We start from the raw sequence: 288358 nt of genomic DNA on the forward strand, positions 1-288358 counted from the left end.
GCAGAATAACTTGCCCTGCTCTCTCTTTTCACTGCATATACTGATAGTAGAATAACTTGCCCTGCTCTCTCTTTTCACTGCATATACTGATAGTAGAATAACTTGCCCTGCTCTCTCTTTTCACTGCATATACTGATAGCAGAATAACTTGCCCTGCTCTCTCTTTTCACTGCATAGACTGATAGTAGAATAACTTGCCCTGCTCTCTCTTTTCACTGCATATACTGATAGCAGAATAACTTGCCCTGCTCTCTCTTCACTGCATAGACTGATAGTAGAATAACTTGCCCTGCTCTCTCTTTTGTCTGCATATACTGATAGTAGAATAACTTGCCCTGCTCTCTCTTTTCACTGCATAGACTGATAGTAGAATAACTTGCCCTGCTCTCTCTTTTCACTGCATATACTGATAGCAGAATAACTTGCCCTGCTCTCTCTTTTCACTGCATAGACTGATAGTAGAATAACTTGCCCTGCTCTCTCTTTTCACTGCATATACTGATAGCAGAATAACTTGCCCTGCTCTCTCTTTTCACTGCATAGACTGATAGTAGAATAACTTGCCCTGCTCACTCTTTTCACTGCATATACTGATAGCAGAATAACTTGCCCTGCTCTCTCTTTTCACTGCATAGACTGATAGTAGAATAACTTGCCCTGCTCTCTCTTTTCACTGCATAGACTGATAGCAGAATAACTTGCCCTACTCTCTCTTTTCACTGCATAGACTGATAGTAGAATAACTTGCCCTTCTCTCTCTTTTCTCTGCATATACTGATAGCAGAATAACTTGCCCTGCTCTCTCTTTTCACTGCATATACTGATAGCAGAATAACTTGCCCTGCTCACTCTTTTCACTGCATATACTGATAGTAGAATAACTTGCCCTGCTCTCTCTTTTCTCTGCATATACTGATAGCAGAATAACTTGCCCTGCTCTCTCTTTTCACTGCATAGACTGATAGTAGAATAACTTGCCCTGCTCTCTCTTTTCACTGCATATACTGATAGTAGAATAACTTGCCCTGCTCTCTCTTTTCTCTGCATATACTGATAGCAGAATAACTTGCCCTGCTCTCTCTTTTCACTGCATATACTGATAGTAGAATAACTTGCCCTGCTCTCTCTTTTCACTGCATATACTGATAGTAGAATAACTTGCCCTGCTCTCTCTTTTCACTGCATATACTGATAGTAGAATAACTTGCCCTGCTCTCTCTTTTCACTGCATATACTGATAGCAGAATAACTGGCCCTGCTCTTTCTTTTCTATGCATATACTGATGGCAGAATAACTTGCCCTGCTTTCTCTTTTCACTGCATATACTGATAGCAGAATAACTTGCCCTGCTCTCTCTTTTCACTGCATATACTGATAGCAGAATAACTTGCCCTGCTCTCTCTTTTCACTGCATATACTGATAGCAGAATAACTTGCCCTGCTCTCTCTTTTCACTGCATATACTGATAGCAGAATAACTTGCCCTGCTCTCTCTTTTCACTGCATATACTGATAGTAGAATAACTTGCCCTGCTCTCTCTTTTCACTGCATATACTGATAGTAGAATAACTTGCCCTGCTCTCTCTTTTCACTGCATATACTGATAGCAGAATAACTTGCCCTGCTCTCTCTTTTCACTGCATAGACTGATAGTAGAATAACTTGCCCTGCTCTCTCTTTTCACTGCATATACTGATAGCAGAATAACTTGCCCTGCTCTCTCTTTTCACTGCATAGACTGATAGTAGAATAACTTGCCCTGCTCACTCTTTTCACTGCATATACTGATAGCAGAATATCTTGCCCTGCTCTCTCTTTTCACTGCATAGACTGATAGTAGAATAACTTGCCCTGCTCTCTCTTTTCACTGCATATACTGATAGCAGAATAACTTGCCCTACTCTCTCTTTTCACTGCATAGACTGATAGTAGAATAACTTGCCCTTCTCTCTCTTTTCTCTGCATATACTGATAGCAGAATAACTTGCCCTGCTCTCTCTTTTCACTGCATATACTGATAGCAGAATAACTTGCCCTGCTCACTCTTTTCACTGCATATACTGATAGTAGAATAACTTGCCCTGCTCTCTCTTTTCTCTGCATATACTGATAGCAGAATAACTTGCCCTGCTCTCTCTTTTCACTGCATAGACTGATAGTAGAATAACTTGCCCTGCTCTCTCTTTTCAATGCATATACTGATAGTAGAATAACTTGCCCTGCTCTCTCATTTCTCTGCATATACTGATAGCAGAATAACTTGCCCTGCTCTCTCTTTTCACTGCATATACTGATAGCAGAATAACTTGCCCTGCTCTCTCTTTTCACTGCATAGACTGATAGTAGAATAACTTGCCCTGCTCTCTCTTTTCACTGCATATACTGATAGCAGAATAACTTGCCCTGCTCTCTCTTTTCACTGCATAGACTGATAGTAGAATAACTTGCCCTGCTCTCTCTTTTCACTGCATAGACTGATAGCAGAATAACTTGCCCTGCTCTCTCTTTTCACTGCATATACTGATAGCAGAATAACTTGCCCTGCTCTCTCTTTTCACTGCATATACTGATAGCAGAATAACTTGCCCTGCTCTCTCTTTTCAATGCATATACTGATAGTAGAATAACTTGCCCTGCTCTCTCTTTTCACTGCATATACTGATAGTAGAATAACTTGCCCTGCTCTCTCTTTTCACTGCATATACTGATAGTAGAATAACTTGCCCTGCTCTCTCTTTTCACTGCATATACTGATAGCAGAATAACTGGCCCTGCTCTTTCTTTTCTATGCATATACTGATGGCAGAATAACTTGCCCTGCTTTCTCTTTTCACTGCATATACTGATAGCAGAATAACTTGCCCTGCTCTCTCTTTTCACTGCATATACTGATAGCAGAATAACTTGCCCTGCTCTCTCTTTTCACTGCATATACTGATAGCAGAATAACTTGCCCTGCTCTCTCTTTTCACTGCATATACTGATAGAATAACTTGCCCTGCTCTCTCTTTTCACTGCATATACTGATAGTAGAATAACTTGCCCTGCTCTCTCTTTTCACTGCATATACTGACAGTAGAATAACTTGCCCTGCTCTCTCTTTTCACTGCATATACTGATAGCAGAATAACTTGCCCTGCTCTCTCTCTTTTCACTGCATAGACTGATAGTAGAATAACTTGCCCTGCTCTCTCTTTTCACTGCATATACTGATAGCAGAATAACTTGCCCTGCTCTCTCTTTTTACTGCATAGACTGATAGTAGAATAACTTGCCCTGCTCTCTCTTTTGTCTGCATATACTGATAGCAGAATAACTTGCCCTGCTCTCTCTTTTCACTGCATAGACTGATAGTAGAATAACTTGCCCTGCTCTCTCTTTTCACTGCATATACTGATAGCAGAATAACTTGCCCTGCTCTCTCTTTTCACTGCATAGACTGATAGTAGAATAACTTGCCCTGCTCTCTCTTTTCACTGCATATACTGATAGCAGAATAACTTGCCCTGCTCTCTCTTTTCACTGCATAGACTGATAGTAGAATAACTTGCCCTGCTCACTCTTTTCACTGCATATACTGATAGCAGAATAACTTGCCCTGCTCTCTCTTTTCACTGCATAGACTGATAGTAGAATAACTTGCCCTGCTCTCTCTTTTCACAGCATATACTGATAGCAGAATAACTTGCCCTACTCTCTCTTTTCACTGCATAGACTGATAGTAGAATAACTTGCCCTTCTCTCTCTTTTCTCTGCATATACTGATAGCAGAATAACTTGCCCTGCTCTCTCTTTTCACTGCATATACTGATAGCAGAATAACTTGCCCTGCTCACTCTTTTCACTGCATATACTGATAGTAGAATAACTTGCCCTGCTCTCTCTTTTCTCTGCATATACTGATAGCAGAATAACTTGCCCTGCACTCTCTTTTCACTGCATAGACTGATAGTAGAATAACTTGCCCTGCTCTCTCTTTTCACTGCATATACTGATAGTAGAATAACTTGCCCTGCTCTCTCTTTTCTCTGCATATACTGATAGCAGAATAACTTGCCCTGCTCTCTCTTTTCACTGCATATACTGATAGCAGAATAACTTGCCCTGCTCTCTCTTTTCACTGCATAGACTGATAGTAGAATAACTTGCCCTGCTCTCTCTTTTCACTGCATATACTGATAGCAGAATAACTTGCCCTGCTCTCTCTTTTCACTGCATAGACTGATAGTAGAATAACTTGCCCTGCTCTCTCTTTTCACTGCATAGACTAATAGCAGAATAACTTGCCCTGCTCTCTCTTTTCACTGCATATACTGATAGCAGAATAACTTGCCCTGCTCTCTCTTTTCACTGCATATACTGATAGCAGAATAACTTGCCCTGCTCTCTCTTTTCAATGCATATACTGATAGTAGAATAACTTGCCCTGCTCTCTCTTTTCACTGCATATACTGATAGTAGAATAACTTGCCCTGCTCTCTCTTTTCACTGCATATACTGATAGTAGAATAACTTGCCCTGCTCTCTCTTTTCACTGCATATACTGATAGCAGAATAACTTGCCCTGCTCTCTCTTTTCACTGCATAGACTGATAGCAGAATAACTTGCCCTGCTCTCTCTTTTCACTGCATATACTGATAGTAGAATAACTTGCCCTGCTCTCTCTTTTCTATGCATATACTGATAGCAGAATAACTTGCCCTGCTCTCTCTTTTCACTGCATATACTGATAGTAGTATAACTTGCCCTGCTCTCTCTTTTCACTGCATATACTGATAGTAGAATAACTTGCCCTGCTCTCTCTTTTCACTGCATATACTGATAGCAGAATAACTTGCCCTGCTCTCTCTTTTCACTGCATATACTGATAGTAGAATAACTTGCCCTGCTCTCTCTTTTCACTGCATATACTGATAGCAGAATAACTTGCCCTGCTCTCTCTTTTCACTGCATATACTGATAGTAGAATAACTTGCCCTGCTCTGTCTTTTCACTGCATATACTGATGGCAGAATAACTTGCCCTGCTCTCTCTTTTCACTGCATATACTGATAGCAGAATAACTTGCCCTGCTCTCTCTTTTCACTGCATATACTGATAGTAGAATAACTTGCCCAGCTCTCTCTTTTCACTGCATATACTGATAGCAGAATAACTTGCCCTGCTCTCTCTTTTCACTGCATATACTGATAGTAGAATAACTTGCCCTGCTCTCTCTTTTCACAGCATAGACTGATAGCAGAATAACTTGCCCTGCTCTCTCTTTTCACTGCATATACTGATAGCAGAATAACTTGCCCTGCTCTCTCTTTTCACTGCATATACTGATAGTAGAATAACTTGCCCTGCTCTCTCTTTTCACTGCATAGACTGATAGCAAAATAACTTGCCCTGCTCTCTCTTTTCACTGCATATACTGATAGTAGAATAACTTGCCCTGCTCTCTCTTTTCACTGCATATACTGATAGTAGAATAACTTGCCCTGCTCTCTCTTTTCACTGCATATACTGATAGCAGAATAACTTGCCCTGCTCTCTCTTTTCACTGCATATACTGATAGCAGAATAACTTGCCCTGCTCTCTCTTTTCACTGCATATACTGATAGTAGAATAACTTGCCCTGCTCTCTCTTTTCACTGCATATACTGATAGTAGAATAACTTGCCCTGCTCTCTCTTTTCACTGCATATACTGATAGTAGAATAACTTGCCCTGCTCTCTCTTTTCTATGCATAGACTGATGGCAGAATAAGTTGCCCTGCTCTCTCTTTTCACTGCATATACTGATAGCAGAATAAATTGCCCTGCTCTCTCTTTTCACTGCATAGACTGATAGCAGAATAACTTGCCCTGCTCTCTCTTTTCACTGCATATACTGATAGTAGAATAACTTGCCCTGCTCTCTCTTTTCACTGCATAGACTGATAGCAGAATAACTTGCCCTGCTCTCTCTTTTCATTGCATATACTGATAGCAGAATAACTTGCCCTGCTCTCTCTTTTCACTGCATATACTGATAGTAGAATAACTTGCCCTGCTCTCTTTTCTATGCATAAACTGATAGCAGAATAACTTGCCCTGCTCTCTCGTTACACTGCATATACTGATAGCAGAATAACTTGCCCTGCTCTGTCTTTTCTCTGCATATACTGATAGCAGAATAACTTGCCCTGCTCTCTCTTTTCACTGCATATACTGATAGCAGAATAACTTGCCCTGCTCTGTCTTTTCTCTGCATATACTGATAGCAGAATAACTTGCCCTGCTCTGTCTTTTCACTGCATATACTGATAGCAGAATAACTTGCCCTGCTCTCTCTTTTCACTGCATATACTGATAGTAGAATAACTTGCTCTGCTCTCTCTTTTCACTGCATATACTGATAGTAGAATAACTTGCCCTGCTCTCTCTTTTCACTGCATATACTGATAGTAGAATAACTTGCCCTGCTCTCTCTTTTCTATGCATATACTGATAGCAGAATAACTTGCCCTGCTCTCTCTTTTCACTGCATATACTGATAGTAGTATAACTTGCCCTGCTCTCTCTTTTCACTGCATATACTGATAGTAGAATAACTTGCCCTGCTCTCTCTTTTCACTGCATATACTGATAGCAGAATAACTTGCCCTGCTCTCTCTTTTCACTGCATATACTGATAGTAGAATAACTTGCCCTGCTCTCTCTTTTCACTGCATATACTGATAGCAGAATAACTTGCCCTGCTCTCTCTTTTCACTGCATATACTGATAGTAGAATAACTTGCCCTGCTCTGTCTTTTCACTGCATATACTGATGGCAGAATAACTTGCCCTGCTCTCTCTTTTCACTGCATATACTGATAGCAGAATAACTTGCCCTGCTCTCTCTTTTCACTGCATATACTGATAGTAGAATAACTTGCCCAGCTCTCTCTTTTCACTGCATATACTGATAGCAGAATAACTTGCCCTGCTCTCTCTTTTCACTGCATATACTGATAGTAGAATAACTTGCCCTGCTCTCTCTTTTCACTGCATAGACTGATAGCAGAATAACTTGCCCTGCTCTCTCTTTTCACTGCATATACTGATAGCAGAATAACTTGCCCTGCTCTCTCTTTTCACTTCATATACTGATAGTAGAATAACTTGCCCTGCTCTCTCTTTTCACTGCATAGACTGATAGCAAAATAACTTGCCCTGCTCTCTCTTTTCACTGCATATACTGATAGTAGAATAACTTGCCCTGCTCTCTCTTTTCACTGCATATACTGATAGTAGAATAACTTGCCCTGCTCTCTCTTTTCACTGCATATACTGATAGCAGAATAACTTGCCCTGCTCTCTCTTTTCACTGCATATACTGATAGCAGAATAACTTGCCCTGCTCTCTCTTTTCACTGCATATACTGATAGTAGAATAACTTGCCCTGCTCTCTCTTTTCACTGCATATACTGATAGTAGAATAACTTGCCCTGCTCTCTCTTTTCACTGCATATACTGATAGTAGAATAACTTGCCCTGCTCTCTCTTTTCTATGCATAGACTGATGGCAGAATAAGTTGCCCTGCTCTCTCTTTTCACTGCATATACTGATAGCAGAATAAATTGCCCTGCTCTCTCTTTTCACTGCATAGACTGATAGCAGAATAACTTGCCCTGCTCTCTCTTTTCACTGCATATACTGATAGTAGAATAACTTGCCCTGCTCTCTCTTTTCACTGCATAGACTGATAGCAGAATAACTTGCCCTGCTCTCTCTTTTCATTGCATATACTGATAGCAGAATAACTTGCCCTGCTCTCTCTTTTCACTGCATATACTGATAGTAGAATAACTTGCCCTGCTCTCTTTTCTATGCATAAACTGATAGCAGAATAACTTGCCCTGCTCTCTCGTTACACTGCATATACTGATAGCAGAATAACTTGCCCTGCTCTGTCTTTTCTCTGCATATACTGATAGCAGAATAACTTGCCCTGCTCTCTCTTTTCACTGCATATACTGATAGCAGAATAACTTGCCCTGCTCTGTCTTTTCTCTGCATATACTGATAGCAGAATAACTTGCCCTGCTCTGTCTTTTCACTGCATATACTGATAGCAGAATAACTTGCCCTGCTCTCTCTTTTCACTGCATATACTGATAGTAGAATAACTTGCTCTGCTCTCTCTTTTCACTGCATATACTGATAGTAGAATAACTTGCCCTGCTCTCTCTTTTCACTGCATATACTGATAGCAGAATAACTTGCCCTGCTCTCTCTTTTCACTGCATAGACTGATAGTAGAATAACTTGCCCTGCTCTCTCTTTTGTCTGCATATACTGATAGCAGAATAACTTGCCCTGCTCTCTCTTTTCACTGCATAGACTGATAGTTGAATAACTTGCCCTGCTCTCTCTTTTCACTGCATATACTGATAGCAGAATAACTTGCCCTGCTCTCTCTTTTCACTGCATACACTGATAGTAGAATAACTTGCCCTGCTCTCTCTTTTCACTGCATATACTGATAGCAGAATAACTTGCCCTGCTCTCTCTTTTCACTGCATAGACTGATAGTAGAATAACAAGCCCTGCTCACTCTTTTCACTGCATATACTGATAGCAGAATAACTTGCCCTGCTCTCTCTTTTCACTGCATAGACTGATAGTAGAATAACTTGCCCTGCTCTCTCTTTTCACTGCATATACTGATAGCAGAATAACTTGCCCTGCTCTCTCTTTTCACTGCATATACTGATAGCAGAATAACTTGCCCTGCTCACTCTTTTCACTGCATATACTGATAGTAGAATAACTTGCCCTGCTCTCTCTTTTCTCTGCATATACTGATAGCAGAATAACTTGCCCTGCACTCTCTTTTCACTGCATAGACTGATAGTAGAATAACTTGCCCTGCTCTCTCTTTTCACTGCATATACTGATAGTAGAATAACTTGCCCTGCTCTCTCTTTTCTCTGCATATACTGATAGCAGAATAACTTGCCCTGCTCTCTCTTTTCACTGCATATACTGATAGCAGAATAACTTGCCCTGCTCTCTCTTTTCACTGCATAGACTGATAGTAGAATAACTTGCCCTGCTCTCTCTTTTCACTGCATATACTGATAGCAGAATAACTTGCCCTGCTCTCTCTTTTCACTGCATAGACTGATAGTAGAATAACTTGCCCTGCTCTCTCTTTTCACTGCATAGACTAATAGCAGAATAACTTGCCCTGCTCTCTCTTTTCACTGCATATACTGATAGCAGAATAACTTGCCCTGCTCTCTCTTTTCACTGCATATACTGATAGCAGAATAACTTGCCCTGCTCTCTCTTTTCAATGCATATACTGATAGTAGAATAACTTGCCCTGCTCTCTCTTTTCACTGCATATACTGATAGTAGAATAACTTGCCCTGCTCTCTCTTTTCACTGCATATACTGATAGTAGAATAACTTGCCCTGCTCTCTCTTTTCACTGCATATACTGATAGCAGAATAACTTGCCCTGCTCTCTCTTTTCACTGCATAGACTGATAGCAGAATAACTTGCCCTGCTCTCTCTTTTCACTGCATAGACTGATAGCAGAATAACTTGCCCTGCTCTCTCTTTTCATTGCATATACTGATAGCAGAATAACTTGCCCTGCTCTCTCTTTTCACTGCATATACTGATAGTAGAATAACTTGCCCTGCTCTCTTTTCTATGCATAAACTGATAGCAGAATAACTTGCCCTGCTCTCTCGTTACACTGCATATACTGATAGCAGAATAACTTGCCCTGCTCTGTCTTTTCTCTGCATATACTGATAGCAGAATAACTTGCCCTGCTCTCTCTTTTCACTGCATATACTGATAGCAGAATAACTTGCCCTGCTCTGTCTTTTCTCTGCATATACTGATAGCAGAATAACTTGCCCTGCTCTGTCTTTTCACTGCATATACTGATAGCAGAATAACTTGCCCTGCTCTCTCTTTTCACTGCATATACTGATAGTAGAATAACTTGCTCTGCTCTCTCTTTTCACTGCATATACTGATAGTAGAATAACTTGCCCTGCTCTCTCTTTTCACTGCATATACTGATAGCAGAATAACTTGCCCTGCTCTCTCTTTTCACTGCATAGACTGATAGTAGAATAACTTGCCCTGCTCTCTCTTTTGTCTGCATATACTGATAGCAGAATAACTTGCCCTGCTCTCTCTTTTCACTGCATAGACTGATAGTTGAATAACTTGCCCTGCTCTCTCTTTTCACTGCATATACTGATAGCAGAATAACTTGCCCTGCTCTCTCTTTTCACTGCATACACTGATAGTAGAATAACTTGCCCTGCTCTCTCTTTTCACTGCATATACTGATAGCAGAATAACTTGCCCTGCTCTCTCTTTTCACTGCATAGACTGATAGTAGAATAACAAGCCCTGCTCACTCTTTTCACTGCATATACTGATAGCAGAATAACTTGCCCTGCTCTCTCTTTTCACTGCATAGACTGATAGTAGAATAACTTGCCCTGCTCTCTCTTTTCACTGCATATACTGATAGCAGAATAACTTGCCCTGCTCTCTCTTTTCACTGCATATACTGATAGCAGAATAACTTGCCCTGCTCACTCTTTTCACTGCATATACTGATAGTAGAATAACTTGCCCTGCTCTCTCTTTTCTCTGCATATACTGATAGCAGAATAACTTGCCCTGCACTCTCTTTTCACTGCATAGACTGATAGTAGAATAACTTGCCCTGCTCTCTCTTTTCACTGCATATACTGATAGTAGAATAACTTGCCCTGCTCTCTCTTTTCTCTGCATATACTGATAGCAGAATAACTTGCCCTGCTCTCTCTTTTCACTGCATATACTGATAGCAGAATAACTTGCCCTGCTCTCTCTTTTCACTGCATAGACTGATAGTAGAATAACTTGCCCTGCTCTCTCTTTTCACTGCATATACTGATAGCAGAATAACTTGCCCTGCTCTCTCTTTTCACTGCATAGACTGATAGTAGAATAACTTGCCCTGCTCTCTCTTTTCACTGCATAGACTAATAGCAGAATAACTTGCCCTGCTCTCTCTTTTCACTGCATATACTGATAGCAGAATAACTTGCCCTGCTCTCTCTTTTCACTGCATATACTGATAGCAGAATAACTTGCCCTGCTCTCTCTTTTCAATGCATATACTGATAGTAGAATAACTTGCCCTGCTCTCTCTTTTCACTGCATATACTGATAGTAGAATAACTTGCCCTGCTCTCTCTTTTCACTGCATATACTGATAGTAGAATAACTTGCCCTGCTCTCTCTTTTCACTGCATATACTGATAGCAGAATAACTTGCCCTGCTCTCTCTTTTCACTGCATAGACTGATAGCAGAATAACTTGCCCTGCTCTCTCTTTTCACTGCATATACTGATAGTAGAATAACTTGCCCTGCTCTCTCTTTTCTATGCATATACTGATAGCAGAATAACTTGCCCTGCTCTCTCTTTTCACTGCATATACTGATAGTAGTATAACTTGCCCTGCTCTCTCTTTTCACTGCATATACTGATAGTAGAATAACTTGCCCTGCTCTCTCTTTTCACTGCATATACTGATAGCAGAATAACTTGCCCTGCTCTCTCTTTTCACTGCATATACTGATAGTAGAATAACTTGCCCTGATCTCTCTTTTCACTGCATATACTGATAGCAGAATAACTTGCCCTGCTCTCTCTTTTCACTGCATATACTGATAGTAGAATAACTTGCCCTGCTCTCTCTTTTCACTGCATAGACTGATAGCAGAATAACTTGCCCTGCTCTCTCTTTTCACTGCATATACTGATAGCAGAATAACTTGCCCTGCTCTCTCTTTTCACTGCATATACTGATAGTAGAATAACTTGCCCTGCTCTCTCTTTTCACTGCATAGACTGATAGCAAAATAACTTGCCCTGCTCTCTCTTTTCACTGCATATACTGATAGTAGAATAACTTGCCCTGCTCTCTCTTTTCACTGCATATACTGATAGTAGAATAACTTGCCCTGCTCTCTCTTTTCACTGCATATACTGATAGCAGAATAACTTGCCCTGCTCTCTCTTTTCACTGCATATACTGATAGCAGAATAACTTGCCCTGCTCTCTCTTTTCACTGCATATACTGATAGTAGAATAACTTGCCCTGCTCTCTCTTTTCACTGCATATACTGATAGCAGAATAACTTGCCCTGCTCTCTCTTTTCACTGCATATACTGATAGTAGAATAACTTGCCCTGCTCTCTCTTTTCTATGCATAGACTGACGGCAGAATAAGTTGCCCTGCTCTCTCTTTTCACTGCATATACTGATAGCAGAATAAATTGCCCTGCTCTCTCTTTTCACTGCATAGACTGATAGCAGAATAACTTGCCCTGCTCTCTCTTTTCACTGCATATACTGATAGTAGAATAACTTGCCCTGCTCTCTCTTTTCACTGCATAGACTGATAGCAGAATAACTTGCCCTGCTCTCTCTTTTCATTGCATATACTGATAGCAGAATAACTTGCCCTGCTCTCTCTTTTCACTGCATATACTGATAGTAGAATAACTTGCCCTGCTCTCTTTTCTATGCATAAACTGATAGCAGAATAACTTGCCCTGCTCTCTCTTTACACTGCATATACTGATAGCAGAATAACTTGCCCTGCTCTGTCTTTTCTCTGCATATACTGATAGCAGAATAACTTGCCCTGCTCTCTCTTTTCACTGCATATACTGATAGCAGAATAACTTGCCCTGCTCTGTCTTTTCTCTGCATATACTGATAGCAGAATAACTTGCCCTGCTCTGTCTTTTCACTGCATATACTGATAGCAGAATAACTTGCCCTGCTCTCTCTTTTCACTGCATATACTGATAGTAGAATAACTTGCTCTGCTCTCTCTTTTCACTGCATATACTGATAGTAGAATAACTTGCCCTGCTCTCTCTTTTCACTGCATATACTGATAGCAGAATAACTTGCCCTGCTCTCTCTTTTCACTGCATAGACTGATAGTAGAATAACTTGCCCTGCTCTCTCTTTTGTCTGCATATACTGATAGCAGAATAACTTGCCCTGCTCTCTCTTTTCACTGCATAGACTGATAGTTGAATAACTTGCCCTGCTCTCTCTTTTCACTGCATATACTGATAGCAGAATAACTTGCCCTGCTCTCTCTTTTCACTGCATACACTGATAGTAGAATAACTTGCCCTGCTCTCTCTTTTCACTGCATATACTGATAGCAGAATAACTTGCCCTGCTCTCTCTTTTCACTGCATAGACTGATAGTAGAATAACAAGCCCTGCTCACTCTTTTCACTGCATATACTGATAGCAGAATAACTTGCCCTGCTCTCTCTTTTCACTGCATAGACTGATAGTAGAATAACTTGCCCTGCTCTCTCTTTTCACTGCATATACTGATAGCAGAATAACTTGCCCTGCTCTCTCTTTTCACTGCATATACTGATAGCAGAATAACTTGCCCTGCTCACTCTTTTCACTGCATATACTGATAGTAGAATAACTTGCCCTGCTCTCTCTTTTCTCTGCATATACTGATAGCAGAATAACTTGCCCTGCACTCTCTTTTCACTGCATAGACTGATAGTAGAATAACTTGCCCTGCTCTCTCTTTTCACTGCATATACTGATAGTAGAATAACTTGCCCTGCTCTCTCTTTTCTCTGCATATACTGATAGCAGAATAACTTGCCCTGCTCTCTCTTTTCACTGCATATACTGATAGCAGAATAACTTGCCCTGCTCTCTCTTTTCACTGCATAGACTGATAGTAGAATAACTTGCCCTGCTCTCTCTTTTCACTGCATATACTGATAGCAGAATAACTTGCCCTGCTCTCTCTTTTCACTGCATAGACTGATAGTAGAATAACTTGCCCTGCTCTCTCTTTTCACTGCATAGACTAATAGCAGAATAACTTGCCCTGCTCTCTCTTTTCACTGCATATACTGATAGCAGAATAACTTGCCCTGCTCTCTCTTTTCACTGCATATACTGATAGCAGAATAACTTGCCCTGCTCTCTCTTTTCAATGCATATACTGATAGTAGAATAACTTGCCCTGCTCTCTCTTTTCACTGCATATACTGATAGTAGAATAACTTGCCCTGCTCTCTCTTTTCACTGCATATACTGATAGTAGAATAACTTGCCCTGCTCTCTCTTTTCACTGCATATACTGATAGCAGAATAACTTGCCCTGCTCTCTCTTTTCACTGCATAGACTGATAGCAGAATAACTTGCCCTGCTCTCTCTTTTCACTGCATAGACTGATAGCAGAATAACTTGCCCTGCTCTCTCTTTTCATTGCATATACTGATAGCAGAATAACTTGCCCTGCTCTCTCTTTTCACTGCATATACTGATAGTAGAATAACTTGCCCTGCTCTCTTTTCTATGCATAAACTGATAGCAGAATAACTTGCCCTGCTCTCTCGTTACACTGCATATACTGATAGCAGAATAACTTGCCCTGCTCTGTCTTTTCTCTGCATATACTGATAGCAGAATAACTTGCCCTGCTCTCTCTTTTCACTGCATATACTGATAGCAGAATAACTTGCCCTGCTCTGTCTTTTCTCTGCATATACTGATAGCAGAATAACTTGCCCTGCTCTGTCTTTTCACTGCATATACTGATAGCAGAATAACTTGCCCTGCTCTCTCTTTTCACTGCATATACTGATAGTAGAATAACTTGCTCTGCTCTCTCTTTTCACTGCATATACTGATAGTAGAATAACTTGCCCTGCTCTCTCTTTTCACTGCATATACTGATAGCAGAATAACTTGCCCTGCTCTCTCTTTTCACTGCATAGACTGATAGTAGAATAACTTGCCCTGCTCTCTCTTTTGTCTGCATATACTGATAGCAGAATAACTTGCCCTGCTCTCTCTTTTCACTGCATAGACTGATAGTTGAATAACTTGCCCTGCTCTCTCTTTTCACTGCATATACTGATAGCAGAATAACTTGCCCTGCTCTCTCTTTTCACTGCATACACTGATAGTAGAATAACTTGCCCTGCTCTCTCTTTTCACTGCATATACTGATAGCAGAATAACTTGCCCTGCTCTCTCTTTTCACTGCATAGACTGATAGTAGAATAACAAGCCCTGCTCACTCTTTTCACTGCATATACTGATAGCAGAATAACTTGCCCTGCTCTCTCTTTTCACTGCATAGACTGATAGTAGAATAACTTGCCCTGCTCTCTCTTTTCACTGCATATACTGATAGCAGAATAACTTGCCCTGCTCTCTCTTTTCACTGCATATACTGATAGCAGAATAACTTGCCCTGCTCACTCTTTTCACTGCATATACTGATAGTAGAATAACTTGCCCTGCTCTCTCTTTTCTCTGCATATACTGATAGCAGAATAACTTGCCCTGCACTCTCTTTTCACTGCATAGACTGATAGTAGAATAACTTGCCCTGCTCTCTCTTTTCACTGCATATACTGATAGTAGAATAACTTGCCCTGCTCTCTCTTTTCTCTGCATATACTGATAGCAGAATAACTTGCCCTGCTCTCTCTTTTCACTGCATATACTGATAGCAGAATAACTTGCCCTGCTCTCTCTTTTCACTGCATAGACTGATAGTAGAATAACTTGCCCTGCTCTCTCTTTTCACTGCATATACTGATAGCAGAATAACTTGCCCTGCTCTCTCTTTTCACTGCATAGACTGATAGTAGAATAACTTGCCCTGCTCTCTCTTTTCACTGCATAGACTAATAGCAGAATAACTTGCCCTGCTCTCTCTTTTCACTGCATATACTGATAGCAGAATAACTTGCCCTGCTCTCTCTTTTCACTGCATATACTGATAGCAGAATAACTTGCCCTGCTCTCTCTTTTCAATGCATATACTGATAGTAGAATAACTTGCCCTGCTCTCTCTTTTCACTGCATATACTGATAGTAGAATAACTTGCCCTGCTCTCTCTTTTCACTGCATATACTGATAGTAGAATAACTTGCCCTGCTCTCTCTTTTCACTGCATATACTGATAGCAGAATAACTTGCCCTGCTCTCTCTTTTCACTGCATAGACTGATAGCAGAATAACTTGCCCTGCTCTCTCTTTTCACTGCATATACTGATAGTAGAATAACTTGCCCTGCTCTCTCTTTTCTATGCATATACTGATAGCAGAATAACTTGCCCTGCTCTCTCTTTTCACTGCATATACTGATAGTAGTATAACTTGCCCTGCTCTCTCTTTTCACTGCATATACTGATAGTAGAATAACTTGCCCTGCTCTCTCTTTTCACTGCATATACTGATAGCAGAATAACTTGCCCTGCTCTCTCTTTTCACTGCATATACTGATAGTAGAATAACTTGCCCTGATCTCTCTTTTCACTGCATATACTGATAGCAGAATAACTTGCCCTGCTCTCTCTTTTCACTGCATATACTGATAGTAGAATAACTTGCCCTGCTCTCTCTTTTCACTGCATAGACTGATAGCAGAATAACTTGCCCTGCTCTCTCTTTTCACTGCATATACTGATAGCAGAATAACTTGCCCTGCTCTCTCTTTTCACTGCATATACTGATAGTAGAATAACTTGCCCTGCTCTCTCTTTTCACTGCATAGACTGATAGCAAAATAACTTGCCCTGCTCTCTCTTTTCACTGCATATACTGATAGTAGAATAACTTGCCCTGCTCTCTCTTTTCACTGCATATACTGATAGTAGAATAACTTGCCCTGCTCTCTCTTTTCACTGCATATACTGATAGCAGAATAACTTGCCCTGCTCTCTCTTTTCACTGCATATACTGATAGCAGAATAACTTGCCCTGCTCTCTCTTTTCACTGCATATACTGATAGTAGAATAACTTGCCCTGCTCTCTCTTTTCACTGCATATACTGATAGCAGAATAACTTGCCCTGCTCTCTCTTTTCACTGCATATACTGATAGTAGAATAACTTGCCCTGCTCTCTCTTTTCTATGCATAGACTGACGGCAGAATAAGTTGCCCTGCTCTCTCTTTTCACTGCATATACTGATAGCAGAATAAATTGCCCTGCTCTCTCTTTTCACTGCATAGACTGATAGCAGAATAACTTGCCCTGCTCTCTCTTTTCACTGCATATACTGATAGTAGAATAACTTGCCCTGCTCTCTCTTTTCACTGCATAGACTGATAGCAGAATAACTTGCCCTGCTCTCTCTTTTCATTGCATATACTGATAGCAGAATAACTTGCCCTGCTCTCTCTTTTCACTGCATATACTGATAGTAGAATAACTTGCCCTGCTCTCTTTTCTATGCATAAACTGATAGCAGAATAACTTGCCCTGCTCTCTCTTTACACTGCATATACTGATAGCAGAATAACTTGCCCTGCTCTGTCTTTTCTCTGCATATACTGATAGCAGAATAACTTGCCCTGCTCTCTCTTTTCACTGCATATACTGATAGCAGAATAACTTGCCCTGCTCTGTCTTTTCTCTGCATATACTGATAGCAGAATAACTTGCCCTGCTCTGTCTTTTCACTGCATATACTGATAGCAGAATAACTTGCCCTGCTCTCTCTTTTCACTGCATATACTGATAGTAGAATAACTTGCTCTGCTCTCTCTTTTCACTGCATATACTGATAGTAGAATAACTTGCCCTGCTCTCTCTTTTCACTGCATATACTGATAGCAGAATAACTTGCCCTGCTCTCTCTTTTCACTGCATAGACTGATAGTAGAATAACTTGCCCTGCTCTCTCTTTTGTCTGCATATACTGATAGCAGAATAACTTGCCCTGCTCTCTCTTTTCACTGCATAGACTGATAGTTGAATAACTTGCCCTGCTCTCTCTTTTCACTGCATATACTGATAGCAGAATAACTTGCCCTGCTCTCTCTTTTCACTGCATAGACTGATAGTAGAATAACTTGCCCTGCTCTCTCTTTTCACTGCATATACTGATAGCAGAATAACTTGCCCTGCTCTCTCTTTTCACTGCATAGACTGATAGTAGAATAACTTGCCCTGCTCACTCTTTTCACTGCATATACTGATAGCAGAATAACTTGCCCTGCTCTCTCTTTTCACTGCATAGACTGATAGTAGAATAACTTGCCCTGCTCTCTCTTTTCACTGCATATACTGATAGCAGAATAACTTGCCCTACTCTCTCTTTTCACTGCATAGACTGATAGTAGAATAACTTGCCCTTCTCTCTCTTTTCTCTGCATATACTGATAGCAGAATAACTTGCCCTGCTCTCTCTTTTCACTGCATATACTGATAGCAGAATAACTTGCCCTGCTCACTCTTTTCACTGCATATACTGATAGTAGAATAACTTGCCCTGCTCTCTCTTTTCTCTGCACATACTGATAGCAGAATAACTTGCCCTGCTCTCTCTTTTCACTGCATAGACTGATAGTAGAATAACTTGCCCTGCTCTCTCTTTTCACTGCATATACTGATAGTAGAATAACTTGCCCTGCTCTCTCTTTTCTCTGCATATACTGATAGCAGAATAACTTGCCCTGCTCTCTATTTTCACTGCATATACTGATAGCAGAATAACTTGCCCTGCTCTCTCTTTTCACTGCATAGACTGATAGTAGAATAACTTGCCCTGCTCTCTCTTTTCACTGCATATACTGATAGCAGAATAACTTGCCCTGCTCTCTCTTTTCACTGCATAGACTGATAGTAGAATAACTTGCCCTGCTCTCTCTTTTCACTGCATAGACTGATAGCAGAATAACTTGCCCTGCTCTCTCTTTTCACTGCATATACTGATAGCAGAATAACTTGCCCTGCTCTCTCTTTTCACTGCATATACTGATAGCAGAATAACTTGCCCTGCTCTCTCTTTTCAATGCATATACTGATAGTAGAATAACTTGCCCTGCTCTCTCTTTTCACTGCATATACTGATAGTAGAATAACTTGCCCTGCTCTCTCTTTTCACTGCATATACTGATAGTAGAATAACTTGCCCTGCTCTCTCTTTTCACTGCATATACTGATAGCAGAATAACTTGCCCTGCTCTCTCTTTTCACTGCATAGACTGATAGCAGAATAACTTGCCCTGCTCTCTCTTTTCACTGCATATACTGATAGTAGAATAACTTGCCCTGCTCTCTCTTTTCTATGCATATACTGATAGCAGAATAACTTGCCCTGCTCTCTCTTTTCACTGCATATACTGATAGTAGTATAACTTGCCCTGCTCTCTCTTTTCACTGCATATACTGATAGTAGAATAACTTGCCCTGCTCTCTCTTTTCACTGCATATACTGATAGCAGAATAACTTGCCCTGCTCTCTCTTTTCACTGCATATACTGATAGTAGAATAACTTGCCCTGCTCTCTCTTTTCACTGCATATACTGATAGCAGAATAACTTGCCCTGCTCTCTCTTTTCACTGCATATACTGATAGTAGAATAACTTGCCCTGCTCTCTCTTTTCACTGCATATACTGATAGCAGAATAACTTGCCCTACTCTCTCTTTTCACTGCATAGACTGATAGTAGAATAACTTGCCCTTCTCTCTCTTTTCTCTGCATATACTGATAGCAGAATAACTTGCCCTGCTCTCTCTTTTCACTGCATATACTGATAGCAGAATAACTTGCCCTGCTCACTCTTTTCACTGCATATACTGATAGTAGAATAACTTGCCCTGCTCTCTCTTTTCTCTGCATATACTGATAGCAGAATAACTTGCCCTGCTCTCTCTTTTCACTGCATAGACTGATAGTAGAATAACTTGCCCTGCTCTCTCTTTTCACTGCATATACTGATAGTAGAATAACTTGCCCTGCTCTCTCTTTTCTCTGCATATACTGATAGCAGAATAACTTGCCCTGCTCTCTCTTTTCACTGCATATACTGATAGCAGAATAACTTGCCCTGCTCTCTCTTTTCACTGCATAGACTGATAGTAGAATAACTTGCCCTGCTCTCTCTTTTCACTGCATATACTGATAGCAGAATAACTTGCCCTGCTCTCTCTTTTCACTGCATAGACTGATAGTAGAATAACTTGCCCTGCTCTCTCTTTTCACTGCATAGACTGATAGCAGAATAACTTGCCCTGCTCTCTCTTTTCACTGCATATACTGATAGCAGAATAACTTGCCCTGCTCTCTCTTTTCACTGCATATACTGATAGCAGAATAACTTGCCCTGCTCTCTCTTTTCAATGCATATACTGATAGTAGAATAACTTGCCCTGCTCTCTCTTTTCACTGCATATACTGATAGTAGAATAACTTGCCCTGCTCTCTCTTTTCACTGCATATACTGATAGTAGAATAACTTGCCCTGCTCTCTCTTTTCACTGCATATACTGATAGCAGAATAACTTGCCCTGCTCTCTCTTTTCACTGCATATACTGATGGCAGAATAACTTGCCCTGCTCTCTCTTTTCACTGCATATACTGATGGCAGAATAACTTGCCCTGCTCTCTCTTTTCACTGCATATACTGATAGTAGAATAACTTGCCCTGCTCTCTTTTCACTGCATATACTGATAGTAGAATAACTTGCCCTGCTCTCTCTTTTCTATGCATAAACTGATAGCAGAATAACTTGCCCGGCTCTCTCTTTTCACTGCATATACTGATGGCAGAATAACTTGCCCTGCTCTCTCTTTTCACTGCATATACTGATAGCAGAATAACTTGCACTGCTCTCTCTTTACACTGCATATACTGATAGCAGAATAACTTGCCCTGCTCTCTCTTTTCACTGCATATACAGATAGCATAATAACTTGCCCTGCTTTCTTTTCACTGCATATACTGATAGTAGAATAACTTGCCCTGCTCTCTCTTTTCTATGCATAAACTGATAGCAGAATAACTTGCCCTGCTCTCTCTTTACACTGCATATACTGATAGCAGAATAACTTGCCCTGCTCTGTCTTTTCTCTGCATATACTGATAGCAGAATAACTTGCCCTGCTCTCTCTTTTCACTGCATATACTGATAGCAGAATAACTTGCCCTGCTCTGTCTTTTCTCTGCATATACTGATAGCAGAATAACTTGCCCTGCTCTGTCTTTTCACTGCATATACTGATAGCAGAATAACTTGCCCTGCTCTCTCTTTTCACTGCATATACTGATATTAGAATAACTTGCCCTGCTCTCTCTTTTCACTGCATATACTGATGGCAGAATAACTTGCCCTGCTCTCTCTTTTCACTGCATATACTGATGGCAGAATTACTTGCCCTGCTCTCTCTTTTCACTGCATATACTGATAGCAGAATAACTTGCCCTGCTCTCTCTTTTCACTGCATATACTGATGGCAGAATAACTTGCCCTGCTCTCTCTTTTCACTGCATATACTGATGGCAGAATAACTTGCCCTGCTCTCTCTTTTCACTGCATATACTGATGGCAGAATAACTTGCCCTGCTCTCTCTTTTCACTGCATATACTGATGGCAGAATTACTTGCCCTGCTCTCTCTTTTCACTGCATATACTGATAGCAGAATAACTTGCCCTGCTCTCTCTTTTCACTGCATATACTGATGGCAGAATAACTTGCCCTGCTCTCTCTTTTCACTGCATATACTGATGGCAGAATTACTTGCCCTGCTCTCTCTTTTCACTGCATATACTGATAGCAGAATAACTTGCCCTGCTCTCTCTTTTCACTGCATATACTGATGGCAGAATAACTTGCCCTGCTCTCTCTTTTCACTGCATATACTGATGGCAGAATAACTTGCCCTGCTCTCTCTTTTCACTGCATATACTGATGGCAGAATAACTTGCCCTGCTCTCTCTTTTCACTGCATATACTGATGGCAGAATTACTTGCCCTGCTCTCTCTTTTCACTGCATATACTGATAGCAGAATAACTTGCCCTGCTCTCTCTTTTCACTGCATATACTGATGGCAGAATTACTTGCCCTGCTCTCTCTTTTCACTGCATATACTGATAGCAGAATAACTTGCCCTGCTCTCTCTTTTCACTGCATATACTGATGGCAGAATAACTTGCCCTGCTCTCTCTTTTCACTGCATATACTGATGGCAGAATAACTTGCCCTGCTCTCTCTTTTCACTGCATATACTGATGGCAGAATAACTTGCCCTGCTCTCTCTTTTCACTGCATATACTGATGGCAGAATAACTTGCCCTGCTCTCTCTTTTCACTGCATATACTGATAGCAGAATAACTTGCACTGCTCTCTCTTTTCACTGCATATACTGATAGTAGAATAACTTGCCATGCTCTCTCTTTTCACTGCATATACAGATAGCATAATAACTTGCCCTGCTCTCTCTTTTCACTGCATATACTGATAGCAGAATAACTTGCCCTGCTCTCTCTTTTCACTGCATATACTGATAGTAGAATAACTTGCCCTGCTCTCTCTTTTCACTGCATATACTGATAGTAGAATAACTTGCCCTGCTCTCTCTTTACACTGCATAGACTGATAGCAGAATAACTTGCCCTGCTCTCTCTTTTCACTGCATATACAGATAGCATAATAACTTGCCCTGCTCTCTCTTTTCACTGCATATACTGATAGCAGAATAACTTGCCCTGCTCTCTCTTTTCACTGCATATACTGATAGCAGAATAACTTGCCCTGCTCTCTCTCTTCACTGCATAGACTGATAGTAGAATAACTTGCCCTGCTCTCTCTTTTCTCTGCATATCCTGATAGCAGAATAACTTGCCCTGCTCTCTTTTTTCACTGCATAGACTGATAGTAGAATAACTTGCCCTGCTCTCTCTTTTCACTGCATATACTGATAGCAGAATAACTTGCCCTGCTCTCTCTTTTCACTGCATATACTGATAGTAGAATAACTTGCCCTGCTCTCTCTTTTCTCTGCATATACTGATAGCAGAATAACTTGCCCTGCTCTCTCTTTTCACTGCATAGACTGATAGTAGAATAACTTGCCCTGCTCTCTCTTTTCTCTGCATATACTGATAGCAGAATAACTTGCCCTGCTCTCTCTTTTCTCTGCATATACTGATAGCAGAATAACTTGCCCTGCTCTCTCTTTTCACTGCATATACTGATAGTAGAATAACTTGCCCTGCTCTCTCTTTTCACTGCATAGACTGATGGCAGAATAACTTGCCCTGCTCTCTCTTTTCACTGCATATACTGATAGTAGAATAACTTGCCCTGCTCTCTCTTTTCTATGCATATACTGGTGGCAGAATAACTTGCCCTGCTTTCTCTTTTCACTGCATATACTGATAGCAGAATAACTTGCCCTGCTCTCTCTTTTCACTGCATATACTGATAGCAGAATAACTAGCCCTGCTCTCTCTTTTCACTGCATATACTGATAGCAGAATAACTTGCCCTGCTCTCTCTTTTCACTGCATATACTGATAGCAGAATAACTTGCCCTGCTCTCTCTTTTCACTGCATATACTGATAGCAGAATAACTTGCCCTGCTCTCTCTTTTCACTGCATATACTGATTGTAGAATAACTTGCCCTGCTCTCTCTTTTCTCTGCATATACTGATAGCAGAATAACTTGCCCTGCTCTCTCTTTTCACTGCATAGACTGATGGCAGAATAACTTGCCCTGCTCTCTCTTTTCACTGCATATACTGATAGCAGAATAACTTGCCCTGCTCTCTCTTTTCACTGCATATACTGATAGTAGAATAACTTGCCCTGCTCTCTCTTTTCACTGCATATACTGATAGCAGAATAACTTGCCCTGCTCTCTCTTTTCACTGCATATACTGATAGTAGAATAACTTGCCCTGCTCTCTCTTTTCACTGCATATACTGATAGCAGAATAACTTGCCCTGCTCTCTATTTTCACTGAATATACTGATAGTAGAATAACTTGCCCTGCTCTCTCTTTTCACTGTATATACTGTTGGCAGAATAACTTGCCCTGCTCTCTCTTTTCACTGCATATACTGATGGCAGAATAACTTGCCCTGCTCTCTCTTTTCACTGCATATACTGATGGCAGAATAACTTGCCCTGCTCTCTCTTTTCACTGCATATACTGATGGCAGAATAACTTGCCCTGCTCTCTCTTTTCACTGCATATACTGAGGGCAGAATAACTTACCCTGCTCTCTCTTTTCACTGCATATACTGATGGCAGAATAACTTGCCCCGCTCTCTCTTTTCACTGCATATACTGATAGCAGAATAACTTGCACTGCCCTCTCTTTTCACTGCATATACTGATAGCAGAATAACTTGCCCTGCTCTCTCTTTTCACTGCGTATACAGATAGCAGAATAACTTGCCCTGCTCTCTCTTTTCACTGCATATACTGAGGGCAGAATAACTTACCCTGCTCTCTCTTTTCACTGCATATACTGATAGCAGAATAACTTGCCCTGCTCTCTCTTTTCACTGCATATACTGATAGTAGAATAACTTGCCCTGCTATCTCTTTTCACTGCATATACTGATAGCAGAATAACTTGCCCTGCTCTCTCTTTTCACTGCATATACTGATAGCAGAATAACTTGCCCTGCTCTCTCTTTTCACTGCATAGACTGATAGTAGAATAACTTGCCCTGCTCTCTCTTTTCTCTGCATATACTGATAGTAGAATAACTTGCCCTGCTATCTCTTTTCACTGCATATACTGATAGCAGAATAACTTGCCCTGCTATCTCTTTTCACTGCATATACTGATGGCAGAATAACTTGCCCTGCTCTCTCTTTTCACTGCATAGACTGATAGTAGAATAACTTGCCCTGCTCTCTCTTTTCTCTGCATATACTGATGGCAAAATAACTTGCCCTGCTCTCTCTTTTCACTGCATATACTGATAGCAGAATAACTTGCCCTGCTCTCTCTTTTCACTGCATAGACTGATAGCAGAATAACTTGCCCTGCTCTCTCTTTTCACTGCATATACTGATAGTAGAATAACTTGCCCTGCTCTCTCTTTTCACTGCATATACTGATAGCAGAATAACTTGCCCTGCTCTCTCTTTTCACTGCATATACTGATAGCAGAATAACTTGCCCTGCTCTGTCTTTTCACTGCATATACTGATAGCAGAATAACTTGCCCTGCTCTCTCTTTTCACTGCATATACTGATGGCAGAATAACTTGCCCTGCTCTCTCTTTTCACTGCATATACTGATAGTAGAATAACTTGCCCTGCTCTCTCTTTTCTCTGCATATACTGATGGCAAAATAACTTGCCCTGCTCTCTCTTTTCACTGCATATACTGATAGCAGAATAACTTGCCCTGCTCTCTCTTTTCACTGCATATACTGATGGCAGAATAACTTGCCCTGCTCTCTCTTTTCACTGCATATACTGATAGTAGAATAACTTGCCCTGCTCTCTCTTTTCTCTGCATATACTGATGGCAAAATAACTTGCCCTGCTCTCTCTTTTCACTGCATATACTGATGGCAGAATAACTTGCCCTGCTCTCTCTTTTCACTGCATATACTGATAGCAGAATATCTTGCCCTGCTCTCCCTTTTCTCTGCATATACTGATAGCAGAATAACTTGCCCTGCTCTCTCTTTTCACTGCATATACTGATGGCAGAATAACTTGCCCTGCTCTCTCTTTTCACTGCATATACTGATAGTAGAATAACTTGCCCTGCTCTCTCTTTTCACTGCATATACTGATAGTAGAATAACTTGCCCTGCTCTCTCTTTTCACTGCATATACTGATAGTAGAATAACTTGCCTTGCTCTCTCTTTTCACTGCATATACTGATAGTAGAATAACTTGCCCTGCTCTCTCTTTTTTATGCATAGACTGATGGCAGAATAACTTGCCCTGCTCTCTCTTTTCACTGCATATACTGATAGTAGAATAACTTGCCCTGCTCTCTCTTTTCTCTGCATATACTGATAGCAGAATAACTTGCCCTGCTCTCTCTTTTCACTGCATATACTGATAGTAGAATAACTTTCCCTGCTCTCTCTTTTCACTGCATATACTGATAGTAGAATAACTTGCCCTGCTCTCTCTTTTCACTGCATATACTGATAGTAGAATAACTTGCCCTGCTCTCTCTTTTCACTACATATACTGATAGTAGAATAACTTGCCCTGCTCTCTCTTTTCACTGCATATACTGATAGCAGAATAACTTGCCCTGCTCTCTCTTTTCACTGCATATACTGATAGCAGAATAACTTGCCCTGCTCTCTCTTTTCACTGCATAGACTGATAGTAGAATAACTTGCCCTGCTCTCTCTTTTCACTGCATATACTGATAGTAGAATAACTTGCCTTGCTCTCTCTTTTTCATGCATAGACTGATGGCAGAATAACTTGCCCTGCTCTCTCTTTTCACTGCATATACTGATAGTAGAATAACTTGCCCTGCTCTCTCTTTTCACTGCATATACTGATAGCAGAATAACTTGCCCTGCTCTCTCTTTTCACTGCATATACTGATAGTAGAATAACTTGCCCTGCTCTCTCTCTTTTATGCATATACTGATAGTAGAATAACTTGCCCTGCTCTCTCTTTTCACTGCATATACTGATAGTAGAATAACTTGCCTTGCTCTCTCTTTTTCATGCATAGACTGATGGCAGAATAACTTGCCCTGCTATCTCTTTTCACTGCATATTCTGATAGCAGAATAACTTGCCCTGCTCTCTCTTTTCACTGCATAGACTGATAGTAGAATAACTTGCCCTGCTCTCTCTTTTCACTGCATATACTGATAGTAGAATAACTTGCCCTGCTCACTCTTTTCACTACATATACTGATAGTAGAATAACTTGCCCTGCTCTCTCTTTTCACTGCATATACTGATAGCAGAATAACTTGCCCTGCTCTCTCTTTTCACTGCATATACTGATAGCAGAATAACTTGCCCTGCTCTCTCTTTTTTATGCATAGACTGATGGCAGAATAACTTGCCCTGCTCTCTCTTTTCACTGCATATACTGATAGTAGAATAACTTGCCCTGCTCTCTCTTTTCACTGCATAGACTGATAGCAGAATAACTTGCCCTGCTCTCTCTTTTCACTGCATATTCTGATAGCAGAATAACTTGCCCTGCTCTCTCTTTTCACTGCATAGACTGATAGCAGAATAACTTGCCCTGTTCTCTCTTTTCACTGCATATACTGATAGTAGAATAACTGGCCCTGCTCTCTCTTTTCACTGCATATACTGATAGTAGAATAACTTGCCCTGCTCTCTCTCTTTTCACTGCATATACTGATAGCAGAATAACTTGCCCTGCTCTCTCTTTTTTATGCATAGACTGATGGCAGAATAACTTGCCCTGCTCTCTCTTTTCACTGCATATACTGATAGTAGAATAACTTGCCCTGCTCTCTCTTTTCACTGCATATACTGATAGTAGAATAACTTGCCCTGCTCTCTCTTTTCACTGCATATACTGATAGTAGAATAACTTGCCCTGCTCTCTCTTTTCACTGCATATACTGATAGCAGGATAACTTGCCGTGCTCTCTCTTTTCACTGCATATACTGATAGCAGAATAACTTGCCCTGTTCTCTCTTTTCACTGCATATACTGATAGTAGAATAACTGGCCCTGCTCTCTCTTTTCACTGCATATACTGATAGCAGAATAACTTGCCCTGCTCTCTCTTTTCACTGCATATACTGATAGCAGAATAACTTGCCCTGCTCTCTCTTTTCTATGCATAGACTGATGGCAGAATAACTTGCCCTGCTCTCTCTTTTCTATGCATAGACTGATGGCAGAATAACTTGCCCTGCTCTCTCTTTTCACTGCATATACTGATAGTAGAATAACTTGCCCTGCTCTCTCTTTTCACTGCATATACTGATAGTAGAATAACTTGCCCTGCTCTCTCTTTTCACTGCATATACTGATAGTAGAATAACTTGCCCTGCTCTCTCTTTTCACTGCATATACTGATAGTAGAATAACTTGCCCTGCTCTCTCTTTTCACTGCATATACTGATAGTAGAATAACTTGCCCTGCTCTCTCTTTTCTATGCATAGACTGATGGCAGAATAACTTGCCCTGCTCTCTCTTTTCTATGCATAGACTGATGGCAGAATAACTTGCCCTGCTCTCTCTTTTCACTGCATATACTGATGGCAGAATAACTTGCCCTGCTCTCTCTTTTCACTGCATATACTGATGGCAGAATAACTTGCCCTGCTCTCTCTTTTCACTGCATATACTGATAGCAGAATAACTTGCCCTGCTCTGTCTTTTCTCTGCATATACTGATAGCAGAATAACTTGCCCTGCTCTCTCTTTTCACTGCATATACTGATAGTAGAATAACTTGCCCTGCTCTCTCTTTTCACTGCATATACTGATAGCAGAATAACTTGCCCTGCTCTCTTTTCACTGCATAGACTGATAGCAGAATAACTTGCCCTGCTCTCTCTTTTCACTGCATATACTGATAGTAGAATAACTTGCCCTGCTCTCTCTTTTCACTGCATAGACTGATAGTAGAATAACTTGCCCTGCTCTTTCTTTTCACTGCATATACTGATAGCAGAATAACTTGCCCTGCTCTCTCTTTTCTATGCACAGACTGATAGCAGAATAACTTGCCCTGCTCTCTCTTTTCACTGCATAGACTGATAGCAGAATAACTTGCCCTGCTCTCTCTTTTCACTGCATATACTGATAGTAGAATAACTTGCCCTGCTCTCTCTTTTCACTGCATAGACCGATAGTAGAATAACTTGCCCTGCTCTCTCTTTTCACTGCATATACTGATAGTAGAATAACTTGCCCTGCTCTCTCTTTTCACTGCATATACTGGTAGTAGAATAACTTGCCCTGCTCTCTCTTTTCACTGCATATACTGATAGTAGAATAACTTGCCCTGCTCTCTCTTTTCACTGCATATACTGATAGTAGAATAACTTGCCTTGCTCTCTCTTTTTCATGCATAGACTGATGGCAGAATAACTTGCCCTGCTCTCTCTTTTCACTGCATATACTGATAGTAGAATAACTTGCCCTGCTCTCTCTTTTCACTGCATATACTGATAGCAGAATAACTTGCTCTGCTCTCTCTTTTCACTGCATATACTGATAGCAGAATAACTTGCCCTGCTCTCTCTTTTCACTGCATATACTGATAGTAGAATAACTTGCCCTGCTCTCTCTTTTCACTGCATAGACTGATGGCAGAATAACTTGCCCTGCTTTCTCTTTTCACTGCATATACTGATAGTAGAATAACTTGCCCTGCTCTCTCTTTTCACTGCATATACTGATAGCAGAATAACTGGCCCTGCTCTCTCTTGTCACTGCATATACTGATAGCAGAATAACTTGCCCTGATCTCTCTTTTCACTGCATATACTGATAGCAGAATAACTTGCCCTGCTCTCTCTTTTCACTGCATATACTGATAGCAGAATAACTTGCCCTGCTCTCTCTTTTCACTGCATAAACTGATAGTAGAATAACTTGCCCTGCTCTCTCTTTTCACTGCATATACTGATAGTAGAATAACTTGCCCTGCTCTCTCTTTTCACTGCATATACTGATAGCAGAGTAACTTGCCCTGCTCTCTCTTTTCTATGCATAGACTGATAGTAGAATAACTTGCCCTGCTCTCTCTTTTCACTGCATATACTGATAGTAGAATAACTGGCCCTGCTCTCTCTTTTCACTGCATATACTGATAGCAGAATAACTTGCCCTGCTCTCTCATTTCACTGCATATACTGATAGTAGAATAACTTGCCCTGCTCTCTCTTTTCACTGCATATACTGATAGCAGAATAACTTGCCCTGCTCTCTCTTTTCACTGCATATACTGATAGTAGAATAACTGGCCCTGCTCTCTCTTTTCACTGCATATACTGATAGCAGAATAACTTGCCCTGCTCTCTCTTTTCACTGCATATACTGATAGTAGAATAACTTGCCCTGCTCTCTCTTTTCACTGCATATACTGATAGTAGAATAACTTGCCCTGCTCTCTCTTTTCACTGCATATACTGATAGTAGAATAACTTGCCCTGCTCTCTCTTTTCACTGCATAGACTGATAGCAGAATAACTTGCCCTGCTCTCTCTTTTCACTGCATATACTGATAGCAGAATAACTTGCCCTGCTCTCTCTTTTCACTGCATAGACTGATAGTAGAATAACTTGCCCTGCTCTCTCTTTTCACTGCATATACTGATAGCAGAATAACTTGCCCTGCTCTCTCTTTTCACTGCATATACTGATAGAACTGGCCCTGCTCTCTTTTTTCACAACTTGGATGCACACAGTTGATATATATTTGATAGTGAACTAGGATGTTTATGTACAAATGAGTCACTTTAGGCAAAGTATAACTAGTAGTATTCTTTATTGCAATCTTATTGATTTTATTTTATTTGACAATTGAAATAAATAAGGTTAGAGAATAGATTATTTTCCGTTCTTTTTGAGTTCCCGTGTTATGATGATCAATGCAAAGCTACATACTCATTTATGCTTGATACCAAACATCCAACAGTCTGACCAATCAGGGAGTAACTTGTTTGATACCTAACACCCAATAGTCTGACCAATCAGGGAGTAACTTGTTTGATACCTAACACCCAATAGTTTGACCAATCAGGGAGTAACTTGTTTGATACCTAACACCCAACAGTCTGACCAATTAGGGAGTAACTTGTTTGATACCTAACACCCAATAGTCTGACCAATCAGGGAGTAACTTGTTTGATACCTAACATCCAACAGTCTGACCAATCAGGGAGTAACTTGTTTGATACCTAACACCCAACAGTCTGACCAATCAGGGAGTAACTTGTTTGATACCTAACACCCAATAGTCTGACCAATCAGGGAGTAACTTGTTTGATACCTAACATCCAACAGTCTGACCAATCAGGGAGTAACTTGTTTGATACCTAACACCCAACAGTCTGACCAATCAGGGAGTAACTTGTTTGATACCTAACACCCAATAGTCTGACCAATCAGGGAGTAACTTGTTTGATCCCTAACACCCAACAGTCTGACCAATCAGGGAGTAACTTGTTTGATACCTAACACCCAATAGTCTGACCAATCAGGAAGTAACTTGTTTGATACCTAACACCCAATAGTCTGACCAATCAGGGAGTAACTTGTTTGATCCCTAACACCCAACAGTCTGACCAATCAGGGAGTAACTTGTTTGATACCTAACACCCAACAGTCTGACCAATCAGGGAGTAACTTGTTTGATCCCTAACACCCAACAGTCTGACCAATCAGGGAGTAACTTGTTTGATACCTAACACCCAACAGTCTGACCAATCAGGGAGTAACTTGTTTGATACCTAACACCCAATAGTCTGACCAATCAGGAAGTAACTTGTTTGATACCTAACACCCAATAGTCTGACCAATCAGGGAGTAACTTGTTTGATCCCTAACACCCAACAGTCTGACCAATCAGGGAGTAACTTGTTTGATCCCTAACACCCAACAGTCTGACCAATCAGGGAGTAACTTGTTTGATCCCTAACACCCAACAGTCTGACCAATCAGGGAGTAACTTGTTTGATACCTAACACCCAATAGTCTGACCAATCAGGAAGTAACTTGTTTGATACCTAACACCCAACAGTCTGACCAATCAGGGAGTAACTTGTTTGATACCTAACACCCAACAGTCTGACCAATCAGGTAGTAACTTGTTTGTTGACTGGTTTATTTCGATGTAAAAAAAATGTCCTTGTATCTATGCTTCAACTCAACTGTATTATCCATGAAATTGAACATACAAAAAAAACAGGACAAACAAACAAAGGTAGATTTGTGGTTGCTTCAAAACATGTATTTCTGTAATTCAAAACTATGTAAAGACAATTCAGTTCAAAATCATTTGATTTTAGCAGCAGACGCTCAATCCACACAACACGTGAGATCTCGCAATGAACGGAAAATCTACTTTGACAAACACTCCAATGCACAGCAACATTTTTCAACAGTTGAAATGTAAATAAAAGCGAATAAATTAAATATACCCCTGTACACACATGTACAAAAATAAACTGCTAATAAAATTATTTGAGAAAAATAAAACAATACATAGAAATTTTTATTTGTTTCGTCACATTTTCTCGTAAGTTAATAGATGTTGCTAAACATATGCTCTTGATTTTGTTTGATCAGATTCAAAATAGCCGACTGGTGGCCATATTTGACTCCAAATAGTCTATTAGGCTACATTTTATACATGTAGTGCATTATCTAGTTGTATAGGCTGATTTAGTTGAACATTACTCTATTTGTAACATACATTATCAATTATTGTTCATGTGTGCTAATACAACTAGAGAAAGCAATAACTAAGTTAATTGAAACTTTGTATAGAAGCAATGTATTAGTTCACAAAGTTGCAAGTTGATTTTATTTGAGTTTCTGGCTGTTTTCATTCTTTTATTTTGAACAATTCTCATATCTCAAATTCACACTGCCCAAATAGGTCCAAACGTGGGAACATTTAATTTTGATCTGGCACATCAAGGAAAGATGAATTGTGTTGCGATCCAATGCAAGTTTGGCAAAATCGCTAATTTCTTCCCTTTTTTTGCACAATTTTAGTTATATCTCAAATTAAAAATGTACAATTAGGTTCAAACTTGGTAAACAGACAACTGGGTTGCAGCAAATCAATAAAAATATGATTTATGTCACAATCTCATTCATGATGGTCGACTGGCAGCCATTTTGTCTTTTGCCAACATAGACAGTAGAGACGAGAGTAGAGCATATTTAAGCTGACATTTCATTCATATACTAAAGCAAAACAGTTAATAACATTAAGGATAAGCAGATAACAATGTAAATGTCATGGCCAGTGCAGACAGGTTTTCTCTTGGTTTACATATAGTTCAGTTATTTTTCACACACACACACACACACAAACATTTCTCCTTATAGATACAACAGTAATTCATTCAACATGGTCCAATGATACATTATTCACTTCTTTTTTATGATCTGTGCTCTCTGTTACTGTTGTTTTGTTCAGTAATCGTGGTCCACTCAAAGCAATGGCCGCAGCACCTAGGGGTGCCGTTATGATGATAGACAGCACGGCTATTGTCAAAATCTAGAGAAAATGTCAAAGTGAAGATAGTTAGTTCCAAAAAATTGATTTATTTATTCACTCACAATTAACTGTTTGTTCTTGCAAAGAACAGGTATTTATTAACAATTAACCATAGGTTTCCGTGCTAAAAGGTATGTATTAACAATTAACCTCTGGTTGTGTGGTAAAAATTATTTATTAACAATTAACCTCTGGTTGTGTGCTAAAAAGTATTTAATAACAATTAACCATAAGTTTCTGTGCTAAAAGGTATTTATTAACAATTAACCATAGGTTTCTGTGCTAAAAGGTATTTATTAACAATTAACCAATTGTTTCTATGCTAAAAGGTATTTATTAACAATTAACCATAGGTTTCTGTGCTAAAAGGTATTTATTAACAATTAACCAATGGTTTCTGTGCTAAAAGGTATTTATTAACAATTAACCATAGGTTTCTGTGCTAAAAGGTATTTATTAACAATTAACCAATGGTTTCTGTACTCTGTGCAAAAAGATATTTACATGTATTAGCAATTAACCAATGGTTTCTGTGCTAAAAGGTATTTATTAACAATTAACCAATGGTTTCTGTACTCTGTGCTAAAAGATATTTACATGTACTGGTATTAGCAATTAACCAATGGTTTCTGTGCTAAAAGGTATTTATTAACAATTAACCAATGGTTTCTGTGCTAAAAGGTATTTATTAACAATTAACCAATGGTTTCTGTGCTAAAAGGTATTTATTAACAATTAACCAATGGTTTCTGTGCTAAAAGGTATTTATTAACAATTAACCAATGGTTTCAGTGCTAAAAGGTATTTATTAACAATTAACCATAGGTTTCTGTGCTAAAAGGTATTTATTAACAATTAACAATTAACCAATGGTTTCTGTACTCTGTGCTAAAAGATATTTACATGCATTAGCAATTAACCAATGGTTTCTGTGCTAAAAGGTATTTATTAACAATTAACCAATGGTTTCTGTACTCTGTGCTAAAAGATATTTACATGTATTAGCAATTAACCAATGGTTTCTGTGCTAAAAGGTATTTATTAACAATTAACCAATGGTTTCTGTGCTAAAAGGTATTTATTAACAATTAACCAATGGTTTCTGTGCTAAAAGGTATTTATTAACAATTAACCAATGGTTTCTGTGCTAAAAGGTATTTATTAACAATTAACCAATGGTTTCTGTACTCTGTGCTAAAAGATATTTACATGTATTAGCAATTAACCAATGGTTTCTGTGCTAAAAGGTATTTATTAACAATTAACCAATGGTTTCTGTACTCTGTGCTAAAGATATTTACATGTATTAGCAATTAACCAATGGTTTCTGTGCTAAAAGGTATTTATTAACAATTAACCAATGGTTTCTGTGCTAAAAGGTATTTATTAGCAATTAACCATAGGTTTCTGTGCTAAAAGGTATTTACATGTATTAGCAATTAACCAATGGTTTCTGTGCTAAAAGGTATTTATTAACAATTAACCAATGGTTTCTGTGCTAAAAGGTATTTATTAACAATTAACCATAGGTTTCTGTGCTAAAAGGTATTTATTAACAATTAACCAATGGTTTCTGTGCTAAAAGGTATTTATTAGCAATTAACCATAGGTTTCTGTGCTAAAAGGTATTAACATGTATTAGCAATTAACCAATGGTTTCTGTGCTAAAAGGTATTTATTAACAATTAACCAATGGTTTCTGTGCTAAAAGGTATTTATTAACAATTAACCATAGGTTTCTGTGCTAAAAGGTATTTATTAACAATTAACCAATGGTTTCTGTACTCTGTGCTAAAAGATATTTACATGTATTAGCAATTAACCAATGGTTTCTGTGCTAAAAGGTATTTATTAACAATTAACCAATGGTTTCTGTGCTAAAAGGTATTTATTAGCAATTAACCATAGGTTTCTGTGCTAAAAGGTATTTACATGTATTAGCAATTAACCAATGGTTTCTGTGCTAAAAGGTATTTATTAACAATTAACCAATGGTTTCTGTGCTAAAAGGTATTTATTAACAATTAACCATAGGTTTCTGTGCTAAAAGGTATTTATTAACAATTAACCAATGGTTTCTGTGCTAAAAGGTATTTATTAGCAATTAACCATAGGTTTCTGTGCTAAAAGGTATTTACATGTATTAGCAATTAACCAATGGTTTCTGTGCTAAAAGGTATTTATTAACAATTAACCAATGGTTTCTGTGCTAAAAGGTATTTATTAACAATTAACCAATGGTTTCTGTGCTAAAAGGTATTTATTAACAATTAACCATAGGTTTCTGTGCTAAAAGTTATTTATTAACAATTAACAATTAACCAATGGTTTCTGTACTCTGTGCTAAAAGATATTTACATGTATTAGCAATTAACCAATGGTTTCTGTGCTAAAAGGTATTTATTAACAATTAACCAATGGTTTCTGTGCTAAAAGGTATTTATTAGCAATTAACCATGGGTTTCTGTGCTAAAAGGTATTTACATGTATTAGCAATTAACCAATGGTTTCTGTGCTAAAAGGTATTTATTAACAATTAACCAATGGTTTCTGTGCTAAAAGGTATTTATTAACAATTAACCATAGGTTTCTGTGCTAAAAGGGATTTATTAACAATTAACCAATGGTTTCTGTACTCTGTGCAAAAAGATATTTACATGTATTAGCAATTAACCAATGGTTTCTGTGCTAAAAGGTATTTATTAACAATTAACCAATGGTTTCTGTACTCTGTGCTAAAAGATATTTACATGTACTGGTATTAGCAATTAACCAATGGTTTCTGTGCTAAAAGGTATTTATTAACAATTAACCAATGGTTTCTGTGCTAAAAGGTATTTATTAACAATTAACCAATGGTTTCTGTGCTAAAAGGTATTTATTAACAATTAACCATAGGTTTCTGTGCTAAAAGTTATTTATTAACAATTAACAATTAACCAATGGTTTCTGTACTCTGTGCTAAAAGATATTTACATGTATTAGCAATTAACCAATGGTTTCTGTGCTAAAAGGTATTTATTAACAATTAACCAATAGTTTCTGTACTCTGTGCTAAAAGATATTTACATGTATTAGCAATTAACCAATGGTTTCTGTGCTAAAAGGTATTTATTAACAATTAACCAATGGTTTCTGTGCTAAAAGGTATTTATTAACAATTAACCAATGGTTTCTGTGCTAAAAGGTATTTATTAACAATTAACCAATGGTTTCTGTACTCTGTGCTAAAAGATATTTATATGTATTAGCAATTAACCAATGGTTTCTGTGCTAAAAGGTATTTATTAACAATTAACCAATGGTTTCTGTACTCTGTGCTAAAAGATATTTACATGTATTAGCAATTAACCAATGGTTTCTGTGCTAAAAGGTATTTATTAACAATTAACCAATGGTTTCTGTGCTAAAAGGTATTTATTAGCAATTAACCATAGGTTTCTGTGCTAAAAGGTATTTACATGTATTAGCAATTAACCAATGGTTTCTGTGCTAAAAGATATTTACATATATTAGCAATTAACCAATGGTTTCTGTGCTAAAAGGTATTTATTAACAATTAACCAATGGTTTCTGTGCTAACAAGTATTTATTAACAATTAACCAATGGTTTCTGTGCTAAAAGGTATTTATTAACAATTAACCAATGGTTTCTGTGCTAAAAGGTATTTATTAACAATTAACCAATGGTTTCTGTGCTGAAAGGTATTTATTAACAATTAACCAATGGTTTCTGTGCTAAAAGGTATTTATTAACAATTAACCAATAGTTTCTGTGCTAAAAGGTATTTATTAACAATTAACCAATGGTTTCTGTGCTAAAAGGTATTTATTAACAATTAACCAATGGTTTCTGTGCTGAAAGGTATTTATTAACAATTAACCAATGGTTTCTGTGCTAAAAGGTATTTATTAACAATTAACCAATGGTTTCTGTGCTAAAAGGTATTTATTAACAATTAACCAATGGTTTCTGTGCTAAAAGGTATTTATTAACAATTAACCAATGGTTTCTGTGCTAAAAGGTATTTATTAACAATTAACCAATGGTTTCTGTGCTAAAAGGTATTTATTAACAATTAACCAATGGTTTCTGTGCTGAAAGGTATTTATTAACAATTAACCAATGGTTTCTGTGCTAAAAGGTATTTATTAACAATTAACCAATGGTTTCTGTGCTAAAAGGTATTTATTAACAATTAACCAATGGTTTTTGTGCTAAAAGGTATTTATTAACAATTAACCAATGGTTTCTGTGCTGAAAGGTATTTATTAACAATTAACCAATGGTTTCTGTGCTAAAAGGTATTTATTAACAATTAACCAATGGTTTCTGTGCTAAAAGGTATTTATTAACAATTAACCAATGGTTTCTATGCTAAAAGGTATTTATTAACAATTAACCAATGGTTTCTGTGCTAAAAGGTATTTATTAACAATTAACCATAGGTTTCTGTGCTAAAAGGTATTTATTAACAATTAACAATTAACCAATGGTTTCTGTACTCTGTGCTAAAAGATATTTACATGTATTAGCAATTAACCAATGGTTTCTGTGCTAAAAGGTATTTATTAACAATTAACCAATGGTTTCTGTACTCTGTGCTAAAAGATATTTACATGTATTAGCAATTAACCAATGGTTTCTGTGCTAAAAGGTATTTATTAACAATTAGCCAATGGTTTCTGTGCTAAAAGGTATTTATTAACAATTAACCAATGGTTTCTGTGCTAAAAGGTATTTATTAACAATTAACCAATGGTTTCTGTGCTAAAAGGTATTTATTAACAATTAACCAATGGTTTCTGTACTCTGTGCTAAAAGATATTTACATGTATTAGCAATTAACCAATGGTTTCTGTGCTAAAAGGTATTTATTAACAATTAACCAATGGTTTCTGTGCTAAAAGATATTTATTAGCAATTAACATTGGTTTCTGTGCTAAAAGGTATTTACATGTATTAGCAATTAACCAATGGTTTCTGTGCTAAAAGATATTTACATATATTAGCAATTAACCAATGGTTTCTGTGCTAAAAGGTATTTATTAACAATTAACCAATGGTTTCTGTGCTAAAAAGTATTTATTAACAATTAACCAATGGTTTCTGTGCTAAAAGGTATTTATTAACAATTAACCAATGGTTTCTGTGCTGAAAGGTATTTATTAACAATTAACCAATGGTTTCTGTGCTAAAAGGTATTTATTAACAATTAACCAATGGTTTCTGTGCTAAAAGGTACTTATTAACAATTAACCAATGGTTTTTGTGCTAAAAGGTATTTATTAACAATTAACCAATGGTTTCTGTGCTGAAAGGTATTTATTAACAATTAACCAATGGTTTCTGTGCTAAAAGGTATTTATTAACAATTAACCAATGGTTTCTGTGCTAAAAGGTATTTATTAACAATTAACCAATGGTTTCTATGCTAAAAGGTATTTATTAACAATTAACCAATGGTTTCTGTGCTAAAAGGTATTTATTAACAATTAACCATAGGTTTCTGTGCTAAAAGGTATTTATTAACAATTAACAATTAACCAATGGTTTCTGTACTCTGTGCTAAAAGATATTTACATGTATTAGCAATTAACCAATGGTTTCTGTGCTAAAAGGTATTTATTAACAATTAACCAATGGTTGCTGTACTCTGTGCTAAAAGATATTTACATGTATTAGCAATTAACCAATGGTTTCTGTGCTAAAAGGTATTTATTAACAATTAACCAATGGTTTCTGTGCTAAAAGGTATTTATTAGCAATTAACCATAGGTTTCTGTGCTAAAAGGTATTTACATGTATTAGCAATTAACCAATGGTTTCTGTGCTAAAAGATATTTACATATATTAGCAATTAACCAATGGTTTCTGTGCTAAAAGGTATTTATTAACAATTAACCAATGGTTTCTGTGCTAACAAGTATTTATTAACAATTAACCAATGGTTTCTGTGCTAAAAGGTATTTATTAACAATTAACCAATGGTTTCTGTGCTAAAAGGTATTTATTAACAATTAACCAATGGTTTCTGTGCTGAAAGGTATTTATTAACAATTAACCAATGGTTTCTGTGCTAAAAGGTATTTATTAACAATTAACCAATAGTTTCTGTGCTAAAAGGTATTTATTAACAATTAACCAATGGTTTCTGTGCTAAAAGGTATTTATTAACAATTAACCAATGGTTTCTGTGCTGAAAGGTATTTATTAACAATTAACCAATGGTTTCTGTGCTAAAAGGTATTTATTAACAATTAACCAATGGTTTCTGTGCTAAAAGGTATTTATTAACAATTAACCAATGGTTTCTGTGCTAAAAGGTATTTATTAACAATTAACCAATGGTTTCTGTGCTAAAAGGTATTTATTAACAATTAACCAATGGTTTCTGTGCTAAAAGGTATTTATTAACAATTAACCAATGGTTTCTGTGCTGAAAGGTATTTATTAACAATTAACCAATGGTTTCTGTGCTAAAAGGTATTTATTAACAATTAACCAATGGTTTCTGTGCTAAAAGGTATTTATTAACAATTAACCAATGGTTTTTGTGCTAAAAGGTATTTATTAACAATTAACCAATGGTTTCTGTGCTGAAAGGTATTTATTAACAATTAACCAATGGTTTCTGTGCTAAAAGGTATTTATTAACAATTAACCAATGGTTTCTGTGCTAAAAGGTATTTATTAACAATTAACCAATGGTTTCTATGCTAAAAGGTATTTATTAACAATTAACCAATGGTTTCTGTGCTAAAAGGTATTTATTAACAATTAACCATAGGTTTCTGTGCTAAAAGGTATTTATTAACAATTAACAATTAACCAATGGTTTCTGTACTCTGTGCTAAAAGATATTTACATGTATTAGCAATTAACCAATGGTTTCTGTGCTAAAAGGTATTTATTAACAATTAACCAATGGTTTCTGTACTCTGTGCTAAAAGATATTTACATGTATTAGCAATTAACCAATGGTTTCTGTGCTAAAAGGTATTTATTAACAATTAGCCAATGGTTTCTGTGCTAAAAGGTATTTATTAACAATTAACCAATGGTTTCTGTGCTAAAAGGTATTTATTAACAATTAACCAATGGTTTCTGTGCTAAAAGGTATTTATTAACAATTAACCAATGGTTTCTGTACTCTGTGCTAAAAGATATTTACATGTATTAGCAATTAACCAATGGTTTCTGTGCTAAAAGGTATTTATTAACAATTAACCAATGGTTTCTGTGCTAAAAGATATTTATTAACAATTAACCAATGGTTTCTGTACTCTGTGCTAAAAGATATTTACATGTATTAGCAATTAACCAATGGTTTCTGTGCTAAAAGGTATTTATTAACAATTAACCAATGGTTTCTGTACTCTGTGCTAAAAGATATTTACATGTATTAGCAATTAACCAATGGTTTCTGTGCTAAAAGGTATTTATTAACAATTAGCCAATGGTTTCTGTGCTAAAAGGTATTTATTAACAATTAACCAATGGTTTCTGTGCTAAAAGGTATTTATTAACAATTAACCAATGGTTTCTGTGCTAAAAGGTATTTATTAACAATTAACCAATGGTTTCTGTACTCTGTGCTAAAAGATATTTACATGTATTAGCAATTAACCAATGGTTTCTGTGCTAAAAGGTATTTATTAACAATTAACCAATGGTTTCTGTGCTAAAAGATATTTATTAGCAATTAACATTGGTTTCTGTGCTAAAAGGTATTTACATGTATTAGCAATTAACCAATGGTTTCTGTGCTAAAAGATATTTACATATATTAGCAATTAACCAATGGTTTCTGTGCTAAAAGGTATTTATTAACAATTAACCAATGGTTTCTGTGCTAAAAAGTATTTATTAACAATTAACCAATGGTTTCTGTGCTAAAAGGTATTTATTAACAATTAACCAATGGTTTCTGTGCTGAAAGGTATTTATTAACAATTAACCAATGGTTTCTGTGCTAAAAGGTATTTATTAACAATTAACCAATGGTTTCTGTGCTAAAAGGTACTTATTAACAATTAACCAATGGTTTTTGTGCTAAAAGGTATTTATTAACAATTAACCAATGGTTTCTGTGCTGAAAGGTATTTATTAACAATTAACCAATGGTTTCTGTGCTAAAAGGTATTTATTAACAATTAACCAATGGTTTCTGTGCTAAAAGGTATTTATTAACAATTAACCAATGGTTTCTATGCTAAAAGGTATTTATTAACAATTAACCAATGGTTTCTGTGCTAAAAGGTATTTATTAACAATTAACCATAGGTTTCTGTGCTAAAAGGTATTTATTAACAATTAACAATTAACCAATGGTTTCTGTACTCTGTGCTAAAAGATATTTACATGTATTAGCAATTAACCAATGGTTTCTGTGCTAAAAGGTATTTATTAACAATTAACCAATGGTTGCTGTACTCTGTGCTAAAAGATATTTACATGTATTAGCAATTAACCAATGGTTTCTGTGCTAAAAGGTATTTATTAACAATTAACCAATGGTTTCTGTGCTAAAAGGTATTTATTAGCAATTAACCATAGGTTTCTGTGCTAAAAGGTATTTACATGTATTAGCAATTAACCAATGGTTTCTGTGCTAAAAGATATTTACATATATTAGCAATTAACCAATGGTTTCTGTGCTAAAAGGTATTTATTAACAATTAACCAATGGTTTCTGTGCTAACAAGTATTTATTAACAATTAACCAATGGTTTCTGTGCTAAAAGGTATTTATTAACAATTAACCAATGGTTTCTGTGCTAAAAGGTATTTATTAACAATTAACCAATGGTTTCTGTGCTGAAAGGTATTTATTAACAATTAACCAATGGTTTCTGTGCTAAAAGGTATTTATTAACAATTAACCAATAGTTTCTGTGCTAAAAGGTATTTATTAACAATTAACCAATGGTTTCTGTGCTAAAAGGTATTTATTAACAATTAACCAATGGTTTCTGTGCTGAAAGGTATTTATTAACAATTAACCAATGGTTTCTGTGCTAAAAGGTATTTATTAACAATTAACCAATGGTTTCTGTGCTAAAAGGTATTTATTAACAATTAACCAATGGTTTCTGTGCTAAAAGGTATTTATTAACAATTAACCAATGGTTTCTGTGCTAAAAGGTATTTATTAACAATTAACCAATGGTTTCTGTGCTAAAAGGTATTTATTAACAATTAACCAATGGTTTCTGTGCTGAAAGGTATTTATTAACAATTAACCAATGGTTTCTGTGCTAAAAGGTATTTATTAACAATTAACCAATGGTTTCTGTGCTAAAAGGTATTTATTAACAATTAACCAATGGTTTTTGTGCTAAAAGGTATTTATTAACAATTAACCAATGGTTTCTGTGCTGAAAGGTATTTATTAACAATTAACCAATGGTTTCTGTGCTAAAAGGTATTTATTAACAATTAACCAATGGTTTCTGTGCTAAAAGGTATTTATTAACAATTAACCAATGGTTTCTATGCTAAAAGGTATTTATTAACAATTAACCAATGGTTTCTGTGCTAAAAGGTATTTATTAACAATTAACCATAGGTTTCTGTGCTAAAAGGTATTTATTAACAATTAACAATTAACCAATGGTTTCTGTACTCTGTGCTAAAAGATATTTACATGTATTAGCAATTAACCAATGGTTTCTGTGCTAAAAGGTATTTATTAACAATTAACCAATGGTTTCTGTACTCTGTGCTAAAAGATATTTACATGTATTAGCAATTAACCAATGGTTTCTGTGCTAAAAGGTATTTATTAACAATTAGCCAATGGTTTCTGTGCTAAAAGGTATTTATTAACAATTAACCAATGGTTTCTGTGCTAAAAGGTATTTATTAACAATTAACCAATGGTTTCTGTGCTAAAAGGTATTTATTAACAATTAACCAATGGTTTCTGTACTCTGTGCTAAAAGATATTTACATGTATTAGCAATTAACCAATGGTTTCTGTGCTAAAAGGTATTTATTAACAATTAACCAATGGTTTCTGTGCTAAAAGATATTTATTAGCAATTAACATTGGTTTCTGTGCTAAAAGGTATTTACATGTATTAGCAATTAACCAATGGTTTCTGTGCTAAAAGATATTTACATATATTAGCAATTAACCAATGGTTTCTGTGCTAAAAGGTATTTATTAACAATTAACCAATGGTTTCTGTGCTAAAAAGTATTTATTAACAATTAACCAATGGTTTCTGTGCTAAAAGGTATTTATTAACAATTAACCAATGGTTTCTGTGCTGAAAGGTATTTATTAACAATTAACCAATGGTTTCTGTGCTAAAAGGTATTTATTAACAATTAACCAATGGTTTCTGTGCTAAAAGGTACTTATTAACAATTAACCAATGGTTTTTGTGCTAAAAGGTATTTATTAACAATTAACCAATGGTTTCTGTGCTGAAAGGTATTTATTAACAATTAACCAATGGTTTCTGTGCTAAAAGGTATTTATTAACAATTAACCAATGGTTTCTGTGCTAAAAGGTATTTATTAACAATTAACCAATGGTTTCTATGCTAAAAGGTATTTATTAACAATTAACCAATGGTTTCTGTGCTAAAAGGTATTTATTAACAATTAACCATAGGTTTCTGTGCTAAAAGGTATTTATTAACAATTAACAATTAACCAATGGTTTCTGTACTCTGTGCTAAAAGATATTTACATGTATTAGCAATTAACCAATGGTTTCTGTGCTAAAAGGTATTTATTAACAATTAACCAATGGTTGCTGTACTCTGTGCTAAAAGATATTTACATGTATTAGCAATTAACCAATGGTTTCTGTGCTAAAAGGTATTTATTAACAATTAGCCAATGGTTTCTGTGCTAAAAGGTATTTATTAACAATTAACCAATGGTTTCTGTGCTAAAAGGTATTTATTAACAATTAACCAATGGTTTCTGTGCTAAAAGGTATTTATTAACAATTAACCAATGGTTTCTGTACTCTGTGCTAAAAGATATTTACATGTATTAGCAATTAACCAATGGTTTCTGTGCTAAAAGGTATTTATTAACAATTAACCAATGGTTTCTGTGCTAAAAGATATTTATTAGCAATTAACATTGGTTTCTGTGCTAAAAGGTATTTACATGTATTAGCAATTAACCAATGGTTTCTGTGCTAAAAGATATTTACATATATTAGCAATTAACCAATGGTTTCTGTGCTAAAAGGTATTTATTAACAATTAACCAATGGTTTCTGTGCTAAAAAGTATTTATTAACAATTAACCAATGGTTTCTGTGCTAAAAGGTATTTATTAACAATTAACCAATGGTTTCTGTGCTAAAAGGTATTTATTAACAATTAACCAATGGTTTCTGTGCTGAAAGGTATTTATTAACAATTAACCAATGGTTTCTGTGCTAAAAGGTATTTATTAACAATTAACCAATGGTTTCTGTGCTAAAAGGTATTTATTAACAATTAACCAATGGTTTCTGTGCTAAAAGGTATTTATTAACAATTAACCAATGGTTTCTGTGCTGAAAGGTATTTATTAACAATTAACCAATGGTTTCTGTGCTAAAAGGTATTTATTAACAATTAACCAATGGTTTTTGTGCTAAAAGGTATTTATTAACAATTAACCAATGGTTTCTGTGCTGAAAGGTATTTATTAACAATTAACCAATGGTTTCTGTGCTAAAAGGTATTTATTAACAATTAACCAATGGTTTCTGTGCTAAAAGGTATTTATTAACAATTAACCAATGGTTTCTGTGCTAAAAGGTATTTATTAACAATTAACCATAGGTTTCTGTGCTAAAAGGTATTTATTAGCAATTAACCAATGGTTTCTGTGCTAAAAGGTATTTATTAACAATTAACCAATGGTTCCTGGGCTAAAAGGTATTTATTAACAATTAACCAATGGTTCCTGGGCTAAAAGATATTTACATTTTTTAACAATTAACCAATGGTTTCTGTGCTAAAAGGTATTTATTAACAATTAACCAATGGTTTCTGTGCTAAAAAGCATTTTTTAACAATTAGCTAATATATACATTGTAGCTCAGTATGTGAGGTCATGTGAGTAGAGAAACATAATAGAAACATTCCAACATCATGTTAATATGATAACATAAGTGATACCGATTCCAGTCAGACTGAAAACACAATTGATGCACATTATTAGTGTGCCCACTTACAGCCTTACCTGTTTCCCGACTTCTATGGTGTCCTCAGGAGCATCTTTTTCTATTGCTGTGTCCAATGCTATTGAACCAAGAGCAGCCTGCAATATAGTTTTATATAATTATACTCCAAAATAACTGAACCCAAATATTAATATTATTTGAACATTAAACAATATTAGTTATATTTATCAAGACACTTTCATGAATGTTTTGGGAGAATGCTGATATAGGTAAAAAGAAAATTATGGAGTTTTTGAAATAAACATGATATTAATTTACATGGATTATGATATGAATAAATTGTTTTAACACTTTAGATAATGAAACAATGTGTCATTCAGAACTATATTTTTAGGAAAATGCAAGAAAGCTTAGAAAGAACTTTGGGACATGGAATGCATATAAAGCAGAAATAAATTATATTTAAGCATACTTAAAAAATAAGATTTGATGTTTACGTAGTTGGTTGCCATTAAGACAAATGATATGTAGTTATAAGATTGGTACTTATGATTGTCAAGAATTAGTAGGGCATTCTGATTATTACTATTCATTTTTACAAAAAATAATGCTCAATGTCAAACATCTCTGATATTAAAATTTACAATAATAACAAAAAACAACAAGCAGCCTCTCAGCTGAGATAGCTCCGCTGTTAGCAATCCACATTTGAAGTAAAAACTGAAGATATCATTAGAAAATGAACAAATCTGAGAGAGGTCCACCTGAGGTACCTATATGTATAATATCAAAGCAATCAGACTTGTGATTTTTAACAAGAAGTCGAAAATATAACTTTTTACCAAAAATATTCATCAAAATTAGATAATCAAAGATATCATCATGAAATAAACAAATCTGAGAAAGGTCCACATGTAGTACCTATATATGTAATATCAAAGCAATCAGACTTGTGGTTTTCAACAATAAGTCAAAAATATGGACACCAACGGACAATCACACATATTATAAGCTCTGTACATCTTTGGTTTATATCCCAGATCATCTATACACCAATTTTAATTTAAATCTGATAGATGGTTATTGAAATATCAAAAAGTCAATTTATGCAAATTAGATCACTAATATTTCAACTCTAAATATGTTTTGCAGGAAATTCAAAATGGTGGCCAAACTATGTGATAAATCCAAATTATTTACTTTACTTGTTTCCAATGTTAGGCCATTTTTATAAAAATTCAAGCTGGCAGCCAAACCATTATTGGTATTATTGTCTGAAAGAATTATGTCAGAAATGCAACATCAAAAATTTCAAATCAGTTGGGTCACTCTGGTATTAGAATAAATAAGATTGCTATCATTACAATTTTCACAACTCTAGGAAAGCAGTAGAACTTTCATAGCAGATGCTTTATATCACGCTATTTCAATTTAGTAAATTCAAGGAGAAGATATCTGAAGATATGTTGGTGGAGCAGATTATGGCAAAAGTTGTGTAGTTGTAGGCACTTGTGTTTTTAGTTTTGTTACTCAACTTTGTGTACTCAAACAGCGTTTGTGGCTCTCTCACAGAAACAACTATTCAATATGCAAGACGACTGTCAACAATGTATGTTGTTCACAAACAGCATGATAATACAAACAGCGGAAAGGGAAAGCAGACTGCAAGAATAGGACTCCAAAATCTGAATGATAACAATAGGTCTCCAAGGTAGAAATGTTTGCACCCCTAAAAACAAACGTACCTTGCTATGGTTATTAATATTCATGAGCTGGAATTTGTTTATTACGTGACCAGTTAGATGGAACACGTACCTGAATACACTGCATCATTAGTCACGTGTAGTTTAATCTTTCCAATGCCATCTTAATGATAGTCATCCTATGACATTGTGAACAAATTAACAATAAAAGTACAAATAGTTTTTCTTTCTGTCAAATATGTGATCTGCATGTTATGCAAATATATTAGTTATAGATTGGCTAAACTGGTTCTTCCAATGTTAGATCTAGCTACTACATTAGTTTTCTAGAGGCTCATGCAAGAGATTTGTTTTTTTGTGATCAGAATATTTAAAAAAAATAAAGACAATAAGACTTGCAAGCAAACCTAGATATTGGATAAATACATCAACACAAATTTGGTACATGCATAAAAGATTAGTGAAGAAAAGACATTCCATACTGAGAAACATACCTGTACAGTGGCTTTTGGCAACCAAGCAAGTGAAATAAAACATTTTTCTTTGAAATTGAGACCAGCACACATGACAGACACGAAAGCTGCCACCGTTCTAAATATTAATGCAATTAATATTACAGCTATTCCAAGACCTGTAGAAACGAAAACATAACGGTTAAAGCAAAACAAGTTTTGGCACATGGAATAATATTGCAATGCATGGCACATTCCCTGTTAGTTTTCAAATTTAAGATAGATTTGTTTAGATTAGTAATATAGTAGGAACATAAAGATTGACATTCAGTTGTTTTGTATCTGATCATCAAACGAGTACTTGTCCATATTTAGAGATATTGCTCTGGAACAGCAATAATTAAAACAAAATGGCCACCAGTCGGCCAATCTGATACATCTGTATATCTATGATGTATAATGAATATATACAATTTGAACATAATCAGTTAAAGCATGTCAGAGATATGGCTCAAAAATCATTTTGAATTCGAACTGAATAACATAATTACGTGCACCAAGGAACAATAATGTATGTACCAAGTTTGAAAGAAATCCATCCATAAACCGAGATCCCATTTCAGAATGCCAGAAATGCTTGATTTTTTATTTTCGCACAAAAACGGCCACCATTCAGTAAAATCAATACGTCTGTATATCTATTACATGATGTATAATGAATATATAAAATATAATATACCGGTATAATCAGTCAAAGCATGTTAAAGATATGGCACTAGAACTGCATTGATTAAAACAAAATGGCTGCCAGTCGGCCATTTTGAATCCGATCTGAAAAACAAAATTACGTGCATCAAGATCCCATAATGACCAATGTATGTACCAAGTTTGAAATCCATCTGTAAACTGCCGCGAAAGCTTGATTTTGAGGATTTTTCAGTACAAAAATGGCCGCTATTCAGGCCTTCTTGAATTAGATAATGAAACAAATTGATGTGCATATGTATAATATTACATATGACGTATGTGTGAAGTTTGAATGTAATCGGTCCATGCATATCTAAGATATAGGTTCGGACGAACGGACACGCATAGATCAATCTGTAAGTCCTTATTTTCAGACTGTGTCTAAATAGAGACTAAAAATATTCCAACATTGCAGATAATTTACCCAGAATAATGTTTGTGAAAATGCTAGGATTCAGTGACACTTTACTAATGCTGCATACAATGTGAACAAAGAAAAGTGTTTAAATTCAGCAAGGACGTTAACATTCCATGCCAATAAACCGTAATACATTCAAGGTGTGTGACAATGATGGTTGTTTATTTTACCGCAAATAAAGACAAGTGTAAGTATGATTCAAACAAAAGCAAATATAGATTGTTATTGTGTTATTGCTATAATAATCTACTATCATCCCTTACCCATAGTTGATAAAACCTATTACCACTTGCATATGGTTGATAAAACCTATCACCACTAACATATGGTTGATAAAACCTATTACCACTTGCATATGGTTGATAGAAATTTCATCACTCACGTAAGACTGATATAAACTATCATCACTTACCTATGGTTGATAACATGTTTAATCAGTTACCTATGGATAATAACACCCTTCACCATTCATATATGGTTAAAACCTATCATGACTTACATATGGTTGATAAAACCTATCACCACTTACCTATGGTTGATAAAACCTATCACCACTTACATATGGTTGATAACACCTATCACCACTTACATATGGTTGATAAAACCTATCACCACTTACATATGGTTGATAAAACCTATCACCACTTACATATGGTTGATAAAACCTATCACCACTTACATATGGTTGATAACACCTATCACCACTTACCTATGTTTTATGACATCTATCATCATATACCATGATTGATCACACCTATAAACACTTTTTAAAAACATATATAATCTATTACGACCTACCTATGGTTGATAGATTCAATTGCTCCATCAAAATTTCTGCTCCAATGAGAGCAAATAAAAAAGGTTGGAAAATCACCCATAACAAATTTAATATTTTTTGGACTTGTACCTGAAAATAAGAATGTACTGAGATCAGTTGAAAATATAATTACATTGAACCAATACCTCCGCTCATTGCCAGTGGCTTAAACTCACATCAATTGCAAACACATGGTGAAGAAATACTCTTGAAAATGCTTGATGAATTGAGGTGGCTTTATTCAGGGGCAAAATATAATTCAGGCAGGCATACTAAGTAATATAGGAACACCAGGTGAATCGAGTCAGGTATACAATGTAATCAAGTCCCGGACACAATGTAATCAAATCAGGTACACAATGTAATAGTCACAGACACAATGTAATAGTGTCACGGACACAATGTAGTTGAGTCATGGACACAATGTAATTGAATCATGGACACAATGTAATCGAATCACAGACACAATAAAATCGAGTCCTGGACACAATGTAATCGAGTCCTGGACACAATGTAATCGAATCGTGGATACAATGTAATCAAATCAGGTACACAATGTAATAGTCACAGACACAATGTAATTGAGGCATGGACACAATGTAATTGGGTCACGAACACAATGTAATTGAGTCACGGACACAATGTAATTATTGAGTCCTAGACACAATGTAATCGAGTCCTGGACACAATGTAATCGAGTCCTGGACACAATGTAATCGAATCGTGGATACAATGTAATCAAGTCACAGTCACAATATAATCGAGTCACGGACACAATGTAATGAAGTCACGGATACAATGTAATTTAATCTCAGACACAATGTAATCGAGTCAGGGACACAGTGTATTCGAGTCACAGATACAATGTAATTGAGTCCCGAACACAATGTAATCGAGTCAAGGACACAGTGTAATCGAGTCATGGATACAATGTAATCAAGTCACAGACACAATGTAATCGAGTCACGAAGACAATGTAATCAAGTCATGAACACAATGTAATCAAGTCACGAACACAATGTAATCGAGTCACGAACACAATGTAATATAGTCACAGATACAATGTAATAGAATCACGGACACAATGTAATAGAATCATGGACACAATGTATTTGAGTCAGGTACACAATGTAATCGAGTCACGGACACAATGTAATCAAGTCACGGACACAATGTAATCGAGTCCCGAACACAATGTAATCGAGTCCCGAACACAATGTAATCGAGTCATAGACACAATGTAATCGAGTTATAGACACAATGTAATCGAGTCATGGACACATAATCGAGTCATGGACACAATGTAATTTAGTCATGGACACAATGTAATCGAGTCACGGATACAATGTAATCAAATCAGGTACACAATGTAATCGAGTCACAGACACAATGTAATAGAGTCAGGGACGCAATGTAATTGAGGCATGGACACAATGTAATTTGGTCACGGACACAATGTAATCGAGTCATAGACACAATGTAATTAAATCATAAACACAATGTAATTGAGTCACGGACACAATGTAATCAAGTCCTGGACACAATGTAATCAAATCGTGGATACAATGTAATCAAGTCACAGACACAATATAATCTAGTCACGGATACAATGTAATTTAGTCACGGATACAATGTAATTGAGTCCCGAACACAATGTAATTGAGTCCCGAACACAATGTAATCGAGTCAAGAACACAGTGTAATTGAGTCACAAACACAATGTAATCGAGTCACGGACACAATGTAATTGAGTCATGGACACAATGTAATAGAATCACGAACACAATGTAATAGAATCACGGACACAATGTATTTGAGTCACAGACACAATGTATTCGAGTCACATACACAATGTAATCGAGTCAGGTACACATTGTAATTGAGTCATGGACACAATGTAATCGAGTCACGGACACTATGTAATCGAGTCACGGACACAATAAAATCGAGTGATGGACAAAATGTAATTGAGTCATGGACACAATGTAATCAAGTCATGGACACAATGTAATTGAGTCATGGAAACAATTTAATTGTAATTGAGTCACGGACACAATGTAATCGAGTCATGGACACAATGTAATAGAATCACAGACACAATGTAATCTAGTCACGAACACAATGTAATAGAATCACGGACACAATGTATTTGAGTCACAGACACAATGAATTCGAGTCACATACACAATGTAATCGAGTCAGGTACACATTGTAATTGAGTCATGGACACAATGTAATCGAGTCACGGACACTATGTAATCGAGTCACGGACACAATAAAATCGAGTGATGGACAAAATGTAATTGAGTCATGGACACAATGTAATCGAGTCATGGACACAATGTAATTGAGTCATGGAAACAATTTAATTGTAATTGAGTCACGGACACAATGTAATCGAGTCATGGACACAATGTAATAGAATCACAGACACAATGTAATCTAGTCATGGACACAATGTAATTGAGTCATGGACACAATGTAATTGAGTAATGGAAACAATGTAATTGAGTCACGGACACAATGTAATCGAGTCATGGATACAATGTAATAGAATCACAGACACAATGTAATTGAGTCATGGACACAATGTAATAGAATCACGAACACAATGTAATAGAATCACGGACACAATGTATTTGAGTCACAGACACAATGTATTCGAGTCACATACACAATGTAATCGAGTCAGGTACACATTGTAATTGAGTCATGGACACAATGTAATCGAGTCAGGTACACAATGTAATTGAGTCATGGACACTATGTAATCGAGTCACGGACACAATAAAATCGAGTCATGGACAAAATGTAATTGAGTCAAGGACACAATGTAATCGAGTCATGGACACAATGTAATCGAATCATGGACACAAGAATGTAATTGAGTCATGGAAACAATTTAATTGTAATTGAGTCACGGACACAATGTAATCGAGTCATGGACACAATGTAATAGAGTAATTGAGTCACGGACACAATGTAATCGAGTCATGGATACAATGTAATAGAATCACAGACACAATGTAATCTAGTCATGGACACAATGTAATTGAGTCATGGACACAGTGTAATTGAGTAATGGAAACAATGTAATTGAGTCACGGGCACAATGTAATAGAATCACGGACACAGTGTATTCGAGTCACGGACACAACGTAATCGAGTCAGGTACACAATGTAATTAAATCATAAACACAATGTAATTGAGTCACGGACACAATGTATTCGAGTCCTGGACACAATGTAATCAAATCGTGGATACAATGTAATCAAGTCACAGACACAATATAATCGAGTCACCTACACAATGTAATCAAGTCACGGATACAATGTAATTTCGTCACGGATACAATGTAATTGAGTCCCGAACACAATGTAATCGAGTCAAGAACACAGTGTAATTGAGTCATGGATACAATGTAATATAGTCACAGACACAATGTAATCGAGTCACAAAGACAATGTAATCAAGTCATGAACACAATGTAATCAAGTCACAAACACAATGTAATCGAGTCACGGACACAATGTAATTGACTCATGGACACAATGTAATAGAATCACGAACACAATGTAATAGAATCACGGACACAATGTATTTGAGTCACAGACACAATGTATTCGAGTCACATACACAATATAATCGAGTCAGGTACACATTGTAATTGAGTCATGGACACAATGTAATCGAGCCACGGACAGAATGTAATCGAGTCACGGACACAATAAAATCGAGTCATGGACAAAATGTAATTGAGTCATGGACACAATGTAATCGAGTCATGGACACAATGTAATCGAGTCATGGACACAATGTAATTGAGTCATGGAAACAATTTAATTGTAATTGAGTCACGGACACAATGTAATCGAGTCATGGACACAATGTAATAGAATCACAGACACAATGTAATCTAGTCATGGACACAATGTAATTGAGTCATGGAACAATGTAATTGAGTAATGGAAACAATGTAATTGAGTCACGGACACAATGTAATCGAGTCATGGATACAATGTAATAGAATCACAGACACAATGTAATCTAGTCATGGACACAATGTAATTGAGTCATGGACACAATGTAATTGAGTAATGGAAACAATGTAATTGAGTCACGGGCATAATGTAATAGAATCACGGACACAGTGTATTCGAGTCACGGACACAACGTAATCGAGTCATGTACACAATGTAATTAAATCATAAACACAATGTAATTGAGTCACGGACACAATGTAATCGAGTCCTGGACACAATGTAATCAAATCGTGGATACAATGTAATCAAGTCACAGACACAATATAATCGAGTCAAGGACACAATGTAATCGAGTCACGGATACAATGTAATTGAGTCCCGAACACAATGTAATCGAGTCAAGAACACAGTGTAATTGAGTCATGGATACAATGTAATATAGTCACAGACACAGTGTAATCGAGTCACAAAGACAATGTAAACAAGTCATGAACACAATGTAATCAAGTCAAAAAACACAATGTAATCGAGTCACGGACACAGTGTAATTGAGTCATGGACACAATGTAATAGAATCACGAACACAATGTAATAGAATCACGGACACAATGTATTTGAGTCACAGACACAATGTAATCGAGTCACGGACACAATAAAATCGAGTCATGGACAAAATGTAATTGAGTCATGGACACAATGTAATCGAGTCATGGACACAATGTAATTGAGTCATGGAAACAATTTAATTGTAATTGAGTCATGGACACAATGTAATTGAGTAATGGAAACAATGTAATTGAGTCACGGGCACAATGTAATAGAATCACGGACACAATGTATTCGAGTCATGGACACAATGTAATCGAGTCAGGTACACAATGTAATTGAGTCATGGACACAATGTAATTGAGTCACGGACACTATGTAATTGAGTCACGGACACAATAAAATCGAGTCATGGAGAAAATGTAATTGAGTCATGGACACAATGTAATTGAGTCATGGAAACAATTTAATTGTAATTGAGTCATGGACACAATGTAATCGAGTCATGGACACAATGTAATAGAATCACGGACACAATGTAACAGAATCATGGACACAATGTAACCTAGTCTAGGACACAATGTAATTGAGTCATGGGCACAATGTAATTGAGTCATGGAAACAATGTAATTGAGTCACGGACACAATGTAATAGAGTCATGGACACAATGTAATAGAATCACAGACACAATGTAAGCTAGTCACGGACACAATGTAATCGAGTCATGGACACAATGTAATTGAGTAATTGAGTCACGGATACAATGTAATCGAGTCACGGATACAATGTAATCAAATCAGGTACACAATGTAATCGAGTCACAGACACAATGTAATAGAGTCAGGGACGCAATGTAATTGAGGCATGGACACAATGTAATTTGGTCACGGACACAATGTAATCAAATCGTGGATACAATGTAATCAAGTCACAGACACAATATAATCTAGTCACGGACACAATATAATCCAGTCACGGACACAATGTAATCAAGTCACGGATAGAATGTAATTTAGTCACGGATACAATGTAATTGAGTCCTGAACACAATGTAATCGAGTCAAGAACACAGTGTAATTGAGTCATGGATACAATGTAATATAGTCACAGACACAATGTAATCGAGTCACAAAGACAATGTAATCAAGTCATGAACACAATGTAATCAAGTCACAAACACAATGTAATCGAGTCACGGACACAATGTAATTGAGTCATGGACACAATGTAATAGAATCACGAACACAATGTAATAGAATCACGGACACAATGTATTTGAGTCACAGACACAATGTATTCGAGTCACATACACAATGTAATCGAGTCAGGTACACATTGTAATTGAGTCATGGACACAATGTAATCGAGTCAGGTACACAATGTAATTGAGTCATGGACACTATGTAATCGAGTCACGGACATAATAAAATCGAGTCATGGACAAAATGTAATTGAGTCATGGACACAATGTAATTGAGTCATGGACACAATGTAATCGAGTCATGGACACAATGTAATCGAGTCATGGACACAATGTAATTGAGTCATGGAAACAATTTAATTGTAATTGAGTCACGGACACAATGTAATCGAGTCATGGACACAATGTAATAGAGTAATTGAGTCACGGACACAATGTAATCGAGTCATGGATACAATGTAATAGAATCACAGACACAATGTAATCTAGTCATGGACACAATGTAATTGAGTCATGGACACAATGTAATTGAGTAATGGAAACAATGTAATTGAGTCACGGGCACAATGTAATAGAATCACGGACACAGTGTATTCGAGTCACGGACACAACGTAATCGAGTCAGGTACACAATGTAATTAAATCATAAACACAATGTAATTGAGTCACGGACACAATGTAATCGAGTCCTGGACACAATGTAATCAAATCGTGGATACAATGTAATCAAGTCACAGACACAATATAATCGAGTCACGGACACAATGTAATCAAGTCACGGATACAATGTAATTTAGTCACGGATACAATGTAATTGAGTCCCGAACACAATGTAATCGAGTCAAGAACACAGTGTAATTGAGTCATGGATACAATGTAATATAGTCACAGACACAATGTAATCGAGTCACAAAGACAATGTAATCAAGTCATGAACACAATGTAATCAAGTCACAAACACAATGTAATCGAGTCACGGACACAATGTAATTGAGTCATGGACACAATGTAATAGAATCACGAACACAATGTAATAGAATCACGGACACAATGTATTTGAGTCACAGACACAATGTATTCGAGTCACATACACAATGTAATCGAGTCAGGTACACATTGTAATTGAGTCATGGACACAATGTAATCGAGTCACGGACACTATGTAATCGAGTCACAGACACAATAAAATCGAGTGATGGACAAAATGTAATTGAGTCATGGACACAATGTAATCGAGTCATGGACACAATGTAATTGAGTCACGGGCATAATGTAATAGAATCACGGACACTATCGTTATTACCATGTGGATACATATATTTTTCATGTTATTTAACCATAACTTCACTTCTTTTTATCGGATTTATTTCATTGTTGTATGTAATTATCAGTATTTATTATCTTTAGTTATGTTATCAAGATTGCGTAGTAGTAGGCAAATTTCCTATAGTTTTATGCTGTTTTCGTGATGCAAAGAAACACACTTTGGCCTGTATTCAGCCATTTCTATCAGTTTACATAAGTGTATTCTCCCTGATTGGCTCAATTAAAACAACCAATCATATTAATTGACGCCAAGGATTAAAATTCTAAGGTGTGAATCCACCCTTGTCTTTAAATTGACAAAGAGTGTTAATAAAGACAGACTTCATCCTTTGTACTCCAAGTGATACATTGTTCCAAATCGTCCTAGCGTATGTAGTTTTCAACTAGCTCTATCTCATTGCTGTACAACTGAATAAATGCGTGTTCACCATTAGAACATTGCACACTGGTATACCGTCTACTGCTTGACGTATCTACAGTCTATCTGGTGAGATTTAAAGATCCTATACTGTTTGTGGCAGTTTTCCCCCACAGACACAGTGTATTCGAGTCACGGACACAACGTAATCGAGTAATGTACACAATGTAATTAAATCATAAACACAATGTAATTGAGTCACAGACACAATGTAATCGAGTCCTGGACATAATGTAATCAAATCGTGGATACAATGTAATCAAGTCACAGACACAATATAATCGAGTCAAGGACACAATGTAATCGAGTCACGGATACAATGTAATAGAGTCCCGAACACAATGTAATCGTGTCAAGAACACGGTGTAATTGAGTCATGGATACAATGTGATATAGTCACAGACACAGTGTAATCGAGTCACAAAGACAATGTAATCAAGTCATGAACACAATGTAATCAAGTCACAAACACAATGTAATCGAGTCACGGACACAGTGTAATTGAGTCATGGACACAATGTAATAGAATCACGAACACAATGTAATAGAATCACGGACACAATGTATTTGAGTCACAGACACAATGTATTCGAGTCACGGACACAATAAAATCGAGTCATGGACAAAATGTAATTGAGTCATGGACACAATGTAATCGAGTCATGGACACAATGTAATTGAGTCATGGAAACAATTTAATTGTAATTGAGTCACGGACACAATGTAATCGAGTCATGGACACAATGTAATTGAGTAATGGAAACAATGTAATTGAGTAATGGAAACAATGTAATTGAGTCACGGGCACAATGTAATAGAGTCATGGAAACAATTTAATTGTAATTGAGTCACGCACACAATGTAATCGAGTCATGGACACAATGTAATAGAATCACAGACACAATGTAATCTAGTCATGGACACAATGTAATTGAGTCATGGACACAATGTAATTGAGTAATGGAAACAATGTAATTGAGTCACGGGTACAATGTAATAGAATCACGGACAAATGTATTCGAGTCACGGACACAACGTAATCGAGTCAGGTACACAATGTAATTGAGTCATGGACACAATGTAATTGAGTCACGGACACTATGTAATTGAGTCACGGACACAATAAAATCGAGTCATGGAGAAAATGTAATTGAGTCATGGAAACAATTTAATTGTAATTGAGTCATGGACACAATGTAATCGAGTCATGGACACAATGTAATAGAATCACGGACACAATGTAACAGAATCACGGACACAATGTAACCTAGTCACGGACACAATGTAATTGAGTCATGGACACAATGTAATTGAGTCATGGAAACAATGTAATTGAGTCACGGACACAATGTAATAGAGTCACGGACACAATGTAATAGAGTCATGGACACAATGTAATAGAATCACAGACACAATGTAATCTAGTCATGGACACAATGTAATTGAGTCATGGACACAATGTAATTGAGTAATGGAAACAATGTAATTGAGTCACGGGCACAATGTAATAGAATCACGGACACAGTGTATTCGAGTCACGGACACAACGTAATCGAGTCAGGTACACAATGTAATTAAATCATAAACACAATGTAATTGAGTCACGGACACAATGTAATCGAGTCCTGGACACAATGTAATCAAATCGTGGATACAATGTAATCAAGTCACAGACACAATATAATCGAGTCACGGACACAATGTAATCAAGTCACGGATACAATGTAATTTAGTCACGGATACAATGTAATTGAGTCCCGAACACAATGTAATCCAGTCAAGAACACAGTGTAATTGAGTCATGGATACAATGTAATATAGTCACAGACACAATGTAATCGAGTCACAAAGACAATGTAATCAAGTCATGAACACAATGTAATCAAGTCACAAACACAATCGAGTCACGGACACAATGTAATTGAGTCATGGACACAATGTAATAGAATCACGAACACAATGTAATAGAATCACGGACACAATGTATTTGACTCACACACACAATGTATTCGAGTCACATACACAATGTAATCGAGTCAGGTACACATTGTAATTGAGTCATGGACACAATGTAATCAAGTCACGGACACTATGTAATCGAGTCACGGACACAATAAAATCGAGTCATGGACAAAATGTAATTGAGTCATGGACACAATGTAATCGAGTCATGGACACAATGTAATTGAGTCATGGAAACAATTTAATCGAGTCATGGACACAATGTAATAGAATCACAAACACAATGTAATCTAGTCATGGACACAATGTAATTGAGTCATGGACACAATGTAATTGAGTAATGGAAACAATGTAATTGAGTCACGGACACAATGTAATCGAGTCATGGATACAATGTAATAGAATCACAGACACAATGTAATCTAGTAATGGACACAATGTAATTGAGTCATGGACATAATGTAATTGAGTAATGGAAACAATGTAATTGAGTCACGGACACAATGTAATCGAGTCATGGATACAATGTAATAGAATCACAGACACAATGTAATCTAGTCATGGACACAATGTAATTGAGTCATGGACACAATGTAATTGAGTAATGGAAACAATGTAATTGAGTCACGGGCATAATGTAATAGAATCACGGACACAGTGTATTCGAGTCACGGACACAACGTAATCGAGTCATGTACACAATGAAATTAAATCATAAACACAATGTAATTGAATCACGGACACAATGTAATCGAGTCCTGGACACAATGTAATCAAATCGTGGATACAATATAATCAAGTCACAAACACAATGTAATCGAGTCACGGACACAGTGTAATTGAGTCATGGACACAATGTAATAGAATTACGAACACAATGTAATAGAATCACGGACACAATGTATTTGAGTCACAGACACAATGTATTCGAGTCACGAACACAATAAAATCGAGCCATGGACAAAATGTAATTGAGTCATGGACACAATGTAATCGAGTCATGGACACAATGTAATTGAGTCATGGAAACAATTTAATTGTAATTGAGTCACGGACACAATGTAATCGAGTCATGGACACAATGTAATAGAATCACAGACACAATGTAATCTAGTCATGGACACAATGTAATTGAGTCATGGACACAATGTAATTGAGTAATGGAAACAATGTAATTGAGTCACGGGCACAATGTAAGAGAATCACGGACACAATGTATTCGAGTCACGGACACAACGTAATCGAGTCAGGTACACAATGTAATTGAGTCATGGACACAATGTAATTGAGTAACGGACACTATGTAATTGAGTCACGGACACAATAAAATCGAGTCATGGAGAAAATGTAATTGAGTCATGGACACAATGTAATTGAGTCATGGAAACAATTTAATTGTAATTGAGTCATGGACACAATGTAATCGAGTCATGGACACAATGTAATAGAATCACGGACACAATGTAACAGAATCACGGACACAATGTAAGCTAGTCACGGACACAATGTAATTGAGTCATGAACACAATGTAATTGAGTCAGGGAAACAATGTAATTGAGTCACGGACACAATGTAATAGAGTCATGGACACAATGTAATAGAATCACAGACACAATGTAATCTAGTCATGGACACAATGTAATTGAGTCATGGACACAATGTAATTGAGTAATGGAAACAATGTAATTGAGTCACGGGCACAATGTAATAGAGTCATGGAAACAATTTAATTGTAATTGAGTCACGGACACAATGTAATCGAGTCATGGATACAATGTAATAGAATCATGGACACAATGTAATCTAGTCATGGACACAATGTAATTGAGTCATGGACACAATATAATTGAGTAATGGAAACAATGTAATTGAGTCACGGGCACTATGTAATAGAATCACGGACACAGTGTATTCGAGTCACGGACACAACGTAATCGAGTCAGATACACAATGTAATTAAATCATAAACACAATGTAATTGAGTCACGGACACAATGTAATCGAGTCCTGGACACAATGTAATCAAATCGTGGATACAATGTAATCAAGTCACAGACACAATATAATCGAGTCACGGACACAATGTAATCAAGTCACGGATACAATGTAATTTAGTCTTGGACACAATGTAATCGAGTCAAGGACACAATGTAATCGAGTCACGGATACTATGTAATTGAATCCCGAACACAATGTAATCGAGTCAAGAACACAGTGTAATTGAGTCATGGATACAATGTAATATAGTCACAGACACAATGTAATCGAGTCACAAAGACAATGTAATCAAGTCATGAACACAATGTAATCAGGTCACAAACACAATGTAATCGAGTCACGGACACAGTGTAATTGAGTCATGGACACAATGTAATAGAATCACGAACACAATGTAATAGAATCACGGACACAATGTATTTGAGTCACAGACACAATGTATTCGAGTCACATACACAATGTAACCGAGTCAGGTACACATTGTAATTGAGTCATGGACACAATGTAATCGAGTCAGGTACACAATGTAATTGAGTCATGGACACAATGTAATCGAGTCATGGACACAATGTAATTGAGTCACGGACACAATGTAATCGAGTCATGGACACGATGTAATAGAATCACAGACACAATGTAATCTAGTCATGGACACAATGTAATTAAGTCATGGACACAATGTAATTGAGTAATGGAAACAATGTAATTGAGTCACGGGCACAATGTAATAGAGTCATGGAAACAATTTAATTGTAATTGAGTCACGGACACAATGTAATCGAGTCATGGACACAATGTAATATAATCACAGACACAATGTAATCTAGTCATGGACACAATGTAATTGAGTAATGGAAACAATGTAATTGAGTCACGGGCACAATGTAATAGAATCACGGACACAATGTATTCGAGTCACGGACACAACATAATCGAGTCAGGTACACAATGTAATTGAGTCATGGACACAATGTAATTGAGTCACGGACACTATGTAATTGAGTCACGGACACAATAAAATCGAGTCATGGACAAAATGTAATTGAGTCATGGACACAATGTAATCGAGTCATGGACACAATGTAATTGAGTCATGGAAACAATTTAATTGTAATTGAGTCATGGACACAATGTAATCGAGTCATGGACACAATGTAATAGAATCACGGACACAATGTAACCTAGTCACGGACACAATGTAATTGAGTCATGGACACAATGTAATCGAGTCATGGACACAATGTAATTGAGTAATGGAAACAATGTAATTGAGTCACGGGCACTATGTAATAGAATCACGGACACAGTGTATTCGAGTCACGGACACAACGTAATCGAGTCAGATACACAATGTAATAGAATCACAGACACAATGTAATCTAGTCATGGACACAATGTAATTGAGTCATGGACACAATGTAATTGAGTAATGGAAACAATGTAATTGAGTCACGGGCACAATGTAATATAATCACGGACACAATGTAATCTAGTCACGGACACAACGTAATCGAGTCAGGTACACAATGTAATTGAGTCATGTACACAATGTAATTCAGTCACGGACACTATGTAATTGAGTCACGGACACAATAAAATCGAGTCATGGAGAAAATGTAATTGAGTCATGGCACAATGTAATTGAGTCACAGACACAATGTAATCGAGTCACAAACACAATGTAATCGAGTCACAGACACTAATTGAGTCATGGACACAATGTAATTGAGTCACAGACACAATGTAATCGAGTCACAAACACAATGTAATCGAGTCACAGACACTAATTGAGTCATGGACACAACGTAATTGAGTCATGGACACAACGTAATTGAGTCATGGGCACAACGTAATTGAGTCATGGACACAATGTAATCGAGTCAGGGACACAATGTAACTGAGTCATGGTCACAATGTAATTGAGTCATGGACACAATGTAATTGAGTCATGGACACAATGTAATTCAGTCACGGACACTATGTAATTGAGTCACGGACACAATAAAATCGAGTCATGGAGAAAATGTAATTGAGTCATGGCACAATGTAATTGAGTCACAGACACAATGTAATCGAGTCACAAACACAATGTAATCGAGTCACAGACACTAATTGAGTCATGGACACAATGTAATTGAGTAACAGACACAATGTAATCGAGTCACAAACACAATGTAATCGAGTCACAGACACTAATTGAGTCATGGACACAACGTAATTGAGTCATGGACACAACGTAATTGAGTCATGGGCACAACGTAATTGAGTCATGGACACAATGTAATCGAGTCAGGGACACAATGTAACTGAGTCATGGACACAATGTAATTGAGTCATGGACACAATGTAATTGAGTCATGGACACAATGTAATTGAGTCATGGACACAATGTAATTGAGTCATGGACACAACATAATTGAGTCATGGGCACAACGTAATTGAGTAATGGACACAATGTAATCGAGTCAGGGACACAATGTAATTGAGTCAGGGACACAATGTAATTGAGTCATGGACACAATGTAACTGAGTCATGGACACAATGTAATTGAGTCATGGACACAATGTAATTGAGTCATGGACACAATGTAATCTAGTCATGGACACAATGTAATTGAGTCATGGACACAATGTAATTGAGTAATGGAAACAATGTAATTGAGTCACGGGCATAATGTAATAGAATCACGGACACAGTGTATTCGAGTCACGGACACAACGTAATCGAGTCATGTACACAATGAAATTAAATCATAAACACAATGTAATTGAATCACAGACACAATGTATTCGAGACACATACACAATGTAATCGAGTCAGGTACACATTGTAATTGAGTCATGGACACAATGTAATCGAGTCACGGACACTATGTAATCGAGTCACGGACATAATAAAATCGAGTCATGGACAAAATGTAATTGAGTCATGGACACAATGTAATCGAGTCATGGACACAATGTAATTGAGTCATGGAAACAATTTAATCGAGTCATGGACACAATGTAATAGAATCACAGACACAATGTAATCTAGTCACAAACACAATGTAATCGAGTCACAGACACTAATTGAGTAATGGAAACAATGTAATTGAGTCACGGACACAATGTAATCGAGTCATGGATACAATGTAATAGAATCACAGACACAATGTAATCTAGTCATGGACACAATGTAATTGAGTCATGGACATAATGTAATTGAGTAATGGAAACAATGTAATTGAGTCACGGACACAATGTAATCGAGTCATGGATACAATGTAATAGAATCACAGACACAATGTAATCTAGTCATGGACACAATGTAATTGAGTCATGGACACAATGTAATTGAGTAATGGAAACAATGTAATTGAGTCACGGGCATAATGTAATAGAATCACGGACACAGTGTATTCGAGTCACGGACACAACGTAATCGAGTCATGTACACAATGAAATTAAATCATAAACACAATGTAATTGAATCACGGACATAATGTAATCGAGTCCTGGACACAATGTAATCAAATCGTGGATACAATGTAATCAAGTCACAGACACAATATAATCGAGTCAAGGACACAATGTAATCGAGTCACGGATACAATGTAATTGAGTCCCGAACACAATGTAATCGAGTCAAGAACACAGTGTAATTGAGTCATGGATACAATGTAATATAGTCACAGACACAGTGTAATCGAGTCACAAAGACAATGTAATCAAGTCATGAACACAATGTAATCAAGTCACAAACACAATGTAATCGAGTCACGGACACAGTGTAATTGAGTCATGGACACAATGTAATAGAATCACGAACACAATGTAATAGAATCACGGACACAATGTATTTGAGTCACAGACACAATGTATTCGAGTCACGGACACAATAAAATCGAGTCATGGACAAAATGTAATTGAGTTATGGACACAATGTAATCGAGTCATGGACACAATGTAATTGAGTCATGGAAACAATTTAATTGTAATTGAGTCACGGACACAATGTAATCGAGTCATGGACACAATGTAATAGAATTACAGACACAATGTAATCTAGTCATGGACACAATGTAATTGAGTCATGGACACAATGTAATTGAGTAATGGAAACAATGTAATTGAGTCACGGGCACAATGTAAGAGAATCACGGACACAATGTATTCGAGTCACGGACACAACGTAATCGAGTCAGGTACACAATGTAATTGAGTCATGGACACAATGTAATTGAGTCACGGACACTATGTAATTGAGTCACGGACACAATAAAATCGAGTCATGGAGAAAATGTAATTGAGTCATGGACACAATAAAATCGAGTCATGGAAACAATTTAATTGTAATTGAGTCATGGACACAATGTAATCGAGTCATGGACACAATGTAATAGAATCACGGACACAATGTAACAGAATCACGGACACAATGTAACCTAGTCACGGACACAATGTAATTGAGTCATGAACACAATGTAATTGAGTCAGGGAAACAATGTAATTGAGTCATGGACACAATGTAATCTAGTCATGGACACAATGTAATTGAGTCATGGACACAATGTAATTGAGTAATGGAAACAATGTAATTGAGTCACGGGCATAATGTAATAGAATCACGGACACAGTGTATTCGAGTCACGGACACAACGTAATCGAGTCATGTACACAATGAAATTAAATCATAAACACAATGTAATTGAATCACAGACACAATGTATTCGAGTCACATACACAATGTAATCGAGTCAGGTACACATTGTAATTGAGTCATGGACACAATGTAATCGAGTCACGGACACTATGTAATCGAGTCACGGACACAATAAAATCGAGTCATGGACAAAATGTAATTGAGTCAGGGAAACAATGTAATTGAGTCATGGACACAATGTAATCTAGTCATGGACACAATGTAATTGAGTCATGGACACAATGTAATTGAGTAATGGAAACAATGTAATTGAGTCACGGGCATAATGTAATAGAATCACGGACACAGTGTATTCGAGTCACGGACACAACGTAATCGAGTCAGATACACAATGTAATTAAATCATAAACACAATGTAATTGAGTCACGGACACAATGTAATCGAGTCCTGGACACAATGTAATCAAATCGTGGATACAATGTAATCAAGTCACAGACACAATATAATCGAGTCACGGACACAATGTAATCAAGTCACGGATACAATGTAATTTAGTCTTGGACACAATGTAATCGAGTCAAGGACACAATGTAATCGAGTCACGGATACAATGTAATTGAATCCCGAACACAATGTAATCGAGTCAAGAACACAGTGTAATTGAGTCATGGATACAATGTAATATAGTCACAGACACAATGTAATCGAGTCACAAAGACAATGTAATCAAGTCATGAGCACAATGTAATCAAGTCACAAACACAATGTAATCGAGTCACGGACACAGTGTAATTGAGTCATGGACAAAATGTAATAGAATCACGAACACAATGTAATAGAATCACGGACACAATGTATTTGAGTCACAGACACAATGTATTCGAGTCACATACACAATGTAACCGAGTCAGGTACACATTGTAATTGAGTCATGGACACAATGTAATCGAGTCAGGTACACAATGTAATTGAGTCATGGACACAATGTAATCGAGTCATGGACACAATGTAATTGAGTCACGGACACAATGTAATCGAGTCATGGACACGATGTAATAGAATCACAGACACAATGTAATCTAGTCATGGACACAATGTAATTAAGTCATGGACACAATGTAATTGAGTAATGGAAACAATGTAATTGAGTCACGCGCACAATGTAATAGAATCACGGACACAATGTATTCGAGTCACGGACACAACATAATCGAGTCAGGTACACAATGTAATTGAGTCATGGACACAATGTAATTGAGTCACGGACACTATGTAATTGAGTCACGGACACAATAAAATCGAGTCATGGACAAAATGTAATTGAGTCATGGACACAATGTAATCGAGTCATGGACACAATGTAATAGAATCACGGACACAATGTAACAGAATCACGGACACAATGTAAGCTAGTCACGGACACAATGTAATTGAGTCATGAACACAATGTAATTGAGTCAGGGAAACAATGTAATTGAGTCACGGACACAATGTAATAGAGTCATGGACACAATGTAATAGAATCACAGACACAATGTAATCTAGTCATGGACACAATGTAATTGAGTCATGGACACAATGTAATTGAGTAATGGAAACAATGTAATTGAGTCACGGGCACAATGTAATAGAGTCATGGAAACAATTTAATTGTAATTGAGTCACGGACACAATGTAATCGAGTCATGGATACAATGTAATAGAATCATGGACACAATGTAATATAGTCATGGACACAATGTAATTGAGTCATGGACACAATATAATTGAGTAATGGAAACAATGTAATTGAGTCACGGGCACTATGTAATAGAATCACGGACACAGTGTATTCGAGTCACGGACACAACGTAATCGAGTCAGATACACAATGTAATTAAATCATAAACACAATGTAATTGAGTCACGGACACAATGTAATCGAGTCCTGGACACAATGTAATCAAATCGTGGATACAATGTAATCAAGTCACAGACACAATATAATCGAGTCACGGACACAATGTAATCAAGTCACGGATACAATGTAATTTAGTCTTGGACACAATGTAATCGAGTCAAGGACACAATGTAATCGAGTCACGGATACAATGTAATTGAATCCCGAACACAATGTAATCGAGTCAAGAACACAGTGTAATTGAGTCATGGATACAATGTAATATAGTCACAGACACAATGTAATCGAGTCACAAAGACAATGTAATCAAGTCATGAACACAATGTAATCAAGTCACAAACACAATGTAATCGAGTCACGGACACAGTGTAATTGAGTCATGGACACAATGTAATAGAATCACGAACACAATGTAATAGAATCACGGACACAATGTATTTGAGTCACAGACACAATGTAATCGAGTCACATACACAATGTAACCGAGTCAGGTACACATTGTAATTGAGTCATGGACACAATGTAATCGAGTCAGGTACACAATGTAATTGAGTCATGGACACAATGTAATCGAGTCATGGACACAATGTAATTGAGTCACGGACACAATGTAATCGAGTCATGGACACGATGTAATAGAATCACAGACACAATGTAATCTAGTCATGGACACAATGTAATTAAGTCATGGACACAATGTAATTGAGTAATGGAAACAATGTAATTGAGTCACGGGCACAATGTAATAGAGTCATGGAAACAATTTAATTGTAATTGAGTCACGGACACAATGTAATCGAGTCATGGACACAATGTAATAGAATCACAGACACAATGTAATCTAGTCATGGACACAATGTAATTGAGTCATGGACACAATGTAATTGAGTAATGGAAACAATGTAATTGAGTCACGGGCACAATGTAATAGAATCACGGACACAATGTATTCGAGTCACGGACACAACATAATCGAGTCAGGTACACAATGTAATTGAGTCATGGACACAATGTAATTGAGTCACGGACACTATGTAATTGAGTCACGGACACAATAAAATCGAGTCATGGACAAAATGTAATTGAGTCATGGACACAATGTAATCGAGTCATGGACACAATGTAATTGAGTCATGGAAACAATTTAATTGTAATTGAGTCATGGACACAATGTAATCGAGTCATGGACACAATGTAATAGAATCACGGACACAATGTAACCTAGTCACGGACACAATGTAATTGAGTCATGGACACAATGTAATCGAGTCATGGACACAATGTAATTGAGTAATGGAAACAATGTAATTGAGTCACGGGCACTATGTAATAGAATCACGGACACAGTGTATTCGAGTCACGGACACAACGTAATCGAGTCAGATACACAATGTAATAGAATCACAGACACAATGTAATCTAGTCATGGACACAATGTAATTGAGTCATGGACACAATGTAATTGAGTAATGGAAACAATGTAATTGAGTCACGGGCACAATGTAATATAATCACGGACACAATGTAATCTAGTCACGGACACAACGTAATCGAGTCAGGTACACAATGTAATTGAGTCATGTACACAATGTAATTCAGTCACGGACACTATGTAATTGAGTCACGGACACAATAAAATCGAGTCATGGAGAAAATGTAATTGAGTCATGGCACAATGTAATTGAGTCACAGACACAATGTAATCGAGTCACAAACACAATGTAATCGAGTCACAGACACTAATTGAGTCATGGACACAATGTAATTGAGTCACAGACACAATGTAATCGAGTCACAAACACAATGTAATCGAGTCACAGACACTAATTGAGTCATGGACACAACGTAATTGAGTCATGGACACAACGTAATTGAGTCATGGGCACAACGTAATTGAGTCATGGACACAATGTAATCGAGTCAGGGACACAATGTAACTGAGTCATGGTCACAATGTAATTGAGTCATGGACACAATGTAATTGAGTCATGGACACAATGTAATTCAGTCACGGACACTATGTAATTGAGTCACGGACACAATAAAATCGAGTCATGGAGAAAATGTAATTGAGTCATGGCACAATGTAATTGAGTCACAGACACAATGTAATCGAGTCACAAACACAATGTAATCGAGTCACAGACACTAATTGAGTCATGGACACAATGTAATTGAGTAACAGACACAATGTAATCGAGTCACAAACACAATGTAATCGAGTCACAGACACTAATTGAGTCATGGACACAACGTAATTGAGTCATGGACACAACGTAATTGAGTCATGGGCACAACGTAATTGAGTCATGGACACAATGTAATCGAGTCAGGGACACAATGTAACTGAGTCATGGACACAATGTAATTGAGTCATGGACACAATGTAATTGAGTCATGGACACAATGTAATTGAGTCATGGACACAATGTAATTGAGTCATGGACACAACATAATTGAGTCATGGGCACAACGTAATTGAGTAATGGACACAATGTAATCGAGTCAGGGACACAATGTAATTGAGTCAGGGACACAATGTAATTGAGTCATGGACACAATGTAACTGAGTCATGGACACAATGTAATTGAGTCATGGACACAATGTAATTGAGTCATGGACACAATGTAATCTAGTCATGGACACAATGTAATTGAGTCATGGACACAATGTAATTGAGTAATGGAAACAATGTAATTGAGTCACGGGCATAATGTAATAGAATCACGGACACAGTGTATTCGAGTCACGGACACAACGTAATCGAGTCATGTACACAATGAAATTAAATCATAAACACAATGTAATTGAATCACAGACACAATGTATTCGAGACACATACACAATGTAATCGAGTCAGGTACACATTGTAATTGAGTCATGGACACAATGTAATCGAGTCACGGACACTATGTAATCGAGTCACGGACATAATAAAATCGAGTCATGGACAAAATGTAATTGAGTCATGGACACAATGTAATCGAGTCATGGACACAATGTAATTGAGTCATGGAAACAATTTAATCGAGTCATGGACACAATGTAATAGAATCACAGACACAATGTAATCGAGTCATGGACACAATGTAATTGAGTCACGGACACAATGTAATCGAGTCATGGACACGATGTAATAGAATCACAGACACAATGTAATCTAGTCATGGACACAATGTAATTAAGTCATGGACACAATGTAATTGAGTAATGGAAACAATGTAATTGAGTCACGGGCACAATGTAATAGAGTCATGGAAACAATTTAATTGTAATTGAGTCACGGACACAATGTAATCGAGTCATGGACACAATGTAATAGAATCACAGACACAATGTAATCTAGTCATGGACACAATGTAATTGAGTCATGGACACAATGTAATTGAGTAATGGAAACAATGTAATTGAGTCACGGGCACAATGTAATAGAATCACGGACACAATGTATTCGAGTCACGGACACAACATAATCGAGTCAGGTACACAATGTAATTGAGTCATGGACACAATGTAATTGAGTCACGGACACTATGTAATTGAGTCACGGACACAATAAAATCGAGTCATGGACAAAATGTAATTGAGTCATGGACACAATGTAATCGAGTCATGGACACAATGTAATTGAGTCATGGAAACAATTTAATTGTAATTGAGTCATGGACACAATGTAATCGAGTCATGGACACAATGTAATAGAATCACGGACACAATGTAACCTAGTCACGGACACAATGTAATTGAGTCATGGACACAATGTAATCGAGTCATGGACACAATGTAATTGAGTAATGGAAACAATGTAATTGAGTCACGGGCACTATGTAATAGAATCACGGACACAGTGTATTCGAGTCACGGACACAACGTAATCGAGTCAGATACACAATGTAATAGAATCACAGACACAATGTAATCTAGTCATGGACACAATGTAATTGAGTCATGGACACAATGTAATTGAGTAATGGAAACAATGTAATTGAGTCACGGGCACAATGTAATAGAATCACGGACACAATGTAATCTAGTCACGGACACAACGTAATCGAGTCAGGTACACAATGTAATTGAGTCATGGACACAATGTAATTCAGTCACGGACACTATGTAATTGAGTCACGGACACAATAAAATCGAGTCATGGAGAAAATGTAATTGAGTCATGGCACAATGTAATTGAGTCACAGACACAATGTAATCGAGTCACAAACACAATGTAATCGAGTCACAGACACTAATTGAGTCATGGACACAATGTAATTGAGTCACAGACACAATGTAATCGAGTCACAAACACAATGTAATCGAGTCACAGACACTAATTGAGTCATGGACACAACGTAATTGAGTCATGGACACAACGTAATTGAGTCATGGGCACAACGTAATTGAGTCATGGACACAATGTAATCGAGTCAGGGACACAATGTAACTGAGTCATGGTCACAATGTAATTGAGTCATGGACACAATGTAATTGAGTCATGGACACAATGTAATTCAGTCACGGACACTATGTAATTGAGTCACGGACACAATAAAATCGAGTCATGGAGAAAATGTAATTGAGTCATGGCACAATGTAATTGAGTCACAGACACAATGTAATCGAGTCACAAACACAATGTAATCGAGTCACAGACACTAATTGAGTCATGGACACAATGTAATTGAGTCACAGACACAATGTAATCGAGTCACAAACACAATGTAATCGAGTCACAGACACTAATTGAGTCATGGACACAACGTAATTGAGTCATGGACACAACGTAATTGAGTCATGGGCACAACGTAATTGAGTCATGGACACAATGTAATCGAGTCAGGGACACAATGTAACTGAGTCATGGACACAATGTAATTGAGTCATGGACACAATGTAATTGAGTCATGGACACAATGTAATTGAGTCATGGACACAACATAATTGAGTCATGGGCACAACGTAATTGAGTAATGGACACAATGTAATCGAGTCAGGGACACAATGTAATTGAGTCAGGGACACAATGTAATTGAGTCAAGGACACAATGTAACTGAGTCATGGACACAATGTAATTGAGTCATGGACACAATGTAATTGAGTCATGGACACAATGTAATCTAGTCATGGACACAATGTAATTGAGTCATGGACACAATGTAATTGAGTAATGGAAACAATGTAATTGAGTCACGGGCATAATGTAATAGAATCACGGACACAGTGTATTCGAGTCACGGACACAACGTAATCGAGTCATGTACACAATGAAATTAAATCATAAACACAATGTAATTGAATCACAGACACAATGTATTCGAGTCACATACACAATGTAATCGAGTCAGGTACACATTGTAATTGAGTCATGGACACAATGTAATCGAATCACGGACACTATGTAATCGAGTCACGGACACAATGTAACAGAATCACGGACACAATGTAACCTAGTCACGGACACAATGTAATTGAGTCATGGACACAATGTAATTGAGTCATGGAAACAATGTAATTGAGTCACGGACACAATGTAATAGAGTCACGGACACAATGTAATAGAGTCATGGACACAATGTAATAGAATCACAGACACAATGTAATCTAGTCATGGACACAATGTAATTGAGTCATGGACACAATGTAATTGAGTAATGGAAACAATGTAATTGAGTCACGGGCACAATGTAATAGAATCACGGACACAGTGTATTCGAGTCACGGACACAACGTAATCGAGTCAGGTACACAATGTAATTAAATCATAAACACAATGTAATTGAGTCACGGACACAATGTAATCGAGTCCTGGACACAATGTAATCAAATCGTGGATACAATGTAATCAAGTCACAGACACAATATAATCGAGTCACGGACACAATGTAATCAAGTCACGGATACAATGTAATTTAGTAACGGATACAATGTAATTGAGTCCCGAACACAATGTAATCGAGTCAAGAACACAGTGTAATTGAGTCATGGATACAATGTAATATAGTCACAGACACAATGTAATCGAGTCACAAAGACAATGTAATCAAGTCATGAACACAATGTAATCAAGTCACAAACACAATCGTGTCACGGACACAATGTAATTGAGTCATGGACACAATGTAATAGAATCACGAACACAATGTAATAGAATCACGGACACAATGTATTTGACTCACAGACACAATGTATTCGAGTCACATACACAATGTAATCGAGTCAGGTACACATTGTAATTGAGTCATGGACACAATGTAATCAAGTCACGGACACTATGTAATCGAGTCACGGACACAATAAAATCGAGTCATGGACAAAATGTAATTGAGTCATGGACACAATGTAATCGAGTCATGGACACAATGTAATTGAGTCATGGAAACAATTTAATCGAGTCATGGACACAATGTAATAGAATCACAGACACAATGTAATCTAGTCATGGACACAATGTAATTGAGTCATGGACACAATGTAATTGAGTAATGGAAACAATGTAATTGAGTCACGGACACAATGTAATCGAGTCATGGATACAATGTAATAGAATCACAGACACAATGTAATCTAGTAATGGACACAATGTAATTGAGTCATGGACATAATGTAATTGAGTAATGGAAACAATGTAATTGAGTCACGGACACAATGTAATCGAGTCATGGATACAATGTAATAGAATCACAGACACAATGTAATCTAGTCATGGACACAATGTAATTGAGTCATGGACACAATGTAATTGAGTAATGGAAACAATGTAATTGAGTCACGGGCATAATGTAATAGAATCACGGACACAGTGTATTCGAGTCACGGACACAACGTAATCGAGTCATGTACACAATGAAATTAAATCATAAACACAATGTAATTGAATCAAGGACACAATGTAATCGAGTCCTGGACACAATGTAATCAAATCGTGGATACAATATAATCAAGTCACAAACACAATGTAATCGAGTCACGGACACAGTGTAATTGAGTCATGGACACAATGTAATAGAATTACGAACACAATGTAATAGAATCACGGACACAATGTATTTGAGTCACAGACACAATGTATTCGAGTCACGGACACAATAAAATCGAGCCATGGACAAAATGTAATTGAGTCATGGACACAATGTAATCGAGTCATGGACACAATGTAATTGAGTCATGGAAACAATTTAATTGTAATTGAGTCACGGACACAATGTAATCGAGTCATGGACACAATGTAATAGAATCACAGACACAATGTAATCTAGTCATGGACACAATGTAATTGAGTCATGGACACAATGTAATTGAGTAATGGAAACAATGTAATTGAGTCACGGGCACAATGTAAGAGAATCACGGACACAATGTATTCGAGTCACGGACACAACGTAATCGAGTCAGGTACACAATGTAATTGAGTCATGGACACAATGTAATTGAGTAACGGACACTATGTAATTGAGTCACGGACACAATAAAATCGAGTCATGGAGAAAATGTAATTGAGTCATGGACACAATGTAATTGAGTCATGGAAACAATTTAATTGTAATTGAGTCATGGACACAATGTAATCGAGTCATGGACACAATGTAATAGAATCACGGACACAATGTAACAGAATCACGGACACAATGTAAGCTAGTCACGGACACAATGTAATTGAGTCATGAACACAATGTAATTGAGTCAGGGAAACAATGTAATTGAGTCACGGACACAATGTAATAGAGTCATGGACACAATGTAATAGAATCACAGACACAATGTAATCTAGTCATGGACACAATGTAATTGAGTCATGGACACAATGTAATTGAGTAATGGAAACAATGTAATTGAGTCACGGGCACAATGTAATAGAGTCATGGAAACAATTTAATTGTAATTGAGTCACGGACACAATGTAATCGAGTCATGGATACAATGTAATAGAATCATGGACACAATGTAATCTAGTCATGGACACAATGTAATTGAGTCATGGACACAATATAATTGAGTAATGGAAACAATGTAATTGAGTCACGGGCACTATGTAATAGAATCACGGACACAGTGTATTCGAGTCACGGACACAACGTAATCGAGTCAGATACACAATGTAATTAAATCATAAACACAATGTAATTGAGTCACGGACACAATGTAATCGAGTCCTGGACACAATGTAATCAAATCGTGGATACAATGTAATCAAGTCACAGACACAATATAATCGAGTCACGGACACAATGTAATCAAGTCACGGATACAATGTAATTTAGTCTTGGACACAATGTAATCGAGTCAAGGACACAATGTAATCGAGTCACGGATACTATGTAATTGAATCCCGAACACAATGTAATCGAGTCAAGAACACAGTGTAATTGAGTCATGGATACAATGTAATATAGTCACAGACACAATGTAATCGAGTCACAAAGACAATGTAATCAAGTCATGAACACAATGTAATCAAGTCACAAACACAATGTAATCGAGTCACGGACACAGTGTAATTGAGTCATGGACACAATGTAATAGAATCACGAACACAATGTAATAGAATCACGGACACAATGTATTTGAGTCACAGACACAATGTATTCGAGTCACATACACAATGTAACCGAGTCAGGTACACATTGTAATTGAGTCATGGACACAATGTAATCGAGTCAGGTACACAATGTAATTGAGTCATGGACACAATGTAATCGAGTCATGGACACAATGTAATTGAGTCACGGACACAATGTAATCGAGTCATGGACACGATGTAATAGAATCACAGACACAATGTAATCTAGTCATGGACACAATGTAATTAAGTCATGGACACAATGTAATTGAGTAATGGAAACAATGTAATTGAGTCACGGGCACAATGTAATAGAGTCATGGAAACAATTTAATTGTAATTGAGTCACGGACACAATGTAATCGAGTCATGGACACAATGTAATAGAATCACAGACACAATGTAATCTAGTCATGGACACAATGTAATTGAGTCATGGACACAATGTAATTGAGTAATGGAAACAATGTAATTGAGTCACGGGCACAATGTAATAGAATCACGGACACAATGTATTCGAGTCACGGACACAACATAATCGAGTCAGGTACACAATGTAATTGAGTCATGGACACAATGTAATTGAGTCACGGACACTATGTAATTGAGTCACGGACACAATAAAATCGAGTCATGGACAAAATGTAATTGAGTCATGGACACAATGTAATCGAGTCATGGACACAATGTAATTGAGTCATGGAAACAATTTAATTGTAATTGAGTCATGGACACAATGTAATCGAGTCATGGACACAATGTAATAGAATCACGGACACAATGTAACCTAGTCACGGACACAATGTAATTGAGTCATGGACACAATGTAATCGAGTCATGGACACAATGTAATTGAGTAATGGAAACAATGTAATTGAGTCACGGGCACTATGTAATAGAATCACGGACACAGTGTATTCGAGTCACGGACACAACGTAATCGAGTCAGATACACAATGTAATAGAATCACAGACACAATGTAATCTAGTCATGGACACAATGTAATTGAGTCATGGACACAATGTAATTGAGTAATGGAAACAATGTAATTGAGTCACGGGCACAATGTAATATAATCACGGACACAATGTAATCTAGTCACGGACACAACGTAATCGAGTCAGGTACACAATGTAATTGAGTCATGTACACAATGTAATTCAGTCACGGACACTATGTAATTGTGTCACGGACACAATAAAATCGAGTCATGGAGAAAATGTAATTGAGTCATGGCACAATGTAATTGAGTCACAGACACAATGTAATCGAGTCACAAACACAATGTAATCGAGTCACAGACACTAATTGAGTCATGGACACAATGTAATTGAGTCACAGACACAATGTAATCGAGTCACAAACACAATGTAATCGAGTCACAGACACTAATTGAGTCATGGACACAACGTAATTGAGTCATGGACACAACGTAATTGAGTCATGGGCACAACGTAATTGAGTCATGGACACAATGTAATCGAGTCAGGGACACAATGTAACTGAGTCATGGTCACAATGTAATTGAGTCATGGACACAATGTAATTGAGTCATGGACACAATGTAATTCAGTCACGGACACTATGTAATTGAGTCACGGACACAATAAAATCGAGTCATGGAGAAAATGTAATTGAGTCATGGCACAATGTAATTGAGTCACAGACACAATGTAATCGAGTCACAAACACAATGTAATCGAGTCACAGACACTAATTGAGTCATGGACACAATGTAATTGAGTAACAGACACAATGTAATCGAGTCACAAACACAATGTAATCGAGTCACAGACACTAATTGAGTCATGGACACAACGTAATTGAGTCATGGACACAACGTAATTGAGTCATGGGCACAACGTAATTGAGTCATGGACACAATGTAATCGAGTCAGGGACACAATGTAACTGAGTCATGGACACAATGTAATTGAGTCATGGACACAATGTAATTGAGTCATGGACACAATGTAATTGAGTCATGGACACAATGTAATTGAGTCATGGACACAACATAATTGAGTCATGGGCACAACGTAATTGAGTAATGGACACAATGTAACCGAGTCAGGGACACAATGTAATTGAGTCAGGGACACAATGTAATTGAGTCATGGACACAATGTAACTGAGTCATGGACACAATGTAATTGAGTCATGGACACAATGTAATTGAGTCATGGACACAATGTAATCTAGTCATGGACACAATGTAATTGAGTCATGGACACAATGTAATTGAGTAATGGAAACAATGTAATTGAGTCACGGGCATAATGTAATAGAATCACGGACACAGTGTATTCGAGTCACGGACACAACGTAATCGAGTCATGTACACAATGAAATTAAATCATAAACACAATGTAATTGAATCACAGACACAATGTACTCGAGACACATACACAATGTAATCGAGTCAGGTACACATTGTAATTGAGTCATGGACACAATGTAATCGAGTCACGGACACTATGTAATCGAGTCACGGACATAATAAAATCGAGTCATGGACAAAATGTAATTGAGTCATGGACACAATGTAATCGAGTCATGGACACAATGTAATTGAGTCATGGAAACAATTTAATCGAGTCATGGACACAATGTAATAGAATCACAGACACAATGTAATCTAGTCATGGACACAATGTAATTGAGTCATGGACACAATGTAATTGAGTAATGGAAACAATGTAATTGAGTCACGGACACAATGTAATCGAGTCATGGATACAATGTAATAGAATCACAGACACAATGTAATCTAGTCATGGACACAATGTAATTGAGTCATGGACATAATGTAATTGAGTAATGGAAACAATGTAATTGAGTCACGGACACAATGTAATCGAGTCATGGATACAATGTAATAGAATCACAGACACAATGTAATCTAGTCATGGACACAATGTAATTGAGTCATGGACACAATGTAATTGAGTAATGGAAACAATGTAATTGAGTCACGGGCATAATGTAATAGAATCACGGACACAGTGTATTCGAGTCACGGACACAACGTAATCGAGTCATGTACACAATGAAATTAAATCATAAACACAATGTAATTGAATCACGGACACAATGTAATCGAGTCCTGGACACAATGTAATCAAATCGTGGATACAATGTAATCAAGTCACAGACACAATATAATCGAGTCAAGGACACAATGTAATCGAGTCACGGATACAATGTAATTGAGTCCCGAACACAATGTAATCGAGTCAAGAACACAGTGTAATTGAGTCATGGATACAATGTAATATAGTCACAGACACAGTGTAATCGAGTCACAAAGACAATGTAATCAAGTCATGAACACAATGTAATCAAGTCACAAACACAATGTAATCGAGTCACGGACACAGTGTAATTGAGTCATGGACACAATGTAATAGAATCACGAACACAATGTAATAGAATCACGGACACAATGTATTTGAGTCACAGACACAATGTATTCGAGTCACGGACACAATAAAATCGAGTCATGGACAAAATGTAATTGAGTTATGGACACAATGTAATCGAGTCATGGACACAATGTAATTGAGTCATGGAAACAATTTAATTGTAATTGAGTCACGGACACAATGTAATCGAGTCATGGACACAATGTAATAGAATTACAGACACAATGTAATCTAGTCATGGACACAATGTAATTGAGTCATGGACACAATGTAATTGAGTAATGGAAACAATGTAATTGAGTCACGGGCACAATGTAAGAGAATCACGGACACAATGTATTCGAGTCACGGACACAACGTAATCGAGTCAGGTACACAATGTAATTGAGTCATGGACACAATGTAATTGAGTCACGGACACTATGTAATTGAGTCACGGACACAATAAAATCGAGTCATGGAGAAAATGTAATTGAGTCATGGACACAATAAAATCGAGTCATGGAAACAATTTAATTGTAATTGAGTCATGGACACAATGTAATCGAGTCATGGACACAATGTAATAGAATCACGGACACAATGTAACAGAATCACGGACACAATGTAACCTAGTCACGGACACAATGTAATTGAGTCATGAACACAATGTAATTGAGTCAGGGAAACAATGTAATTGAGTCATGGACACAATGTAATCTAGTCATGGACACAATGTAATTGAGTCATGGACACAATGTAATTGAGTAATGGAAACAATGTAATTGAGTCACGGGCATAATGTAATAGAATCACGGACACAGTGTATTCGAGTCACGGACACAACGTAATCGAGTCATGTACACAATGAAATTAAATCATAAACACAATGTAATTGAATCACAGACACAATGTATTCGAGTCACATACACAATGTAATCGAGTCAGGTACACATTGTAATTGAGTCATGGACACAATGTAATCGAGTCACGGACACTATGTAATCGAGTCACGGACACAATAAAATCGAGTCATGGACAAAATGTAATTGAGTCAGGGAAACAATGTAATTGAGTCATGGACACAATGTAATCTAGTCATGGACACAATGTAATTGAGTCATGGACACAATGTAATTGAGTAATGGAAACAATGTAATTGAGTCACGGGCATAATGTAATAGAATCACGGACACAGTGTATTCGAGTCACGGACACAACGTAATCGAGTCAGATACACAATGTAATTAAATCATAAACACAATGTAATTGAGTCACGGACACAATGTAATCGAGTCCTGGACACAATGTAATCAAATCGTGGATACAATGTAATCAAGTCACAGACACAATATAATCGAGTCACGGACACAATGTAATCAAGTCACGGATACAATGTAATTTAGTCTTGGACACAATGTAATCGAGTCAAGGACACAATGTAATCGAGTCACGGATACAATGTAATTGAATCCCGAACACAATGTAATCGAGTCAAGAACACAGTGTAATTGAGTCATGGATACAATGTAATATAGTCACAGACACAATGTAATCGAGTCACAAAGACAATGTAATCAAGTCATGAGCACAATGTAATCAAGTCACAAACACAATGTAATCGACTCACGGACACAGTGTAATTGAGTCATGGACACAATGTAATAGAATCACGAACACAATGTAATAGAATCACGGACACAATGTATTTGAGTCACAGACACAATGTATTCGAGTCACATACACAATGTAACCGAGTCAGGTACACATTGTAATTGAGTCATGGACACAATGTAATCGAGTCAGGTACACAATGTAATTGAGTCATGGACACAATGTAATCGAGTCATGGACACAATGTAATTGAGTCACGGACACAATGTAATCGAGTCATGGACACGATGTAATAGAATCACAGACACAATGTAATCTAGTCATGGACACAATGTAATTAAGTCATGGACACAATGTAATTGAGTAATGGAAACAATGTAATTGAGTCACGCGCACAATGTAATAGAATCACGGACACAATGTATTCGAGTCACGGACACAACATAATCGAGTCAGGTACACAATGTAATTGAGTCATGGACACAATGTAATTGAGTCACGGACACTATGTAATTGAGTCACGGACACAATAAAATCGAGTCATGGACAAAATGTAATTGAGTCATGGACACAATGTAATCGAGTCATGGACACAATGTAATAGAATCACGGACACAATGTAACAGAATCACGGACACAATGTAAGCTAGTCACGGACACAATGTAATTGAGTCATGAACACAATGTAATTGAGTCAGGGAAACAATGTAATTGAGTCACGGACACAATGTAATAGAGTCATGGACACAATGTAATAGAATCACAGACACAATGTAATCTAGTCATGGACACAATGTAATTGAGTCATGGACACAATGTAATTGAGTAATGGAAACAATGTAATTGAGTCACGGGCACAATGTAATAGAGTCATGGAAACAATTTAATTGTAATTGAGTCACGGACACAATGTAATCGAGTCATGGATACAATGTAATAGAATCATGGACACAATGTAATATAGTCATGGACACAATGTAATTGAGTCATGGACACAATATAATTGAGTAATGGAAACAATGTAATTGAGTCACGGGCACTATGTAATAGAATCACGGACACAGTGTATTCGAGTCACGGACACAACGTAATCGAGTCAGATACACAATGTAATTAAATCATAAACACAATGTAATTGAGTCACGGACACAATGTAATCGAGTCCTGGACACAATGTAATCAAATCGTGGATACAATGTAATCAAGTCACAGACACAATATAATCGAGTCACGGACACAATGTAATCAAGTCACGGATACAATGTAATTTAGTCTTGGACACAATGTAATCGAGTCAAGGACACAATGTAATCGAGTCACGGATACAATGTAATTGAATCCCGAACACAATGTAATCGAGTCAAGAACACAGTGTAATTGAGTCATGGATACAATGTAATATAGTCACAGACACAATGTAATCGAGTCACAAAGACAATGTAATCAAGTCATGAACACAATGTAATCAAGTCACAAACACAATGTAATCGAGTCACGGACACAGTGTAATTGAGTCATGGACACAATGTAATAGAATCACGAACACAATGTAATAGAATCACGGACACAATGTATTTGAGTCACAGACACAATGTAATCGAGTCACATACACAATGTAACCGAGTCAGGTACACATTGTAATTGAGTCATGGACACAATGTAATCGAGTCAGGTACACAATGTAATTGAGTCATGGACACAATGTAATCGAGTCATGGACACAATGTAATTGAGTCACGGACACAATGTAATCGAGTCATGGACACGATGTAATAGAATCACAGACACAATGTAATCTAATCATGGACACAATGTAATTAAGTCATGGACACAATGTAATTGAGTAATGGAAACAATGTAATTGAGTCACGGGCACAATGTAATAGAGTCATGGAAACAATTTAATTGTAATTGAGTCACGGACACAATGTAATCGAGTCATGGACACAATGTAATAGAATCACAGACACAATGTAATCTAGTCATGGACACAATGTAATTGAGTCATGGACACAATGTAATTGAGTAATGGAAACAATGTAATTGAGTCACGGGCACAATGTAATAGAATCACGGACACAATGTATTCGAGTCACGGACACAACATAATCGAGTCAGGTACACAATGTAATTGAGTCATGGACACAATGTAATTGAGTCACGGACACTATGTAATTGAGTCACGGACACAATAAAATCGAGTCATGGACAAAATGTAATTGAGTCATGGACACAATGTAATCGAGTCATGGACACAATGTAATTGAGTCATGGAAACAATTTAATTGTAATTGAGTCATGGACACAATGTAATCGAGTCATGGACACAATGTAATAGAATCACGGACACAATGTAACCTAGTCACGGACACAATGTAATTGAGTCATGGACACAATGTAATCGAGTCATGGACACAATGTAATTGAGTAATGGAAACAATGTAATTGAGTCACGGGCACTATGTAATAGAATCACGGACACAGTGTATTCGAGTCACGGACACAACGTAATCGAGTCAGATACACAATGTAATAGAATCACAGACACAATGTAATCTAGTCATGGACACAATGTAATTGAGTCATGGACACAATGTAATTGAGTAATAGAAACAATGTAATTGAGTCACGGGCACAATGTAATAGAATCACGGACACAATGTAATCTAGTCACGGACACAACGTAATCGAGTCAGGTACACAATGTAATTGAGTCATGGACACAATGTAATTCAGTCACGGACACTATGTAATTGAGTCACGGACACAATAAAATCGAGTCATGGAGAAAATGTAATTGAGTCATGGCACAATGTAATTGAGTCACAGACACAATGTAATCGAGTCACAAACACAATGTAATCGAGTCACAGACACTAATTGAGTCATGGACACAATGTAATTGAGTCACAGACACAATGTAATCGAGTCACAAACACAATGTAATCGAGTCACAGACACTAATTGAGTCATGGACACAACGTAATTGAGTCATGGACACAACGTAATTGAGTCATGGGCACAACGTAATTGAGTCATGGACACAATGTAATCGAGTCAGGGACACAATGTAACTGAGTCATGGTCACAATGTAATTGAGTCATGGACACAATGTAATTGAGTCATGGACACAATGTAATTCAGTCACGGACACTATGTAATTGAGTCACGGACACAATAAAATCGAGTCATGGAGAAAATGTAATTGAGTCATGGCACAATGTAATTGAGTCACAGACACAATGTAATCGAGTCACAAACACAATGTAATCGAGTCACAGACACTAATTGAGTCATGGACACAATGTAATTGAGTCACAGACACAATGTAATCGAGTCACAAACACAATGTAATCGAGTCACAGACACTAATTGAGTCATGGACACAACGTAATTGAGTCATGGACACAACGTAATTGAGTCATGGGCACAACGTAATTGAGTCATGGACACAATGTAATCGAGTCAGGGACACAATGTAACTGAGTCATGGACACAATGTAATTGAGTCATGGACACAATGTAATTGAGTCATGGACACAATGTAATTGAGTCATGGACACAACATAATTGAGTCATGGGCACAACGTAATTGAGTAATGGACACAATGTAATCGAGTCAGGGACACAATGTAATTGAGTCAGGGACACAATGTAATTGAGTCATGGACACAATGTAACTGAGTCATGGACACAATGTAATTGAGTCATGGACACAATGTAATTGAGTCATGAACACAATGTAATCTAGTCATGGACACAATGTAATTGAGTCATGGACACAATGTAATTGAGTAATGGAAACAATGTAATTGAGTCACGGGCATAATGTAATAGAATCACGGACACAGTGTATTCGAGTCACGGACACAACGTAATCGAGTCATGTACACAATGAAATTAAATCATAAACACAATGTAATTGAATCACAGACACAATGTATTCGAGTCACATACACAATGTAATCGAGTCAGGTACACATTGTAATTGAGTCATGGACACAATGTAATCGAGTCACGGACACTATGTAATCGAGTCGCGGACACAATAAAATCGAGTCATGGACAAAATGTAATTGAGTCATGGACACAATGTAATCGAGTCATGGACACAATGTAATTGAGTCATGGAAACAATTTAATCGAGTCATGGACACAATGTAATAGAATCACAGACACAATGTAATCTAGTCATGGACACAATGTAATTGAGTCATGGACACAATGTAATTGAGTAATGGAAACAATGTAATTGAGTCACGGACACAATGTAATCGAGTCATGGATACAATGTAATAGAATCACAGACACAATGTAATCTAGTCATGGACACAATGTAATTGAGTCATGGACATAATGTAATTGAGTAATGGAAACAATGTAATTGAGTCACGGACACAATGTAATCGAGTCATGGATACAATGTAATAGAATCACAGACACAATGTAATCTAGTCATGGACACAATGTAATTGAGTCATGGACACAATGTAATTGAGTAATGGAAACAATGTAATTGAGTCACGGGCATAATGTAATAGAATCACGGACACAGTGTATTCGAGTCACGGACACAACGTAATCGAGTCATGTACACAATGAAATTAAATCATAAACACAATGTAATTGAATCACGGACACAATGTAATCGAGTCCTGGACACAATGTAATCAAATCGTGGATACAATGTAATCAAGTCACAGACACAATATAATCGAGTCACGGACACAATGTAATCGAGTCACGGATACAATGTAATTGAGTCCCGAACACAATGTAATCGAGTCAAGAACACAGTGTAATTGAGTCATGGATACAATGTAATATAGTCACAGACACAGTGTAATCGAGTCACAAAGACAATGTAATCAAGTCATGAACACAATGTAATCAAGTCACAAACACAATGTAATCGAGTCACGGACACAGTGTAATTGAGTCATGGACACAATGTAATAGAATCACGAACACAATGTAATAGAATCACGGACACAATGTATTTGAGTCACAGACACAATGTATTCGAGTCACGGACACAATAAAATCGAGTCATGGACAAAATGTAATTGAGTCATGGACACAATGTAATCGAGTCATGGACACAATGTAATTGAGTCATGGAAACAATTTAATTGTAATTGAGTCACGGACACAATGTAATCGAGTCATGGACACAATGTAATAGAATCACAGACACAATGTAATCTAGTCATGGACACAATGTAATTGAGTCATGGACACAATGTAATTGAGTAATGGAAACAATGTAATTGAGTCACGGGCACAATGTAAGAGAATCACGGACACAATGTATTCGAGTCACGGACACAACGTAATCGAGTCAGGTACACAATGTAATTGAGTCATGGACACAATGTAATTGAGTCACGGACACTATGTAATTGAGTCACGGACACAATAAAATCGAGTCATGGAGAAAATGTAATTGAGTCATGGACACAATAAAATCGAGTCATGGAAACAATTTAATTGTAATTGAGTCGTGGACACAATGTAATCGAGTCATGGACACAATGTAATAGAATCACGGACACAATGTAACAGAATCACGGACACAATGTAACCTAGTCACGGACACAATGTAATTGAGTCATGAACACAATGTAATTGAGTCAGGAAAACAATGTAATTGAGTCACGGACACAATGTAATAGAGTCATGGACACAATGTAATAGAATCACAGACACAATGTAATCTAGTCATGGACACAATGTAATTGAGTCATGGACACAATGTAATTGAGTAATGGAAACAATGTAATTGAGTCACGGGCACAATGTAATAGAGTCATGGAAACAATTTAATTGTAATTGAGTCACGGACACAATGTAATCGAGTCATGGATACAATGTAATAGAATCATGGACACAATGTAATCTAGTCATGGACACAATGTAATTGAGTCATGGACACAATATAATTGAGTAATGGAAACAATGTAATTGAGTCACGGGCACTATGTAATAGAATCACGGACACAGTGTATTCGAGTCACGGACACAACGTAATCGAGTCAGATACACAATGTAATTAAATCATAAACACAATGTAATTGAGTCACGGACACAATGTAATCGAGTCCTGGACACAATGTAATCAAATCGTGGATACAATGTAATCAAGTCACAGACACAATATAATCGAGTCACGGACACAATGTAATCAAGTCACGGATACAATGTAATTTAGTCTTGGACACAATGTAATCGAGTCAAGGACACAATGTAATCGAGTCACGGATACAATGTAATTGAATCCCGAACACAATGTAATCGAGTCAAGAACACAGTGTAATTGAGTCATGGATACAATGTAATATAGTCACAGACACAATGTAATCGAGTCACAAAGACAATGTAATCAAGTCATGAACACAATGTAATCAAGTCACAAACACAATGTAATCGAGTCACGGACACAGTGTAATTGAGTCATGGACACAATGTAATAGAATCACGAACACAATGTAATAGAATCACGGACACAATGTATTTGAGTCACAGACACAATGTATTCGAGTCACATACACAATGTAACCGAGTCAGGTACACATTGTAATTGAGTCATGGACACAATGTAATCGAGTCAGGTACACAATGTAATTGAGTCATGGACACAATGTAATCGAGTCATGGACACAATGTAATTGAGTCACGGACACAATGTAATCGAGTCATGGACACGATGTAATAGAATCACAGACACATTGTAATCTAGTCATGGACACAATGTAATTAAGTCATGGACACAATGTAATTGAGTAATGGAAACAATGTAATTGAGTCACGGGCACAATGTAATAGAATCACGGACACAATGTATTCGAGTCACGGACACAACATAATCGAGTCAGGTACACAAAGTAATTGAGTCATGGACACAATGTAATTGAGTCACGGACACAATAAAATCGAGTCATGGACAAAATGTAATTGAGTCATGGACACAATGTAATCGAGTCATGGACACAATGTAATTGAGTCAGGGACACAATGTAACTGAGTCATGGTCACATGTAATTGAGTCATGGACACAATGTAATTGAGTCATGGACACAATGTAATTCAGTCACGGACACTATGTAATTGAGTCACGGACACAATAAAATCGAGTCATGGAGAAAATGTAATTGAGTCATGGCACAATGTAATTGAGTCACAGACACAATGTGATCGAGTCACAAACACAATGTAATCGAGTCACAGACACTAATTGAGTCATGGACACAATGTAATTGAGTCACAGACACAATGTAATCGAGTCACAAACACAATGTAATCGAGTCACAGACACTAATTGAGTCATGGACACAACGTAATTGAGTCATGGACACAACGTAATTGAGTCATGGGCACAACGTAATTGAGTCATGGACACAATGTAATTGAGTCAGGGACACAATGTAACTGAGTCATGGACACAATGTAATTGAGTCATGGACACAATGTAATTGAGTCATGGACACAATGTAATTGAGTCATGGACACAACATAATTGAGTCATGGGCACAACGTAATTGAGTCATGGACACAATGTAATCGAGTCAGGGACACAATGTAATTGAGTCAGGGACACAATGTAATTGAGTCATGGACACAATGTAACTGAGTCATGGACACAATGTAATTGAGTCATGGACACAATGTAATTGAGTCATGGACACAATGTAATCTAGTCATGGACACAATGTAATTGAGTCATGGACACAATGTAATTGAGTAATGGAAACAATGTAATTGAGTCACGGGCATAATGTAGTAGAATCACGGACACAGTGTATTCGAGTCACGGACACAACGTAATCGAGTCATGTACACAATGAAATTAAATCATAAACACAATGTAATTGAATCACAGACACAATGTATTCGAGTCACATACACAATGTAATCGAGTCAGGTACACATTGTAATTGAGTCATGGACACAATGTAATCGAGTCACGGACACTATGTAATCGAGTCACGGACACAATAAAATCGAGTCATGGACAAAATGTAATTGAGTCATGGACACAATGTAATCGAGTCATGGACACAATGTAATTGAGTCATGGAAACAATTTAATCGAGTCATGGACACAATGTAATAGAATCACAGACACAATGTAATCTAGTCATGGACACAATGTAATTGAGTCATGGACACAATGTAATTGAGTAATGGAAACAATGTAATTGAGTCACGGACACAATGTAATCGAGTCATGGATACAATGTAATAGAATCACAGACACAATGTAATCTAGTCATGGACACAATGTAATTGAGTCATGGACATAATGTAATTGAGTAATGGAAACAATGTAATTGAGTCACGGACACAATGTAATCGAGTCATGGATACAATGTAATAGAATCACAGACACAATGTAATCTAGTCATGGACACAATGTAATTGAGTAATGGAAACAATGTAATTGAGTCACGGGCACTATGTAATAGAATCACGGACACAGTGTATTCGAGTCACGGACACAACGTAATCGAGTCAGATACACAATGTAATTAAATCATAAACACAATGTAATTGAGTCACGGACACAATGTAATCGAGTCCTGGACACAATGTAATCAAATCGTGGATACAATGTAATCAAGTCACAGACACAATATAATCGAGTCACGGACACAATGTAATCAAGTCACGGATACAATGTAATTTAGTCTTGGACACAATGTAATCGAGTCAAGGACACAATGTAATCGAGTCACGGATACAATGTAATTGAATCCCGAACACAATGTAATCGAGTCAAGAACACAGTGTAATTGAGTCATGGATACAATGTAATATAGTCACAGACACAATGTAATCGAGTCACAAAGACAATGTAATCAAGTCATGAACACAATGTAATCAAGTCACAAACACAATGTAATCGAGTCACGGACACAGTGTAATTGAGTCATGGACACAATGTAATAGAATCACGAACACAATGTAATAGAATCACGGACACAATGTATTTGAGTCACAGACACAATGTATTCGAGTCACATACACAATGTAACCGAGTCAGGTACACATTGTAATTGAGTCATGGACACAATGTAATCGAGTCAGGTACACAATGTAATTGAGTCATGGACACAATGTAATCGAGTCATGGACACAATGTAATTGAGTCACGGACACAATGTAATCGAGTCATGGACACGATGTAATAGAATCACAGACACATTGTAATCTAGTCATGGACACAATGTAATTAAGTCATGGACACAATGTAATTGAGTAATGGAAACAATGTAATTGAGTCACGGGCACAATGTAATAGAATCACGGACACAATGTATTCGAGTCACGGACACAACATAATCGAGTCAGGTACACAAAGTAATTGAGTCATGGACACAATGTAATTGAGTCACGGACACAATAAAATCGAGTCATGGACAAAATGTAATTGAGTCATGGACACAATGTAATCGAGTCATGGACACAATGTAATTGAGTCAGGGACACAATGTAACTGAGTCATGGTCACATGTAATTGAGTCATGGACACAATGTAATTGAGTCATGGACACAATGTAATTCAGTCACGGACACTATGTAATTGAGTCACGGACACAATAAAATCGAGTCATGGAGAAAATGTAATTGAGTCATGGCACAATGTAATTGAGTCACAGACACAATGTGATCGAGTCACAAACACAATGTAATCGAGTCACAGACACTAATTGAGTCATGGACACAATGTAATTGAGTCACAGACACAATGTAATCGAGTCACAAACACAATGTAATCGAGTCACAGACACTAATTGAGTCATGGACACAACGTAATTGAGTCATGGACACAACGTAATTGAGTCATGGGCACAACGTAATTGAGTCATGGACACAATGTAATTGAGTCAGGGACACAATGTAACTGAGTCATGGACACAATGTAATTGAGTCATGGACACAATGTAATTGAGTCATGGACACAATGTAATTGAGTCATGGACACAACATAATTGAGTCATGGGCACAACGTAATTGAGTCATGGACACAATGTAATCGAGTCAGGGACACAATGTAATTGAGTCAGGGACACAATGTAATTGAGTCATGGACACAATGTAACTGAGTCATGGACACAATGTAATTGAGTCATGGACACAATGTAATTGAGTCATGGACACAATGTAATCTAGTCATGGACACAATGTAATTGAGTCATGGACACAATGTAATTGAGTAATGGAAACAATGTAATTGAGTCACGGGCATAATGTAGTAGAATCACGGACACAGTGTATTCGAGTCACGGACACAACGTAATCGAGTCATGTACACAATGAAATTAAATCATAAACACAATGTAATTGAATCACAGACACAATGTATTCGAGTCACATACACAATGTAATCGAGTCAGGTACACATTGTAATTGAGTCATGGACACAATGTAATCGAGTCACGGACACTATGTAATCGAGTCACGGACACAATAAAATCGAGTCATGGACAAAATGTAATTGAGTCATGGACACAATGTAATCGAGTCATGGACACAATGTAATTGAGTCATGGAAACAATTTAATCGAGTCATGGACACAATGTAATAGAATCACAGACACAATGTAATCTAGTCATGGACACAATGTAATTGAGTCATGGACACAATGTAATTGAGTAATGGAAACAATGTAATTGAGTCACGGACACAATGTAATCGAGTCATGGATACAATGTAATAGAATCACAGACACAATGTAATCTAGTCATGGACACAATGTAATTGAGTCATGGACATAATGTAATTGAGTAATGGAAACAATGTAATTGAGTCACGGACACAATGTAATCGAGTCATGGATACAATGTAATAGAATCACAGACACAATGTAATCTAGTCATGGACACAATGTAATTGAGTAATGGAAACAATGTAATTGAGTCACGGGCATAATGTAATAGAATCACGGACACAGTGTATTCGAGTCACGGACACAACGTAATCGAGTCATGTACACAATGAAATTAAATCATAAACACAATGCAATTGAATCACGGACACAATGTAATCGAGTCCTGGACACAATGTAATCAAATCGTGGATACAATGTAATCAAGTCACAGACACAATATAATCGAGTCAAGGACACAATGTAATCGAGTCACGGATACAATGTAATTGAGTCCCGAACACAATGTAATCGAGTCAAGAACACAGTGTAATTGAGTCATGGATACAATGTAATATAGTCACAGACACAGTGTAATCGAGTCACAAAGACAATGTAATCAAGTCATGAACACAATGTAATCAAGTCACAAACACAATGTAATCGAGTCACGGACACAGTGTAATTGAGTCATGGACACAATGTAATAGAATCACGAACACAATGTAATAGAATCACAGACACAATGTATTTGAGTCACAAACACAATGTATTCGAGTCACGGACACAATAAAATCGAGTCATGGACAAAATGTAATTGAGTTATGGACACAATGTAATCGAGTCATGGACACAATGTAATTGAGTCATGGAAACAATTTAATTGTAATTGAGTCACGGACACAATGTAATCGAGTCATGGACACAATGTAATAGAATCACAGACACAATGTAATCTAGTCATGGACACAATGTAATTGAGTCATGGACACAATGTAATTGAGTAATGGAAACAATGTAATTGAGTCACGGGCACAATGTAAGAGAATCACGGACACAATGTATTCGAGTCACGGACACAACGTAATCGAGTCAGGTACACAATGTAATTGAGTCATGGACACAATGTAATTGAGTCACGGACACTATGTAATTGAGTCACGGACACAATAAAATCGAGTCATGGAGAAAATGTAATTGAGTCATGGACACAATAAAATCGAGTCATGGAAACAATTTAATTGTAATTGAGTCATGGACACAATGTAATCGAGTCATGGACACAATGTAATAGAATCACGGACACAATGTAACAGAATCACGGACACAATGTAACCTAGTCACGGACACAATGTAATTGAGTCATGAACACAATGTAATTGAGTCAGGGAAACAATGTAATTGAGTCACGGACACAATGTAATAGAGTCATGGACACAATGTAATAGAATCACAGACACAATGTAATCTAGTCATGGACACAATGTAATTGAGTCATGGACACAATGTAATTGAGTAATGGAAACAATGTAATTGAGTCACGGGCACAATGTAATAGAGTCATGGAAAAAATTTAATTGTAATTGAGTCACGGACACAATGTAATCGAGTCATGGATACAATGTAATAGAATCATGGACACAATGTAATCTAGTCATGGACACAATGTAATTGAGTCATGGACACAATATAATTGAGTAATGGAAACAATGTAATTGAGTCACGGGCACTATGTAATAGAATCACGGACACAGTGTATTCGAGTCACGGACACAACGTAATCGAGTCAGATACACAATGTAATTAAATCATAAACACAATGTAATTGAGTCACGGACACAATGTAATCGAGTCCTGGACACAATGTAATCAAATCGTGGATACAATGTAATCAAGTCACAGACACAATATAATCGAGTCACGGACACAATGTAATCAAGTCACGGATACAATGTAATTTAGTCTTGGACACAATGTAATCGAGTCAAGGACACAATGTAATCGAGTCACGGATACAATGTAATTGAATCCCGAACACAATGTAATCGAGTCAAGAACACAGTGTAATTGAGTCATGGATACAATGTAATATAGTCACAGACACAATGTAATCGAGTCACAAAGACAATGTAATCAAGTCATGAACACAATGTAATCAAGTCACAAACACAATGTAATCGAGTCACGGACACAGTGTAATTGAGTCATGGACACAATGTAATAGAATCACGAACACAATGTAATAGAATCACGGACACAATGTATTTGAGTCACAGACACAATGTATTCGAGTCACATACACAATGTAACCGAGTCAGGTACACATTGTAATTGAGTCATGGACACAATGTAATCGAGTCAGGTACACAATGTAATTGAGTCATGGACACAATGTAATCGAGTCATGGACACAATGTAATTGAGTCACGGACACAATGTAATCGAGTCATGGACACGATATAATAGAATCACAGACACAATGTAATCTAGTCATGGACACAATGTAATTAAGTCATGGACACAATGTAATTGAGTAATGGAAACAATGTAATTGAGTCACGGGCACAATGTAATAGAATCACGGACACAATGCATTCGAGTCACGGACACAACATAATCGAGTCAGGTACACAATGTAATTGAGTCATGGACACAATGTAATTGAGTCACGGACACTATGTAATTGAGTCACGGACACAATAAAATCGAGTCATGGACAAAATGTAATTGAGTCATGGACACAATGTAATCGAGTCATGGACACAATGTAATTGAGTCATGGAAACAATTTAATTGTAATTGAGTCATGGACACAATGTAATCGAGTCATGGACACAATGTAATAGAATCACGGACACAATGTAACCTAGTCACGGACACAATGTAATTGAGTCATGGACACAATGTAATCGAGTCATGGACACAATGTAATTGAGTAATGGAAACAATGTAATTGAGTCACGGGCACTATGTAATAGAATCACGGACACAGTGTATTCGAGTCACGGACACAATGTAACCTAGTCACGGACACAATGTAATTGAGTCATGGACACAATGTAATCGAGTCATGGACACAATGTAATTGAGTAATGGAAACAATGTAATTGAGTCACGGGCACTATGTAATAGAATCACGGACACAGTGTATTCGAGTCACGGACACAACGTAATCGAGTCAGATACACAATGTAATAGAATCACAGACACAATGTAATCTAGTCATGGACACAATGTAATTGAGTCATGGACACAATGTAATTGAGTAATGGAAACAATGTAATTGAGTCACGGGCACAATGTAATATAATCACGGACACAATGTAATCTAGTCACGGACACAACGTAATCGAGTCAGGTACACAATGTAATTGAGTCATGGACACAATGTAATTCAGTCACGGACACTATGTAATTGAGTCACGGACACAATAAAATCGAGTCATGGAGAAAATGTAATTGAGTCATGGCACAATGTAATTGAGTCACAGACACAATGTAATCGAGTCACAAACACAATGTAATCGAGTCACAGACACTAATTGAGTCATGGACACAATGTAATTGAGTCACAGACACAATGTAATCGAGTCACAAACACAATGTAATCGAGTCACAGACACTAATTGAGTCATGGACACAACGTAATTGAGTCATGGACACAACGTAATTGAGTCATGGGTACAACGTAATTGAGTCATGGACACAATGTAATCGAGTCAGGGACACATTGTAACTGAGTCATGGACACAATGTAATTGAGTCGTGGACACAATGTAATTGAGTCATGGACACAATGTAATTCAGTCACGGACACTATGTAATTGAGTCACGGACACAATAAAATCGAGTCATGGAGAAAATGTAATTGAGTCATGGCACAATGTAATTGAGTCACAGACACAATGTAATCGAGTCACAAACACAATGTAATCGAGTCACAGACACTAATTGAGTCATGGACACAATGTAATTGAGTCACAGACACAATGTAATCGAGTCACAAACACAATGTAATCGAGTCATGGACACAATGTAATAGAATCACGGACACAATGTAACCTAGTCACGGACACAATGTAATTGAGTCATGAACACAATGTAATCGAGTCATGGACACAATGTAATTGAGTAATGGAAACAATGTAATTGAGTCACGGGCACTATGTAATAGAATCACGGACACAGTGTATTCGAGTCACGGACACAACGTAATCGAGTCAGATACACAATGTAATAGAATCACAGACACAATGTAATCTAGTCATGGACACAATGTAATTGAGTCATGGACACAATGTAATTGAGTAATGGAAACAATGTAATTGAGTCACGGGCACAATGTAATAGAATCACGGACACAATGTAATCTAGTCACGGACACAACGTAATCGAGTCAGGTACACAATGTAATTGAGTCATGGACACAATGTAATTCAGTCACGGACACTATGTAATTGAGTCACGGACACAATAAAATCGAGTCATGGAGAAAATGTAATTGAGTCATGGCACAATGTAATTGAGTCACAGACACAATGTAATCGAGTCACAAACACAATGTAATCGAGTCACAGACACTAATTGAGTCATGGACACAATGTAATTGAGTCACAGACACAATGTAATCGAGTCACAAACACAATGTAATCGAGTCACAGACACTAATTGAGTCATGGACACAACGTAATTGAGTCATGGACACAACGTAATTGAGTCATGGGCACAACGTAATTGAGTCATGGACACAATGTAATCGAGTCAGGGACACAATGTAACTGAGTCATGGACACAATGTAATTGAGTCATGGACACAATGTAATTGAGTCATGGACACAATGTAATTCAGTCACGGACACTATGTAATTGAGTCACGGACACAATGTAATCGAGTCATGGAGAAAATGTAATTGAGTCATGGCACAATGTAATTGAGTCACAGACACAATGTAATCGAGTCACAAACACAATGTAATCGAGTCACAGACACTAATTGAGTCATGGACACAATGTAATTGAGTCACAGACACAATGTAATCGAGTCACAAACACAATGTAATCGAGTCACAGACACTAATTGAGTCATGGACACAACGTAATTGAGTCATGGACACAACGTAATTGAGTCATGGGCACAACGTAATTGAGTCATGGACACAATGTAATCGAGTCATGGACACAATGTAACTGAGTCATGGACACAATGTAATTGAGTCATGGACACAATGTAATTGAGTCATGGACACAACATAATTGAGTCATGGGCACAACGTAATTGAGTCATGGACACAATGTAATCGAGTCAGGGACACAATGTAATTGAGTCAGGGACACAATGTAATTGAGTCATGGACACAATGTAACTGAGTCATGGACACAATGTAATTGAGTCATGGACACAATGTAATTGAGTCATGGACACAATGTAATTGAGTCATGGACACAATGTAATTGAGTCATGGACACAATGTAATTGAGTCATGGACACAATGTAATTCAGTCATGGACACAACATAATTGAGTGATGGGCACAACATAATTGAGTGATGGACACAATGTAATCGAGTCAGGGACACAATGTAATCGAGTCAGGGACACAATGTAATTGAGTCATGGACACAACGTAATTGAGTCACGGACACAATGTAATTGAGTCATGGACACAATGTAATTGAGTCATGGACACAATGTAATTGAGTCATGGACACAATGTAATTGAGTCATGGACACAACGTAATTGAGTCACGGACACAATGTAATTGAGTCATGGACACAATGTAATCTAGTCATGGACACAATGTAATTGAGTCATGGACACAATGTAATTGAGTCATGGACACAACGTAATTGAGTCACGGACACAATGTAATTGAGTCATGGACACAATGTAATTGAGTCATGGACACAATGTAATTCAGTCATGGACACAATGTAATTCAGTCATGGACACAATGTAATTGAGTCACAGACACAATGTAATCGAGTCACAAACACAATGTAATCGAGTCACAGACACTAATTGAGTCATGGACACAACGTAATTGAGTCATGGACACAACGTAATTGAGTCATGGGCACAACGTAATTGAGTCATGGACACAATGTAATCGAGTCATGGACACAATGTAACTGAGTCATGGACACAATGTAATTGAGTCATGGACACAATGTAATTGAGTCATGGACACAACATAATTGAGTCATGGGCACAACGTAATTGAGTCATGGACACAATGTAATCGAGTCAGGGACACAATGTAATTGAGTCAGGGACACAATGTAATTGAGTCATGGACACAATGTAACTGAGTCATGGACACAATGTAATTGAGTCATGGACACAATGTAATTGAGTCATGGACACAATGTAATTGAGTCATGGACACAATGTAATTGAGTCATGGACACAATGTAATTCAGTCATGGACACAATGTAATTCAGTCATGGACACAACATAATTGAGTGATGGGCACAACGTAATTGAGTGATGGACACAATGTAATCGAGTCAGGGACACAATGTAATTGAGTCAGGGACACAATGTAATTGAGTCATGGACACAACGTAATTGAGTCACGGACACAATGTAATTGAGTCATGGACACAATGTAATTGAGTCATGGACACAATGTAATTGAGTCATGGACACAATGTAATTGAGTCATGGACACAACGTAATTGAGTCACGGACACAATGTAATTGAGTCATGGACACAATGTAATCTAGTCATGGACACAATGTAATTGAGTCATGGACACAATGTAATTGAGTCATGGACACAACGTAATTGAGTCACGGACACAATGTAATTGAGTCATGGACACAATGTAATTGAGTCACGGACACAATGTAATTGAGTCATGGACACAATGTAATTGAGTCATGGACACAATGTAATCTAGTCATGGACACAATGTAATTGAGTCATGGACACAATGTAATTGAGTCATGGACACAACGTAATTGAGTCACGGACACAATGTAATTGAGTCATGGACACAATGTAATTGAGTCATGGACACAACGTAATTGAGTCACGGACACAATGTAATTGAGTCATGGACACAATGTAATCTAGTCATGGACACAATGTAATTGAGTCATGGACACAATGTAATTGAGTCATGGACACAACGTAATTGAGTCACGGACACAATGTAATTGAGTCACGGACACAATGTAATTGAGTCACGGACACAATGTAATTGAGTCACGGACACAATGTAATTGAGTCACGGACACAATGTAATTGAGTCATGGACACAATGTAATTGAGTCATGGACACAATGTAATTGAGTCATGGACACAATGTAATTGAGTCATGGACACAATGTAATTGAGTCATGGACACAATGTAATTGAGTCATGGACACAATGTAATTGAGTCATGGACACAATGTAATTGAGTCATGGACACAATGTAACAGAGGAAAGGATGTACGCATTTGATTGTCATATTTATTGGTAATCTGATGTTTTGAATAATATATGTCATTGTGTCTTGGATAGTTTTAAAACATTTTGAAACAGGCATGCCAGAAAGTACTTATTCCGATTCGGGTAATAGATAGTATCAAATGTGTAATTGCTTTTACCAAACACCGAAACGTGTCGACTCAGTAAGGAAATTACCTGAGTTCATCAAACCAAATGTCGAGTCACCTACAAGAAAACTGTTAATTTCTGTAGTCAGAACAATCCACAAAGCTAGGGTTCTCTATTAGGAAATGTTAACACGTGAAACCATCACAATTTGTGTCTGTTTATTGAGAGTTAAAGGATCTCTATATTTTTAAAACTTCGCTGAATTTACTTTATTGAATAATATTATTATAGAATGTAACTGCGTGTACTGAGAAAACATTCATCCTTACCTTCGCCGCTTTCCATTTAAATACCACCACATATGCCATGGTCAACACAGAAAGTGCACCCGATCCTGGTAGATGCAATGCAGAGCTGCCAAAAAGTCCAAGTAAACCACAGACAAAAAGAAAGAAACTACGTTTCACGACCAGCGAGCCCTTTAAACATATAAAACAAATGTTAGAGTTAGAGAGTGTGCAAAGAGTGGGATTAAATGGAATAAAATATGACACAGGTACATATATAATACCCATGGCTGCAGGCTCATGGTACAATATACGTTTACCCGTGACACAAAGTATGTTTACAAATAGAATAAATCATATCAGTTTTACAGTGATTCTACTACTTCACACAAATAGCAAATCTGGATAGCTACAATGAATGAATGAACTTTATTGTTCCCGTGTAAAAAAGAGTAGGTTACATAGGGTGTTTGCAACAATAAAGAATTTTTGTTAACAAGACAATATTTTGAAAATGACTAGAATGAATGTACTTAAAATTCACAAATAAATAAATATGTATAAAAAAAATAAATACACAAATAAATTATTAAAGAAATCTAATCTCTAATTTTGGTCGCAGCTAAAATAAAGTTTGATATCTCTTGTTGAACTAATTTATCTTGATGTGAAAGTAAATATGTGAAACAAGAAATGTTATTGTCAGCCGGTACTTTAATTTTATGTAACAGTTGAGATCTCTGCTGTTCATAGTTTTCACAATCTAAAAGGAAATGGATCTCATCTTCAATGCAGTTATTACAAAATTGACAAAGTCTGTTATTTATTGGTACTTTTGGGATAGAATGTCTGCCTTTTTCAATAGCTAAACTATGATCGCTAACCCTGAATTTAGTGAACATTTTTCTATTTTCACCATTCAAATTAAGTAAATAAGGCTCCAAATTATACTTAGTTTTAAATTTTGAATATGTTCTGAGTTTAGAATTTTCATTTGATATAGCAGTTCTCCACTTGTTCACATACCTGCTTTGTAAATTTGATTGTAAAATTTTACAAATTGTTGCTGTTTGTGTTTTCAGGATTTTTCTTTTCAGAAGAAAATCTAATGATGCTTCCTGTAATATGGTTTTAAGATTAATGAACCAACTATTTGATATAGATGACTTTTTCTGTTCATAGAATGCCTGTTTAGTTAGATTATTATCTGGTAATTCTACGATATGCAATATTTTATTATTTGTTTTTTGATGTCAAGTAAAAGAGGGTATTGCCCCAATTCTGCTCTTGCTGCTAGATTACATGAGGTTCTGTTAATCTGCAAGATATGCTTACAAAACTTCAAATGATTTTTTTCTATCATGTTTTTTTCCCATTTGTTGTTGATGATGAAACTTTGTCCCCATACCTCTGATCCATATAGAAGGATGGGTTTTATAAAAACGTTAAATAAATGTAAAGAAAGTTTAATATTTTTATTATCCCATAGTATTTTGTTCATGGCAAAAAGTGCTTTTCCAGCTTTCTCTGCTATATTGGCTGTTGCCTCATTGAAATTACCATTTGAACTGAAAATAATCCCTAAATAAATATACTGTTTATTTCATTTAATGCAATGGTTGCCAATAGTAAAACAGTATCTTTTTTGCAGTGGTGATTTATTGAAAATAACAATTTCAGTTTTAGATATGTTTATTTTAAGTTGCCAATTTGAGCAATATTGTTCAAGTTCATTCAAAGCTTGTTGAAGTCCATCTGATGTAGTGGAAATGAGAGCCATGTCATCTGCATATATTAATGAATTTACTGGTGTATTATTCAATGTTGGTGGTTCGGTGTTTGTTTTGTCAAGGCGGTCTTTAATATCATTAATGAAAATATTAAATAATGTTGGACACAGCCTTGTTTCACCCCTTTTGTAACATCAAAACTCTGGGTAATTAAATTTGATATTTTTATATGTGCTTTAGTATTAGAGTACATATTTTTAATGAGACGGTAAACCCTTCCATTGATATTATGTTTAAGAAGTTTGTAAAAAAGTCCTATTCTCCAAATTGAATCAAAAGCTTTTAAATTAGCAAAATCAACAAAACATACAAAATTCTCTTTTTCTTACATAATTGTTTTGAAATTAGAGTTTTTAAGACAAAAATATGATCAATAGTACGATGGTTCTTTCTAAAACCAGCTTGGTTATTATAGATTAGTTTGTTCTCTTCAATATAGTTATTAAGACGAGAATTTATTATGCTACAAAACAGTTTACCAATACAACTAAATACAGATATTTCTCTGTAGTTTTGGGGATCATGTTTGTCACCTTTTTTATATAAAGGTGTAATTATACTGGTATTCCAAATATCCGAAAATATTGAAGATTCATGAATTAAATTAAATAATTCAACTAGAGGATCAATTAAGAAATTACAACTGTATTTCAGAAGTTCAATACATAAACCATCCAAGCCTGCTGCTTTTTTAGTTTTTTGTATTTTCAATGCATTAACAATGTCTTTTTGCGTAATTTCTGTATCTAATATATCATTGTGTGGTACACTGTTTTCAAATCTTAATAATTCATTTTTAACACTATCATGAAACGCGTTTAAGTTCATGTTATCTGAATTCATATTATTATAGTAATCAAGCCATTCAGTGCCCGAAACATGGTTAATATTTTTCTTGTCTTGATTAGACTCCTTCATAAGATTTAGAATATTCCACATTTCATTAAAATATTAATATGTTTTTGGATTAATCTTTGTTTTTTAAATTGTTTCTTTTTTGCATAATAAGTTGCCCTAAGATTATTGTCAAAAGGAAATCTATTAATCAATTTTGCAGTAGCTACAAGATCGTTTTTTGTTAATTTACAATCATTATCAAACCATTTATGATTTTTATTATTTTCTAGTTTTGTCTGTATTTCTAAATGTTTGCTTCTTAGAGATTCCAGTGGCAGCATGGTTGATAATATCATTAAATGAAGAAGTGGCTTGGTTAATGTTCTCCTGTGTTTTACTGTAACTAGTCTTATTAAAGTTATTAATTAGAAATTGGGTATCAGTCGATTTAAGTTTCATGTGATAGTTGAAAACAGATAACTTATTCCATTTCCATTTTGAAGGATTCAGGTTTAAATTGTTATTTCTGTCACTCTTTTGTTCCAAATAACCAACTTTGAGTAATGTGGATATTTGACAATGATCAGAGTATATAGTGAAATTATTAACATGAAAGTATTCAAATTCTGAAATAATATCATTGGAGCCAATAGCATAGTCTACTGTACTATTTCCATTCCAGTGATAACAAGAACATTTTCCGCATAAATCACCAGGTAATCTGCCATTTAAGATACGAATATTGCAACTTTTACAAATATCAATCAAATGTTTTCCAAAATTATTTTCCTTGTTATCCATATTACATCTACATTTTTGTATTTGTATCAGAATCTACAAAATAGTTTGAAGGAACTGGGATATGAATGGAAGTATCATGTTTGACATAATCAGGAAGAAGACCAGTTCGGGAATTAATATCACCCATAATTAGAACTGAACCATTAGAACTATAGCCAGTTATCATTTTTTCCAATTGATCAAAAAAAACTTTGACTGATTAATTGAATTTTCTGGTGGATTATATATAAAACAAATATACAAATATATACAAATATATACAAATCTTTGTCAATATTAAGAACTGTTTTTCTAATTTACACCAAGTCATATCAGCACTATTAGAATTAATAATTTTTATTGCTTTTTTGATTAGGATTGAAACCCCGCCTCTCTAATTATTCTTTCGTACAACTGAGTAATCATAGTAACCAGATAAATTTAACATATTCTTGTTCCCAGTAGTAAGCCATGTTTCTCCAAGACCTATGATGTCATGATGATTGATATTTTTGAGGAAATCTGTATCCTGAAGTTTATTTATAATACCCTGGACATTCCAGTAGGAAATAGAAATGGATTTTTGTTTACATTTGCGTGGGATCATGAATTTGTTAATTTAGTTACTATTTATTTAAAACAAATTATTGTACTGGATAGAGTGATGTGTTCCTAATATCTTTGCTCTTTCTTCACTGTAGTATTGAGGATATTTGTTATTTACAGAGCGGCATATTCTATTTATTCCCAGTTTTGGACCAATAACATCTTTAATATTTCCGACTAATAGAGCTGTACCTCTATCATTAAGATGAACTTCATCAGATAGATGTCTGATAGAAATATTTCTATTGTGTATAAATACCAATTTAGTATTTCCATCACACATGCTTTGCAGTCTTGCGTTTATATTGTTATAGCTATGATATTAAAGTTTACTTTATTTCTTCGCGGTAGTATAGATAATACATATATCGTAGCCTCAGGAAATTTTGTTGACACAGATTCAGTTAGACGATTGTACTCTCTCATTATGGCATCTGGAGAAATATTACTATCAATGTCATTTGTGCCAACATGTAAGACAACATTTGATGTATTTGAAGATTTGACTGACATAATATAGTCTGTAACTTGTGGAACGTTGCTGCCTCTAAGGGTTCTCACTTGCGTATTTCTGTATACTCTGGATGGCTTTATATTTTGCAGAATCGAGTCACCGACAATAAGAGTCTCCATCTTAGAATGGGACTTTATCTTTGGTGATCTCCACTAATTTGTGTTACTTGCTTGAGTGGTTATTGTGTTATTGACTTGATTTGACTCCTCATTATTAGTCTTATTTATTAGTGGAGTGAAGGGATTTGTTGAAACTAGTGGTGGTGGATTATGGTTGTTCCAAGATTGTTGTTTATTGTCCTCTCCTTCTTTTATTTTAGCTTCAAGATTCTCATTTTCTTTAGTTAATTCGTTTATCTTCGTTTCTGCTAATAATAGTTCTTTTTGTACTTTTTCTGATTTCTTGAGATGTACTTTATATTCACTAGACAGTTTAATTGCTTCATCAGTCTTGGCTTGGGTGTGTTGTATCATTTCTTTCATGTTTAGGATATTGGCGTCTAGCAGATTGATTTTATTCCCAAGTATTTTTATGTTTTCTTTTAATTCATTGGAGCTGTCGTGTGATTTCGACTGAGTAGATTTCTTGAACATATCTTGGGTTCTCTCTGACAATTGTAGTAGTTTGTTCATTTGCTTGTTTTGTTGGTTAAGATTTGATTAAACTGATTTCATCCTATCCATCAACTCCCTAGTATTGTGTTCATTTCGTATTATTCGACAGTATTTATGGTATCTTCAATTTGTTGAATTGTTTTGAACATGTTGGTCAGTGTGGTTGCCATTTCATTGGTATTCTGTAATGCATTATTTGATTTTATTGATATTGGAGTTGAACGATTATTTGGACAGTTTCTTCTTGGGATTTTGGATGGAGTGTTTTCCTTTAGGGTGGATTTAGTAGATTTTCTTTGTTTAGAAGTTGAATTATTCAAACAGTTCTGTGATAATGTTGCTATTGGTTTACTGCTAATACCGGTAGTGGGTGAAGGATTTGTTTCTATATCAGCTTGTGTATCTTCTAGTACATCCTTCATAGATGTCAATGCTGAGTCCAGGTTATGAATTAACCAATCTAGGTAATTCCCTTGAAACATTATGATGCCTGTTGTAAGGTATACATTGACATTGAGATGCTGCTGATTTTCAATTTTAAATTTGTACTGGCGATGGTCTTTGCAATCATTGATTGATTCAGGTTGCATATTTGATAACACCTCACTCCATGCATTTGAGAAAGAACCCACTGAACAACTAGATGAATTGAATTTCAGTCGTAATGGTGACTTTTTTTAGATTTGCCCCATTCTACGATGATGTTCAGTTTATCTTTCTCCACAACATTACGAATCCAGGCTTTGTTTAAGTCAAGTTCATCTGATATTGAATGTAACTCATCACTTTCATCAGAAAAAGTTGAATCAAAGTTTTCATACTGCAGCTTACCGTTTGTGTCAGTCATAAATTTACTTTTGACATCCCGTTTCGGTCTAAGAGTACCATCCGATTCATCCATCTTATTTTCAGTGAAAAAAGTCACAGAATTTCATCAAAATCACATGTAAAATTGCTCCTATTCTTGCCTATCTCGATGCAATGATCCAAACAACTGGATGCTGGACAGCTGTGAGGTATCCACAAAGTACATTCAACACTAGATGCCCTAATACCAATTTATCAAAGTGAAGCATTCAATGTAGGCAGTGTGTTTACATTTCAAAAATTAGACGTCACTTATTTTCTATTAAACACATTTCAAAATGTAAACAAACACAAGAGCACTTTGTTCATAATTTGATTTCACGGCTAATAAAAGCTTTCATCGTACCTATTTAGAGATCTATTCAACCTATTTTCTTTGGGGTGCACTCCAAATTGGAATTCTACTGCCATTTGTGCTTCTCTTTCGAAAAAAGTTAGTATGGCGAATACGCAGTGCTGGCATGTACAGTACAGTTGCAGGCATGTACTTATGCTGGTAAGTATGTCGTCCAATTTCGTTTCTGTTCATTTACCCATCCCATTCAACAAACTGTACTTATGTTCTGAATGCAGTCTTGTCAGATTGGAATGTGAAATAAAATCCTTGTACAGATGTTTAGCGTTTGGCTTGCATCATCTTTCATCTGTTCCTTCAATTCCTCAAGAGACAAGAAATGGTTATGACAAAATGATCTTTTTATACACTTTGAATATGTGCATCCATAGTGATGTGTAGCCAATATTACTGGGTATTCATAGCAGCAATCATTCGATCCTGAATCAGTTCCTTTTATCAGAACATATGACTTTAGCAATAATAAACAAATGTATCATTCGTGGCACATATCAATGCTAAACATTGTTAATAAACTGTGTATATTTATTGGTTTCTTGATTTTATAAGTTTAATACACATGGTGTAATGAAGCTATTAATGTGAAAAAAATATGTCAACGTGCAGTTTGAACGGTTTAGTATAATCTGCATACGCCAAAAACTGGAAACATTCTGTCTACAATTTTAAATGTGGGTTTATCATAGAATGGAAGTATTGACTGTGTAATTTTCCGTATCCTCATTGGTAGACCTGCTGTCAGCTCATTGGTAGACCTGCTGTCAGCTCATTGGTAGACCTGTTGTCAGCTCATTGGTAGACCTGCTGTCAACTCATTGGTAGACCTGCTGTCAGCTCATTGGTAGACCTGCTGTCAGCTCATTGGTAGACCTGCTGTCAGCTCATTGGTAGACCTGCTGTCATCTCATTGGTAGACCTGCTGTCAGCTCATTGGTAGACTTTCTGTCAGCTCATTGGTAGACCTGCTGTCAGCTCATTGGTAGACCTGCTGTCAGTTCATTGGTAGACCTGCTGTCATCTCATTGGTAGACCTGCTGTCAGCTCATTGGTAGATCTTCTGTCAGCTCATTGGTAGACCTGCTGTCAGTTCATTGGTAGACCTGCTGTCATCTCATTGGTAGACCTGCTGTCATCTCATTGGTAAACCTGCTGTCAGCTCATTGGTAGATTTTCTGTCAGCTCATTGGTAGACCTGCTGTCAGCTCATTGGTAGACCTGCTGTCAGCTCATTGGTAGACCTGCTGTCAGTTCATTGGTAGACCTGCTGTCATCTCATTGGTAGACCTGCTGTCAGCTCATTGGTAGATCTTCTGTCAGCTCATTGGTAGACCTGCTGTCAGCTCATTGGTAGACCTGCTGTCAGCTCATTGGTAGACCTGCTGTCAGCTCATTGGTAGACATGCTGTCATCTCATTGGTAGACCTGCTGTCAACTCATTGGTAGACCTGCTGTCAACTCATTGGTAGACCTGCTGTCAACTCATTGGTAGACCTGCTGTCATCTTATTGGCAGACCTGCTGTCAGCTCATTGGTAGACCTGCTGTCAGCTCATTGGTAGACCTGCTGTCAACTTATTGGTAGACCTGCTGTCAGCTCATTGGTATACCTGCTGTCAGCTCATTGGTAGACCTACTGTCAGCTCATTGGTAGACCTGCTGTCAGCTCATTGGTAGACATGCTGTCATCTTATTGGTAGACCTGCTGTCAGCTCATTGGTAGACCTGCTGTCAGCTCATTGGTAGACCTGCTGTCAGCTCATTGGTAGACCTGCTGTCAGCTCATTGGTAGACCTGCTGTCAGCTCATTGGTAGACCTGCTGTCAGCTCATTGGTAGACCTGCTGTCAGCTCATTGGTAGACCTGCTGTCAGCTCATTGGTAGACCTGCTGTCAGCTCATTGGTAGACCTGCTGTCAGCTCATTGGTAGACCTGCTGTCAGCTCATTGGTAGACCTGCTGTCAGCTCATTGGTAGACCTGCTGTCAGCCGATGCAGCAGTTAATTGTGCTAGTGATCTTGGACAAATTGTTCTTAATATCCTGCAAATCCCATTTCTCAGTGTTTCTGTCTTCACTGAACCTGATTTGAATAGTTTGTATGTTGAATCCCAAAGTTTGACTTACAAACCCTTTGACATGTTCTTCAAACGATTTCAAAAATAGAATCACATCATCATGCTTGGAAAAATCCGTGTTGTGCCTGATGGAGTGGTAGTATACTAACAAAAAACTGCCAGGCCAACAAAACGTTTCATAACAAAACCTGCTTTTCAAAAATGTTGTAGAAATTCATCATACACCAACCAACAAATCAAAACACATCTTTTCTTTGGCAGCAGAAAAGAACGTCAAAAGTTGTTTCATCATTTTCATTTGTATAGTGTCTTTGTTTATATTCATGTGTCATCTCATCAGCTCAGTGTTAAACACCATTACAGGATTTACATGTCTAATCACACCTGGATGAATTAGTTTATTCTATAAGTGACTTATCACAGGCAATGTTGATCACTGACATCCTCAGCCATTGTTCATTCAGTTTACCATCGATGGGAAGTTCATTTGGCTCTACTCTCACTCTGTTCGCCTTGGCATAAATTCAGCCTTGTTCTGTTGTTATTGTGGACAATTGTGTGATGTATGAATGCTTGGTTTACTGCAGTCTCAAGCCATGTTTCCTGGGCACAAACATCCATTGTTGCAGTGTTAGTTTCACTATGTGTATATCTTCCCTCGAGTATCTTCATTTGGTCTTGGTTGGCGACACAACTTAATTAAAACTGAACTACCTCACTTGACCAGTATATTGTTTTGTATTCATTTGTATATCTTGCACGTCAATCCCTTCATTTTCAGCTCATTTATTTGGGTGGACGTCAACAATGTAATTTGTTTCTTTCTTATGATGGTGTTTCATTGCAACATAAACAGTTAAGGTTGTCTCCCTTAGTTACACGTGGTCTTCCTGTATTGACTAGTTATATTAGTTCAGGGCGGCGGGTCAACAAATATAATTCTCTTGTACTGGCTTCTGTAAACAAGTCAGCATATGCTACTCTGTGGTTAATAATTAAGGTGCAGTAAATCTCTTCTAGATTAAACAATCCATCAAAGAACCACTGCCTCATTAGTTAATCTATTTTCCAATTATTTATTGCTTTCCATGACTTTCTCAACAAGACCATTCGCTCCATTTTCTGATATTTCATCATAAACACGTTTCATAACCTTGGAAAGAACATTCCCTTGGTATTTGCGAATATTGACAACGGCATATTCAATGCAGTGAACAGAATTACTGTAATGTTAAAAGACGATCTTTGGCAAACGATTTTGACGAAAAATGGTCACATATTTCCAACTATTTTCTAACTCACCAACAAACGGCGGCCAGAATGAACAACCATTATAGCTGGCTGTTTCAAGAGGACGTCAGGAACAGAAAATCAGCGCACAATAATTTCTGGATAAGTTGGCAGCAAACCTCAAAAAACAGATCGTGCAATTTGTTCTGGGAAATTACTTAATTTTAGCTGGAATACATTTTGGTCGTTTATATAAAGTTTATTTTTACTGATTTTTGATGAGTTGAATGTAAAATATAGAAAAAAATGGTATATTCGTTGAATTTTTATTTATTTATCCCTTCAGTAAATATAGGGAAATAAAATATGAGTGAAAATAATGTACTTCACAGTAACCTTTTTAGTATGTTTATTGTTTGTGACTAATTTGTATATTTGTCGGTTGCTCATAATATTACATAAACATTGTGAATTAGTTTTCAATCTACACTCATCAAGGCATGGACACAACACAAGTCAAGTCAAGTCAACAGGTTCTTTTTTGCGAACAAGTCGCCAACATCCATCCATCTATCCATCCATCCATCCATCCATCCAAACACAGCAGCAACCCTATCTTTAAACCTTCCCTAATACAGTACGATATTTTTAATAGAAACATGTGTATAATCATAGTTGAACTCTAGTGACCTTGCCCTTTGCTATATAATATTATATTCCCTTTATCATAGTTTGTTTCAAAATGAATATGCATTGTCATAATTAATTTTGAAACAATAGTGTAAAAGCAGTTTACTGATGTAAATATCTTACAAAAACATTGATGCCTTATTTGTTTAATTATTTTAAGGGACATCATTTCCAGCTCCAGGAGAGAGAAGTCAACAGTACTTTGCTACCTGACAATCTTCAAACACTGCAATCTTTGTTTTTTAAAGTGCGTTTTTAAATTACTATTATAAAAGCTCTATCATTCTGTTCTAATAGCTGAAACAAATACAGAATACCTACTTTTGAGTACAATTTTCTTTTCAAAATATGGATTGTTTTTGATTTGATAACTTTGGACTTGAACAGATTTTCTATTAGGTTCAGATCTTGAACAAAGTTTGCCACCCACGTCATAGGAGTGCTTATATTGATTTTCTGACATCTTGTTTTCTGTAAAGATTTTATTGGTTGGTTTGCGAATGTGTATCAGACTGTGCAAAAACTCTCCGTGAGTTGGTTATGAACCCAGTATAGTATTCCCATATGATTTGGGAGATACATTACAAATGATATTATTACAAGATAAATGATTTGCTTCATTGAACACAGACAACAGTGCATATTTCCATTGAAATCCATGACCTTTGAATGTGTATCACCAGTGATATGTCAAGTAGAAACAGTCAAAATATTTTATCAGATTTTCTCAATTTTGCATGATATTTTCATACAGGACATCTGTCATTCATACTCAGGGAAGACTTTATACTGATGAATAAGGTGACTAAGTTTGATAAAGTTTGGAATAGAATTAGTAAAGTTAATGTGCACACAATGACAATTATTAACGACGACAACGCCGGACAGAAATTTTTCCCGTAATATACCTTTCCCTACCATCATTGATGTTGCGAGCAAGGTAAAAAGAAAGTCAAACTTTTGTAGTCGACTCCAAAAATACTTTGTTTTTGTTTCAACACCAAAGTCTCATTGCATTAAAAAATGCAATGTATGTACATATTGCACAAGTCAATAACAATATATGTGTAACCATGGTACAATGTATATGTAACCATGGCACAATGTATATGTACCCATGGCACAATATGTGTGCAACCATGGTACAATATATGTGTAACCATGGTACAATGTATGTGTAACCATGATACAATATATGTGTAACCATGGTACAATGTATGTGTAACCATGGTACAATATATGTGTAACCATGGTACAATATATGTGTAACCATGGTACAATGTATGTGTAACCATGGTACAATGTATGTGTAACCATGGTACAATGTATGTGTAACCACGGTACAATATATGTGTAACCATGCTACAATGTATGTGCAACCATGGTACAATGTATGTGTAACCATGGTACAATGTATGTGTAACCATGGTACAATGTATGTGTAACCATGGTACAATATATGTGTAACCATGGTACAATATATGTGTAACTATGGTACAATATATGTGTAACCATGGTACAATATATGTGTAACCATGGTACAATGTATGTGTAACCATGGTATAATGTATTTGTAACCATGGCACAATATATGCGTAACCATGGTACAATATATGTGTAACCATGGTACAATATATGTGTAACCATGGTACAATGTATGTGCAACCATGGTACAATATACATGTAACCATGATACGATATATGTGTAACTATGGTACAATATATGTGTAACCATGGTACAATATATGTGTAACCATGGTACAATGTATGTGCAACCATGGTACAATATACATGTAACCATGATACGATATATGTGTAACTATGGTACAATATATGTGTAACCATGGTACAATATATGTGTTACCATGATACAATGTATGTGTAACCATGGTACAATGTATGTGTAACCATAGTACAATGTATGTGTAACCATGGTATAATGTATTTGTAACCATGGCACAATATATGTGTAACCATGGTACAATGTATGTGTAACCATGGCATAATGTATGTGTAACCATGGTACAATGTATGTGTAACCATGGTACAATCTATTTGTAACCATGGCACAGTATATGTGTAACCATGGTATAATATAAGTGTAACCATGGTACAATATATGTGTAACCATGGTACAATATATGTGTAACCATGGTACAATGTATGTGTAACCATGGTATAATGTATTTGTAACCATGGCACAATATATGTGTAACCATGGTACAATATATGTGTAACCATGGTACAATGTATGTGTAACCATGGTACGATATATGTGTAACTATGGTACAATATATGTGTAACCATGGTACAATATATGTGTTACCATGATACAATGTATGTGTAACCATGGTACAATGTATGTGTAACCATGGTATAATGTATTTGTAACCATGGCACAATATATGTGTAACCATGGTACAATGTATGTGTAACCATGGCATAATGTATGTGTAACCATGGTACAATGTATGTGTAACCATGGTACAATCTATTTGTAACCATGGCACAGTATATGTGTAACCATGGTATAATATAAGTGTAACCATGGTACAATGTATGTGTAACCATGGTATAACTTATGTGTAACAATGGCACAATGTATGTGTAACCATGGTACAATGTATGTGTAACCATGGCACAATGTATGTGTAACCATGGTACAATGTATGTGTAACCATGGTATAATGTATTTGTAACCATGGCACAATATATGTGTAAACATGGTACAATGTTTGTGTAACCATGGCACAATATATGTGTAACCATGGCACAATGCATGTGTAACCAAGGTACAATATATGTGTAACCATGGTATAATATAAGTGTAACCATGGTACAATATATGTGTAATCATGGTACAATATATGTGTAACCATGGTACAATGTATGTGTAACCATGGTATAATGTATTTGTAACCATGGCACAATATATGTGTAACCATGGTACAATATATGTGTAACCATGGTACAATGTATGTGTAACCATGGTACGATATATGTGTAACTATGGTACAATATATGTGTAACCATGGTACAATATATGTGTTACCATGATACAATGTATGTGTAACCATGGTACAATGTATGTGTAACCATGGTATAATGTATTTGTAACCATGGCACAATATATGTGTAACCATGGTACAATGTATGTGTAACCATGGCATAATGTATGTGTAACCATGGTACAATGTATGTGTAACCATGGTACAATCTATTTGTAACCATGGCACAGTATATGTGTAACCATGGTATAATATAAGTGTAACCATGGTACAATGTATGTGTAACCATGGTATAACTTATGTGTAACAATGGCACAATGTATGTGTAACCATGGTACAATGTATGTGTAACCATGGCACAATGTATGTGTAACCATGGTACAATGTATGTGTAACCATGGTATAATGTATTTGTAACCATGGCACAATATATGTGTAAACATGGTACAATGTTTGTGTAACCATGGCACAATATATGTGTAACCATGGTACAATATATGTGCAACCATGGCACAATGTATGTGTAACCATGGTACAATGTATTCGTAACCATGGTACAATGTACTCGTAACCATGGCACAATATGTGTTTACCATGGTACAATGTTTGTGCAACCATGGTACAATGTATTTGTAACCATGGCACAATATATGTTTACCCATGGTACAATGTATGTTTACATGTGTCATGTTTAATGTAATGTCATGAGTATTTAATTATGTTTACCTGAGGTTGATGAGGTATATACCACATGATGATACCAAAAGCAATACCAAAACAAACTCCTATCAACACTTCTACAAAACCAAGCACTATTGTTAAAGCAATACCACCTACAATAAAAGACAAATTATTTAGGATTTAATCTCGTTTAGACTTTCTTACAAGTATATTATATGCACTGCAATCTAAACTAATGTGTGATGTTAAATATGAACATGTTAACAATACATTTTTTTTGTAAATAAACATCTCAGTAATTTATGCGCTCATCCATGCAACAAATATAAACATCTCCAAAAAATAATACCATAATTTTAACAACAAATACTACATGTAAACAATGAATACCAACATCTATACAAGAAAATCCAAACACAACAATGAATATAGATGAATGAAAAGCAATTTTTCAATAACGAAGAGAAACATCTCAATAAAGGATACCAATATCTCAATAACAAATACCAACATCTCAATAAAAGATACCAACATTTTAATAATGAAAACCAACATCTTATAATGAACACCAACATCTTATAATGAATACCAACATTTTAATAATGAATACCAACATCTCAATAATGAATACCAACATCTTATAATGAATACCAACATTGTAATAATGAATACCAACATCTGATAATGAATACCAACATCTTATAATGAATACCAACATCTTATAATGAATAATAACATCTTAATAATGAATACCAACATCATAATAATGAATACCAACATCTTAATAATGAATACCAACATTGTAATAATGAATACCAACATCTTATAATGAATACCAACATCTTATAATGAATACCAATATCTTATAATGAATACCAACATCTTATAATGAATAATAACATCTTAATAATGAATACCAACATCTTATAATGAATACCAACATCTTATAATGAATACCAACATCTTAATAATGAATACCAACATCTTAATAATGAATACCAACATTGTAATAATGAATACCAACATCGTATAATAATGAATACCAATATCGTAATAATGAATACTAACATCTCAATAATGAATACCAACATCTTATAATGAATACCAACATCTTATAATGAATACCAACATCTTAATAATGAATACCGACATCTTATAATGAATACCTACATTTTATAATAATGAATACCAACATCTTATAATGAATACCAACATTGTAATAATGAATACCAACATCTTATAATGAATACCAACATCTTATAATGAATACCAACATCTTATAATGAATACCTACATTTTATAATAATGAATACCAACATCTTATAATGAATACCAACATTGTAATAATGAATACCAACATCTTATAATGAATACCAACATCTTATAATGAATACCAACATTGTAATAATGAATACCAACATTGTAATAATGAATACCAACATCTTAATAATGAATACCAACATCTTAATAATGAATACCAACATCTTATAATGAATACCAACATCTTATAATGAATACCAACAACTTATAATGAATACCAACATCTTATAATAAATACCAACATCTTATAATGAATACCAACATCTTATAATGAATACCAACATCTTATAATGAATACCAACATCTTATAATGAATACCAACATCTTATATTGAATACCAACATCTTATAATGAATACCAACATCTTATAATGAATACCAACATCTTATAATAAATACCAACATCTTATAATGAATACCAACATCTTATAATGAATACCAACATCTTATAATGAATACCAACATCTTATAATAAATACCAACATCTTATAATGAATACCAACATCTTATAATGAATACCAACATCTTATAATGAATACCAACATCTTATAATGAATACCAACATCTTATAATGAATACCAACATTTCATAATGAATACCAACATCTTATAATGTATACCAACAACTTATAATGAATACCAACAACTTATAATGAATACCAACATCGTAATAATGAATACCAACATCTTATAATGTATACCAACAACTTATAATGAATACCAACATCTTATAATGAATACCAACAGCTTAATAATGAATACCAACATCTTAATAATGAATACCAACATCTTATAATGAATACCAACATCTTATAATGAATACCAACATCTTATAATGAATACCAACATCTGATAATGAATACCAACATCTTAATAATGAATACCAATATTTCATAATGAATAGCGATATTTTAATAATGCATACCAACATCTTATAATGAATACCAACATCTTATAATGAATACCAACATCTTATAATGAATACCAACATCTGATAATGAATACCAACATCTTAATAATGAATACCAATATTTCATAATGAATAGCGATATTTTAATAATGCATACCAACATCTTATAATGAATACCAACATCTTATAATGAATACCAACATCTTAATAATGAATACCAACATCTTATAATGAATACCTACATTTTATAATAATGAATACCAACATCTTATAATGAATACCAACATTGTAATAATGAATACCAACATCTTATAATGAATACCAACATAGTAATAATGAATACCAACATTGTAATAATGAATACCAACATCTTAATAATGAATACCAACATCTTAATAATGAATACCAACATCTTATAATGAATACCAACATCTTATAATGAATACCAACAACTTATAATGAATACCAACATCTTAATAATGAATACCAATATCTTATAATGAATACCAACATCTTATAATGAATACCAACAACTTATAATGAATACCAACATCTTATAATAAATACCAACATCTTATAATGAATACCAACATCTTATAATGAATACCAACATCTAATAATAAATACCAACATCTGATAATGAATACCAACATCTTATAATGTATACCAACAACTTATAATGAATACCAACAACTTATAATGAATACCAACATCTTATAATGTATACCAACAACTTATAATGAATACCAACAACTTATAATGAATACCAACATCGTAATAATGAATAACAACATCTTATAATGTATACCAACAACTTATAATGAATACCAACATCTTATAATGAATACCAACAGCTTAATAATGAATACCAACATCTTAATAATGAATACCAACATCTTATAATGAATACCAACATCTTATAATGAATACCAACATCTGATAATGAATACCAACATCTGATAATGAATACCAACATCTTAATAATGAATACCAATATTTCATAATGAATAGCGATATTTTAATAATGCATACCAACATCTTATAATGAATACCAACATCTTAATAATGAATACAAACATTATTATGTAATAATGATTACCAACATCGTAATAATGAATACCAACATCTAATAATGAATACCAACATCTTATAATAATGAATACCAACATTGTAATAATGAATACAACATCGTAATAATGAATACCAACATCGTATAATGAATACCAACATCTTATAATGAATACCAACATCTTATAATGAATACCAACATCGTATAATGAATACATACATCTTATAATGAATACCAACATGTTATAATGAATACCAACATCTTATAATGAATACCAACATGTTATAATGAATACCAACATGTTATAATGAATACCAACATCTTATATTGAATACCAACATTTCATAATGAATACCAACATTTTATAATGAATACCAACATCTTATATTGAATACCAACATTTCATAATGAATACCAACATTTCATAATGAATACCAACATCTTATAATGAATACCAACATCTTATAATGAATACCAACATCTTATAATGAATACCAACATTTCATAATGAATACCAACATCTTATAATGTATACCAACAACTTATAATGAATACCAACAACTTATAATGAATACCAACATCGTAATAATGAATACCAACATCTTATAATGTATACCAACAACTTATAATGAATACCAACATCTTATAATGAATACCAACAGCTTAATAATGAATACCAACATCTTAATAATGAATACCAACATCTTATAATGAATACCAACATCTTATAATGAATACCAACATCTTATAATGAATACCAACATCTGATAATGAATACCAACATCTTAATAATGAATACCAATATTTCATAATGAATAGCGATATTTTAATAATGCATACCAACATCTTATAATGAATACCAACATCTTATAATGAATACCAACATCTTATAATGAATACCAACATCTGATAATGAATACCAACATCTTAATAATGAATACCAATATTTCATAATGAATAGCGATATTTTAATAATGCATACCAACATCTTATAATGAATACCAACATCTTATAATGAATACCAACATCTTAATAATGAATACCAACATCTTATAATGAATACCTACATTTTATAATAATGAATACCAACATCTTATAATGAATACCAACATTGTAATAATGAATACCAACATCTTATAATGAATACCAACATAGTAATAATGAATACCAACATTGTAATAATGAATACCAACATCTTAATAATGAATACCAACATCTTAATAATGAATACCAACATCTTATAATGAATACCAACATCTTATAATGAATACCAACAACTTATAATGAATACCAACATCTTAATAATGAATACCAATATCTTATAATGAATACCAACATCTTATAATGAATACCAACAACTTATAATGAATACCAACATCTTATAATAAATACCAACATCTTATAATGAATACCAACATCTTATAATGAATACCAACATCTAATAATAAATACCAACATCTGATAATGAATACCAACATCTTATAATGTATACCAACAACTTATAATGAATACCAACAACTTATAATGAATACCAACATCTTATAATGTATACCAACAACTTATAATGAATACCAACAACTTATAATGAATACCAACATCGTAATAATGAATAACAACATCTTATAATGTATACCAACAACTTATAATGAATACCAACATCTTATAATGAATACCAACAGCTTAATAATGAATACCAACATCTTAATAATGAATACCAACATCTTATAATGAATACCAACATCTTATAATGAATACCAACATCTGATAATGAATACCAACATCTGATAATGAATACCAACATCTTAATAATGAATACCAATATTTCATAATGAATAGCGATATTTTAATAATGCATACCAACATCTTATAATGAATACCAACATCTTAATAATGAATACAAACATTATTATGTAATAATGATTACCAACATCGTAATAATGAATACCAACATCTAATAATGAATACCAACATCTTATAATAATGAATACCAACATTGTAATAATGAATACAACATCGTAATAATGAATACCAACATCGTATAATGAATACCAACATCTTATAATGAATACCAACATCTTATAATGAATACCAACATCGTATAATGAATACATACATCTTATAATGAATACCAACATGTTATAATGAATACCAACATCTTATAATGAATACCAACATGTTATAATGAATACCAACATGTTATAATGAATACCAACATCTTATATTGAATACCAACATTTCATAATGAATACCAACATTTTATAATGAATACCAACATCTTATATTGAATACCAACATTTCATAATGAATACCAACATTTCATAATGAATACCAACATCTTATAATGAATACCAACATCTTATAATGAATACCAACATCGTAATAATGAATACCAACATCTTAATAATGAATACCAACATCTTAATAATGAATACCAACATCTTATAATGAATACCAACATCGTAATAATGAATACCAACATCTTATAATGAACACCAACATCTTATAATGAATACCAATATCTTATAATGAATACCTACATTTTATAATAATGAATACCAACATCTTATATTGAATACCAACATTTCATAATGAATAATAACATCTTAATAATGAATACCAATATCTTATAATGAATACCAACATTTCATAATGAATACCAACATCTTATAATGAATACCAACATCTTATAATGAATACCAACATCGTAATAATGAATACCAACATCTTATATTGAATACCAACATTTCATAATGAATACCAACATTTTATAATGAATACCAACATCTTAGTAATGAATACCAACATCATAATAATGAATACCAACATCTTATAATGAATACCAACATCGTAATAATGAATACCAACATCTTATAATGAACACCAACATCTTATAATGAATACCAATATCTTATAATGAATACCTACATTTTATAATAATGAATACCAACATCTTATATTGAATACCAACATTTCATAATGAATAATAACATCTTAATAATGAATACCAATATCTTATAATGAATACCAACATTTCATAATGAATACCAACATCTTATAATGAATACCAACATCTTATAATGAATACCAACATCGTAATAATGAATACCAACATCTTATATTGAATACCAACATTTCATAATGAATACCAACATTTTATAATGAATACCAACATCTTAGTAATGAATACCAACATCATAATAATGAATACCAACATCTGATAATGAATACCAACATCTTAATAATGAATACCAATATTTCATAATGAATAGCGATATTTTAATAATGAATACCAACATCTTATAATGAATACCAACATCATAATAATGGATACCAAACTCTTAATAATCAATATCAACATCTTAATATGAAAAAACAGCAAATACTAACATCCCTACAAAAAAAACAACATTCAATAATTGAAATATATGCATATAGCTGATATAGCTCCTAAATGACATGCATAACATTACCTGTAGAGAATCCAATTCCAAGTGCCACGCTGAAACCTGTTATGGCAATGACGTCATCTACACTAGCTGCAGCAATCACCAATGTTGGAATACCCTTGTTTACACCATATCCTTTGCCATGAAGATTTAACATAGATGACACAATTACAGCAGGGGACACCGCACCTAAAACGAAACTACCAAAAAACCCTCAAATATATCCAAGAATACCGAACATTGACAACACAAGAAGTACACATGCAATGCATTATGTAGGAACATAAACCTAGACACTAAACCTAGACACTTAGGGGCGAAAAACAGACTACACCTTCACAAACTCATACTTATAATGTTTGTCGATTTAATGTGACAAATCAGATATTTACACTTTCATCTGTTGCTGTGTATTGTATTAACGTCGGGTTCACACATTCACATATATACATGCCACCTTTGCATGCTTAAAAAATTAAGACAGAAAAAGGGTGAACATTTTTACTTTTTGGGCTGGCCTAATAGTGCATTCACAGCTACTATTTAATTTTACACATTTGCATAATTTGTTCTACTTGTAACGAATGTGTTCACGTCAGGCATGTCTGTGTTCACGTCACGTATGTCTGTGTTCACGTCACGTATGTCTGTGTTCACGTCACGTATGTCTGTGTTCACGTCACGTATGTCTGTGTTCACGTCACGTATGTCTGTGTTCACGTCACGTATGTCTGTGTTCCGATTTTAACAATCTAGCATACAATAAAAGCAATGATTAGTTTATATGTACTACTATTTGAAATGCAATACGAGTATGCTTACCCAAGCATGATACCGAAAACCCAAGGAAAATCAAGTAACAAAACGGAAATTATAGCGGCTGCAATACATTCAATTACACATGAGATAAAAGCAAGACGAAGACATGCTATTTTCAATTTCCTTAAAGCTTCAGCATCTAGACCTAGTCCAGCACGGATCAAAATCACTGTAAATGCAATATCTCGTAATGCCAGAGACCATGGTTGGTCAATATCTTTGGCCACATTAATGTAGGGCGCATTACGCAACATCATTCCTACCAATAACATGCCTGCAAATACAATAGAATATACATAATTATTAACAATAGGATGTTTAATAAGTGAAAAGAAAATATATTTTTTCAGGTGTTTAACATTATAACAGTAAATCACATATGTAGATCAGCTCACTACTATATAAATATATGGGGATGGTGAATCAATAGCACAAGCACCCAGGTAATTAGCATGTAAACTATAACCGTTATTATTGAATTTATGGTTATTTGTTTTATGATAGCGACTTCACGTTCGCACATTCGGTTCACATGCTGTTGCACTATTGTTTTAGAATCAACAACTTGCATGTTCAAGTTGGAGATTATAAACATAGATTACAGGAATTTTAAAAACAGATTGTTTACTTATTGTATTTAGTAGCAGCAAGGCTTTAACCGTGAAACACATCTCTGGTAATCACGTGATCGTACCAACGACTGCAGCGATTGTCTGGTCGCATAGTTACTCTGTCACGTCTTAGATATTTCACTTTTAATCACAGGGAGCCCAGGAACTATAATCAACTGTAATACGGAGTCTCTATGAGTGGGGGGGGGGGGGGGGTTCGGCTGGCATGTAGTGTAAGAAATAGACTAAAAGGTGGTTTGACTGCTAGCTTTCCAGTTCAAAGGGGTATCAGACAGGGAGATGGTTTAAGCCCACTCCTTTTCAATCTTTTCATTAATGATATCAAATGCCAGATAGAATCATCCAATAATGAACCCCCTTTACTTGTAAACAATCATTTGTCATGTTTGATGTATGCGGATGACCTCCTCCTCCTATCACAATCTAAAAATGGTCTGCAAAATGCAATACGCACAGTGGAAACATACTGCAAACAATGGAAACTAGATATCAATGTGTCAAAATCAAAAATTATCATTTTCAACAAGCAAGGTAAAATATTAAGTAAGTTCCGATTTCAAATCAATAGCCAAAAATTGGAAAACGTCTCATCATACTCCTACCTTGGTGTTAAAATCAATGCTACTGGTAAACTGAACAGAGCTCAAGAAGACCTTAGTCACAGAGCAATGAAGGCACTTTTTAAACTAAAACAATTACTCTATGCAGACCCAAATATCCCAATCAAAACACATCTGAAATTGTTTGATGCTATGGTTAAACCAATTTTACTCTACTGTAGCAAAATCTGGGCAAGCGATATTATTAATATGCACTCAACAGACTTGTTTAAACAATCCTTGCCTATGGAAAAATTACATCACAAAATGTGCAAGTACCTACTACAAGTAAACTGTAAAGCCACAAACTTGGCATGTTTACTTGAACTGGGAAGATATCCACTTATCATCTCAAGCATCAAACGTATGATTAACTACTGGCTGAAAATAAAACATATGGATGAAACCACTCTGATCTCTAAGGCCTACAAACTTGGCACCAATTTGGACAAAGAAAACGTCAGTAATTGGACCACAGGCATAAAAAATTACTGAATCTTTTGGAAATTAGTGATGTTTGCGAAAAAACCAGTATTATCCCATTAGCTACAAAAAAACTAAAAAATATGTTTGAGAAACACTGCACAGAAACAATGCATAATGACAATAAAGGCACTAATCACAAAAATAAACTTCGTACCTACAGACAGCTGAAAACTGATTTTGCACTTGAAAAATACCTTGAAATTATTAAAAACCCCATCCACAGATCATCTATGACTAAACTGAGGATAAGTGCCCACATACTTCAGATTGAAGTTGGGCGATATCACAACATAGATGTCTTAAATAGAACATGCCCTGTCTGTGACTCCAATGAAATTGAAGATGAAGAACACTTCCTCTTCAATTGTAACCAGTACAAATTTGAAAGAGATGCTTTGTTTGAAAACGTAAACTTATCCGGTAATCTGAAAGCACTTCTCAATAACAAAAATTCTGAAACCGTCCAAGCAATTGCCAAGTTTATCAGCGACTGTTTCAATAAAAGAGAGAATTTCATGAAAAGCAATTTACCAGCTGCCTCAAAATAACACCAAAAAAATATTTATATAATAATATTTTCACAGTATTACTATTTATTTCTTTTTTATTATTATTATTACTTATGTATTTTATTGTTCCTTATATCCTTATTGTATTCTAATCTAGATCCCAGAAGGGATACGATATCAATAAAGGTTGTTATTTATTTATTTATTAGACTATAGTCTATTTCTTTAATGAGATACCAGCCGATAGCCCCCCCCCCCCCCCCCCCCCCCCGCGCGCTCATAGAGACTGCGTATTACAGTTGATTATAGTTCCTGGGCTCCCTGTGTTTTAATATAGAGTTTGTAAACTTTTGTAAGACGGGAGAACGAGAGAACGGTCAGGTGCAGCCAACGAGCAATAAATTGAAATAGTCAATTCTCTGGGACAAAATTTATTTTATGGTCCTTTTGAAATATGCTAATTAATATATAGAAAAAAGAGGAAATTAAAAGCTGTTCATAAGCTATCCTCCACATGAAAAAAATTGTGAATCTCGTGTTTAGAAATTATTTAAAAAACACACCATTTTTATTTATGTTTGAGAAGTTAAATCGATTTTCCTGATTGAGTTTCGTGAGACAATCTACTTCGGTGATCTACACAATGTTGTCATTACAAATATGAATAGTGAGTATACTATGAACGCTTTGTCAGTCTGATGCTATATTGCTATATAAATATATAGAGGGGGGCAAGGGTTATTTTCGTTCAACGTAATTGCAATATTTTTTGGTTCGTACAACATAAGTTGAAAAAATAAATTCCATAATTCTGTAATCACAGGCTTGACGTACAACGTAATCAATCAAATATTTTTTTCGTACACTGTAAAAATGTGTCATTTTTCTCGGTACGTACAAGAATTTATATCCAAATAAAAAAATCGTAAAGAAGAATTACATTTTAGAAACTGTAAAACGACTAGATGACACAATTCACTGCAAAATTGAATGTCAAGACGTAAAAGGCCCTCTAACCGAATGAAGAGCAGTACGAGGGTAATATGCGCATGCGTCTCTACACGCGGCGCAGCAATGACGGAGAATTTGAGTCGGAGAGCTTTTCGGACCATTCAATGTTCCATTTTTTATCACTGTAAACTGTAAAAACGTCTTTTTTTCTTTCTTTTACGGGAGTAATTTACGTCTTGAAATATGGTTTTCCGACAATCTCTAATAAATAACTCCTTGACTGAATTGTTGTACCAAATTAAATTACATTGACGTTCAAGTGAAAATCGGCTTTTTGGTCTTGATGTGTTTTCGGTTGGAAATAAAAGATCAATATTGAATATTCGAATTTCGGAGAAGCGAATAGTTTGAATCAGACAGTTTTGCGTATGGGTGAATTTGGTCGTACTGTAATTTGCCGGCAGTTGAAAAAGTACTACAAACTATATAGTTTGTGACAACCAAACTATCTTTATTAACGTCCGACAAGCTGTGGTCTCCCTGATACTAGACAATATATTTATGTAATATTAGTTAGATTATTTTTTGTAATATGTCTCAATACGAATACTCCTAAATACCACCAGGAGCCAATCATGTCTCAATACGAATACTCCTAAATACCACCAGGAGCCAATCATGTCTCAATACGAATACTCCTAAATACCACCAGGAGCCAATCATGTCTCAATACGAATACTCCTAAATACCACCAGGAGCCAATCATGTCTCAATACGAATACTCCTAAATACCACCAGGAGCCAATCATGTCTCAATACGAATACTCCTAAATACCACCAGGAGCCAATCATGTCTCAATACGAATACTCCTAAATACCACCAGGAGCCAATCATGTCTCAATACGAATACTCCTAAATACCACCAGGAGCCAATCATGTCTCAATACGAATACTCCTAAATACCACCAGGAGCCAATCATGTCTCAATACGAATACTCCTAAATACCACCAGGAGCCAATCATCGTCGGCCTAACAGTTAGAGGATATTTCCACACATAAACGACGAATTCTGCCGAATTTTGTTAGCGGTTGGTTAAATTTATTATCACGTGTACGCCAGCTAACTATGTATATTATAGAATTGTGCATGTAACACTAAAACTGGGGACATAATCAGCACATCAATGCACCCTAGTAATATTTCATGTGGATTAACGTCGTTATTATTATTATTATTATTGTTATTATTTATAGTGATCTATTTATATTCGAGAGCTACATACTATTCAAGATTTAAATATAAATGATTTCATAATCATCATCATTAAGCACTCCGCCTGTGACAGAATGCAATATAGTTTTCCATGCCGACCTCTGCTACTTTTTACAAACAGTGACAGTTTCATACCCCAATAACTGTTATAAAACTAGTTACAGTGAAACACATGAAAATATTTTATCTAATGTTGTAATTTTGTGTTCATTTCAAAATGATTAATTATTCATGCCTTAAACTTAACTTAAATTAAAATTCAATTATTAAGATTTGGAAATAGTGTACCATACAATATAGAAATTACGCAAAAGAATAAACATAGCTAATTAATTGATTGATTGATAAACAACCATAATAAAGCACTTTTCTTGTATGTTTCAATATTTTAATGGTTTCTTGGAAAATGTCTTAAAATAAAGATCTCATTCTGAGCAATAGGATTCTTGGAATGTGTATCAAAGTGAAGACTATCATTCTAGGAACGGGATTCTTGGAACGTGTCTCAAAAATGAAGACTCTCATTCCGAACGTGTCTTAAGATGGAACCTATCATTGTGACTAGAGTGATTCTTTGAACTTGAACAGTAAAATAATGGTGAATGGTAGGATAACACACCAGAAATAGAAACAAATATTTCTGTATATATAACAATTATTGAATTTTACTATGAAATGTTTGTGGTAAACAACCTAAATTAGACAAAAAAATTAATTACCTGTGAGGTTCCAAGCTTTGAAGCTAAGGTTCGTTAGTGATTCATCTTAAATGCAGCAATCATATACCTAAAACAATTCAGGCCTAGTGACATACTCTTTGAATGAAACTCACTTTTATATGATACTTTTATAAATACTGTATCTAATTCCAAAAGCCAAAAGTTCCATGTCAACTACTCATGTCAGTATATGCATCACTTTATAATAATGGCTTACCTAACAGTGGAGGAAGTTTGATTAATGTAATGGCAGCTCCTCCAATAACTGCACACACCCATAACACTAATAGTGCAAACAGATTCCCACCGGGTAGAGCTTCGTCTCCAGTGATAGCCCATAATACTCCCCATAATATAAATAACATCATTATGTATAATATGATGGATCCAAACTTGCCGTGAGGTGGGCACATCAAACCATATTGTAATCTACAAACACATAGAACATAATATGATGGACCCAAACTTGCCATGAGGTGGCACATCAAACCATACTGTAATCTACAAACACATAGAACATAATATGATGGATCCAAACTTGCCATGAGGTGGCACATCAAACCATATTGTAATCTACAAACACATTGAACATAATATGATGGATCCAAACTTGCCATCAGGTGGCACATCTAACCATATTGTAATCTACAAACACATTGAACATAATATAAAAGATCCAAACTTGCCATCAGGTGGCACATCTAAACATACTGTATTCTACAAACACACAGATCATACTGTGATGGATCCAAACTTGCCATTAGGTGGCACATCAAACCATACTGTAATCTACAAACACACAGATCATACTATGATGGATCCAAACTTGTCATTAGGTGACACATCAAACCATATTGTATTCTACAAACACATAGAACATACTATGATAGATCCAAATTTGCCATGAGGTGACACATCAAACCATACTGTAATCTATCAAGTAGCCAGTCGGCTGAGATAGCTCTGCTGTTAGCAATGCACATTTCAATTAAAGAACAAAAGATATCATTAGAAAATGAACAATATGTAGACTTGCTGTTTTTAACAATAATTCAAAAATATCACTTTTCACCAAAAATAACAAAAATTATCATCAAAATTAGATATTTGAAGATATCACCGCAAAATTAAAAATCTAAAAGAGAACCATATGTAGTACCTATATATGTAATATAAAAGCAATCAGACTTGTGGTTTTTAAAAAGAACTCGAAAATATCACATTTTACCAAAAATCACAATAATATTCATCAAAATTAGAGAATTGAAGATGTCATCACAAAATAAACACATCTGAGAGAGGTCCACATGTAGTACCTATATATGTAATATCAATTTGAAAGCAATTGGACTTGCGGTTTTCAACAAGTAGTCGAAAATATCACTTTTTACCAAAAATTACAAAAATGTTCATCAAAATTAGAGAATTGAAGACATCATCATGAAATGAACAAATCTGAGTGAAGACCACATGTAGTACCTATATATATGTAACATCAAAGCAATTGGACTTGCGGTTTTCAACAAGAATTAGAAAATATCACTTTTTACCAAAAATTACAAAAATATTCATCAAAATTAGAGAATTGAAGATATCATCATGAAATGAACAAATCTGAGAGAAGACCACATGTAGTATCTATATATGTAATATCAAAGCAATTGGACTTGCAATTTTTAACAAGAAGTCGAAAATATCACTTTTTACCAAAAATGACAAAAATATTCACCAAAATTAGAGAATTGAAGATATCATCATGAAATGAACAAATCTAAAAGAGGTCTATCCAAGGTATACCAACTTTCAAAGCATTCAGGCTTATAATTTTCAAGAAGAAGTCGAATCAAAGAAAGCTTAGAAAGAAATCCCGTGTGCTGAGAGTATTGGAGACACATTAAAAATTAATTCAAAATGGAAACGCATAAAACTAATTATGCAAATAAGGTAACTAATATTAACAGATTTAAGTGTTTAAACTTAAAAAAAGTGTAAAAAAAAAAGTGTAAAACACAATGTACCAAGTTTCATTGAAATGTGATTAGAACCAAAAAAATATTAATTATTATGCTAATTAGAGAATTAATATGAACAGATTTTAACCCAAAATTAATCAGGCTGTCTATTGTCCTAGAGCATTTATGTACCTAGTTTTATTCAAATGTGATGATCAATACTTGAGATATAGTATTAATTAATTATGTTAATTAAGTGATTAATAAGCATAAATATTTACCAAAAACTAATATGGTGTATAGTCCTAGGTTCATTGAAATGTGATGGTACTCTTTAAAAGTTTCATTGAAATCCAATGAGTGGTTTTTAGACATCAGTGCAACAGCCATAGAACAGCAACAAATTAACTAATAATGCAAATTAGGTTATTAATATGCACAAATATTTACCCCAAAACTAATTAGGTCTCTGCACAGTCCTCAAGTAACTATGTACCAAGTTTCATTGAAACGTGATCATTACTACCGGTACTCGAAATATCAAAAGCTGAAAATTAATTAATTGTGCAAATTAGGTAATTAATATGTACTGATATTACCCTAAAAACTATCAGGTCTGTGCAGTGTCATATGACATCTATGTACCAAGTTTTATTGAAATGTTATGATTAGTACTTGAGATATCAGTGGAAAAGCCGAAAATTGATTAATCATTATGTAAATTAGGTAATTAATAATATTAACAGATTTTTACCCGAACTAATCAAATCTGCGCATTAGTTCAGAGCATCCATGTGCCAAGTTTCATTGAAATTCAATGAGTGGTTCTTCAAAAATCAGTGGAACAGTCATAGAACAGCTTAAAATCAGTTAATTATCATGCAAATTAGATAATTAATATTCATAGATTTTTACCCAAACCTAATCAACTCTGCGCATTATCCCAGAGCATCTATGTACCAAGTTTCACCAAAATTTGATTAGTGGTTCTTGAGATAACAGTGGAACAAAAAAAGTGACATACATACATACAGACATACAGACATACATACATACATACAGACATACAGACATACATACGGGAGTCAAAAAGTAAAACATTGACACGGACGACCGATGACAGACGACGGACGACAACGGACAATCACTCATATGATAAGCTCCGCTCGACAAAGTCGACAGCGGAGCTAAAAACACACAGAACATAATATGATGGATCCAAACTTGCCATGAGGTGGGCACATCAAACCATACTGTAATCTACAAACACATAAAACATAATATGATGGACCCAAACTTGCCACGAGGTGGGCACATCTAACCATATTGTAATCTACAGACACACAGAACATAATATGATGGATCCAAACTTGCCATGAGGTGGGCACATCACCATCCATACTGTAATCTACAAACACACAGATCATACTATGATGGATTCGAATTTGCCACGAGGTGACACATCAAACCATGTTGTAATCTACAAACACATAGAACATAATATGATGGATCCAAACTTGCCATCAGGTGGCACATCAAACCATACTGTAATCTACAAACACACAGATCATACTATGATGGATTCGAATTTGCCACGAGGTGACACATCAAACCCTATTGTAATCTACAAACACACAGAACATACTATGATGGATTCAAACTTGACATGAGGTGGCACATCTAACCATATTGTAATCTACAAACACACAGAACATAATATGATGGATCCAAACTTGCCATGAGGTGGGCACATCAAACCATATTGTAATCTACAAACACATAGAACATAATATGATGGATCCAAACTTGCCATGAGGTGAGCACATCAAACCATATTGTAATCTACAAACACATAGAACATAATATGATGGATCCAAACTTGCCATGAGGTGGGCACATCAAACCATATTGTAATCTACAAACACATAGAACATAATATGATGGATCCAAACTTGCCATGAGGTGGGCACATCTAAACATATTGTAATCTACAAACACCTAGAACATAATATGATGGATCCAAACTTGCCATGAGGTAGGCACATCAAACCATTTTGTAATCTACAAACACATAGAACATAATATGATGGATCCAAACTTGCCATGAGGTGGCACATCAAACCATATTGTATTCTGCAAACACACATAAAATACTATGATGGATCCAAACTTGCCATGAGGTTGGCACATCAAACCATATCATAATCTACAAACACATTGAGCATAATATGATGGATCCAAACTTGCCATGAGGTGGGCACATCAAACCATACTGTATTCTACAAACACATAGAGCATATTATGATGGGTCCAAACTTGAAATGAGGAGGCACATCAAACCATATTGTAATCTACAGACACACAGAACATAATATGATGGATCCAAACTTGCCATGAGGTGGGCACATCAAACCATACTGTATTCTACAAACACATAGAGCATATTATGATGGGTCCAAACTTGAAATGAGGAGGCACATCAAACCATATTGTAATCTACAAACACATAGAACATAATATGATGGATCCAAACTTGCCATTAGATGGCACATCAAACCATATTGTAATCTACAAACACATAGAACATACTATGATGGATCCAAACTTGCCATGAGGTGGGCACATCAAACCATATTGTAATCTACAAACACATAGAGCATAATGTGATGGATCCAAACTTGCCATGAGGTGGGCACATCAAACCATATTGTAATCTTCAAATACACAGAACATACTATGATGGATCCAAACTTGCCGTGAGGTGGGCACATCAAACCATACTGTAATCTACAAACACATAAAACATAATATGATGGACCCAAACTTGCCATGAGGTGGCACATCAAACCATACTGTATTCTACAAACACACAGAACATACTATGATGGATTCAAACTTGCCATGAGGTGGCACATCAAACCATATTGTAATCTACAAACACATAGAACATACTATGATGGATCCAAACTTGCCATGAGGTGGGCACATCAAACCATATTGTATTCTACAAACACATAGAACATAATATGATGGATTCAAACTTGCCATGAGGTGGGCACATCAAACCATATTGTATTCTACAAACACACAGAACATAATATGATGGATTCAAACTTGCCATGAGGTGGCACATCAAACCATACTGTATTCTACAAACACACAGAACATAATATGATGAATTCAAACTTGCCATGAGATGGGCACATCAAACCATACTGTATTCTACAAACACACAGAACATAATATGATGGATTCAAACTTGCCATGAGGTGGCACATCAAACCATACTGTATTCTACAAACACACAGAACATACTATGATGGATTCAAACTTGCCATGAGGTGGGCACATCAAACCATATTGTATTCTACAAACACATAGAACATAATATGGTGAATCCAAACTTGACATGAGGTGGGCACATCAAACCATAGAGTAATCTACAAACACACAGAACATATTATGATGGATCCAATATGAGTTGACAAGATGATATAAGCTGTTGTCCAGTTGTATGTAATCTAAAAGCCTTACCTATAGCAACGTGAGTCACCATCTTTTGGGGGATTGTGAAATCTTGCCAATATTGGTGAAAAACATCTTTCACAGTAAGTAACACATCGTTCTGCTTTACTTGTATGACCCGTATAATTTCCTATTGACAATCTGACTCTATCATTGGATACCCTGTGTTCGCTGCTCATGTCATGAAGTTCCATGTCCATATTGATGGATGCAGTGAGTGTACTATTCACGTCATTGAGAGAGGTGTCTACATTGTTGGGTTCCCTGAGCGCGCTTTTCATGGTATTGAGTTCTGTGACTATATTGTTTGGTACAGTGAGTGTGTTAGTCATGCCACTGAGTTTTCTTGTAGTGAGTGTACCATCTTCATCATCGAGGTCTGTGTCTGCACTGTTAGGTACATTGAGTGGGCTGAGTTCTGTGTCTATATCGCTCAGTAGAGTGAGCGTGCTCCCCACGTCACTGAGTTCCGCGTCTATATAGCTCGGTACAGTGAGCGTGCTCCCCACGTCACTGAGTTCCGCGTCTGTATAGCTCGGTACAGTGAGTGTGCTCCCCACGTCACTGAGTTCCGTGTCTGTATAGCTCGGTACAGTGAGTGTGCTCGCCACGTCACTGAGTTCCGTGTCTGTATAGCTCGGTACAGTGAGTGTGCTCGCCACGTCACTGAGTTCCGCGTCTGTATAGCTCGGTACAGTGAGTGTGCCATTCACGTCATTGACTTCCGTGAATATATTGTTTGGTATAGTGAGTGTGTTCGCCGCGTCTCTATCGCTAGATACAGTGAGCGTGCTATTCAAGTTGTTGAGTTCCGTGTCCGTAGTGTTGGGTATAGTGAGTTTGCTGGTCGTGTCGTTGAGTTCTGTGTCTATTTCGCTTCGTACAGAAAGTGCACTGTCCATGTCGCAGAGTACCATGTCTATACTGCTGGGTAAGATGATTGTCCCATTCGTGTCGTCGAGTAGCGGGTTTATATCGCTGATAACCCCAAGTGTACTATTTACGTCGTTGGCTGGCATTCCGTCTTCCATGGTCGTCGCTTTTATTTTGTGAGAGTAAGCTGCTCAACTGCAGAATTTCTAAAAAAAAATCAAAAAGCAATGTTTATTTATATTATTCCAATACGACAATACGATGATAACGACAATTGCATCGATAATTCATTATGCAGTCCATGGTACATTGACACCCCCCCCCCATTACTGTATGGAGACCGCAAACATAAAAACAAGAAGTTTTGTTTATTGAAATGGCGTATTTGTTCACTGCTCTCGTTGATTGACTGGTTGGATTCGACTGCCACTGAAATTTACAAAAATATCTAACAAATAAGGAAATGAGTTAGTAGTCGCGACACAGTAAATTTCACGAGGACATGCACGCTTAGAATTAAATCCGTCAAGGATTGAAGGAAAAACTCAGTGGTAAGGAACGTTACCAAATGGCTTCACTGGCCAATGAAAACACATTTTTTTTTATTTGAATGACGCGCACAGGTCTTTCTGTGATAATGTTTTCCGAATATAAATATAAATATAAATAAATATATAAATGTTCAAGAAAGCCGTTCATATCTACTTGAAATTCACGGTGATGTAAAGTGATGAAAAGTCAGAAGCATTAGGGTTATAGGTCAAATCCCTACCCCGCAGTTAAAAGTTAGAAATATTAGTCAAATATCGAATAAAAGCCCCATATACCTGTCATACGAACTCAACGTGTATGTTATGAAATAGTGTACAAAGTTGTGAAAAGTGACGGAAAAATTGGTAGATTTGATTGGAAATGTTGTCATATCAAATTCGCAGTTAAAAGTGCTCAAAGTAGAGTGAAAGCAATACGGCCACTCAAATTGAGTGTATAATGTTAAAAAATAACATACAAAGTTGTGTAAAGTGATTGAAAATTGCTAGATTTATTTGCAAATTTGATATAAATGGTTGTATTTCATAAACCAGTAATAGAAAGTTCGAAAAAGGTAATTTGCCAGCCTCGTGAACTAGCCTCAAACCGTCCAATTGACGTCAAAGGCATATAGAGATCATAGATAAAATTCGAAACATACAAGTGCAATGAATATAAATTTTGAATATTTAAATGCCCGAAAATTAAAAAAAAATTCAGACCCCTATAGCTGAGTGACCATGTGATCGCTCAATATGAAATATTAAGCTTCAATGGAAATGTAAGTACTTACATGGGAGACCACCTGAGCTAATTTAAATTTTGTGAAACAAATCAAAATTACATATTTTAAATTAACGAGAGGTATTTGAGACTGTCATAAAAATACATTGTCTTTAATGTTAAAAAAATAAATATTTGCACGTAATAGTATATTGTTCATTGTAGTCGGTAATGGTGGCTCTAGTTTGATGAAAAGATCGTACAAAGTTATGTAAAGCGACTGGAAAGTTGGTAAATTAGTTTGCAAATTTAAACCAAACGGCTGTCCTACTACCCCCCCCCCAGTCATGATATAATCTCCTTGAGTAATACATCACTTAGTGCACATAACCTCATTGGGTAATACATTACGCATTTCACAAACATAATCTCATTGGGTAATACATCACACATTTCACAAACATAATCTCATTGAGTAATACATCACACATTGCACAAACATAATCTCATTGGGTAATACATCACACACTGCTTAAACATAATCTCATTGGGTAATACATCACGCATTTCACAAACATAATCTCATTGGCTAATACATCACACATTGCACAAACATAATCTCATTGGGCGATACATCGCACATTGCACAAACATAATCTCATTGGGTAATACATCACACATTGGACAAAGATAATCGCATTGGGTAATACATCACACATTGCACAAAGATAATCTCATTGAGTAATACATCACAATGCACAAACAATCTCATTGGGTAATACATCACATATTGCACAGATCTAGAGATAATCTCGTGTGTAATACAACACACATTGCACAAACATGATCTCATTGAGTAATACATCACAATGCACAAACATAATCTCATTGGGTAATACATCACACATTTCACAAACATAATCGCATTGGGTAATACATCACACATTGCACAAAGATAATCTCATTGAGTAATATACCACAATGCACAAACATAATCTCATTGGGTAATACATCACATATTGCACAGAGATAATCTCGTGTGTAATACAACACACATTGCACAAACATAATCTCATTGGGTAATACACCACACAATGCACAAACATAATCTCATTAAGTAATACATCACACAATGCACAAACACAATCTCATTGGGTAATACATTACACATTGCACAAACATAATCTAATTGGGTAATACATCACACCTTGCACAAACATAATCTCATTGGGTAATACATCACACATTGCACAAACATAATCTCATTGGGTAATACATCACACATTGCACAAACATAATTTCTTTGAGTATTACATCACAATGCACAAACATAATCTAATTGAGTGATACATCACACATTGCACAAAGATAATCGTATTGGGTAATACATCACAATGCACAAACATAATCTCATTGGGTAATACATCACATATTGCACAGAGATAATCTCGTGTGTAATACAACACACATTGCTCAAACATGATCTCATTGAGTAATACATCACAATGCACAAACATAATCGCATTGGGTAATACATCACACATTGCACAAAGATAATCTCATTGAGTAATACATCACAATGCACAAACATAATCTCATTGAGTAATACATCACAATGCACAAACATAATCTCATTGGGTAATACATCACACATTGCACAAACATAATCTCATTGGGTAATACATCACGCATTTCACAAACATAATCTCATTGGCTAATACAACACACATTGCACAAACATAATCTCATTGGGTGATACATCACATATTGCACAAACATAATCGCATTGGGTAATACATCACACATTGCACAAAGATAATCTCATTGAGTAATACATCACAATGCACAAACATAATCTCATTGGGTAATACATCACACATTGCACAAACATAATCTCATTGGGTAATACACCACACAATGCACAAACATAATCTCATTGGGTGATACATCACATATTGCACGGAGATAATCTCGTGTGTAATACACCACACAATGCACAAACATCACGCATCTCGCAAAAATAATCTCATTGGATAATACATCACTCATTGCACAAACATAATCTCATTGAGTAATACATCACACATTGCACAAACATTATCTCATTGAGTAATACATCACAATGCACAAACATAATCTCATTGAGTGATACATCACACATTGCACAAACATTATCTCATTGGGTAATACATCACACATTGCACAAATATAATCTTATTGGGTAATACGTCACACATTGCACAAACACAATCTCATTGAGTAATACATCACAATACACAAACATAATCTCATTGAGTGATACATCACACATTGCACAAACATAATCTCATTGAGTAATACATTACACATTGCACAAACACAAACTCATTGAGTAATACATCACATTGCACAAACACAATTTCATTGAGTAATACATCACAATGCACAAACATAATCTCATTAAGTGATACATCACACATTGCACAAACATAATCTCATTGGATAATACATCACACATTGCACAAACATAATCTCCTTGAGTAATACAACACAATGCACAAACATAATCTCATTGCGTAATACATCACACATTGCACAAACACAATCTCATTGAGTAATACATCACAATGCACAAACATAATCTCATTGAGTGATACATCACACATTGCACAAACATAATCTTATTGGACAATACATCATACATTGCACAAACATAATCTCATTGGGTAATACATCACACATTGCAGAAACATAATCTCATTGGATAATACATCACACATTGCACAAACACAATCTCATTGAGTCTTACATCACAATGCACAAACATAATCCCATTGAGTGATACATCACACATTACACAAACATAATCTCATCGGGTAATACATCACACCTTGCACAAACATAATCTCATTGGGTAATACATCACAAGGCACAAACATAATCTCATTGGGTAATACATCACACATTGCACAAACGTAATCTCATTGAGTAATACATCACACATTGCACAAACATAATCTCATTGGGTAATACATCACACATTGCACAAACGTAATCTCATTGGGTAATGCGTAATCTCTTTAGGTAGTACATCACACAATGCCTAAACGTAATTTCATTGGATAACACATTACACAATGCCTAAACGTAAACTCATTTTAGATTTTTTTTAATTAAAGCAAAATGGCCTAAATGATCACAACAATAAACACTATGTTTGATTCGATGATTAGACATAACGCACTCCAGTGCAAGTTACATGCAGTGCTCCAAATTTCCAGGATTTGTGGCCATACGAATGGATTTTGTCATTGTTCGTGTTGATCATAATAGTTAGTGAAAGATGTTTTGGACATAATACCAAGTGAGAATCCAACTGTAATCAAAACATTTATTCCAACCTTATCTTCTTTACCATCCCAAACAAATTGAAAGCACGTATTTTGATGATATTTATGGTCACCTTGGTAACGAGTGACCCTGTGTAATTCATTACTACGTGTCATTAAAATGTGTATAGAGACATCTCCCTGAACTATTTCGAAATAGTTGCTGAAAATAATAATTCAAATTATTAAACGTACCTAGTTTTCAAGAACCTTGAGCACCCTGTCACGGTGGAATTATTGTACACGATTAGTTCGTGGGGACGATGTGTTCATGTTAATCTCATTTCTAAAATATTCGCATCTCAGATATCAAAAGATATCAATGTGTCGATTAAATTCTTTATTGAAAAATAACATGTCTATTGTTATTTGATGTTTGCACCAGTCTGTCCGATATTATCATATATGGGACGTCGACTCATGGAGCCATCCACGGTGTGTAGCTTTGATATATGGGACGATCGACTCATGGAGCCATCCACGGTGTGTAGCTTTGATATATGGGACGATCGACTCATGGAGCCATCCACGGTGTGTAGCTTTGATATATGGGACGATCGACTCATGGAGCCATCCACGGTGTGTAGCTTTGATATATGGGACGATCGACTCATGGAGCCATCCACGGTGTGTAGCTTTGATATATGGCCGGGTGGCCTATAACGAGCTGCAAGTGGTATGAACTAACTGTGAAAATAGTGTGCTTTACAAACCAGTCAAAAGACAAATATTCGCGTGTATAACATCTAAATTCTAAAATCAAAATCTCGACGTTCTGATTCCAGCTTTCCACAATTGCATTGTTTTATTATTGTTGCGTATGTCTTTGAATATTGGTAGTACACATTTCAAACAGTACCATTGTCTGAGTGCTATCAAATATCGGCATCGTAAATTTATTAGTGAAGTTTTAATGTGATTATAGCGAAGGCTGTGTTATAACCGCTATGTTTAAAATATCCCTGCCTGCGAGTATACCTTCGTAGACTTACTCGGGTTTTGGATTTCTAAACCATAAATATATCAAGTATTCATTTAATTATCAATATTGAAATAAACCCTGGTCCTGTTAATATACAACGGCCCGAATAACCATTTCAAGTCAAAGAAGTTATTCAAGGTAAAAACTATCAAGGTTCACCCAGGTAGTGTCTGGAGTGAATACGTGCATGAACAAATGTATTGTTACATTTGTGTACTCCGGGATAGGTGGGTATAATGGGCATTTAAAAATCAAATAACGGGGACTGTGACCTCCATGTCCTGTCCATTGTAGTTTCGCTTCGAACCCCTACCACGATTGTCATAATGACGTCATTGGTAACCATGTCAACAACACTAAACGTGCGGACATGTCTGTTACGAACTAATTAACGAACTAATCATTTAATACAAGTATTTATCTTTAGATACGAAAGTTTAAAACACATAAATATAGCCGTTGACTAAAAAAAGTAATGTGTATACACTATTTCAGTAAATACATGCACACAACCTCACGGATACTACACAATCCTTTACATACTTACATATACATGATATATAATCACATGCATTCACATACAAATACACGTAATATATAACAATATACAACAATACCATGGTTGCCGAGGATTTGTCATAACGTCTAGCTAAGTAATTTGGTGACGTACACAAGCGTCGACTCGAGACCTGCACGTACATGTTTACTTGTTATAACATAGTATTAAACCATGCTATGGATTTTGGTGTTATTTACTTGGGTGAGAGTTCCGTAGGGCCCCCTCACCCATATCTCTAATTCTAACTTTGTCCCCTCAAGTGCCTCTCCCCCATATTAATTATATATGTTACTCTATATGAAACATAATTGTCTGAAGGGATATATACAGTTACATTGGAGGGCTGGAATTTAAGTACGGGGTAAGGGGCCTTAAGGAACTCCTTCCATGTACTGTGTATATACTATAATACAAGTTGTGAAGACTAACAGTCCGAATTACGTCACCTAATACACGGTAATAATAACAGTTGTAAAGAAGAAGTCATGAATATCCACAATTTTAACTAAAACAAAAAAGAAATCAACATAACGGTATCGCTAATGTCGACTTACCGTTCGCTTTCGCTGATTACACACGACGTAGCTATATTGCATGCAAAACACGCATGCGCGACCAGCATAGAACCAGTTCCAGTCAGCAGAACACAGAATACAACACTTGGCGTGTATATTAACGAGTGCCCATATATCAGTGACGTATATAAGCATAACAGTGACGTGTGTTCATATACAAATGTCAAAGTCAGTGTAATCGACCCAGGTGATACTTTATCAGAGATTCAAAACGTGTATATGCCCGCAGAGAGATGTTGCCAATTCTAAATTCAATTACAAAATACTCGTAATCTCAACTACAAAAAAATTGGAAAATTAATCTTGTATGCCTGAAATACACCATTTCAATATTTCCCAATAGAGAAAGTGAACTTAAAATGAGTTGTTCTAGTAGTATTGTATTTATTATAGCAGTATTTCTCTTAACTTAGTTATGCGATTCTTTCACAGTGATTTATTAGTGGCATCCGTGATACTTGCAATGATTTGAATTTAACACTGAGCAAGATCGAATCGAATAAAGCACAAACTGTCAGAGACCACTTGTGAAACAACGGAATAGTGTACTAAGTTAACCTCAGATATTAAATACGCGCAAATATGTTGAGAAATGCAAGTAATATTTTGAATATTGTCACTAGTACTCTTACTGTTGGGTTATCAGTTACCGAAAATAGAAGCCTCACGCAGTCATTACCCAGTTATTACAAGTGATGCCGTGCCGGAAAGATACAATTTAAACTAAGAAGCGATACACAGCTCGTGTATTACAGCTTCCCATACCCCCCTAAAACAGTCAACAGGAATGTTTCATTGAGAGATATTGACATAACAAATAACGCTACAATACCATGCTGTTCTTTATATTTATTCACTGGATCGATAATTTTTAGATCAGTGTTCAATTTCCTTGAGTGTAATAATATTTGTTTGCCATTTGATATTATCCAAAATTACCAGAAAGAAACCATATCGTAAAACGTTGTCCTGATTTTTTCTTGATTTAAGTCCGTTGATGAAGCCACGTAAATTGTGCACACAAATGCAAGTAGCTTGTTTCGATGATTTGACCGATAACTGCCGCCTCCTGGGATTTCACAACTGTGCATTGACCTTTGTAATTACACTGGGTCACAATGCACAGCGTCTGTCTAGCGTTTAGTGATGTCATACTCAAATTGTCGTTATAATGACACTACATAGTTCAGAGAGTGACGCGGCGAGTATGTAAGCATTTCTATTTCGGTCAGGCAGTTCCGGGACTAAAATCGTAAGTGGGTACGTGACCGTGTATCGTGTCAATGACAGTGTATTGTGTCAACGCTGAAAGTGGAAAATCACACTGGTTGTATAAATGATTGATTTGCGCTAAAAATATAGAGTAGAGTACAGCTCAGCTTGATGACAGCCACGTTGCAACGGCACCCCCCCCCCCCGGCATGGGATGCTCGCATACGTCGGCGAGCTAAAAATAGACAGTATCAAGAACGCACATGATACATCTTCTAAGCATGCGTAGTAGTGTCTAATGCAGTTCATTTCCTGAGCGAACACCCCACGCATCGGCACGTAGTATCTTAGTAGAATCGCCGGTCCTCTTGGCCAAACGCTGTATAACGTACAGTATATATATTCCCAGAAACGAAACAAGAATTGTTTGTTGCATTTCATGTAATAAATTGGTTCTACTGAGCGTCGATTGGAAGATCCTTTAGCCAAGATTCTACGTCATACTAGACAGGAAATGTGTTTTGATGGGGGCCTCCACTTCATTTTAACATAAAATTAAAGATATATCAATTTCTGGTGCATTTTTATCAATGGAACAGCCGATGGTAATGCAAATCAACTTAGACCACTGTTAGACTTCACGAGGAAGAAACTATATTCCGCTTTAGAACATTAGAACTACAAAGACATATCAGACATATATTCAACTCATTTTTAATAAAAATAATCTTTCCTATAGCTCTTTCGCCATATGCTATAGTAGCCATGCTAAAGACGTTTTGGTCATTTTCTGAAATTATTTACCTGAAAACCTACAACAAAAAGTTTTTTAAAACAATTTTCGAAACAACCAAACTATTAGTGTTTGTCTTCTATAGAGACGTAAATGCAAACAAAATTATGGGGGACTACGCTTCAAATCAGTGTCCCACAGCCATAGAAGACAAGGCTTTCAGTCATTTTATAAAGTTAGTTATATATCAGCAATTTTGAAAGGACTGCACTTTTATACCGCAAATCACGCACTGTTAGTTCAGTTAATTAAACTAGTTATTCGAACATTTCATTCAGATTTAGGGCGTAAAACCGACAGGGACATCTAGTTAGAACATATTCAAGTATGCAAATCTGCCTTGTGTGGTGTTAAGAAGTGCGTATCGAACTGTTAGGAGTTCGACTTCGTCTCTGTGCTTACTACTAATTACGCGTATAGTTGGTTTCATTGAAGTGGTTACGCGTGTTCTTACATTCTCGTATCGTGCCTACGTATTTTCACATCTCCATAAGCTACCGAAAAGTTCATCGTTTGAAACGTTTTACAACCTTGAATAGTTACTTAGAACAACGGTTACAACATGATAAATGACTGCCAAACGTACACATTATGATTCAGTTTACGACTTCATATTGCTAACACGTTCATATTTTTGACTACTTTTTTCACATTCATTTTTAAAATTTGGGGTTTAAACCAATTATACGACATTTAATTACTTTAGATTTTTCAGTGGTGAGCTGACCCAATGGCGCGGCCAAGTGTAGTTTAAACTATAATCGTCCCATTTAATAATCTCAATGTCGACGTTTCAATTTTTAAATTAATAACTGACACAAAATGCATTTGGTATAACTGTAAATATCAAGAGATACAGACCTCGAGGTGGATCGGTATGTAAATAAGCATTCTGAAGTCCCAACGCTGCTAAGTTTTTTGGGACGATGCTCTGCTGAATGATCTGTGGTGTTATCATCCTGAATATGTGTTGGGAGATGACAAGATACTTTGAATACTGCCCTCAAGTTAGTACCGCATATAAAAACACAGACCAAGGAACTAAAGGTTTTGCAAGGATTTCCTGATGTATTGGTGCACTACGTTTGTTAGTGAGGTTAGTAGCAATAGCCTTAAATGAGCCCCGGTGATGATGTATTCAGACTAAAGTGTGATGCTCTCTCATCAATGTTGACTTCAGGCAGTTGCAGTTCGTCGGAGGAGTGTTCAGGCGCACATGGTGCTGGTGGTGGTGGTGGGGGGGGGGGGCAGTGTCCAGGTAAGCCTGTAAACTTTTGGATGGAGAATACACTAACGCCAAATGCAGAGATCTGCATTCTCAAAACCAGTTGTTGCAAACCTGGCGAACTAAACAATCCAGGGCCAATCTAAACAAAGGTGCACTCATACACTGTATAGATCACTACGGTTTTCATATATATTGTGTTAATCACTAGTTGTATTCATATGCAGTGTAAATCACTAGTTGTATTCACATGTAGTGTAAATCACTAGTTGTATTCATATGCAGTGTAAATAACTAGTTGTATTCACATGTAGTGTAAATCACTAGTCGTATTCACATGCAGTGTGAATCACTAGTTGTATTCACATGTAGTGTAAATCACTAGTTGTATTCACATGCAGTGTAAATCACTAGTTGTATTCACATGTAGTGTAAATGCATTGTAAATCACTAGTTGTATTCACAAGTAGTGTAAATCACTAATTGTATTCACATGTAGTGTAAATCACTAGTTGTATTCATATGCAGTGTAAATCATAAGATATATTCACATGTAGTGTAAATCACTAGCTGTATTCATATGCATTGTAAATCACTAGTTGTATTCATATGCAGTGTAAATCACTAGTTGTATTCATATGCAGAGTGTAATCACTACAGTTGTATTCACATGTAGTGTAAATCACTAGTTGTATTCATACGTAGTGTAAATCATAAGTTGTATTCATATGCAGTGTAAATCACAAGTTGTATTCATATGCAGTGTAAATCACTAGTTGTATTCATATGCAGTATAAAATCACTAGTTGTATTCATATGCAGTGTAAAATCACTAGTTGTATTTATATGCAGTGTAAATCACTAGTTGTATTCATATGCAGTGTAAAATCACTAGTTGTATTCATATGCAGTGTAAATCACTAGTTGTATTCATATGCAGTGTAAATCACTAGTTGTATTCATATGCAGTGTAAAATCACTAGATGTATTCATATGCAGTGTAAATCACTAGTTGTATTCATATGCAGTGTAAATCACTAGTTGTATTCATATGCAGTGTAAATCACTAGTTGTATTCATATGCAGTGTAAATTACTAGTTGTATTCATATGCAGTGTAAATCACGAGTTGTATTCATATGCAGTGTAAAATCACTAGTTGTATTCATATGCAGTGTAAATCACTAGTTGTATTCATATGCAGTGTAAATCACTAGTTGTATTCACATGCAGTGTAAAATCACCAGTTGTATTCACATGCAGTGTAAATCACTAGTTGTATTCATATGCAGTGCAAATCACTAGTTGTATTCATATGCAGTGTAAATCACTAGTTGTATTCATATGCAGTGTAAATCACTAGTATTCATATGCAGTGTAAATCACTAGTTGTATTTATATGCAGTGTAAATCACTAGTTGTATTCATATGCAGTGTAAAGTCACTAGTTGTATTCATATGCAGTGCAAATCACTAGTTGTATTCATATGCAGTGTAAAATCACTAGTTGTATTCTTATGCAATGTAAATCACTAGTTGTATTCATATGCAGTGTAAAATCACAAGTTGTATTCGTATGCAGTGTAAATCACTAGTTGTATTCATATGCAGTGTAAATCACTAGTTGTATTTATATGCAGTGTAAAATCACTAGTTGTATTTATATGCAGTGTAAATGCAGTGTAAATCACTAGTTGTATTCATATGCAGTGTAAAATCACTAGTTGTATTCATATGCAGTGTAAATCACTAGTTGTATTCATATGCAGTGTAAATCACTAGTTGTATTCACATGCAGTGTAAAATCACCAGTTGTATTCACATACAGTGTAAATCACTAGTTGTATTCATATGCAGTGCAAATCACTAGTTGTATTCATATGCAGTGTAAATCACTAGTTGTATTCATATGCAGTGTAAATCACTAGTATTCATATGCAGTGTAAATCACTAGTTGTATTTATATGCAGTGTAAATCACTAGTTGTATTCATATGCAGTGTAAAGTCACTAGTTGTATTCATATGCAGTGCAAATAACTAGTTGTATTCATATGCAGTGTAAAATCACTAGTTGTATTCTTATGCAATGTAAATCACTAGTTGTATTCATATGCAGTGTAAAATCACAAGTTGTATTCGTATGCAGTGTAAATCACTAGTTGTATTCATATGCAGTGTAAATCACTAGTTGTATTTATATGCAGTGTAAAATCACTAGTTGTATTCATATGCAGTGCAAATAACTAGTTGTATTCACATGCAGTGTAAATCACTAGTTGTATTCATATGCAGTGTAAATCACTAGTTGTATTTATATGCAGTGTAAAATCACTAGTTGTATTCACATGCAGTGTAAATCACTAGTTGTATTCATATGCAATGTAAATCACTAGTTGTATTCATATGCAGTGTAAAATCACTAGTTGTATTCATATGCAGTGTAAATCACTAGTTGTATTCATATGCTGTGTAAAATCACTAGTTGTATTTACATGCAGTGTAAATCACTAGTTGTATTCACATGCAGTGTAAATCACTAGTTGTATTCATATGCAGTGTAAATCATAAGTTGTATTCACATGCAGTGTAAATCACTAGTTGTATTTATATGCAGTGTAAATCACTAGTTGTATTCATATGCAGTGTAAATCACTAGTTGTATTCATATGCAGTGTAAAATCACTAGTTGTATTCACATGCAGTGTAAATCACTAGTTGTATTCATATGCAGTGTAAATCACTAGTTGTATTCATATGCAGTGTAAAATCACTAGTTGTATTCATATGCAGTGTAAATCACTAGTTGTATTCACATGCAGTGTAAATCACTAGTTGTATTCATATGCTGTGTAAATCATAAGTTGTATTCACATGCAGTGTAAATCACTAGTTGTATTTATATGCAGTGTAAATCACTAGTTGTATTCATATGCAGTGTAAATCACTAGTTGTATTCATATGCAGTGTAAAATCACTAGTTGTATTCACATGCAGTGTAAATCACTAGTTGTATTCATATGCAGTGTAAATCACTAGTTGTATTCATATGCAGTGTAAAATCACTAGTTGTATTCATATGCAGTGTTAATCACTAGTTGTATTCATATGCAGTGTAAATCACTAGTTGTATTCATATGCATTGTAAAATCACTAGTTGTATTCACATGCAGTGTAAATCACTAGTTGTATTCATATGCAGTGTAAATCACTAGTTGTATTCATATGCAGTGTAAAATCACTAGTTGTATTCACATGCAGTGTAAATCACTAGTTGTATTCATATGCAGGGTAAATCACTAGTTGTATTCATATGCTGTGTAAATCATAAGTTGTATTCACATGCAGTGTAAATCACTAGTTGTATTCATATGCTGTGTAAATCATAAGTTGTATTCACATGTAGTGTAAAATCACTAGTTGTATTCATATGCAGTGTAAATCATAAGTTGTATTCACATGTAGTGTAAAATCACTAGTTGTATTCATATGCAGTGTAAATCACTAGTTGTATTCATATGCAGTGTAAATCACTAGTTGTATTCATATGCAGGGTAAATCACTAGTTGTATTCATATGCTGTGTAAATCATAAGTTGTATTCATTTGCAGTGTAAAATCACTAGTTGTATTCACATGCAGTGTAAATCACTAGTTGTATTCATATGCAGGGTAAATCACTAGTTGTATTCATATGCAGTGTAAAATCACTAGTTGTATTTATATGCAGTGTAAATCATAAGTTGTATTCACATGCAGTGTAAGTCACTAGTTGTATTCATATGCAGTGTAAAATCACTAGTTGTATTTATATGCAGAATAAAATCACTAGTTGTATTTATATGCAGTGTAAATCACTAGTTGTATTCATATGCAGTGTAAATCAATAGTTGTATTCATATGCAGTGTAAAATCACAAGTTGTATTCATATGCAGTGTAAATCACTAGTTGTATTCATATGCAGTGTAAATCACTAGTTGTATTTATATGCAGTGTAAATCACTAGTTGTATTCATATGCAGTGTAAATCACTAGTTGTATTCATATGCAGTGTAAATCATAAATGGTATTTATATGCAGTGTAAAATCACTAGTTGTATTTATATGCTGTGTAAATCACTAGTTGTATTTATATGTAGTGTAAATCACTAGTTGTATTCATATGCAGTGCAAATCACTAGTTGTATTCATATGCAGTGTAAATCACTAGTTGTATTCATATGCAGTGTAAATCACTAGTATTCATATGCAGTGTTAATCACTAGTTGTATTCATATGCAGTGTAAATCACTAGTTGTATTCATATGCAGTGTAAAGTCACTAGTTGTATTCATATGCAGTGCAAATCACTAGTTGTATTCATATGCAGTGTAAAATCACTAGTTGTATTCTTATGCAATGTAAATCACTAGTTGTATTCATATGCAGTGTAAAATCACAAGTTGTATTCGTATGCAGTGTAAATCACTAGTTGTATTCATATGCAGTGTAAATCACTAGTTGTATTTATATGCAGTGTAAAATCACAAGTTGTATTCACATGCAGTGTAAAATCACTAGTTGTATTCACATGCAGTGTAAATCACTAGGTGTATTCATATGCAGTGTAAATCACTAGTTGTATTTATATGCAGTGTAAAATCACTAGTTGTATTCACATGCAGTGTAAATCACTAGTTGTATTCATATGCAATGTAAATCACTAGTTGTATTCATATGCAGTGTAAAATCACTAGTTGTATTCATATGCAGTGTAAATCACTAGTTGTATTCATATGCAGTGTAAAATCACTAGTTGTATTTATATGCAGTGTAAAATCACTAGTTGTATTTATATGCAGTGTAAATCACTAGTTGTATTCACATGTAGTGTAAATCACTAGTTGTATTCATATGCAGGGTAAATCACTAGTTGTATTTATATGCAGTGTAAATCATAAGTTGTATTCACATGCAGTGTAAGTCACTAGTTGTATTTACATGCAGTGTAAATCACTAGTTGTATTCATATGCAGGGTAAATCACTAGTTGTATTCATATGCAGGGTAAATCACTAGTTGTATTCATATGCAGTGTAAAATCACTAGTTGTATTTATATGCAGTGTAAATCATAAGTTGTATTCACATGCAGTGTAAGTCACTAGTTGTATTCATATGCAGTGTAAAATCACTAGTTGTATTTATATGCAGTATAAAATCACTAGTTGTATTTATATGCAGTGTAAATCACTAGTTGTATTCATATGCAGTGTAAATCACTAGTTGTATTCATATGCAGTGTAAAATCACAAGTTGTATTCATATGCAGTGTAAATCACGAGTTGTATTCATATGCAGTGTAAATCACTAGTTGTATTTATATGCAGTGTAAATCACTAGTTGTATTCATATGCAGTGTAAATCACTAGTTGTATTCATATGCAGTGTAAATCATAAATGGTATTTATATGCAGTGTAAAATCACTAGTTGTATTTATATGCTGTGTAAATCACTAGTTGTATTTATATGCAGTGTAAATCACAAGTTGTATTTATATGCAGTGTAAATCACTAGTTGTATTCATATGCAGTATAAAATCACTAGTTGTATTCATATGCAGTGTAAAATCACTAGTTGTATTTATATGCAGTGTAAATCACTAGTTGTATTCATATGCAGTGTAAAATCACTAGTTGTATTCATATGCAGTGTAAATCACTAGTTGTATTCATATGCAGTGTAAATCACTAGTTGTATTCATATGCAGTGTAAAATCACTAGATGTATTCATATGCAGTGTAAATCACTAGTTGTATTCATATGCAGTGTAAATCACTAGTTGTATTCATATGCAGTGTAAATCACTAGTTGTATTCATATGCAGTGTAAATTACTAGTTGTATTCATATGCAGTGTAAATCACGAGTTGTATTCATATGCAGTGTAAATCACTAGTTGTATTCATATGCAGTGTAAATCACTAGTTGTATTTATATGCAGTGTAAATCACTAGTTGTATTTATATGCAGTGTAAATCACTAGTTGTATTTATATGCAGTGTAAATGCAGTGTAAATCACTAGTTGTATTCATATGCAGTGTAAAATCACTAGTTGTATTCATATGCAGTGTAAATCACTAGTTGTATTCATATGCAGTGTAAATCACTAGTTGTATTCACATGCAGTGTAAAATCACCAGTTGTATTCACATGCAGTGTAAATCACTAGTTGTATTCATATGCAGTGCAAATCACTAGTTGTATTCATATGCAGTGTAAATCACTAGTTGTATTCATATGCAGTGTAAATCACTAGTATTCATATGCAGTGTAAATCACTAGTTGTATTTATATGCAGTGTAAATCACTAGTTGTATTCATATGCAGTGTAAAGTCACTAGTTGTATTCATATGCAGTGCAAATCACTAGTTGTATTCATATGCAGTGTAAAATCACTAGTTGTATTCTTATGCAATGTAAATCACTAGTTGTATTCATATGCAGTGTAAAATCACAAGTTGTATTCGTATGCAGTGTAAATCACTAGTTGTATTCATATGCAGTGTAAATCACTAGTTGTATTTATATGCAGTGTAAAATCACTAGTTGTATTTATATGCAGTGTAAATGCAGTGTAAATCACTAGTTGTATTCATATGCAGTGTAAAATCACTAGTTGTATTCATATGCAGTGTAAATCACTAGTTGTATTCATATGCAGTGTAAATCACTAGTTGTATTCACATGCAGTGTAAAATCACCAGTTGTATTCACATACAGTGTAAATCACTAGTTGTATTCATATGCAGTGCAAATCACTGGTTGTATTCATATGCAGTGTAAATCACTAGTTGTATTCATATGCAGTGTAAATCACTAGTATTCATATGCAGTGTAAATCACTAGTTGTATTTATATGCAGTGTAAATCACTAGTTGTATTCATATGCAGTGTAAAGTCACTAGTTGTATTCATATGCAGTGCAAATAACTAGTTGTATTCATATGCAGTGTAAAATCACTAGTTGTATTCTTATGCAATGTAAATCACTAGTTGTATTCATATGCAGTGTAAAATCACAAGTTGTATTCGTATGCAGTGTAAATCACTAGTTGTATTCATATGCAGTGTAAATCACTAGTTGTATTCATATGCAGTGTAAATTACTAGTTGTATTCATATGCAGTGTAAATCACGAGTTGTATTCATATGCAGTGTAAATCACTAGTTGTATTCATATGCAGTGTAAATCACTAGTTGTATTTATATGCAGTGTAAATCACTAGTTGTATTTATATGCAGTGTAAATCACTAGTTGTATTTATATGCAGTGTAAATGCAGTGTAAATCACTAGTTGTATTCATATGCAGTGTAAAATCACTAGTTGTATTCATATGCAGTGTAAATCACTAGTTGTATTCATATGCAGTGTAAATCACTAGTTGTATTCACATGCAGTGTAAAATCACCAGTTGTATTCACATGCAGTGTAAATCACTAGTTGTATTCATATGCAGTGCAAATCACTAGTTGTATTCATATGCAGTGTAAATCACTAGTTGTATTCATATGCAGTGTAAATCACTAGTATTCATATGCAGTGTAAATCACTAGTTGTATTTATATGCAGTGTAAATCACTAGTTGTATTCATATGCAGTGTAAAGTCACTAGTTGTATTCATATGCAGTGCAAATCACTAGTTGTATTCATATGCAGTGTAAAATCACTAGTTGTATTCTTATGCAATGTAAATCACTAGTTGTATTCATATGCAGTGTAAAATCACAAGTTGTATTCGTATGCAGTGTAAATCACTAGTTGTATTCATATGCAGTGTAAATCACTAGTTGTATTTATATGCAGTGTAAAATCACTAGTTGTATTTATATGCAGTGTAAATGCAGTGTAAATCACTAGTTGTATTCATATGCAGTGTAAAATCACTAGTTGTATTCATATGCAGTGTAAATCACTAGTTGTATTCATATGCAGTGTAAATCACTAGTTGTATTCACATGCAGTGTAAAATCACCAGTTGTATTCACATACAGTGTAAATCACTAGTTGTATTCATATGCAGTGCAAATCACTGGTTGTATTCATATGCAGTGTAAATCACTAGTTGTATTCATATGCAGTGTAAATCACTAGTATTCATATGCAGTGTAAATCACTAGTTGTATTTATATGCAGTGTAAATCACTAGTTGTATTCATATGCAGTGTAAAGTCACTAGTTGTATTCATATGCAGTGCAAATAACTAGTTGTATTCATATGCAGTGTAAAATCACTAGTTGTATTCTTATGCAATGTAAATCACTAGTTGTATTCATATGCAGTGTAAAATCACAAGTTGTATTCGTATGCAGTGTAAATCACTAGTTGTATTCATATGCAGTGTAAATCACTAGTTGTATTTATATGCAGTGTAAAATCACTAGTTGTATTCATATGCAGTGCAAATAACTAGTTGTATTCACATGCAGTGTAAATCACTAGTTGTATTCATATGCAGGGTAAATCACTAGTTGTATTCATATGCAGTGTAAAATCACTAGTTGTATTTATATGCAGTGTAAATCATAAGTTGTATTCACATGCAGTGTAAGTCACTAGTTGTATTCATATGCAGTGTAAAATCACTAGTTGTATTTATATGCAGTATAAAATCACTAGTTGTATTTATATGCAGTGTAAATCACTAGTTGTATTCATATGCAGTGTAAATCACTAGTTGTATTCATATGCAGTGTAAAATCACAAGTTGTATTCATATGCAGTGTAAATCACGAGTTGTATTCATATGCAGTGTAAATCACTAGTTGTATTTATATGCAGTGTAAATCACTAGTTGTATTCATATGCAGTGTAAATCACTAGTTGTATTCATATGCAGTGTAAATCATAAATGGTATTTATATGCTGTGTAAAATCACTAGTTGTATTTATATGCTGTGTAAATCACTAGTTGTATTTATATGCAGTGTAAATCACAAGTTGTATTTATATGCAGTGTAAATCACTAGTTGTATTCATATGCAGTATAAAATCACTAGTTGTATTCATATGCAGTGTAAAATCACTAGTTGTATTTATATGCAGTGTAAATCACTAGTTGTATTCATATGCAGTGTAAAATCACTAGTTGTATTCATATGCAGTGTAAATCACTAGTTGTATTCATATGCAGTGTAAATCACTAGTTGTATTCATATGCAGTGTAAAATCACTAGATGTATTCATATGCAGTGTAAATCACTAGTTGTATTCATATGCAGTGTAAATCACTAGTTGTATTCATATGCAGTGTAAATCACTAGTTGTATTCATATGCAGTGTAAATTACTAGTTGTATTCATATGCAGTGTAAATCACGAGTTGTATTCATATGCAGTGTAAATCACTAGTTGTATTCATATGCAGTGTAAATCACTAGTTGTATTTATATGCAGTGTAAATCACTAGTTGTATTTATATGCAGTGTAAATCACTAGTTGTATTTATATGCAGTGTAAATGCAGTGTAAATCACTAGTTGTATTCATATGCAGTGTAAAATCACTAGTTGTATTCATATGCAGTGTAAATCACTAGTTGTATTCATATGCAGTGTAAATCACTAGTTGTATTCACATGCAGTGTAAAATCACCAGTTGTATTCACATGCAGTGTAAATCACTAGTTGTATTCATATGCAGTGCAAATCACTAGTTGTATTCATATGCAGTGTAAATCACTAGTTGTATTCATATGCAGTGTAAATCACTAGTATTCATATGCAGTGTAAATCACTAGTTGTATTTATATGCAGTGTAAATCACTAGTTGTATTCATATGCAGTGTAAAGTCACTAGTTGTATTCATATGCAGTGCAAATCACTAGTTGTATTCATATGCAGTGTAAAATCACTAGTTGTATTCTTATGCAATGTAAATCACTAGTTGTATTCATATGCAGTGTAAAATCACAAGTTGTATTCGTATGCAGTGTAAATCACTAGTTGTATTCATATGCAGTGTAAATCACTAGTTGTATTTATATGCAGTGTAAAATCACTAGTTGTATTTATATGCAGTGTAAATGCAGTGTAAATCACTAGTTGTATTCATATGCAGTGTAAAATCACTAGTTGTATTCATATGCAGTGTAAATCACTAGTTGTATTCATATGCAGTGTAAATCACTAGTTGTATTCACATGCAGTGTAAAATCACCAGTTGTATTCACATACAGTGTAAATCACTAGTTGTATTCATATGCAGTGCAAATCACTGGTTGTATTCATATGCAGTGTAAATCACTAGTTGTATTCATATGCAGTGTAAATCACTAGTATTCATATGCAGTGTAAATCACTAGTTGTATTTATATGCAGTGTAAATCACTAGTTGTATTCATATGCAGTGTAAAGTCACTAGTTGTATTCATATGCAGTGCAAATAACTAGTTGTATTCATATGCAGTGTAAAATCACTAGTTGTATTCTTATGCAATGTAAATCACTAGTTGTATTCATATGCAGTGTAAAATCACAAGTTGTATTCGTATGCAGTGTAAATCACTAGTTGTATTCATATGCAGTGTAAATCACTAGTTGTATTTATATGCAGTGTAAAATCACTAGTTGTATTCATATGCAGTGCAAATAACTAGTTGTATTCACATGCAGTGTAAATCACTAGTTGTATTCATATGCAGGGTAAATCACTAGTTGTATTCATATGCAGTGTAAAATCACTAGTTGTATTTATATGCAGTGTAAATCATAAGTTGTATTCACATGCAGTGTAAGTCACTAGTTGTATTCATATGCAGTGTAAAATCACTAGTTGTATTCATATGCAGTATAAAATCACTAGTTGTATTTATATGCAGTGTAAATCACTAGTTGTATTCATATGCAGTGTAAATCACTAGTTGTATTCATATGCAGTGTAAAATCACAAGTTGTATTCATATGCAGTGTAAATCACGAGTTGTATTCATATGCAGTGTAAATCACTAGTTGTATTTATATGCAGTGTAAATCACTAGTTGTATTCATATGCAGTGTAAATCACTAGTTGTATTCATATGCAGTGTAAATCATAAATGGTATTTATATGCAGTGTAAAATCACTAGTTGTATTTATATGCTGTGTAAATCACTAGTTGTATTTATATGCAGTGTAAATCACAAGTTGTATTTATATGCAGTGTAAATCACTAGTTGTATTCATATGCAGTATAAAATAACTAGTTGTATTCATATGCAGTGTAAAATCACTAGTTGTATTTATATGCAGTGTAAATCACTAGTTGTATTCATATGCAGTGTAAAATCACTAGTTGTATTCATATGCAGTGTAAATCACTAGTTGTATTCATATGCAGTGTAAATCACTAGTTGTATTCATATGCAGTGTAAAATCACTAGATGTATTCATATGCAGTGTAAATCACTAGTTGTATTCATATGCAGTGTAAATCACTAGTTGTATTCATATGCAGTGTAAATCACTAGTTGTATTCATATGCAGTATAAATTACTAGTTGTATTCATATGCAGTGTAAATCACGAGTTGTATTCATATGCAGTGTAAATCACTAGTTGTATTCATATGCAGTGTAAATCACTAGTTGTATTTATATGCAGTGTAAATCACTAGTTGTATTTATATGCAGTGTAAATCACTAGTTGTATTTATATGCAGTGTAAATGCAGTGTAAATCACTAGTTGTATTCATATGCAGTGTAAAATCACTAGTTGTATTCATATGCAGTGTAAATCACTAGTTGTATTCATATGCAGTGTAAATCACTAGTTGTATTCACATGCAGTGTAAAATCACCAGTTGTATTCACATGCAGTGTAAATCACTAGTTGTATTCATATGCAGTGCAAATCACTAGTTGTATTCATATGCAGTGTTAATCACTAGTTGTATTCATATGCAGTGTAAATCACTAGTATTCATATGCAGTGTAAATCACTAGTTGTATTTATATGCAGTGTAAATCACTAGTTGTATTCATATGCAGTGTAAAGTCACTAGTTGTATTCATATGCAGTGCAAATCACTAGTTGTATTCATATGCAGTGTAAAATCACTAGTTGTATTCTTATGCAATGTAAATCACTAGTTGTATTCATATGCAGTGTAAAATCACAAGTTGTATTCGTATGCAGTGTAAATCACTAGTTGTATTCATATGCAGTGTAAATCACTAGTTGTATTTATATGCAGTGTAAAATCACTAGTTGTATTTATATGCAGTGTAAATGCAGTGTAAATCACTAGTTGTATTCATATGCAGTGTAAAATCACTAGTTGTATTCATATGCAGTGTAAATCACTAGTTGTATTCATATGCAGTGTAAATCACTAGTTGTATTCACATGCAGTGTAAAATCACCAGTTGTATTCACATACAGTGTAAATCACTAGTTGTATTCATATGCAGTGCAAATCACTGGTTGTATTCATATGCAGTGTAAATCACTAGTTGTATTCATATGCAGTGTAAATCACTAGTATTCATATGCAGTGTAAATCACTAGTTGTATTTATATGCAGTGTAAATCACTAGTTGTATTCATATGCAGTGTAAAGTCACTAGTTGTATTCATATGCAGTGCAAATAACTAGTTGTATTCATATGCAGTGTAAAATCACTAGTTGTATTCTTATGCAATGTAAATCACTAGTTGTATTCATATGCAGTGTAAAATCACAAGTTGTATTCGTATGCAGTGTAAATCACTAGTTGTATTCATATGCAGTGTAAATCACTAGTTGTATTTATATGCAGTGTAAAATCACTAGTTGTATTCATATGCAGTGCAAATAACTAGTTGTATTCACATGCAGTGTAAATCACTAGTTGTATTCATATGCAGTGTAAATCACTAGTTGTATTTATATGCAGTGTAAAATCACTAGTTGTATTCACATGCAGTGTAAATCACTAGTTGTATTCATATGCAATGTAAATCACTAGTTGTATTCATATGCAGTGTAAAATCACTAGTTGTATTCATATGCAGTGTAAATCACTAGTTGTATTCATATGCTGTGTAAAATCACTAGTTGTATTTACATGCAGTGTAAATCACTAGTTGTATTCACATGTAGTGTAAATCACTAGTTGTATTCATATGCTGTGTAAATCATAAGTTGTATTCACATGCAGTGTAAATCACTAGTTGTATTTATATGCAGTGTAAATCACTAGTTGTATTCATATGCAGTGTAAATCACTAGTTGTATTCATATGCAGTGTAAATCACTAGTTGTATTCATATGCAGTGTAAATCACTAGTTGTATTCATATGCAGTGTAAAATCACTAGTTGTATTCATATGCAGTGTAAATCACTAGTTGTATTCATATGCAGTGTAAATCACTAGTTGTATTCATATGCAGTGTAAAATCACTAGTTGTATTCACATGCAGTGTAAATCACTAGTTGTATTCATATGCAGTGTAAATCACTAGTTGTATTCATATGCAGTGTAAAATCACTAGTTGTATTCACATGCAGTGTAAATCACTAGTTGTATTCATATGCAGGGTAAATCACTAGTTGTATTCATATGCTGTGTAAATCATAAGTTGTATTCACATGCAGTGTAAATCACTAGTTGTATTCATATGCTGTGTAAATCATAAGTTGTATTCACATGTAGTGTAAAATCACTAGTTGTATTCATATGCAGTGTAAATCATAAGTTGTATTCACATGTAATGTAAAATCACTAGTTGTATTCATATGCAGTGTAAATCACTAGTTGTATTCATATGCAGTGTAAATCACTAGTTGTATTCATATGCAGGGTAAATCACTAGTTGTATTCATATGCTGTGTAAATCATAAGTTGTATTCATATGCAGTGTAAAATCACTAGTTGTATTCACATGCAGTGTAAATCACTAGTTGTATTCATATGCAGGGTAAATCACTAGTTGCATTCATATGCAGTGTAAAATCACTAGTTGTATTTATATGCAGTGTAAATCATAAGTTGTATTCACATGCAGTGTAAGTCACTAGTTGTATTCATATGCAGTGTAAAATCACTAGTTGTATTTATATGCAGTATAAAATCACTAGTTGTATTTATATGCAGTGTAAATCACTAGTTGTATTCATATGCAGTGTAAATCAATAGTTGTATTCATATGCAGTGTAAAATCACAAGTTGTATTCATATGCAGTGTAAATCACTAGTTGTATTCATATGCAGTGTAAATCACTAGTTGTATTTATATGCAGTGTAAATCACTAGTTGTATTCATATGCAGTGTAAATCACTAGTTGTATTCATATGCAGTGTAAATCATAAATGGTATTTATATGCAGTGTAAAATCACTAGTTGTATTTATATGCTGTGTAAATCACTAGTTGTATTTATATGTAGTGTAAATCACTAGTTGTATTCATATGCAGTGCAAATCACTAGTTGTATTCATATGCAGTGTAAATCACTAGTTGTATTCATATGCAGTGTAAATCACTAGTATTCATATGCAGTGTAAATCACTAGTTGTATTCATATGCAGTGTAAATCACTAGTTGTATTCATATGCAGTGTAAAGTCACTAGTTGTATTCATATGCAGTGCAAATCACTAGTTGTATTCATATGCAGTGTAAAATCACTAGTTGTATTCTTATGCAATGTAAATCACTAGTTGTATTCATATGCAGTGTAAAATCACAAGTTGTATTCGTATGCAGTGTAAATCACTAGTTGTATTCATATGCAGTGTAAATCACTAGTTGTATTTATATGCAGTGTAAAATCACAAGTTGTATTCACATGCAGTGTAAAATTACTAGTTGTATTCACATGCAGTGTAAATCACTAGTTGTATTCATATGCAGTGTAAATCACTAGTTGTATTTATATGCAGTGTAAAATCACTAGTTGTATTCACATGCAGTGTAAATCACTAGTTGTATTCATATGCAATGTAAATCACTAGTTGTATTCATATGCAGTGTAAAATCACTAGTTGTATTCATATGCAGTGTAAATCACTAGTTGTATTCATATGCAGTGTAAAATCACTAGTTGTATTTATATGCAGTGTAAAATCACTAGTTGTATTTATATGCAGTGTAAATCACTAGTTGTATTCACATGTAGTGTAAATCACTAGTTGTATTCATATGCAGGGTAAATCACTAGTTGTATTTATATGCAGTGTAAATCATAAGTTGTATTCACATGCAGTGTAAGTCACTAGTTGTATTTACATGCAGTGTAAATCACTAGTTGTATTCATATGCAGGGTAAATCACTAGTTGTATTCATATGCAGGGTAAATCACTAGTTGTATTCATATGCAGTGTAAAATCACTAGTTGTATTTATATGCAGTGTAAATCACAAGTTGTATTCACATGCAGTGTAAGTCACTAGTTGTATTCATATGCAGTGTAAAATCACTAGTTGTATTTATATGCAGTATAAAATCACTAGTTGTATTTATATGCAGTGTAAATCACTAGTTGTATTCATATGCAGTGTAAATCACTAGTTGTATTCATATGCAGTGTAAAATCACAAGTTGTATTCATATGCAGTGTAAATCACGAGTTGTATTCATATGCAGTGTAAATCACTAGTTGTATTTATATGCAGTGTAAATCACTAGTTGTATTCATATGCAGTGTAAATCACTAGTTGTATTCATATGCAGTGTAAATCATAAATGGTATTTATATGCAGTGTAAAATCACTAGTTGTATTTATATGCTGAGTAAATCACTAGTTGTATTTATATGTAGTGTAAATCACTAGTTGTATTCATATGCAGTGTAAATCACTAGTTGTATTTATATGCAGTGTAAATCATAAATGGTATTTATATGCAGTGTAAAATCACTAGTTGTATTTATATGCTGTGTAAATCACTAGTTGTATTCATATGCAGTGTAAATCACTAGTTGTATTCACATGTAGTGTAAATGCATTGTAAATCACTAGTTGTATTCACATGTAGTGTAAATCACTAATTGTATTCACATGTAGTGTAAATCACTAGTTGTATTCATATGCAGTGTAAATCATAAGATATATTCACATGTAGTGTAAATCACTAGTTGTATTCATATGCATTGTAAATCACTAGTTGTATTCATATGCAGTGTAAATCACTAGTTGTATTCATATGCAGAGTGTAATCACTACAGTTGTATTCACATGTAGTGTAAATCACTAGTTGTATTCATACGTAGTGTAAATCATAAGTTGTATTCATATGCAGTGTAAATCACAAGTTGTATTCATATGCAGTGTAAATCACTAGTTGTATTCATATGCAGTATAAAATCACTAGTTGTATTCATATGCAGTGTAAAATCACTAGTTGTATTTATATGCAGTGTAAATCACTAGTTGTATTCATATGCAGTGTAAAATCACTAGTTGTATTCATATGCAGTGTAAATCACTAGTTGTATTCATATGCAGTGTAAATCACTAGTTGTATTCATATGCAGTGTAAAATCACTAGATGTATTCATATGCAGTGTAAATCACTAGTTGTATTCATATGCAGTGTAAATCACTAGTTGTATTCATATGCAGTGTAAATCACTAGTTGTATTCATATGCAGTGTAAATTACTAGTTGTATTCATATGCAGTGTAAATCACTAGTTGTATTCATATGCAGTGTAAATCACTAGTTGTATTCATATGCAGGGTAAATCACTAGTTGTATTCATATGCAGTGTAAAATCACTAGTTGTATTTATATGCAGTGTAAATCATAAGTTGTATTCACATGCAGTGTAAGTCACTAGTTGTATTCATATGCAGTGTAAAATCACTAGTTGTATTTATATGCAGTATAAAATCACTAGTTGTATTTATATGCAGTGTAAATCACTAGTTGTATTCATATGCAGTGTAAATCAATAGTTGTATTCATATGCAGTGTAAAATCACAAGTTGTATTCATATGCAGTGTAAATCACTAGTTGTATTCATATGCAGTGTAAATCACTAGTTGTATTTATATGCAGTGTAAATCACTAGTTGTATTTATATGCAGTGTAAATCACTAGTTGTATTTATATGCAGTGTAAATGCAGTGTAAATCACTAGTTGTATTCATATGCTGTGTAAAATCACTAGTTGTATTCATATGCAGTGTAAATCACTAGTTGTATTCATATGCAGTGTAAATCACTAGTTGTATTCACATGCAGTGTAAAATCACCAGTTGTATTCACATGCAGTGTAAATCACTAGTTGTATTCATATGCAGTGTAAATCACTAGTTGTATTCATATGCAGTGTAAATCACTAGTTGTATTTATATGCAGTGTAAATCACTAGTTGTATTCATATGCAGTGTAAAGTCACTAGTTGTATTCATATGCAGTGCAAATCACTAGTTGTATTCATATGCAGTGTAAAATCACTAGTTGTATTCTTATGCAATGTAAATCACTAGTTGTATTCATATGCAGTGTAAAATCACAAGTTGTATTCGTATGCAGTGTAAATCACTAGTTGTATTCATATGCAGTGTAAATCACTAGTTGTATTTATATGCAGTGTAAAATCACTAGTTGTATTTATATGCAGTGTAAATGCAGTGTAAATCACTAGTTGTATTCATATGCAGTGTAAAATCACTAGTTGTATTCATATGCAGTGTAAAATCACTAGTTGTATTCTTATGCAATGTAAATCACAAGTTGTATTCATATGCAGTGTAAAATCACAAGTTGTATTCGTATGCAGTGTAAATCACTAGTTGTATTCATATGCAGTGTAAATCACTAGTTGTATTTATATGCAGTGTAAAATCACAAGTTGTATTCACATGCAGTGTAAGTCACTAGTTGTATTCATATTCAGTGTAAAATCACTAGTTGTATTTATATGCAGTATAAAATCACTAGTTGTATTCTTATGCAATGTAAATCACTAGTTGTATTCATATGCAGTGTAAAATCACAAGTTGTATTCGTATGCAGTGTAAATCACTAGTTGTATTCATATGCAGTGTAAATCACTAGTTGTATTTATATGCAGTGTAAAATCACTAGTTGTATTTATATGCAGTGTAAATGCAGTGTAAATCACTAGTTGTATTCATATGCAGTGTAAAATCACTAGTTGTATTCATATGCAGTGTAAAATCACTAGTTGTATTCTTATGCAATGTAAATCACAAGTTGTATTCATATGCAGTGTAAAATCACAAGTTGTATTCGTATGCAGTGTAAATCACTAGTTGTATTCATATGCAGTGTAAATCACTAGTTGTATTTATATGCAGTGTAAAATCACAAGTTGTATTCACATGCAGTGTAAGTCACTAGTTGTATTCATATTCAGTGTAAAATCACTAGTTGTATTTATATGCAGTATAAAATCACTAGTTGTATTTATATGCAGTGTAAATCACTAGTTGTATTCATATGCAGTGTAAATCAATAGTTGTATTCATATGCAGTGTAAAATCACAAGTTGTATTCATATGCAGTGTAAATCACTAGTTGTATTCATATGCAGTGTAAATCACTAGTTGTATTTATATGCAGTGTAAATCACTAGTTGTATTCATATGCAGTGTAAATCACTAGTTGTATTCATATGCAGTGTAAATCATAAATGGTATTTATATGCAGTGTAAAATCACTAGTTGTATTTATATGCAGTGTAAATCACTAGTTGTATTCATATGCAGTGTAAAATCACTAGTTGTATTCATATGCAGTGTAAATCACTAGTTGTATTCATATGCAGTGTAAATCACTAGTTGTATTCATATGCAGTGTAAAATCACTAGATGTATTCATATGCAGTGTAAATCACTAGTTGTATTCATATGCAGTGTAAATCACTAGTTGTATTCATATGCAGTGTAAATCACTAGTTGTATTCATATGCAGTGTAAATTACTAGTTGTATTCATATGCAGTGTAAATCACTAGTTGTATTCATATGCAGTGTAAATCACTAGTTGTATTCATATGCAGGGTAAATCACTAGTTGTATTCATATGCAGTGTAAAATCACTAGTTGTATTTATATGCAGTGTAAATCATAAGTTGTATTCACATGCAGTGTAAGTCACTAGTTGTATTCATATGCAGTGTAAAATCACTAGTTGTATTTATATGCAGTATAAAATCACTAGTTGTATTTATATGCAGTGTAAATCACTAGTTGTATTCATATGCAGTGTAAATCAATAGTTGTATTCATATGCAGTGTAAAATCACAAGTTGTATTCATATGCAGTGTAAATCACTAGTTGTATTCATATGCAGTGTAAATCACTAGTTGTATTTATATGCAGTGTAAATCACTAGTTGTATTTATATGCAGTGTAAATCACTAGTTGTATTTATATGCAGTGTAAATGCAGTGTAAATCACTAGTTGTATTCATATGCTGTGTAAAATCACTAGTTGTATTCATATGCAGTGTAAATCACTAGTTGTATTCATATGCAGTGTAAATCACTAGTTGTATTCACATGCAGTGTAAAATCACCAGTTGTATTCACATGCAGTGTAAATCACTAGTTGTATTCATATGCAGTGTAAATCACTAGTTGTATTCATATGCAGTGTAAATCACTAGTTGTATTTATATGCAGTGTAAATCACTAGTTGTATTCATATGCAGTGTAAAGTCACTAGTTGTATTCATATGCAGTGCAAATCACTAGTTGTATTCATATGCAGTGTAAAATCACTAGTTGTATTCTTATGCAATGTAAATCACTAGTTGTATTCATATGCAGTGTAAAATCACAAGTTGTATTCGTATGCAGTGTAAATCACTAGTTGTATTCATATGCAGTGTAAATCACTAGTTGTATTTATATGCAGTGTAAAATCACTAGTTGTATTTATATGCAGTGTAAATGCAGTGTAAATCACTAGTTGTATTCATATGCAGTGTAAAATCACTAGTTGTATTCATATGCAGTGTAAAATCACTAGTTGTATTCTTATGCAATGTAAATCACAAGTTGTATTCATATGCAGTGTAAAATCACAAGTTGTATTCGTATGCAGTGTAAATCACTAGTTGTATTCATATGCAGTGTAAATCACTAGTTGTATTTATATGCAGTGTAAAATCACAAGTTGTATTCACATGCAGTGTAAGTCACTAGTTGTATTCATATTCAGTGTAAAATCACTAGTTGTATTTATATGCAGTATAAAATCACTAGTTGTATTCTTATGCAATGTAAATCACTAGTTGTATTCATATGCAGTGTAAAATCACAAGTTGTATTCGTATGCAGTGTAAATCACTAGTTGTATTCATATGCAGTGTAAATCACTAGTTGTATTTATATGCAGTGTAAAATCACTAGTTGTATTTATATGCAGTGTAAATGCAGTGTAAATCACTAGTTGTATTCATATGCAGTGTAAAATCACTAGTTGTATTCATATGCAGTGTAAAATCACTAGTTGTATTCTTATGCAATGTAAATCACAAGTTGTATTCATATGCAGTGTAAAATCACAAGTTGTATTCGTATGCAGTGTAAATCACTAGTTGTATTCATATGCAGTGTAAATCACTAGTTGTATTTATATGCAGTGTAAAATCACAAGTTGTATTCACATGCAGTGTAAGTCACTAGTTGTATTCATATTCAGTGTAAAATCACTAGTTGTATTTATATGCAGTATAAAATCACTAGTTGTATTTATATGCAGTGTAAATCACTAGTTGTATTCATATGCAGTGTAAATCAATAGTTGTATTCATATGCAGTGTAAAATCACAAGTTGTATTCATATGCAGTGTAAATCACTAGTTGTATTCATATGCAGTGTAAATCACTAGTTGTATTTATATGCAGTGTAAATCACTAGTTGTATTCATATGCAGTGTAAATCACTAGTTGTATTCATATGCAGTGTAAATCATAAATGGTATTTATATGCAGTGTAAAATCACTAGTTGTATTTATATGCTGTGTAAATCACTAGTTGTATTTATATGTAGTGTAAATCACTAGTTGTATTCATATGCAGTGCAAATCACTAGTTGTATTCATATGCAGTGTAAATCACTAGTTGTATTCATATGCAGTGTAAATCACTAGTATTCATATGCAGTATAAATCACTAGTTGTATTCATATGCAGTGTAAATCACTAGTTGTATTCATATGCAGTGTAAATCACTAGTTGTATTCACATGCAGTGTAAAATCACCAGTTGTATTCACATGCAGTGTAAATCACTAGTTGTATTCATATGCAGTGCAAATCACTAGTTGTATTCATATGCAGTGTAAATCACTAGTTGTATTCATATGCAGTGTAAATCACTAGTATTCATATGCAGTGTAAATCACTAGTTGTATTTATATGCAGTGTAAATCACTAGTTGTATTCATATGCAGTGTAAAGTCACTAGTTGTATTCATATGCAGTGCAAATAACTAGTTGTATTCATATGCAGTGTAAAATCACTAGTTGTATTCTTATGCAATGTAAATCACTAGTTGTATTCATATGCAGTGTAAAATCACTAGTTGTATTCGTATGCAGTGTAAATCACTAGTTGTATTCATATGCAGTGTAAATCACTAGTTGTATTTATATGCAGTGTAAAATCACAAGTTGTATTCACATGCAGTGTAAAATCACTAGTTGTATTCACATGCAGTGTAAATCACTAGTTGTATTCATATGCAGTGTAAATCACTAGTTGTATTTATATGCAGTGTAAAATCACTAGTTGTATTCACATGCAGTGTAAATCACTAGTTGTATTCATATGCAATGTAAATCACTAGTTGTATTCATATGCAGTGTAAAATCACTAGTTGTATTCATATGCAGTGTAAATCACTAGTTGTATTCATATGCAGTGTAAAATCACTAGTTGTATTTATATGCAGTGTAAAATCACTAGTTGTATTTACATGCAGTGTAAATCACTAGTTGTATTCACATGTAGTGTAAATCACTAGTTGTATTCATATGCAGGGTAAATCACTAGTTGTATTCATATGCAGTGTAAAATCACTAGTTGTATTTATATGCAGTGTAAATCACTAGTTGTATTCATATGCAGTGTAAAATCACTAGTTGTATTCATATGCAGTGTAAATCACTAGTTGTATTCATATGCAGTGTAAAATCACTAGTTGTATTTATATGCAGTGTAAAATCACTAGTTGTATTTACATGCAGTGTAAATCACTAGTTGTATTCACATGTAGTGTAAATCACTAGTTGTATTCATATGCAGGGTAAATCACTAGTTGTATTTATATGCAGTGTAAATCATAAGTTGTATTCACATGCAGTGTAAGTCACTAGTTGTATTCATATGCAGTGTAAAATCACTAGTTGTATTTATATGCAGTGTAAATCACTAGTTGTATTCATATGCAGGGTAAATCACTAGTTGTATTCACATGCAGTGTAAATCACTAGTTGTATTCATATGCAGGGTAAATCACTAGTTGTATTCATATGCAGTGTAAAATCACTAGTTGTATTTATATGCAGTGTAAATCATAAGTTGTATTCACATGCAGTGTAAGTCACTAGTTGTATTCATATGCAGTGTAAAATCACTAGTTGTATTTATATGCAGTATAAAATCACTAGTTGTATTTATATGCAGTGTAAATCACTAGTTGTATTCATATGCAGTGTAAATCAATAGTTGTATTCATATGCAGTGTAAAATCACAAGTTGTATTCATATGCAGTGTAAATCACTAGTTGTATTCATATGCAGTGTAAATCACTAGTTGTATTTATATGCAGTGTAAATCACTAGTTGTATTCATATGCAGTGTAAATCACTAGTTGTATTCATATGCAGTGTAAATGATAAATGGTATTTATATGCAGTGTAAAATCACTAGTTGTATTTATATGCTGTGTAAATCACTAGTTGTATTTATATGTAGTGTAAATCACTAGTTGTATTCATATGCAGTGCAAATCACTAGTTGTATTCATATGCAGTGTAAATCACTAGTTGTATTCATATGCAGTGTAAATCACTAGTATTCATATGCAGTGTAAATCACTAGTTGTATTCATATGCAGTGTAAAGTCACTAGTTGTATTCATATGCAGTGCAAATCACTAGTTGTATTCATATGCAGTGTAAAATCACTAGTTGTATTCTTATGCAATGTAAATCACTAGTTGTATTCATATGCAGTGTAAAATCACAAGTTGTATTCGTATGCAGTGTAAATCACTAGTTGTATTCATATGCAGTGTAAATCACTAGTTGTATTTATATGCAGTGTAAAATCACAAGTTGTATTCACATGCAGTGTAAAATCACTAGTTGTATTCACATGCAGTGTAAATCACTAGTTGTATTCATATGCAGTGTAAATCACTAGTTGTATTTATATGCAGTGTAAAATCACTAGTTGTATTCACATGCAGTGTAAATCACTAGTTGTATTCATATGCAATGTAAATCACTAGTTGTATTCATATGCAGTGTAAAATCACTAGTTGTATTCATATGCAGTGTAAATCACTAGTTGTATTCATATGCAGTGTAAAATCACTAGTTGTATTTATATGCAGTGTAAAATCACTAGTTGTATTTATATGCAGTGTAAATCACTAGTTGTATTCACATGTAGTGTAAATCACTAGTTGTATTCATATGCAGTGTAAAATCACTAATTGTATTTATATGCAGTGTAAATCATAAGTTGTATTCACATGCAGTGTAAGTCACTAGTTGTATTCATATGCAGTGTAAATCAGTAGTTGTATTCACATGCAGTGTAAATCACTAGTTGTATTCATATGCAGGGTAAATCACTAGTTGTATTCATATGCAGTGTAAAATCACTAGTTGTATTTATATGCAGTGTAAAATCACAAGTTGTATTCACATGCAGTGTAAAATCACTAGTTGTATTCACATGCAGTGTAAATCACTAGTTGTATTCATATGCAGTGTAAATCACTAGTTGTATTTATATGCAGTGTAAAATCACTAGTTGTATTCACATGCAGTGTAAATCACTAGTTGTATTCATATGCAATGTAAATCACTAGTTGTATTCATATGCAGTGTAAAATCACTAGTTGTATTCATATGCAGTGTAAATCACTAGTTGTATTCATATGCAGTGTAAAATCACTAGTTGTATTTATATGCAGTGTAAAATCACTAGTTGTATTTATATGCAGTGTAAATCACTAGTTGTATTCACATGTAGTGTAAATCACTAGTTGTATTCATATGCAGTGTAAAATCACTAATTGTATTTATATGCAGTGTAAATCATAAGTTGTATTCACATGCAGTGTAAGTCACTAGTTGTATTCATATGCAGTGTAAATCACTAGTTGTATTCACATGCAGTGTAAATCACTAGTTGTATTCATATGCAGGGTAAATCACTAGTTGTATTCATATGCAGTGTAAAATCACTAGTTGTATTTATATGCAGTGTAAATCATAAGTTGTATTCACATGCAGTGTAAGTCACTAGTTGTATTCATATGCAGTGTAAAATCACTAGTTGTATTTATATGCAGTATAAAATCACTAGTTGTATTTATATGCAGTGTAAATCACTAGTTGTATTCATATGCAGTGTAAAATCACAAGTTGTATTCATATGCAGTGTAAATCACTAGTTGTATTCATATGCAGTGTAAATCACTAGTTGTATTTATATGCAGTGTAAATCACTAGTTGTATTCACATGCAGTGTAAATCACTAGTTGTATTCATATGCAGTGTAAATCATAAATGGTATTTATATGCAGTGTAAAATCACTAGTTGTATTTATATGCTGTGTAAATCACTAGTTGTATTTATATGTAGTGTAAATCACTAGTTGTATTCATATGCAGTGTAAATCACTAGTTGTATTTATATGCAGTGTAAATCATAAATGGTATTTATATGCAGTGTAAAATCACTAGTTGTATTTATATGCTGTGTAAATCACTAGTTGTATTCATATGCAGTGTAAATCACTAGTTGTATTTATATGTAGTGTAAATCACTAGTTGTATTCATATGCAGTGTAAATCACTAGTTGTATTCACATGCAGTGTAAAATCACTAGTTGTATTCATATGCAGTGTAAATCACTAGTTGTATTCATATGCAGTGTAAATCACTAGTTGTATTTATATGCAGTGTAAAATCACTAGTTGTATTTATATGCTGTGTAAATCACTAGTTGTATTTATATGCAGTGTAAATCACTAGTTGTATTTATATGCAGTGTAAATCACTAGTTGTATTCATATGCAGTGTAAAATCACTAGTTGTATTCATATGCAGTGTAAATCACTAGTTGTATTTATATGCAGTGTAAAATCACTAGTTGTATTCACATGCAGTGTAAATCACTAGTTGTATTCATATGCAATGTAAATCACTAGTTGTATTCATATGCAGTGTAAAATCACTAGTTGTATTCATATGCAGTGTAAATCACTAGTTGTATTCATATGCAGTGTAAAATCACTAGTTGTATTTATATGCAGTGTAAAATCACTAGTTGTATTTATATGCAGTGTAAATCACTAGTTGTATTCACATGTAGTGTAAATCACTAGTTGTATTCATATGCAGTGTAAAATCACTAATTGTATTTATATGCAGTGTAAATCATAAGTTGTATTCACATGCAGTGTAAGTCACTAGTTGTATTCATATGCAGTGTAAATCACTAGTTGTATTCACATGCAGTGTAAATCACTAGTTGTATTCATATGCAGGGTAAATCACTAGTTGTATTCATATGCAGTGTAAAATCACTAGTTGTATTTATATGCAGTGTAAATCATAAGTTGTATTCACATGCAGTGTAAGTCACTAGTTGTATTCATATGCAGTGTAAAATCACTAGTTGTATTTATATGCAGTATAAAATCACTAGTTGTATTTATATGCAGTGTAAATCACTAGTTGTATTCATATGCAGTGTAAAATCACAAGTTGTATTCATATGCAGTGTAAATCACTAGTTGTATTCATATGCAGTGTAAATCACTAGTTGTATTTATATGCAGTGTAAATCACTAGTTGTATTCACATGCAGTGTAAATCACTAGTTGTATTCATATGCAGTGTAAATCATAAATGGTATTTATATGCAGTGTAAAATCACTAGTTGTATTTATATGCTGTGTAAATCACTAGTTGTATTTATATGTAGTGTAAATCACTAGTTGTATTCATATGCAGTGTAAATCACTAGTTGTATTTATATGCAGTGTAAATCATAAATGGTATTTATATGCAGTGTAAAATCACTAGTTGTATTTATATGCTGTGTAAATCACTAGTTGTATTCATATGCAGTGTAAATCACTAGTTGTATTTATATGTAGTGTAAATCACTAGTTGTATTCATATGCAGTGTAAATCACTAGTTGTATTCACATGCAGTGTAAAATCACTAGTTGTATTCATATGCAGTGTAAATCACTAGTTGTATTCATATGCAGTGTAAATCACTAGTTGTATTTATATGCAGTGTAAAATCACTAGTTGTATTTATATGCTGTGTAAATCACTAGTTGTATTTATATGCAGTGTAAATCACTAGTTGTATTTATATGCAGTGTAAATCACTAGTTGTATTCATATGCAGTGTAAAATCACTAGTTGTATTCATATGCAGTGTAAATCACTAGTTGTATTCATATGCAGTGTAAAATCACAAGTTGTATTCACATGCAGTGTAAGTCACTAGTTGTATTCATATGCAGTGTAAAATCACTAGTTGTATTCATATGCAGTGTAAATCACTAGTTGTATTCATATGCAGTGTAAAATCACTAGTTGTATTTATATGCAGTGTAAAATCACTAGTTGTATTTACATGCAGTGTAAATCACTAGTTGTATTCACATGTAGTGTAAATCACTAGTTGTATTCATATGCAGGGTAAATCACTAGTTGTATTCATATGCAGTGTAAAATCACTAGTTGTATTTATATGCAGTGTAAATCATAAGTTGTATTCACATGCAGTGTAAGTCACTAGTTGTATTCATATGCAGTGTAAATCACTAGTTGTATTTATATGCAGTGTAAATCATAAGTTGTATTCACATGCAGTGTAAGTCACTAGTTGTATTCATATGCAGTGTAAAATCACTAGTTGTATTTATATGCAGTGTAAATCACTAGTTGTATTCATATGCAGGGTAAATCACTAGTTGTATTCACATGCAGTGTAAATCACTAGTTGTATTCATATGCAGGGTAAATCACTAGTTGTATTCATATGCAGTGTAAAATCACTAGTTGTATTTATATGCAGTGTAAATCATAAGTTGTATTCACATGCAGTGTAAGTCACTAGTTGTATTCATATGCAGTGTAAAATCACTAGTTGTATTTATATGCAGTATAAAATCACTAGTTGTATTTATATGCAGTGTAAATCACTAGTTGTATTCATATGCAGTGTAAATCAATAGTTGTATTCATATGCAGTGTAAAATCACAAGTTGTATTCATATGCAGTGTAAATCACTAGTTGTATTCATATGCAGTGTAAATCACTAGTTGTATTTATATGCAGTGTAAATCACTAGTTGTATTCATATGCAGTGTAAATCACTAGTTGTATTCATATGCAGTGTAAATGATAAATGGTATTTATATGCAGTGTAAAATCACTAGTTGTATTTATATGCTGTGTAAATCACTAGTTGTATTTATATGTAGTGTAAATCACTAGTTGTATTCATATGCAGTGCAAATCACTAGTTGTATTCATATGCAGTGTAAATCACTAGTTGTATTCATATGCAGTGTAAATCACTAGTATTCATATGCAGTGTAAATCACTAGTTGTATTCATATGCAGTGTAAATCACTAGTTGTATTCATATGCAGTGTAAAGTCACTAGTTGTATTCATATGCAGTGCAAATCACTAGTTGTATTCATATGCAGTGTAAAATCACTAGTTGTATTCTTATGCAATGTAAATCTCTAGTTGTATTCATATGCAGTGTAAAATCACAAGTTGTATTCGTATGCAGTGTAAATCACTAGTTGTATTCATATGCAGTGTAAATCACTAGTTGTATTTATATGCAGTGTAAAATCACAAGTTGTATTCACATGCAGTGTAAAATCACTAGTTGTATTCACATGCAGTGTAAATCACTAGTTGTATTCATATGCAGTGTAAATCACTAGTTGTATTTATATGCAGTGTAAAATCACTAGTTGTATTCACATGCAGTGTAAATCACTAGTTGTATTCATATGCAATGTAAATCACTAGTTGTATTCATATGCAGTGTAAAATCACTAGTTGTATTCATATGCAGTGTAAATCACTAGTTGTATTCATATGCAGTGTAAAATCACTAGTTGTATTTATATGCTGTGTAAAATCACTAGTTGTATTTATATGCAGTGTAAATCACTAGTTGTATTCACATGTAGTGTAAATCACTAGTTGTATTCATATGCAGTGTAAAATCACTAATTGTATTTATATGCAGTGTAAATCATAAGTTGTATTCACATGCAGTGTAAGTCACTAGTTGTATTCATATGCAGTGTAAATCACTAGTTGTATTCACATGCAGTGTAAATCACTAGTTGTATTCATATGCAGGGTAAATCACTAGTTGTATTCATATGCAGTGTAAAATCACTAGTTGTATTTATATGCAGTGTAAAATCACAAGTTGTATTCACATGCAGTGTAAAATCACTAGTTGTATTCACATGCAGTGTAAATCACTAGTTGTATTCATATGCAGTGTAAATCACTAGTTGTATTTATATGCAGTGTAAAATCACTAGTTGTATTCACATGCAGTGTAAATCACTAGTTGTATTCATATGCAATGTAAATCACTAGTTGTATTCATATGCAGTGTAAAATCACTAGTTGTATTCATATGCAGTGTAAATCACTAGTTGTATTCATATGCAGTGTAAAATCACTAGTTGTATTTATATGCAGTGTAAAATCACTAGTTGTATTTATATGCAGTGTAAATCACTAGTTGTATTCACATGTAGTGTAAATCACTAGTTGTATTCATATGCAGTGTAAAATCACTAATTGTATTTATATGCAGTGTAAATCATAAGTTGTATTCACATGCAGTGTAAGTCACTAGTTGTATTCATATGCAGTGTAAATCACTAGTTGTATTCACATGCAGTGTAAATCACTAGTTGTATTCATATGCAGGGTAAATCACTAGTTGTATTCATATGCAGTGTAAAATCACTAGTTGTATTTATATGCAGTGTAAATCATAAGTTGTATTCACATGCAGTGTAAGTCACTAGTTGTATTCATATGCAGTGTAAAATCACTAGTTGTATTTATATGCAGTATAAAATCACTAGTTGTATTTATATGCAGTGTAAATCACTAGTTGTATTCATATGCAGTGTAAAATCACAAGTTGTATTCATATGCAGTGTAAATCACTAGTTGTATTCATATGCAGTGTAAATCACTAGTTGTATTTATATGCAGTGTAAATCACTAGTTGTATTCACATGCAGTGTAAATCACTAGTTGTATTCATATGCAGTGTAAATCATAAATGGTATTTATATGCAGTGTAAAATCACTAGTTGTATTTATATGCTGTGTAAATCACTAGTTGTATTTATATGTAGTGTAAATCACTAGTTGTATTCATATGCAGTGTAAATCACTAGTTGTATTTATATGCAGTGTAAATCATAAATGGTATTTATATGCAGTGTAAAATCACTAGTTGTATTTATATGCTGTGTAAATCACTAGTTGTATTCATATGCAGTGTAAATCACTAGTTGTATTTATATGTAGTGTAAATCACTAGTTGTATTCATATGCAGTGTAAATCACTAGTTGTATTCACATGCAGTGTAAAATCACTAGTTGTATTCATATGCAGTGTAAATCACTAGTTGTATTCATATGCAGTGTAAATCACTAGTTGTATTTATATGCAGTGTAAAATCACTAGTTGTATTTATATGCTGTGTAAATCACTAGTTGTATTTATATGCAGTGTAAATCACTAGTTGTATTTATATGCAGTGTAAATCACTAGTTGTATTTATATGCAGTGTAAATCACTAGTTGTATTCATATGCAGTGTAAAATCACTAGTTGTATTCATATGCAGTGTAAATCACTAGTTGTATTCATATGCAGTGTAAAATCACAAGTTGTATTCACATGCAGTGTAAGTCACTAGTTGTATTCATATGCAGTGTAAAATCACTAGTTGTATTTATATGCAGTATAAAATCACTAGTTGTATTTATATGCAGTGTAAATCACTAGTTGTATTCATATGCAGTGTAAATCACTAGTTGTATTTATATGCAGTGTAAATCACTAGTTGTATTCATATGCAGTGTAAAATCACTAGTTGTATTCATATGCAGTGTAAATCACTAGTTGTATTTATATGCAGTGTAAAATCACAAGTTGTATTCACATGCAGTGTAAGTCACTAGTTGTATTCATATGCAGTGTAAAATCACTAGTTGTATTTATATGCAGTATAAAATCACTAGTTGTATTTATATGCAGTGTAAATCACTAGTTGTATTCATATGCAGTGTAAATCAATAGTTGTATTCATATGCAGTGTAAAATCACAAGTTGTATTCATATGCATTGTAAATCACTAGTTGTATTCATATGCAGTGTAAATCACTAGTTGTATTTATATGCAGTGTAAATCACTAGTTGTATTCATATGCAGTGTAAATCACTAGTTGTATTCATATGCAGTGTAAATCATAAATGGTATTTATATGCAGTGTAAAATCACTAGTTGTATTTATATGCTGTGTAAATCACTAGTTGTATTTATATGTAGTGTAAATCACTAGTTGTATTCATATGCAGTGCAAATCACTAGTTGTATTCATATGCAGTGTAAATCACTAGTTGTATTCATATGCAGTGTAAATCACTAGTATTCATATGCAGTGTAAATCACTAGTTGTATTCATATGCAGTGTAAATCACTAGTTGTATTCATATGCAGTGTAAATCACTAGTTGTATTCACATGCAGTGTAAAATCACCAGTTGTATTCACATGCAGTGTAAATCACTAGTTGTATTCATATGCAGTGCAAATCACTAGTTGTATTCATATGCAGTGTAAATCACTAGTTGTATTCATATGCAGTGTAAATCACTAGTATTCATATGCAGTGTAAATCACTAGTTGTATTTATATGCAGTGTAAATCACTAGTTGTATTCATATGCAGTGTAAAGTCACTAGTTGTATTCATATGCAGTGCAAATAACTAGTTGTATTCATATGCAGTGTAAAATCACTAGTTGTATTCTTATGCAATGTAAATCACTAGTTGTATTCATATGCAGTGTAAAATCACAAGTTGTATTCGTATGCAGTGTAAATCACTAGTTGTATTCATATGCAGTGTAAATCACTAGTTGTATTTATATGCAGTGTAAAATCACAAGTTGTATTCACATGCAGTGTAAAATCACTAGTTGTATTCACATGCAGTGTAAATCACTAGTTGTATTCATATGCAGTGTAAATCACTAGTTGTATTTATATGCAGTTTAAAATCACTAGTTGTATTCACATGCAGTGTAAATCACTAGTTGTATTCATATGCAATGTAAATCACTAGTTGTATTCATATGCAGTGTAAAATCACTAGTTGTATTCATATGCAGTGTAAATCACTAGTTGTATTCATATGCAGTGTAAAATCACTAGTTGTATTTATATGCAGTGTAAAATCACTAGTTGTATTTACATGCAGTGTAAATCACTAGTTGTATTCACATGTAGTGTAAATCACTAGTTGTATTCATATGCAGGGTAAATCACTAGTTGTATTCATATGCAGTGTAAAATCACTAGTTGTATTCATATGCAGTGTAAATCACTAGTTGTATTCATATGCAGTGTAAATCACTAGTATTCATATGCAGTGTAAATCACTAGTTGTATTCATATGCAGTGTAAATCACTAGTTGTATTCATATGCAGTGTAAATCACTAGTTGTATTCACATGCAGTGTAAAATCACCAGTTGTATTCACATGCAGTGTAAATCACTAGTTGTATTCATATGCAGTGCAAATCACTAGTTGTATTCATATGCAGTGTAAATCACTAGTTGTATTCATATGCAGTGTAAATCACTAGTATTCATATGCAGTGTAAATCACTAGTTGTATTTATATGCAGTGTAAATCACTAGTTGTATTCATATGCAGTGTAAAGTCACTAGTTGTATTCATATGCAGTGCAAATAACTAGTTGTATTCATATGCAGTGTAAAATCACTAGTTGTATTCTTATGCAATGTAAATCACTAGTTGTATTCATATGCAGTGTAAAATCACAAGTTGTATTCGTATGCAGTGTAAATCACTAGTTGTATTCATATGCAGTGTAAATCACTAGTTGTATTTATATGCAGTGTAAAATCACAAGTTGTATTCACATGCAGTGTAAAATCACTAGTTGTATTCACATGCAATGTAAATCACTAGTTGTATTCATATGCAGTGTAAATCACTAGTTGTATTTATATGCAGTGTAAAATCACTAGTTGTATTCACATGCAGTGTAAATCACTAGTTGTATTCATATGCAATGTAAATCACTAGTTGTATTCATATGCAGTGTAAAATCACTAGTTGTATTCATATGCAGTGTAAATCACTAGTTGTATTCATATGCAGTGTAAAATCACTAGTTGTATTTATATGCAGTGTAAAATCACTAGTTGTATTTACATGCAGTGTAAATCACTAGTTGTATTCACATGTAGTGTAAATCACTAGTTGTATTCATATGCAGGGTAAATCACTAGTTGTATTCATATGCAGTGTAAAATCACTAGTTGTATTTATATGCAGTGTAAATCACTAGTTGTATTCATATGCAGTGTAAAATCACTAGTTGTATTCATATGCAGTGTAAATCACTAGTTGTATTCATATGCAGTGTAAAATCACTAGTTGTATTTATATGCAGTGTAAAATCACTAGTTGTATTTACATGCAGTGTAAATCACTAGTTGTATTCACATGTAGTGTAAATCACTAGTTGTATTCATATGCAGGGTAAATCACTAGTTGTATTCATATGCAGTGTAAAATCACTAGTTGTATTTATATGCAGTGTAAATCATAAGTTGTATTCACATGCAGTGTAAGTCACTAGTTGTATTCATATGCAGTGTAAATCACTAGTTGTATTTATATGCAGTGTAAATCATAAGTTGTATTCACATGCAGTGTAAGTCACTAGTTGTATTCATATGCAGTGTAAAATCACTAGTTGTATTTATATGCAGTGTAAATCACTAGTTGTATTCATATGCAGGGTAAATCACTAGTTGTATTCACATGCAGTGTAAATCACTAGTTGTATTCATATGCAGGGTAAATCACTAGTTGTATTCATATGCAGTGTAAAATCACTAGTTGTATTTATATGCAGTGTAAATCATAAGTTGTATTCACATGCAGTGTAAGTCACTAGTTGTATTCATATGCAGTGTAAAATCACTAGTTGTATTTATATGCAGTATAAAATCACTAGTTGTATTTATATGCAGTGTAAATCACTAGTTGTATTCATATGCAGTGTAAATCAATAGTTGTATTCATATGCAGTGTAAAATCACTAGTTGTATTCATATGCAGTGTAAAATCACTAGTTGTATTTATATGCAGTATAAAATCACTAGTTGTATTTATATGCAGTGTAAATCACTAGTTGTATTCATATGCAGTGTAAAATCACAAGTTGTATTCATATGCAGTGTAAATCACTAGTTGTATTCATATGCAGTGTAAATCACTAGTTGTATTTATATGCAGTGTAAATCACTAGTTGTATTCACATGCAGTGTAAATCACTAGTTGTATTCATATGCAGTGTAAATCATAAATGGTATTTATATGCAGTGTAAAATCACTAGTTGTATTTATATGCTGTGTAAATCACTAGTTGTATTTATATGTAGTGTAAATCACTAGTTGTATTCATATGCAGTGTAAATCACTAGTTGTATTTATATGCAGTGTAAATCATAAATGGTATTTATATGCAGTGTAAAATCACTAGTTGTATTTATATGCTGTGTAAATCACTAGTTGTATTCATATGCAGTGTAAATCACTAGTTGTATTTATATGTAGTGTAAATCACTAGTTGTATTCATATGCAGTGTAAATCACTAGTTGTATTCACATGCAGTGTAAAATCACTAGTTGTATTCATATGCAGTGTAAATCACTAGTTGTATTCATATGCAGTGTAAATCACTAGTTGTATTTATATGCAGTGTAAAATCACTAGTTGTATTTATATGCTGTGTAAATCACTAGTTGTATTTATATGCAGTGTAAATCACTAGTTGTATTTATATGCAGTGTAAATCACTAGTTGTATTTATATGCAGTGTAAATCACTAGTTGTATTCATATGCAGTGTAAAATCACTAGTTGTATTTATATGCAGTGTAAGTCACTAGTTGTATTCATATGCAGTGTAAAATCACTAGTTGTATTTATATGCAGAATAAAATCACTAGTTGTATTTATATGCAGTGTAAATCACTAGTTGTATTCATATGCAGTGTAAATCAATAGTTGTATTCATATGCAGTGTAAAATCACTAGTTGTATTCACATGCAGTGTAAATCACTAGTTGTATTCATATGCAGTGTAAATCACTAGTTGTATTTATATGCAGTGTAAAATCACTAGTTGTATTCACATGCAGTGTAAATCACTAGTTGTATTCATATGCAATGTAAATCACTAGTTGTATTCATATGCAGTGTAAAATCACTAGTTGTATTCATATGCAGTGTAAATCACTAGTTGTATTCATATGCAGTGTAAAATCACTAGTTGTATTTATATGCAGTGTAAAATCACTAGTTGTATTTATATGCAGTGTAAATCACTAGTTGTATTCACATGTAGTGTAAATCACTAGTTGTATTCATATGCAGTGTAAAATCACTAATTGTATTTATATGCAGTGTAAATCATAAGTTGTATTCACATGCAGTGTAAGTCACTAGTTGTATTCATATGCAGTGTAAATCACTAGTTGTATTCACATGCAGTGTAAATCACTAGTTGTATTCATATGCAGGGTAAATCACTAGTTGTATTCATATGCAGTGTAAAATCACTAGTTGTATTTATATGCAGTGTAAATCATAAGTTGTATTCACATGCAGTGTAAGTCACTAGTTGTATTCATATGCAGTGTAAAATCACTAGTTGTATTTATATGCAGTATAAAATCACTAGTTGTATTTATATGCAGTGTAAATCACTAGTTGTATTCATATGCAGTGTAAAATCACAAGTTGTATTCATATGCAGTGTAAATCACTAGTTGTATTCATATGCAGTGTAAATCACTAGTTGTATTTATATGCAGTGTAAATCACTAGTTGTATTCACATGCAGTGTAAATCACTAGTTGTATTCATATGCAGTGTAAATCATAAATGGTATTTATATGCAGTGTAAAATCACTAGTTGTATTTATATGCTGTGTAAATCACTAGTTGTATTTATATGTAGTGTAAATCACTAGTTGTATTCATATGCAGTGTAAATCACTAGTTGTATTTATATGCAGTGTAAATCATAAATGGTATTTATATGCAGTGTAAAATCACTAGTTGTATTTATATGCTGTGTAAATCACTAGTTGTATTCATATGCAGTGTAAATCACTAGTTGTATTTATATGTAGTGTAAATCACTAGTTGTATTCATATGCAGTGTAAATCACTAGTTGTATTCACATGCAGTGTAAAATCACTAGTTGTATTCATATGCAGTGTAAATCACTAGTTGTATTCATATGCAGTGTAAATCACTAGTTGTATTTATATGCAGTGTAAAATCACTAGTTGTATTTATATGCTGTGTAAATCACTAGTTGTATTTATATGCAGTGTAAATCACTAGTTGTATTTATATGCAGTGTAAATCACTAGTTGTATTTATATGCAGTGTAAATCACTAGTTGTATTCATATGCAGTGTAAAATCACTAGTTGTATTCATATGCAGTGTAAATCACTAGTTGTATTCATATGCAGTGTAAAATCACAAGTTGTATTCACATGCAGTGTAAGTCACTAGTTGTATTCATATGCAGTGTAAAATCACTAGTTGTATTTATATGCAGTATAAAATCACTAGTTGTATTTATATGCAGTGTAAATCACTAGTTGTATTCATATGCAGTGTAAATCACTAGTTGTATTTATATGCAGTGTAAATCACTAGTTGTATTCATATGCAGTGTAAAATCACTAGTTGTATTCATATGCAGTGTAAATCACTAGTTGTATTTATATGCAGTGTAAAATCACAAGTTGTATTCACATGCAGTGTAAGTCACTAGTTGTATTCATATGCAGTGTAAAATCACTAGTTGTATTTATATGCAGTATAAAATCACTAGTTGTATTTATATGCAGTGTAAATCACTAGTTGTATTCATATGCAGTGTAAATCAATAGTTGTATTCATATGCAGTGTAAAATCACAAGTTGTATTCATATGCATTGTAAATCACTAGTTGTATTCATATGCAGTGTAAATCACTAGTTGTATTTATATGCAGTGTAAATCACTAGTTGTATTCATATGCAGTGTAAATCACTAGTTGTATTCATATGCAGTGTAAATCATAAATGGTATTTATATGCAGTGTAAAATCACTAGTTGTATTTATATGCTGTGTAAATCACTAGTTGTATTTATATGTAGTGTAAATCACTAGTTGTATTCATATGCAGTGCAAATCACTAGTTGTATTCATATGCAGTGTAAATCACTAGTTGTATTCATATGCAGTGTAAATCACTAGTATTCATATGCAGTGTAAATCACTAGTTGTATTCATATGCAGTGTAAATCACTAGTTGTATTCATATGCAGTGTAAATCACTAGTTGTATTCACATGCAGTGTAAAATCACCAGTTGTATTCACATGCAGTGTAAATCACTAGTTGTATTCATATGCAGTGCAAATCACTAGTTGTATTCATATGCAGTGTAAATCACTAGTTGTATTCATATGCAGTGTAAATCACTAGTATTCATATGCAGTGTAAATCACTAGTTGTATTTATATGCAGTGTAAATCACTAGTTGTATTCATATGCAGTGTAAAGTCACTAGTTGTATTCATATGCAGTGCAAATAACTAGTTGTATTCATATGCAGTGTAAAATCACTAGTTGTATTCTTATGCAATGTAAATCACTAGTTGTATTCATATGCAGTGTAAAATCACAAGTTGTATTCGTATGCAGTGTAAATCACTAGTTGTATTCATATGCAGTGTAAATCACTAGTTGTATTTATATGCAGTGTAAAATCACAAGTTGTATTCACATGCAGTGTAAAATCACTAGTTGTATTCACATGCAGTGTAAATCACTAGTTGTATTCATATGCAGTGTAAATCACTAGTTGTATTTATATGCAGTTTAAAATCACTAGTTGTATTCACATGCAGTGTAAATCACTAGTTGTATTCATATGCAATGTAAATCACTAGTTGTATTCATATGCAGTGTAAAATCACTAGTTGTATTCATATGCAGTGTAAATCACTAGTTGTATTCATATGCAGTGTAAAATCACTAGTTGTATTTATATGCAGTGTAAAATCACTAGTTGTATTTACATGCAGTGTAAATCACTAGTTGTATTCACATGTAGTGTAAATCACTAGTTGTATTCATATGCAGGGTAAATCACTAGTTGTATTCATATGCAGTGTAAAATCACTAGTTGTATTCATATGCAGTGTAAATCACTAGTTGTATTCATATGCAGTGTAAATCACTAGTATTCATATGCAGTGTAAATCACTAGTTGTATTCATATGCAGTGTAAATCACTAGTTGTATTCATATGCAGTGTAAATCACTAGTTGTATTCACATGCAGTGTAAAATCACCAGTTGTATTCACATGCAGTGTAAATCACTAGTTGTATTCATATGCAGTGCAAATCACTAGTTGTATTCATATGCAGTGTAAATCACTAGTTGTATTCATATGCAGTGTAAATCACTAGTATTCATATGCAGTGTAAATCACTAGTTGTATTTATATGCAGTGTAAATCACTAGTTGTATTCATATGCAGTGTAAAGTCACTAGTTGTATTCATATGCAGTGCAAATAACTAGTTGTATTCATATGCAGTGTAAAATCACTAGTTGTATTCTTATGCAATGTAAATCACTAGTTGTATTCATATGCAGTGTAAAATCACAAGTTGTATTCGTATGCAGTGTAAATCACTAGTTGTATTCATATGCAGTGTAAATCACTAGTTGTATTTATATGCAGTGTAAAATCACAAGTTGTATTCACATGCAGTGTAAAATCACTAGTTGTATTCACATGCAATGTAAATCACTAGTTGTATTCATATGCAGTGTAAATCACTAGTTGTATTTATATGCAGTGTAAAATCACTAGTTGTATTCACATGCAGTGTAAATCACTAGTTGTATTCATATGCAATGTAAATCACTAGTTGTATTCATATGCAGTGTAAAATCACTAGTTGTATTCATATGCAGTGTAAATCACTAGTTGTATTCATATGCAGTGTAAAATCACTAGTTGTATTTATATGCAGTGTAAAATCACTAGTTGTATTTACATGCAGTGTAAATCACTAGTTGTATTCACATGTAGTGTAAATCACTAGTTGTATTCATATGCAGGGTAAATCACTAGTTGTATTCATATGCAGTGTAAAATCACTAGTTGTATTTATATGCAGTGTAAATCACTAGTTGTATTCATATGCAGTGTAAAATCACTAGTTGTATTCATATGCAGTGTAAATCACTAGTTGTATTCATATGCAGTGTAAAATCACTAGTTGTATTTATATGCAGTGTAAAATCACTAGTTGTATTTACATGCAGTGTAAATCACTAGTTGTATTCACATGTAGTGTAAATCACTAGTTGTATTCATATGCAGGGTAAATCACTAGTTGTATTCATATGCAGTGTAAAATCACTAGTTGTATTTATATGCAGTGTAAATCATAAGTTGTATTCACATGCAGTGTAAGTCACTAGTTGTATTCATATGCAGTGTAAATCACTAGTTGTATTTATATGCAGTGTAAATCATAAGTTGTATTCACATGCAGTGTAAGTCACTAGTTGTATTCATATGCAGTGTAAAATCACTAGTTGTATTTATATGCAGTGTAAATCACTAGTTGTATTCATATGCAGGGTAAATCACTAGTTGTATTCACATGCAGTGTAAATCACTAGTTGTATTCATATGCAGGGTAAATCACTAGTTGTATTCATATGCAGTGTAAAATCACTAGTTGTATTTATATGCAGTGTAAATCATAAGTTGTATTCACATGCAGTGTAAGTCACTAGTTGTATTCATATGCAGTGTAAAATCACTAGTTGTATTTATATGCAGTATAAAATCACTAGTTGTATTTATATGCAGTGTAAATCACTAGTTGTATTCATATGCAGTGTAAATCAATAGTTGTATTCATATGCAGTGTAAAATCACTAGTTGTATTCATATGCAGTGTAAAATCACTAGTTGTATTTATATGCAGTATAAAATCACTAGTTGTATTTATATGCAGTGTAAATCACTAGTTGTATTCCTATGCAGTGTAAAATCACAAGTTGTATTCATATGCAGTGTAAATCACTAGTTGTATTCATATGCAGTGTAAATCACTAGTTGTATTTATATGCAGTGTAAATCACTAGTTGTATTCACATGCAGTGTAAATCACTAGTTGTATTCATATGCAGTGTAAATCATAAATGGTATTTATATGCAGTGTAAAATCACTAGTTGTATTTATATGCTGTGTAAATCACTAGTTGTATTTATATGTAGTGTAAATCACTAGTTGTATTCATATGCAGTGTAAATCACTAGTTGTATTTATATGCAGTGTAAATCATAAATGGTATTTATATGCAGTGTAAAATCACTAGTTGTATTTATATGCTGTGTAAATCACTAGTTGTATTCATATGCAGTGTAAATCACTAGTTGTATTTATATGTAGTGTAAATCACTAGTTGTATTCATATGCAGTGTAAATCACTAGTTGTATTCACATGCAGTGTAAAATCACTAGTTGTATTCATATGCAGTGTAAATCACTAGTTGTATTCATATGCAGTGTAAATCACTAGTTGTATTTATATGCAGTGTAAAATCACTAGTTGTATTTATATGCTGTGTAAATCACTAGTTGTATTTATATGCAGTGTAAATCACTAGTTGTATTTATATGCAGTGTAAATCACTAGTTGTATTTATATGCAGTGTAAATCACTAGTTGTATTCATATGCAGTGTAAAATCACTAGTTGTATTCATATGCAGTGTAAATCACTAGTTGTATTCATATGCAGTGTAAAATCACAAGTTGTATTCACATGCAGTGTAAGTCACTAGTTGTATTCATATGCAGTGTAAAATCACTAGTTGTATTCATATGCAGTGTAAATCACTAGTTGTATTCATATGCAGTGTAAAATCACTAGTTGTATTTATATGCAGTGTAAAATCACTAGTTGTATTTACATGCAGTGTAAATCACTAGTTGTATTCACATGTAGTGTAAATCACTAGTTGTATTCATATGCAGGGTAAATCACTAGTTGTATTCATATGCAGTGTAAAATCACTAGTTGTATTTATATGCAGTGTAAATCATAAGTTGTATTCACATGCAGTGTAAGTCACTAGTTGTATTCATATGCAGTGTAAATCACTAGTTGTATTTATATGCAGTGTAAATCATAAGTTGTATTCACATGCAGTGTAAGTCACTAGTTGTATTCATATGCAGTGTAAAATCACTAGTTGTATTTATATGCAGTGTAAATCACTAGTTGTATTCATATGCAGGGTAAATCACTAGTTGTATTCACATGCAGTGTAAATCACTAGTTGTATTCATATGCAGGGTAAATCACTAGTTGTATTCATATGCAGTGTAAAATCACTAGTTGTATTTATATGCAGTGTAAATCATAAGTTGTATTCACATGCAGTGTAAGTCACTAGTTGTATTCATATGCAGTGTAAAATCACTAGTTGTATTTATATGCAGTATAAAATCACTAGTTGTATTTATATGCAGTGTAAATCACTAGTTGTATTCATATGCAGTGTAAATCAATAGTTGTATTCATATGCAGTGTAAAATCACAAGTTGTATTCATATGCAGTGTAAATCACTAGTTGTATTCATATGCAGTGTAAATCACTAGTTGTATTTATATGCAGTGTAAATCACTAGTTGTATTCATATGCAGTGTAAATCACTAGTTGTATTCATATGCAGTGTAAATGATAAATGGTATTTATATGCAGTGTAAAATCACTAGTTGTATTTATATGCTGTGTAAATCACTAGTTGTATTTATATGTAGTGTAAATCACTAGTTGTATTCATATGCAGTGCAAATCACTAGTTGTATTCATATGCAGTGTAAATCACTAGTTGTATTCATATGCAGTGTAAATCACTAGTATTCATATGCAGTGTAAATCACTAGTTGTATTCATATGCAGTGTAAATCACTAGTTGTATTCATATGCAGTGTAAAGTCACTAGTTGTATTCATATGCAGTGCAAATCACTAGTTGTATTCATATGCAGTGTAAAATCACTAGTTGTATTCTTATGCAATGTAAATCACTAGTTGTATTCATATGCAGTGTAAAATCACAAGTTGTATTCGTATGCAGTGTAAATCACTAGTTGTATTCATATGCAGTGTAAATCACTAGTTGTATTTATATGCAGTGTAAAATCACAAGTTGTATTCACATGCAGTGTAAAATCACTAGTTGTATTCACATGCAGTGTAAATCACTAGTTGTATTCATATGCAGTGTAAATCACTAGTTGTATTTATATGCAGTGTAAAATCACTAGTTGTATTCACATGCAGTGTAAATCACTAGTTGTATTCATATGCAATGTAAATCACTAGTTGTATTCATATGCAGTGTAAAATCACTAGTTGTATTCATATGCAGTGTAAATCACTAGTTGTATTCATATGCAGTGTAAAATCACTAGTTGTATTTATATGCAGTGTAAAATCACTAGTTGTATTTATATGCAGTGTAAATCACTAGTTGTATTCACATGTAGTGTAAATCACTAGTTGTATTCATATGCAGTGTAAAATCACTAATTGTATTTATATGCAGTGTAAATCATAAGTTGTATTCACATGCAGTGTAAGTGACTAGTTGTATTCATATGCAGTGTAAATCACTAGTTGTATTCACATGCAGTGTAAATCACTAGTTGTATTCATATGCAGGGTAAATCACTAGTTGTATTCATATGCAGTGTAAAATCACTAGTTGTATTTATATGCAGTGTAAAATCACAAGTTGTATTCACATGCAGTGTAAAATCACTAGTTGTATTCACATGCAGTGTAAATCACTAGTTGTATTCATATGCAGTGTAAATCACTAGTTGTATTTATATGCAGTGTAAAATCACTAGTTGTATTCACATGCAGTGTAAATCACTAGTTGTATTCATATGCAATGTAAATCACTAGTTGTATTCATATGCAGTGTAAAATCACTAGTTGTATTCATATGCAGTGTAAATCACTAGTTGTATTCATATGCAGTGTAAAATCACTAGTTGTATTTATATGCAGTGTAAAATCACTAGTTGTATTTATATGCAGTGTAAATCACTAGTTGTATTCACATGTAGTGTAAATCACTAGTTGTATTCATATGCAGTGTAAAATCACTAATTGTATTTATATGCAGTGTAAATCATAAGTTGTATTCACATGCAGTGTAAGTCACTAGTTGTATTCATATGCAGTGTAAATCACTAGTTGTATTCACATGCAGTGTAAATCACTAGTTGTATTCATATGCAGGGTAAATCACTAGTTGTATTCATATGCAGTGTAAAATCACTAGTTGTATTTATATGCAGTGTAAATCATAAGTTGTATTCACATGCAGTGTAAGTCACTAGTTGTATTCATATGCAGTGTAAAATCACTAGTTGTATTTATATGCAGTATAAAATCACTAGTTGTATTTATATGCAGTGTAAATCACTAGTTGTATTCATATGCAGTGTAAAATCACAAGTTGTATTCATATGCAGTGTAAATCACTAGTTGTATTCATATGCAGTGTAAATCACTAGTTGTATTTATATGCAGTGTAAATCACTAGTTGTATTCACATGCAGTGTAAATCACTAGTTGTATTCATATGCAGTGTAAATCATAAATGGTATTTATATGCAGTGTAAAATCACTAGTTGTATTTATATGCTGTGTAAATCACTAGTTGTATTTATATGTAGTGTAAATCACTAGTTGTATTCATATGCAGTGTAAATCACTAGTTGTATTTATATGCAGTGTAAATCATAAATGGTATTTATATGCAGTGTAAAATCACTAGTTGTATTTATATGCTGTGTAAATCACTAGTTGTATTCATATGCAGTGTAAATCACTAGTTGTATTTATATGTAGTGTAAATCACTAGTTGTATTCATATGCAGTGTAAATCACTAGTTGTATTCACATGCAGTGTAAAATCACTAGTTGTATTCATATGCAGTGTAAATCACTAGTTGTATTCATATGCAGTGTAAATCACTAGTTGTATTTATATGCAGTGTAAAATCACTAGTTGTATTTATATGCTGTGTAAATCACTAGTTGTATTTATATGCAGTGTAAATCACTAGTTGTATTTATATGCAGTGTAAATCACTAGTTGTATTTATATGCAGTGTAAATCACTAGTTGTATTCATATGCAGTGTAAAATCACTAGTTGTATTCATATGCAGTGTAAATCACTAGTTGTATTCATATGCAGTGTAAAATCACAAGTTGTATTCACATGCAGTGTAAGTCACTAGTTGTATTCATATGCAGTGTAAAATCACTAGTTGTATTTATATGCAGTATAAAATCACTAGTTGTATTTATATGCAGTGTAAATCACTAGTTGTATTCATATGCAGTGTAAATCACTAGTTGTATTTATATGCAGTGTAAATCACTAGTTGTATTCATATGCAGTGTAAAATCACTAGTTGTATTCATATGCAGTGTAAATCACTAGTTGTATTTATATGCAGTGTAAAATCACAAGTTGTATTCACATGCAGTGTAAGTCACTAGTTGTATTCATATGCAGTGTAAAATCACTAGTTGTATTTATATGCAGTATAAAATCACTAGTTGTATTTATATGCAGTGTAAATCACTAGTTGTATTCATATGCAGTGTAAATCAATAGTTGTATTCATATGCAGTGTAAAATCACAAGTTGTATTCATATGCATTGTAAATCACTAGTTGTATTCATATGCAGTGTAAATCACTAGTTGTATTTATATGCAGTGTAAATCACTAGTTGTATTCATATGCAGTGTAAATCACTAGTTGTATTCATATGCAGTGTAAATCATAAATGGTATTTATATGCAGTGTAAAATCACTAGTTGTATTTATATGCTGTGTAAATCACTAGTTGTATTTATATGTAGTGTAAATCACTAGTTGTATTCATATGCAGTGCAAATCACTAGTTGTATTCATATGCAGTGTAAATCACTAGTTGTATTCATATGCAGTGTAAATCACTAGTATTCATATGCAGTGTAAATCACTAGTTGTATTCATATGCAGTGTAAATCACTAGTTGTATTCATATGCAGTGTAAATCACTAGTTGTATTCACATGCAGTGTAAAATCACCAGTTGTATTCACATGCAGTGTAAATCACTAGTTGTATTCATATGCAGTGCAAATCACTAGTTGTATTCATATGCAGTGTAAATCACTAGTTGTATTCATATGCAGTGTAAATCACTAGTATTCATATGCAGTGTAAATCACTAGTTGTATTTATATGCAGTGTAAATCACTAGTTGTATTCATATGCATTGTAAAGTCACTAGTTGTATTCATATGCAGTGCAAATAACTAGTTGTATTCATATGCAGTGTAAAATCACTAGTTGTATTCTTATGCAATGTAAATCACTAGTTGTATTCATATGCAGTGTAAAATCACAAGTTGTATTCGAATGCAGTGTAAATCACTAGTTGTATTCATATGCAGTGTAAATCACTAGTTGTATTTATATGCAGTGTAAAATCACAAGTTGTATTCACATGCAGTGTAAAATCACTAGTTGTATTCACATGCAGTGTAAATCACTAGTTGTATTCATATGCAGTGTAAATCACTAGTTGTATTTATATGCAGTTTAAAATCACTAGTTGTATTCACATGCAGTGTAAATCACTAGTTGTATTCATATGCAATGTAAATCACTAGTTGTATTCATATGCAGTGTAAAATCACTAGTTGTATTCATATGCAGTGTAAATCACTAGTTGTATTCATATGCAGTGTAAAATCACTAGTTGTATTTATATGCAGTGTAAAATCACTAGTTGTATTTACATGCAGTGTAAATCACTAGTTGTATTCACATGTAGTGTAAATCACTAGTTGTATTCATATGCAGGGTAAATCACTAGTTGTATTCATATGCAGTGTAAAATCACTAGTTGTATTCATATGCAGTGTAAATCACTAGTTGTATTCATATGCAGTGTAAATCACTAGTATTCATATGCAGTGTAAATCACTAGTTGTATTCATATGCAGTGTAAATCACTAGTTGTATTCATATGCAGTGTAAATCACTAGTTGTATTCACATGCAGTGTAAAATCACCAGTTGTATTCACATGCAGTGTAAATCACTAGTTGTATTCATATGCAGTGCAAATCACTAGTTGTATTCATATGCAGTGTAAATCACTAGTTGTATTCATATGCAGTGTAAATCACTAGTATTCATATGCAGTGTAAATCACTAGTTGTATTTATATGCAGTGTAAATCACTAGTTGTATTCATATGCAGTGTAAAGTCACTAGTTGTATTCATATGCAGTGCAAATAACTAGTTGTATTCATATGCAGTGTAAAATCACTAGTTGTATTCTTATGCAATGTAAATCACTAGTTGTATTCATATGCAGTGTAAAATCACAAGTTGTATTCGTATGCAGTGTAAATCACTAGTTGTATTCATATGCAGTGTAAATCACTAGTTGTATTTATATGCAGTGTAAAATCACAAGTTGTATTCACATGCAGTGTAAAATCACTAGTTGTATTCACATGCAATGTAAATCACTAGTTGTATTCATATGCAGTGTAAATCACTAGTTGTATTTATATGCAGTGTAAAATCACTAGTTGTATTCACATGCAGTGTAAATCACTAGTTGTATTCATATGCAATGTAAATCACTAGTTGTATTCATATGCAGTGTAAAATCACTAGTTGTATTCATATGCAGTGTAAATCACTAGTTGTATTCATATGCAGTGTAAAATCACTAGTTGTATTTATATGCAGTGTAAAATCACTAGTTGTATTTACATGCAGTGTAAATCACTAGTTGTATTCACATGTAGTGTAAATCACTAGTTGTATTCATATGCAGGGTAAATCACTAGTTGTATTCATATGCAGTGTAAAATCACTAGTTGTATTTATATGCAGTGTAAATCACTAGTTGTATTCATATGCAGTGTAAAATCACTAGTTGTATTCATATGCAGTGTAAATCACTAGTTGTATTCATATGCAGTGTAAAATCACTAGTTGTATTTATATGCAGTGTAAAATCACTAGTTGTATTTACATGCAGTGTAAATCACTAGTTGTATTCACATGTAGTGTAAATCACTAGTTGTATTCATATGCAGGGTAAATCACTAGTTGTATTCATATGCAGTGTAAAATCACTAGTTGTATTTATATGCAGTGTAAATCATAAGTTGTATTCACATGCAGTGTAAGTCACTAGTTGTATTCATATGCAGTGTAAATCACTAGTTGTATTTATATGCAGTGTAAATCATAAGTTGTATTCACATGCAGTGTAAGTCACTAGTTGTATTCATATGCAGTGTAAAATCACTAGTTGTATTTATATGCAGTGTAAATCACTAGTTGTATTCATATGCAGGGTAAATCACTAGTTGTATTCACATGCAGTGTAAATCACTAGTTGTATTCATATGCAGGGTAAATCACTAGTTGTATTCATATGCAGTGTAAAATCACTAGTTGTATTTATATGCAGTGTAAATCATAAGTTGTATTCACATGCAGTGTAAGTCACTAGTTGTATTCATATGCAGTGTAAAATCACTAGTTGTATTTATATGCAGTATAAAATCACTAGTTGTATTTATATGCAGTGTAAATCACTAGTTGTATTCATATGCAGTGTAAATCAATAGTTGTATTCATATGCAGTGTAAAATCACAAGTTGTATTCATATGCAGTGTAAATCACTAGTTGTATTCATATGCAGTGTAAATCACTAGTTGTATTTATATGCAGTGTAAATCACTAGTTGTATTCATATGCAGTGTAAATCACTAGTTGTATTCATATGCAGTGTAAATCATAAATGGTATTTATATGCAGTGTAAAATCACTAGTTGTATTTATATGCTGTGTAAATCACTAGTTGTATTTATATGTAGTGTAAATCACTAGTTGTATTCATATGCAGTGCAAATCACTAGTTGTATTCATATGCAGTGTAAATCACTAGTTGTATTCATATGCAGTGTAAATCACTAGTATTCATATGCAGTGTAAATCACTAGTTGTATTCATATGCAGTGTAAATCACTAGTTGTATTCATATGCAGTGTAAAGTCACTAGTTGTATTCATATGCAGTGCAAATCACTAGTTGTATTCATATGCAGTGTAAAATCACTAGTTGTATTCTTATGCAATGTAAATCACTAGTTGTATTCATATGCAGTGTAAAATCACAAGTTGTATTCGTATGCAGTGTAAATCACTAGTTGTATTCATATGCAGTGTAAATCACTAGTTGTATTTATATGCAGTGTAAAATCACAAGTTGTATTCACATGCAGTGTAAAATCACTAGTTGTATTCACATGCAGTGTAAATCACTAGTTGTATTCATATGCAGTGTAAATCACTAGTTGTATTTATATGCAGTGTAAAATCACTAGTTGTATTCACATGCAGTGTAAATCACTAGTTGTATTCATATGCAATGTAAATCACTAGTTGTATTCATATGCAGTGTAAAATCACTAGTTGTATTCATATGCAGTGTAAATCACTAGTTGTATTCATATGCAGTGTAAAATCACTAGTTGTATTTATATGCAGTGTAAAATCACTAGTTGTATTTATATGCAGTGTAAATCACTAGTTGTATTCACATGTAGTGTAAATCACTAGTTGTATTCATATGCAGTGTAAAATCACTAATTGTATTTATATGCAGTGTAAATCATAAGTTGTATTCACATGCAGTGTAAGTCACTAGTTGTATTCATATGCAGTGTAAATCACTAGTTGTATTCACATGCAGTGTAAATCACTAGTTGTATTCATATGCAGGGTAAATCACTAGTTGTATTCATATGCAGTGTAAAATCACTAGTTGTATTTATATGCAGTGTAAATCATAAGTTGTATTCACATGCAGTGTAAGTCACTAGTTGTATTCACATGCAGTGTAAATCACTAGTTGTATTTATATGCAGTATAAAATCACTAGTTGTATTTATATGCAGTGTAAATCACTAGTTGTATTCATATGCAGTGTAAAATCACAAGTTGTATTCATATGCAGTGTAAATCACTAGTTGTATTCATATGCAGTGTAAATCACTAGTTGTATTTATATGCAGTGTAAATCACTAGTTGTATTCACATGCAGTGTAAATCACTAGTTGTATTCATATGCAGTGTAAATCATAAATGGTATTTATATGCAGTGTAAAATCACTAGTTGTATTTATATGCTGTGTAAATCACTAGTTGTATTTATATGTAGTGTAAATCACTAGTTGTATTCATATGCAGTGTAAATCACTAGTTGTATTTATATGCAGTGTAAATCATAAATGGTATTTATATGCAGTGTAAAATCACTAGTTGTATTTATATGCTGTGTAAATCACTAGTTGTATTCATATGCAGTGTAAATCACTAGTTGTATTTATATGTAGTGTAAATCACTAGTTGTATTCATATGCAGTGTAAATCACTAGTTGTATTCACATGCAGTGTAAAATCACTAGTTGTATTCATATGCAGTGTAAATCACTAGTTGTATTCATATGCAGTGTAAATCACTAGTTGTATTTATATGCAGTGTAAAATCACTAGTTGTATTTATATGCTGTGTAAATCACTAGTTGTATTTATATGCAGTGTAAATCACTAGTTGTATTTATATGCAGTGTAAATCACTAGTTGTATTTATATGCAGTGTAAATCACTAGTTGTATTCATATGCAGTGTAAAATCACTAGTTGTATTCATATGCAGTGTAAATCACTAGTTGTATTCATATGCAGTGTAAATCACTAGTTGTATTCATATGCAGTGTAAATCACTAGTTGTATTCATATGCAGTGTAAAATCACTAGTTGTATTCATATGCAGTGTAAATCACTAGTTGTATTCATGTGCAGTGTAAATCATAAGTTGTATTCATATGCAGTGTAAATTACTAGTTGTATTTATATGCAGTGTAAATCACTAGTTGTATTTATATGCAGTGTAAATCATAAGTTGTATTTATATGCAGTGTAAATCACTAGTTGTATTCATATGTATTGCAAATCACTAGTTGTATTCATATGCAGTGCAAATCAATAGTTGTATTCACATGCAGTGTAAATCATAAGTGGTATTTATATGCAGTGTAAAATCACTAGTTGTATTCACATGCATTGTAAATCACTAGTTGTATTCACATGTAGTGTAAATCACTAGTTGTATTCACATGTAGTGTAAATCACTAGTTGTATTCATATGCAGTGTAAATCATAATATGCATTCACATGTAGTGTAAATCACTAGTTGTATTCTTATGCATTGCAAATCACTAGTTGTATTCATATGCAGTGTAAATCACTAGTTGTATTCATATGCAGAGTGTAATCACTACAGTTGTATTCATATGCAGTGTAAATCACTAGTTGTATTCACACGCAGTGTAAATCACTAGTTGTATTCATATGCAGTGTAAATCACTAGTTGTATTCATATGCAGTGTAAATCACTAGTTGTATTTATATGCAGTGTAAATCACTAGTTGTATTCATATGCAGTGTAAAATCACTAGTTGTATTCTTATGCAATGTAAATCACTAGTTGTATTCATATGCAGTGTAAAATCACAAGTTGTATTCATATGCAGTGTAAATCACTAGTTGTATTCTTATGCATTGCAAATCACTAGTTGTATTCATATGCAGTGTAAATCACTAGTTGTATTCATATGCAGAGTGTAATCACTACAGTTGTATTCATATGCAGTGTAAATCACTAGTTGTATTCACATGCAGTGTAAATCACTAGTTGTATTCATATGCAGTGTAAATCACTAGTTGTATTCATATGCAGTGTAAATCACTAGTTGTATTTATATGCAGTGTAAATCACTAGTTGTATTCATATGCAGTGTAAAATCACTAGTTGTATTCTTATGCAATGTAAATCACTAGTTGTATTCATATGCAGTGTAAAATCACAAGTTGTATTCATATGCAGTGTAAATCACTAGTTGTATTCATATGCAGTGTAAATCACTAGTTGTATTCATATGCAGTGTAAAATCACTAGTTGTATTCACATGCAGTGTAAAATCACTAGTTGTATTTATATGCAGTGTAAATCACTAGTTGTATTTATATGTTTTAGTAACCACAAGAATATAATTTTAGTTGGAACAATTAGTGGTTAATTTAATATCCAAGTTGAAAGAAATTGGATAAAACTGTTATTGTGAAGAAAAAGTATAAGGCAGAAATTTTGTACTCATACACCTTGACATTTATCTATGATGATACACACAAAGTAATAATGCATTCCCCGATTTATGTGTACTCGTGGTTGTTAACTTATACAAAAACAAAGACAAAGAATATGTTTGCCAAAACCTTCAGAAAATATTTTGTAAATCATTGTATAAAACGAAAAGAATAAAAAAACTCTCATTATGAATACAAAAATCAAAGAAATACAAAATCAAAGAAAGCTTAGAAAGAACTCCCATGTGCTGAGAGAATTGCAGACATAATACAAATGAATTAGCCTTCCCAACAAGAATCTTGGCAACTAATATTTGTCTGCTATTTGAGATATAGAACATAAAAACAATGTGATCCAAATTATTGAAGTTTATAATACTTGAAGATATACATTTACTTTATATACAGACTTCACTTACATCTGTGGTTTTAAGTCTCATTTCTGGAGCACCTCTACCACAAGTTCAATTTAAATTTAGTTTTTTGAGATACCAGAAATTGGCTAATAATAATCAACATGCATGAAGTGTGATAATTATGCACATTGTACATGTACAGCAATTAGTATGCTCAAATTTCAATCCAATGCATTGTTCCCAGGCTTATATACAAGTCTTATTGAAATGCAAAAATTGTTCATGAAAAGAGTGCAAATTAAGCAATTATTTTGCATAGATTACACCCCAAAACTAATTACGTCTATGTATTGTTCCAGAGCACTTATGTATCAAGTTTTATTATAATGTGATGATTAATTCTTAACATAATCGATGGAAAGCTTAAAAGTAAATTATCATGTATATAAACCAAAAACTAATTAGTTGGATTGTCTTTATGAATCAAGGTTAATTGAAAAAATATAGATACTTGAGATATTGACAAAAAGGCTGAAAACTGACTGTTATGCAAATCCGGTAATTAATATGCACATATTTTAATGTAAAACTAATCTAGTTTTTGCAATGTCACAGACCATCAATGTACCAAGTGTTATAGAATTGTGATTAGAAGCCAACAAATTATGAATTATTATTATTAATATTTAGATAATTAATATGCATAGATGTTAATAATTCATTCACACTTTATCAGGTCCATACATTGTCCTAGAGCATGTAGGTATCAAGTTTGTACTTGAGACATCCCTGGCAAAGCAGTAAATTGAGTAATCATTATGCAAATCAGGTAATTAATATGCATAGGTATTAACCTAAAAGTTATTAGGTCTGTGCATTGTCCCAGAGCATGTAGGTACCAATTTCCCTTGTTAAGTGATGATTAGCACTGAGATATGAGATATGAGTGGAAAAGCCAGAAATTGAGTTATCATTAGGCAAATTAGGTAATTAATATGCATAGATATTAACCCAAAAGTTATTAGGTCTGTGCATTGTCCCAGAGCATGTAGGTACCAATTTCCCTTGTTAAGTGATGATTAGCACTGAGATATGAGATATGAGATATGAGTGGAAAAGCCAGAAATTGAGTTATCATTATGCAAATTAGGTGATTAATATGCATAGATATTAACCCAAAAGTTATTAGGTCTGTGCATTGTCCCAGAGCATGTAGGTACCAATTTCCCTTGTTAAGTGATGATTAGCACTGAGATATGAGATATGAGTGGAAAAGCCAGAAATTGAGTTATCATTAGGCAAATTAGGTAATTAATATGCATAGATATTAACCCAAAAGTTATTAGGTCTGTGCATTGTCCCAGAGCATGTAGGTACCAATTTCCCTTGTTAAGTGATGATTAGCACTGAGATATGAGATATGAGATATGAGTGGAAAAGCCAGAAATTGAGTTATCATTATGCAAATTAGGTGATTAATATGCATAGATATTAACCCAAAAGTTATTAGGTCTGTGCATTGTCCCAGAGCATGTAGGTACCAATTTCCCTTGTTAAGTGATGATTAGCACTGAGATATGAGATATGAGTGGAAAAGCCAGAAATTGAGTTATCATTATGCAAATTAGGTGATTAATATGCTTAGATATTAACCCAAAAGTTATTAGGTCTGTGCATTGTCCCAGAGCATGTAGGTACCAATTTCCCTTGTTAAGTGATGATTAGCACTGAGATATGAGATATGAGTGGAAAAGCCAGAAATTGAGTTATCATTAGGCAAATTAGGTAATTAATATGCATAGATATTAACCCAAAAGTTATTAGGTCTGTGCATTGTCCCAGAGCATGTAGGTACCAATTTCCCTTGTTAAGTGAAGATTAGCACTGAGATATGAGATATGAGTGGAAAAGCCAGAAATTGAATTATCATTAGGCAAATTAGGTGATTAATATGCATAGATATTAACCCAAAAGTTATTAGGTCTGTGAATTGTCCCAGAGCATGTAGGTACCAATTTCCTTTGTTAAGTGATGATTAGCACTGAGATATGAGATATGAGTAGAAAAGCCAGAAATTGAGTTATCATTATGCAAATTAGGTGATTAATATGCATAGATATTAACCCAAAAGTTATTAGGTCTGTGCATTGTCCCAGAGCATGTAGGTACCAATTTCCCTTGTTAAGTGATGATTAGCACTGAGATATGAGATATGAGTGGAAAAGCCAGAAATTGAGTTATCATTATGCAAATTAGGTGATTAATATGCATAGATATTAACCCAAAAGTTATTAGGTCTGTGCATTGTCCCAGAGCATGTAGGTACCAATTTCCCTTGTTAAGTGATGATTAGCACTGAGATATGAGATATGAGTGGAAAAGCCAGAAATTGAGTTATCATTATGCAAATTAGGTGATTAATATGCATAGGTAATAACCCAAAAGTTATTAGGTCTGTGCATTGTCCCAGAGCATGTAGGTACCAATTTCCCTTGTTAAGTGATGATTAGCACTGAGATATGAGATATGAGTGGAAAAGCCAGAAATTGAGTTATCATTATGTAAATCAGGTAATTAATATGCATAGGTATTAACCCAAAAGTTATTAGGTCCATGCATTGTCCTAGAGCATGTAGGTATCAAGTTTGTACTTGAGACATCCCTGGCAAAGCTGTAAATTGAGTAATCATTATGCAAATCAGGTAATTAATATGCATAAGTATTAACCTAAAAGTTATTAGGTCTGTGCATTGTCCCAGAGCATGTAGGTACCAATTTCCCTTGTTAAGTGAAGATTAGCAATGAGATATGAGATATAAGTGGAAAAGCCAGAAATTGAGTTATCATTATGCAAATTAGGTAATTAATATGCATAGATATTAACCCAAAAGTTATTAGGTCTGTGCATTGTCCCAGAGCATGTAGGTACCAATTTCCCTTGTTAAGTGAAGATTAGCAATGAGATATGAGATATAAGTGGAAAAGCCAGAAATTGAGTTATCATTATGCAAATTAGGTAATTAATATGCATAGATATTAACCCAAAAGTTATTAGGTCTGTGCATTGTCCCAGAGCATGTAGGTACCAATTTCCCTTGTTAAGTGATGATTAGCACTGAGATATGAGATATGAGTGGAAAAGCCAGAAATTGAGTTATCATTACGCAAATTAGGTAATTAATATGCATAGGTATTAACTCAAAAGTTATTAGGTCCATGCATTGTCCTAGAGCATGTAGGTATCAAGTTTGTACTTGAGACATCCCTGGCAAAGCTGTAAATTGAGTAATCATTACGCAAATTAGGTAATTAATATGCATAGGTATTAACCTAAAAGTTATTAGGTCTGTGCATTGTCCCAGAGCATTTAAGTATGAAGTTTCATTGTAATGTAATGATTAGTGGAAAAGCTGAAAGATGACTAATCATTATGCAAATTATGCAGAGCATTTAAGTATGAAGTTTCATTGTAATGTAATGATTAGTGGAAAAGCTGAAAGATGACTAATCATTATGCAAATTATGCATGGATTTTCACCAAAAAATAATCAAGTCCCATTGTCCTAGAGAATCTATGTACCAAGTTTCATCAAAATGCAATGAGTAGTTCTTTAGATTCAACATAGAATTGCGCTTTAATTTAAGTTTAATTAAAAAATAGTTGAATATCCTGTGACTTAACATAGAAATGTTTGCAAAGCTAAGGTTTAGTAAAGGGGTAGGAATGGTACAATTGTATTAATATTAATACAATTGAATATTAATATAAATTATGAAACATAGTGAGGGTTGTCACTTGCTAGGTGTAAAGTTAATTGATAGTCGTTAAAATGTTGATGCCAGAAACGTGCATGCACACTGCACAGTGCAAAGACTCGTATTGTGAGTCAAACCTCCAATCAGGCAATAGTAGATGTATTCAATACAATGTTTTGCCACATAGCTGGCAAGTTCTCTAAGTTCACTAGACACCAGTGTCTTTATTCAACATGGAAGCACATTCAGATGGAACATCTTGATTCACAAGTTTATGTGAAGTACTAGTTGTTTTGTTCAGTAATCGTGGTCCACTCAAAGCAATGGCTGCAGCACCTAGAGGTGCCGTTATGATGATAGACAGCACAGCTATTGTCAAAATCTACAACAGAAAAAAATCAATTAGACTGGAAGATTGCAGTGGTGAAAGATGGAAAAACCACTGACAGACACAAGACCAAAGGTTTGTGGTGGTGAAAAATGAAAAAACCACTAAAAGATTCATCGATCCTTTGAATAATGTTTTTTGTTGACATTATTGGTATTAGTGTTACCTGTTTTCCAAGCTCTATCACTTCCTCGGATGAACCTTTTTCCCTTGCAGTGTCCAATGCTATAGAACCAATAGCAGCCTGTGATAAAACGTTACAGATACATAGAAATGTAAACAATTGTCAGGCAGTGTAACAATGTATCAAATATCTCATAATGCCAATACAATAATTTCCCATATTACACCTATTCGACCTTCAAACATATTCTTTCATAAGTTTGAAGTGCCTACTTGGACCTGTACTTCCTAATCGCTATTCCACAGATGAAATATGTTTTGGTCTTGATAAACCAGGTTTTGTAATGTTTTATTTTGAATTACATTGTTATTTTATAGTTATATAACATTATGCAAAAATCATATCATTACTATTTGAGTAACCTGATGGATGGATCCAGTCAGACATCTTGAGTAGACTTTACAAATCAAAGTTATTGGTTATACTCCTTCTACCAAATTTGAGGAAATTCATATCAGACTGTCATAGTGTGTAAAAAGGTGTGTTGTATTGTACTCATAATGAGAGTTATTTTCAACACTCAAGCTTGATGATGATGATGCATGGTTGAATGGGTTTCCGTCATCGTGTCTGTGTCATGTTTTGAAAAGAGAGATCTGTTATGACAGCAGAATGAACTCTTTATTTTTATTCTATTTTGAGATATGCTACTTCACCAGCTTGGTAGACCGATTGATTACTTTCAAACTTAGACAGTAATTGTTGAATGTTGTGAAATATTATTATTAAAAATTTATCAAAATCAAGCATTTCTTCCATTCTAGGACCCAATCTTTGTCATGTATAGATACATTTTGTTCAAAATTGGTACATACATTAGACATAATGAGATGCACATCATTTTATTGGAACAAGCTCAACACAGTCAACTTTTTAAAGAATAAAGATCCGGAAAATTTGTATTTGTATGTATTGTATATAAGATTCTTAAAATAATATTACAGCAACATATCTGAGCAAAGTTTGACAAGAAAATACTGGGCAACATGATCTTCAATTATTACATGTACTGTATTAATCTCAATATTCTTTATAGAATAATATACCACGAATTGCATAAGAATTTCCAAATAATAGTGCATTAATTGAATAAATAAGCAAAATAAAATAGTAGCAAGAATTCAAAAAGACAGATCTTATTATTAACATGAGGCTCTCATTAGCAGCAGTATAAATATCTTTATTCTGTCCAATTATTTTGAATGATTTTATTCTGCTAAATTTTATCCCATATCTTGAAATTCAACCATCATCAAATATTGAACTTGGCCAGATCCAAAAAATAATATTACAAGTTTGATAGAAATTGGATAAAAACTGTTTTTACAACAATGAGGACAAACATTTTTCTCTTATACAGCTTGACGTTCATTTATGATAATATTGACAAGGTAAAAATGGTGGCCATTTTGTTTTAATGAACACGGTTCTAAAGCTATATCTCTGACATTCCTTGACTGATCATGTTAAAACATTTTCTATGCATTATACAACTTGTCACAATGTGCACAGCTATTCAAGATGGCTGAATGAATCAAACATTTCTACTAGTTTGAACCCAAATTTTGGTTAAACACACACACCTATTGTCCATCTTGTACATAAACAGAACAAGATCATAATGTTTATTCAGATCAAATTAAAAACAGAGAAATGCGAAATGCTGTTCTAGACATACATTGACTGATGACGATAAAACTTTACAAGTACATTATAAATCATACCAATATTATAAATCATTCAAAATGGCTGACTATGTCAAATAATATGTAGTCAGAAAATTAGATATTTGCACAGATAGAACCCTGAACACAAGTCCCTGTTATCTATAATTCTAGCAATGTAATAGCAGAGAATACACATACCTGTACAGTGGCCTTCGGCAACCAAGCAAGAGGAATGAAACATTTTTCTTTGAGATTGAGACCAGCACGAAACACAGACAGGAATGATACAAGCATTCTCACAGACAATGATATGGCCAACATACCTATTCCAAGCCCTACAGAAAATACAATATATATTAACAATAGGTCTCATATTCTGAAATTCCCAAAAATGATTGAGCTAATTCAACTACACTAGATTGACAAAGGCTGATTATTGTTTTTTTAAATAGTGATTTACACTTGTGGGTTCCTTACTACAAGATACTTTTTGCACATTTGTGAATTTCTATTTATGTCCATTAAAGCCTCAATACATTAATCATGAAATAGATTGTAAGAGTATTGCTGTTAGTACTGGATATTTTAATTTAGTTGTCGGGCATAAATGAAAGAACTGCAGTTAGTTCAAAAATATGCATCACAAACAACTGACATCTTTACAAATAAAAAAAAATACTCTTTCATGAATAAATAATTTAATTTAATGCAATAAGTTTCAAATCAAAATGCTATTTCATAGTCAAAAAACTTATTTTTGTTATTACAAAATACCAGTATGTTTTGAAATGCAAGTAAAATTTAAATTATTTTCACCATAAGCAAACATTTTTGGTCCCACACAAACAGTTGATTGTGTGAAATAATTCCTGTCATGTTTGTTACATGTAAGTCGACCAGTTATTAACCAAGATTGCTGGATGGTGTTAGCCGAAGATATATCGGTATTAGAAATTCCAAATAGCATAAGATGACGAATCCAACACAACGTTGCAGTGCCATCTTTTGATTTCAGTGTAAACAGTATGATTTTTCCCAAGAAACAGGGAATTAGGATTTGCAAGAGATCATTGAAAATGTTTTTACCATTTTTCACAGTGATAGCTGTCCATTGTCAAACAGAGTTTACCTATTCCGCCAGTCACAATTTTACATTGTATTCTTGAATAGGCACCAACGGCTCTGAAAAAGCTTGACTACAATTTAGGCGCCAGGAAAGATTGAAATGTTCTAAAAATTACTCATTTCTGAAACCTCAGTCAACACTAGATATATTCTGTGACTGTAAATTGACAGTGTTTTCTGCAACCATAAGATCTCCCACCAACCAAAACACATTGCCACCCTGGTTTAACTGTATACCTATTGTTGATGCATCCAGATTTCCAATCAGTATTTCAGCTCCAATAAGGGAAAATAAATAAGGTTGGAAGAAAGTCCATAATAAACTCATTACTTCTTGCACTGGTACCTGAAACATAAGAATACATGATAGAATGCATCAAGACTGTACCTTAGGTCATCCCAAGGTACCTTAGGTCATCCCAAGGTATCTTAGGTCATCCCAAGGTATCCTAGGTCATCCCAAGTTACCTTAGGTTACCCCAAGGTACCTTAGGTCACCCCAAGTTACCTTAGGTCATCCCAAGGTACCTTAGGTCACCCCAAGGTATCTTAGGTTATTCCAAGGTATCTTAGGTCATCCCAAGGTATCTTAGGTCACCCCAAGGTATCTTAGGTCATCCCAAGGTATCTTAGGTCACCCCAAGGTATCTTAGGTCACCCCAAGGTATCTTAGGTTATTCCAAGGTATCTTAGGTCATCCCAAGGTATCTTAGGTCACCCCAAGGTATCTTAGGTCATCCCAAGGTATCTTAGGTCATCCCAAGGTATCTTAGGTCACCCCAAGGTATCTTAGGTCATCCCAAGGTATCTTAGGTCACCCCAACGTATCTTAGGTCACCCCAACGTATCTTAAGTCGTTCCAAGGTATATTAGGTCATCCCAAGGTATCCTAGGTCATCCCAAGGTATCCTAGGTCATCCCAAGGTATCTTAGGTCACCCCAACGTACCTTAAGTCACCCCAAGGTACCTTAAGTCACCCCAAGTTACCTTAGGTCACCCCAAGTTACCTTAGGTCACCCCAAGTTACCTTAGGTCACCCCAACGTATCTTAGGTCACCCCAAGGTATCTTAAGTCGTTCCAAGGTATCTTAGGTCATCCCAAGGTATCTTAGGTCATCCCAAGGTATCTTAGATCATCCCAAGGTATCTTAGGTCATCCCAAGGTACATGTATCTTAGGTCATTCCAAGGTATCTTAGGTCACCCCAAGGTATCTTAGGTCACCCCAAGGTATCTTAGGTCACCCCAAGGTATCTTAGGTCACCCCAAGGTATCTTAGGTCACCCCAAGGTATCTTAGGTCACCCCAAAGTATCTTAGGTCACCCCAAGGTATCTTAGGTCACCCCAAGGTATCTTAGGTCATCCCAAGGTATCTTAGGTCATCCCAAGGTATCTTAGGTCACCCCAAGGTATCTTAGGTCACCCCAAGGTATCTTAGGTCACCCCAAGGTATCTTAGGTCACCCCAAGGTATCTTAGGTCACCCCAAGGTATCTTAGGTCACCCCAAGGTATCTTAGGTCACCCCAAGGTATCTTAGGTCACCCCAAGGTATCTTAGGTCATCCCAAGGTATCTTAGGTCACCCCAAGGTATCTTAGGTCACCCCAAGGTATCTTAGGTCACCCCAAGGTATCTTAGGTCATCCCAAGGTATCTTAGGTCATCCCAAGGTATCTTAGGTCACCCCAAGGTATCTTAGGTCACCCCAAGGTATCTTAGGTTATTCCAAGGTATCTTAGGTTATTCCAAGGTATCTTAGGTCACCCCAAGGTATCTTAGGTCATCCCAAGGTATCTTAGGTCACCCCAAGGTATCTTAGGTCATCCCAAGGTATATTAGGTCATCCCAAGGTATCCTAGGTCATCCCAAGGTATCCTAGGTCATCCCAAGGTATCCTAGGTCATCCCAAGGTATCTTAGGTCACCCCAAGGTACCTTAAGTCACCCCAAGGTACCTTAAGTCACCCCAAGTTACCTTAGGTCACCCCAAGTTACCTTAGGTCACCCCAAGTTACCTTAGGTCACCCCAAGTTACCTTAGGTCACCCCAACGTATCTTAGGTCACCCCCAAGGTATCTTAAGTCGTTCCAAGGTATCTTAGGTCATCCCAAGGTATCTTAGGTCATCCCAAGGTATCTTAGGTCATCCCAAGGTATCTTAGGTCATCCCAAGGTATCTTAGGTCATTCCAAGGTATCTTAGGTCATCCCAAGGTATCTTAGGTCATCCCAAGGTATCTTAGGTCACCCCAAGGTATCTTAGGTCACCCAAGGTATCTTAGGTCATCCCAAGGTATCTTAGGTCATCCCAAGGTATCTTAGGTCACCCCAAGGTATCTTAGGTCACCCCAAGGTATCTTAGGTCACCCCAAGGTATCTTAGGTCACCCCAAGGTATCTTAGGTCACCCCAAGGTATCTTAGGTCACCCCAAGGTATCTTAGGTCACCCCAAGGTATCTTAGGTCACCCCAAGGTATCTTAGGTCACCCCAAGGTATCTTAGGTCACCCCAAGGTATCTTAGGTCACCCCAAGGTATCTTAGGTCATCCCAAGGTATCTTAGGTCACCCCAAGGTATCTTAGGTCACCCCAAGGTATCTTAGGTCACCCCAAGGTATCTTAGGTCACCCCAAGGTATCTTAGGTCACCCCAAGGTATCTTAGGTCATCCCAAGGTATCTTAGGTCACCCCAAGGTATCTTAGGTCATCCCAAGGTATCTTAGGTCACCCCAAGGTATCTTAGGTCACCCCAAGGTATCTTAGGTCACCCCAAGGTATCTTAGGTCACCCCAAGGTATCTTAGGTCATCCCAAGGTATCTTAGGTCACCCCAAGGTATCTTAGGTCACCCCAAGGTATCTTAGGTCACCCCAAGGTATCTTAGGTCACCCCAAGGTATCTTAGGTTATTCCAAGGTATCTTAGGTTATTCCAAGGTATCTTAGGTCACCCCAAGGTATCTTAGGTCATCCCAAGGTATCTTAGGTCACCCCAAGGTATCTTAGGTCATCCCAAGGTATCTTAGGTCACCCCAAGGTATCTTAGGTCATCCCAAGGTATCTTAGGTCACCCCAAGGTATCTTAGGTCATCCCAAGGTATCTTAGGTTATTCCAAGGTCACATTGTAGGTAAACAATTACTCCTCAGTAATTTCTCAAGAAAAATGTGCAGAAAGGGTCAGAGCAGAATATCAACTTATAATATTTCATGTCATTTCATTCAAGTTCAATCTGTTAAAGTCTTTCATGACCATTGAACCTATTAAACAAGAGTAAAATAATCATGGTTTTTTGTTTTAAAATTGTTGCATAATTATTGATTTTACCCGGTATGAAATATTTTTATAACAAAAAAACTATGGATAAAAAATATGCAAAAATTGTCCTTTTTAAAATTCTTGTTTTAAAACATTATTACCCCTTGATATAATCAGATATATATAATTTATATATAGATATTTAACCCTAACCTGAAGACAATTTAAATCCATGTCACTTTACCAAAAATGACAAAAATATTAATCAAAATTAGAGAACATATCTACATGAAATAAACAAATCTAGGTGAGGTCTACCCAAGGTACATATACACAAAGTATCAAAGCAATCAGGCTTGTAGTTTTCAAGAAGAAGTTGAAAATATAAAAACTTGATGTGAACGACAACCGACAATTACTCATATGATAAGTTCCGCTTGACAAAGTCAACATCGGAGCTAAAAACAGCTGAAACTGGGACAATATAATTACAAAGTTTAAAAACAAAATTTCATTAATTATCAAAATTCTGGAACTTAAATGTTGAGCAAAATATGTTAAGACAATTTAGAGAATGCTAATTTGAAACAAACTACAGAGAAAAATGTGTCACTGCAAAAGATTTCATATGGTACTACAGGCTGACACATGTTGCAAGCAATATGTAAATAGCCAATCCTCACCTTTGTTGCTTTCCACTTGTAGGCTGCTACAAATGCAATAGTTAACACTGCCAGTGCTCCTGAACCAGAGAGTTCTAATGCAGCGCTACCAAAAAGACCTAGCAAACCACTGGCAAATAGTAACAGACTACGGAGTCCAACAAGTGAGACCTGAAACAAAATAGATTGAGTCAAACATGTGAAAACAACAATTAGTATTTGTCGCATACGACTTGTTTACCACTTCCGTGTCACTGAGAATGTTCTAGAACCGTACTGTGTCTGGGTGGAATATTCTAGATTTTGTTTAGAAACTGGTTGAATAGGTCATAGAACACTGTAGGAGGCAATAGAAGGTAATGGAACATTCTAGAATTTGGTAGTAAGTTCCAGACTCATTATGTATGCTGATGTAATGGTCTATTTATAGACAGTGTAGGTATATATAGGGGAGTTGTTCAGCACTGAGATCAGATCGGAGATCTTGTTGAATTGTAATGGAGTTTAAGTATCTAGTTATTGGAGTAGTGGAGTTTTACCGCATTATTGTACTTGATGTTTGCAGAGTATAATTATAATACCAGTACCAGTTGAAACCTCATCTGTTGGCTCCGTGTTCGTATTTTATCATCGCCACCAGGGAAATCTTTCTGTTACTGTTGCCATTTTGGTATTTGAACCATCACACCTGTACTATACCAATTACGGTAATATTATGTTGTGTGTGACAGTATTCTTGGGATTCTTTGACAATCAAATAAATCTTAGCAATCGTGTACTGAGGGGTATGGGGGCATAGAGTCAGAATAAGGAGTATTGAAGCATATTCCCGGAACATTCAGGCAACCATCATAGTGAAAACAAAGTTGAAAACTCTCAGAAAAATGTACTTGGGAAGTTGTTGAGACTCTCCTGTATTAATACTACTCGTACATGTGTAACATGTGCAAATTAGATTGCCCAGGATTACTTCAAAATTGAGTTCTATTTCTTATATAGCTGTTTTCATTGACTCTTTGGCCAGCATTCTACAGCTTGAGCAGAGCAGAGCCCATATAACGTTCTGTGATGTAGACACACACACACATTGTCATACTTGTTACACTTTTCTTTGTTTGTTACGTTTTTAGGTTGACGCCATCAGGCTACTGGGTCACTGCACAATTTTTCAAGATACAAAAGTCTGAAGTTTCATGAAAAAATATTTAAAATTGACACACTAGTTTCTATGATGAGATTATTTCTACTTTACTCAGAATTTTACATGGAATGAAATAGTTGTAAATTATTATTGATATCATTTTGGGGGTTTTCGCACATTTCCATGTCCTCATTCGCCCCCAAGATGTAATTTCAGTTGTAATTTTATTAACATTTTCAGTAACAACCATATTTGTAGATCACAGCTTCCGCTGTTTCTACCATATCAGGCCAGTCCCGGCTGCCTCAATGCTAACCTGTCATGTAGTTGCAGCTTCCGCTGCCTTTACCAGTAACACATAACATCACGCAGTTTCAGCTTCCGCTGTCTCTGCAAATAACACAACCAGTAGGTACAGCTTCCGCGGTATCCTGCCCCTCAATTCGTACTAATGACTAATCTATTAACCTGCAGCTACTGCTGCACTAACCAGTTTATCTTTTATTATTGTTTGTAATTTTATAGTCTTTATTACAGAGTTTTACTTTACAGTGTTTCATTACATTTGTATTTTCATTTACTCAGCCAGCAACAATTTGGTGTTGCCCAGTTTTATCATTTACAAGGTTTGTTACTTTTCCTACCAGTAGCTATTGAAAGCTACTACTTTCACGTTTGGGAGCCCGCTGGGAAATTTGATCTAATCTGTGTATTCTGACTGATCCCAGCAGCAGGCTCCCCTGTTGTTTGCCAAATAAAGTACCTTTACCAATTTTATATGTTGTGTCATAAATAAAAACATTTGCACAAATCAGTTTACCTGATAATCCGTCACCTATTTCAAGAACAGAAATTGAAACAAATGCTTGCTTATTACTAATGCAATTTAATTATTTTCATTATTTACTAAGTTTAAACAAGCCATGCATGGCACAGTCCCCATTAGTTATCAAATTTAAGATATACAGTTTTGTTTATAGTAGTATAGCTGGAATATAAACATGTCAGGAATAGGATTATGATGATTGAACATTTATATGATTGACATTTGTATCTGATCGTCTAACGAGTATTGAGAGATATTGCTCTGGAACAGCATTAATTAAAACAAAATCAGCCATTTTGAATACATGTATAATGAATATATAAAATTTGAACATAGTCAGTCAAAGCATATCGGAGATATGGCTCTAGAAGCCTATTCATTAAAACAAAATGGCCATGAGTCAGCCATTCTGAATCCGATCTAAAAAATAAAATAACATGCATCAGGAACCCGTAATGTCTAATGTATGTACCAAGTTTGAACAAAATCCCTCCATAAATGCCAGAAGTGCTTGTGTTTGATGATTTTTTAGCACAAAAATGGCCATCATTCGGCCATTTTTAATAGGATCGTCAAACCAATATATCTATACATCTATGACATGATTTATAATGAATATTTCAAATTTGAACATAATTTGTCACAGCAAGTCAGAGATATGGCACTAGAACCACATTCATTAAAACAAAATGGCCGCCAGTCAGCCATTTTGAATCTTATCTGAAAACAAAATGATGTGCATCAAGGTCCTATAATGTCCAACTTAAAACCAAGTTTGAACGAAATCCATTTGTAAACAGCCGAGAAATGCTTGATTTTGATGATTTTTAGAACAAAAATGGCCACCATTCGGCAATCTTGAATCAGATTGTGAAAAAAATTGATGTGCATATGTATAATATCATGTGTAATGTATGTGTGAAGTTTGTTTGTGATTGGTCCAGGCATTTCTAAGATACAGGTTCGGCGCACACATGAAAGCACAGAGGTCAAAGCATAAGTCTGTCCATGTGTGATGTAGATCCAGGTCAAGAATAATTGATTTTGATGCATTTTTATCACTAAAAATGACTGCTTCAGCCATCTTGAATTGAATTTCATAATGAATGCATGTGCACATGCATGTGCATGAACAGCATCAAGTTTGAATAAAATCAGTCCATACACAAAAATATCGGAATGGCATAAATGCTCAAATTTGACAATCAAACAAAAACATGTGCACATGTTGGACATGATGTAAACATAAAGTTTAAATGTTATTGGTCATTGCATTCCAGAGATATATAGCCTTGGATCAGCATTTGTAAAAATGGTCACCAATCAACCACTTTGAAAATAAAAATAATATGATAATATTTGTTATTTTACTTAACAATGAAGTGACAATGATGCGGTTTGACATGAATGCGAGTATTGCAGTGCATGTTTACCTGAGGTTTGATGTGAATGTGAGTATTGCAGTGCATTTTTACCTGAGGTTTGATGTGAATGTGAGTATTGCAGTGCATGTTTACCTGAGGTTTGATGTGAATGTGAGTATTGCTGTGCATGTTTACCTGAGGTTTGATGTGAATGTGAGTATTGCAGTGCATGTTTACCTGAGGTTTGATGTGAATGTGAGTATTGCAGTGCATGTTTACCTGAGGTTTGATGTGAATGTGAGTATTGCTGTGCATGTTTACCTGAGGTTTGATGTGAATGTGAGTATTGCAGTGCATGTTTACCTGAGGTTTGATGTGAATGTGAGTATTGCAGTGCATGTTTACCTGAGGTTTGATGTGAATGTGAGTATTGCAGTGCATGTTTATCCGAGGTTTGATGTGAATGTGAGTATTGCAGTGCATTTTTACCTGAGGTTTGATGTGAATGTGAGTATTGCAGTGCATGTTTACCTGAGGTTTGATGTGAATGTGAGTATTGCAGTGCATGTTTACCTGAGGTTTGATGTGAATGTGAGTATTGCTGTGCATGTTTACCTGAGGTTTGATGTGAATGTGAGTATTGCAGTGCATGTTTACCTGAGGTTTGATGTGAATGTGAGTATTGCAGTGCATGTTTACCTGAGGTTTGATGTGAATGTGAGTATTGCAGTGCATGTTTATCCGAGGTTTGATGTGAATGTGAGTATTGCAGTGTAAGTTTACCTGAGGTTTGATGTGAATGTGAGTATTGCAGTGTATGTTTACCTGAGGTTTGATGTGAATGCGAGTATTGCAGTGCATGTTTACCTGAGGTTTGATGTGAATATTCCAGTCTATGTTTACCTGAGGTTTGATGTGAATGTGAGTATTGCAGTGTAAGTTTACCTGAGGTTTGATGTGAATGTGAGTATTGCAGTGCATGTTTATCCGAGGTTTGATGTGAATGTGAGTATTGCAGTGTAAGTTTACCTGAGGTTTGATGTGAATGTGAGTATTGCAGTGTATGTTTACCTGAGGTTTGATGTGAATGCGAGTATTGCAGTGCATGTTTACCTGAGGTTTGATGTGAATGTGAGTATTGCAGTGCATGTTTACCTGAGGTTTGATGTGAATGTGAGTATTGCAGTGCATGTTTACCTGAGGTTTGATGTGAATGTGAGTATTGCAGTGCATGTTTACCTGAGGTTTGATGTGAATGTGAGTATTGCTGTGCATGTTTACCTGAGGTTTGATGTGAATGTGAGTATTGCAGTGCATGTTTACCTGAGGTTTGATGTGAATGTGAGTATTGCAGTGCATGTTTACCTGAGGTTTGATGTGAATGTGAGTATTGCTGTGCATGTTTACCTGAGGTTTGATGTGAATGTGAGTATTGCAGTGCATGTTTACCTGAGGTTTGATGTGAATGTGAGTATTGCAGTGCATGTTTACCTGAGGTTTGATGTGAATGTGAGTATTGCTGTGCATGTTTACCTGAGGTTTGATGTGAATATTCCAGTCTATGTTTACCTGAGGTTTGATGTGAATGTGAGTATTGCAGTGTATGTTTACCTGAGGTTTGATGTGAATGTGAGTATTGCAGTGCATGTTTACCTGAGGTTTGATGTGAATGTGAGTATTGCTGTGCATGTTTACCTGAGGTTTGATGTGAATATTCCAGTCTATGTTTACCTGAGGTTTGATGTGAATGTGAGTATTCCAGTCTATGTTTACCTGAGGTTTGATGTGAATATTCCAGTCTATGTTTACCTGAGGTTTGATGTGAATGTGAGTATTGCAGTGTATGCCTACCTGAGGTTTGATGTGAATGTGAGTATTGCAGTGCATGTTTACCTGAGGTTTGATGTGAATGTGAGTATTGCAGTGTATGTTTACCTGAGGTTTGATGTGAATGTGAGTATTGCAGTGCATGTTTACCTGAGGTTTGATGTGAATGTGAGTATTGCAGTGTATGTTTACCTGAGGTTTGATGTGAATGTGACTATTGCAGTGTATGTTTACCTGAGGTTTGATGTGAATGCGAGTATTGCAGTGTATGTTTACCTTAGGTTTGATGTGAATGCGAGTATTGCAGTGTATGTTTACCTGAGGTTTGATGTAAATGCGAGTATTGCAGTGTATGTTTACCTGAAGTTTGATGTAAATGCGAGTATTGCAGTGTATGTTTACCTGAGGTTTGATGTGAATGCGAGTATTGCAGTGCATGTTTACCTGAGGTTTGATGTGAACGCGAGTATTGCAGTGCATGTTTACCTGAGGTTTTATGTGAATGCAAGTATTGCTGTGCATGTTTACCTGAGGTTTGATGTGAATGTGAGTATTGCAGTGTATGTTTACCTGAGGTTTGACGTGAATGTGAGTATTGCAATGTATGCCTACCTGAGGTTTGATGTGAATGTGAGTATTACAGTGCATGTTTACCTGAGGTTTGATGTGAATGTGAGTATTGCAGTGTATGTTTACCTGAGGTTTGATGTGAATGTGAGTATTGCAGTGTATGTTTACCTGAGGTTTGATGTGAATGTGAGTATTGCAGTGCATGTTTACCTGAGGTTTGATGTGAATGTGAGTATTGCAGTGTATGTTTACCTGAGGTTTGATGTGAATGTGAGTATTGCAGTGTATGTTTACCTGAGGTTTGATGTGAATGTGAGTATTGTAGTGCATGTTTACCTGAGGTTTGATGTGAATGTGAGTATTGCAGTGTATGCCTACCTGAGGTTTGATGTGAATGTGAGTATTGCAGTGTATGTTTACCTGAGGTTTGATGTGAATGTGAGTATTGCAGTGTATGTTTACCTGAGGTTTGATGTGAATGTGAGTATTGCAGTGTATGTTTACCTGAGGTTTGATGTGAATGTGAGTATTGCAGTGCATGTTTACCTGAGGTTTGATGTGAATGTGAGTATTGCAGTGTATGTTTACCTGAGGTTTGATGTGAATGTGAGTATTGCAGTGTATGTTTACCTGAGGTTTGATGTGAATGCGAGTATTGCAGTGTATGCCTACCTGAGGTTTGATGTGAATGCGAGTATTGCAGTGTATGTTTACCTTAGGTTTGATGTGAATGCGAGTATTGCAGTGTATGTTTACCTTAGGTTTGATGTGAATGCGAGTATTGCAGTGTATGTTTACCTGAGGTTTGATGTAAATGCGAGTATTGCAGTGTATGTTTAAATGAAGTTTGATGTAAATGCGAGAATTGCAGTGTATGTTTACCTGAGGTTTGATGTGAATGCGAGTATTGCAGTGCATGTTTACCTGAGGTTTGATGTGAACGCGAGTATTGCAGTGCATGTTTACCTGAGGTTTGATGTGAATGCAAGTATTGCAGTGCATGTTTACCTGAGGTTTGATGTAAATGCGAGTATTGCAGTGTATGTTTACCTGAAGTTTGATGTAAATGCGAGTATTGCAGTGTATGTTTACCTGAGGTTTGATGTGAATGCGAGTATTGCAGTGCATGTTTACCTGAGGTTTGATGTGAATGCGAGTATTGCAGTGTATGTTTATCTGAGGTTTGACGTGAATGTGAGTATTGCAGTGTATGCCTACCTGAGGTTTGATGTGAATGTGAGTATTGCAGTGCATGTTTACCTGAGGTTTGATGTGAATGTAAGTATTGCAGTGTATGTTTACCTGAGGTTTGATGTGGATGTGAGTATTGCAGTGTATGTTTACCTGAGGTTTGATGTGAATGTGAGTATTGCAGTGCATGTTTACCTGAGGTTTGATGTGAATGTGAGTATTGCAGTGTATGTTTACCTGAGGTTTGATGTGAATGTGAGTATTGCAGTGTATGTTTACCTGAGGTTTGATGTGAATGTGAGTATTGTAGTGCATGTTTACCTGAGGTTTGATGTGAATGTGAGTATTGCAGTGTATGCCTACCTGAGGTTTGATGTGAATGTGAGTATTGCAGTGTATGTTTACCTGAGGTTTGATGTGAATGTGAGTATTGCAGTGTATGTTTACCTGAGGTTTGATGTGAATGTGAGTATTGCAGTGTATGTTTACCTGAGGTTTGATGTGAATGTGAGTATTGCAGTGCATGTTTACCTGAGGTTTGATGTGAATGTGAGTATTGCAGTGTATGTTTACCTGAGGTTTGATGTGAATGTGAGTATTGCAGTGTATGTTTACCTGAGGTTTGATGTGAATGCGAGTATTGCAGTGTATGCCTACCTGAGGTTTGATGTGAATGCGAGTATTGCAGTGTATGCCTACCTGAGGTTTGATGTGAATGCGAGTATTGCAGTGTATGTTTACCTTAGGTTTGATGTGAATGCGAGTATTGCAGTGTATGTTTACCTTAGGTTTGATGTGAATGCGAGTATTGCAGTGTATGTTTACCTGAGGTTTGATGTAAATGCGAGTATTGCAGTGTATGTTTACCTGAAGTTTGATGTAAATGCGAGTATTGCAGTGTATGTTTACCTGAGGTTTGATGTGAATGCGAGTATTGCAGTGCATGTTTACCTGAGGTTTGATGTGAACGCGAGTATTGCAGTGCATGTTTACCTGAGGTTTGATGTGAATGCAAGTATTGCAGTGCATGTTTACCTGAGGTTTGATGTGAATGTGAGTATTGCTGTGCATGTTTACCTGAGGTTTGATGTGAATGTGAGTATTGCTGTGCATGTTTACCTGAGGTTTGATGTGAATGTGAGTATTGCTGTGCATGTTTACCTGAGGTTTGATGTGAATGTGAGTATTGCAGTGTATGTTTACCTGAGGTTTGACGTGAATGTGAGTATTGCAGTGTATGCCTACCTGAGGTTTGATGCGAATGTGAGTATTGCAGTGCATGTTTACCTGAGGTTTGATGTGAATGTGAGTATTGCAGTGCATGTTTACCTGAGGTTTGATGTGAATGTGAGTATTGCAGTGTATGTTTACCTGAGGTTTGATGTGAATGTGAGTATTGCAGTGTATGTTTACCTGAGGTTTGATGTGAATGTGAGTATTGCAGTGCATGTTTACCTGAGGTTTGATGTGAATGTGAGTATTGCAGTGCATGTTTACCTGAGGTTTGATGTGAATGTGAGTATTGCAGTGTATGTTTACCTGAGGTTTGATGTGAATGTGAGTATTGGAGTGCATGTTTACCTGAGGTTTGATGTGAATGTGAGTATTGCAGTGCATGTTTACCTGAGGTTTGATGTGAATGTGAGTATTGCAGTGCATGTTTACCTGAGGTTTGATGTGAATGTGAGTATTGCAGTGTATGTTTACCTGAGGTTTGATGCGAATGTGAGTATTGCAGTGCATGTTTACCTGAGGTTTGATGTGAATGTGAGTATTGCAGTGCATGTTTACCTGAGGTTTGATGTGAATGTGAGTATTGCAGTGTATGTTTACCTGAGGTTTGATGTGAATGTGAGTATTGCAGTGTATGTTTACCTGAGGTTTGATGTGAATGCGAGTATTGCAGTGTATGCCTACCTGAGGTTTGATGTGAATGCGAGTATTGCAGTGTATGCCTACCTGAGGTGTGATGTGAATGCGAGTATTGCAGTGTATGTTTACCTTAGGTTTGATGTGAATGCGAGTATTGCAGTGTATGTTTACCTTAGGTTTGATGTGAATGCGAGTATTGCAGTGTATGTTTACCTGAGGTTTGATGTAAATGCGAGTATTGCAGTGTATGTTTACCTGAAGTTTGATGTAAATGCGAGTATTGCAGTGTATGTTTACCTGAGGTTTGATGTGAATGCGAGTATTGCAGTGCATGCTTATCTGAGGTTTGATGTGAACGCGAGTATTGCAGTGCATGTTTACCTGAGGTTTGATGTGAATGCAAGTATTGCAGTGCATGTTTACCTGAGGTTTGATGTGAATGTGAGTATTGTAGTGCATGTTTACCTGAGGTTTGATGTGAATGTGAGTATTGCAGTGTACGTTTACCTGAGGTTTGATGTGAATGTGAGTATTGCAGTGCATGTTTACCTGAGGTTTGATGTGAATGTGAGTATTGCAGTGTATGTTTACCTGAGGTTTGACGTGAATGTGAGTATTGCAGTGTATGCCTACCTGAGGTTTGATGTGAATGTGAGTATTGCAGTGCATGTTTACCTGAGGTTTGATGTGAATGTGAGTATTGCAGTGTATGTTTACCTGAGGTTTGATGTGAATGTGAGTATTGCAGTGTATGTTTACCTGAGGTTTGATGTGAATGTGAGTATTGCAGTGCATGTTTACCTGAGGTTTGATGTGAATGTGAGTATTGCAGTGTATGTTTTCCTGAGGTTTGATGTGAATGTGAGTATTGCAGTGTATGTTTACCTGAGGTTTGATGTGAATGTGAGTATTGTAGTGCATGTTTACCTGAGGTTTGATGTGAATGTGAGTATTGCAGTGTATGCCTACCTGAGGTTTGATGTGAATGTGAGTATTGCAGTGTATGTTTACCTGAGGTTTGATGTGAATGTGAGTATTGCAGTGTATGTTTACCTGAGGTTTGATGTGAATGTGAGTATTGCAGTGTATGTTTACCTGAGGTTTGATGTGAATGTGAGTATTGCAGTGCATGTTTACCTGAGGTTTGATGTGAATATTCCAGTGTATGTTTACCTGAGGTGTGATGTGAATGTGAGTATTGCTGTGCATGTTTACCTGAGGTTTGATGTGAATGTGAGTATTGCAGTGCATGTTTACCTGAGGTTTGATGTGAATGTGAGTATTGCTGTGCATGTTTACCTGAGGTTTGATGTGAATGTGAGTATTGCAGTGTATGCCTACCTGAGGTTTGATCTGAATGTGAGTATTGCAGTGCATGTTTACCTGAGGTTTGATGTGAATGCGAGCATTGCAGTGCATGTTAACCTGAGGTTTGATGTGAATGTGAGTATTGCAGTGTATGCCTACCTGAGGTTTGATGTGAATGTGAGTATTGCGGTGCATGTTTACCTAAAGTTTGATGTGAATGTGAGTATTGCAGTGCATGTTTACCTGAGGTTTGATGTGAATATTGCAGTGTATGTTTACCTGAGGTGTGATGTGAATGTGAGTATTGCAGTGCATATTTACCTGAGGTTTGATGTGAATGTGAATATTCCAGTCTATGTTTACCTGAGGTTTGATGTGAATGTGAGTATTGCAGTGCATGTTTACCTGAGGTTTGATGTGAATATTCCAGTCTATGTTTACCTGAGGTTTGATGTGAATGTGAGTATTGCAGTGCATGTTTACCTGAGGTTTGATGTGAATATTCCAGTGTATGTTTACCTGAGGTTTGATGTGAATGTGAGTATTGCTGTGCATGTTTACCTGAGGTTTGATGTGAATGTGAGTATTGCTGTGCATGTTTACCTGAGGTTTGATGTGAATGTGAGTATTGATGTGCATGTTTACCTGAGGTTTGATGTGAATGTGAGTATTGCAGTGTATGTTTACCTGAGGTTTGATGTGAATGTGAGTATTGCAGTGTACGTTTACCTGAGGTTTGATGTGAATGTGAGTATTGCAGTGCATGTTTACCTGAGGTTTGATGTGAACGTGAATATTGCAGTGTATGTTTACCTGAGGTTTGATGTGAATGTGAGTATTGCAGTGTATGTTTACCTGAGGTTTGATGTGAATGTGAGAATTGTAGTGCATGTTTACCTGAGGTTTGATGTGAATGTGAGTATTGCAGTGTATGCCTACCTGAGGTTTGATGTGAATGTGAGTATTGCAGTGTATGTTTACCTGAGGTTTGATGTGAATGTGAGTATTGCAGTGTATGTTTACCTGAGGTTTGATGTGAATGTGAGTATTGCAGTGTATGTTTACCTGAGGTTTGATGTGAATGTGAGTATTGCAGTGCATGTTTACCTGAGGTTTAATGTGAATATTCCAGTGTATGTTTACCTGAGGTGTGATGTGAATGTGAGTATTGCTGTGCATGTTTACCTGAGGTTTGATGTGAATGTGAGTATTGCAGTGCATGTTTACCTGAGGTTTGATGTGAATGTGAGTATTGCAGTGCATGTTTACCTGAGGTTTGATGTGAATGTGAGTATTGCAGTGCATGTTTACCTGAGGTTTGATGTGAATGTGAGTATTGCAGTGCATGTTTACCTGAGGTTTGATGTGAATATTCCAGTCTATGTTTACCTGAGGTTTGATGTGAATGTGAGTATTGCAGTGCATGTTTACCCGAGGTTTGATGTGAATAGTCCATTGTATGTTTACCTGAGGTTTGATGAGAATGTGAGTATTGCTGTGCATGTTTACCTGAGGTTTGATGTGAATGTGAGTATTGCAGTGTATGCTTACCTGAGGTTTGATGTGAATGTGTGTATTGCAGTGCATGTTAACTGAGGTTTGATGTGAATGTGAGTATTGCAGTGTATGTTTACCTGAGGTTTGATGTGAATGTGAGTATTGCAGTGTATGCCTACCTGAGGTTTGATGTGAATGTGAGTATTGCTGTGCATGTTTACCTGAGGTTTGATGTGAATGTGAGTATTGCTGTGCATGTTTACCTGAGGTTTGATGTGAATGTGAGTATTGCTGTGCATGTTTACCTGAGGTTTGATGTGAATGTGAGTATTGCAGTGTATGTTTACCTGAGGTTTGATGTGAATGTGAGTATTGCAGTGTACGTTTACCTGAGGTTTGATGTGAATGTGAGTATTGCAGTGCATGTTTACCTGAGGTTTGATGTGAACGTGAGTATTGCAGTGTATGTTTACCTGAGGTTTGATGTGAATGTGAGTATTGCAGTGTATGTTTACCTGAGGTTTGATGTGCATGTGAGTATTGTAGTGCATGTTTACCTGAGGTTTGATGTGAATGTGAGTATTGCAGTGTATGCCTACCTGAGGTTTGATGTGAATGTGAGTATTGCAGTGTATGTTTACCTGAGGTTTGATGTGAATGTGAGTATTGCAGTGTATGTTTACCTGAGGTTTGATGTGAATGTGAGTATTGCAGTGTATGTTTACCTGAGGTTTGATGTGAATGTGAGTATTGCAGTGCATGTTTACCTGAGGTTTAATGTGAATATTCCAGTGTATGTTTACCTGAGGTGTCATGTGAATGTGAGTATTGCTGTGCATGTTTACCTGAGGTTTGATGTGAATGTGAGTATTGCAGTGCATGTTTACCTGAGGTTTGATGTGAATGTGAGTATTGCAGTGCATGTTTATCCGAGGTTTGATGTGAATGTGAGTATTGCAGTGCATGTTTACCTGAGGTTTGATGTGAATGTGAGTATTGCAGTGTATGTTTACCTGAGGTTTGATGTGAATGTGAGTATTGCAGTGCATGTTTACCTGAGGTTTGATGTGAATGTGAGTATTGCAGTGCATGTTTACCTGAGGTTTGATGTGAATGTGAGTATTGCAGTGCATGTTTACCTGAGGTTTGATGTGAATGTGAGTATTGCAGTGTATGTTTACCTGAGGTTTGATGTGAATGTGAGTATTGCAGTGTACGTTTACCTGAGGTTTGATGTGAATGTGAGTATTGCAGTGCATGTTTACCTGAGGTTTGATGTGAACGTGAGTATTGCAGTGTATGTTTACCTGAGGTTTGATGTGAATGTGAGTATTGCAGTGTATGTTTACCTGAGGTTTGATGTGAATGTGAGAATTGTAGTGCATGTTTACCTGAGGTTTGATGTGAATGTGAGTATTGCAGTGTATGCCTACCTGAGGTTTGATGTGAATGTGAGTATTGCAGTGTATGTTTACCTGAGGTTTGATGTGAATGTGAGTATTGCAGTGTATGTTTACCTGAGGTTTGATGTGAATGTGAGTATTGCAGTGTATGTTTACCTGAGGTTTGATGTGAATGTGAGTATTGCAGTGCATGTTTACCTGAGGTTTAATGTGAATATTCCAGTGTATGTTTACCTGAGGTGTGATGTGAATGTGAGTATTGCTGTGCATGTTTACCTGAGGTTTGATGTGAATGTGAGTATTGCAGTGCATGTTTATCCAAGGTTTGATGTGAATGTGAGTATTGCAGTGCATGTTTACCTGAGGTTTGATGTGAATGTGAGTATTGCAGTGCATGTTTACCTGAGGTTTGATGTGAATGTGAGTATTGCAGTGCATGTTTACCTGAGGTTTGATGTGAATATTCCAGTCTATGTTTACCTGAGGTTTGATGTGAATGTGAGTATTGCAGTGCATGTTTACCCGAGGTTTGATGTGAATAGTCCATTGTATGTTTACCTGAGGTTTGATGAGAATGTGAGTATTGCTGTGCATGTTTACCTGAGGTTTGATGTGAATGTGAGTATTGCAGTGTATGCTTACCTGAGGTTTGATGTGAATGTGTGTATTGCAGTGCATGTTAACTGAGGTTTGATGTGAATGTGAGTATTGCAGTGTATGTTTACCTGAGGTTTGATGTGAATGTGAGTATTGCAGTGTATGCCTACCTGAGGTTTGATGTGAATGTGAGTATTGCTGTGCATGTTTACCTGAGGTTTGATGTGAATGTGAGTATTGCTGTGCATGTTTACCTGAGGTTTGATGTGAATGTGAGTATTGCTGTGCATGTTTACCTGAGGTTTGATGTGAATGTGAGTATTGCAGTGTATGTTTACCTGAGGTTTGATGTGAATGTGAGTATTGCAGTGTACGTTTACCTGAGGTTTGATGTGAATGTGAGTATTGCAGTGCATGTTTACCTGAGGTTTGATGTGAACGTGAGTATTGCAGTGTATGTTTACCTGAGGTTTGATGTGAATGTGAGTATTGCAGTGTATGTTTACCTGAGGTTTGATGTGCATGTGAGTATTGTAGTGCATGTTTACCTGAGGTTTGATGTGAATGTGAGTATTGCAGTGTATGCCTACCTGAGGTTTGATGTGAATGTGAGTATTGCAGTGTATGTTTACCTGAGGTTTGATGTGAATGTGAGTATTGCAGTGTATGTTTACCTGAGGTTTGATGTGAATGTGAGTATTGCAGTGTATGTTTACCTGAGGTTTGATGTGAATGTGAGTATTGCAGTGCATGTTTACCTGAGGTTTAATGTGAATATTCCAGTGTATGTTTACCTGAGGTGTCATGTGAATGTGAGTATTGCTGTGCATGTTTACCTGAGGTTTGATGTGAATGTGAGTATTGCAGTGCATGTTTACCTGAGGTTTGATGTGAATGTGAGTATTGCAGTGCATGTTTATCCGAGGTTTGATGTGAATGTGAGTATTGCAGTGCATGTTTACCTGAGGTTTGATGTGAATGTGAGTATTGCAGTGTATGTTTACCTGAGGTTTGATGTGAATGTGAGTATTGCAGTGCATGTTTACCTGAGGTTTGATGTGAATGTGAGTATTGCAGTGCATGTTTACCTGAGGTTTGATGTGAATGTGAGTATTGCAGTGCATGTTTACCTGAGGTTTGATGTGAATGTGAGTATTGCAGTGTATGTTTACCTGAGGTTTGATGTGAATGTGAGTATTGCAGTGCATGTTTACCTGAGGTTTGATGTGAATGTGAGTATTGCAGTGCATGTTTACCTGAGGTTTGATGTGAATGTGAGTATTGCTGTGCATGTTTACCTGAGGTTTGATGTGAATGTGAGTATTGCAGTGTATGTTTACCTGAGGTTTGATGTGAATGTGAGTATTGCTGTGCATGCCTACCTGAGGTTTGATGTGAATATTCCAGTCTATGTTTACCTGAGGTTTGATGTGAATGTGAGTATTGCAGTGCATGTTTACCTGAGGTTTGATGTGAATGTGAGTATTGCAGTGCATGTTCACTTGAGGTTTGATGTGAATATTCCAGTCTATGTTTACCTGAGGTTTGATGTGAATGTGAGTATTGCAGTGCATGTTTACCTGAGGTTTGATGTGAATATTCCAGTGTATGTTTACCTGAGGTTTGATGTGAATGTGAGTATTGCTGTGCATGTTTACCTGAGGTTTGATGTAAATGTGAGTATTGCAGTGCATGTTTACCTGAGGTTTGATGTGAATGCGAGTATTGCACTGTATGCCTACCTGAGGTTTGATGTGAATGTGAGTATTGCAGTGCATGTTTACCTGAGGTTTGATGTGAATGTGAGTATTGCAGTGCATGTTTACCTGAGGTTTGATGTGAATGTGAGTGTTGCTGTGCATGTTTATCCGAGGTTTGATGTGAATGTGAGTATTGCAGTGCATGTTTACCTGAGGTTTGATGTGAATGTGAGTATTGCTGTGCATGTTTACCTGAGGTTTGATGTGAATGCGAGTATTGCTGTGCATGTTTACCTGAGGTTTGATGTGAATGCGAGTATTGCTGTGCATGTTTACCTGAGGTTTGATGTGAATGTGAGTATTGCAGTGTATGCCTACCTGAGGTTTGATGTGAATGTGAGTATTGCAGTGCATGTTTACCTGAGGTTTGATGTGAATGTGAGTATTGCAGTGTATGTTTACCTGAGGTTTGATGTGAATGTGAGTATTGCTGTGCATGTTTACCTGAGGTTTGATGTGAATGTGAGTATTGCTGTGCATGTTTACCTGAGGTTTGATGTGAATGTGAGTATTGCTGTGCATGTTTACCTGAGGTTTGATGTGAATGCGAGTATTGCTGTGCATGTTTACCTGAGGTTTGATGTGAATGTGAGTATTGCAGTGTATGCCTACCTGAGGTTTGATGTGAATGTGAGTATTGCAGTGCATGTTTACCTGAGGTTTGATGTGAATGTGAGTATTGCAGTGTATGTTTACCTGAGGTTTGATGTGAATGTGAGTATTGCAGTGCATGTTTACCTGAGGTTTGATGTGAATATTCCAGTCTATGTTTACCTGAGGTTTGATGTGAATGTGAGTATTGCAGTGCATGTTTACCCGAGGTTTGATGTGAATATTCCAGTGTATGTTTACCTGAGGTTTGATGAGAATGTGAGTATTGCTGTGCATGTTTACCTGAGGTTTGATGTGAATGTGAGTATTGCAGTGTATGCTTACCTGAGGTTTGATGTGAATGTGAGTATTGCAGTGCATGTTAACTGAGGTTTGATGTGAATGTGAGTATTGCAGTGTATGCCTACCTGAGGTTTGATGTGAATGTGAGTATTGCAGTGCATGTTTACCTGAGGTTTGATGTGAATGTGAGTATTGCTGTGCATGTTTACCTGAGGTTTGATGTGAATGTGAGTATTGCAGTGCATGTTTACCTGAGGTTTGATCTGAATGTGAGTATTGCAGTGCATGTTTACCTGAGGTTTGATGTGAATGTGAGTATTGCAGTGCATGTTTACCTGAGGTTTGATGTGAATGTGAGTATTGCAGTGCATGTTTACCTGAGGTTTGATGTGAATGTGAGTATTGCTGTGCATGTTTACCTGAGGTTTGATGTGAATATTCCAGTCTATGTTTACCTGAGGTTTGATGTGAATGTGAGTATTGCAGTGCATGTTTACCTGAGGTTTGATGTGAATGTGAGTATTGCAGTGCATGTTTACCTGAGGTTTGATGTGAATATTCCAGTCTATGTTTACCTGAGGTTTGATGTGAATGTGAGTATTGCAGTGCATGTTTACCTGAGGTTTGATGTGAATATTCCAATGTATGTTTACCTGAGGTTTGATGTGAATGTGAGTATTGCAGTGCATGTTTACCTGAGGTTTGATGTGAATGTGAGTATTGCACTGTATGCCTACCTGAGGTTTGATGTGAATGTGAGTATTGCAGTGCATGTTTACCTGAGGTTTGATGTGAATGTGAGTATTGCAGTGCATGTTTACCTGAGGTTTGATGTGAATGTGAGTATTGCTGTGCATGTTTACCTGAGGTTTGATGTGAATGTGAGTATTGCTGTGCATGTTTACCTGAGGTTTGATGTGAATGTGAGTATTGCTGTGCATGTTTACCTGAGGTTTGATGTGAATGTGAGTATTGCAGTGTATGTTTACCTGAGGTTTGATGTGAATGTGAGTATTGCAGTGTACGTTTACCTGAGGTTTGATGTGAATGTGAGTATTGCAGTGCATGTTTACCTGAGGTTTGATGTGAACGTGAGTATTGCAGTGTATGTTTACCTGAGGTTTGATGTGAATGTGAGTATTGCAGTGTATGTTTACCTGAGGTTTGATGTGAATGTGAGTATTGTAGTGCATGTTTACCTGAGGTTTGATGTGAATGTGAGTATTGCAGTGTATGCCTACCTGAGGTTTGATGTGAATGTGAGTATTGCAGTGTATGTTTACCTGAGGTTTGATGTGAATGTGAGTATTGCAGTGTATGTTTACCTGAGGTTTGATGTGAATGTGAGTATTGCAGTGTATGTTTACCTGAGGTTTGATGTGAATGTGAGTATTGCAGTGCATGTTTACCTGAGGTTTAATGTGAATATTCCAGTGTATGTTTACCTGAGGTGTGATGTGAATGTGAGTATTGCTGTGCATGTTTACCTGAGGTTTGATGTGAATGTGAGTATTGCAGTGCATGTTTACCTGAGGTTTGATGTGAATGTGAGTATTGCAGTGCATGTTTATCCGAGGTTTGATGTGAATGTGAGTATTGCAGTGCATGTTTACCTGAGGTTTGATGTGAATGTGAGTATTGCAGTGTATGTTTACCTGAGGTTTGATGTGAATGTGAGTATTGCAGTGCATGTTTACCTGAGGTTTGATGTGAATATTCCAGTCTATGTTTACCTGAGGTTTGATGTGAATGTGAGTATTGCAGTGCATGTTTACCCGAGGTTTGATGTGAATATTCCATTGTATGTTTACCTGAGGTTTGATGAGAATGTGAGTATTGCTGTGCATGTTTACCTGAGGTTTGATGTGAATGTGAGTATTGCAGTGTATGCTTACCTGAGGTTTGATGTGAATGTGTGTATTGCAGTGCATGTTAACTGAGGTTTGATGTGAATGTGAGTATTGCAGTGTATGTTTACCTGAGGTTTGATGTGAATGTGAGTATTGCAGTGTATGCCTACCTGAGGTTTGATGTGAATGTGAGTATTGCAGTGCATGTTTACCTGAGGTTTGATGTGAATGTGAGTATTGCTGTGCATGTTTACCTGAGGTTTGATGTGAATGTGAGTATTGCAGTGCATGTTTACCTGAGGTTTGATCTGAATGTGAGTATTGCAGTGCATGTTTACCTGAGGTTTGATGTGAATGTGAGTATTGCAGTGCATGTTTACCTGAGGTTTGATGTGAATGTGAGTATTGCAGTGCATGTTTACCTGAGGTTTGATGTGAATATTCCAGTCTATGTTTACCTGAGGTTTGATGTGAATGTGAGTATTGCAGTGCATGTTTACCTGAGGTTTGATGTGAATATTCCAGTGTATGTTTACCTGAGGTTTGATGTGAATGTGAGTATTGCTGTGCATGTTTACCTGAGGTTTGATGTGAATGTGAGTATTGCACTGTATGCCTACCTGAGGTTTGATGTGAATGTGAGTATTGCAGTGCATGTTTACCTGAGGTTTGATGTGAACGCGAGTATTGCAGTGTATGTTTACCTGAGGTTTGATGTGAATGTGAGTATTGCAGTGTATGTTTACCTGAGGTTTGATGTGAATGTGAGTATTGTAGTGCATGTTTACCTGAGGTTTGATGTGAATGTGAGTATTGCAGTGTATGGCTACCTGAGGTTTGATGTGAATGTGAGTATTGCAGTGTATGTTTACCTGAGGTTTGATGTGAATGTGAGTATTGCAGTGTATGTTTACCTGAGGTTTGATGTGAATGTGAGTATTGCAGTGTATGTTTACCTGAGGTTTGATGTGAATGTGAGTATTGCAGTGCATGTTTACCTGAGGTTTGATGTGAATGTGAGTATTGCAGTGTATGCTTACCTGAGGTTTGATGTGAATGTGTGTATTGCAGTGCATGTTAACTGAGGTTTGATGTGAATGTGAGTATTGCAGTGTATGTTTACCTGAGGTTTGATGTGAATGTGAGTATTGCAGTGCATGTTTATCCGAGGTTTGATGTGAATGTGAGTATTGCTGTGCATGTTTACCTGAGGTTTGATGTGAATGTGAGTATTGCAGTGCATGTTTACCTGAGGTTTGATGTGAATATTCCAGTCTATGTTTACCTGAGGTTTGATGTGAATGTGAGTATTGCAGTGCATGTTTACCTGAGGTTTGATGTGAAAATTCCAGTGTAGGTTTACCTGAGGTTTGATGAGAATGTGAGTATTGCTGTGCATGTTTACCTGAGGTTTGATGTGAATGTGAGTATTGCAGTGTATGCTTACCTGAGGTTTGATGTGAATGTGAGTATTGCAGTGCATGTTTACCTGAGGTTTGATGTGAATGTGAGTATTGCAGTGTATGTTTACCTGAGGTTTGATGTGAATGTGAGTATTGCAGTATATGCCTACCTGAGGTTTGATGTGAATGTGAGTATTGCAGTGCATGTTTACCTGAGGTTTGATCTGAATGTGAGTATTGCTGTGCATGTTTACCTGAGGTTTGATGTGAATGTGAGTATTGCAGTGCATGTTTACCTGAGGTTTGATGTGAATGTGAGTATTGCAGTGCATGTTTACCTGAGGTTTGATGTGAATGTGAGTATTGCTGTGCATGTTTACCTGAGGTTTGATGTGAATATTCCAGTCTATGTTTACCTGAGGTTTGATGTGAATGTGAGTATTGCAGTGCATGTTTACCTGAGGTTTGATGTGAATGTGAGTATTGCAGTGCATGTTTACCTGAGGTTTGATGTGAATATTCCAGTCTATGTTTACCTGAGGTTTGATGTGAATGTGAGTATTGCAGTGCATGTTTACCTGAGGTTTGATGTGAATATTCCAGTGTATGTTTACCTGAGGTTTGATGTGAATGTGAGTATTGCTGTGCATGTTTACCTGAGGTTTGATGTGAATGTGAGTATTGCAGTGTATGTTTACCTGAGGTTTGATGTGAATGTGAGTATTGCAGTGTATGTTTACCTGAGGTTTGATGTGAATGTGAGTATTGCAGTGTATGTTTACCTGAGGTTTGATGTGAATGTGAGTATTGCAGTGCATGTTTACCTGAGGTTTGATGTGAATGTGAGTATTGCAGTGTATGCTTACCTGAGGTTTGATGTGAATGTGTGTATTGCAGTGCATGTTAACTGAGGTTTGATGTGAATGTGAGTATTGCAGTGTATGTTTACCTGAGGTTTGATGTGAATGTGAGTATTGCAGTGCATGTTTATCCGAGGTTTGATGTGAATGTGAGTATTGCAGTGCATGTTTACCTGAGGTTTGATGTGAAAATTCCAGTGTAGGTTTACCTGAGGTTTGATGAGAATGTGAGTATTGCTGTGCATGTTTACCTGAGGTTTGATGTGAATGTGAGTATTGCAGTGTATGCTTACCTGAGGTTTGATGTGAATGTGAGTATTGCAGTGCATGTTTACCTGAGGTTTGATGTGAATGTGAGTATTGCAGTGTATGTTTACCTGAGGTTTGATGTGAATGTGAGTATTGCAGTATATGCCTACCTGAGGTTTGATGTGAATGTGAGTATTGCAGTGCATGTTTACCTGAGGTTTGATCTGAATGTGAGTATTGCTGTGCATGTTTACCTGAGGTTTGATGTGAATGTGAGTATTGCAGTGCATGTTTACCTGAGGTTTGATGTGAATGTGAGTATTGCAGTGCATGTTTACCTGAGGTTTGATGTGAATGTGAGTATTGCTGTGCATGTTTACCTGAGGTTTGATGTGAATATTCCAGTCTATGTTTACCTGAGGTTTGATGTGAATGTGAGTATTGCAGTGCATGTTTACCTGAGGTTTGATGTGAATGTGAGTATTGCAGTGCATGTTTACCTGAGGTTTGATGTGAATATTCCAGTCTATGTTTACCTGAGGTTTGATGTGAATGTGAGTATTGCAGTGCATGTTTACCTGAGGTTTGATGTGAATATTCCAGTGTATGTTTACCTGAGGTTTGATGTGAATGTGAGTATTGCTGTGCATGTTTACCTGAGGTTTGATGTGAATGTGAGTATTGCAGTGTATGTTTACCTGAGGTTTGATGTGAATGTGAGTATTGCAGTGTATGTTTACCTGAGGTTTGATGTGAATGTGAGTATTGCAGTGTACGTTTACCTGAGGTTTGATGTGAATGTGAGTATTGCAGTGCATGTTTACCTGAGGTTTGATGTGAACGTGAGTATTGCAGTGTATGTTTACCTGAGGTTTGATGTGAATGTGAGTATTGCAGTGTATGTTTACCTGAGGTTTGATGTGAATGTGAGTATTGCTGTGCATGTTTACCTGAGGTTTGATGTGAATGTGAGTATTGCTGTGCATGTTTACCTGAGGTTTGATGTGAATGTGAGTATTGCAGTGTATGTTTACCTGAGGTTTGATGTGAATGTGAGTATTGCAGTGTATGTTTACCTGAGGTTTGATGTGAATGTGAGTATTGCTGTGCATGTTTACCTGAGGTTTGATGTGAATGTGAGTATTGCAGTGCATGTTTACCTGAGGTTTGATGTGAATGTGAGTATTGCTGTGCATGTTTACCTGAGGTTTGATGTGAATGTGAGTATTGCAGTGCATGTTTACCTGAGGTTTGATGTGAATATTCCAGTCTATGTTTACCTGAGGTTTGATGTGAATGTGAGTATTGCAGTGCATGTTTACCTGAGGTTTGATGTGAATATTCCAGTGTATGTTTACCTGAGGTTTGATGTGAATGTGAGTATTGCTGTGCATGTTTACCTGAGGTTTGATGTGAATGTGAGTATTGCAGTGTATGTTTACCTGAGGTTTGATGTGAATGTGAGTATTGCAGTGTATGTTTACCTGAGGTTTGATGTGAATGTGAGTATTGCAGTGTATGTTTACCTGAGGTTTGATGTGAATGTGAGTATTGCAGTGCATGTTTACCTGAGGTTTGATGTGAATGTGAGTATTGCAGTGTATGCTTACCTGAGGTTTGATGTGAATGTGTGTATTGCAGTGCATGTTAACTGAGGTTTGATGTGAATGTGAGTATTGCAGTGTATGTTTACCTGAGGTTTGATGTGAATGTGAGTATTGCAGTGCATGTTTATCCGAGGTTTGATGTGAATGTGAGTATTGCAGTGCATGTTTACCTGAGGTTTGATGTGAAAATTCCAGTGTAGGTTTACCTGAGGTTTGATGAGAATGTGAGTATTGCTGTGCATGTTTACCTGAGGTTTGATGTGAATGTGAGTATTGCAGTGTATGCTTACCTGAGGTTTGATGTGAATGTGAGTATTGCAGTGCATGTTTACCTGAGGTTTGATGTGAATGTGAGTATTGCAGTGTATGTTTACCTGAGGTTTGATGTGAATGTGAGTATTGCAGTATATGCCTACCTGAGGTTTGATGTGAATGTGAGTATTGCAGTGCATGTTTACCTGAGGTTTGATCTGAATGTGAGTATTGCTGTGCATGTTTACCTGAGGTTTGATGTGAATGTGAGTATTGCAGTGCATGTTTACCTGAGGTTTGATGTGAATGTGAGTATTGCAGTGCATGTTTACCTGAGGTTTGATGTGAATGTGAGTATTGCTGTGCATGTTTACCTGAGGTTTGATGTGAATATTCCAGTCTATGTTTACCTGAGGTTTGATGTGAATGTGAGTATTGCAGTGCATGTTTACCTGAGGTTTGATGTGAATGTGAGTATTGCAGTGCATGTTTACCTGAGGTTTGATGTGAATATTCCAGTCTATGTTTACCTGAGGTTTGATGTGAATGTGAGTATTGCAGTGCATGTTTACCTGAGGTTTGATGTGAATATTCCAGTGTATGTTTACCTGAGGTTTGATGTGAATGTGAGTATTGCTGTGCATGTTTACCTGAGGTTTGATGTGAATGTGAGTATTGCAGTGTATGTTTACCTGAGGTTTGATGTGAATGTGAGTATTGCAGTGTATGTTTACCTGAGGTTTGATGTGAATGTGAGTATTGCAGTGTACGTTTACCTGAGGTTTGATGTGAATGTGAGTATTGCAGTGCATGTTTACCTGAGGTTTGATGTGAACGTGAGTATTGCAGTGTATGTTTACCTGAGGTTTGATGTGAATGTGAGTATTGCAGTGTATGTTTACCTGAGGTTTGATGTGAATGTGAGTATTGCTGTGCAAGTTTACCTGAGGTTTGATGTGAATGTGAGTATTGCTGTGCATGTTTACCTGAGGTTTGATGTGAATGTGAGTATTGCAGTGTATGTTTACCTGAGGTTTGATGTGAATGTGAGTATTGCAGTGTATGTTTACCTGAGGTTTGATGTGAATGTGAGTATTGCTGTGCATGTTTACCTGAGGTTTGATGTGAATGTGAGTATTGCAGTGCATGTTTACCTGAGGTTTGATGTGAATGTGAGTATTGCTGTGCATGTTTACCTGAGGTTTGATGTGAATGTGAGTATTGCTGTGCATGTTTACCTGAGGTTTGATGTGAATGTGAGTATTGCAGTGTATGTTTACCTGAGGTTTGATGTGAATGTGAGTATTGCAGTGTATGTTTACCTGAGGTTTGATGTGAATGTGAGTATTGCAGTGTACGTTTACCTGAGGTTTGATGTGAATGTGAGTATTGCAGTGCATGTTTACCTGAGGTTTGATGTGAACGTGAGTATTGCAGTGTATGTTTACCTGAGGTTTGATGTGAATGTGAGTATTGCAGTGTATGTTTACCTGAGGTTTGATGTGAATGTGAGTATTGTAGTGCATGTTTACCTGAGGTTTGATGTGAATGTGAGTATTGCAGTGTATGCCTACCTGAGGTTTGATGTGAATGTGAGTATTGCAGTGTATGTTTACCTGAGGTTTGATGTGAATGTGAGTATTGCAGTGTATGTTTACCTGAGGTTTGATGTGAATGTGAGTATTGAAGTGCATGTTTACCTGAGGTTTGATGTGAATATTCCAGTGTATGTTTACCTGAGGTGTGATGTGAATGTGAGTATTGCTGTGCATGTTTACCTGAGGTTTGATGTGAATGTGAGTATTGCAGTGCATGTTTACCTGAGGTTTGAAGTGAATGTGAGTATTGCAGTGCATGTTTATCCGAGGTTTGATGTGAATGTGAGTATTGCAGTGCATGTTTACCTGAGGTTTGATGTGAATATTCCAGTCTATGTTTACCTGAGGTTTGATGTGAATGTGAGTATTGCAGTGCATGTTTACCTGAGGTTTGATGTGAATATTCCAGTGTAGGTTTACCTGAGGTTTGATGAGAATGTGAGTATTGCTGTGCATGTTTACCTGAGGTTTGATGTGAATGTGAGTATTGCAGTGTATGCTTACCTGAGGTTTGATGTGAATGTGAGTATTGCAGTGCATGTTTACCTGAGGTTTGATGTGAATGTGAGTATTGCAGTGTATGTTTACCTGCGGTTTGATGTGAATGTGAGTATTGCAGTGTATGTTTACCTGAGGTTTGATGTGAATGTGAGTATTGCAGTGTATGCCTACCTGAGGTTTGATTGTGAATGTGAGTATTGCAGTGCATGTTTACCTGAGGTTTGATCTGAATGTGAGTATTGCAGTGCATGTTTACCTGAGGTTTGATGTGAATGTGAGTATTGCAGTGCATGTTTACCTGTGGTTTGATGTGAATGTGAGTATTGCAGTGCATGTTTATCCGAGGTTTGATGTGAATGTGAGTATTGCAGTGCATGTTTACCTGAGGTTTGATGTGAATGTGAGTATTGCAGTGTATGTTTACCTGAGGTTTGATGTGAATGTGAGTATTGCAGTGCATGTTTACCTGAGGTTTGATGTGAATATTCCAGTCTATGTTTACCTGAGGTTTGATGTGAATGTGAGTATTGCAGTGCATGTTTACCTGAGGTTTGATGTGAATGTGAGTATTGCAGTGTATGTTTACCTGAGGTTTGATGAGAATGTGAGTATTGCTGTGCATGTTTATACTGAGGTTTGATGTGAATGTGAGTATTGCAGTGTATGCTTACCTGAGGTTTGATGTGAATGTGAGTATTGCAGTGCATGTTAACTGAGGTTTGAGATGTGAATGTGAGTATTGCAGTGTATGCTACCTGAGGTTTGATGTGAATGTGAGTATTGCAGTGCATGTTTACCTGAGGTTTGATGTGAATGTGAGTATTGCTGTGCATGTTTACCTGAGGTTTGATGTGAATGTGAGTATTGCAGTGCATGTTTACCTGAGGTTTGATCTGAATGTGAGTATTGCAGTGCATGTTTACCTGAGGTTTGATGTGAATGTGAGTATTGCAGTGCATGTTTACCTGAGGTTTGATGTGAATGTGAGTATTGCAGTGCATGTTTACTGAGGTTTGATGTGAATGTGAGTATTGCTGTGCATGTTTACCTGAGGTTTGATGTGAATATTCCAGTCTATGTTTACCTGAGGTTTGATGTGAATGTGAGTATTGCAGTGCATGTTTACCTGAGGTTTGATGTGAATGTGAGTATTGCAGTGCATGTTTACCTGAGGTTTTGATGTGAAATTCCAGTGTATGTTTACCTGAGGTTTGATGTGAATGTGAGTATTGCTGTGCATGTTTACCTGAGGTTTGATGTGAATGTGAGTATTGCACTGTATGCCTACCTGAGGTTTGATGTGAATGTGAGTATTGCAGTGCATGTTTACCTGAGGTTTGATGTGAATGTGAGTATTGCTGTGCATGCTTACCTGAGGTTTGATGTGAATGCGAGTATTGCAGTGCATGTTTACCTGAGGTTTGATGTGAATATGAGTATTGCAGTGTATGCCTACCTGAGGTTTGATCTGAATGTGAGTATTGCAGTGCATGTTTACCTGAGGTTTGATGTGAATGCGAGCATTGCAGTGCATGTTTACCTGAGGTTTGATGTGAATGTGAGTATTGCGGTGCATGTTTACCTGAAGTTTGATGTGAATGTGAGTATTGCAGTGCATGTTTACCTGACGTTTGATGTGAATGTGAGTATTGCAGTGCATGTTTACCTGACGTTTGATGTGAATGTGAGTATTGCAGTGCATGTTTACCTGACGTTTGATGTGAATGTGAGTATTGCAGTGCATGTTTACCTGAGGTTTGATGTGAATGTGAGTATTGCTGTGCATGTTTACCTGAGGTTTGATGTGAATGTGAGTATTGCTGTGCATGTTTACCTGAGGTTTGATGTGAATGTGAGTATTGCAGTGCATGTTTACCTGAGGTTTGATGTGAATGTGAGTATTGTAGTGCATGTTTACCTGAGGTTTGATGTGAATGTGAGTATTGCTGTGCATGTTTACCTGAGGTTTGATGTGAATGTGAGTATTGCTGTGCATGTTTACCTTAGGTTTGATGTGAATGCGAGTATTGCAGTGTATGTTTACCTGAGGTTTGATGTAAATGCGAGTATTGCAGTGTATGTTTACCTGAAGTTTGATGTAAATGCGAGTATTGCAGTGTATGTTTACCTGAGGTTTGATGTGAATGCGAGTATTGCAGTGCATGTTTACCTGAGGTTTGATGTGAACGCGAGTATTGCAGTGCATGTTTACCTGAGGTTTGATGTGAATATTCCAGTGTATGTTTACCTGAGGTTTGATGTGAATGTGAGTATTGCTGTGCATGTTTACCTGAGGTTTGATGTGAATGTGAGTATTGCAGTGTATGTTTACCTGAGGTTTGATGTGAATGTGAGTATTGCACTGTATGCCTACCTGAGGTTTGATGTGAATGTGAGTATTGCAGTGCATGTTTACCTGAGGTTTGATGTGAATGTGAGTATTGCAGTGCATGTTTACCTGAGGTTTGATGTGAATGTGAGTGTTGCTGTGCATGTTTACCTGAGGTTTGATGTGAATGTGAGTATTGCACTGTATGCCTACCTGAGGTTTGATGTGAATGTGAGTATTGCAGTGCATGTTTACCTGAGGTTTGATGCGAATGTGAGTATTGCAGTGCATGTTTACCTGAGGTTTGATGTGAATGTGAGTATTGCAGTGCATGTTTACCCGAGGTTTGATGTGAATATTCCAGTGTATGTTTACCTGAGGTTTGATGAGAATATGAGTATTGCTGTGCATGTTTACCTGAGGTTTGATGTGAATGTGAGTATTGCAGTGTATGCTTACCTGAGGTTTGATGTGAATGTGAGTATTGCAGTGCATGTTAACTGAGGTTTGATGTGAATGTGAGTATTGCAGTGTATGCCTACCTGAGGTTTGATGTGAATGTGAGTATTGCAGTGCATGTTTACCTGAGGTTTGATGTGAATGTGAGTATTGCTGTGCATGTTTACCTGAGGTTTGATGCGAATGTGAGTATTGCAGTGCATGTTTACCTGAGGTTTGATCTGAATGTGAGTATTGCAGTGCATGTTTACCTGAGGTTTGATGTGAATGTGAGTATTGCAGTGCATGTTTACCTGAGGTTTGATGTGAATGTGAGTATTGCAGTGCATGTTTACCTGATGTTTGATGTGAATGTGAGTATTGCTATGCATGTTTACCTGAGGTTTGATGTGAATATTCCAGTCTATGTTTACCTGAGGTTTGATGTGAATGTGAGTATTGCAGTGCATGTTTACCTGAGGTTTGATGTGAATGTGAGTATTGCAGTGCATGTTTACCTGAGGTTTGATGTGAATGTGAGTATTGCAGTGCATGTTTACCTGAGGTTTGATGTGAATATTCCAGTGTATGTTTACCTGAGGTTTGATGTGAATGTGAGTATTGCTGTGCATGTTTACCTGAGGTTTGATGTGAATGTGAGTATTGCACTGTATGCCTACCTGAGGTTTGATGTGAATGTGAGTATTGCAGTGTATGTTTACCTGAGGTTTGATGTGAATGTGAGTATTGCAGTGCATGTTTACCTGAGGTTTGATGTGAATGTGAGTATTGCACTGTATGCCTACCTGAGGTTTGATGTGAATGTGAGTATTGCAGTGTATGTTTACCTGAGGTTTGATGTGAATGTGAGTATTGCTGTGCATGTTTACCTGAGGTTTGATGTGAATGTGAGTATTGCTGTGCATGTTTACCTGAGGTTTGATGTGAATGTGAGTATTGCTGTGCATGCTTACCTGAGGCTTGATGTGAATGCGAGTATTGCAGTGTATGTTTACCTGAGGTTTGATGTGAATGTGAGTATTGCTGTGCATGTTTACCTGAGGTTTGATGTGAATGTGAGTATTGCTGTGCATGTTTACCTGAGGTTTGATGTGAATGTGAGTATTGCAGTGCATGTTTACCTGAGGTTTGATGTGAATGTGAGTATTGCTGTGCATGTTTACCTGAGGTTTGATGTGAATGTGAGTATTGCAGTGCATGTTTACCTGAGGTTTGATGTGAATGTGAGTATTGCTGTGCATGTTTACCTGAGGTTTGATGTGAATGTGAGTATTGCAGTGTATGTTTACCTGAGGTTTGATGTGAATGTGAGTATTGCTGTGCATGTTTACCTGAGGTTTGATGTGAATGTGAGTATTGCTGTGCATGTTTACCTGAGGTTTGATGTGAATGTGAGTATTGCAGTGCATGTTTACCTGAGGTTTGATGTGAATGCGAGTATTGCAGTGTATGTTTACCTGAGGTTTGATGTGAATGTGAGTATTGCTGTGCATGTTTACCTGAGGTTTGATGTGAATGTGAGTATTGCAGTGTATGCCTACCTGAGGTTTGATCTGAATGTGAGTATTGCAGTGCATGTTTACCTGAGGTTTGATGTGAATGCGAGCATTGCAGTGCATGTTTACCTGAGGTTTGATGTGAATGTGAGTATTGCGGTGCATGTTTACCTGAAGTTTGATGTTATTGTGAGTATTGCAGTGCATGTTTACCTGACATTTGATGTGAATGTGAGTATTGCAGTGCATGTTTACCTGACGTTTGATGTAAATGTGAGTATTGCAGTGCATGTTTACCTGACGTTTGATGTGAATGTGAGTATTGCAGTGCATGTTTACCTGAGGTTTGATGTGAATGTGAGTATTGCTGTGCATGTTTACCTGAGGTTTGATGTGAATGTGAGTATTGTAGTGCATGTTTACCTGAAGTTTGATGTGAATGTGAGTATTGCTGTGCATGTTTACCTGAGGTTTGATGTGAATGTGAGTATTGCAGTGCATGTTTACCTGAGGTTTGATGTGAATGTGAGTATTGTAGTGCATGTTTACCTGAGGTTTGATGTGAATGTGAGTATTGCTGTGCATGTTTACCTTAGGTTTGATGTGAATGCGAGTATTGCAGTGTATGTTTACCTGAGGTTTGATGTAAATGCGAGTATTGCAGTGTATGTTTACCTGAAGTTTGATGTAAATGCGAGTATTGCAGTGTATGTTTACCTGAGGTTTGATGTGAATGCGAGTATTGCAGTGCATGTTTACCTGAGGTTTGATGTGAACGCGAGTATTGCAGTGCATGTTTACCTGAGGTTTGATGTGAATATTCCAGTGTATGTTTACCTGAGGTTTGATGTGAATGTGAGTATTGCTGTGCATGTTTACCTGAGGTTTGATGTGAATGTGAGTATTGCACTGTATGCCTACCTGAGGTTTGATGTGAATGTGAGTATTGCAGTGCATGTTTACCTGAGGTTTGATGTGAATGTGAGTATTGCAGTGCATGTTTACATGAGGTTTGATGTGAATGTGAGTATTGCTGTGCATGTTTACCTGAGGTTTGATGTGAATGTGAGTATTGCAGTGCATGTTTACCTGAGGTTTGATGTGAATGTGAGTATTGCGGTGCATATTTACCTGAAGTTTGATGTGAATGTGAGTATTGCAGTGCATGTTTGCCTGACGTTTGATGTGAATGTGAGTATTGCAGTGCATGTTTACCTGACGTTTGATGTGAATGTGAGTATTGCAGTGCATGTTTACCTGAGGTTTGATGTAAATGTGAGTATTGCTGTGCATGTTTACCTGAGGTTTGATGTGAATGTGAGTATTGCAGTGCATGTTTACCTGAGGTTTGATGTGAATGTGAGTATTGCGGTGCATATTTACCTGACGTTTGATGTGAATGTGAGTATTGCAGTGCATGTTTGCCTGACGTTTGATGTGAATGTGAGTATTGCAGTGCATGTTTACCTGACGTTTGATGTGAATGTGAGTATTGCAGTGCATGTTTACCTGAGGTTTGATGTAAATGTGAGTATTGCTGTGCATGTTTACCTGAGGTTTGATGTGAATGTGAGTATTGCAGTGCATGTTTACCTGAGGTTTGATGTGAATGTGAGTATTGCAGTGCATGTTTACCTGAGGTTTGATGTGAATGTGAGTATTGCTGTGCATGTTTACCTGAGGTTTGATGTGAATGTGAGTATTGTAGTGCATGTTTACCTGAGGTTTGATGTGAATGTGAGTATTGCTGTGCATGTTTACCTGAGGTTTGATGTGAATGTGAGTATTGCAGTGCATGTTTACCTGAGGTTTGATGTGAATGTGAGTATTGCAGTGCACGTTTACCTGAGGTTGATGTGGTATATACCACATGATGATACCAAAAGCAATACCAAAACAAACTCCTATCAACACTTCTACAAAACCAAGTACTATAGTTAAAGCAACAGTGCCTGTAATAAAGAACAACTAATTGTCAAATCATTTATTCACATTAATTGTCAAATCATTTATTCACACTAATTGTCAAATCATTTATTCACACTAATTGTCAAGTCATTTATTCACACTAATTGTCAAATCATTTATTCACACTAATTGTCAAATCATTTATTCACACTAATTGTCAAATCATTTATTCACACTAATTGTCAAATCATTTATTCACACTAATTGTCAAATCATTTATTCACACTAATTGTCAAATCATTTATTCACACTAATTGTCAAATCATCTATTCACACTAATTGTCAAATCATCTATTCACACTAATTGTCAAGTCATTTATTCACACTAATTGTCAAATCATTTATTCACACTAATTGTCAAGTCATTTATTCACACTAATTGTCAAATCACTTATTCACACTAATTGTCAAATCATTTATTCACACTAATTGTCAAATCATTTATTCACACTAATTGTCAAATCATTCATTCACACTAATTGTCAAATCATTTATTCACACTAATTGTCAAGTCATTTATTCACACTAATTGTCAAATCATTTATTCACACTAATTGTCAAATCATTCATTCACACTAATTGTCAAATCATTTATTCACACTAATTGTCAAGTCATTTATTCACACTAATTGTCAAATCATTTATTCACACTAATTGTCAAATCATTTATTCACACTAATTGTCAAATCATTTATTCACACTAATTGTCAAATCATTTATTCACACTAATTGTCAAATCATTCATTCACACTAATTGTCAAATCATTCATTCACAATAATTGTCAAATCATTTATTCACACTAATTGTCAAATCATTCATTCACACTAATTGTCAAATCATTTATTCACACTAATTGTCAAATCATTTATTCACACAAATTGTCAAATCATTTATTCACACTAATTGTCAAATCATTTATTCACACTAATTGTCAAATCATTTATTCACACTAATTGTCAAATCATTTATTCACACTAATTGTCAAGTCATTTATTCACACTAATTGTCAAATCATTTAGTCACACTAATTGTCAAGTCATTTATTCACACTGATTGTCAAGTCATTTATTCACACTAATTGTCAAATCATTTATTCACACTAATTGTCAAGTCATTTATTCACACTAATTGTCAAGTCATTTATTCACACTAATTGTCAAGTCATTTATTCAAACTAATTGTCAAGTCATTTATTCACACTAATTGTCAAGTCATTTATTCACACTAATTGTCAAGTCATTTATTCACACTAATTGTCAAGTCATTTATTCACACTAATTGTCAAATCATTTATTCACACTAATTGTCAAATCATTTATTCACACTAATTGTCAAATCATTTATTCACACTAATTGTGAAATCATTTATTCACACTAATTGTCAAATCAAATCAAATGTACTTGAAGAGTAATAGGTACGTACCAGTAGAGAAAGCAATGCCAAGAACTACACTAAAACCTGTTATGGCTAAAACATCATCTACACTAGCTGCAGCAATCACCAATGTTGGAATACCCTTGTTTACACCATACCCCTTTTCATGAAGATTTAGCATGGAAGGAACAACAACAGCAGGAGACACAGCAGCTAAAACAAAGCTGAAAAAAAGACAAACATCTTGATTCAGTACTATGGCACAGTGATTCAGTGTTCAATTGAATGAGTGGCCATGGTTTCATCTTTGCATATCATTTTATTCTTTAGGAAGTACTTCTCCAGCAATAAAGTTGTACATATGATGATGCTATTTAACTTCAATGGTGATACTTTGTTTTGTGTGTCTTACATTCAAATTTTTTTCTTCTTTTTCGTTACACTCAATTATCTGTGATTGTTTCATCGTTACAGTGTTGTTTTTGTTTTCTTTTTCTTACTTTTATTGTATATTTAACTAAGATCCCACTCTGGGATACAGTTTCAATAAAGATTGTTATTATTAATATTCTAATATTATTATATAAGTCCTATATTATTTGTGTCAAAAGTATGTCATGTCATATGAGAATTGGCCATTTTGAACTAGAACTCAAAACAAATGCATGTTATGATGTAGTTGTGAATTTTGATTGCAATCAGTCAAAGGATGTCATAGACATGGCTCTAGAACAGCATTCATTAATAATACAAAATTTTCAACATTCGGCCATTTTGCATACAATCTGAAAAACAAAATGTCGTACTTGAAGTTCTCATTATGTTCAATTCATGTACCAAGTAAGAACATTAGCCGTTGAGGAATAAATGACTGGAATCATGTAGATCCAGAATACGTATTTTTGATACATAACATTAAAATGGCCACCATTAGTGAAAAGAGATAAAGTTTTGGAAATGAAATTACCCATGAGTACATGGTGCAATTCCTGGGAGTACTAAAGTCAACTTTCGTGCCTCACTTTTTTTATTGGTCTGATCATCACCAGATACAAACAAAATAATAGTAGATATAAACATTCACACTCAAGCATTTCACAAATCTATTTCACAAAAATGAGGTATATAACAATTTGGTCTACCTACCCAAGCATGAAGCCAAAGGCCCATGGAAATCCAAGCAAAAAGTGAGCAATAATAGCTGTCGTAATACACTCCATTGTACAAGGGGTAAAGGCAAGACGAAGACAAGCTACTTTAAGTTTCTTCAAAGCTTCAGCATCTAGACCTAGTCCAGCACGGATCAAAATCACAGTAAATGCAATATTTCTTAGAGTGATAGACCAAGATTGTTCAATATCTTTAGCAACATTGATGTAGGGTATGTTACGTAACATCACTCCTACTATCAACATACCTAAAAATAAAAATATAAGTTTTTCATACAGCACATCGATTTTAAATGAGAATGTCAAAGTGTGATAAAATGACTAATGTAAACAAATAAAAGTAAAAGAAACAGACTGGTGTTGACATATCAAAGTAAGTAGAAACAGACTGGTGTAGACATATCAAAGTGAGTGGAAATAGACTGGTGTAGACATATCAAAGTGAGTAGAAACAGACTGGTGTAGACATATCAAAGTGAGTGGAAATAGACTGGTGTAGACATATCAGAGTGAGTGGAAATAGACTGGTGCAGACATATCAAAGTGAGTAGAAACAGACTTGTGTAGACATATCAAAGTGAGTAGAAATAGACTGGTGTAGACATATCAAAGTGAGTAGAAAGAGACTGGTGTAGACATATCAAAGTGAGTAGAAACAGACTGGTGTAGAAATATCAAAGTGAGTAGAAAGAGACTGGTGTAGACATATCAAAGTGAGTAGAAACAGACTTGTGTAGACATATCAAAGTGAGTAGAAACAGACTGGTGTAGAAATATCAAAGTGAGTAGAAAGAGACTGGTGTAGACATATCAAAGTGAGTGGAAATAGACTGGTGTAGACATATCAAAGTGAGTAGAAACAGGCTGGTGTAGACATATCAAAGTGAGTAGAAATAGACTAGTGTAGACATATCAAAGTGAGTAGAAACAGACTGGTGCAGACATATTAAAGTGAGTGGAAATAGACTGGTGTAGACATATCAAAGTGAGTAGAAACAGACTGGTGTAGACATATCAAAGTGAGTAGAAAGAGACTGGTGTAGACATATCAAAGTGAGTGGAAATAGACTGGTGTAGACATATCAAAGTGAGTAGAAACAGGCTGGTGTAGACATATCAAAGTGAGTGGAAATAGACTGGTGTAGACATATCAAAGTGAGTAGAAATAGACTAGTGTAGACATATCAAAGTGAGTAGAAACAGACTGGTGCAGACAAATTAAAGTGAATGGAAATAGACTGGTGTAGACATACCAAAGTGAGTAGAAACAGACTGGTGTAGACATATCAAAGTGAGTGGAAATAGACTGGTGTAGTAATATCAAAGTGAATGGAAAGAGACTGGTGTAGACATATCAAAGTAAGTAGAAACAGACTGGTGTAGACATATCAAAGTGAGTAGAAACAGACTGGTGTAGACATATCAAGGTGAGTAGAAACAGACTGGTGTAGACATATCAAAGTGAGTGGAAATAGACTGGTGTAGACATATCAAAGTGAGTAGAAATAGACTGGTGTAGACATATCAAAGTGAGTAGAAACAGACTGGTGTAGACATATCAAAGTGAGTGGAAACAGACTGGTGTAGACATATCAAAGTGAGTAGAAACAGACTGGTGTAGACATATCAAAGTGAGTAGAAATAGACTGGTGCAGACATATTATAGTGAATGGAAATAGACTGGTGTAGACATATCAAAGTAAGTAGAAACAGACTGGTGTAGACATATCAAAGTGAGTAGAAACAGACTGGTGTAGACATATCAAAGTGAGTGGAAATAGACTGGTGTAGACATATCAAAGTGAGTAGAAACAGACTGGTGTAGACATATCAAAGTGAGTAGAAATAGACTGGTGCAGACATATTAAAGTGAATGGAAATAGACTGGTGTAGACATATCAAAGTGACTAAAAAATAGACTGGTGTAGACATATCAAAGTGACTAAAAATAATAGACTGGTGTAGACATATCAAAGTGAGTAGAAACAGACTGGTGTAGACATATCAAAGTGAGTGGAAACAGACTGGTGTAGACATATCAAAGTGAGTAGAAACAGACTGGTGTAGACATATCAAAGTGAGTAGAAATAGACTGGTGCAGACATATTATAGTGAATGGAAATAGACTGGTGTAGACATATCAAAGTAAGTAGAAACAGACTGGTGTAGACATATCAAAGTGAGTAGAAACAGACTGGTGTAGACATATCAAAGTGAGTGGAAATAGACTGGTGTAGACATATCAAAGTGAGTAGAAACAGACTGGTGTAGACATATCAAAGTGAGTAGAAATAGACTGGTGTAGACATATTAAAGTGAATGGAAATAGACTGGTGTAGACATATCAAAGTGAGTAAAAAATAGACTGGTGTAGACATATCAAAGTGACTAAAAATAATAGACTGGTGTAGACATATCAAAGTGAGTAGAAACAGACTGGTGTAGACATATCAAAGTGAGTGGAAACAGACTGATGTTGACATATCAAAGTGAGTGGAAATAGACTGGTGTAGACATATCAAAGTGAGTGGAAATAGACTGGTGTAGTAATTTCAAAGTGAGTGGAAACAGACTGGTGTAGACATATCAAAGTGACTAGAAACAGACTGGAGTAGACATATCAAAGTGAGTGGAAACAGACTGGTGTAGACATATCAAAGTGAGTGGAAATAGACTGGTGTAGACATATCAAAGTGAGTAGAAACAGACTTGTGTAGACATATCAAAGTGAGTAGAAACAGACTGGTGTAGACATATCAAAGTGAGTGGAAATAGACTGGTGTAGTAATATCAAAGTGAGTGGAAACAGACTGGTGTAGACATATTAAAGTGAGTGGAAACAGACTGGTGTAGACATATCAAAGTGAGTGGAAACAGACTGGTGTAGACATATCAAAGTGAGCGGAAATAGACTGGTGTAGACATATCAGAGTGAGTGGAAATAGACTGGTGCAGACATATCAAAGTGAGTAGAAACAGACTTGTGTAGACATATCAAAGTGAGTAGAAATAGACTGGTGTAGACATATCAAAGTGAGTAGAAAGAGACTGGTGTAGACATATCAAAGTGAGTAGAAACAGACTGGTGTAGAAATATCAAAGTGAGTAGAAAGAGACTGGTGTAGACATATCAAAGTGAGTAGAAACAGACTTGTGTAGACATATCAAAGTGAGTAGAAACAGACTGGTGTAGAAATATCAAAGTGAGTAGAAAGAGACTGGTGTAGACATATCAAAGTGAGTGGAAATAGACTGGTGTAGACATATCAAAGTGAGTAGAAACAGGCTGGTGTAGACATATCAAAGTGAGTAGAAATAGACTAGTGTAGACATATCAAAGTGAGTAGAAACAGACTGGTGCAGACATATTAAAGTGAGTGGAAATAGACTGGTGTAGACATATCAAAGTGAGTAGAAACAGACTGGTGTAGACATATCAAAGTGAGTAGAAAGAGACTGGTGTAGACATATCAAAGTGAGTGGAAATAGACTGGTGTAGACATATCAAAGTGAGTAGAAACAGGCTGGTGTAGACATATCAAAGTGAGTGGAAATAGACTGGTGTAGACATATCAAAGTGAGTAGAAATAGACTAGTGTAGACATATCAAAGTGAGTAGAAACAGACTGGTGCAGACAAATTAAAGTGAATGGAAATAGACTGGTGTAGACATACCAAAGTGAGTAGAAACAGACTGGTGTAGACATATCAAAGTGAGTGGAAATAGACTGGTGTAGTAATATCAAAGTGAATGGAAAGAGACTGGTGTAGACATATCAAAGTAAGTAGAAACAGACTGGTGTAGACATATCAAAGTGAGTAGAAACAGACTGGTGTAGACATATCAAGGTGAGTAGAAACAGACTGGTGTAGACATATCAAAGTGAGTGGAAATAGACTGGTGTAGACATATCAAAGTGAGTAGAAATAGACTGGTGTAGACATATCAAAGTGAGTAGAAACAGACTGGTGTAGACATATCAAAGTGAGTGGAAACAGACTGGTGTAGACATATCAAAGTGAGTAGAAACAGACTGGTGTAGACATATCAAAGTGAGTAGAAATAGACTGGTGCAGACATATTATAGTGAATGGAAATAGACTGGTGTAGACATATCAAAGTAAGTAGAAACAGACTGGTGTAGACATATCAAAGTGAGTAGAAACAGACTGGTGTAGACATATCAAAGTGAGTGGAAATAGACTGGTGTAGACATATCAAAGTGAGTAGAAACAGACTGGTGTAGACATATCAAAGTGAGTAGAAATAGACTGGTGCAGACATATTAAAGTGAATGGAAATAGACTGGTGTAGACATATCAAAGTGACTAAAAAATAGACTGGTGTAGACATATCAAAGTGACTAAAAATAATAGACTGGTGTAGACATATCAAAGTGAGTAGAAACAGACTGGTGTAGACATATCAAAGTGAGTGGAAACAGACTGGTGTAGACATATCAAAGTGAGTAGAAACAGACTGGTGTAGACATATCAAAGTGAGTAGAAATAGACTGGTGCAGACATATTATAGTGAATGGAAATAGACTGGTGTAGACATATCAAAGTAAGTAGAAACAGACTGGTGTAGACATATCAAAGTGAGTAGAAACAGACTGGTGTAGACATATCAAAGTGAGTGGAAATAGACTGGTGTAGACATATCAAAGTGAGTAGAAACAGACTGGTGTAGACATATCAAAGTGAGTAGAAATAGACTGGTGTAGACATATTAAAGTGAATGGAAATAGACTGGTGTAGACATATCAAAGTGAGTAAAAAATAGACTGGTGTAGACATATCAAAGTGACTAAAAATAATAGACTGGTGTAGACATATCAAAGTGAGTAGAAACAGACTGGTGTAGACATATCAAAGTGAGTGGAAACAGACTGATGTTGACATATCAAAGTGAGTGGAAATAGACTGGTGTAGACATATCAAAGTGAGTGGAAATAGACTGGTGTAGTAATTTCAAAGTGAGTGGAAACAGACTGGTGTAGACATATCAAAGTGACTAGAAACAGACTGGAGTAGACATATCAAAGTGAGTGGAAACAGACTGGTGTAGACATATCAAAGTGAGTGGAAATAGACTGGTGTAGACATATCAAAGTGAGTAGAAACAGACTTGTGTAGACATATCAAAGTGAGTAGAAACAGACTGGTGTAGACATATCAAAGTGAGTGGAAATAGACTGGTGTAGTAATATCAAAGTGAGTGGAAACAGACTGGTGTAGACATATTAAAGTGAGTGGAAACAGACTGGTGTAGACATATCAAAGTGAGTGGAAACAGACTGGTGTAGACATATCAAAGTGAGCGGAAATAGACTGGTGTAGACATATCAAAGTGAGTGGAAACAGACTGGTGTAGACATATCAAAGTGAGTGGAAATAGACTGGTGCAGACATATCAAAGTGAGTAGAAACAGACTTGTGTAGACATATCAAAGTGAGTAGAAATAGACTGGTGTAGACATATCAAAGTGAGTAGAAAGAGACTGGTGTAGACATATCAAAGTGAGTGGAAATAGACTGGTGTAGACATATCAAAGTGAGTAGAAACAGACTGGTGTAGACATATCAAAGTGAGTGGAAATAGACTGGTGTAGACATATCAGAGTGAGTGGAAATAGACTGGTGCAGACATATCAAAGTGAGTAGAAACAGACTTGTGTAGACATATCAAAGTGAGTAGAAATAGACTGGTGTAGACATATCAAAGTGAGTAGAAAGAGACTGGTGTAGACATATCAAAGTGAGTGGAAATAGACTGGTGTAGACATATCAAAGTGAGTAGAAACAGGCTGGTGTAGACATATCAAAGTGAGTAGAAAGAGACTGGTGTAGACATATCAAAGTGAGTGGAAATAGACTGGTGTAGACATATCAAAGTGAGTAGAAACAGGCTGGTGTAGACATATCAAAGTGAGTGGAAATAGACTGGTGTAGACATATCAAAGTGAGTAGAAATAGACTAGTGTAGACATATCAAAGTGAGTAGAAACAGACTGGTGCAGACAAATTAAAGTGAATGGAAATAGACTGGTGTAGACATACCAAAGTGAGTAGAAACAGACTGGTGTAGACATATCAAAGTGAGTGGAAATAGACTGGTGTAGTAATATCAAAGTGAATGGAAAGAGACTGGTGTAGACATATCAAAGTAAGTAGAAACAGACTGGTGTAGACATATCAAAGTGAGTAGAAACAGACTGGTGTAGACATATCAAGGTGAGTAGAAACAGACTGGTGTAGACATATCAAAGTGAGTGGAAATAGACTGGTGTAGACATATCAAAGTGAGTAGAAATAGACTGGTGTAGACATATCAAAGTGAGTAGAAACAGACTGGTGTAGACATATCAAAGTGAGTGGAAACAGACTGGTGTAGACATATCAAAGTGAGTAGAAACAGACTGGTGTAGACATATCAAAGTGAGTAGAAATAGACTGGTGCAGACATATTATAGTGAATGGAAATAGACTGGTGTAGACATATCAAAGTAAGTAGAAACAGACTGGTGTAGACATATCAAAGTGAGTAGAAACAGACTGGTGTAGACATATCAAAGTGAGTGGAAATAGACTGGTGTAGACATATCAAAGTGAGTAGAAACAGACTGGTGTAGACATATCAAAGTGAGTAGAAATAGACTGGTGCAGACATATTAAAGTGAATGGAAATAGACTGGTGTAGACATATCAAAGTGACTAAAAAATAGACTGGTGTAGACATATCAAAGTGACTAAAAATAATAGACTGGTGTAGACATATCAAAGTGAGTAGAAACAGACTGGTGTAGACATATCAAAGTGAGTGGAAACAGACTGGTGTAGACATATCAAAGTGAGTAGAAACAGACTGGTGTAGACATATCAAAGTGAGTAGAAATAGACTGGTGCAGACATATTATAGTGAATGGAAATAGACTGGTGTAGACATATCAAAGTAAGTAGAAACAGACTGGTGTAGACATATCAAAGTGAGTAGAAACAGACTGGTGTAGACATATCAAAGTGAGTGGAAATAGACTGGTGTAGACATATCAAAGTGAGTAGAAACAGACTGGTGTAGACATATCAAAGTGAGTAGAAATAGACTGGTGTAGACATATTAAAGTGAATGGAAATAGACTGGTGTAGACATATCAAAGTGAGTAAAAAATAGACTGGTGTAGACATATCAAAGTGACTAAAAATAATAGACTGGTGTAGACATATCAAAGTGAGTAGAAACAGACTGGTGTAGACATATCAAAGTGAGTGGAAACAGACTGATGTTGACATATCAAAGTGAGTGGAAATAGACTGGTGTAGACATATCAAAGTGAGTGGAAATAGACTGGTGTAGTAATTTCAAAGTGAGTGGAAACAGACTGGTGTAGACATATCAAAGTGACTAGAAACAGACTGGAGTAGACATATCAAAGTGAGTGGAAACAGACTGGTGTAGACATATCAAAGTGAGTGGAAATAGACTGGTGTAGACATATCAAAGTGAGTAGAAACAGACTTGTGTAGACATATCAAAGTGAGTAGAAACAGACTGGTGTAGACATATCAAAGTGAGTGGAAATAGACTGGTGTAGTAATATCAAAGTGAGTGGAAACAGACTGGTGTAGACATATTAAAGTGAGTGGAAACAGACTGGTGTAGACATATCAAAGTGAGTGGAAACAGACTGGTGTAGACATATCAAAGTGAGCGGAAATAGACTGGTGTAGACATATCAAAGTGAGTGGAAACAGACTGGTGTAGACATATCAAAGTGAGTGGAAATAGACTGGTGCAGACATATCAAAGTGAGTAGAAACAGACTTGTGTAGACATATCAAAGTGAGTAGAAATAGACTGGTGTAGACATATCAAAGTGAGTAGAAAGAGACTGGTGTAGACATATCAAAGTGAGTAGAAACAGACTGGTGTAGACATATCAAGGTGAGTAGAAACAGACTGGTGTAGACATATCAAAGTGAGTGGAAATAGACTGGTGTAGACATATCAAAGTGAGTAGAAATAGACTGGTGTAGACATATCAAAGTGAGTAGAAACAGACTGGTGTAGACATATCAAAGTGAGTGGAAACAGACTGGTGTAGACATATCAAAGTGAGTAGAAACAGACTGGTGTAGACATATCAAAGTGAGTAGAAATAGACTGGTGCAGACATATTATAGTGAATGGAAATAGACTGGTGTAGACATATCAAAGTAAGTAGAAACAGACTGGTGTAGACATATCAAAGTGAGTAGAAACAGACTGGTGTAGACATATCAAAGTGAGTGGAAATAGACTGGTGTAGACATATCAAAGTGAGTAGAAACAGACTGGTGTAGACATATCAAAGTGAGTAGAAATAGACTGGTGCAGACATATTAAAGTGAATGGAAATAGACTGGTGTAGACATATCAAAGTGACTAAAAAATAGACTGGTGTAGACATATCAAAGTGACTAAAAATAATAGACTGGTGTAGACATATCAAAGTGAGTAGAAACAGACTGGTGTAGACATATCAAAGTGAGTGGAAACAGACTGGTGTAGACATATCAAAGTGAGTAGAAACAGACTGGTGTAGACATATCAAAGTGAGTAGAAATAGACTGGTGCAGACATATTATAGTGAATGGAAATAGACTGGTGTAGACATATCAAAGTAAGTAGAAACAGACTGGTGTAGACATATCAAAGTGAGTAGAAACAGACTGGTGTAGACATATCAAAGTGAGTGGAAATAGACTGGTGTAGACATATCAAAGTGAGTAGAAACAGACTGGTGTAGACATATCAAAGTGAGTAGAAATAGACTGGTGTAGACATATTAAAGTGAATGGAAATAGACTGGTGTAGACATATCAAAGTGAGTAAAAAATAGACTGGTGTAGACATATCAAAGTGACTAAAAATAATAGACTGGTGTAGACATATCAAAGTGAGTAGAAACAGACTGGTGTAGACATATCAAAGTGAGTGGAAACAGACTGATGTTGACATATCAAAGTGAGTGGAAATAGACTGGTGTAGACATATCAAAGTGAGTGGAAATAGACTGGTGTAGTAATTTCAAAGTGAGTGGAAACAGACTGGTGTAGACATATCAAAGTGACTAGAAACAGACTGGAGTAGACATATCAAAGTGAGTGGAAACAGACTGGTGTAGACATATCAAAGTGAGTGGAAATAGACTGGTGTAGACATATCAAAGTGAGTAGAAACAGACTTGTGTAGACATATCAAAGTGAGTAGAAACAGACTGGTGTAGACATATCAAAGTGAGTGGAAATAGACTGGTGTAGTAATATCAAAGTGAGTGGAAACAGACTGGTGTAGACATATTAAAGTGAGTGGAAACAGACTGGTGTAGACATATCAAAGTGAGTGGAAACAGACTGGTGTAGACATATCAAAGTGAGCGGAAATAGACTGGTGTAGACATATCAAAGTGAGTGGAAACAGACTGGTGTAGACATATCAAAGTGAGTGGAAATAGACTGGTGCAGACATATCAAAGTGAGTAGAAACAGACTTGTGTAGACATATCAAAGTGAGTAGAAATAGACTGGTGTAGACATATCAAAGTGAGTAGAAAGAGACTGGTGTAGACATATCAAAGTGAGTGGAAATAGACTGGTGTAGACATATCAAAGTGAGTAGAAACAGACTGGTGTAGACATATCAAAGTGAGTGGAAATAGACTGGTGTAGACATATCAGAGTGAGTGGAAATAGACTGGTGCAGACATATCAAAGTGAGTAGAAACAGACTTGTGTAGACATATCAAAGTGAGTAGAAATAGACTGGTGTAGACATATCAAAGTGAGTAGAAAGAGACTGGTGTAGACATATCAAAGTGAGTGGAAATAGACTGGTGTAGACATATCAAAGTGAGTAGAAACAGGCTGGTGTAGACATATCAAAGTGAGTAGAAAGAGACTGGTGTAGACATATCAAAGTGAGTGGAAATAGACTGGTGTAGACATATCAAAGTGAGTAGAAACAGGCTGGTGTAGACATATCAAAGTGAGTGGAAATAGACTGGTGTAGACATATCAAAGTGAGTAGAAATAGACTAGTGTAGACATATCAAAGTGAGTAGAAACAGACTGGTGCAGACAAATTAAAGTGAATGGAAATAGACTGGTGTAGACATACCAAAGTGAGTAGAAACAGACTGGTGTAGACATATCAAAGTGAGTGGAAATAGACTGGTGTAGTAATATCAAAGTGAATGGAAAGAGACTGGTGTAGACATATCAAAGTAAGTAGAAACAGACTGGTGTAGACATATCAAAGTGAGTAGAAACAGACTGGTGTAGACATATCAAGGTGAGTAGAAACAGACTGGTGTAGACATATCAAAGTGAGTGGAAATAGACTGGTGTAGACATATCAAAGTGAGTAGAAATAGACTGGTGTAGACATATCAAAGTGAGTAGAAACAGACTGGTGTAGACATATCAAAGTGAGTGGAAACAGACTGGTGTAGACATATCAAAGTGAGTAGAAACAGACTGGTGTAGACATATCAAAGTGAGTAGAAATAGACTGGTGCAGACATATTATAGTGAATGGAAATAGACTGGTGTAGACATATCAAAGTAAGTAGAAACAGACTGGTGTAGACATATCAAAGTGAGTAGAAACAGACTGGTGTAGACATATCAAAGTGAGTGGAAATAGACTGGTGTAGACATATCAAAGTGAGTAGAAACAGACTGGTGTAGACATATCAAAGTGAGTAGAAATAGACTGGTGCAGACATATTAAAGTGAATGGAAATAGACTGGTGTAGACATATCAAAGTGACTAAAAAATAGACTGGTGTAGACATATCAAAGTGACTAAAAATAATAGACTGGTGTAGACATATCAAAGTGAGTAGAAACAGACTGGTGTAGACATATCAAAGTGAGTGGAAACAGACTGGTGTAGACATATCAAAGTGAGTAGAAACAGACTGGTGTAGACATATCAAAGTGAGTAGAAATAGACTGGTGCAGACATATTATAGTGAATGGAAATAGACTGGTGTAGACATATCAAAGTAAGTAGAAACAGACTGGTGTAGACATATCAAAGTGAGTAGAAACAGACTGGTGTAGACATATCAAAGTGAGTGGAAATAGACTGGTGTAGACATATCAAAGTGAGTAGAAACAGACTGGTGTAGACATATCAAAGTGAGTAGAAATAGACTGGTGTAGACATATTAAAGTGAATGGAAATAGACTGGTGTAGACATATCAAAGTGAGTAAAAAATAGACTGGTGTAGACATATCAAAGTGACTAAAAATAATAGACTGGTGTAGACATATCAAAGTGAGTAGAAACAGACTGGTGTAGACATATCAAAGTGAGTGGAAACAGACTGATGTTGACATATCAAAGTGAGTGGAAATAGACTGGTGTAGACATATCAAAGTGAGTGGAAATAGACTGGTGTAGTAATTTCAAAGTGAGTGGAAACAGACTGGTGTAGACATATCAAAGTGACTAGAAACAGACTGGAGTAGACATATCAAAGTGAGTGGAAACAGACTGGTGTAGACATATCAAAGTGAGTGGAAATAGACTGGTGTAGACATATCAAAGTGAGTAGAAACAGACTTGTGTAGACATATCAAAGTGAGTAGAAACAGACTGGTGTAGACATATCAAAGTGAGTGGAAATAGACTGGTGTAGTAATATCAAAGTGAGTGGAAACAGACTGGTGAAGACATATTAAAGTGAGTGGAAACAGACTGGTGTAGACATATCAAAGTGAGTGGAAACAGACTGGTGTAGACATATCAAAGTGAGCGGAAATAGACTGGTGTAGACATATCAAAGTGAGTGGAAACAGACTGGTGTAGACATATCAAAGTGAGTGGAAATAGACTGGTGCAGACATATCAAAGTGAGTAGAAACAGACTTGTGTAGACATATCAAAGTGAGTAGAAATAGACTGGTGTAGACATATCAAAGTGAGTAGAAAGAGACTGGTGTAGACATATCAAAGTGAGTGGAAATAGACTGGTGTAGACATATCAAAGTGAGTAGAAACAGACTGGTGTAGACATATCAAAGTGAGTGGAAATAGACTGGTGTAGACATATCAGAGTGAGTGGAAATAGACTGGTGCAGACATATCAAAGTGAGTAGAAACAGACTTGTGTAGACATATCAAAGTGAGTAGAAATAGACTGGTGTAGACATATCAAAGTGAGTAGAAAGAGACTGGTGTAGACATATCAAAGTGAGTGGAAATAGACTGGTGTAGACATATCAAAGTGAGTAGAAACAGACTGGTGTAGACATATCAAAGTGAGTGGAAATAGACTGGTGTAGACATATCAAAGTGAGTAGAAATAGATTAGTGTAGACATATCAAAGTGAGTGGAAACAGACTGGTGTAGACATATCAAAGAGAGTAGAAACAGACTGGTGTAGACATATCAAAGTGAGTAGAAAGAGACTGGTGTAGACATATTAAAGTGAGTGGAAATAGACTGGTGTAGACATATCAAAGTGAGTAGAAACAGGCTGGTGTAGACATATCAAAGTGAGTGGAAATAGACTGGTGTAGACATATCAAAGTGAGTAGAAATAGACTAGTGTAGACATATCAAAGTGAGTAGAAACAGACTGGTGCAGACATATTAAAGTGAATGGAAATAGACTGGTGTAGACATATCAAAGTGAGTAGAAACAGACTGGTGTAGACATATCAAAGTGAGTGGAAATAGACTGGTGTAGACATATCAGAGTGAGTGGAAATAGACTGGTGCAGACATATCAAAGTGAGTAGAAACAGACTTGTGTAGACATATCAAAGTGAGTAGAAACAGACTGGTGTAGACATATCAAAGTGAGTAGAAATAGACTGGTGCAGACATATTATAGTGAATGGAAATAGACTGGTGTAGACATATCAAAGTAAGTAGAAACAGACTGGTGTAGACATATCAAAGTGAGTAGAAACAGACTGGTGTAGACATATCAAAGTGAGTGGAAATAGACTGGTGTAGACATATCAAAGTGAGTAGAAACAGACTGGTGTAGACATATCAAAGTGAGTAGAAATAGACTGGTGTAGACATATTAAAGTGAATGGAAATAGACTGGTGTAGACATATCAAAGTGAGTAAAAAATAGACTGGTGTAGACATATCAAAGTGACTAAAAATAATAGACTGGTGTAGACATATCAAAGTGAGTAGAAACAGACTGGTGTAGACATATCAAAGTGAGTGGAAACAGACTGATGTTGACATATCAAAGTGAGTGGAAATAGACTGGTGTAGACATATCAAAGTGAGTGGAAATAGACTGGTGTAGTAATTTCAAAGTGAGTGGAAACAGACTGGTGTAGACATATCAAAGTGACTAGAAACAGACTGGAGTAGACATATCAAAGTGAGTGGAAACAGACTGGTGTAGACATATCAAAGTGAGTGGAAATAGACTGGTGTAGACATATCAAAGTGAGTAGAAACAGACTTGTGTAGACATATCAAAGTGAGTAGAAACAGACTGGTGTAGACATATCAAAGTGAGTGGAAATAGACTGGTGTAGTAATATCAAAGTGAGTGGAAACAGACTGGTGTAGACATATTAAAGTGAGTGGAAACAGACTGGTGTAGACATATCAAAGTGAGTGGAAACAGACTGGTGTAGACATATCAAAGTGAGCGGAAATAGACTGGTGTAGACATATCAAAGTGAGTGGAAACAGACTGGTGTAGACATATCAAAGTGAGTGGAAATAGACTGGTGCAGACATATCAAAGTGAGTAGAAACAGACTTGTGTAGACATATCAAAGTGAGTAGAAATAGACTGGTGTAGACATATCAAAGTGAGTAGAAAGAGACTGGTGTAGACATATCAAAGTGAGTGGAAATAGACTGGTGTAGACATATCAAAGTGAGTAGAAACAGACTGGTGTAGACATATCAAAGTGAGTGGAAATAGACTGGTGTAGACATATCAGAGTGAGTGGAAATAGACTGGTGCAGACATATCAAAGTGAGTAGAAACAGACTTGTGTAGACATATCAAAGTGAGTAGAAATAGACTGGTGTAGACATATCAAAGTGAGTAGAAAGAGACTGGTGTAGACATATCAAAGTGAGTGGAAATAGACTGGTGTAGACATATCAAAGTGAGTAGAAACAGGCTGGTGTAGACATATCAAAGTGAGTAGAAAGAGACTGGTGTAGACATATCAAAGTGAGTGGAAATAGACTGGTGTAGACATATCAAAGTGAGTAGAAACAGGCTGGTGTAGACATATCAAAGTGAGTGGAAATAGACTGGTGTAGACATATCAAAGTGAGTAGAAATAGACTAGTGTAGACATATCAAAGTGAGTAGAAACAGACTGGTGCAGACAAATTAAAGTGAATGGAAATAGACTGGTGTAGACATACCAAAGTGAGTAGAAACAGACTGGTGTAGACATATCAAAGTGAGTGGAAATAGACTGGTGTAGTAATATCAAAGTGAATGGAAAGAGACTGGTGTAGACATATCAAAGTAAGTAGAAACAGACTGGTGTAGACATATCAAAGTGAGTAGAAACAGACTGGTGTAGACATATCAAGGTGAGTAGAAACAGACTGGTGTAGACATATCAAAGTGAGTGGAAATAGACTGGTGTAGACATATCAAAGTGAGTAGAAATAGACTGGTGTAGACATATCAAAGTGAGTAGAAACAGACTGGTGTAGACATATCAAAGTGAGTGGAAACAGACTGGTGTAGACATATCAAAGTGAGTAGAAACAGACTGGTGTAGACATATCAAAGTGAGTAGAAATAGACTGGTGCAGACATATTATAGTGAATGGAAATAGACTGGTGTAGACATATCAAAGTAAGTAGAAACAGACTGGTGTAGACATATCAAAGTGAGTAGAAACAGACTGGTGTAGACATATCAAAGTGAGTGGAAATAGACTGGTGTAGACATATCAAAGTGAGTAGAAACAGACTGGTGTAGACATATCAAAGTGAGTAGAAATAGACTGGTGCAGACATATTAAAGTGAATGGAAATAGACTGGTGTAGACATATCAAAGTGACTAAAAAATAGACTGGTGTAGACATATCAAAGTGACTAAAAATAATAGACTGGTGTAGACATATCAAAGTGAGTAGAAACAGACTGGTGTAGACATATCAAAGTGAGTGGAAACAGACTGGTGTAGACATATCAAAGTGAGTAGAAACAGACTGGTGTAGACATATCAAAGTGAGTAGAAATAGACTGGTGCAGACATATTATAGTGAATGGAAATAGACTGGTGTAGACATATCAAAGTAAGTAGAAACAGACTGGTGTAGACATATCAAAGTGAGTAGAAACAGACTGGTGTAGACATATCAAAGTGAGTGGAAATAGACTGGTGTAGACATATCAAAGTGAGTAGAAACAGACTGGTGTAGACATATCAAAGTGAGTAGAAATAGACTGGTGTAGACATATTAAAGTGAATGGAAATAGACTGGTGTAGACATATCAAAGTGAGTAAAAAATAGACTGGTGTAGACATATCAAAGTGACTAAAAATAATAGACTGGTGTAGACATATCAAAGTGAGTAGAAACAGACTGGTGTAGACATATCAAAGTGAGTGGAAACAGACTGATGTTGACATATCAAAGTGAGTGGAAATAGACTGGTGTAGACATATCAAAGTGAGTGGAAATAGACTGGTGTAGTAATTTCAAAGTGAGTGGAAACAGACTGGTGTAGACATATCAAAGTGACTAGAAACAGACTGGAGTAGACATATCAAAGTGAGTGGAAACAGACTGGTGTAGACATATCAAAGTGAGTGGAAATAGACTGGTGTAGACATATCAAAGTGAGTAGAAACAGACTTGTGTAGACATATCAAAGTGAGTAGAAACAGACTGGTGTAGACATATCAAAGTGAGTGGAAATAGACTGGTGTAGTAATATCAAAGTGAGTGGAAACAGACTGGTGTAGACATATTAAAGTGAGTGGAAACAGACTGGTGTAGACATATCAAAGTGAGTGGAAACAGACTGGTGTAGACATATCAAAGTGAGCGGAAATAGACTGGTGTAGACATATCAAAGTGAGTGGAAACAGACTGGTGTAGACATATCAAAGTGAGTGGAAATAGACTGGTGCAGACATATCAAAGTGAGTAGAAACAGACTTGTGTAGACATATCAAAGTGAGTAGAAATAGACTGGTGTAGACATATCAAAGTGAGTAGAAAGAGACTGGTGTAGACATATCAAAGTGAGTGGAAATAGACTGGTGTAGACATATCAAAGTGAGTAGAAACAGACTGGTGTAGACATATCAAAGTGAGTGGAAATAGACTGGTGTAGACATATCAGAGTGAGTGGAAATAGACTGGTGCAGACATATCAAAGTGAGTAGAAACAGACTTGTGTAGACATATCAAAGTGAGTAGAAATAGACTGGTGTAGACATATCAAAGTGAGTAGAAAGAGACTGGTGTAGACATATCAAAGTGAGTGGAAATAGACTGGTGTAGACATATCAAAGTGAGTAGAAACAGACTGGTGTAGACATATCAAAGTGAGTGGAAATAGACTGGTGTAGACATATCAAAGTGAGTAGAAATAGATTAGTGTAGACATATCAAAGTGAGTGGAAACAGACTGGTGTAGACATATCAAAGAGAGTAGAAACAGACTGGTGTAGACATATCAAAGTGAGTAGAAAGAGACTGGTGTAGACATATTAAAGTGAGTGGAAATAGACTGGTGTAGACATATCAAAGTGAGTAGAAACAGGCTGGTGTAGACATATCAAAGTGAGTGGAAATAGACTGGTGTAGACATATCAAAGTGAGTAGAAATAGACTAGTGTAGACATATCAAAGTGAGTAGAAACAGACTGGTGCAGACATATTAAAGTGAATGGAAATAGACTGGTGTAGACATATCAAAGTGAGTAGAAACAGACTGGTGTAGACATATCAAAGTGAGTGGAAATAGACTGGTGTAGACATATCAGAGTGAGTGGAAATAGACTGGTGCAGACATATCAAAGTGAGTAGAAACAGACTTGTGTAGACATATCAAAGTGAGTAGAAATAGACTGGTGTAGACATATCAAAGTGAGTAGAAAGAGACTGGTGTAGACATATCAAAGTGAGTGGAAATAGACTGGTGTAGACATATCAAAGTGAGTAGAAACAGACTGGTGTAGACATATCAAAGTGAGTGGAAATAGACTGGTGTAGACATATCAAAGTGAGTAGAAATAGATTAGTGTAGACATATCAAAGTGAGTGGAAACAGACTGGTGTAGACATATCAAAGAGAGTAGAAACAGACTGGTGTAGACATATCAAAGTGAGTAGAAAGAGACTGGTGTAGACATATTAAAGTGAGTGGAAATAGACTGGTGTAGACATATCAAAGTGAGTAGAAACAGGCTGGTGTAGACATATCAAAGTGAGTGGAAATAGACTGGTGTAGACATATCAAAGTGAGTAGAAATAGACTAGTGTAGACATATCAAAGTGAGTAGAAACAGACTGGTGCAGACATATTAAAGTGAATGGAAATAGACTGGTGTAGACATATCAAAGTGAGTAGAAACAGACTGGTGTAGACATATCAAAGTGAGTGGAAATAGACTGGTGTAGTAATATCAAAGTGAATGGAAAGAGACTGGTGTAGACATATCAAAGTAAGTAGAAACAGACTGGTGTAGACATATCAAAGTGAGTAGAAACAGACTGGTGTAGACATATCAAGGTGAGTAGAAACAGACTGGTGTAGACATCAAAGTGAGTGGAAATAGAATGGTGTAGACATATCAAAGTGAGTGGAAACAGACTGGTGTAGACATATCAAAGTGAGTAGAAACAGACTGGTGTAGACATATCAAAGTGAGTATAAACAGACTGGTGTAGACATATCAAAGTGAGTGGAAACAGACTGGTGTAGACATATCAAAGTGAGTAGAAACAGACTGGTGTAGACATATCAAAGTGAGTAGAAATAGACTGGTGCAGACATATTATAGTGAATGGAAATAGACTGGTGTAGACATATCAAAGTAAGTAGAAACAGACTGGTGTAGACATATCAAAGTGAGTAGAAACAGACTGGTGTAGACATATCAAAGTGAGTAGAAATAGACTGGTGTAGACATATCAAAGTGAGTAGAAACAGACTGGTGTAGACATATCAAAGTGAGTAGAAATAGACTGGTGCAGACATATTAAAGTGAATGGAAATAGACTGGTGTAGACATATCAAAGTGAGTAAAAAATAGACTGGTGTAGACATATCAAAGTGACTAAAAATAATAGACTGGTGTAGACATATCAAAGTGAGTAGAAACAGACTGGTGTAGACATATCAAAGTGAGTGGAAATAGACTGGTGTAGACATATCAAAGTGAGTAGAAACAGACTGATGTTGACATATCAAAGTGAGTGGAAATAGACTGGTGTAGACATATCAAAGTGAGTGGAAATAGACTGGTGTAGTAATTTCAAAATGAGTGGAAACAGACTGGTGTAGACATATCAAAGTGACTAGAAACAGACTGGAGTAGACATATCAAAGTGAGTGGAAACAGACTGGAATAGATATATCAAAGTGAGTGGAAATACACTGGTGTAGACATATCAAAGTGAGTAGAAACAGACTTGTGTAGACATATCAAAGTGAGTAGAAACAGACTGGTGTAGACATATCAAAGTGAGTGGAAATAGACTGGTGTAGTAATATCAAAGTGAGTGGAAACAGACTGGTGTAGACATATTAAAGTGAGTAGAAACAGACTGGTGTAGACATATCAAAGTGAGTGGAAACAGACTGGTGTAGACATATCAAAGTGAGTGGAAATAGACTGGTGTAGACATATCAAAGTGAGTGGAAACAGACTGGTGTAGACATATCAAAGTGAGTGGAAATAGACTGGTGCAGACATATCAGAGTGAGTAGAAAAAGACTGGTGCAGACATATCAAAGTGAGTAGAAACAGACTTGTGTAGACATATCAAAGTGAGTAGAAATAGACTGGTGTAGACATATCAAAGTGACTAGAAATAGACTGGTGTAGACATATTAAAGTTAGTGGAAATAGACTGGTGTAGACATATCAAAGTGAGTGGAAACAAACTGGTGTAGACATATCAAAGTGAGTAGAAACAGACTGGTGTAGACATATCAAAGTGAGTGGAAACAGACTGGTGTAGACATATCAAAGTGAGTAGAAACAGACTGGTGTAGACATATCAAAGTGAGTAGAAATAGACTGGTGCAGACATATTATAGTGAATGGAAATAGACTGGTGTAGACATATCAAAGTAAGTAGAAACAGACTGGTGTAGACATATCAAAGTGAGTAGAAACAGACTGGTGTAGACATATCAAAGTGAGTAGAAACAGACTGGTGTAGACATATCAAAGTGAGTGGAAATAGACTGGTGTAGACATATCAAAGTGAGTAGAAACAGACTGGTGTAGACATATCAAAGTGAGTAGAAATAGACTGGTGCAGACATATTAAAGTGAATGGAAATAGACTGGTGTAGACATATCAAAGTGAGTAAAAAATAGACTGGTGTAGACATATCAAAGTGACTAAAAATAATAGACTGGTGTAGACATATCAAAGTGAGTAGAAACAGGCTGGTGTAGACATATCAAAGTGAGTAGAAACAGACTGATGTTGACATATCAAAGTGAGTGGAAACAGACTGGTGTAGACATATTAAAGTGAGTAGAAACAGACTGGTGTAGACATATCAAAGTGAGTGGAAACAGACTGGTGTAGACATATCAAAGTGAGTGGAAATAGACTGGTGTAGACATATCAAAGTGAGTGGAAACAGACTGGTGTAGACATATCAAAGTGAGTGGAAATAGACTGGTGCAGACATATCAGAGTGAGTAGAAAAAGACTGGTGCAGACATATCAAAGTGAGTAGAAACAGACTTGTGTAGACATATCAAAGTGAGTAGAAATAGACTGGTGTAGACATATCAAAGTGACTAGAAATAGACTGGTGTAGACATATTAAAGTTAGTGGAAATAGACTGGTGTAGACATATCAAAGTGAGTGGAAACAAACTGGTGTAGACATATCAAAGTGAGTAGAAACAGACTGGTGTAGACATATCAAAGTGAGTAGAAATAGACTGGTGCAGACATATTATAGTGAATGGAAATAGACTGGTGTAGACATATCAAAGTAAGTAGAAACAGACTGGTGTAGACATATCAAAGTGAGTAGAAACAGACTGGTGTAGACATATCAAAGTGAGTAGAAACAGACTGGTGTAGACATATCAAAGTGAGTGGAAATAGACTGGTGTAGACATATCAAAGTGAGTAGAAACAGACTGGTGTAGACATATCAAAGTGAGTGGAAACAGACTGGTGTAGACATATCAAAGTGAGTGGAAATAGACTGGTGTAGACATATCAAAGTGAGTGGAAACAGACTGGTGTAGACATATCAAAGTGAGTGGAAATAGACTGGTGCAGACATATCAGAGTGAGTAGAAAAAGACTGGTGCAGACATATCAAAGTGAGTAGAAACAGACTTGTGTAGACATATCAAAGTGAGTAGAAATAGACTGGTGTAGACATATCAAAGTGACTAGAAATAGACTGGTGTAGACATATTAAAGTTAGTGGAAATAGACTGGTGTAGACATATCAAAGTGAGTGGAAACAAACTGGTGTAGACATATCAAAGTGAGTAGAAACAGACTGGTGTAGACATATCAAAGTGAGTAGAAATAGACTGGTGCAGACATATTATAGTGAATGGAAATAGACTGGTGTAGACATATCAAAGTAAGTAGAAACAGACTGGTGTAGACATATCAAAGTGAGTAGAAACAGACTGGTGTAGACATATCAAAGTGAGTAGAAACAGACTGGTGTAGACATATCAAAGTGAGTGGAAATAGACTGGTGTAGACATATCAAAGTGAGTAGAAACAGACTGGTGTAGACATATCAAAGTGAGTAGAAATAGACTGGTGCAGACATATTAAAGTGAATGGAAATAGACTGGTGTAGACATATCAAAGTGAGTAAAAAATAGACTGGTGTAGACATATCAAAGTGACTAAAAATAATAGACTGGTGTAGACATATCAAAGTGAGTAGAAACAGGCTGGTGTAGACATATCAAAGTGAGTAGAAACAGACTGATGTTGACATATCAAAGTGAGTGGAAATAGACTGGTGTAGACATATCAAAGTGAGTGGAAATAGACTGGTGTAGACATATCAAAGTGAGTGGAAATAGACTGGTGTAGACATATCAAAGTGAGTAGAAACAGACTGGTGTAGTAATTTCAAAGTGAGTGGAAACAGACTGGTGTAGACATATCAAAGTGACTAGAAACAGACTGGAGTAGACATATCAAAGTGAGTGGAAACAGACTGGTGTAGACATATCAAAGTGAGTGGAAATAGACTGGTGTAGACATATCAAAGTGAGTAGAAACAGACTTGTGTAGACATATCAAAGTGAGTAGAAACAGACTGGTGTAGACATATCAAAGTGAGTGGAAATAGACTGGTGTAGTAATATCAAAGTGAGTGGAAACAGACTGGTGTAGACATTAAAGTGAGTGGAAACAGACTGGTGTAGACATATCAAAGTGAGTGGAAACAGACTGGTGTAGACATATCAAAGTGAGTGGAAATAGACTGGTGTAGACATATCAAAGTGAGTGGAAATAGACTGGTGTAGACATATCAAAGTGAGTAGAAACAGACTTGTGTAGACATATCAAAGTGAGTAGAAATAGACTGGTGTAGACATATCAAAGTGAGTAGAAAGAGACTGGTGTAGACATATCAAAGTGAGTGGAAATAGACTGGTGTAGACATATCAAAGTGAGTAGAAACAGACTGGTGTAGACATATCAAAGTGAGTGGAAATAGACTGGTGTAGACATATCAAAGTGAGTAGAAATAGATTAGTGTAGACATATCAAAGTGAGTGGAAACAGACTGGTGTAGACATATCAAAGTGAGTAGAAACAGACTGGTGTAGACATATCAAAGTGAGTAGAAAGAGACTGGTGTAGACATATCAAAGTGAGTGGAAATAGACTGGTGTAGACATATCAAAGTGAGTAGAAACAGGCTGGTGTAGACATATCAAAGTGAGTGGAAATAGACTGGTGTAGACATATCAAAGTGAGTAGAAATAGACTAGTGTAGACATATCAAAGTGAGTAGAAACAGACTGGTGCAGACATATTAAAGTGAATGGAAATAGACTGGTGTAGACATATCAAAGTGAGTAGAAACAGACTGGTGTAGACATATCAAAGTGAGTGGAAATAGACTGGTGTAGTAATATCAAAGTGAATGGAAAGAGACTGGTGTAGACATATCAAAGTAAGTAGAAACAGACTGGTGTAGACATATCAAAGTGAGTAGAAACAGACTGGTGTAGACATATCAAGGTGAGTAGAAACAGACTGGTGTAGACATCAAAGTGAGTGGAAATAGACTGGTGTAGACATATCAAAGTGAGTGGAAACAGACTGGTGTAGACATATCAAAGTGAGTAGAAACAGACTGGTGTAGACATATCAAAGTGAGTAGAAACAGACTGGTGTAGACATATCAAAGTGAGTGGAAACAGACTGGTGTAGACATATTAAAGTGAGTAGAAACAGACTGGTGTAGACATATCAAAGTGAGTAGAAATAGACTGGTGCAGACATATTATAGTGAATGGAAATAGACTGGTGTAGACATATCAAAGTAAGTAGAAACAGACTGGTGTAGACATATCAAAGTGAGTAGAAATAGACTGGTGCAGACATATTAAAGTGAATGGAAATAGACTGGTGTAGACATATCAAAGTGAGTAAAAAATAGACTGGTGTAGACATATCAAAGTGACTAAAAATAATAGACTGGTGTAGACATATCAAAGTGAGTAGAAACAGACTGGTGTAGACATATCAAAGTGAGTGGAAATAGACTGGTGTAGACATATCAAAGTGAGTGGAAATAGACTGGTGTAGTAATTTCAAAATGAGTGGAAACAGACTGGTGTAGACATATCAAAGTGACTAGAAACAGACTGGAGTAGACATATCAAAGTGAGTGGAAACAGACTGGTGTAGATATATCAAAGTGAGTGGAAATAGACTGGTGTAGACATATCAAAGTGAGTAGAAACAGACTTGTGTAGACATATCAAAGTGAGTAGAAACAGACTGGTGTAGACATATGAAAGTGAGTGGAAATAGACTGGTGTAGTAATATCAAAGTGAGTGGAAACAGACTGGTGTAGACATATTAAAGTGAGTAGAAACAGACTGGTGTAGACATATCAAAGTGAGTGGAAACAGACTGGTGTAGACATATCAAAGTGAGTGGAAATAGACTGGTGTAGACATATCAAAGTGAGTGGAAACAGACTGGTGTAGACATATCAGAGTGAGTGGAAATAGACTGGTGCAGACATATCAGAGTGAGTAGAAAAAGACTGGTGCAGACATATCAAAGTGAGTAGAAACAGACTTGTGTAGACATATCAAAGTGAGTAGAAATAGACTGGTGTAGACATATCAAAGTGACTAGAAATAGACTGGTGTAAACATATCAAAGTGAGTAGAAACAGACTGGTGTAGACATATCAAAGTGAGTGGAAACAGACTGGTGTAGACATATCAAAGTGAGTACAAACAGACTGGTGTAGACATATCAAAGTGAGTGGAAACAGACTGGTGTAGACATATCAAAGTGAGTAGAAACAGACTGGTGTAGACATATCAAAGTGAGTAGAAATAGACTGGTGCAGACATATCAGAGTGAGTAGAAAAAGACTGGTGCAGACATATCAAAGTGAGTAGAAACAGACTTGTGTAGACATATCAAAGTGAGTAGAAATAGACTGGTGTAGACATATCAAAGTGAGTGGAAATAGACTGGTGCAGACATATCAGAGTGAGTAGAAAAAGACTGGTGCAGACATATCAAAGTGAGTAGAAACAGACTTGTGTAGACATATCAAAGTGAGTAGAAATAGACTGGTGTAGACATATCAAAGTGACTAGAGATAGACTGGTGTAGACATATTAAAGTTAGTGGAAATAGACTGGTGTAGACATATCAAAGTGAGTGGAAACAAACTGGTGTAGACATATTAAAGTGAGTAGAAACAGACTGGTGTAGACATATCAAAGTGAGTGGAAACAGACTGGTGTAGACATATCAAAGTGAGTGGAAATAGACTGGTGTAGACATATCAAAGTGAGTGGAAACAGACTGGTGTAGACATATCAAAGTGAGTGGAAATAGACTGGTGCAGACATATCAGAGTGAGTAGAAAAAGACTGGTGCAGACATATCAAAGTGAGTAGAAACAGACTTTTGTAGACATATCAAAGTGAGTGGAAATAGACTGGTGTAGACATATCAAAGTGAGTGGAAATAGACTGGTGTAGTAATTTCAAAATGAGTGGAAACAGACTGGTGTAGACATATCAAAGTGACTAGAAACAGACTGGAGTAGACATATCAAAGTGAGTGGAAACAGACTGGTGTAGATATATCAAAGTGAGTGGAAATAGACTGGTGTAGACATATCAAAGTGAGTAGAAACAGACTTGTGTAGACATATCAAAGTGAGTAGAAACAGACTGGTGTAGACATATGAAAGTGAGTGGAAATAGACTGGTGTAGTAATATCAAAGTGAGTGGAAACAGACTGGTGTAGACATATTAAAGTGAGTAGAAACAGACTGGTGTAGACATATCAAAGTGAGTGGAAACAGACTGGTGTAGACATATCAAAGTGAGTGGAAATAGACTGGTGTAGACATATCAAAGTGAGTGGAAACAGACTGGTGTAGACATATCAGAGTGAGTGGAAATAGACTGGTGCAGACATATCAGAGTGAGTAGAAAAAGACTGGTGCAGACATATCAAAGTGAGTAGAAACAGACTTGTGTAGACATATCAAAGTGAGTAGAAATAGACTGGTGTAGACATATCAAAGTGACTAGAAATAGACTGGTGTAAACATATCAAAGTGAGTAGAAACAGACTGGTGTAGACATATCAAAGTGAGTGGAAACAGACTGGTGTAGACATATCAAAGTGAGTAGAAACAGACTGGTGTAGACATATCAAAGTGAGTGGAAACAGACTGGTGTAGACATATCAAAGTGAGTAGAAACAGACTGGTGTAGACATATCAAAGTGAGTAGAAATAGACTGGTGCAGACATATCAGAGTGAGTAGAAAAAGACTGGTGCAGACATATCAAAGTGAGTAGAAACAGACTTGTGTAGACATATCAAAGTGAGTAGAAATAGACTGGTGTAGACATATCAAAGTGAGTGGAAATAGACTGGTGCAGACATATCAGAGTGAGTAGAAAAAGACTGGTGCAGACATATCAAAGTGAGTAGAAACAGACTTGTGTAGACATATCAAAGTGAGTAGAAATAGACTGGTGTAGACATATCAAAGTGACTAGAGATAGACTGGTGTAGACATATTAAAGTTAGTGGAAATAGACTGGTGTAGACATATCAAAGTGAGTGGAAACAAACTGGTGTAGACACATTAAAGTGAGTAGAAACAGACTGGTGTAGACATATCAAAGTGAGTGGAAACAGACTGGTGTAGACATATCAAAGTGAGTGGAAATAGACTGGTGTAGACATATCAAAGTGAGTGGAAACAGACTGGTGTAGACATATCAAAGTGAGTGGAAATAGACTGGTGCAGACATATCAGAGTGAGTAGAAAAAGACTGGTGCAGACATATCAAAGTGAGTAGAAACAGACTTTTGTAGACATATCAAAGTGAGTAGAAATAGACTGGTGTAGACATATCAAAGTGACTAGAAATAGACTGGTGTAGACATATTAAAGTTAGTGGAAATAGACTGGTGTAGACATATCAAAGTGAGTGGAAACAAACTGGTGTAGACATATCAAAGTGAGTAGAAACAGACTGGTGTAGACATATAAAAGTGAGTAAAAACAGGCTGGTGTAGTCATATCAAAGTGAGTGGAAATAGCCTGGTGTAGACATCTCAAAGTGAGTGGAAATAGACTGGTGTAGACATATCAAAGTGAGTAGAAACAGACTGGTGTAAACATATCAAAGTGAGTAGAAACAGACTGGTGTAGACATATCAAAGTGAGTGGAAACAGACTGGTGTAGACATATCAAAGTGAGTAGAAATAGACTGGTGTAGACATATCAAAGTGACTAGAAATAGACTGGTGTAGACATATTAAAGTTAGTGGAAATAGACTGGTGTAGACATATCAAAGTGAGAGGAAACAAACTGGTGTAGACATATCAAAGTGAGTAGAAACAGACTAGTGTAGACATATAAAAGTGAGTAAAAACAGGCTGGTGTAGTCATATCAAAGTGAGTGGAAATAGCCTGGTGTAGACATCTCAAAGTGAGTGGAAATAGACTGGTGTAGACATATCAAAGTGAGTAGAAACAGACTGGTGTAAACATATCAAAGTGAGTAGAAACAGACTGGTGTAGACATATCAAAGTGAGTGGAAACAGACTGGTGTAGACATATCAAAGTGAGTAGAAACAGACTGGTGTAGACATATCAAAGTGAGTGGAAACAGACTGGTGTAGACATATCAAAGTGAGTAGAAACAGACTGGTGTAGACATATCAAAGTGAGTAGAAATAGACTGGTGCAGACATATCAGAGTGAGTAGAAAAAGACTGGTGCAGACATATCAAAGTGAGTAGAAACAGACTTGTGTAGACATATCAAAGTGAGTAGAAATAGACTGGTGTAGACATATCAAAGTGAGTGGAAATAGACTGGTGCAGACATATCAGAGTGAGTAGAAAAAGACTGGTGCAGACATATCAAAGTGAGTAGAAACAGACTTGTGTAGACATATCAAAGTGAGTAGAAATAGACTGGTGTAGACATATCAAAGTGACTAGAAATAGACTGGTGTAGACATATTAAAGTTAGTGGAAATAGACTGGTGTAGACATATCAAAGTGAGTGGAAACAAACTGGTGTAGACATATTAAAGTGAGTAGAAACAGACTGGTGTAGACATATCAAAGTGAGTGGAAACAGACTGGTGTAGACATATCAAAGTGAGTGGAAATAGACTGGTGTAGACATATCAAAGTGAGTGGAAACAGACTGGTGTAGACATATCAAAGTGAGTGGAAATAGACTGGTGCAGACATATCAGAGTGAGTAGAAAAAGACTGGTGCAGACATATCAAAGTGAGTAGAAACAGACTTTTGTAGACATATCAAAGTGAGTAGAAATAGACTGGTGTAGACATATCAAAGTGACTAGAAATAGACTGGTGTAGACATATTAAAGTTAGTGGAAATAGACTGGTGTAGACATATCAAAGTGAGTGGAAACAAACTGGTGTAGACATATCAAAGTGAGTAGAAACAGACTGGTGTAGACATATAAAAGTGAGTAAAAACAGGCTGGTGTAGTCATATCAAAGTGAGTGGAAATAGCCTGGTGTAGACATCTCAAAGTGAGTGGAAATAGACTGGTGTAGACATATCAAAGTGAGTAGAAACAGACTGGTGTAGACATATCAAAGTGAGTGGAAACAGACTGGTGTAGACATATCAAAGTGAGTAGAAATAGACTGGTGTAGACATATCAAAGTGACTAGAAATAGACTGGTGTAGACATATTAAAGTTAGTGGAAATAGACTGGTGTAGACATATCAAAGTGAGTGGAAACAAACTGGTGTAGACATATCAAAGTGAGTAGAAACAGACTAGTGTAGACATATAAAAGTGAGTAAAAACAGGCTGGTGTAGTCATATCAAAGTGAGTGGAAATAGCCTGGTGTAGACATCTCAAAGTGAGTGGAAATAGACTGGTGTAGACATATCAAAGTGAGTAGAAACAGACTGGTGTAAACATATCAAAGTGAGTAGAAACAGACTGGTGTAGACATATCAAAGTGAGTGGAAACAGACTGGTGTAGACATATCAAAGTGAGTAGAAACAGACTGGTGTAGACATATCAAAGTGAGTGGAAACAGACTGGTGTAGACATATCAAAGTGAGTAGAAACAGACTGGTGTAGACATATCAAAGTGAGTAGAAATAGACTGGTGCAGACATATCAGAGTGAGTAGAAAAAGACTGGTGCAGACATATCAAAGTGAGTAGAAACAGACTTGTGTAGACATATCAAAGTGAGTAGAAATAGACTGGTGTAGACATATCAAAGTGAGTGGAAATAGACTGGTGCAGACATATCAGAGTGAGTAGAAAAAGACTGGTGCAGACATATCAAAGTGAGTAGAAACAGACTTGTGTAGACATATCAAAGTGAGTAGAAATAGACTGGTGTAGACATATCAAAGTGACTAGAAATAGACTGGTGTAGACATATTAAAGTTAGTGGAAATAGACTGGTGTAGACATATCAAAGTGAGTGGAAACAAACTGGTGTAGACATATTAAAGTGAGTAGAAACAGACTGGTGTAGACATATCAAAGTGAGTGAAAACAGACTGGTGTAGACATATCAAAGTGAGTGGAAATAGACTGGTGTAGACATATCAAAGTGAGTGGAAACAGACTGGTGTAGACATATCAAAGTGAGTGGAAATAGACTGGTGCAGACATATCAGAGTGAGTAGAAAAAGACTGGTGCAGACATATCAAAGTGAGTAGAAACAGACTTTTGTAGACATATCAAAGTGAGTAGAAATAGACTGGTGTAGACATATCAAAGTGACTAGAAATAGACTGGTGTAGACATATTAAAGTTAGTGGAAATAGACTGGTGTAGACATATCAAAGTGAGTGGAAACAAACTGGTGTAGACATATCAAAGTGAGTAGAAACAGACTGGTGTAGACATATAAAAGTGAGTAAAAACAGGCTGGTGTAGTCATATCAAAGTGAGTGGAAATAGCCTGGTGTAGACATCTCAAAGTGAGTGGAAATAGACTGGTGTAGACATATCAAAGTGAGTAGAAACAGACTGGTGTAAACATATCAAAGTGAGTAGAAACAGACTGGTGTAGACATATCAAAGTGAGTGGAAACAGACTGGTGTAGACATATCAAAGTGAGTAGAAACAGACTGGTGTAGACATAACAAAGTGAGTGGAAATAGACTGGTGTAGTAATATCAAAGTGAGTGGAAACAGACTGGTGTAGACATATTAAAGTGAGTAGAAACAGACTGGTGTAGACATATCAATGTGAGTGGAAACAGACTGGTGTAGACATATCAAAGTGAGTGGAAATAGACTGGTGTAGACATATCAAAGTGAGTGGAAACAGACTGGTGTAGACATATCAAAGTGAGTGGAAATAGACTGGTGCAGACATATCAGAGTGAGTAGAAAAAGACTGGTGCAGACATATCAAAGTGAGTAGAAACAGACTTGTGTAGACATATCAAAGTGAGTAGAAATAGACTGGTGTAGACATATCAAAGTGACTAGAAATAGACTGGTGTAGACATATTAAAGTTAGTGGAAATAGACTGGTGTAGACATATCAAAGTGAGTGGAAACAAACTGGTGTAGACATATCAAAGTGAGTAGAAACAGACTGGTGTAGACATATAAAAGTGAGTAAAAACAAGCTGGTGTAGTCATATCAAAGTGAGTGGAAATAGCCTGGTGTAGACATCTCAAAGTGAGTGGAAATAGACTGGTGTAGACATATCAAAGTGAGTAGAAACAGACTGGTGTAAACATATCAAAGTGAGTAGAAACAGACTGGTGTAGACATATCAAAGTGAGTGGAAACAGACTGGTGTAGACATATCAAAGTGAGTAGAAACAGACTGGTGTAGACATATCAAAGTGAGTGGAAACAGACTGGTGTAGACATATCAAAGTGAGTAGAAACAGACTGGTGTAGACATATCAAAGTGAGTAGAAATAGACTGGTGCAGACATATTATAGTGAATGGAAATAGACTGGTGTAGACATATCAAAGTAAGTAGAAACAGACTGGTGTAGACATATCAAAGTGAGTAGAAACAGACTGGTGTAGACATATCAAAGTGAGTGGAAATAGACTGGTGTAGACATATCAAAGTGAGTAGAAACAGACTGGTGTAGACATATCAAAGTGAGTAGAAATAGACTGGTGCAGACATATTAAAGTGAATGGAAATAGACTGGTGTAGATATATCAAAGTGAGTAAAAAATAGACTGGTGTAGACATATCAAAGTGACTAAAAATAATAGACTGGTGTAGACATATTATAGTGAATGGAAATAGACTGGTGTAGTAATATCAAAGTGAGTGGAAACAGACTGGTGCAGACATATCAAAGTGACTAGAAACAGACTGGAGTAGACATATCAAAGTGAGTGGAAACAGACTAGTGTAGACATATCAAAGTGAGTGGAAATAGACTGGTGTAGACATATCAAAGTGAGTAGAAACAGACTTGTGTAGACATATCAAAGTGAGTGGAAATAGACTGGTGTAGACATATCATCAAAGTGAGTAGAAACAGACTTGTGTAGACATATCAAAGTGAGAAGAAACAGACTGGTGTAGACATATCAAAGTGAGTGGAAATAGACTGCTGTAGTAATATCAAAGTGAGTGGAAACAGACTGGTGTAGACATATTAAAGTGAGTAGAAACAGACTGGTGTAGACATATCAAAGTGAGTGGAAACAGACTGGTGTAGACATATCAAAGTGAGTGGAAATAGACTGGTGTAGACATATCAAAGTGAGTGGAAACAGACTGGTGTAGACATATCAAAGTGAGTGGAAATAGACTGGTGCAGACATATCAGAGTGAGTAGAAAAAGACTGGTGCAGACATATCAAAGTGAGTAGAAACAGACTTGTGTAGACATATCAAAGTGAGTGGAAATAGACTGGTGTAGACATATCAAAGTGAGTAGAAATAGATTAGTGTAGACATATCAAAGTGAGTGGAAACAGACTGGTGTAGACATATCAAAGTGAGTAGAAACAGACTGGTGTAGACATATCAAAGTGAGTAGAAAGAGACTGGTGTAGACATATCAAAGTGAGTGGAAATAGACTGGTGTAGACATATCAAAGTGAGTAGAAACAGGCTGGTGTAGACATATCAAAGTGAGTGGAAATAGACTGGTGTAGACATATCAAAGTGAGTAGAAATAGACTAGTGTAGACATATCAAAGTGAGTAGAAACAGACTGGTGCAGACATATTAAAGTGAATGGAAATAGACTGGTGTAGACATATCAAAGTGAGTAGAAACAGACTGGTGTAGACATATCAAAGTGAGTGGAAATAGACTGGTGTAGTAATATCAAAGTGAATGGAAAGAGACTGGTGTAGACATATCAAAGTAAGTAGAAACAGACTGGTGTAGACATATCAAAGTGAGTAGAAACAGACTGGTGTAGACATATCAAGGTGAGTAGAAACAGACTGGTGTAGACATCAAAGTGAGTGGAAATAGACTGGTGTAGACATATCAAAGTGAGTGGAAACAGACTGGTGTAGACATATCAAAGTGAGTAGAAACAGACTGGTGTAGACATATCAAAGTGAGTAGAAACAGACTGGTGTAGACATATCAAAGTGAGTGGAAACAGACTGGTGTAGACATATCAAAGTGAGTAGAAACAGACTGGTGTAGACATATCAAAGTGAGTAGAAATAGACTGGTGCAGACATATTATAGTGAATGGAAATAGACTGGTGTAGACATATCAAAGTAAGTAGAAACAGACTGGTGTAGACATATCAAAGTGAGTAGAAACAGACTGGTGTAGACATATCAAAGTGAGTAGAAATAGACTGGTGTAGACATATCAAAGTGAGTAGAAACAGACTGGTGTAGACATATCAAAGTGAGTAGAAATAGACTGGTGCAGACATATTAAAGTGAATGGAAATAGACTGGTGTAGACATATCAAAGTGAGTAAAAAATAGACTGGTGTAGACATATCAAAGTGACTAAACATAATAGACTGGTGTAGACATATCAAAGTGAGTAGAAACAGACTGGTGTAGACATATCAAAGTGAGTGGAAATAGACTGGTGTAGACATATCAAAGTGAGTAGAAACAGACTGATGTTGACATATCAAAGTGAGTGGAAATAGACTGGTGTAGACATATCAAAGTGAGTGGAAATAGACTGGTGTAGTAATTTCAAAATGAGTGGAAACAGACTGGTGTAGACATATCAAAGTGACTAGAAACAGACTGGAGTAGACATATCAAAGTGAGTGGAAACAGACTGGTGTAGATATATCAAAGTGAGTGGAAATAGACTGGTGTAGACATATCAAAGTGAGTAGAAACAGACTTGTGTAGACATATCAAAGTGAGTAGAAACAGACTGGTGTAGACATATCAAAGTGAGTGGAAATAGACTGGTGTAGTAATATCAAAGTGAGTGGAAACAGACTGGTGTAGACATATTAAAGTGAGTAGAAACAGACTGGTGTAGACATATCAAAGTGAGTGGAAACAGACTGGTGTAGACATATCAAAGTGAGTGGAAATAGACTGGTGTAGACATATCAAAGTGAGTGGAAACAGACTGGTGTAGACATATCAAAGTGAGTGGAAATAGACTGGTGCAGACATATCAGAGTGAGTAGAAAAAGACTGGTGCAGACATATCAAAGTGAGTAGAAACAGACTTGTGTAGACATATCAAAGTGAGTAGAAATAGACTGGTGTAGACATATCAAAGTGACTAGAAATAGACTGGTGTAGACATATTAAAGTTAGTGGAAATAGACTGGTGTAGACATATCAAAGTGAGTGGAAACAAACTGGTGTAGACATATCAAAGTGAGTAGAAACAGACTGGTGTAGACATATAAAAGTGAGTAAAAACAGGCTGGTGTAGTCATATCAAAGTGAGTGGAAATAGCCTGGTGTAGACATCTCAAAGTGAGTGGAAATAGACTGGTGTAGACATATCAAAGTGAGTAGAAACAGACTGGTGTAGACATATCAAAGTGAGTGGAAACAGACTGGTGTAGACATATCAAAGTGAGTAGAAACAGACTGGTGTAGACATATCAAAGTGAGTGGAAACAGACTGGTGTAGACATATCAAAGTGAGTAGAAACAGACTGGTGTAGACATATCAAAGTGAGTAGAAATAGACTGGTGCAGACATATCAGAGTGAGTAGAAAAAGACTGGTGCAGACATATCAAAGTGAGTAGAAACAGACTTGTGTAGACATATCAAAGTGAGTAGAAATAGACTGGTGTAGACATATCAAAGTGAGTGGAAATAGACTGGTGCAGACATATCAGAGTGAGTAGAAAAAGACTGGTGCAGACATATCAAAGAGAGTAGAAACAGACTTGTGTAGACATATCAAAGTGAGTAGAAATAGACTGGTGTAGACATATCAAAGTGACTAGAAATAGACTGGTGTAGACATATTAAAGTTAGTGGAAATAGACTGGTGTAGACATATCAAAGTGAGTGGAAACAAACTGGTGTAGACATATTAAAGTGAGTAGAAACAGACTGGTGTAGACATATCAAAGTGAGTGGAAACAGACTGGTGTAGACATATCAAAGTGAGTGGAAATAGACTGGGGTAGACATATCAAAGTGAGTGGAAACAGACTGGTGTAGACATATCAAAGTGAGTAGAAATAGACTGGTGTAGACATATCAAAGTGACTAGAAATAGACTGGTGTAGACATATTAAAGTTAGTGGAAATAGACTGGTGTAGACATATCAAAGTGAGTGGAAACAAACTGGTGTAGACATATCAAAGTGAGTAGAAACAGACTGGTGTAGACATATAAAAGTGAGTAAAAACAGGCTGGTGTAGTCATATCAAAGTGAGTGGAAATAGCCTGGTGTAGACATCTCAAAGTGAGTGGAAATAGACTGGTGTAGACATATCAAAGTGAGTAGAAACAGACTGGTGTAGACATATCAAAGTGAGTGGAAACAGACTGGTGTAGACATATCAAAGTGAGTAGAAACAGACTGGTGTAGACATATCAAAGTGAGTGGAAACAGACTGGTGTAGACATATCAAAGTGAGTAGAAACAGACTGGTGTAGACATATCAAAGTGAGTAGAAATAGACTGGTGCAGACATATCAGAGTGAGTAGAAAAAGACTGGTGCAGACATATCAAAGTGAGTAGAAACAGACTTGTGTAGACATATCAAAGTGAGTAGAAATAGACTGGTGTAGACATATCAAAGTGAGTGGAAATAGACTGGTGCAGACATATCAGAGTGAGTAGAAAAAGACTGGTGCAGACATATCAAAGTGAGTAGAAACAGACTTGTGTAGACATATCAAAGTGAGTAGAAATAGACTGGTGTAGACATATCAAAGTGACTAGAAATAGACTGGTGTAGACATATTAAAGTTAGTGGAAATAGACTGGTGTAGACATATCAAAGTGAGTGGAAACAAACTGGTGTAGACATATTAAAGTGAGTAGAAACAGACTGGTGTAGACATATCAAAGTGAGTGGAAACAGACTGGTGTAGACATATCAAAGTGAGTGGAAATAGACTGGTGTAGACATATCAAAGTGAGTGGAAACAGACTGGTGTAGACATATCAAAGTGAGTGGAAATAGACTGGTGCAGACATATCAGAGTGAGTAGAAAAAGACTGGTGCAGACATATCAAAGTGAGTAGAAACAGACTTTTGTAGACATATCAAAGTGAGTAGAAATAGACTGATGTAGACATATCAAAGTGACTAGAAATAGACTGGTGTAGACATATTAAAGTTAGTGGAAATAGACTGGTGTAGACATATCAAAGTGAGTGGAAACAAATTGGTGTAGACATATCAAAGTGAGTAGAAACAGACTGGTGTAGACATATAAAAGTGAGTAAAAACAAGCTGGTGTAGTCATATCAAAGTGAGTGGAAATAGCCTGGTGTAGACATCTCAAAGTGAGTGGAAATAGACTGGTGTAGACATATCAAAGTGAGTAGAAACAGACTGGTGTAAACATATCAAAGTGAGTAGAAACAGACTGGTGTAGACATATCAAAGTGAGTGGAAACAGACTGGTGTAGACATATCAAAGTGAGTAGAAACAGACTGGTGTAGACATATCAAAGTGAGTGGAAATAGACTGGTGTAGTAATATCAAAGTGAGTGGAAACAGACTGGTGTAGACATATTAAAGTGAGTAGAAACAGACTGGTGTAGACATATCAAAGTGAGTGGAAACAGACTGGTGTAGACATATCAAAGTGAGTGGAAATAGACTGGTGTAGACATATCAAAGTGAGTGGAAACAGACTGGTGTAGACATATCAAAGTGAGTGGAAATAGACTGGTGCAGACATATCAGAGTGAGTAGAAAAAGACTGGTGCAGACATATCAAAGTGAGTAGAAACAGACTTGTGTAGACATATCAAAGTGAGTAGAAATAGACTGGTGTAGACATATCAAAGTGACTAGAAATAGACTGGTGTAGACATATAAAAGTGAGTAAAAACAGGCTGGTGTAGTCATATCAAAGTGAGTGGAAATAGCCTGGTGTAGACATCTCAAAGTGAGTGGAAACAAACTGGTGTAGACATATCAAAGTGAGTAGAAACAGACTGGTGTAGACATATAAAAGTGAGTAAAAACAGGCTGGTGTAGTCATATCAAAGTGAGTGGAAATAGCCTGGTGTAGACATCTCAAAGTGAGTGGAAATAGACTGGTGTAGACATATCAAAGTGAGTAGAAACAGACTGGTGTAAACATATCAAAGTGAGTAGAAACAGACTGGTGTAGACATATCAAAGTGAGTGGAAACAGACTGGTGTAGACATATCAAAGTGAGTAGAAACAGACTGGTGTAGACATATCAAAGTGAGTGGAAACAGACTGGTGTAGACATATCAAAGTGAGTAGAAACAGACTGGTGTAGACATATCAAAGTGAGTAGAAATAGACTGGTGCAGACATATTATAGTGAATGGAAATAGACTGGTGTAGACATATCAAAGTAAGTAGAAACAGACTGGTGTAGACATATCAAAGTGAGTAGAAACAGACTGGTGTAGACATATCAAAGTGAGTGGAAATAGACTGGTGTAGACATATCAAAGTGAGTAGAAACAGACTGGTGTAGACATATCAAAGTGAGTAGAAATAGACTGGTGCAGACATATTAAAGTGAATGGAAATAGACTGGTGTAGACATATCAAAGTGAGTAAAAAATAGACTGGTGTAGACATATCAAAGTGACTAAAAATAATAGACTGGTGTAGACATATTATAGTGAATGGAAATAGACTGGTGTAGTAATATCAAAGTGAGTGGAAACAGACTGGTGTAGACATATCAAAGTGACTAGAAACAGACTGGAGTAGACATATCAAAGTGAGTGGAAACAGACTGGTGTAGACATATCAAAGTGAGTGGAAATAGACTGGTGTAGACATATCAAAGTGAGTAGAAACAGACTTGTGTAGACATATCAAAGTGAGTGGAAATAGACTGGTGTAGACATATCAAAGTGAGTAGAAACAGACTTGTGTAGACATATCAAAGTGAGAAGAAACAGACTGGTGTAGACATATCAAAGTGAGTGGAAATAGACTGCTGTAGTAATATCAAAGTGAGTGGAAACAGACTGGTGTAGACATATTAAAGTGAGTAGAAACAGACTGGTGTAGACATATCAAAGTGAGTGGAAACAGACTGGTGTAGACATATCAAAGTGAGTGGAAATAGACTGGTGTAGACATATCAAAGTGAGTGGAAACAGACTGGTGTAGACATATCAAAGTGAGTGGAAATAGACTGGTGCAGACATATCAGAGTGAGTAGAAAAAGACTGGTGCAGACATATCAAAGTGAGTAGAAACAGACTTGTGTAGACATATCAAAGTGAGTAGAAATAGACTGGTGTAGACATATCAAAGTGACTAGAAATAGACTGGTGTAGACATATTAAAGTTAGTGGAAATAGACTGGTGTAGACATATCAAAGTGAGTGGAAACAAACTGGTGTAGACATATCAAAGTGAGTAGAAACAGACTGGTGTAGACATATAAAAGTGAGTAAAAACAGGCTGGTGTAGACATATCAAAGTGATTGGAAATAGCCTGGTGTAGACATCTCAAAGTGAGTGGAAATAGACTGGTGTAGACATATCAAAGTGAGTAGAAACAGACTGGTGTAAACATATCAAAGTGAGTAGAAACAGACTGGTGTAGACATATCAAAGTGAGTAGAAATAGATTAGTGTAGACATATCAAAGTGAGTAGAAACAGACTGGTGTAGACATATCAAAGTGAGTAGAAACAGACTGGTGTAGACATATCAAAGTGAGTAGAAACAGACTGGTGTAGACATATCAAAGTGAGTAGAAATAGACTGGTGCAGACATATTATAGTGAATGGAAATAGACTGGTGTAGACATATCAAAGTAAGTAGAAACAGACTGGTGCAGACACATCAAAGTGAGTAGAAACAGACTGGTGTAGACATATCAAAGTGAGTGGAAATAGACTGGTGTAGACATATCAAAGTGAGTAGAAACAGACTGGTGTAGACATATCAAAGTGAGTAGAAATAGACTGGTGCAGACATATTAAAGTGAATGGAAATAGACTGGTGTAGACATATCAAAGTGATTAAAAAATAGACTGGTGTAGACATATCAAAGTGACTAAAAATAATAGACTGGTGTAGACATATCAAAGTGAGTAGAAACAGACTGGTGTAGACATATCAATGTGAGTGGAAATAGACTGGTTTAGACATATCAAAGTGAGTAGAAACAGACTGATGTTGACATATCAAAGTGAGTGGAAATAGACTGGTGTAGACATATCAAAGTGAGTGGAAATAGACTGGTGTAGTAATATCAAAGTGAGTGGAAACAGACTGGTATAGACATATCAAAGTGACTAGAAACAGACTGGAGTAGACATATCAAAGTGAGTGGAAACAGACTGGTGTAGACATATCAAAGTGAGTGGAAATAGACTGGTGTAGACATATCAAAGTGAGTAGAAACAGACTTGTGTAGACATATCAAAGTGAGTAGAAACAGACTGGTGTAGACATATCAAAGTGAGTGGAAATAGACTGGTGTAGACATATCAAAGTGAGTGGAAACAAACTGGTGTAGACATATCAAAGTGAGTAGAAACAGACTGGTGTAGACATATAAAAGTGAGTAAAAACAGACTGGTGTAGACATATCAAAGTGAGTGGAAATAGCCTGGTGTAGACATCTCAAAGTGAGTGGAAATAGACTGGCGTAGACATATCAAAGTGAGTAGAAACAGACTGGTGTAAACATATCAAAGTGAGTAGAAACAGACTGGTGTAGACATATCAAAGTGAGTAGAAACAGACTTGTGTAAACATATCAAAGTGAGTAGAAATAGACTGGTGTAGACATATCAAAGTGAGTAGAAATAGACTGGTGTAGACATATCAAAGTGAGTAGAAACAGACTGGTGTAGACATATCAAAGTGAGTGGAAATAGACTGGTGTAGACATATCAAAGTGAGTAGAAACAGACTGGTGTAGACATATCAAAGTGAGTGGAAATAGACTGGTGTAGACATATCAAAGTGAGTAGAAACAGACTGGTGTAAACATATCAAAGTGAGTAGAAACAGGCTGGTGTAGACATATCAAAGTGAGTAGAAACAGACTGGTGTAAACATATCAAAGTGAGTAGAAATAGACTGGTGTAGACATATCAAAGTGAGTAGAAACAGACTGGTGTAGACATATCAAAGTGAGTGGAAATAGACTGGTGTAGACATATCAAAGTGAGTAGAAACAGACTGGTGTAGACATATCAAAGTGAGTGGAAATAGACTGGTGTAGACATATCAAAGTGAGTGGAAATAGACTGGTGTAGACATATCAAAGTGAGTAGAAACAGGCTGGTGTAGACATATCAAAGTGAGTAGAAACAGACTGGTGTAAACATATCAAAGTGAGTAGAAATAGACTGGTGTAGACATATCAAAGTGAGTAGAAACAGACTGGTGTAGACATATCAAAGTGAGTAGAAACAGACTGGTGTAGACATATCAAAGTGAGTGGAAATAGACTGGTGTAGACATATCAAAGTGAGTGGAAATAGACTGGTGTAAACATATCAAAGTGAGTAGAAATAGACTGGTGTAGACATATCAAAGTGAGTAGAAACAGACTGGTGTAAACATATCAAAGTGAGTAGAAACAGGCTGGTGTAGACATATCAAAGTGAGTAGAAACAGACTGGTGTAGACATATCAAAGTGAGTGGAAATAGACTGGTGTAGACATATCAAAGTGAGTGGAAATAGACTGGTGTAAACATATCAAAGTGAGTAGAAATAGACTGGTGTAGACATATCAAAGTGAGTAGAAACAGACTGGTGTAAACATATCAAAGTGAGTAGAAACAGGCTGGTGTAGACATATCAAAGTGAGTAGAAACAGACTGGTGTAAACATATCAAAGTGAGTAGAAATAGACTGGTGTAGACATATCAAAGTGAGTAGAAACAGACTGGTGTAGACATATCAAAGTGAGTGGAAATAGACTGGTGTAGACATATCAAAGTGAGTAGAAACAGACTGGTGTAGACATATCAAAGTGAGTGGAAATAGACTGGTGTAGACATATCAAAGTGAGTGGAAATAGACTGGTGTAGACATATCAAAGTGAGTAGAAACAGACTGGTGTAGACATATCAAAGTGAGTAGAAACAGACTGGTGTAAACATATCAAAGTGAGTGGAAATAGACTGGTGTAGACATATCAAAGTGAGTGGAAATAGACTGGTGTAGACATATCAAAGTGAGTGGAAACAGACTGGTGTAGACATATCAAAGTGAGTAGAAATAGACTGGTGTAGACATATCAAAGTGAGTGGAAACAGACTGGTGTAAACATATCAAAGTGAGTAGAAATAGACTGGTGTAGACATATCAAAGTGAGTAGAAATAGACTGGTGTAGACATATCAAAGTGAGTAGAAACAGACTGGTGTAGACATATCAAAGTGAGTGGAAACAGACTGGTGTAGACATATCAAAGTGAGTAGAAACAGACTGGTGTAGACATATCAAAGTGAGTGGAAACAGACTGTTCTGATGCAAGTGTTGGCAGACACACTCTTGATGCTGTGCTTGCTGCAGAATAATGGTGAGACAAATGTTTGTAGTCAATAACAATATTATAGAGCAAGGATAAAATAAGTCTGAATATGCAGTACATCTACAACAATATTACATTTTCTTACATTAAGAAAAAAACAATTATGACTTACCTAAGAGTGGAGGGAGTTTGATTAATGTAATGGCAGCTCCTCCAAGAACTGCACACACCCATACCACTAAAAGGGCAAACAGATTCCCACCGGGCAGAGCTTCGTCTCCAGTGATAGCCCATAATACTCCCCATGTTATTAATACACTCATTACATAGAAAATAATAGATCCAAACTTGCCATGAGGTGGGCACATCAAACCATATTGTAATCTACAAATACACAGAACATATTATGATGGATCCAAACTTGCCATGAGGTGGCACATAAAACCATATTGTAATCTACAAACACATAGAGCATAATATGATGGATCCAAACTTGCCATGAGGTGGCACATAAAACCATATTGTAATCTACAAACACATAGAACATACTATGATGGATCCAAACTTGCCATGAGGTGGGCACATCAAACCATATTGTAATCTACAAACACATAGAACATAATATGATGGATCCAAACTTGCCATGAGGTGAGCACATCAAACCATATTGTAATCTACAAACACATAGAACATACTATGATGAATCCAAACTTGCCATGTGGTGGCACATCAAACCATATTGTAATTTACAAACACACAGAACATAATATGATGGATCCAAACTTGACATGAGGTGGCACATCAAACCATATCGTAATCTACAAACATAGAACATACAATGATGCATTCAAACTTGCCATGAGGTGGGCACATCAAACCATATTGTAATTTACAAACACACAGAACATAATATGATGGATCCAAACTTGACATGAGGTGGCACATCACACCATATCGTAATCTACAAACACATAGAACATACAATGATGCATTCAAACTTGCCATGAGGTGGCTCATAAAATCATACTGTAATCTACAAATACATAGAACATACTACTAGTATTCAATTCAATTCAATTCACATAATTTAACAACAGTAGTTGACAAGATGATATAAGCTGTTGTCCAGTTGTATGTAATCTAAAAGCCTTACCTATAGCAACGTGAGTCACCATCTTTTGGAGGATTGTGAAATTTTGTCAGACATGGTGAGAAACATTTCTCACAGTAATTAATACATTGTTCAGTTCTAGAGCTTGAGTGAATACTGCCTTCACCTGTAACCTCCACATTATTGACAACTGGTGAATTTACATCAATGTCATTGGATGTGGGTAGCTTTTCTTCTTCCATGCTTTCTTATCAAGCCATAAAACGTGTGGTACTAAACATTGTATACAAGTTTGCTAAAAAGGGAAAAGAAATCAAACATCAAGCAGTTGAACGAACATGTCCCTTGATTGGTAAGAGGGGTCTGTTTCATTTTATTTGGGCTTCCAAATAGGATGAAATAAACTCGAACTTTGAATACAATACACAGGGGCACTTTTGGGAAGGTAATTTCTAGTTATTAGTGTGTTGATATCTTCTATCAAAAAACAATCACATATTGAATGCAATTTATTTGAAGTGTAACCAGACATTTTTAGTCAGTTTAGACCGTATTGTTTTGTTTAGGTTTTTCTTTCTTCTTCTTCTGTCATTTTGTTGTTGAGCAGTATTGAAAAAAATCGCTGAATGGTATGGTCTCAAATTATCTATAATCACCCTAACGTGACTTGATTGACCTAAGTCTCCAAATTTTGATTAGTTAATTGGTTCAATACTCTTTTTGATCCCTTTCTAAGGGTCTAGGCATTTTGATTTTGTTGTTGTAGCATTGTGACGCATTTTGCGTAATTTTGTATTTATAGATGTGTATTTTTTCGTATGCCAATATAATAATAATAATATATTTATTTACAAATAATAATAATAACAACAAGTCATTGAAAATGACACAGTCCCCATTGAATTTTTGAAAGTTCTCGTTGTGCTCGTCATATTAAAGCGGAGGGGTTGTCGCAAGTGTGTCATTGGAACTGGAGTCCCAAGTGGCGTATACAACAGATTGTTTATTTACATCAAATTCGAACACGTGTTGCGTGACGACCCCTCTGGTTTGAGACATAGCAAAGAAAAACATAGATCACAAGTGAAAGCATGTCCTAGTTATCACATTTTAAACAAACAAGATGGCAGCCAGTCAGCCATATTTGATCAAATTGCAAATAGAATTGACATGTACATGTATCCATTTATGACATACTAAATATCAATGAAAATGATACATGGGTGACAGAGATATAGCAATATGGCCAAAAATAAAAACAGCCGTTATTCGGGCATCTTTGATCTGATTATGAAACAAAATGACATGTATGATGTATGTGACAAATACGAATGAAAATGGTACATAAATCTTGGAAATATGTAGTAAGGTCAAAAATTCAGATGGCTGTCAATCAGCCATCCTTGATCCGATTTTAAAACAAATTGTCATGGACATGTATCGTAACATGTATAAAGTATGTGCCAAATTTGAATGAAAACTGAAAAAGCATGTCTAAGATACCACATTTAAAAAAAACAACAAGATGCCTGCCAGTCGACCATCTTTGATCCAATTGCGAAATAAATCGTCATGGACATGTATCCTAACATGTATAATCTATGTACCAAGTTTGAATGACAACTGACAAAGCATGTTCAAAATACAACATTTTCAAAAAACAAGATGGCTGCCAGTCGGTAATTTTGAGTCAAATCGCTAAACCACTGCATGTGCATAAATCTCAAATAAGGTACTAGGCACATGCAAAGAATGAACGGAATCGGTCCAAGGGATTCTGAAATATGACTCGGGACAGACTGACACACGGACTGATGGACACACGGACGGACAGACTCAGGAACTCACGGACAGTCGTGACATGTATCCTAACATGTATGATCTATGTACTAAATTTGAATAAAAACTGACAAAGCATGTCCAAAATACAACATTTTCAAAAAACAAGATGGCTGCCAGTCGACCATCTTTGATGCAATTGTGAAATAAATTGTCATGAACATGTATCCTAACATGTATAATCTATGTACCAAGTTTGAATGAAAACTGACAAAGCATGTCCAAAATACAACATTTTCAAAAAACAAGATGGCTGCCAGTCAGCCATTGTGAATCGAATTGCTAAACCACTGCATGTGCATATGTCCCACATAAAGTACTCGGCACATGCAAAGAATGAACGGAATCGGTCCAAGGGATTCTGAGATGACTCTGGACGGACGCATGGAATCACGAAGACCAAAGTATAAGTCCCTGTTTTCGGACTTCGTCCGCGAAAGTGGTACTGCCAAAACCAACCTGATGCTATACAGAACTTCTAAGTCTAAAAAAAATAAGTTTTGGAAAAATAAATCAGGTTAAAAAAATGAATAAATAAACAACATGGCAAACAAAATCATGTGTCTAGTTTTCTGTCAATAAAAATTGTTTAATAATTTTTTTGAACAAGCTGCGTGAGGTAATTTACCTAATTGTAGCCGGGATTTTATTCCTTATTTTTGCACCCGAGTATGTCATCGAAAACTGTTGTACGGGTACCGGTATATTCAACAAAAAGATTTTGATTGTGGAGTTGTCTGGTTTGATATGAGATAGGTTTGAAATAGTCATTAATATTATGGGCAGAATTATAGTGGACACATGAGAGGGCGTTAATTAATGATGTAATAAAACCGTTCTTTGTGTCGTTTCTTGTTGTGACTCCCTTGTTTGAGTTGGGGTCAACGGAAAGCTTTGCGTCTGTCCGTCATCCGACTTTCGATTCAAACTCGGCCGTAACAAGCAATATTGGAACATTGGCTACCTATTTCATGAATAAAAATTTTAGAAAAATCCATTAAAACATGCTTCCTCAAAACCACTGAAAATATTGACATAAATATTGGTTTTTAGCATCTATGTGTAAATTACATTAAGTTTGTGAATTGGGGACTCTATTTAATCTTTTTTCTGAATGACTTTCCCAACAGCTTCAATTGTGATTGTGATCTTCCAATTAATGAAAATTCACCTGTCAACTGTCTACTTTATGCTGATGACCTTGTCCTTCTTTCTAGAACAAGGCATGCACTACAATAACAGCAATTACAGTCTACTTCATCCAATTTTAAATAGAATCATTAAATGTTTTAAAACAGTCGCTGAAAACAGCCTGTATGATGATCATAAATCTAAAAATCATAAAAACAAACTTAGAACCTACAGATTGCTGAATAAGGATTACACCTATGAAAAATATTTAACAGTAGTTTAAAATGCCAACCATCGGTCAGCCCTAACAAAACTACGTATAAGTGCCCATACCTTACAGATAGAAATGGAGCAGTACAAAAATATAGACATTGACCATAGAAAATGCAAAGTCTGTGATCTTAATGAAGTAGAAGACGAGAAACACTTTCTGCTAAAATGCAAACTGCACCAAGAGGAGAGGGTTAAACTGTTCACTGAACATAATTTATCCACAGTTGGTGTAGCTGAGGAAGAAATCATGATAAAAATTCTCACCTCTACCGCCAACAAAGAAATCACTGACTATGCAAAACTCATTTTTAACTGCTTTAACTGCAGTGATATTGCACTGAAAAACCACCACCTGCCCCAAAATAATCACTCAATTTTTTTAGACAGCGAACTAAATTTATTTTGTCTACGATTGGAGCTGCTGTATGCTCTACTACAGCAACCCAATCAGTGTGGAAGCGTGTACACTGAGCTCGGTTGCCATTTTGGGAATGAGAAAGTTGGATATATTTGATCACGTGCATAATGTTCACACCCTCATTAGCCATACTAAGGGTCTAGACCGCGTCTTAAATTCGAATCAGATTTAACCTGTACTTAGCATTCCTTAGCCTGTGCTAAGCGTTCACGCACGTTTGCTTAGCATGGGCTAAGGAATTTGACCTCTTAGCCCATGCTAAGGAGCTGTGCATGAACGCAACTAATAAATGGCAATTACATGTAACTGTAAACCCAGAAAAAACAAAAGTATTAGTTTTTAACAAATCAAACAGATGTCTAAACAGTGACACTTTCTTTCTAGGGGGCAGTGAAACTGTGACAGTCAAAACAAATTTAATTATCTGGACTAAAAGTTGCATTCCAAATTTGCAAAAAATTTTAAATGCTATATATGAATTCCTATAAGTGATATTTGAAGGAGCGAACGTGCACTTATAACGAGAAATCTTGCCAAAAATGCGAATAATCGAACTTTCCCGGTCACTGCCGAACTGTTCTGATCATTTTCAACAACCAGCATTCCACAATTGAATGTTAGAACACTATTTCTAGTTCGACATTGTAAACTGATTTGTACGTTTTTTACTCCAAATACTATTCACACAGTGTATTTGACTTGCCAGACGGCATAAAACATTTACCAAATATTTAGTGCAGTATTATTCACCTGATAGTTCACCCCCAAATGTGCACTTATTAAAGTGGTGAACGCAAATTGTCTGAATATTTATTAGGCGCAATTAATACACAATTTGTCTATCACCTTGTCACTATCGCTTTTTAACAAATTAATACGACCAATTCTTGTTTATGGTAATGATGTGTGGCATGACGAGTTCTCATCCAAATCACCAGTTGAGGACATTAATGTTCAATACTGTCGATATCAGCTTCAAGTCTCCCAAAGAACCCCAATTATGGTAATTTACAGTGAGTTAGGGAGATACCCTTTGAATATATTTATTAAAAATCAAATAATACAAGCCATGCATGGCACAGTCCCCGTTAGTTATCAAATTTAAGATATATAGTTTTGTTTATAGTAATATAGCTGAAATATAACCATGTCAGGAATATGATTTTTTAACATTAAAATGATTGACAGTTGTATCTGATCGTCAAACAAGTACATGTCCATATTGAGAGATATTGCTCCGGAACAGTATTCAAAATCAGCCATTTTAAATAAATGTATATATATATATATAACATGATGTATAACGAATATATAAAATTTGAATATAATCAGTCAAAGCATTTAAGAGATATGGCTCTAGAAGCCCAATCATTAATACAAAATGGCCGCCAGTCAGCCATTTTTAATCCAATCTGAAAAATAAAATGACGTGCATCAGGAACCTGTAATATCTAATGTGTGTTATAAGTTTGAACAAAATCCATACATAAATGCAAGACATGCTTGATATTCGAGGATTTTTTTAGCACAAAAATAGCCACCATAGCCAAGGATCGTCAAACAAATATATCCGTATATCTGTGACATGATGTATGATGTATAATGAATGTTAAAAATCTGAACATAATCAGTCAAAACAAGTTGGACGTATGGGTCTGGAAACCCATTCATTAAAACAAAATGGCTGCCAGTCAGTCATTTTGAATTCGATCTGAAAAATAAAATGACAAGCATCAGGAACCTGTATAGTCTAATGTATGTACCAAGTTTGAACGAAATCCATCCATAAATGCCAGAAATGTTTGATATTTGATGATTTTTTAGCACAAAAATGACCACCATTCGGTCATTTTCAATAGGATCGTCAAACAAATACATCCGTATATCTATGACATAATGTATAATGAATATTTAAAATTTGAACCTAATCAGTCAAAACAAGTCGGAGGTATAGGTCTAGAAGTCTATTCATGAAAAAAAAATGGCCACCAGTCGGCCATTTTGAATCTTATCTGAAAAACAAAATTAATTGCATCAAGGTCCCATAATGTCTAATGTATATACCAAGTTTGAACAAAATCCATCTGTAAACAGCTGAGAAATGCTTGATTTTTAGGATTTTTTAGCACAAAAATGGACGCCATTTGGCCATCTTGAATCAAATCGTAAAACAAAATGATGTGCATCAAGGTCCTATAATGTCCAACGTATATACAAGCTTTGAACAAAATCCATCTGTAAACAGCTGGGAAATACTTGATTTTGATAATTTTTAGCACAAAAATGGCCGTCATTCGGCCATCTTGAATCAGATCGTGAAACAAATTGACGTGCATATGTATAATATCATTTATGATGTAAGTGTGAAGTTTGATTGTGATTGGGCCAAGCATTTCTAAGATACGCACGTACGCATGCACGCACACACACACGCACACACACACACACACACACACACGAACGTCAAAACATCCCAAAAAGTCCCAGTTTTCTCACTGCGTCCGAACGGGAACTTAAAATATTACAACTTCTTAAAGAAGCTTTTTCAGTTAATAAAAGCCTAAAAACCAAGTGCTGAAGAATATTAAACAGGAATGTTTAATTAATAAAAGAGATAAATTAACTTCAGCAGAAATAAATATCATCAAGTCCAACACAAGAAATTCACAGTGATATTTGTGAAAAGTCTGAGGGAAAAAACAAACACAGAACTTACAGAACATTTAAATTCAAAATCAGTATGGAACCATATCTCATCAATATCAATATAATTTGAGAACTAATCTGGCTAAGTTCCGTCTAAGTGACCATGCCCTCAAGATTGAGACTGGCAGACATAATTGTACTCCACTCAGTAACAGGGTTTGTGACATGTGTAACCAAGATACCATTGAAAATGAATTTCATTTTATGGTGGAGTGTCCCAAATACAGTGACAGACGCAGTGTTCTGTTTAATACAGCTGCTGATGTGATTGACTCCTTTCACAACCTGCCTCCTGAAGAACAGTTCACTGCACTGTTAAATAATGATAGTATTGTTTGAAATTAGACAACAAATACAGAATTAATATGCATCTTTCTTTTAGAAGAAGTTGTTTTTTCAATTAATATTCTGTTTTTATAGATTAGTTTATTTTTATTCCTTCCTTATTAGTGTATTAATACTTTATACTCTATACTATTACCTGTAACCATTGCCACTCTCTCCAGGGAGTGAGTAAGTGTTAATAAATAAATAAAAAATATCAAACAATGTTCTTTTCATTGTGTTATCAGATACTTTATTCTTTCATGACTACATAGAGGGGGGCAAGGGGGTAGCTGGTACAGTTTTACGAGAAATAAAAAGGGTTTTTTACAATTTACACGGAAAAAAAGACATTTTTACAGTTTACAGTGAAAATTAAATGTTTACAGTTTACATAGAAAATAAAGGTTATTTTACATTTTACGGAAAATTAAAAAAGAAAACCTAGAAAATTCTTGTACGTATCAAGAAAAATGACACATTTTTACAGTGTACGAAAAAAATATTTGATTGATTACGTTGTACGTCTAGCCTGTGATTACAGAATTACGGAATTTATTTTTTCAATTTACGTTGTACGAACAAAAAAATATTGCAATTACGTTGAACGAAAATAACCCTTGCCCCCCCCGTGTCTACATACCTACATGAGGAAGGGAATACGTAAATCAACCAATCAAGTAGAGCTTCTGGTAACTCGTTCGAAGCTCGTATCCAACTTTTTTAGATCGATTACTAACCGTGAAAGGGTTTATTCTCAAAGCTACGTCAGAATGTTGCTAAGATGCGCACCACCGCGCCACACTGTATTCGGAACATGGTGATACTATGATTAACATTTTCACCTTAACGTTGTTTTTTTACATACGGCTCACTTGGTTTGAATGAGACTCATTAATGTGAAAATTTATATTAATTGTAAGTACGTAATTTGCTGTTTCTGATTTGTAAATAGTTGGTAATCAAAAAATTAAGTTATTACATTTAAATTGAGTCAAATAGTACTTCCATACCATGGTACACCTATCCTGGAATCTATCCATTCAGAATGTTTTTCCTAGTCCACTCAAGAATTATTAGTTGTAGATTGTTCAAAGTTTTATCACGATAATAGACAATATCTAGTCCAGAATTACACCGTCACGTACGCGAAGAATGTGGTCTGACCCATGATCAGGTTACACAAATAATTTAATGCTAATAGAATAAGAACGATAATTTCCGTGAAATGAGCGAAATCATTGGTCAATGCAGCAATGACAAGTCAAAAACATAACTCACCGTTATCTTTCTGTAGGCTATACTGGGTCATCGTCCCGGTACCCGAAGCTGCGTATCCGGCCGGAATAATAACAACAGCAGTTGATCGGACAAGATGGCCGTTGTGTGTTCTGCGCATGCGTACCAAATGTTCGGAGGGTCATTCACCCTGCCAGTCACGATTTCTTTTTACGATTTCTGCTACACTGGCGCCATCGGGGCGATTAATTTGTTTTTGTAGTTTAAATAAAATTTAAAAAAATCGCGAAATGGAGGTGTTAGCGCGAAATCACCTTCATTTCGGGAATTGTTTAATTTTCATTTTGGGATTTTTTTAATTTTATTTAAACTACGAAAACAAATTAATCGCCCCGACTGCGCCAGTCTAGGTTTCTGCCAAAATAACATAAAACTAAAAAAGGCGTATACAATATAAATACAACTCGAGATACTATTAAACAGATTTTAAAGTAAAAAAAAAAAACTAAAGCTGTTGTCATAATAATAATAATGTCCCATCTTTCAAGTTCATATTCCTGTAAAGCATGTCATAAATAAACGAAAGTTGTTTGTCCTAATACTAATATATATCTCTTCATTGTCACTGGGAGGGCATTTCATCTTCCACTTTATTGTCTCATACTAGCGGTATTTCACATTTTCCCTCTTCTGACGGAGACGTTGTCTCTCGAAAACACTCAAAATAGCAAGAGTATGCACAAAATATAGAAAGCAAAGAAGGTGCTTAGTTCAGGTATAACCGTATTGATGAGGAGTGGAGAAGCTTTTTTAATGAACTGTGACACTTGATAACAAATATGTTCACCATTAAGTAATAAAATGAACTTTTCGTCCATTGGTTTGCTGTCAAAATGTTGGATCACAGTTTCAGCCAACATAGCGTAACTTATTGAAGATTGAACTTAATTTGTTATTTAATCTTATGTTCGTAGCTTATTTTTCTGGCTAGTAACCTTTCGAATATCGTTGTTGA

The 288358-nt window shown here is 35.4% G+C and overlaps 2 protein-coding genes across 5 annotated transcripts; both read right to left on the reverse strand.

Annotated features, from left to right (window-relative positions):
- Positions 1–30309: 30309 nt before the first annotated feature.
- LOC100371199 (sodium/hydrogen exchanger 9B2-like) lies at positions 30310–139333 on the reverse strand. 4 transcript variants are annotated; one of them, XM_085493875.1, is made up of 11 exons: positions 139243–139333; positions 131662–132731; positions 126393–126604; positions 121008–121278; positions 120210–120385; positions 113488–113594; positions 99441–99590; positions 49340–49448; positions 47419–47555; positions 45281–45358; positions 30310–33071 (listed from the first exon to the last, which is right to left on the reverse strand). In XM_085493875.1, exons 2-11 carry the CDS (start codon positions 132681–132683, stop codon positions 32913–32915), a joined length of 2421 nt encoding a protein of 806 aa, XP_085350001.1. In that variant the 5' UTR covers positions 132684–132731; positions 139243–139333; the 3' UTR covers positions 30310–32912. The 4 variants fall into 4 exon arrangements, 2 of the variants coding, with proteins under 2 accessions (XP_085350001.1, XP_085350002.1); XR_014927457.1 differs by lacking the exon at positions 30310–33071 and adding an exon at positions 47037–47103; XR_014927458.1 differs by lacking the exons at positions 30310–33071; positions 45281–45358 and adding an exon at positions 48116–48207 and having other exon boundaries at positions 47461–47555.
- Positions 139334–193365: 54032 nt separating this feature from the next.
- Positions 193366–287493, reverse strand: LOC102803917 (sodium/hydrogen exchanger 9B2-like). The gene is made up of 11 exons (XM_085494108.1): positions 287386–287493; positions 279456–279708; positions 278475–278686; positions 238191–238461; positions 237093–237268; positions 235546–235652; positions 204868–205017; positions 201172–201280; positions 200008–200144; positions 198125–198202; positions 193366–197952 (listed from the first exon to the last, which is right to left on the reverse strand). Exons 2-11 carry the CDS (start codon positions 279653–279655, stop codon positions 197779–197781), a joined length of 1614 nt encoding a protein of 537 aa, XP_085350234.1. The 5' UTR covers positions 279656–279708; positions 287386–287493; the 3' UTR covers positions 193366–197778.
- Positions 287494–288358: the final 865 nt, after the last annotated feature.

Source organism: Saccoglossus kowalevskii, chromosome 19, assembly GCF_978046115.1.
Source record: "Saccoglossus kowalevskii chromosome 19, keSacKowa6.1, whole genome shotgun sequence".
NCBI lineage: Eukaryota > Metazoa > Hemichordata > Enteropneusta > Harrimaniidae > Saccoglossus > Saccoglossus kowalevskii.

Coding starts and splice junctions, on each gene's coding strand:
- LOC100371199 (XM_085493875.1), bottom strand. CDS start 132,683: ATGGAAGACGGAATGCCAGCCAACGACGTAAATAGTACACTTGGGGTT. Junction 99,591..113,487: donor ATATACCTCATCAACCTCAG/GTAAACATAATT, acceptor ATATGTTTAAAG/GGCTCGCTGGTCGTGAAACG. Junction 33,072..45,280: donor CCATAGAAGTCGGGAAACAG/GTAAGGCTGTAA, acceptor CATTTTCTCTAG/ATTTTGACAATAGCCGTGCT.
- LOC102803917 (XM_085494108.1), bottom strand. CDS start 279,655: ATGGAAGAAGAAAAGCTACCCACATCCAATGACATTGATGTAAATTCA. Junction 278,687..279,455: donor GGTGACTCACGTTGCTATAG/GTAAGGCTTTTA, acceptor GTGTATTTGTAG/ATTACAATATGGTTTGATGT. Junction 201,281..204,867: donor ACAAGTGGAAAGCAACAAAG/GTGAGGATTGGC, acceptor CTTATGTTTCAG/GTACCAGTGCAAGAAGTAAT.